This window comes from Dama dama, chromosome 11 (genome assembly GCF_033118175.1).
Source record: "Dama dama isolate Ldn47 chromosome 11, ASM3311817v1, whole genome shotgun sequence".
Lineage (NCBI taxonomy): Eukaryota > Metazoa > Chordata > Mammalia > Artiodactyla > Cervidae > Dama > Dama dama.
In genome coordinates this window covers 6,498,146-6,750,829 of record NC_083691.1, presented here as the reverse complement: position 1 = coordinate 6,750,829, position 252,684 = coordinate 6,498,146, and the positions used below count along the sequence as shown (strand labels likewise).

Here is a 252,684-nt window from a genome sequence, read left to right as displayed (position 1 = left end):
AAAATTCTTCAAGAGATGGGAATATCAGACCACCTGACTGCTTCCTGAGAAATCTGTATGCAGGTCAAGAAGCAACAGTTAGAACTGGACATGGAACAACAGACTGGTTCTAAATCAGGAAAGGAGTATGTCAACACTGTATATTGTCACCTGTTTATTTAACTTATATGCAGAGTACATCATGCAAAATGCCGGGCTGGATGAAGCACAAGCTGGAATCAAGATTGCCAGGAGCAATATCAATAACCTCAGATGCGCAGATGACACCACCCTTATGGCAGAAATCGAAGAAGAACTAAAGAGCCTCTTGATCAAAGTGAAAGAGGAGAGTGAAAAAGTTGGCTTAAAGCTCAACATTCAGAAAACTAAGATCACGGCATCTGGTCCCATCACTTCATGACAAATAGATGCGGAAACAATGGAAATAGTGACAGACTATTTTTTGAACTCCAAAATCACTGCAGATGGTGACTGCAGCCATGAAATTAAAAGGCATGCTCTTTTAATTTCACTAGGACGTTGGTTCGAGCAGCAGGAACAGATCAAAGAACACTGAGAAAAGGCCCCTCCATGAATCTGCTTGTTCTTTGAAAAGAAAAGCTCTGCCCAACCTAGACAGCTTATTAAAAAGCAGAGACATCACTTTGCCAACAAAGGTCTGTCTAGTTAAAGCTATGGTTTTTCCAGTAGTCCTGTATGGATGTGAGAGTTGGATTATAAAGAAAGCTGAGTGCCGAAGAATTGATGCTTTTGAACCGTGCTTGGAGAAGACTCTTGAGAGTCCCTTGGACTTCAAGGAGATCCAACCAGTCCATCCTAAAGGAGATCAGTCCTGAATATTCATTGGAAGGACTGATGCTGAAGCTGAAACTCCAATACTCTAGGCTCCTGATGTGAAGAGCTGACTCATTTGAAAAGACCCTGATGCTGGGAAAGAACAGAAGATACCAAGAGAGATGGAAAGGTGGGCATGGGGATGGAGCCTGGACCACAAAGAGGAGTCTGAGCTCAGCAGTCTGAGAAGTCAGTGGGAGCAGCAGCAACAGATCAAAGAACATTGACAAAAGGCCCCTCCCTGAATCTGCTTCGGGTCCTCGCCAGCCCCGGCATCCTCACCTGTGTTCCCGTGTCCCCCCGGAGAGGTTCCCCTTGCGCCGCGGCATCTCACAGGAAGTCCCTCGAACCCCGAAGCCTCAGTGTGGCTCTGGCAACCAGGAAGCTCCCTGCCACCAACCAGAGATAGTCAGTGCTGGTCTGCCGCCTGCTCTAGTTGGGGCCGGGATCCCCCGGAGACTAAGGCCCCACAGAAGAACTTTTCAGGTCTGGCTTGTCCTCTGAGGACCATAGGATAAGATGACATTTTCTATGCAAGCCTCTCTCTGCTTCCCTTCCCCCAACCTGACCCTAACTCCTCCTCCCTGAAGGCCTCCCTGCTGTCACTTCATCCCCAAAGCCAGATCCCCCCTAACAGGTGAGATCACAGTATTGACCCAGGCCCACCCCTTCCAGCCAGCTGCAGCCTCCTCACTGTGGATTTGCTACCTGTCCATTCTCTGGGCAAGATTCTGGCCATGTGGACCCATCAAAGGCCACTAGGGCAGTGGGTGCGTCACTGTTGACCATGTTGGCAGCAGCAACTGAGATAGGAGACAGACCAGCACTCTGGGGAGGGGGTGAGACCCCAAGGACACGCAGGCAAGTGTGGCCCCAGACAAGAGTGAGACCTGGCAGAGAGAGCTGGCTTTCCCTCCCAGACAGGCCAGCTGAGAGACGGAGCTTCAGTTTGAGCTGTAACCACAAGCAGGGCAGTAAACTTAGTGATGAAGTAAAAATTGTTACATAAAAAGATTAATAACAATGACTCAACTTTAGCTGCCGGACTCTGTGCTCAATACTGTGTATACACTGTCTTAGTCAATTTTCTTCCTTATTCCCATTTTAGAGGTGAGGAAGTTGAGGTTCAGAGGAGTGAAATGACTTGATCAATTTCCATGCTAAACCACAGTGAGATCTACATACATATACCTGATATATGTGAAAAAGGCTTCAGAGAGCTGGGGGCGGGGTGGAGGAAAGGACTGAATGGGCTGATGCTCAGATGGTGCTGACCCCCTACAGGGCCAGCTGGACGCTCTGACCTTTCCCACAAGTTCCAGGTTCCAATTCAAACTGTCCATCTCAGAACTGCAGTCAAGTGTGCCCTCATCGACTGCTCAGCCCAGAGCACTGGGCTATGGAGGGGCGTAGGATGCTCGAGAAGCTCCCTGAGCTTGGGGCCAGGAGAGGAAGGACCAGGTACGCCCCCACCCCCACTGTTCCAATACAAGCTGCAGCCAGGGACCCGCGCAGCTCGGTTTTAAGCACCTCCAGAGGCCCTGTCCCTCCTACCTCATCATAAACCATCCCCTCCCACTCGGGAGACAACACAGTTTTGGCCACAGTTCCGGCACTAAGGAAAAAGTGCTGCTTCCTCCTGGGTGGAGGTCGGATCTGCTCCCAGTTGTCCGTGATCCCCCAGCTCTGCACAGAGCAGGTGAAAAGTCAGGCGGGTGATCGGAGTGCCAAGGCCAGCCCCCGTGGGAACCAGGGACCCGTGAGGCCCAAGAACAGTTTTTGTGTGTGTGTTTGTTTTTGGCTGTGCCACAAGGCTTGTGGGATCTTAGATCGTTGACCAGGGATTGAACCCAGACCCTCGGCAGTGAGAGCTCAGAGTCCTAACCCCTGGATCAACAGGAAATTCCCAAGAACAGCCATTTCTTTCTATTTTTTTCTTTAACATTTAATTAGTTGCGGTATGTGGGATCTAGTTCCCTGACCAGGGAGCAAACCCAGGTCCCCTGCATTGGGAGCATTGAGTCTTAGCCACCGGCCCGTCAGGGAGCTCCTGAGAACAGCCGTTTCTGCAGGTTGCAGAATTTAAGTGGGAGACTGGAGTGCCCAGCCGAGGTGCCTTGCTCCCTCATTCATTCACTGATTCGTCCATTCAAGTCCTGGACCCTGAGTGCTTACGTGTGCCAGGCACTGCGCCATAAGCCCGGGTCACAGAGGTCATATCAGAGGCTCCCGACATTGGGAGGGGTTCGGGGCTCTCTCTGAAGCCGTCACTTGACCCGGTGACCTCTCTCTAACCCAGGCCTGGAGTTCCTCTGAGCCAGTCTTGGCCCTCCATCCTGCCTCATCCCTTGTCCCTGGGTACCCTTTCCTGAGCTCACAGGCGCTGACTTCAGTGATGTAACTGCTGGCCTGAAATATCCGGGGCTTGGGGCTTCGCTCTTCTCCAGCGTGACTCAGGCCGGGACAGGACCTGGGATGTGGTAAGGTTCTCCGTTTTTACACAATTGTTTTCTTCACTCAAACCACAGGCCTTGTAGGGGCCCCCCCCACCCCCGCTTCTCCACCCGGTGACAGTCAGGGTTTAGACACTGAGTAAATAAAGAACCTCTCCTCTGCTGGGCTCAAGGCCAGTCCTCAAGAAAGTGCCGCAGTGGAGGCAGGCTCCGTCCAGAAACACCCTCTGCCCCGCAAGGCTGGGACCGCCTCCCTCCCTCCTCACCCTCCTCCCTCTTCCTCCTCCCCTTCCCTTCACCTCTTTTCCCTCTGCCCCAGGCAACAAAGTGGTCTCACGTTCCACTGCTTAGCAATGGGAGATCTGATTTTTCCTAAACTTACTGTATTTCCTTTGGTTTTATTTTTGTTTCTTTATTTATTTGCAAGCAGCGGGTGTCAGGTGCCGCACAAGGGATCGTCCATCTTCGCTACAGCATTCGGCATCTTTAGTTGCAGTGTATGGGGTCTTCAGTTGTGGCATGCCAACTCTTAGTTGGGCATGTGGGATCTAGTACCTTGACCAGGGCTTGAACCCAGGGCCCCTGCATTGAGAGTGCGGAGTCTTAGCCACAGGACCACCAAGGGTAGTCCCTGGGTCTCTATATTTCTGAAAAAGAAAACCTGAATAGATGAATGGATGATTCATTCATTCGCAGAGCAGAGTGTGTTAACAGCACGTGTTCAGGAGTCAACCTGAAGGTGTGTCCAGCTTCCCTGCTTGCTGTCTTTGCGATCGTAGACCGGTGGATCCCCATTGTGCCTCTCTTCCCTTACATGGGGTGTGGTGAGCACTGAGGAGGGCTTCCCAGGCGGTGCTGGTGGTAAAGAACCAGCCTGCCAATGCAGGAGACGTAAGAGACGCAGGTTCGATCCCTGGGTTGGGAAGATCCCCTGGAGGAGGGCATGGCAACCCACTCCAGGATCCATGCCCGGAGAATCCCATGGACAGAGGAGCCTGGTGGGCTACAGTCCATGGGGTCTCAGAGAGTCAGACACAAGTGGCTTGCACACACGCACGAGGACTCAGGAGACGGTGTCAGCGAGGTGAGGATTAGCCAAGGTGCTGAACACCTCCTTGAGGGTGCTAGGAGCCTCTGAGGGTCTCAGGCCGGGGGGGTGAGCGGTCAGGTCTCTGGCTGCCGGGGGTACGGGATGCCAGAGGAGAGGGGACAAGTGAAGAAGCCGGTGCTGTTGCTCAGGTGGGAAAGGATGAGGCCCGAGAAAAATACGGCACAGAGAGTGGCCGGCCTGAGCCATGGGCTGGCCATTAGGTGTCAGAGACAGAAGTCAGAAGAGTGGGTCCCTCTGGGTGAAGGAGGGGAACCGACTGCGATGAGGCACAAGGGAACTTCCTGGGCGCTGAGAAGTTTCTCCGTCTCCATCTGGGTGGTAGTTACATTCATGTCTACAAAGGTTTAAAAAATTTTTTTGTGGAGCTGTCCCTTAAGGTTTGTGTAGGTTACTGAGGTAAATGGTACCCCAATAAAACAATAAAAGGAATCCCCTGGCGGTCCAGTGCTTAGGACTCAGCGCGTTCACTGCTGGGGCCCAGGTTCAACCCCCTGGCTAGGGAACTAAGATCCTGCAAGCCAAGTGGTGCAGCCAAAACAAACAAACAAAAAAAGTAAATATATGAATTTAAAGTAAAATCCCAGTGCCCATATCTAGGACTTGAATAGCTGAGGAGATGGGGATGTCATTTCTGGAGGTGGGAAGCCTGAAAGAGATGATGACTTGAAGATCAAGAATTAGGGGGACTAATTTGTGGGACTCCCCTGGTGGTCTAGTGACTAAGACTCCAGGCTCCAAATGCAGGGGACTTGGGTTCAATCCCTGCTCAGGGAACTAGATCCCACATGCTGCCACTAAAAGATCCCACATCCTGCAGCTAAGACCTGCGCAGTCAAAATGAATAAATAAAATATTAAAAGAAAAAAACCACTGACTGCCGTGAGAGAAGGGTTGGCAGTGGGGAAGGAAAGGGATGAGCTGAAAGTCCTTTGAATAAATCAGATGTTATCTTGCCTGGGGGACTTTTCATTGAAGCTCTCCGAATTCTCCACATGGAGCTTAACAGAAACTTAGATATAAAAAAAAAAAAATGTTTTTTAGTCAGCAAAACCTCATGTGATCTTAGGTTAGAGTGACAGAGCCCAGGACCAAGCCATGGAGAGATGGCCCAAATACATGACTTTTCCATTTCCAGAACAGCCATTGTATCAATCCCTTTCTTGTACAAACAAAAGCAAAGAGCCACACACAGTGACAGTCGTACATTTCTATCAGGGGAGAAAAGGCGCGTGCTAAAAGACCCCCATGCTGGGAAAGATTGAGAGCGGGAGGAGAAGGGGACGACAGAGGATGAGATAGATGGTTGGATGGCATCACCGACTCGATGGGCATGAGTTTGAGTAAACTCATGGGGTCGCAAAGAGTCGGACACGATTGAGCGACTTAACTGAACTGAAGTCCCTTCAGTTGTGTCTGCCTCTGCAACCCCATGGACTGTAGCCCTCCAGACTCCTCTGTCCATGGGGTTCTCCAGACAAGGATACTGGAGTGGGTTCCCATTTCCTTCTCCAGGGGATCTTCCTGATCCAGGGATCTGACCCGCATCTCTCATGTCTCCTGCACTGGCAGGAGGGTTCTTTACCACTGGTGCCATCTGGGAAGCCTGGAGGGAGGAACACCCAGGCATCCAGTCACTGACAGTGTTTACCTCTGGGGAGAAGGACCTGAGACAGAAAGAGGAGGGGCCGAGCATCCCCCTTAATTTACACACTTCTACATTGGTGGGAATTTTAATCACAAGCTCTTATTTCACACCATCCAACCTTGCCATATATATAAGTGCCCTGAGCAGGTACTGAACCCAGGTCCCCTGCATTGTGAGCACAGAGTCCTAGCCTCTGGACCAGCAGGGAAGTGCCCAGCTCGCTTTAACTGCCAGCTTAGAGGAATTATGAGGAATGGAGGAACATGCCAACTGATACCAAGAGGCAGTAAGAGACAAATCTAGAGGGTGGGACTTCCTTACAACACCTACAGTCTCTCCAAAGGGTCACTGTCCCCGAAAGGAGGGCTGCTGCTGCTGCTAAGTCGCTTCAGTCGTGTCCGACTCTGTGCGACCCCATAGACGGCAGCCCGTCAGCCTCCCCCGTCCCTGGGATTCTCCAGGCAAGAACACTGGAGTGGGTTGCCATTTCCTTCTCCAATGCATGAAAGTGAAAAGTGAAAGTGAAGCTGCTCAGTTGTGTCCGACTCTTCGTGACCCCATGGACTGCAGCCTACCAGGCTCCTCCGTCCACAGGATTTTCCAGGCAAGAGGACCAGAAAGGCCCGTTGCCTTCTCTGAAAGGAGGGCACTAGCTTATAATCTCAAGGCTGTATGATCACACGTGATGCACAGCCCTGGGTTGAATATCAGTGGGCACAAACCAACCGGAAAGGTTGACTGGAGAAATCTAAATAAAATCGTGTTTTATAAAAGATGAACATTTTCTGAAATGGAGACATGGAAATCATTGACTGATGAAAGCAGCTCATAAAACTGTGTATTTTGTTCCCCCAATGAATTCACACCAGGATCGTTAAATCAGGCTCTCCCAAGAACAACATTCTCCTGTAAAAATACAGCATCCCCGTCATCCGGTGATCTGGTCTTGTGAGGTCATTCTGTCAGGAAAACGAAACCGTAACACGAGCGCACACATGCCCGATAAAAGATCCAGAAGGCTCTGGTATTTGACCAGAGTCACCTGACCTCTGGGGTGTTAGGGATGAAGTGGTTGAGTTTATTTTTGATCGTTTGTATTTTCCATTTTTAAAAAAACATGTCCTGTTTCTGTAATTTCAGAAAGTACATATATTTATGTGTGTGTGTGCTTAGTCGCTCAGTCGTGTCTGACTCTTTGTGACCCCATGGACTGTAGCCCGCCAGGGTCCTCTGTCCATGGGGATTCTCCAGGCAAGAATACTGAAGTGGGTTGCCGTGCCTTCCTCCAGAGAATCTTCCCAACCCAGGGATCGAACCCAGGTCTCCCACATTGCAGTTGGATTCTTTACCTTCTGAGCCATCAGGGAAGCCCAAGAATACTGGAGTGGGTAGCCTATCCCTCCTCCAGGGATCTTCCCGACCCAGGAATCAAACCAGGATTTCCTGCATTGCAGGTGGGTTCTTTACCAGCTGAGCTATGAGGGAAGCCCACACATAAGGGTCTCCCCTGGTGGCTCAGACAGTAACGAATCTGCCTGCGATGGATAATATACATTTGTAAGAGCTTATTTAAGTGTACACACGCATATTACAGGGTGTTTTTATTTTTAAAAAACTCTCCAGTCAAAGAAGTGCTGGGTGGCCACCCAAGGCTTCCCATTCACCTCTGTTTGACCCTTCACTTGGTTGCTGCGTGCATGCTAAGTTACTTCAGTCATGTCCAACTCTGCGACCCCATGGACTGCAGCCTGCCAGGCTCCTCTGTCCATGGAATGCTCCAGGCAAGAATGCTGGAGTGGATTGCCATTCCCTTCTCCAGGGGATCTTCCCAACCCAGGGATCAAACCCAAGGTCTCCTGCACTGCAGGGAGATTGTTTACCGTCCGGGCCACCAGGGAAGCCCTCACTCTGTTGCTGAGGGCCTTTAAAACCTGTGTGAGTTCTCAGATGAAGGGGAGGTGCCATCAAGGAAATCAGAGACCCCCTGCAGGTAGGGCGCCTGCGCCCAGTGGCGCGCCCCCCTGGCGGTGGGTCCCGGCTGCGCCCCAGCGCCACAGCCAGACCAGCTGTGCGTGTCCTTTGCTCTGGGCTCTGGCATCCCACCTGTGTGCCCCTTGCAACTTCCGTACCGAGACCCCCGGGCAAGGCCAGATGCTGCGCATCACAAAGGTGTTGATGTGTGAGCACAGCTCTGGCGGCTGCGCTGCGTTCCCGACCCAGGCGCCTCCGGCTATAGCCAAGCGCGAGGTGGAGCAGACGGGCGCCAGGACAGGGCCCGAGGCGGGCTGCAAGCAGGATCCGCAAAGCCAGCCAGAGAGCAGGTGCCTCAGCCTCGAGGCGCTCAGTTCAGTTCAGTCGCTCAGTCGTGTCCGACTCCTTGCGATCCCATGGACTGCAGCATGCCAGACTTCCCTGTCTATCACCAACTCCCAGAGTTTACTCAAACTCAGGTCCATCCAGTCGGTGATGCTATCCAACCATCTCATCCTCTGTCATCCCCTTCTCCTCCAGCCCTCAATCTTTCCCAGCATCAGGGTCTTTTCCAATGTTCTTTGCATTGGGTGGCCAAAGTACTGGAGTTTCAGCTTCAGCATCAGTCCTTCCAATGAATATTCAGGTCCTTCCAGTGAATATTCAGGACTGATTTCCATTGGGATGGACTGGTTGGATCTCCTTGCAGACCAAGGGACTCTCAAGAGTCTTCTCCAACAACACAGTTCAAATCGTTAGTTCTTTGGTGCTCAGCTTTCTTTATAGTCCAACTGTCACATCCACACATGACCACTGGGAAAACCACAGCTTTGATTAGGCAGACTTTTGCAATGTCTCTGCATTTTAATAAGCCGTCTAGGTTGGTTATAGCTTTTCTTCCAAGGAGCAAGCAACTTTTAATTTCATGGCTGCAGTCACCATCTGCACTGATTTTGGAGTCCCAAAAAATAAAAGTCTGTCACTGTTTTCACTGTTTCCACATCTATTTGCCATGAAATGATGGGACCGGATGCCATAATCTTAGTTTTCTGAAAGTTGAGTTTTAAGCTAACATTTTTACTCTCCTCTTTCACTTTCATCAAGAGTATCTTTAGTTCTTTGCTTTCTGCCATAAGGGTGGTGTCATCTGCATATCTGGGGTTATTGATATTTCTCCAGGCAATCTTGATTCCAGCCTGTGCTTCATCCAGCCCGGCATTTCACATGATGTATTCTGCATATAAGTTAATAACTTATATTATTTAATTGACAATATACAGCCTTGACGTACTCCTTTCCTGATTTGGAACCAGTCTGTTGTTCCGTGTCAAGTTTTAACTGTTGCTTCTTGACCTGCATACAGGTTTCTCAGGAGGCAGGTCAGGTGGTCTGGTATTCCCATCTCTTGAAGAATTTTCCACAGTTTGTTGTGATCCACACAGTCAAAGACTTTGGCGCCCAGAGTCGGTCAAATGTGGCTTCACATTAGGACTCCTTCAGGTTCAAGTGGGAGAACACAGGCAAGGTGTTCCAGGTCCCAAACCTTGCTTTTCTCATTTACCAAACCCAGACGAAGGCAGCTCAGCTTTCGACACCACCTGCCACCTCGCCTCCGGAAATGTGGGCAGCAGTCCCGGCCTGGCTCTTCTGAGGACTGAGTGACTGCTCTGGCACTTCCCTCAAAAGCCTGCCCCATGCAAGTTCTCACACGGATTAGCAATCTGCATTCATTTTGGTTCAGTTCCAAGTCTGGCTTCCGGGCATGCGTGTTGGTCCAGTGGTTAAGAATCCGCCTTGCAATGCCAGGGACACCGGTTCAATCCCTAGTCTGGGAAGATCCCACATGCCACGGGGCAACAAGCCCGTGTACCCCAACTACTGAGCCCACGAGTCACAGCTCCTGACGCACACCTAGAGCCTGTGCTCCGCAAGGAGAGGCCGGCGCACGGAGAAGCCTGAGGACCTCGGCTGGAGAGTAGCGCCCACTCTGCAACTAGAGAAAACCCACTTGCAGCAATGAAGCCTCAGTGTCACCAAAAAATAAAAACTATTCAAAAGGGAAAAAGAAGTCTGGCTGCTCATGACAGCCAAAGGCAAGCCTCAATCCTTCATTAGCTCTTGAGTTAAAAACAACAACAACAACAACAAAAAAAAAAAAACCCTGAAGGATGTTACTGACATAATTGGGGAAATTTCAATGTGGACCACATGTCAGATAACATCGTGTTGAAATTAAATTGAGTAAGATGATGGTGATTTTAGACGCTGTCCTTAACCTTAGGAGACACGTGATGAAGGGTTTAGGGCTGGAGTTTAATGGGTCAGGGAAAAAAGAAAGAGGAGCCCAGATGGGGACTTCCCTGAGGGTCCAGTGGCTAAGACTCCGTGTTCCCAATGCAGCAGGCCCGGGTTTGATTCCCCCTCAGGGAACCGGATCCCACATGCCACAGCCAAGGGTTTGCATGCTGCCACTAAAAGACACCCCATGCCACCACCAAGTAAATAAAATTTTTAAAAAATATTTCTTTATTTGACTGTGTTGGGTTTTCATTGTGGCACACAGGATCTTCAATCTTTGCTGTGGCATGTGGGATCTTTACTTATGGCATGCAAACTCGTAGTTGCAGCATGTGAGATCTAGCTCCCTGACCAGGGCTCTAACCTGGGCCCCCTGCATTGGGAGCAGAGTCTTAGCCACTGGACCGTCAGAGAAGTCCCCCATCCTGACATCACAGAAGCTGTGATGCCCACCCACTGGCCCTAGGTTGAAATTTGGTGGGCTAGACAGAAATGGGAAGCAACCTAAATGGCCATCAACTGGCAAATGGAGAGACAAAACTCCCAACTACCATGGAATACTATTCAGCAAGAGAAAAGAATTATCTACAGGTACACACTGCGAGCCAGATGAACCTCAAAAATATGCTTTGGAAAAGAAGCTGGACACAAGAGACCACGTATTATACAGTCTGTTTATGTGAAGTGCCCAGAAAGAGCAAAGCTACAGACAGAAAGATTAGTGGTTTCCTGGGGCAAGGACAGGAACTAGCGGTCAGTGTACATGAGGGATCATGTTGGGTTGATGGAATGTTTTAGAACTGATTTATGGTGATGGTTGCATAACTTGGTAAATTTGCTAAAAATTACTCAATTGCACACATGAAAAGTGTGAACAATACGGTATGCAAATACGCCTCAGTACTGTTGTTTTTAAATGTCCCTGTGCCGGAGCACACTGACTAACAGTTTCGGGGTTTCAGACGCTCGGGGTCCCGGCACCCTTGCTCGGCGACCTTCTCCCCTGCCGTCATCTCCTTCACCCTCCGGTCATCCTGGTGCTGCCCCCGCTGGGCTGTGCATCTTCAGGGGAAGGCGGGGCCGGGTCTGTTTTGCTCACACCACACACCAGGGCCTGCTCGAGGAAGCTGCTGTCTAAATATTTGTCTAATGAGTGAACGGATGGTGTCATGTTCCCCTTCGGGAAATGGCAGGGTTTCTGCTTGCCCCTGTTACAGGGTCATCAGATATTTCACCACTATTCTTTTCCATGGCTATGTGTGTGCTAAGTCACTTCAGTTGTGTCAGACTGTTTGCGACCCCAAGGACTGTAGCCCGCCAGACTCCTCTGTCCATGGGATTCTCCAGGCAAGAATACTGGAGTGGGTTGCCATTTCCTCCTCCTGGAGATCTTCCTGACCCAGGGATTGAACCTATGTCTCTTACGTCGCCTGCATTGGCACATGGGTTCTTTACCACTAGCGCCACATGGGAAGCCCCCTTGGCTGAGTACCTGGGAATAACTTTATCCCTCAGGAGAGCATTAAATTCTGTTCATCATGTTGCAGTTTGAAACCTTGTCCTTGTTCCCTGGAATTGCTGACTTTAGAGTGATTTCAGGGCCTCCCTGGTAGTCTAGAAACTTCGCTGGTGCCTCAGACAGTAAAGACTCTGCCTGCAACGTGGGAGACCCGGGTTCAATCCCTGGCTCGGGAAGATGCCCTAGAGAAGAGAATGGCAACCCACTCCAGTATTCTTGCCTGGAGAATCCTGTGGACAGAGGATCCTGGCAGGCTACAGTCCATGGGGTCACAAAGAGTCAGACACGATTGAGCAGCTCACACTTTCACTTTCACTGGTAGTCTAGTAGTTAAGACTCCATACTTCCAACGCGGGGGGCATGACTTGGATCCCTTGTCAGGGAACTAAGAATCCACAAGCGGCATGACACAGCAAGAAAAAATAAAATAAAATAGAGTGATTTGGGCTTTAGAGTCTAACATTCTACCATTTACCAAAGGCTTACCATGTGCAGGGGCTTCATGTGTATAATTTCATTCCACCTTGGTATGAAGTTGCAAGTTCTGTCGACCTGGTGTTATTATTTCCCCTAGTTTTCAAATCAGAAAACCGAGGCCCAGAGAGGTTAAAGCAGTCACCCAAGGTCACACAGCTGGGCAGAAGCAGTGTCAAGATGTGAACTCAGGACCTTCCAAGTCCAGGCCCTTGAAACTAAACATACACCTGAGTCATTCAGTGAAATGATATCCATCAGACACAGGGGCAGGGAAGGGGGGTTGAGAACTGGAGTTTTCCTGAACCCTTGTTGACATCTGTTTTAATGCCCACAGACTGCATCTTGGGTAATTTTAAGAACTAGAAAAGAGATACTTTATTAATATCAGTGAATAGTATGGCTACTTCAACGAGGGGTCCTTTTGTTACCTGGGTGCCGCTGTTTTCTACCTCTGCCTGTCTCTCAAGATCGCAAGTAAATTTTCTGCCTTGGCTCTTCTTTTACAAAATTTCTTCCTTGTTGAAATCGCTGGGGTGAACCCAGATTTCCCGTTTTCTAATCCTGCGTGCTGGCCCCATCTAGTGGTTAAAGTTGGGAAGTACACCAGCCTTCCTCTGACAAGGGGCAGGGTGAGGCAAGGTTTTGGGGAATGAATGCCACCTGAGCCCGCTTCAGTCGCTCAGCCGTGGCTGACTATTTGCGACCCCCCGGACGGCAGCATGCCAGGCTTCTCTGTCCTTCATCATCTCCTGGAGCTTTCTCAAACCCATGTCCATCGAGTCGGTGATGCCATCCAACCATCTCATCCTCTGTCATCCCCTTCTCCTGCCCTCCAGTGGTCATGTATGGATCTGAGAGTTGGACCATAAAGAAGGCTGAGCACTGAAGAATTGATGCTTTCAAACTGTGGTGTTGGAGAAGACTCTTGAGAGTCCCTTAAACTGCAAAATCAAGCCAGTCAATCCTAAAGGAAATCAACCCTGAATATTCATTGGAAGGACTGACGCTGAAGCTGAAACTCCAATACTTTGGCCACCTGATGCGAAGAGCCAACTCATTAGAAAAGACCCTGATGCTGGGAAAGATTGAGGGTAGGAGAAGAAGGGGGTGACAGAGGATGAGATGGTTGGATGGCATCATTGACTCAATGGCCATGAGTCTGAGCAAATTCTGCGAGATGGTGAAGGAAAGGGAAGCCTGGCCAGCTGGGGTCCATGGGGTCGCACAGAGTCAGACAGACTGAGGGACTGAACAGACAATCCTGCGTGCTCTCTCCATCTAGTGGTGAGAGTTGGGAAGCACACCAGCCTTCCTCTGACAAGCCGCAGAGTGAGGCAAGGTTTGGGAGAATGGATGCCTTCCAGTGCTTCTGGGACAAAATTAGCGACAGCCTTCAGGTCACCAGAGCCCAGGTTCTCCAGATGCATTCTAGCCACCTTTTTGGAGGTCGCAATAACTCTATTATTTAATTATAAGCTATTTCATCAAAGGAAATAACATAACATCCTAGGTGTAATATTTTGCTGTATTTCCTGCAGCTCTCAGAATCTTCAGTAAAAGCAGACCTCTAAGCCTCATCCCTTTGGCCTTTCTCCCAAAAAGTCATCAGTTGATAAATGCCAAAATTGAGAGCATCAGTTCCTTGTGATTATATTTTTTTTGTTTATTTTATTTGGTCGAACTGAGTGGCATGTGAGATCTTAGTTTCCCCATCAGAGATCAAATCTGTGCCCCCTGCATTGGGAAAGCAGAGTCTTAACCACTGGACCACCAGGGAAGTCCCTTTTTTTTTTTTTTGGCTTTGCTTTAACCACACGTTATATGGGCATCTCTGGTGGCTCAGACATAAAGAATCTGCCTGCAAGGTGGGAGACCCAGGTTCCATCCCTGGGTTGGGAAGATACCCTGGAGAAGGGAACAGCTACCCATTCTAGTATTCTTGCCTGTAGAATTCCAAGGACAGAGGAGCCTGGTGGGCTACAGTCCATGGAGTTGCAGAGTCCGACAGGACTGAACAACTAACACTTCACTTTCACACGTTATATAGCCATACGCAATGTGCACTTGAAATATGTAGAGATTCCCTGGTGGTCCAGTGGGGGCTTAGGTTCAATCCCGGCTCAGGGAACTGAGATCCCACCAGTTACTCATCAAAGCAAAAAATGCAAACCCATAAATCATGTACTGTACATATCCTTTTGCTACTTTTTCTTTGTCACTCAGCTCTGGTTCCTGAAACTTACAGATAGTAATCCACATAGTTCTAGCGCAGCCATTTTTATCTTCTGTATAACATCCCATTGTAGGACTAAACTATGGTTTGTTTATCCTTTCCTCTAGTGATGGAAAATTAGTCTTGATTCCAATTTTTAATATTATAAATAGTACTACAGCAAAAATCTTTGAATGTGTCTCCTTGTGTCAGTGGGTGGGTCCCCCTAGGACTGGGCTTTGCCAGGAATGGGTTACAGGTGGATAGGTGGGAAGGGCCAGAGGCAGCCAGACACCTGAGCCCAGAGGATGGAATTTCTGGGTCACAGGGCATGTACGTCTTACATCTTCAACTTCGCCAAGTATTGCCAAATTGGTCTAATCTCCAGTGCTACCTCTTTAACTGACATCGGGGGGCTCTAGTTCCCCCGAGAGATCTGGGTGGCTGCCATTTCCTGGGTATATAGCTTAGCCCTGGAGTGCATGCCACCATCTGCTCATTTCACAGATATTTCTTGACATCAGCTGTGCCGTGAGTCATACGATCCCTGTGTCTGACCCAGGAAGCTCGTGTCTTTGACAGCCTCTGTGAAGCTGGCAGGCTAACGACCTGTGAGCTTGCCAACAGGGCAGAATCTGAGACCCTTCCCCACCAAGTGCAAGGCACTACCACGAGCCTGCCGGGGGCAAACAGAAGGGTCCCTCTTGGCCTGTTTTGAAGCTTATGATGGTTAATTTTATCCATCAGCTTGAATGGGTCATGGGGGTACCCATGTATGTGTGTGTGTTAGTCGATCAGTCTTGTCCGACTCTTTGCAACCCCATGTACAGGAACCCCAAGCCCACAGGGTTCCTCTGTCCATGAGATTCTCCAGGCAAGAATACTGGAGTGGATTGCCATGCCCTCCTCCAGGGGATCTTCCCAACCCAGGGATTGAACCTGGGTCTCCTGCATTGCAGGTGGACTCTTTACCTTCTGAGCCACCAGGGAAGCCTGAGGTGCCCATATATTTGGTTTAATGTTATGTCTGGGTGTGTCTGTGAGAGTGTTTCTGGATGAGATCAATAGTTTTTTCTTTTATCATACCTCATGGATTGCAATATCTTAGTTCTGTAACCAGGGATCGAACCCAGACCCCAGAAGTAGAAGCGCTAAGTCCTAACCACAAGACCACCAGCAAATTCCCAAGATAAATGTTCAAATTGGTAAATGAGTGAAGCTGATTGCCCTTCCCAATATTGGTGGGCTTTATACAGTCCATTGAAATCTGGGTATAATAAAAGGCTGAGTAAGAAAGAAATCTCTCTCTGCCTCAATGATTTCAAGGTGTGACATTGAACTTCTGCCCTAGAACTCAGACTCAGGCTGAAGTTCTTCTGGGGTTCAGATATTTCAGCCTCCATAATCATGTGATCCAATTCTTTGTAATAAATCTCACACACACACACACACACACACACACACACACACACACACACGTGCTTACCAGGTGGCTCAGTGGGTAAAGAATCTGCCTGCAATGCAGAAGACACAGGAGCTGCAGGTTCAGTCCCTGGGTTGGGAAGATCCCCTGGAGAAGGGCATGGCAATCCACTCCAGTATTCTTGCCTGCAGAATCCCATGGAGAGAGGAGCTTTGCGGGCTATGGTCTATAGCGTCACAAAGAGTCAGACACGACTGAGAGCACATATCCATCCACACATATACATCCTGTTGGTCCATATCTCTGCAGAACCCTGGCTGGTACAAGGGGCTCATGGTTAAGAAAGAACTTCACACCGCACCCTGTTTTTTCTAATAGCATTTGTTACCATCGGGTGATCACAGCAGTGCTTTTGTTCCTTTGCTTATTATCCATTTGCTTATTATTCACAACCCCATGAAAGGAGGTCCCTGGTCTGTCTTCTTCACCCTTGCAGAGAGCCTGGCATGTGGGCGATGCTCAAAGAATCCCGGCTGAGTGAATGAATGGATAAACTTAGGCGCTGGACCAGAGCAGAGTGAGAAAGGCGTGGTGGGTGTGGACATGTTGTACTGGAGGAGGGCGGGAAGTAAGTGATCTGCAGATTCTGAGCATTTACGGTTCCCTACAAGTGCCACCCCTCCGTTGCCTGCGCTCGTGGCAGGAGGGGCGTCCTGTGCTCAGAAGCCAGCACTGGAGCGGTGCATGTGTAGTAGATTCCTTTGGTGGGAACAGCCCTCTCCTCATCCCACAGTTACACTGGGGGCAGCCGTGGTCATACCAGGAGATGCCGCTCCCACTCCAGGCCACAGCTGATTGGATCCAGGATCACCCTGATCCAGACTGGGCCAATCAAATCGCTTCCCAGGGAGTTTGGATTGGGGCTAAGCATCAACAGGGAGAAAGAGAGAGTGATTCGTGGTTTCTGGGTGTGTGTGTATGTTGGGACCTGCACATATAAAACCAGGTGCTGTGCAGAGAAGAATGGAGTGGGGCCACACCAGGGAGCTGATGAGAGAGGAGGAAGAGAGAGGCAGGCACTCTGGACCTGACTCAAGTCCTTCCTTGGCCTGTGAGCACTTGCACTTGGGCACTGAGACCCCACTGGGCCTGATGACCCAGTTACTTTTACCGCTTAATCCAGTTCTGGTGTTTGCTATAGCTTGAAACCCACAGTCTCTATGGATGCAATCAGTGTGTGAACTTGCCACTTGGCTGTGTGTATCCACCTAGGAGGAAGATCCCCTTTCCTCTTTGCGTTTTGCCTGTTAAATGGGAGGGCAGCCCTGGGCCCATGCCTATTGGGAGGTCAAAGCGAGTGACTAGGTCCCAGGGAGAGAAGAAGCCAGCTTTGGGTTAAACACATTCCATAGGGAAGCCAGACCAGCCATTCCCGGACCTGGCTCTTGGCCGTCCGTTTGTGATTGACTTGGGGACCAGAGGTGGCACTTGTTTAGGGAACAACGGTGAGAGACCTGAGTGGTGTGTAGAAGCGGAAAGAACAAGAAACTTCTTCAGGAGGTTTTTCAACAACAGCAGTAATGTCTTGAGGTGTTTCCCAGCAAGACTGCGTTTATAAAGAATTCTCCATGGGGCAGCTGGTCAGTCTCAGGCGATGTTCGTGGGACTTGGAGGGATCATAAAAGTGAGATGGAAGAATACTCCCTCCCCAACACACACAGCCTTGATGACACTGGATTGTAATTGCTGGGACCTCCCCCCTCCCCCCACCCCTGCCAGAAGGGCACCCTGATGGGCGGCACCTCCCAACATTGTAAATCCCTAGGGGGATAGATACAGTGCTTGACAGAGAAAGCCTTGGACTGCTAGAAGGTAAAGGAGTAGAACAGACGAAAGACATCCTGAAGGACTTCCCTGGTGGTACAGTGGCTGAGAATCCCCCTGGCAATGCTGGGGACCCAGGTTTGATCCCCAGTCCAGGAAGACCTCACATGCCCTGGAGCAACTAAGACTGTGCGTCGCACTACTGAGCCCATGTGCCGCAGCTGCTGAAGCCCAAGCACCCTAGAGCCCGTGGTCCACAACGAAGAGTCGCCCTCACTCACCACAACTAGAGAAAACCCGCGTGCAGCAACAAAGACCCACCACTTCCAAAAATAAATACATAATTTAAAAAAAGAATAGGGTTTGGTGAAAGTCTGTACCAGAAACAAAATCGCAGAAATGCACAAGAAAAGAGAAAATCAGAGAATCTCCTGGGGTAGCCTCTTGATTTGATTTCTTTAAAAAAGTCACCCAGGAGTGCAAGGAGAGAACTTTCCAGAAGTCTTGCCTTCCACGCCACCTGCTCCCTGCCCACCTTCTAGGTTCCCACCCCATCCTACACGTCCATCTCACTGTACTCACGTCCCACGACCACACAGCTACTCCTCCGTCTTCCCTGAGCCCTCTGCTAAGAGCCCCACACTCATCCTGACAGGTGACCTGTAAGGCAGGGGCTATGGTTACAGCCATTCTACAAATGAGGAACCAGGGCCCAGAGAGCAAAACTAACCTGCCCAGGGTCATATGCGTGGCCGTAGCAGAGGCAGAATTTGAACGCAGGCGGTTTCTTTCCTGCAGGTTGGAAGAGAGAGAGAGGCAGGGCAGTGGGTGAGGAGGGCTCAGGGGGCCTCCCAGGGTCTGAGTACCCATCCTGACTCCACCACTGTCTACTCATGTGATGAGTTCCTTGGGCACATCATTCAACCTCTTGGAATAAATATTCCAGCTGTAAAATAAAGATTTCCACTTCACAGGGCTGGCTGAGAATTAAATGAGATAATGACTCTAATGCACCCAGAACCTGGCCCTTAGCAAGCTCTTAAATAAAACAACATATATTAATGTTATTTTAAAAACATATGATAGTCTATAAAAGTGTCCAAATCCACAGTGATTGAAAATAAATCAGTGATTGATTGACAGGGGAGGAGGCAGAAGGGGAGAGATTAGAATTACAAAATGGCAAGGGGACTATTCTGGGGGTGTTGGGCGTATAAACGTGTCAAAACTTGGTTTGATTTGTTGTATGTCAACTTTGGATCTTGCCTGGTGGCTCAGTGGTAAAGAATCTGCCTGCCAATGCAGGAGACTCAGGTTTGATTCTTGGGTTGGGAAGATCCTCTGGAAAAGGAAGGAAATGACAACCCACTCCAGTATTCTTTGCCTGGGAAATCCCAGGAACAGAGGAGCCCGACGGGCTACAGTTCGTGAAGTTGGACATGAAGTCCACAAAGAGTCGGACATGGCTGAGCGACTAAACAACAACAACAAAATGTTGTTTTTACCTCAATAAAGGTAATGTTTGAAAACATATGTAATACTCCATAGCCATTAAGATTTCACAGAAATAAAACGGGTGTCACTGTAAAAGGTAACAAGAAAAGAACACCAAATGTCATGTGCCCCAGGAGAGCCCCTCCGTATGAAATAGACCCTGGTCAGACTAAGATGAGAACAGTGCTTAGGGTGGACAGCTGGCTTTTTATATAATCTAGGGGGGTGAACTTTTTCTGTCGTCTTTCTTCTAAAGGGCACAGAGGTATATAAGAGTAGGGGTGGAACCCAGGTCTTTGAGCACTCAGGCCAGCAGCTCACCAGCACCCTCTAGTGCCTCTCTCGGGGCAAGCGGGCCTCCAGCCTGGAGCAGTTTCCCATTCTATCAGCTTGATGATACCTTTCCTTACCATCAACTCCAGAGCGCTCTGGGAAACAGGTGTGGACCAGGGGGACGCTGTCTCTGGTCCTGAAAATCTCCTCCAGCTGCGAACCCAAGGGCCGTGCCCTGCCCGCAGCAGAGGTGCACGTTGCGGGTGTCAGTTGCTCAGTCGTGTGCCCTTTTTGCGACCCCACAGACTGTAGCCTGCCAGGCATCTTTGTCCATGGGATTTTTTTCAGACAAGAATACCGGAGCGTGTTTCCATTTTCCTCCTCCAAGGGATCTTCCCAACCCAGGGATCGAACCCAAGACCCCTGTGTCTCCTGCGTTGCAGGCAGATTCTTTACCAGCTGAGCCATCAGGGAAGCCCCATCCCTCGCAGAAGCACCCTTCCAAGACTTTCCTGGTTGCTCTTTCGATTTATCATGGCCTTTAGGAGTCAAGCTGGTGGTCCTGAATGTTTCTTATTATCAGTGTAAGCATTGTAGGTGATGCTCCAAGAAAGAAGTGATAGAAAGTGTAAGGGGGAAAGGGACGTTGTAGGGACCAGGGGACGGTGGGAGTGAAGGGGTAAGGCTTCCAGGGACGGTGATGCAGGATGGCAGCTACCATGGGCTTGGACAATTTATGAAGACGGAATGTGGATGTGAAATACCCAGAAGCACTCCCCTTTGTAAGATTTATAACAGAAACTAATATGAAGTGGAGGACTTCCCTGGTGATACGGTGTATAAGAATCTGCCTGCCAATGCAGGGGACGTGGGTTCAATCCCTGGTAGGGGAAAATTCCACATGTCTCAGAGCAACCAAACCCATGCACCACAACTACTGAATCCTCACACCCGAAAGCCCGTGCTCCCCAACAAGAGAAGTTAGTGCAATCAAAACTAAATAATTAAGCTGATTTTAAAAATATGAAATGGAATTAACAGTTCTGATGGAGTGGCCACCCAGAGCCATATCTATGCTACCAAAATGGAAGAATTCATGTAGATCAAACTTGTTCACAGACAGCTTCAGTGGCTGATGTTGTCTGAAGAAAATATGAAACTCCCTCAGTCGCCTGAAGGACAATATTATAGCAATTAATAATAATAATAATAAACCCCACAGGCTCTCCACCACCATCCCCCCAATCTGATTGCTTCATTTTCCATGGCAGCAAGTTTTCTAGGTATGCCTTGCAGATCTCAGAGTACTAGAAGCTCCCATTCAAAGACAATTTCTCTCTCTCTCTCTTTTTTTGACAATTTCTCTTAAGATATTCTTTTGTTTGTTTGTTTGTTTTTAGTTTTATTTATTTATTAATTTTTTTAGACCTTCTTTCTTCCTCATGTTGTTAGGGGTGCTGAGACTCTGCCCCATCCCCACACTAGAACCCCTCCTCCTTCGAGAGACTGGGGGTGGGGGGGTGGGTGTTGGCAGGGAGTGGGCACAGACCCTGGGGCAGCCCCTGCCTGGGGCATCAGGATTGGAACCACAGAGGTCAGGGTGGATTCAGTTCCATAAGAAATTGACCCCCTTTTCTTCCTCCATAGCCTGTGAAGACTCTTCTGTAAAGAGGGCAGTCTTTTCACAATTTAGTTTCCTTTTAATACTGAGACAGGAGGTAGATGGACCCCATCAGGGTAAAGTGATTGGAGATACATTCCCTATGGGCCAAAACTCCAAGACTAGAGTAGCAAAACTATTAAGGTAGGAGGCTGCGCCCTGCATATTTCTCATTCTCAAAGTCAGGAGACCACCCTGACCACACATGAGCAGAAAAGCTCCTTGGAAGTCAAAAGGGAGTGATGCTAACGAATGCCAGGCTACCCATAGGCCTCTTCGGAAGAATCCATCCTGTCTAAGAGATGCATGCACACATGGGAGGATACTGAGATATACCAAATATGAACTCTGAACCAGGCAAAGCAAAATGATTGGCCAAAGGAAATCCAGAAGAAATGCCCCCTAAAAGTAATTCAAACTGCCACGAGGGTGTGACTCAGTGACTCTCCCTGACTTTGCCTGTGTTTCTATCCACCCGTACTGTACTCTTTTTCCTCTTAATAAATAGTTGACCTGTTTCACATCTGTCTTTGTGGAAATTCTTTTCTGCAAAGCTGAAGGGCCAGGCCCTGGCCACTGACCACTGGTCTACTGGCTAGGATCTGTGCTTTCACGACCAGGACCCGGCCTCAATCTTGGAATGGGAACCCAACCACCGCTCTAAGCTGCTGCAGACCAAGGCCATCTGAGATCAAGACCATTAATTCAGTGCCCTTGTTGGAAGAACCTTTATTATAGAGTAACAGGAAAGCTGCCCATGGCCTTTCCTCCCACTTATCAGATCCTTAACAAATCAGTTCTAACTGCAAAAGAGTGGAGGAATTTAGAGACCCATTCAGGGGGTACACTGTTCTTTAAAATAGAAAATATACACAGGTTAGGGTGTATTAAAATTTAAAAATCATTTTTCTTCTTGGTTGCAGAGTCATACTCTAGTTTTGCCGATTGACCAAGGTGTGTCCAAGTAGACTTCTAGAAGGGATATAAATAAAAGGCGTGAGTATAGAGAGAGCCATCCCAAGAGAAGGGGAGACAGGACTGGAACCCACACAACTCCGTGGTAAAGATGGTGAAGGTCACAGCAAAGCAGAAGCACCAGATGGACACTCATTGTTATAGCCACGCTTTCCGGGAAACAAACTCACTCAGAAGGACAATACAGATAGTGGAGTGCAGGTTATTACACCGGCGGGCCCAAGGCAGAGTCTCCTCTTAGCCAAGGACCTGTTTGTTTGTTTTTAAAATATTTATTTTTATTTGGCTGCACTGGGTCCTAGTTCAGTATGTGGGATCTAGTTCCCTGACCTGGGATCGAATCTGAGCCCCCTGCATTGGGAGTGCAGAATCTCAGCCACTGGACCACCAGAGAAGTCCCCACAATTTGTCTTAAGATACTCTAAATGGACTAATTTTTATCTTAAGATACTCAGTGATACTGGAAATACATAAGTGGTTTTACATTAAAAAAAAAAATAAAAGCTTTCTTAAAAGAAGAGGAATGGGGCCTTGTCAAGATCATTATGTAGTTGAGGGGCATGTGGGGGGTCAGTTATGTCCTCCTGAGGCTCAGATATGGCCAGATTGTCCAGAAAGGTCTTTGTGAGAGGTTTTGAGGTCCTCTGCCCTGTGGTCATCTTCCCATCCTCCATAAATTCCAGTGGCCATCTTCAAGATAAGTGGCCAAATGACAAATGAGGAAATATTCACATTTTCAAGGGAACAAAATGCAATTTGAGAATGCACAATAGCACAGATGGGGAGGGTTACCCAGTTACCACAACAGCCTTGCTCATGGCTGGCTGATCCAAGGTCAAGATACTGGGGTTGGGTCCTTCAGCTTCTCTCTCCATGGAGGCGGTGCCAGGCCAATAGGGCCTCGGAGCCTCCACCACTGACACCTACACGCCCCACTTCTGGGATCCTCTCTCCCAAGTTGGGGGTCACTCAGTGTTTTTTACATTTCCATGGGCCACCCTGGATTCTTCTAAGACTCCCTGGAGAAGCCCAAGCCAGTCAGTATTAGCATCTGTTTTTCAGAAGCAAAGAACCTCAACTGATAGCACAGGTGGTAACAGAGGCGGGGAGACAAGCTCGGGGAAATGCGGGGTTTGGACTTGATTACTGAACCCGTGTGGAGACACGGCAGGAGGCATTCCATCCCCACCCTCCATCTTCCAAGAGGGGAGACCCAGAGCTCAAAGGGACCAAAAGCAAAGCAAGTGTCACCCCAGCTCCCCTGGGGACTATGTGCTCACTCAGGAAAAGAGCTCTAGGACTCTGAGAAGCTGAGACCAAGAGCCCCCTCCACCACCACCACCACCAGGACACGGCTGGGTCTGAACAAAACTGGAAAGTGGAAAGCAGTTGAGAGACACATGCACATGTCAACATCTTGCCTCTGAGGCCCCCAGGCCTTTCTCTGAAGAATTGTCTGGGAAAATTTTCTACCGTATCCAAAGGACCAGGACCTCTGGAGAGTTGAGAGATGGGTCCTATGGGTGCTAAACCGCACTGTGGTCTAAAATTCCATTTTTCCAGATCGTTGCTAGAGAAAAAATGGGGTGCGGAAAATTGCATAATAGACATCGCGTTGGGCTGTCTGGAGGACTTGGGAGAGCTGGAGCTCCAGACCCTCAGAAATGCCCCCGAGGATTGCCCTGGTGGTCCAGTGGAGGGGACGGAGGTTCGATCCCTGCTCCAGGAAGATTCAACAATCAGCGGAGCAACTAAGCCTGCGAATCACATCAACAGAAGCCACTGCAGACAGAAAACCAGACACTTCAGCCTGAGAGTGACCCCCGCTCGCCAAAACAAGAAAGCCCATCTAGGGCAACAAAGACCCAGTGCAGCCAATTAATTCACTGGAAAGAGAAAAGAAACGCCACCTCTGAAGGAACTTCGGAAATCCGCTATTTCACGTAGTCAGGCCATCTGGGGGAGTGGGGTGCGGGGTGTGAGAGCTATAGATTTTGAAGGTTATCCAACCAAGGAGGGCTGGCAGAACTGGGGACACACAGGAGACTCTGCAATGGGGGGCTGGCTCAGCAGGCCAGGTGACCGGGAATCAGGCAGCATTGGAGGCTGATTAATGCAAACCTGGACCAAAGACAGACCCTGTCACGTGACATCGAAGGGCATAAGTAGGGCTGGAGCCTCACACTGCAGGAAGCATACCCCTGGGTACTGCAGACTTCCCAAGGAGAGCTCAGCATGAATAATGGAAAAGGAATCAATCCTTAGATCCTCAGCTTCCACTGAACTGCTTCCTAAAATTGATCTCCCTTTCTCAACCTGCCCTTTCTGCACAGTACAGAAGAAAGAGCCGGCTTTCAGCCACCCCATCTCTGACACCATTTGAGAAACTGAAGCTGTGGGTACCAGCGAAGCCTCCTTCAACCATGGCCCCCATGATCGATGTATTCATTACTTACCAAAAGGTTAAAAACATATTCATGCTATTTTGGCCATTGTGGCTAAAGGACAGTTAAAAGGATGACTCAATCCAGAAAGAAAATTTTGACATTCAGAGGGTTATAATCAGAGGAACTTAACATTTTTTTAAGTTAAAACAATATCTTGTTGTGGTTGGGAAAGACATATCATATGATGTTACGCATAAGTGGAATCTAATTTTTTAAAATGATACAAATGAACAGAATGAACCGAACAAAAACAGTCTTACAGATATGGAAAACACACTTGTGGTTATGAAAGGGGAAGCATGGTGGGGGGATAATTCAGGAGCTTGGGATGAATATATACACACTACAAGAAGAGTCCCCTGGAGGAGGGCATGGCAAAACCCAGTCCAGTATTCTTGCCTGGAAAATCCCACAGACAGAGAAGCCTAGCGGGCTACAGTCCATGGGGTCACATAGAGCCAGACACAACTGAAGCCACGTAGCAGACATGAACACATATTTGTTGTCATTGTTTAGTCGCTCAGTTGTGTCCAGCTCTTTGCAATCCCATGGACTGCAGCACACCAGGTTTCCCTGTCCTTCCCCATCTCCTGGAGTTTACTCAAACTTATTTCCATTAAGTCAGTGATGCCATCCAACCATCTTATCCTCTGTCGTCCCCTTCTCCTCCTGCCTTCAATTTTTCCCAGCATCAGGGTCTTTCCTAATGACTCAGCTCTTTGCACCAGGTAGCCAAAGTATTGGAGTTTGAGCTTCAGCATCAGTCCTTCCAGTGGATATTCAGGGTTGATTTCCTTTAGGATGGACTGGTTTGATCTCTTTGGAGTCCAAGGGACTCTCACACATATATAAAACAGATAATCAACAAGGACATGCTGTAGAGTACAGGGACTCTACTCAGTATTCTGTGATAACCTCTATGAGAAAATAACCTTAAAAAAGATGAATACATGTATATGGATAACTGAATCACTTTGCCGTACACCTGAAACTCACACAACATTATAAATCAAGTATACGCCAATAAAATTAAAGTTCAAAAAAATTTAGTTGTGGTAATAGACATAAAACTCGCCATCCTAACCATTTTTCAGTGTATAGTTCAGTATCGTTAAGCACATTCACGTTGTTGTGTCTCCAACTTCCAAAACTCTTTTCACCTGGCAGAGCTGAAACGCAACACCCAATAAACTCTAATCTCCACTGCCCCGCCCCCAAACCCTGGCACCCAGCATTTGGCAGTCCAGTCTCTACAAATTCAACTATTCTAGGGACCTTGTATGAGCGGAGCCATACAGTATTTGTCTTTTGGGACTGGCTTATGTCACTTAGCATAGAGTTCACAGGAACTTTCACACACTTTACAATTTTAGTATATATTTCCACTTCTGTTGCCCCTATGTATGACAGGTGATCAGTAAAAAGAGTGTTTTATCACTTTAACGATTCATTTTCATGGGTACAGAATAGATCATTTATCCATTTCACATCCATTGCATTCAACCATTTGAGCATTTTCTGCCCATCAAGTGCAATTTATACACTCTCACAAACCAATTTCAGTTTAGAAGAAGCAAAACTTACATGATTATGATTTTTACAGTATCACCAGCAGTGAGACAGTAGCACATACAAAGCTATCTTTTTTAAACAAAGAAACCTTTTATTTGAGAATAGTTTTAGATTTACAGGAAATTTGCAAAGTTGATACAGACAGCTTCCATATAGCCCACACACTTAATTGCCCCTCCCTCCCCTCTTTTTTTGGGGGGCAGCCGCTGCACCGCTTGTGGGTTCTTAGTTCCCTGGCCAGGGACAGCACCTGAATCCCCTGCATTGGAAGGGAGTTCTTAACCACTGGACCATTTAAACTGACAATGAGGAAGTCCCTCATTATAAGTTTAAATGGTTGCAAAAGACTCGATATCCTGTCTATTATTAGCATAGACTATTTTAAATAACATTGTTACTTTACTCTTCTAGGTACGCTCAGTGGAATCTGAACTCCTTGGCAGTTTCACCTGCCTTCCTCCATTTATAAAATGCAGGAACAACTCAGATATTTACAATCAGTTTTTTGTACTTGAATGCACATTTCTATCCTGTTACCCCATCAAATGTCATCCTAATGAAGTGTACTTTCTGAAAGAAGTAGTTTATTAATCATCCTATCTAATTTATCTAATATATATATATATATTTACGTACACACACACATATATACTACAAGTTAAAATTTAATATGAAACTTTTTCTGGTGACCACAAAGCTCTAGGTGTTTAAACATTTCTTCTGGACTACTATGTGTTAGTATGTGCATGCGTGCTAAGTCACTTCAGTCGTGTTGACTCTTTGCAACCCCATGGACATCACCCGCCAGGCACCTCTGTCTGTGGGATTCTCTAGGCAAGAATACTGGAGCAGATTGCCATTTCTTTCTCCAGGGCATCTTCCCATTCCAGGGATCGAACCTGTGACTCTTTATGTCTCCCGCAGTGGCAGGCAAGTTCTTTACCACTAGTGCCACCTGGAAATACTGTGTTTAGTACATAATCAATCAAAGCAACATAAATGTGTAACAAATTTTAAAATAAAAAATTACTACACCAAAAAGTAAGATTTTTATGGAAGGTGTACCTTTTAATGAGATAGACAGGGTTCTCGCTCTCTTTTTCTTTCCCATTTACTTTGAGTTTCTGCAGGGAGAAATTACTGACTGACTTTTCTGCTTTCCAAGGACTGGAGGTAAAAAAGGGGAGGTGAAAAAGGAGCCTGCAGCAGGCTGGGCTGCTGGAGTCTTGCTAAGGAAGGAAAGAGGAAAGGGGCTGAGTTTCTACCGTATGGAAGAGAACTGTACTCAATATCTCATAATTATGTATAATGGAAAAAATCTGAACAAGAATATATATACATTATATATATTTATTATTATATGCTATATAATAATATATAGAATATATTATATATTAATATAATATAAATATATTATACAATTATAAAATATAATATATATATTATATTAATCATTATATAAGTATATCATAATTATTAATTATATGGTTATAGTAAATAATTAAATTTAATCAATATTAAAATTAAAATATTTATAATTAAAATGTATATTTATTATTTGATAATAAAATATAAACTAATTAAATATATAATTATGTATACTATAAATTATAATTTATAGTATACATAATTATATAAATTACATTATATATTATATATTTAATTATATACGTAAATATATATAATTATCATTATATGATTATATAATATATATTAAATATATATTTAATTATATATAATATCTTTTAAATATATATATAATTTTATAATAAAATATAAATTATACTAATATATAACATATATACATTATATGTTATATAATATATTAATATATTATATATAATTATGTATAAATATAGTTAATGATAATGATATAATTGTATATTATAACTATAATTATATACATTTATATAATATAATTGTGTATATATGGTATATATAATATATATTTATAATATAAATTATATATAATTATATATGTGTAATTATAATATAATAATTAATATATTATAATTATATTATATTGTTATAATTATATTATAATATGATAGTATGATACATATTATAATTATATAATTGAATAATTAAATATAATTATATATTATATAATAAATATATATTATACATTTATTATATTATATATAATATATATATATAAATAATATATATAATATATTATATATATAATTCAGTTCAGTTCAGTCACTCAGTTATATCTCTTTGCAACCCCATGAACTGCAGCACGCCAGGCCTCTCTGTCCATCATCAACTCCCAGAATTTACTCAAACCCAAGTCCATCGAGTCGGTGATGCCATCCAGCTATCTCATCCTCTGTCGTCCCCTTCTCCTCCTGCCTTCAGTCTTTCCCAGCATCAGGGTCTTTTCCAATGAGTCAACTCTTCTCATGAGGTGGCCAAAGTATTGGAGTTTCAGCTTCAACATCAGTCCTTCCAATGAACACCCAGGACTGATCTCCTTTAGGATGGACTGGTTGGATCTCCTTGCAGTCCAAGGGACTCTCAAGAGTCTTCTCCAACACCACAGTTCAAAACCATCAATTCTTCGGCGCTCAGCTTTCTTTCCAGTCCAACTCTCACATCCATACATGACCACTGGAAAAACCATAGCCTTGACTAGACGGACCTTTCTTGGCGAAGTAATGTCTCTGCTTTTTAATATGCTATCTAGGTTGGCCATAACTTTCCTTCCAAGGAGTAAGTGTCTTTTAATTTCATGGTTGCAATCACCATCTGCAGTGATTTTGGAGCCCCCAAAAATAAAGTCTGACACTGTTTCCCCATCTACTTCCCATGAAGTGATGGGACCAGATGCCATGATCTTAGTTTTCTGAATGTTGAGCTTTAAACCAACTTTTTCACTCTCCTCTTTCACTTTCATCAAGAGGCTTTTTAGTTCCTCTTCACTTTGTGCCATAAGGGTGGTGTCATCTGTATATCTGAGGTTACTGATATTTCTCCCAGCAATCTTGATTCCAACTTGTGCTTTGTCCAGCCCAGCATTTCTCATGATGTACTCTGCATATGTTAAATAAGCAGGGTGACAATATACAGCCTTGATGTACTCCTTTTCCTATTTGGAACCAGTCTGTTGTTCCATGTCCAGTTCTAACTGGTGCTTCCTGACCTGAATATAGGTTTCTCAAGAGGCAGGTCAGGTGGTCTGGTATTCCCATGTCTTTCACAATCTTCCACAGTTTATTGTGATCCACACAGTCAAAGGCTTTGGCATAGTCTATAAAGCAGAAATAGATGTTTTTCTGGAACTCTCTTGCTTTTTCGATGATCCAGCAGAGGTTGGCAATTTGATCTCTGGCTCCTCTGCCTTTTCTAAAACCAGCTTGAACATCTGGAAGTTCACGGTTCACCTATTGCTGAAGCCTGGCTTGGAGAATTTTGAGTAGTACTTTACTAGCGTGTGAGATGAGTGCAATTGTGTGGTAGTTTGAGCATTCTTTGGGAGTGCCTTTCTTTGGGATTGGAATGAAAACTGACCTTTTCCAGTCCTGTCGCCACTGCTGAGTTTTCCAAATTTGCTGGCATATTGAGTGCAGCACTTTCACAGCATCATCTTTCAGGATTTGAAATAGCTCAACTGGAATTCCATCACCTCCACTAGCTTTGTTCATAGTGATTCTTCCTAAGGCCCACTAGACTTCACATTCCAGGATGTCTGGCTCTAGGTGAGTGATCACACCATCGTGATTATCTGGGTTGTGAAGATCTTTTTTGTACAGTTCTTCTGTGTATTCTTGCCACCTCTTCTTAATATCTTCTGCTTCTCTTAGGTCCATACCATTTCTGTCCTTTATCGAACCCATCTTTGCATGAAATATTCCCTTGGTATCTCAAATTTTCTTGAGGAGATCTCTAGTCTTCCCCATTCTGTTGTTTTCCTCTATTTCTTTGTTATAAACAGTTATATCATATATAATCATGTATATATAATTTATAATATATGAATATATAAATTAGGAATATATAATTATAATTATACTGTATAATGTAATTGTATATTTAATACAATATGTATATACAATATATACAATATAATTGTATATATATTATATTACACATATTATATATCATATAATATAAATATAATGTAAATAATATTATATAATATATATTATATGTATTATATATATTATATAACATAAATATTATAAATATATGACATATATATTTAATGTATATAATATAGAAAATATATCATATATTTATATTATTTATAATTATTATAAATTATTATATAAATATAATGTATTCTATGAATATGGTATTTATTTATAATATTTATATATTTATTCAATTTTATATATTTATTTATATTTATTCATATATATTTATATTTAAAGTTATATACATATATACAGAATCATTTGCTATAGACCTGAAACTAATAAAACATTGTAAGTCAACAGAGAGAGTCAATTCCTAGGCAGGTTGAAGTCCGGGGTCCCTGAGGAGATGAGAGGGGTCTGGGGCTCTAAAGGAAGAGGCAGGGGTGTGAAATTCTCGAGGAGGAGGAAAGGACAAACATCTTTTTTCTTTCTCTACATTCCTTAGTCTTAGTCACATAAAACATTTTTTTCTTTAAGCCCGGACCTGATGATTACACAACAAACAACTCAGTTTAAACTCTGTACTAAGAATTATATAACAAAAATGTATCCTCCTTGAGGACAGTTTCTCTTTTCTGAAAACCTTCTGGCTAATCCTGTTATCTTAAAATGTAAATTATGGGAGTGGGTCTGGTAAATTTTTCACAAACTTGAGACATTGTTTTGATTTATTGTAATAATTAATTAAAAAGTATAACTCGCTTGCTAACACTAGCGAGGGGGGCGCTCTCCGTGCCCCTTCTGATGTCTGTGTCAGAAGTTTTCTCTGCCCCTCTTCACACTTTAATAAAACTCTGCTACACAAAAGCTCTTGAGTAATCAAGCCTGGTCCCTGGTCCCGAAGCTAAATCTTCTTCAGAGATCACGAATCCAACACCGTTCACCGTAAGCTATCATCAAGTACATGGTGCGTGCTCAGTTGTGTCCGAACTCTGCAACCCCATAGACTGTAGCCTGCCAGGACCCTCTGTCTATGGAATTCTCCAGGCAACAATACTGGAATGAGTTGCCAGTCCCTCCTCCAGGGGATCTTCCTGATCCAGAGATCAAACCCACGTCTCCTGCATTGGCAGGTGGATTCTTTACTACTGCTCCACCTGGGAAGCCCATAAGTCAGCTATATTAAAAAAAAAAAAAAAAAAAAGAAAGTGGCTGTATTTCTGGTGTATTGCATCCTTACTGTGATCCATCCCACATGACCTTGAGAAGTCACCTATTATTCCTCCAGGGACTCACATACCCCAGGCTGAAGATGGCTAGCCTAGTACAGAGAAAGGCCCATACAAGGGCTGGCAACCTACGCCCTAAAGGTAGGTGTGCAAAGCACCTCTCCTAGGACCCCCTGACAAGCTTTCTCCACCAGGGCTGGTATGAACAGGTGGGCTGGTATGAATAGGTGGATTGGCTGCCAGACCCTATCTGTTGAGTTTAATCAGTTCTCCTGCTGTCTCTGAGGACAGTGGCTGACTCAGGCATGCAGTTGGCCAAGTCCAGCGTGTTCCCTGGGGTGCCACTGTAAGAGATGGAGGAGCAGCTCTGTGGCCTCCGGGGGCCTCCGTGCAGAGAGAAGGAGGTTGGAACTGTGAAAGTCACAGAACCTGGTTCACTCCCTCTCTTCCTAGCTGAGTGGCTCTGGATACAGGACGTCCCTTCTCTGGGCCTCCATTTCCCTGTCTGTAAACGGGATGACAGTGGTCCTTCTTGAAGTTGTCTGGGTACCAGTGAGCTGATGCAGATACAGCCCTTACTGCTGCAGACAGTAAGAGGTCAAGAAGACCTTTTGCTGTGACTGTCACCTCTTTTTGACCCTCTCAACAAACCCGTGCAGCTCACAAGTCAGTTCAGTTCAGTTCAGTCGCTCAGTCGTGTCCGACTCTTTGCGACCCCATGGACTGCAGCACAACAGGCTTCTCTGTCCATCACCATCTCCCGGAGCTTGCTCAGACTCATGTCCATGGAATCGGTGATGTCATTCAACCATCTCATCCTCTGTCATTCCCTTCTCCTCCTGCCTTCAATCTTTCCCAGCATCAGGGTCTTTTCCAATGAGTCAGTTCTTCGCATCAGGTGGCCAAAGTATTGGAGTTTCAGCTTCAACATCAGTCCTTCCAATGTGTATTCAGAACTGATTTCCTTTAGAATGGACTGGTTGGATCTCCTTGCAGTCCAAGGGACTCTCAAGAGTCTTCTCTGACACCATGGTTCAAAAGCATCCATTCTTTGGCACTCAGCTTTCTTTATAGTCCAACTTTCACATCCATACATGACTACTGGAAAAAGAATAGCTTTGACTAGATGGACCCTTGTTGGCCAAGTACTGTCTCTGCTTTTTAATATGCTATCTAGGTTGGTCATGGCTTTTCTTCCAAGGAGCAAGCGTCTTTTAATTTCATGGCTGCAGCCACCATCTGCGGTGATTTCGGAGCCCAAGAAAATAAAGTCTGTCACTGTTTCCATTGTTTCCCCATCTATTTGCCATGAAGTGATGGGACTGGATGCCACGATCTTAGTTTTCTGAATGTTGAGCTTTAAGCCAACTTTTTCACTCTCCTCTTTCATTTTCATCAAGAGGCTCTTTAGTTCTTCTTCACTTTCTGTCATAAGGGTGGTATCATCTGCATATCTGAAGTTATTGATATTTCTCCCAGCAATCTTGATTCCAGCTGTGCTTCATCCAGCCCAGTGTTTCTCATGATGTACTCTGCATATAAGTTAAATAAGCAGGATGACAATATACAGCCTTGACGTACTCCTTTTCCTATCTGGAACCAGTCTGTTGTTCCATGTCCAGTTCTAACTGTTGCTTCCTGACCTGCAAACAGATTTCTCAAGAGGCAGGTCAGGTGGTCTGGTATTCCCATCTCTTTCAGAATTTTCCAGAGTTTATTATTACCCCCCACCAAAACAGAGGCCTTCCCCTTCCAGTCTCTGCCTAGCTCTCCATTCTCACCAGCTTCCACCACGTGACATACTTTCAGTTCCCCAAACCGCATATCCTGCATATTCTATTCTCTGCATAGCACACTCTGAAGAAGGAATTCATGGGGCCTTGACTCCATCTGAGGCCTGTCCATGCTGATCGTGCTCGGCCACCTCTCCAGTGGACTCTGAACTCTCTGTTTAGTGCCTGTGGGAACGACAATGGAAAGATAAGACCCCCTCCGGACAGGGGAACCTTGAAGATATCCAGGTTACTCATCACCTAAGAGAAAACAGACACTAGTTACCCCTGCCTCTGGAATACTCCAGACAGTATCTATCGGAATGTAACCACAGGCTTATCGGTTATTAACTGGTTGGAAAGTAACCGCGGGCTTATTGATTATTAACTGTTTGAACACATAACACGTGAATGATGGGTTATTGTGATTGTATTTACCCTTCCTTTGTAAGCCTCAAGGGATTTGGGGTGGTAGGTTTGGACATGTACACATGGGGTATAAAAGATTTTCACAAATGCTGGTCAGGGTCCTTGTATAAGAGGAGACTCTGCCTTGGGCCTGCCGGTGTAATAAACTGCACTCCACTATCTGCATTGTCCTTCTGAGTGAGTTTGTTTCCCGGAGAGCGTAGCTATAACACTCTACTCCTCACTTTCACTTGGTTAACTCTTTCGAGTCTAGACAAATGCCTTCCCTTCTCCATGGCCCCTGAGCTTCAAAGAGCTCAATATGGACCCTCATCCACTGACTGCCTCCCCCAGAGGTCCAGAGGGTAGGGGCAGCCCCCTCTATTCCTTGCTGTCTCCCAGCATCCAGCAAGGAGCTGGCCTTGTAGCAGCTCAATGGAAGAATGCACACGGTTCGACTGCACACGTCTGCCTTGCTGTAGCCCCAGGCCTCAGCCTGGGGCCCGCAGTCCAGTGCTCAGCAGCTGTTTCAGGAAGGCAGGTGGGTGGGGAGAACTTGACAAACGCTGCAGAGGAAGTGAAAGGAGGGGTGACCAAGCAAAGTGTGAAAGATCTGGGAAGAAAACAGAAACAGTAGAAGTTAGGCCTGAGTTTTGTCAGGCGAGTGTACACGCCTCGGTTTTTGTCTCGTCACAACAAAGATCTGGCGTGACGGACATTAAAGCCCCCTAGGCGTGTCACAGCTCTCCGGTCTTGGACAGACCGTGTTATAGCTCTTAGACAAATCAGTGTTACAGCTCCGTGTTACAGCTCTATTTTATTTAGAAGATAGCAGGAAAATCCATCTTCCAGGCGTGAGGGCACGTCGATCCAAAGACGCGAAGAGAAGAGCGCCCCATCACGCGGGGGCAGGGGTGAGGGGGGAAGAGAGAGAGAGAGAGAGAGAGAGAGAGAGAGAGAGAGCTTTGGCTCCTCTCTTTATATGTTTCTCTGTCCCTGGGCCTGTCCTATGTAAATTGGGCCAGCCAGGAGTGCTGTTTGTTTTACCTGAGGTCCTCACTCCGGACCTTCCTTTGTTCTATTTTCATGGGCCTTTCCCTTCCAGGTCTTTTAGCTACCGCCATTTTGGACTCCTTTTCCCTATTCTAACCACCTAACAGTTCGAAACAGAAGCTAACCACTCTAGTATTGTTGCTTGGAAAATCTCACTGGACAGAGGAGCCTGGCAGGCTACAGTCCATGGGATCGCAAGAGTTGGACATGACTTAGCGACTAAACCATCACAACCACCAAACGGGTCCCTAGACGACTTTCCTAGATGGTTTTTCCAGTAGGCATGTATAGATGTGAGAGCTGGACTATAAAGAAAGCTGAGCGCGAAGAATTGGTGCTTTTAAACTGTGGTGTTAGAAGGTTCTTGAGAGTCCGTTGGTCTGCAAGGAGACCCAACCAGTCCATCCTAAGGGAGATCAGTCCTGAATATTCATTGGAAGGACTGATGCTGAAGCTGAAACTCCAATACTTTGGCCACCTGATGCGAAGAACTGACTCATTGGAAAAGACCCTGATGCTGGGAAAGATTGAAGGTGGGAGAAGAGGACGACAGAGGATGAGATGGTTGGATGGCATCACCGACTGGATGGACATGAATTTGAGTAAACTCCGGGAGTTGGTGATGGACAGGGAGGCCTGGCGTGCTGCAGTCCATGGGGTCGCAAAGAATCGGACAAAACTGAGCGCCTCAACTGGACCAAGCTGAGACAACTTTCGTGCCACTCACAAAGATGGCGGCACAGAGCCACGCCCCTGAACGGAGACGGCTTTCGTGCCACTCATAAAGATGGCGATACCGAGCCACGCCCCTCGCCAACGAGGCCGTCCTATGGGGTGGGTGGACCTGGAAGGCAGAAGTGACGCTACCGGAAGTCCATCCCACCGCTCTGCTGCCTAGGGGACCCAGGCTGCTGCCAAGGCAGTTGCGGCGGGCGGCCCTGTGGGCTATGCGGCTGGATCCTCGGCTTGGGGGCGCCGCGGCGCTCCGGCTGCTGCTGGCGGCCCACGTGGTGGCGGCATTCGAGCCTATCACTGTGGGCATCGCCATCGGGGCCGCGTCGGCGCTCACCGGCTACCTGTCTTACAAGGACCTGTACTGCCGCTTCGCCGAGTGCTGCCGCAGCGAGCGGCCGCTCAATGCGTCGGGTACGGCGGGGCTACCCTGGAGGGGCTCGCGGGGCGCGGGAGACAGGCCCCCCGCGGGCGTCAGCGCCCCGGCATCCCGCGCTCACCCTTCGATGGGGTAGGAGGGAGGAGAGGTGGAGTTTCGGTCTCGGCTGCAGCCTCGGAAGCCGTGTCTTCGGAGAGAGCCTCCGGATCGCGGAGGGTCTGCCCAACTTCCTCCCTAAAAGTTTGCATTCCTTGGGAGGACAATAAGAAGAAACTGAAAGCAGCCGCCCTGCTGCGCCGTGTCGACCCTGTTAAGTACTTTTCAGACGTGCAGCGTCCGCCCCGAAAGCCATCTGGCCCTCGGTTTTCTTCCAAGCCGGTAGGGGTGGCTGGGGGAATAGCAAAGCAGCCCAGTCGAGAGGGCCAGTCCTTGGATGAGTGAACACATTTAGTTAGCTTACTTCTCCAGTCCGTTTCCTTGGAAGTGGCCTCGTGTGACCGCAGCCCCGTGGTTCTGCCTCGGTGCCAGCCCTGGGGTTTGACAGAGATCCCATGCTGGACCACTTTGCGAACCTGTGCCTCCCACTTTGGCCAGCTGGGACGAGCGCTGCTCTTCTGGTGCGTGTTTAATGTGTATTTTTCTTTCTCGTTCTCGGGCTGGCTCCTGCAGCCCTCAAGCAGGACTTGGAGGAGAAGCTGTTTGGGCAGCATCTGGCCACAGAGGTGATTCTCAAGGCGCTGACCGGCTTCAAGAACAACAAAAATCCCAAGAAACCACTGACTCTCTCGTTACACGGCTGGGCTGGCACAGGCAAGAATTTTGTCAGCCAAATTGTGGCTGAAAATCTTCACCCCAAAGGCCTGAAGAGCAACTTTGTCCACCTGTTTGTGTCGACCCTGCACTTCCCTCATGAGCAGCACATAAAACTGTACCAGGCAAGGAATTGTTATCCCGTCCTCTGGCTTCTCCGACTGGTCTGGGTGACCTGCTCCCTGACTCCAGCCTCTGTTTCTTTCTTTGCGCTGCAGCAGCCCCAGGCCCCGCTGGTTTAAGGCACAAGTCCCCCACCCTGGCGACCCTTTGCCATTTGCAGTTCTCCTGCAGCTTCTGCCTCACCGATTCCAAAATAATACAGGGGGGTGTGGGCGTGCTAAGTCATGTCCAGCTTTTGCCACCCCATGGACTGTTGCCCATCAGGCTCCTCTGTCCATGGCATTTTCCAGGCAAGAATACTGGAGTGGGTTGTCATTTCCTTCTCTAGGGAATCTTCCCGATCCAGGGATCGAACCCGCATTTCCTGCATTGGCAGGTGGGTTCTATATCACTGAGCCACCAGGGAAGCCCAATACAGCGGGGTGATGTTCCATTAAAAGATGGAGCCAAGAGCGGGAAGGCGACTCGCCCCCTACAGTCTTTGTGACCTTATGGCAAATGAGAAACTGGAACCCGAATCTCCTGTCTCCCAGTCTGCAGGGTAGCCGTGCTGTGCAGTGAGTATGCGCAACATCCCCGTCACAGCCCTTGGTTAAGTGAAACAGACTCAAATGGCTTTATTTAAGGCTCCTTTGGGAATTCCTTGGTGGTCTCCTGGTTAGGACTCCATGCTTTCACTGCTGAGGGCACAGGTTCAATCCCTGGTCAGGGAACTAAGATCCCTCAAGCACAGCCAAAAATGAAAAAATAAGATTCCTGCCTGTGATGTAGCTTCAGCTTGGCCTCTGCATTTAAGCAGTGAGAACCAGAAAAATTTTTTTTCTCCTCAGTAATGGTTTTTCCCGTTGTTCCTTCCGTTCTTCACATTCTTGGCATTGTATTGTTAACTTGTCCAGTCGGGCTCTTGTTTAAATGGACATCCTTGTAAAAGTTAGTGTCCCTACTTAAGTGTTAGGTGGGGACTGAAATAGGAATAGAAACTGAACAAGGAAGTAAAAGTGGATATTTGCCACATAAACAGTAAGACAGGGAAGACAGCCAAAAAGAGAGTGATTTTCTTATTTTCCAAATTCTTTCATAAATCCCTAGAAATACAGGCACAAATGCTTGTCATGAAATGTCATCTAGGTCAGCGTCTTTGTTCACTGCGCTTGTAACACCATTTTAAGGCACTGGTCTTGGACACGGCACCAGGCTTAGTCTAGTTTCTCATTCCTCAGTATGTCTAGTAAAATTGAGATTTCCATCTACAGTGAGATGAAAATAACCGGTTGGTTACCAGTGAAACGATAAATATTCACATATCTTATACTTCTTATACTTTTAAAGAGTTGCATTGTGTACCTCATTTGAGTTAGGAAAACACTTATTTGCCTTTTAGCACGCATCTCTGCTGGTTTTCCCCCCACTTTTTTTTTTCTTTATTATTCTTTGAAATTTATTTTTTTTAATTGGAGGCTAATTACTTTACAATATTGTAGAGGTTTTTGCCATACATTGACATGAATCAGCCATGTTCCCCCCCACTTTTTATAGATGAATTTTCGGAAAAGTAGCTACCCCATGAGTGGAGGTTAGGATGTCGTTTTTGTTGTTAAACCCCAGAGAGCTCTGATTTTTCACCCTCCTGAGTGTGAAGAACAGCGTAGCACTTCTCCCCTGGGCACACCCTTTGAGTCCCCGTGTCCCATTTCTTCTTTTATGGTTGGTCTAGGACCAGTTACAGAGGTGGATCCGGGGTAACGTGAGTGCATGTGCGGGCTCCGTGTTCATATTTGATGAGATGGATAAGTTGCATCCGGGAGTCATTGACGCAATCAAGCCGTTCCTAGATTACTACGAGCAGATTGATGGCGTGTCTTACCGGAAGGCCATCTTCATCTTTCTCAGGTCAGTGGGAGGCGTTTCTTGAGTGGGGATGTACAGAGCCCTTCATTTTCCCAGGGCTAGAATGAGGTTCCGGGGACAAACGTGCCAGCCTGGCAAAAGTATCTTGCAGACTTTTTCCAGGTTGCTGATGTCACCATGGCACTGGCAGAGGCAGAGGCAGGAGGAAACAAATGAAGGAAATTGTTGCTGATAATAGGCAATTTTGCTACCTACACATGTCATCTCTGGGGTTTATAAAAAGTCGTAGCGTTACACACCAAGTTGTTTTTTTTTCCTCTTCCTGAGAAAACGGATTTTCAGCTCCTGAGGGCAGATGCTTTTTTTTTTGGTATACCAGTACATAGTAAATACTCCTTGATTAAAACTAAACTTTAGAGAAATATCACAATCTGATTCCATCTTAGAAAACTTTACAGTGTTTCCTGATAATAAGTGACATCAGTAGGAAGTCATTACAACCCTTTAATACATCTAGACGGGTTTATATATTTAACCTTAAAATAAGCTGCATAGAAACTGAAAAGGAAAAAAAAAAGAGTAAACTTAGAGCAGGTACGTTTCCTGATTAGACAGTCTTTTTCTTAAAATTAATTTTTATTGGAGTCTAGTAGTTTCTGTGGTAGTTTGTTGTTCAGTCGCTCAGTCATGTGACCTCTGTGGCCTCAAGAACTGCGCCACGCCAGGCCTCCCTGTCCTTCACCATCTCCTGGAGTCTGCTCAAACTCATGTCCATTGAGTCGGTGACGCCATCCAACCATCTCATCCTCTGTTCCCCGCTTTCCTCCTGCCCTCAATCTTTCCCAGCATCAGGGTCTTTTCCAATGAGTTGCCTTTTTGCATCAGGTGGCCAAAATATTGGAGTTTCAGCTTTAGTATCTGTCCTTCCAATGAATATTCAGGACTGATTTCCTTGAGGATTGACTGGTTTGATCTCCTTGCAGTCCAAGGGACTCTCAAGCATCTTCTCCAGCATCACAGTTCAAAAGTATCAATTCTTCAGCACTCAGCCTTCTTTATGGTCCAACTCACATCCACTTGTGACTACTGGAAAAACCATAGTTTGGACTAGACGGACCTTTGTTGGCAAAGTAATGTCTCTGCTTTTTAATATGCTGTCTAGTTGGTCGTAGCTTCTCTTCCAGGGAGCAAGTGTCTTTTAATTTCATGGCTGCACTCACCATCTGCAGTGATTTTGGAGCCCAAGAAAATAAAGTCTCTCACTGTTTCCATTGTTTCTCCATCTGTTTGCCATGAAGTGATGGGACTGGATGCCATGATCTTGGTTTTTTGAATGTTGAATTTTAAGCCAGGTTTTTCACTCTACTCTTTCAGTTTCATCAAGAGGTTCTTTAGTTCTTCGCTTTCTGCCATAAGGGTGGTTTCATCTGCATATCTGAGGTTATAGCAAAGTGTCATATATATATATATACACTCTTTTTTGATTTTTTTTCCCATCTAGGTCACCACAGAGTATTGAGTAGAGTTCTCTATGCTATACAGTAGGTTCTCATGAGTTATCTTTTATATATAGTAGTGTGCATATGTCATAAAGTCAGTGTGTGATTTTAATCTGGTTTCTTTGGCAAACTCAGCAACGCAGGCGGGGACCTCATAACTAAGACGGCCCTTGACTTCTGGCGGGCCGGGAGAAAGAGAGAGGACATCCAGCTGAAGGACCTGGAGGCCGTGCTGTCTGTCGGAGTCTTCAATAACAAGCACAGTGAGTCTCCCCGAGTGGGTGCCTGTGCCCTGCCCAAAGCATCACCATTCTCTCTCTTTTTACTTTTGACCCTGTGGCTTGTGGGATCTTAGTTCCCCAATAAGGGATCAAACCCATGCCCTGTGCAGTGGAAGCTCAGGTCCTAACCACCAGACCGCCAGGGAAGTCCCAACCATCTCTCTCTTTAAGCCTTTCACAAGACCACAGAATCCGCTTGTGCCTGTAGCTTGGCTGAAGTAGGGACTTTCTTTTTTGGAGGGCATGCTATTCTAGAAGCCAGTTAGCGGGGGTAGCCAACCAACCATTACATCAGGCTTGACCAAAAGAGAGTCTTGAGGGCCGCAGACGTGGGGAGTGTGCTGGGGTGGGGATCAGGACAGGCCCTGCAGGAGCCGCACGCTGGCGGGCTGACAAGGACAGAAGTGGCAGGAAACCCAGCCGTGCCCTGTTTCGCAGGTGGCCTGTGGCACAGTGGCCTGATAGACCGGAACCTCATCGACTACTTCATCCCCTTCCTGCCCCTGGAGTACAGACACGTGAAGATGTGCGTGAGGGCGGAGATGAAGGCCCGCGGTTCCGCCATCGACGAAGACGTCGTCACCCGAGTGGCAGAGGAGATGACGTTCTTCCCGAAGGACGAGAAAATCTACTCAGACAAGGGCTGCAAGACCGTGCAGTCACGGCTGGATTTCTATTGAGCTCTCGTGTAGGCAGGCTGAGACGCGACCGGGCGCCCAGCAGACCTGGGGCCCGGCCCGAACAAGCACTTTGAAGACCTCTTCGGGGTTTGCACGTTTGCACCTGTGGACTCGTGGGATCCGGAAGGTTCTAAGGGTTGATTTGTGAAATCACGTTCTGCTGTCAAGTGAACTTATGTTGCAACATGACGGCAGCCCAGCTGTTCATCACAGTTGGAAATGAACTTTTGAAATCTCCCCTCCCCGCCCCCCCCCGCCCCTGCCACTTAACTGCCCTTGACAGAAGTGCCTTGAAACCAGAGGCCAAGGACTCTTTCTGACCCAACAGTACCCACACCACAGAAGCTGAACTGAAGTTCAAGGGCTAATGCAAGCCAGGGAGCATTGGTTTTCACCTGCCAGAAACACTCTTCAGCTGAAGTTCTTTTTCTTTTACAGAACACGTTCACCAAGAGGAAGTATTTTCAGGTAACACTGGTGGCACCTTCAGGCACAGATTGTCCCGTGGGAGAACCCAGGTCTGAAGGCCGAGCACACGGCTGGGTGAACCGTCTGCTTGTGGGGTGGGGGCTCCATGCCAGGCCCCTGCGGCCCCGCAGAACGGGCAGGACCTCTGCTTCTGTCCGTGGCTTTGCTGCTGTTTACAGCCCTCGTCATGGATTCCATCTCCAACCCTCACTTGGTGTTGACCGCAGCCTTTCTGGTACTACTCCGCCTCCTGAATTTCAGCCACGGCTCTGGGTCCCACCAGCCATCTCATCTCTAGAGATGGATCAGAATGCAGCCGTTGGCTTTGAGTTTGAGTCCTTGGTTCCCACGGTGGAATGTTTGTCTGTTACAGTTTACATGTGGGTCAGCTTTTCACTTGACTCCACAGAACCATTTGAAATCTGCAGAACCCCATCTCTCTCCACAGATGACACGTGCCAACTGAACAGTCAGCTTGCAGGTTCTGCATTGCCAAGGAGGAAGTACTGTACACTAGAAATGCTTGAGTTTTCAAGGATATGGCTAATTTTGAATAATGTTTTTACTTGGGAATCTTAGATAATGGAGATACGAAACGTTGCTTATTTTAAAACCTGGGAAGGGATAATTGCCCGTTCCTTTATCAGATGCCCTTAAAACAGATGATTGTGGCTGGTCCTGGGTGTCATCTAAGAATGATGTCCTTTATGGTGGTGCCAGGCTGCACTGCCCTGGCCTTGGGGAAATAAGACTTTGATTCCAGCCAGTATGAATCACTCTTATCTTGTGGTTGCAGTGCAACTGAAGACACGTAATGAGAACATGCAGCTTTTTTATATTTATAAGATGTGGCAGAAGGAACGTTCCTTCAGCATGGCAGTGCCTTATAGAGGATCACACTCAGTCTTTAAAAAATGCCAAGGTGAGGCTTGAAACTTTTAGTACATGTCCTCAAGTTGGACCCAAGTTAAATTTCATTTATAACCTTTTGGGTGTCTGGTCAGGAGGAGATAAGATTTCTTGTTTACAATGATGCAATAAACTCAAGACGTGTTGGCTACCTTTGGACTGCTGTTATTGACTTGTAACTTGAAAAGACCACAGATGCCCACGGCCCAGCCTCCTCACCCTGCATAAGACGTAGATGAGCTTGGACTGACCTGCTAACTCACTTCAGTCTTGTCCGACTCTGTGTTACCCCATAGATGGCAGCCTACCAGGTTCCGCCGTCCTTGGGATTCTCCGGGCAAGAACACTGGAGTGGGTTGCCGTTTTGAATGTCAAACAATAAAGCTTAAATTTTATCATGAGACGCCACTTGCAGATTTTTTTTTCTGGTTTATTTGGGAGCTCTGAAAAGTTTGAGCTGAGAAGAAAGGCTCTTTATTAACTCGGGTGAATTAGGCTTACTGGACATGCTGGTTGGCTGTCTTCAGGTCATACAGAATCAACGTTTACCTTAAAGGCTGTTCAGTACAAAGTTAAGTTGGATTAGATGATGAGTCACAGCCCAGCTAATTTTCGTGGATGTAAATACCATCAGAAAGAGCTGGCCTTACTTTATTTTTTGGCTGCACCCCACGGCATGTGGCACCTTAGTTTCCCCACTGGGGGTCAGAGCCACACCCCTTGCACCGGAAGGCAGAGTCTTAATCACTGGACCACTGGGGAAGTCCCAGGCTGGTTTTCTTTCTAACAGATATGTTCTAAAATTAATGCAGGCAGGAAAGCGAGGCACTAAAATGTGATTCACGGCTGCCATTCTGCACCTAAAGCGTGGCTGAGCTGAGACCAGGAAACCTTGCCTGGTCTTCCAGCCCAGAACCTGGAAATAACAAAATCCTTGTTATATTAACCAGATCTCAGCTTAATCCCTCAATCTGGGCTCTTCGGTGAGTGATTTGTTCACACTGGCCCTTCCCAGGACTGAGGATGGAGCCCTTTCTAGAAAGTTGAGAACTTCACCATCAGGTCACCCACTCCCCCCGTTTCCTGGTTGGAAGTGCTCACCCCATGAGCCTGCCCTTCCATCAGGGTACCAGGCTACTGCTGCTTCCACTCCCCCCCCACACACAGCCTCATCTGGAAGACCGAACTTTCTAGGTGAGTCAGGGGATCCGAGTGTCCCCTACTGGGACTCCCCGGGCCTGGGGACTTGCTCAGACGAATTGATAGCCACAACCCATGACTCCTGGGGACACGACAGCAGGCCAGCTTCAGGGCAACATCAAGAGCTTTCCAGTGCTCAGGGCTGCCTTAGGGGCCTGGGTGGCCTTAAGGAGTTCCTGAACTGGGTGCATAGCCCTGAGGCAGGGGGTCCCCCCTGTCTTCTGTGCCTGCTGAAGACCACCCCTGTGAGCACTGCAGACACTCACACCCACAGGAGCCCTTGCAGGCACATGTGTGTTGCACAATACGAGGTATTCAGGCGCCTACACCGCTCTGCTGCTGCCTGGCTTCTCAGTGGGGGCTGGGTCTCCAGACTTGGATGAACTTCACACCTGGGAGTTGGGAGCTCCATGAACACGAGACACCGTGACACCCCAGGGCACTGAACAGAGCCGGAGCCACCCAGATCCTCAGCGGTGTCACACTCCTCCCCATTTCGGCCTGGGATGCTCTGTTAGGTCTCAATTCACAGCTCAAGCACAGAAGGTAGGGCCTCGAGGTGTCTGTTTTCTCACTTTTAAAAAAATGTATTCACGAATCACACCATTTTGTTGTAAAGTGGCAGCATTTGCATTTAACAAACAGAAACACTGCCCAGCATCATGGGGGCAGCTAAGGTTTGGGGAGTTCTGATTAAACATGATGAAAATGAGTAAAAAAAATATGAAAAACCATATTTTATGAAAATTTGGCAAAACCTGCCACTGAGTGCATGACTCACTCAGGAATGGAAAGCAGAGAGGGGCCTTTGCAAAGCTGACTGACAGGCAAGAGACAGGCTTGCAGACCCTTTTCTTTCCAGGAAATTCTGTTTCTAACAAATTGTTCACAGTGTTACTAAGATCATTCACAGTGTTACAGTTCACAGTGTCACTGTGATGAACACTCTTGGGAAGGACACTTGGGCCTTATCTGTGACGGGCCTGAGTGTGTCTTCTATCTAAAGGCTCATCGCCCTTGTGATGGTCATCCCATGACAGGTCTGCTGGCCGCTCTAGCCTTGGTCCCCAGTCACGCCATCCTACAGAGGACAGACTGAGGGCGGCAGGCTTGGGCATTTATGCAGTGGTGACATCACGGCATATGTTGTAATGATAGGAGATTACTAAAAAACACACACAAGTCAACAACTTAAGAGTCTGAAAAGTTTCTCATAATGTTAAAAACCATTTTAAATAAAAATTATCACATTTTCCAGTAAAACTGATTCATCCTTCCTTGAAACAGAAACACTTAAAATTAAAACATGATTTTTTTTAAAAAAAAATCATGAGCCCTGGCTTGGCTGGGCGCTGGCTCCTCCCCTCCTCTGCAGGCCCCGGGGGCTGTTCCCCATCTGCATCTGTCACTGACAGCCTGAAGGTTCTGCTGGATGAAAAAACAATGCCCGGGGAAGTGCCTGTCCTGTCACACAGGAAGAACTCATCTTGCTCCTCCTCCAGGACCGGAGCGGGGATGCGGGAAGCCGCTCTGGTGCCGTCAGTCATCGTAGTAGTAATCTAACTTGGTGAACACGGTTTTGCAGCCTTTGTCGGAGAAAACTCTCTCCTCTTTGGGGAAAAATGTCATCTCCTCGGCCACCCTGCTCACAATGTCCTCGTCCACCCTGTAGCCTCGGGACTGCATTTCGACTCTGATGCACATCTTCAGGTGTTTATATTCCAGCGGGAGGAAGGGAACGAAATAGTCGATGAGGTTTCGGTCAATTAAGCTGCTGTGCCAGAAGCCGCCTGGGAAAAAGAAAAAGGTGCTGTTCATCCACTGTCCGTCCGTCCGTCCGCCCGCCCGGCCACATGCATCGGCCGGGTGTCCACCACGAGGTGGAGCCCCGCGCCTGCCCTCCAGGGGGCTCGGTCTAAGGAGCAGGCAGACTAACCAGTGAGCTTGCCCAGCTTGCCCAGCTCGACAGCGGGGGTGAGACTGCTGGGGTGATGCTCCTGCGACAGCGGATGACAGGGTGACGCCACGGTGGGCGGGGAGGCCTCTCAAGACGTGAGCTCAAGACCTCAAGTGGGAAGGAGGCTCACTGGCCGTCCCAGGACAGACAGGCCATGCAGGCGAGGGACCAGAAACTGGCAGGTTCCCGGGAAAAGACCAGCCTCTTGGAAATTTGCGACTGGCTGGGGTTCCTGTAGCTGGATTAGCGACAGGGTGGACGCTCACTGCTGCCACCACCGTGTCCAAACCCTCCTGAGGGTTTGGGGGACCAAAAGAGCCCCCGTCCTGGTAGGTAATGTGTGAGGACAGTGCTGTTCCAGCTGCAGGGCGCGCGCTTTCCCGGATGAGGCCTGAGCCGCCCGCGGTCACGGGTCCCCCCGAGATCCCCAGCCTCTGGACCGTCCCACTCCCTCCTCTGAGGCAAGGCAGCACCCGCTGGGTCGCAGCCCGAGGTTCTTCAGAACTGTCTCCCCTTCTGCCTTCCCGCTTCCGGCCTGTGCCTTAATCCTGGTCTGGCTCTGCCGCCATGCCCACCTGGGTTTCTCCCCCACACTACCAGGTGCTTCTCTGACACCACCCGGAGGTCCTACAGTTCACCTCGGTTCTGATGACACCGCACCCAGAGACTGCGTCAGGTCCCACAAGACGGCCCCCCCAGCCCCCGACCGGAAGCTCCGGCTGTCCCCTGTGCTTCTGAGGTGCCGACGCCGCCCCCTCCTTGGGTTCAATTACTTTGCAAGTGGAGCTCATGGAACTCAGAGAAACCTTTTATGACTAGATTACTGGTTTATATAAAAGGATATGACTCAGGAACAGCCAGCTGGAGGAGATGCACGGGGCAAGGGACGTGGAGCTCCCATGAACTCTGAACCTACCACTCTCCCCAAACCTCTGCGCCTTCACCAGCGCAGAGCTCTCCGAACCCTGTTCTTTAGGGTTCTTACAGAAAATTCTTTACATAGGCATGACTGATTAAATCACTGGCCACTGGCGACTGATTCGGCCTTCAGCCGCCCCTCCCCTCCCCAGGGGCCTGAAAGGGTTGGAGACTGAAAGCTCTAACCCTCCAATCCAGGGCAGTTCCCCTGGAAAGCGCCCCCCACCTTAGGTATTCTCCAAAAGTCACCTCACTTAACACAGACTCCGGGGTGGCTCAAAGGGGCCTGTCAGGAACATCAAGACACCTTTATGGCTCTTGCCACTTGGAAACTCCAAGGGCTTTAGGAGCTCTGGGCCAGAAAAATGTGGACAAAGGCCAGACACGTGTTTCTTACTGTCAATCACGGCATCACCACTGGGGTTTATCCTTTTCCTGCCCAATGGGGCTTTGTACACAGCTGGTGCTCGGTAACACCTGACTGCCTGGAGGGGGTGCAGTCTGTGGCCGTGGGAAAGAACCAAACTGAGGGCTGAGCGGTAGGCCCGCAGCGAGTGGGACAGCCCTGGCCAGTCTCCTGAAGGCCTGCTGGACTTGGCTGAGGCTGGGGACGGAGCCCAGCCAGGCAGACGCTAACCTGCCTCCCAGGGTGCACAACGGAGGAGCCGTCCAGTCAGCCAGTAAACAGACGATTCCAGGTATTGCCAAGGGCTATGAATGCTCACTGGGGCCGGCAGGCAAGGAGGGCGGAAGGCTAATCAGCCAGGGAGTCAGGACAACCAGGACCCCCAGAGACCCCTGAAGATCGCTCAGGTGCAGCAAATGGCCTTACATAACACTGACTGATCATTCCCTGGTCGATCCTCAGCCTGACCGCCCCTCCCCCACGTGCCCCCACCCACGTGCACTGGGACTTCAGCGGCCTGCTCCACACCTCTGCTCCCACGCCTCCAATGTGTCATTTCCCCTGCTCCCTGCAAACCTGCTCCTCCTGGAGACAGTACCCTGAACGAACAGGGCGGGCAGGGAGGCCCTGCCAAGTGCTCAGGCCAGATCCTCAATTCCTTTCTCATTCCCACACAGTCCTTTAGGAAATTTCACTGTTTCTACCTTCAAAATACATGCCAGGCCGACCGTGACCTCCCACCCCCAAGCCACCAGCATCTCTCCCCGGGGTTGCTGGAGCCGCTCCTCGCTGGCCTTGCCCCTGCCCCCGCTGCTGCCTCAGTCTGTTCTCCACCTGGCAGCCAGGCAGCCCTGTTAAAACTAGGTCTGAACAGGGCAGTCAGCTCAAAACCCTCCAAGGACTCCCTTTTCCACTTGCAGTCAAGCCCTGCTGTGGGTCCCCAGGCCTTCCACGATCTGCAGCCCACCCCTGGCTCCAGCTCTTATCTGGCCTCCCGCTCTTCTCCTATGTTCCTCTTCGTCCAGGCACATTCCCACCTCAGGGGCCTCGTGTGTGCTGTTCCCTCTGGTGCGATGCTTTTCCCTCTTGTTTCCACATGGCTCCCTCACTCCTCAGGTCAGCTCAGATGTCACCCTCACATGAGCCTTCCCTCACCACTCTATTTAAAACTGCAGCCCATCCTTGTCGGGCTATTCCTCCGGGGCACAGACCCTCAGAGTTCCACGGTAAGGCAAGAAAGCAAGGGACCTGACGGCCCATCTCCATCAGAGCATCCCCAGCAGCCTTCCTTGTTCCACCACCTGCTTTGACTTAGCTGAAGAAAACAGGAAGCAAATTTTCAAGATCTTGAGGATCAACAAAGTTCCTCTTTCTTGAGTGTGAGTAAAAGTCACCTGGAGTTTGTTTACACAGATTCCCTCAGGAATTCAGACCTCAGTAGGCCTGGGGAAGGGACTGAGAATTGGTCCCAGGTGATGGGGAGGCTGTCAATCTAAAACAGGGATGCAGGATCATGAATGGGGCCAGGGGAGGGGTTTGGTGTTGGGAACAGATAACTCCATTTACTGTGCTTTCTTTTCTTTCACTGTGCTGCACTGCGTATGGGATCTTAGTTCCCTGACCAGGGTTCGAACCCACGGCCCCTGCATTGCAAGTGCAGTCTTAACCACCGGACCGCCAGAGCAGTGCCCCCACTTACTGTTCTTGTTATTGAAGGCCGACACAGACAAGGCATGCTCCATGTCTTTGAGCTTGATTTCTTCCCTCTGCTTTCCACTTCTCCAGAAATCTAAAGCCACGTCTGTGATCCTTTCTGCTCCAGCATTGCTGCGGGACAATTCCAATGAATAAGGACTGGGGTGTTTCTCCTCGAAGCCTCCAGGGCTGGGGCTCAGAGCTCAACCATGTCCCGGCCCCGACTTTACCTGAGAAATATGAAGATGGCTTTCTGATAGGAGACCCCATCCAGGTTGTCGTAATAGTCTAGGTAAGGCTTGATGGCGTCTATGAGGCCAGCGTGCATCTTGTCCATTTCGTCAAATATGAAGATGGACCTCGCACAGGCACTCACATTGCCGCGAATCCACGACTGTAACTGATCCTGAGTGACAAGGGGGAAGCCAAGAGAGATTCTCAGATGTGTGACCGACACAGCTGAGGTGGGGGGGCACTATTACACTACAGTTGGGGTCTACAAAGTCTGCATTTACAAGAGCTTACTGCATGCTTCCCGCTGTGCTGAGAACTTCACGCGAGCTCTTCTGTTCCTCACCACAACCCCACATAGTGGGCATCATCATGCCCATTTTACAGATGAGAAGGCCAAGGCACAACGAGCATAATCAACTGAGACTCCAAAATTTCCCCAATGTCACAAAATTGGTCTGTAACAGAGGGAAGATTTGAACCACACCCTGCCTGATTCCAAGGCCCCGCACCCTGATTATAATTCTTGTCCTGTGACATGTCACATGGATGCTACATTGCTAGTACTCTGTCATCAAAATGAACATATTAAAACATATCCTGTGGACACCAGCCTTCTTGGGGGAAGGCAGAGACTGAGTAACCTCTTCCTTTAGTAAGTCCTTGGAAGAACCAGGAGAAGGGCTCTAACGTTTCCAGAGGGGTAAAGAGACCTCAAGAGCACACATGCTCGAGGATGAGTGTGGGGAGGAACATTCCTGAGTTTCTGAAACAGTGTCTGGAGGCCACTAGAATAAATCTGCTTTATTAAATGGAACATTCCCTACAAACATTATGTAGGTACTTCTTATATTAAGCAATCAAGAGGAGGAGAGAGGATGCTTTTCATCAAAAATTTGAGCTATGGTTTTTCACAATGCTTTCCTAGATGTTTTCCCCTCCGATAAGGAGAGGGCTTCCCAGGTGGCTCAGTAGGTAAAGAATCTGTCTGCAACGCAGGAGACACAGGAGACCCAGGTTGGATCGCTGGGTCAGGAAGATCCCCTGGAGGAGGGCATGGCAATCCACTCCAATATTCTTGCGTGAAGATTCCATGGACAGAGGAGCCTAGCAGACTACAGTCCATGGGGTTGCAAAGAGTCAAGACACAAGTGAAGCAACTGAGCGCACACACAAGTAAGAAGAAAGAGTTAGCTGTTAGTTTCTGAGGAAAATTCTGGAAGTTACAATATAGGTCTTGACTTCTTATGATCTGGGGTTTTGCTTGGCTACTCAGACCATGGATACAGTGTTCCATGGGTGTCTTTTAACCAAAGCAGTAACTTGGCTCTGTTCGTGCAAAATCACTTCAGTCGTGTCTGACTCTTTGTGGCCCCATGAACTATAACCAGTCAGCTCTCCTGTCCATGGGATTCTCCAGGCAAGAACACTGGAGTGGGTTGCCATGCCCTCCTCCAGGGGATCTTCCCAACCCAGAGATCAAACCTGTGTCTCTTACGTCTCCTGCGTTGGCAGGTGGGTTCTTTACCCCTAGCACCACTTGGGACGCCCAACTCTGCTTTGTAGATGTGAATTAACCTCTATTTACAGAACAAGAACCTCAGGAGAGCTGGAGTGACTTGAACAAGGCCACAAAATAAGTCACTGTTTATATGAGGATTCCCTCAGGTCTGGCAGGCTCCAGCAGCCAAGGCCTTCCATTCTGCTCCTCCCTCTTACAGACAACAACAGAGAACGTACACGGAGCACTCATTATAGACAAGACCCTGTTCTAAGCACGGTTCACCTGTTTTATTATGATCTTCCAAAACCCATCAAGGCAGTTAACTACTGCATTTTCTATTTCACAGACCAGGAAACTGAGGTGCAGGGAGGTTATGTAACTTGCTCAGTCACATAGCTATTAAACAGTGAAGATGGAATGCTAACTAGGAAGACCAACTCGTCCTTATTTGCCTGGAACTTTCCCAGTTGTAGCAGCGAAAGCCTCACATCCCAGGAACTCCCGAGCAGTCAGTGACCCTGATGCTCATCCAAGCTGAAGGGAAAAATGTGTTCACACAGGTGAGACCAAAAAAAAAAAAAAAGAGGCAGTAAGTTACCAGTGATCTGAATGCTCATGTGCTGAGCATCATGTTGAGCACATGAGCACATATTCGACAGGTTTAAGAGCTCAAGAAATTCTCAGACTTCCCCTGGTGATGCAGTGGTTAAGATTCCCAGCTTCCACTGCAGGGGGTGGCACGGGTTCAAACCCTGGTCAGGGAACCAAGACCCAACATGCTATGTGGCACGGTCAAAAATTCTTTAAAAAGAAATTCTCACAACCGCCTGATGAAGATGAAGATGAAGAACCTGAGTCTCAAGAGAGGTCAGGTGACTCTTCCAACATTACATAGCTTATAGGTGGGAGCCTGGGGCTCAAATTCAGGTGTGTCTGCCCCGGAAGCCAGGCTGTTAAATCAGTGAGTTCAAGTGTAAAACCAAACTTAGGCCTCTCTAGAAATGTTTCTCCTTTTATAAAACATGTTAGATTTGAAGAGCTTTAAACTGGATTTGATTATATCCATCTCTAAAATCCTACCACACCACTTACTGAGTACCACACGCAGTCTGTTTTCAGAAACCACCACAAGCTTTGATGGTGTCATTGCTCCTGTCATCTCCAACCCTCTGTAATTTCCACACTTTTTAAGGGAAAACGACACGTGTGGCTGTTTTCAGAGTTCACTCCTTTCAACACAGGACATCCAAATCCCATCCCCCAACAAAGAAACCCCAAAGCCAGCATTATCCGGGAAGGATCCCAAAATTTGGCCCTTGCCTTATACAGGGTGATATTCGAGATGTGTGGGAAATGCAGCGTGGCCACAAACAGGTGGACATAGTCACTGTTCAGACCACCCTCGTAGATATTCTCCGCGATGATCTTGCTGACAAAATTTTTGCCAGTGCCTGTCCACCCGTGCAGGGAGAGGGTGAGAGGTTTCTTGGGCTTCGGGTTGCTGATGAAGCCAGACACAGCATTTAAGATGACTTTCTTTGCAAGATGTTGTCCAAAGAGCTTGCTGTCGAGATCCTTCTGCAGCGCTGCGAAAAAAATCAAAGCCAGTCAGGCGGGGAGTAGGGGGACACACCTGGCAAAACATAGCCCAGTTTACAGGTTCACGTAAAGCCAGCAAAGCCCACCAAGGTCTTCCAAGCGTTTACTGGGACGCAGACGTAGGTAGGCACTCGGCCCAGGTGACCCGTGAGTCCAGGAGGCCCTCCCTCTGCAAGTCCTGCCCACTCTTTCAGATGAGACCCCTGGCTCCAGTGCCTCCGCCAGCTGCGCGAGCCCCTCACCCCACCCCTGTCCCACCCCACCCGAAGGCCGGCAGAAAAAAAAGGGCAGCGTAATTCGGCCCCGCTGCTCCGCGTCGGGAGAACCCCCCCAGCCTTCCCGTCTCCGGCGAGGAACGAGCAAAAAAAATCTCTGAAGGAAGTTTCCGATCGTCCACCCGCCCGCTTTCTGGGCGAAGGTGCAGCTGGCATCCGCAGGTCTCAGACCAAAGTCCTATCGGCCTGCGGTCGTGGCCCAGGAGCCAGGCCCTGTGCCGCACGCCGGTTCCGGGTCCGGGCCCCACCTCCAGCCACCGGCTGGGCACTGCCCGGGCTTCCGGGCCTCCTGGCCGCCCCCCGCCTCTGACCCCCTTTCCAGCTCTCGCACCAGCCCCCGGCCCATCCTACCTTCCCGGCTGAGGCTCCGCTTCGGGCTGCAGCACTCGGCGAACAGGCAGTAGAGGCGCGGGTAGGAGATGTAACCGGTGAGGACGCCGGCCAGGGCCAGTCCCAGGCTGATGGGCTCCACCGCCCGCACCGCCAACGGCGCCAGCAGCAGCAGGCCCAGCGCAGCCCGCCCCAGCTTCATGCCGGGACCCGCGCCACCCTGCGCGTTCTCGCGCCTACCGCCGACCGGCGCCGCCACCAGACCGCGCTTCCGGTTCCTCCCGCCGGCGCCGACATTCTTCAAAGAGGCGGATCGCCTCCGACGCCGGCGGCCGCCATCTTTGTGAAGGGCAAAGCCCTTTCCTGCTTTGGGCGCTGGGGTAGTTGGAGGGGCCAAATTTTTTTCTCTTTTGGTAAAACTTGCTTTTGGGGAACAGTTTTACATGGGCTTCCCTGGTGGCTCAGACGGTCTGCCTGCAATGCTGGAGACCCGGGTTCGATCCCTGGGTCGGGAAGATCCCCTGGAGAAGGAAATGGCAACCCACTCCAGTACTCTTGCCTGGAGAACCCCATGGATGGAGGAGCCTGGTGGGCTACTGTCCACGGGGTCGCAGAGTAGGACACGACTGAGCGACTTCACTGACTTACGTTTATAGAAAGGTTGAGGGGACTGAACAGAGAGGTTCCATATTACCACACCCTCGCACGCAGTTTCCGCTGTTGTTCACATCTTACACTAGTAGGTTTTGTTGTTGCTGTCGTCAGTTATGTTGCATTTGTTAAAATGAATGAGCCCATGTTGATATATCGTAACTAAAGTTTTTTATTTCCTTGTTGTTTAGTCGTTCAGTCGCTCTTTTTTTGCGACCCCATGGGCTATATAGCCCAAGCCAGGCTCCTCCGTCCACGGGATTTCCCAGGCAAGAACACTAGAGTGGGTTGCCATTTCCGTCTCCAGGGCATGCCCCACAGCCAGGGATCCAACCCGTGTCTCCTGTTTTGACAGGGGGATTCTTTACCACTGAGCCACGTAGGAAGTCCTAGTCTTTTATAGGATTCATAGGATTCTCAATTATTGGAATTTGATGCTCTTCTTTGATTGGAGTTATGGGTTTGGGGGAGGAATATACTTTACAGAGATGCTATTTTTATAACATATCATAGGTACATAAAATCAACATGATTTATGACTGTTGACATTGACCTTCCTCACCTGGTTAAGGTAGTGTTGGTCAGGTCTCTCCCAGGTAACAGTTACTTCCTCTCATTCATTCATTCATAATTTTGAGGATCTCCTATGGACTAGATCCTGGGGATTGAAGAAAAAAAAAAATGAGGTGCAGGTGAATCCTGGCTTCACTGACCTTGCATTTGAGTGAAGGGGAAGAAAAGAAAATCTCTTACAGACGAGAAAACAGGCTGCAAGGCAAACGGATGTGTCCATGGATTTAATAAAGAAGCTGTGAGCAGGACTCAGATCCGACTCCAAAGCCAAATGTCACAAGATACCTGATTTAAATCAGCCCAGGAGTCAACCAACCTGTTCTTTCCTCATCACAACCTGTGTACCTACCTCACGAAAAGCAACAGCACAAGTGGCACCAACCTGATAGCTCAAAGTTTGGTGCCTATCCCAAATGAGAAAAACCCCTCTCAATGACTGAAGTTTGCTTTTGAGTTACCCAAGCCCCAGGCGATGAACACACGATCTGAGTCACTGCTGGTGCAAGGAGAAGCAAAACAAAAAAGGCTGGGTCCATTTCATGTTTAATATTTAAATGCTTAAAATGATAGAAATTACTTTTTCTTTCTTTAATGAAAAGAAACATAACTGTAAAAGTCAGAAAATACTAGTGTTCCTTTGATCGTCTAGATTTTTCTACTTTCAGCTGGATCCACTGTAAACAGTGAAGGAAGCATTTCTGAATCTCACTCTAGATATTTGAAAGCAAGAGACAATGACTGCATATATTATAATAAAAGCCCAATCGAAAGGATATTATCTCACGCTGAAACACAGAGCTGTTTCCTCCTGACCCAGGGCAAGTACTAAGAGAAAGTCAACATATTTACAAACAAGATTTAATAATGCTCACAAGACTAGTTTGCCCCCAAATAGGAAAACTACACATTGTTTCAAAAGGTTACAAATTCAATGCCTGAAAATCCCACAGGTAAGCAGCAGGACTGACAGAGTCTGTTTTGGGAGCCATCTGCTAGCCAATGAGCAGGCTTCTGTCCAGGAAATCTTTTATCATGGGGATAAAGGGAGTGGACAACAGTATTTATATCCCACGCTGCAACTCTCCCCATTTAGCCTCCCTCAGTACCGCCTGTTCATCTTCTTGAACTTCTCGTAATGATAATCATCCGTGGCCTTCTCATTAGCAGGACGCTTGCGGTTGGGAGGGGACCCTGAGAAGGAAAAGAGGAAAAGCTGTTTGCCATGCTGGAAGCCACTGACAGGCTTAGCTCTGCACTGGCCAGGACAACCATACCTTTGTCTCACTCTCAAGAGGCGCCCCAATGCCTACCCTAGTCGACAGGAACACAGGGAGGCCTCAGTAAGTATGTGTTACTGAGTGAAGAGCAATAAGTATGGTGGAGTCAGGTGCCAGCTGAAATATGCTGACTTTAGTGTTAGACCAGGTGAACAACAGAGTCCCTTGGACTGCAAAGAGATCAAACCAGTCAATCCTAAAGGAAATCAATCCTGAAAATTCACTGGAGGGATTGATGCTGAAGCTGAAGCTCCAATACTTTGGCCACCTGATGTAAAGAGCTGACTCACTGCAAAAGACCCTGATGTTGGGAAAGATGGAGGGCAGGAGAAGGGGGCGACAGAGAATGAGATTTTTAGGTAACATCATTGACTCAATGGACATGAGTCTGAGCAAACTCCAGGAGATAGCAAAGGACAGGGAAGCCTGGCGTTCTTCACTCCATTGGAGTCACAAAGAGTCAAGACATTACTCAGCGAATGAACAGTAACAAATTCAGCAACCTCTCAACTGCATTGAGAGTCTGACTAGGTGTCAGGCATGGCACAAATGTTTTTAGACACGACTTCCTTTCACCTGCCCAGAAATCCCAGCAGGGGCATGTTACCATCTCTCCTCAGAGAGGTTAGCTGACTTGCTCAAGGTCACTCAGAAAGGGACAGGAAGCTAAGCATTGAACCCAAATCTGGTGCCTCTAAAATCTCTGTTTAACAGATATTAATAACAGGAAACTCTTTGGGAATCAAAGACTACTCGGCCAAAGTGTTACAGAAAATAATTTTTGAAGTAGGAAGGGAGAACCAGAGAAGCCTCAGCAAATGTAACATTTCCTAAGAATTGTCCCATTGTTGATGAAAAAGATGACACTGCCTGGTGCTAAGAGCATGTGGGGAAGGGCACTGCTGGATGCGGCTGGTGGGAGAACACGTTAGCATCATGCTTCCAGAGGATCATTTGTCAAATTCTCAGAAGACAGCATTAAGGACACGATAGAGTCAAGGATGATCATCATTAAATAGGGAAACATGGGAAACAAGCTGAGTGTCTCGCCAGAGGGAAACGGTTGGACTAAAGGATTTCTACCTGTCCAGCAGAGCGTGATATGCCCACTGAAAGGGAAAATGTAATTTACTGTCATGAAGAGACAGGTAAAAGACACTAAAGAGCAGTGATATCCTATTAAGTATGTATACAATACATGTATTTTTTTTAAAAAGTCGGGAAGGTTACAGAGTTCACCCTTGGTATCCATGGGTTCAACAACCAACCCCAGGCTGTGTAATGCTGCATTTACAATTGCTGTTGGTTGGAAGCCGTGGGTACCGAGGGCTGACTGTGGAACTTGAGCTTGACCATCCACAGATTCTGGTGTCGGCAGCAGGTCCTGGAACCAGCCCCCTGAGAATACTGAGGGTTAACAATACATAACAGTGTTGTGTATACCAGAAACTAACAGGGCAGTGGAAAGCAATTATATTACAATTAAAAAATAAATAAATAAATAAAGAGAACCCGCTGTACAGTTCAGAGAGAAAAAAGATCTGTTGTACAGCACGGAGGACTATGCTCAATATCCTGCAATAAACCGTAAAAGAAAAGACTGAAAAGGGACATGCATATACATGTGTAGCTGAATCACTTTGCTATACAGTGGAAATTAATGCAATGCTGTGAATAAACTATGCTTCAATAAAATAAATTTTAAAAATAAAAAATGTTAACTGTGGCCTTCTTTGGGTGGTGAAATCACAAGTAATGTTTGTTTTTGCTTATTCAAGTTTTCTGAGTCTCTGTTATATTTGATAGCCCAGTAAATTCTTAGAGCAACCCCAAGTGGTACATTTTATTACCAACCCCATTTTAAAGGTGAGGAAACTGAGGCTGGGAAAGGGGATGGCACACAACCATGGTCCAGAGAAAGAACTAGACCCAGATGCCTTGGCCCCAAGGCCCAAGCGCCGCCCCTCCCTGCCTCCACGGACCCTGGGCCACGGCCGCTCCCAGCGGCCCCGAGGCCCCTGCTGTACTCACGCTCAGGCTCCGGCTTCTCTGTGTCCCCCACGCGCAAGGGTCGGGCTTTGGGCTCCTCTTTGTTTCTCCGTATGGGAGCGTTGAGCTCCTCATGGTAAACTGGACCGAAGGAGACCAGGGGGTGTGTCAGACAGAGTAGGGGGACCCGGGGACCTCAGCCCAGCGGTGCAGGGTGGGGCCACCCCCCGGACCTGCGGCGCTTACAGCGGTTGTGCTGCACGTAGTTCACCGCCATGTTGGTGGGCACGAACGAGGTCTCGCTGTCTTTCTTCTTGTTCTGCTGCTCAGCCAGCAGACGGGCCTTGGCGTCCTCCGTGGAAATGATGTTTTTTATTTTTGCACTGTGGGGAGAGAGGGGCCACACCACAGTTAGCACTTTGCAACTGTGGGCCTCAGATGGAACTGACTGCGGGCTCCAAGTACTCCCCCACTCAGCTGCATAAGGATGTCACCCTTCTCAGGGCACACTCTCTGCAGCTCACCAGCTCCCCTGTGGCCGGAGTGTCACTGCGCTCTCACGGCATCAGAGATGCAGGACTTACTCTCTTCTGATCGAGGGGAAACTGAGCCAGAGGTCAGGTGAACTCCCTAAGGCTCAAAGCCAGTGAGGCCAGCAAGGAGGTGAGAACCCAGAGGTCGCCCAACTTTCTACCACACCTGAAGAAGATTCTGACCCTGTGTTTCCTCCATAAAAGTCCCCTTTTAGAGCAGATGCTTTGTAGTTAAAACGAAAGGATCACGGGGTGGGTGAACCTTATCACTGCTCCTGCTGAAGAGAGCAGGAGAATACAAGGACCTATTGGAAGAACTGTGCACAAAGGCTAAATAAAAACAAACACTTTTGGAACTTCCCCGGTGGTCCAGTGGTTAAGAATCCACCTTCTAATGCAGGGCACTTGCATTTGATCCCTGGTTGGGAAACTAGATTCCACATGCCATGGTAAGCCTGTGCGCCACAACTAGAGAGAAGCCAGCATGCCACAATGAAAGATCCAGAATGCTGCAACTAAGACCCGAAGCAGCTGAATAAATAAATAAATAGAAAAGAAAAAACAGAAAGTATCCCTCTACTTTATAAGACAAACCAAATGGTTTTATAAGACAAACCAAATACTTTTGTTTTTGGTGGTGACAGTCCCTTGTGTCTTTAATTGCTCTGACCAACCCAGAGAAACTCTGGGCAACAACCATGTCTGCAGACCAGAGAGGGTAAGTTTGTATCTGTGGGTTTCCAAGGAGACAGGTTAAGAAACAGCCCCCTTAACTATTAACTGGAAAGCAGAGAGCTGACCCTTCTGCCTAGGGGCGGGAGAGAGGCGCAACCGTGGGTCTGAAACTCACTCGATGCCGAGGTCCACCTCGGGGATGCCGCTCAGCATCTGGTTGGAGAGCATCTCCTCCGTCTTCTTTGCTGAGGAAACCCGGATGTTTTCCGGCAGCTCATAAAGGCAATCCTCTGCATTCTTTGGCTTGACTTTCTGTTCCTCGTGTTCCACGATCCCTTTCCGCTTCTTCAGCTCTGTCTCAATGTACTTCATCCTGAAACAAGATACCTGCAGGCCTCAGGGAGGGGCAGAACAGCTCCAACCCTGGCCCAGAGCCATGATGGGTGATGATGAAGTTGTCATCATTCCACGGAGAAGTGAGAAAAATAAAAATAACTTTTGAGTTTTTAAATCAAGCTAAAATCTTTCAATTTAAAGCACCAATATATATAATGAGATCCTGTCTCACCACATCATATGTAAGTTTCTTTGATGGCAATTTTTACTTAACAGCCTTGGTGGCAAAATGAAAAATGGGTAAGTCCAATGTTTCTCCCTGCAATTTTTTTTTAGGGGGTGGGATGGGAATACTACTAGCCAAGGAATCTAAAAATTCTAAGAACCACGTTCTTAAAGAATTCTTGAGGATTTCAAAGTTCTCAAGCCTAAGGTGGTGGGGTAAGGGGGACCAGGGACACAAGAGGGGTTAAATTTGCTGTTTTTGGATAAGATTAGAAATGTTATCTGTGACTAAATGTCTTAGACACTATCTGGCTGGAGACCACCCCCAATCGCTCACTGCTGAAAAGACTGACACCTACATGTCGGCATCCTCGTCCCTTCGGTTGGTTTCTGCGGAAAATGATGTCCCCAGATGGAGGTCTTCCTCTTCGCTGATCCTACAAAAAAGAGAACAGTGAAGGAGAGCCTTAGTGTCACAGATAAATGAGGCTGAATAGGATACTACATGAATAAAACAAGTATGCAATGAAATGTACAACATCCTGTCCATGGTTGGAAAACAATAAGATACATATGTAACACGTAAACAGAAGGAACACCAGGAATATACGCAAGCATGCTGATGGCCTCTGGAGATACTTCAGGGGGAATGAGTAGATATATTTATTTTTCACTTTTGCATTGCTTGTATTATTTTGGTAACTGTGTTTCTGTTTTTCCTGAAAATGAAAAGTAACTTCCACATGGGTTTGAAAGACAATATACAATGCACCTTTACAAGAGGTGCCTACCTATATCACACTAAGTTAACTTTTGAAAAGCTTTTGTTTTCTTTTGCTTTTAAACAACATACTCTTTACAGAGAACAAAGGGTACTCCAAGTTGTGTAAAAGCTGCAGCACGCCCCAGCTCCCTGGGGGACACAGACCCAGGCAAGCGGTGCAGGCGAGTTTGATTCTGAGCCTGTTTTGCACGTACTTATCTTTGCCCCTTTCCTTTAGTTTCTTCATGTCCACCATCCCACCTGTCTTCATCTGAAAGGGATCATCCTGCAGAAAGCAAACAGCAGAGAAGTAGCATCTGTGTAACTAGCAGGGGAATGTTTGAAAGAAAACTCAATCACCCACTGAAGAGCAGTCACATCTTCCCAGTGCCCAGGGAGGGTCCCACAACTCACCACTAGAGTGGTCTCTTCTTGTACTTTCTCTCCCACCAGCAGGGCAACAGCACTGAGAATAACCAAAAAGCAGAGGAGAGAGAGAGAGATGGCACAGATCAGAGATGAGGAGGAACATTCCGGAAGTCTGCAACATTAGTGCGGGGTTAAGATTTGAGGATTGCACACCAAAGCCAGATGGAAAAGCCTACAAGAATAACAGGGATCAAGAGACACTGTAGGGACCTCCCCTGTGGTCCAGGGGCTAAGACTCCTCGCTCTCAATGCAGGGGCCCTGGTCAGGGAATTATCCCACATGCAGCAACTAAGACTTTGCATGCTTCAATGAAGACGGAAGATCCCATGTGCCACAACTAAGACCTGGTGCAGCCAAATAAATAAAATAAATTTTATTAAAAAATAAAAGAGAGCGAGAGGGACACTCCAGATGCTAGAGGTGGGGGCAGTGTTCACCTAAGTGGTACACTTTCCTACAAAGTCATTTGGGATTATCTTAGCTTAGAAACCTCATTTCTAAGATTTTGCCTTCACGGAAAATGAGGCTAAAGACAAGTGTAGGAAAATACTATTGCAGTCTTAGGAAAATACCATTGCAGTCTTATTTGGTGGTGAAATTTTGCACAATGACCTACAGATCCCAAAATAGAGGGGATAAGTTAAATTATAGTATGTATATCTGGTGGAATATCATGCAGCTATTAAAAAGGTTTTTTGGGGAAAAGATTACCCACAATGTGGATGAATACCCACAATATCATGAGTTGAAAATACAGTAGTCCTCCCCCTTAGCTGTGGTTTCACTTTTCACAGTGTCAGTTATCTACAGTCCAAAAATATTAAATAGAAAATTCCAGAAATAAAAAATTAGTAAGTTTTAAATTATCTATCAGCTATTATGAACAGTGTGACGGATCTCTGCCCTCTTGCCTGGTCCGACAGAGAAGGTGAACCACCCTTTTGTCCTGAGGGTCCACACTGTATACACAACCCACCCATTAGTGTGGGAAAAAATACTCTGCATAAGATTTGATACTATTCAAGCTTCAGGCATCCACTGGGGGTCCTGGAACATAGCCCCTGTGGATAAGAGGGGACTACTGAAGCATAGAAAAAAATAAGGCTGCTCACAGTCTTTACAAAAGAGAGAGAAAACAGACAGGGAAGAACATTAAATGTCAACACTGGTCACTTCTTTATGGGAGAATTATAGGTACTGTTTATTTTCTTGATTATACCTTTCTAAATTTTCCCAAACTCTTAACAATCAGTGTGCATTTCACAATTAATTTAAGTGTAATAAAAACACTAGTCTGGAATTCCCCGGTGGTCTAGTAGCTAAGAATCCACCTGCCAATGCAGGGTACATGGATTTCCCTGGCAGGGAAAGATCCCGCAAGCTGAGGGGCAACTAAGCTTGTAAGTCACAACTACAGAGCCTGTGTGCCGCAAGTCCTGAAGTCTGGGCACCCGAGGGCCCGTCTTTTGAAACAAGAGAAGCCACTACAACGAGAAGCCCAAGCATCACAACTAGAGAAAGCCCCTGCATAGAAATGAAGACCCAGTGCAGTCAACAGTTCAGCTCAGTCGTGTCCAACTCTTTGCAAACCCATGGACTGCAGGACACCAGGCTTCCCTGTCTGTCACCAACTCCTGGAGCCTACTCAAACTCATGTCCGTCCTGTCGGTGATGCCATCCAAACATCTCATCCTCTGTCATCTCCTTCTCCTCCTGCCTTCAATCCTTCCCAGTATCAGGGTCTTTTCCAGTCAGTCGGTTCTTCATATCAGGTGGCCCAAGTATTGGAGTTAAAACAAAAACAAACCAAAAACACTAGCAATGACCTGTAGCTCTGGAAGAAGTGAAACTTGCTCAGTCGTGTCTGAGTCTTTGCGATCCCATGGACTATACAGTCCATGGAATTCTGCAGGCCAGAATACTGGAGCGGGTAGCCTTTCCCTTCTTCAGGGGAATCTTCCCAACCCAGGAATCGAATTCAAGTCGCCCGCATTGCAGGCGGATTCTTTACCAGCTGAGCCACGAGGGAAGCCCAAGAATACTGGAGTGGGTAGCCTATCCCTTCTCCAGTGGATCTTCCAGACCCAAGAATCGAACCGGGGTCTCCTGCATTGCAGGCAGATTCTTTACCAGCTGAGCTATCAGGCAAGCCCATGGTAGCGCTGGAGCAAACTTCAGGACCACAAGGCTCAGGGCATGTCCTGGTTGAACATTTGCAAAACACACACACACACACACACACACACACACACACACAACGCTTGAGTCCCTCTCCAGGCAGTACAAAGTGTAAAGTGTCTCAAGAAAAGGGGCTGTCTATGTCTGAGAATATATTTGTGACGACCCGGGTTGGGGGAGAGGAGTTGGGGGACGTGGTGTCTCTGTCATCCCCTCCTGTTCTGGGTCCTCCACTCCCAAGTGGTACCCACCTCACCCCGTTGGGCCTCTTCCTCAAGTTCTGCACCTCTCGGGTCTCTTCCAGTTTTAATCTTGAGAGAGAGAGAGAGAGAGAGAAAAGGCAACGCACAGGTTGAGATACCCTTCACGGAACTCACAGAGTCAAAAGGCAGCTTCGAAGGACACCAATGACCGGCCGTCGAGCCGCCCGCAGGGGTCCAGAGAGTAGAGTGACTGCGTCTTGACCCACTAGGAGTCAGATCTACTCCGCATCCCAAGGACACCCCTCCCAACCATGAGACCTTGGGGCAGCGGTCTTATCCCTAGGAGCCTCGTTTCCTTCGTTCGCAGAGGGGTAACGACATCGCTCACAGCAATGGTGTCAACGAGGTACCCGGCTGGTCGTGAGTCCCCCCTAGGTTGCTTCTTTCTTCCTCCCCTGTAGGATCCCCCCCAAACGCACCGAACCTCCTCTGAGTCCTGCTCATCTTCCTCCGACTCCGAGTCGGCGCGGCGCCGGCGGAAAGTCTTCCCGGTGACCGGCATAGTTGCACCGGCCCCGCGGTCTAGAGCCGCCGAGCCTCCGCGCCGAGATCTAGGCTACTTCCGGCGCGCGGCTGTGAGGTCAGAGCGCCGGCCCGGCCAGGCCCCGCCCCCAACTCCGGCCCCGCCCCCGGCCCACACGCCCATCTGACCACGCCCCCGTCCGCGGTGTCGGCCTCTCCCGATTGGGCAGCCCAGGGGGGAGGAGGCGGGGCGCGGCTGGCCGGGCCTCAGGACCCTGCGCCCGCGGCTCGGAGGGCGCGCTTGACTGACAGGCGGCGGTGGCGGCGCGGTTGCGACTGCAGGTGAGTTCCGGACCGCCGCCGGCTGCTTCAGGGGGCCGGGTCTCTCCGAGCAGGGGCGACCCCAGTCCGGCTCCGGGCTGGCGGGGACCTGGCCCTGCCTGGTGCGCAGAACGCCGCGGCCAGGTGAGCGGAGCCCGGGACCCCCCTCGGCCGCCACCGCCCTGACCCCTCCTCCGGCCGGCGCCCAGGGTATCTTCTCGGGCCCCGGGCGCCCCACTTCGAGCCCCTAGGGCTCATTGATTCTCCGGAACAGGGGGCGCCATCTCTTTCATTTCTGCCTGGGCCTGACCCAGCGTTGAAAGCACGCTTGTGGCGTCTCGGACCGCTGACTTCTTTCCTCCGGGTCTGGGCCCTGACGTGCACTTTTTTTTTTCCTGTAGGGACAAAAGATGACCACTTCTTAGCCCTGATGAATTAAAGCCCCAGCCCCGACACCCCCGCTAACGATCGCCTCCAGCCACTTCTCCCGGAGGAGAGTCGTGTCTGGTGTTTTGAACCCACTCGGGAGGGTTTGAGGGCAGAGTGTGCTTGCTGGCCGCTTCCCGGGACCTTCGTGGGCCTTGTTTTCGTCCTTTGTCACGAGGACTGTCGCTCTGGCCTCCGCCCCTTCTAACCGAGGATGCTTTGAGGATTAAGTTTATTTGAAAAACAGGAATCAACCGATGCTTAGGATATAACTAAATGCATAACTAATGGCTTGCGGGACATCTCGGAAGCCCTTATTAGTTTTCCTTTTTTCAATATGCTGTCTGTCCTTTCCTTAGCAAGAGCCACCTCTTATTAAGCGCTTAACGTGGCAGGCACTGGACTCAGCTTTATTTCATTAAATTCATCCAACAATCCTAGGAAGTAGAGTCAGTTATTGTTTCTCATTTTGCCAAGAAAGACACCAGGGCTCAGAGAGGCAGTATGTACCTCAGGGAACACAGCTGGAAGGGGGAGCAGAAATCAGTTACAGGCCTCCCTCGCTGCACCTTGCCACAGTACCTGGCACAGTAAGAGTTGGTTTTCTGCAGGTTCCCTCCTCGGGAAGACTATCCGGAAATAGGGCAGCCTTTCTGGAATGCCTTACTGTTCTCTGGAACAGTCTCCTCTAAGGTTGCCGTCCTCTTCCGTGTACTGAGACAGATAGACTCGGGACTTGTTGGAACAGACTTGTGGCTTTGATGAAAAGCCACAGTTTAAAAGTGTGCAGGTCTCGCCCTCTGCAGTCTGGTTCAGCCAAAGCCAGATGCACATGGGAGTCACTGGGCCCCTTTTCTGTGATGGCTGAAGGAGAGGCTCCTTGGGAACTGCCGCAGGAACCCAGGGAGTGGATGTCTGCAGCTCTCTCACTCTCAGAGTTGGCTCCAATTTTGCCCATCCAGGAGCCCTCCCACCAGTGGGTACTGGACAGCACTGAGGAGAAGGCTGCAAGGCCAAGGACATATCTGCTGATATCCCAGGGAGGACCATCTGGTACAGATGTATTGTCCCTGCTGGGCAAGACCAGCGGGCCCACTGATAACCACGGTCTGACTGAGTCGAGTTCAGCAGAAGTGATACTGCAGAAGTGGCAGGGGTGAATCTGGCAGCCTGTGGCTGAGCTGAGGGACTGCAGATCCTCTGAGCTTTGCTGGGCCTTTTAGGGGGTAGGTTGAAACTGCTCTGAGGGAGCCTGTGGGAAATCTGAGTTTTCTCCAGTTCAGAGAAATGTCGTGTTTTTAGTTTGGTTTGAAGGTTTGGTTCTTGAAGAAAATGTCCAGGTTGGGCTTGAGTTTGGTTTCATGCACTGGCTCCTGGAACCAGGTGAAATGTGAGCTTGTCTCAGTGAGCATTAATGTCTAGGTCGATTTGGGAATCCAGCAAAATGATTGCAGCTCACAGCCTGGCCATCGTAAGCATTCATTGAGTGTTTGTGGGACAGACTTACTTATTCAGCAAATATTTACTGCGCTTTCAGTATACAGAACAGGCACTGCTTAGGGTTCTTGAAATATGTCAGGGAGCAAAAGAGACTAAAGACCCCCTGAACTCATGGACTTTATGTTCAGATAACCTGATAACTATGAAAGATATTAGAAGGATGCTATGGGGGAAAAAAAAAGTAGAGCAAGGGGAGGGAATCAGGATCGAGAGAGAGAATTGATTTGCATTTTTTAATTGGTGTTCTGGTTTGTGGTTTGGTCAGTAACACAACAAAGCAGCAGACTGAATTGTTGGCACTGGGTTCCAGAACCAGTTCTGCCAGCCTGCTGTGTGAGCCTGGACAGGAGCCTTTCCTTCTCTGAGCCAATTTCCCCACCAGAGCCCCTGCTCTACCATTCGCTGGTTGTGTGACTTCAGCATGAACCTCTCCCATCCTCTCCTGCTTCCTGGTTTTACGGGTCCTGGTCTGAGTTTCTGCTTTTACTTACTCCAGGGATGCAGCTTCTCAGCGACCTTGCCCAGTCACTGCCTCTAGCCTGTCTGCCCCCAGGGACTGCCAGCATGGAGCAGCAGTAACCCCAATTAACGGACTCTTACAGACCCTCAGACACAGTGCAGTCCCAGGCTTCAGGCTATGCAAGGATGTTATCCTAAACTTAAGGAACTGAAGTTGAGCAGAAAAAAGTGCTGTGTGAAGAATGACTCAGAAGAGGTGCTTGTGAGGAAGGCCAGGGGAAGCCACCCTTGGGGTGTGGGCATTTGGGTCCGAGGAGGTGAAGGTCATCATCCCTGCTGCAGGCTGTTCGGCAGCTGGTAGAGCTGACAGTTCAGAGCACTGATTTCGGGGCAGGCTCTCCTGGGCTTGAATCCTGGCTCGGCTGCTTGGCAGCTGTGTGACCCGCAGCCAGTTCCTTCCCCTCTCTGAGCCTCAGCCTTTCCTCTTTTAGTGATGGAGGCAAGACGGATTTCACTCTCAATGTTGCCTGACGGGTTCTGAGGATTTCGTGAGGTCTATTAGTATCCGTTTCCAGTTCACAGGTCCATCCTGAATGGGGGCAAGCAGAACTTGGCAAGGAAGAAGTTCCTGCCTTGAGAGTTGAAAGGACGGTGGACTCTGCGAATTAAGACTTCTTAAAGAGAGGAATTTGGGGGCAAGGGGGTGGCTTGGAAGTAGAGTGGGGAGAAGGCAGGAGGGGGAGGGCAAGAGGACATGTTTTGTGGGGTAGAGGGGAGCGTGGAAGGGTGTGGACACAGGTGTGTGGGGTGGCCAGTGTGGTGAGGATCAGGGCAGGGGGGTGTCCTTGTGTTGGTGGCAGACTTGGCAGCATCGCCTTTAAATCCTGAGGAGCTGGGCTCTCAGCTGGCAGGAGGATGTAGCCAGAACCTCCAGGAAGTTGATGAGTAATGGGCCCCTGAGGCCTGGTCTCAGCGGTGGTGCCAGGCCCAGATGTGCTGCCTCAGTGCCTGCGCCCCTGTGTGGGGCTGAAGTGGGGGTGACTTTCCCCATCACCCCAGGAAGGCCCAAGGGAGGGGGGGACTTGCCCGCCCTCGTCCAGGACGAAGAAGCCTCTTAGATGTCTCGTCTGGGGCCTGCAGTGGGCAGGCTGTCTGCCAGACCTGCCAGCCTGCCTCCTCTCCTCCTGCTTTCTCATCCCCAAGAGAGGAGGTGGGTCTGGTGGGTCAGAGGGAGAGGTGCCCCAGGTGTCTGTAGCGGAGGCGCAGCCCCTTGGCTGGCATCTCGCATACCAGCTCTGGGGCGGTGACTCTTAACAGCACCGTGGAGCTGCTGCTCTCAGGAGGGCCCATGCCCAAACCCAGGCCTCCCCGCAGTGGAGGTTTCTTTCCTTCGCAGTCTTTATTAAACACCTGCTGTGTCCTTTCCATTTATTTTGTGCAGAGGGAAGGATGGGAAGGCGGACCCCCACCTGGCTCACTTCCCGCTGTCCCACTCCCTTGCTCTGTGGTCTCGGGCAAGTGCCTTCCTTTCTCCGAGCCTCCGTTCTTCCTCCATAAAATAAGAGCAGCCCTCACCCGAGCGTGTGCAGTGAAGCACTGTGCATCATGCCTGGCTCAGAGTAGACACTCGGTCCTGGAGCTCCTGTTGTTGAGCTGTTGTTCAGTCGCTCAGGTGTGTCCGACTCTTTGCAACCCCATGACTGCAACACACCAGGCCTCCCTGTCCATCACCAACTCCCGGAGCTTGCTCAGGCTCATGTCCTTTGACATGAGTTAAGGTTACCGTTTCCAAAAGACCCTTCCCTGCTCCCACCTCAGTGAGATAAAAGGAATCTTTAAAAAGTTTCTATTTTGATCATGTAAGTGCCTGTTCAGAGTTTCAAAATTTTAAAATGCCAAATATTTTCATGCTCACTTGTATGTAGTAATCTGGAAAATCTTCAAAGAAAAATTGAAAGCCAGTTGTATTTAACCAGCCTCAAATTGTGCAACCATGATGTGTAATAAAGAATTTGAAACAGAAAAAAAAAAAGTTTCTATTTTGAAAAAAATCAAACCCAGACAAGTAAAAAGAGTCATAAAATGAAATCCCATCTACCTTTCATCTGTATCCACCAATTATTAATATTTTTGCCCGTTTACTCTCTGTATTTATACATTCATCATCATCAGAATTATTCTTGCCAATCCATTTAAGAGTAAGTTGCAGATATCACAACCCTTTGCCCCGCAATATTTAGGAGGAATTATCTAAGAACAAGGATACATAACCAGAAAGTGGTTTTCATCTTGAGAAACTTTTTTTTTTTTTTTACTACATGAGGGCTTAGTTGCAGAGGTTGGGTTAGTTGCCTGGAGGCATGTGGGATCCAAGTTCCCTGACCAAGGATCAAACCCACATCCCCTGCATTGGAAGGCGGACTCTCAACCACTAGACCGCCAGGGAAGTCCCCATCTTCAGAAACTTTAATGTTGGTCTAATGCTGTGTGAGGGATTGAGGGCAGGAGGAGAAGGGGACGACAGAGGATGAGATGGCTGGATGGCGTCACTGACTCGATGGACATGAGTTTGAGTAAACTCCGGGAGTTGGTGATGGACAGGGAGGCCTGGCATGCTGTGATTCATGGGGTCGCAAAGAGTCGGACACAACTGAGCGACTGAACTGAACTGAACTGAACACCTTGTCAGTTTCCCAGGACTGCCATAACAAAGCACCACAGGCTGGGTGACTTACACAACAGAAATTTATTTTCTCACAGTTCTGTAGGCTGGAGGTCCAAGAAAGAGGTCAGCAGGTTTGGCTTCTTCTAAGGGTTCTCCTTGACTTACAGATGGCAGCTTTCTTGCTGTGTCCTCACATGGTCCTTTCTCTTGGTGCCTCTTGGTGTATCCAAATCTCCTCCTCTCATAGGGACACCAGTCACGTTGGATTAAGGTCTGCCCTAAAGACCTCACTGAACTTAACTACTTTTGGGGGGGATAGTTTACTTATTTTTAATTGGAGGATGATTGCTTTACAATGCTGTGTTGGTTTCTGCCTACATTAACATGACTTAATTACCTTTTATTTAAAATAAATAATAATTTAAAACAAAACCAAAAAGACAGCCAGTAACATACTTTACAGGCTTCCCAGGCAGCACAGTGGTGAAGAATCTACCTGCCATTGCAGGAGACCTGGGTTCGATCCCTGGATTGGGAAGATCCTCTGGGGGAGGAAATGGCAACCCACTCTTGCCTGGAGAATTCCATGGACAGAGGAGCCTGGCTGGGCTACAGTCCATGGGGTCGCAGAGTCGGACACAACTGAGCGACTGAGCACCACAACAAACTTTATAGGACCAAGCGTTTTTTGAACATTCTTCTTCTTTTTTTAAAAAAAAAATTATTAAATTATTTATTTATTTGGCTGTGCTGGGTATGGGTTGCCACACACAGGATCTTTAGTTGCAGCATGCGGGATCTAGTTCCCTGACCAGGGATGGAACCCGGGGCCCTGTGTTGGAAGCTCAGCATCTTAGCCACTGGACTAGTAGGGAGGTGCTTGAACATCCTTGCTGTGCAGGTAAACAAACTCTGAGCATGTCCCTATGATCAGAAGTCATCATGCTAAATCCTTGCTATGTGTTGTCCCGCCTCGTTCTCTCAGTCACCCTACCAGCTACCTGCTGTCTTTGTCCCCATTTTCCTGGATGAGGAAACAGGATTGGTGATTTTAGCTAAAGACACACAGCTTGTGAGTGACAAGATCGAGGAGCTGAGCTCAGGGCTAGCTGTCCCCATCGTTGCCTTCCGTGATTGTAGTCAATTCCAGGGGTGACGCCTGTGGAGCAGCTGGCTGTGCTAAGAATGGAAAGTGGCTCCCGTTAGCGATTGTAACATCCTTCGTGGCTGCACACAGGCACCCTGGGGTTGAAGCAGGGAACTCTGTGTCCCGTGAGGGCAGCGCCCATGCCTGGTTTGTTTCCCATCACCCAGGAAGGTGCCTGGTCGGCGTTGTCTGGGGACCGAGATAAAGCAAAATGACAACGTTTAGACAGCTGGGGTCAGCAAAGTGTGATCCTCGCAGACTCGTGCACTTCAGATGGTTCAGGTCCTGTGTCGAATATTAACCACCCAGTTTTTGATACTACCACTTGACATTTCCCCGTGTATAAACTGGTTTTCTTAAACGGAAGTCTAGTTGGTTTACATTGGAGAAGGAAGTGGCAACCCACTCCAGTGTTCTTGCCTGGAGAATCCCAGGGACAGCCTGGTGGGCTGCCGTCGCTGGGGTCGCACAGAGTCGGACACGATGGAAGCGACTTGGCAGCGGCAGCAGCAGCAGCTGATTTACAGCGTCATGTTAATTTCAGGTGTATAGCACAGTGCTTCAGTTATACATACATGCATGTATTTATGTTTCATTCAGATTCTTTCTCCCTGTAGATTATTACAAACTATTGAGTATAGTTCCTTGTGTTACATAGTAGGTCCTTGTTGGTTATCTCTTTATATATAGTAGTGTGTGTGTATATTTATCCCGACCTCCTAATTTATTCCTCCCCCACTTCCCCTTTGGTAACCATAGTTTGTTTTCTTTATCTGTGGGTCTATTTCTATAAACTGATTTTTAAACATTAACTTGAAAAAAATATTAGTAAGCCTTAAACTTTCCATGTTGCTCAGACACTGTTGGGAAGCCAATAAATTTATATAATGTTTCTGGAGGAAAATTTGTCAGTATATATCTAGTACTTTCAAAACAAATATTTTGACCCAGTAATTTTTCCTTTGATCAAAGATGTAGCCAAAGACTTATATTCTAAAATAATCCTCACTGCCATACACACACACACTCACACAAATATCTTGTGTCTACCAGTAGGAGAATGATTGAGTAAGGTATTATAGAGCTTAGATTATATGTGGTGTAATATTATCCAGCAACTAGAAATGAAGTTGTTGAAAAAAAATTTAGTGATATGGGAAACATATAAGCACAGTCAGTCATGTCAGGGTCTTTGCAACCCCGTGGACCATACAGTCCATGGAATTCTCCAGGCCTGAATTCTGGAGTGGGTACCCATTCCCTTGTCCAGGGGATATTCCCAACTCAGGTCTCCCGCATTGCAGGTGGATTCTTTACCAGCTGAGCCATGAGGGAAGCCCAGAAATGAAGTTGTTGAAAAGAAATTTAGTGACATGGAAACATAGAATATAAACCTCCAAAATCTGTATACAAATTAAATCTGTTATGTCTTGGTTTGTGTTCTTTAACATTTATTTATTTGGCCGCAGCATGTGGTGTCTAGTTCCTTGACCAGAATTGAATTGAACCCTCTGGCTCCAAAGCATGGAGTCTCAACCACTAGATCACTAGGGAAGTCCCAAGTGGTTTTTATGTCCTTCTTTTTTGCTCACCTGCATTTTCTACACTGACTTTATTTTTTTTAACTGTACTGGGTCTTCTTGCCTTATTGGGCTCACTCTCTAGTTGTGGTGTGCAGGCTTCTCACTGCGGTGGCTTCTTGTTGCAGAGCGTGGGTGTAGTTGCAGGTGTGGGCTCAGTAGTTGTGACACACACAGGCTTATTTGCCCGTTGGCATGTGGAATCTTCCCAGGCCAGGGATCGAACCCATGTCCCCTGCCTTGACAAGTGGATTCTTAACCACTGGATCATCAGGGAAGTCCCTTCTACAAACTCTGTGATGAATTTGTGTTGCTTTTGTAATAGGACTTCCCTGGTGGCTCAGATGGTAAAGTGTCTGCCTACAATGCGGGAGATCTGGGTTTGATCCCTGGGTCAGGAAGACCCTCTGGAGAAGGAAATGGCAACCCACTCCAGTTGCCACTCCAGTACTCTTGCCTGGAAAATCCCATGGATGGAGGAGCGTGGTAGGTTATGGTTCATGGGATCCCAAAGAGTCGGACACGACTGAGCGACTTCCCTTCACTTTGTAATACAGACCCTAATAGGTTACTTTTAAGTATCATCTTTAAAGTTTTGAAAATAAGAGGAACCTGTGTCTGGCATCCTCGGTACATGAGGTTCTCCTCCTGGGTCTGTGCTTGTTTCTCCCCAGACCCCTGAGAGCCCCCTGGGGAGCAGAACCTTCTCCCCTGGAGATCTGCAGGCCCACAGAGCATGAACAAGACACTTGGGGGCCATTTCAGAGAAGGGCAGCAGCCCCTGAGATGTCCGGGAAGCCCCACCCCAGGAAGCGCCCCAGGCTGCTACCTGGCTGGTTTGGGAGTACAGCTCCTCCACCTGTGACTCATCCAGAAAAGGGTCTCCTCTTCACTCCTTTGTTTCTACCTCGTTAATTTCTGTGCTGGATTAAAACGTTTCATCTTCTCCTGCCTAGCCTGTAAATAGAAAAGGGCCATTTGGTTTGGTTTGGTTTTAGTAAAATTAACGTACATGATAAAGATCAGCATGGCCTGCAAAGCCTGAAATATTTCCTACCTGGGCCTTTATAGAAGAAGTTTGCTGACCCCTGACTTAGAGCAAGGCTGGGTGCTGGACAGACCAGTCAGGTCCCGCCCACTGCTTACTAGTCCAGGATTGATCTTGGCCAGGTTCCTAGCTCCTTAAACTCCTGTTCTGTTTCTTCATCCGTAAAGCAGGGACAGCGACAGCACACAGGTCTGTTTGCCACAGGGCTTTTTTTTTTTCTTTTTGTAACTGAAGTTGCAAGAACCTGAGTCGTCTGATGGCACCTGTGAGTCAGGAGTGGGCCTGTCAACCATTGTCCTTGTCTGGGGCAGTGTTCCTGGCACGGAGTCTCACGCTCGTGACCTGGCTTCACCATCTAGCCCAAGAGATGGGGCGCATACCAAAGACACTGAAAAACCCACATACAGCAGCTTAAAATAGTGCGAAGCTGGCAGCCGCCCAGCGCACTTGACCTCAGTGGAAACGAAAAAACTAAAAGTCTGACTTCAAGTGAGGAGCCTTGGAATTCAGAACCTTGAGCCCTGTCATTGTCACGTGACCGTTTTAAATGGTAGCTTCTAACTGCCTCTCCCTCTCTGAACTGCTCACACCTAGAAGACATGGCCCACCAAGGCAGGGGTCAGTGTTGACGTGCAGACGCACGGCGCTGTGTCTGTAGCCTAGGCTTGCTCACGACTCGGGGGTCAGCAGTTCTGAGCAGTGGAAAGTTCTCGGGAGACTGGAAGGATGATCTGAGGGTCTCGCTGACACTCGTGGAAAGGGTGGACCCTCCGATCCTGCGGGGAGCAGTTGTTGGAGCGGCCCCCCGTGGCCCTCCGCTTCCCCACCGTCTCTTAGGGATCACAAAGGTAACACCCAGCAGTGACTAGTGAGGGGTCTGACACCCCCCCGGGGGGAGGGCTGACCCTGTTTGCCTGCTCCACCCAAGCCTACTTCAGCCCTCCCAGCAGTGGTGTGTTTTTATTGTCCCTGGAGACAGACTGGGGAGTATGTCTAGCCTGTGGATGCCCCAAATGTCCAAAAATTCACTCCCCCCCCACCCCGCAGGAGGAATTGTGGGCTGTTGATAGCTTCTGCTTGGTGTTGAGAGTGTTTCTTTTTCAAGGTTGATTTGTGTATTTTATTTTGATGCTGGCTGTGCTGGGTCTTCGTTGCTGCTAGCACGCTTTGTCTAGTTGCACCCGGCAGGGGCTGCCCTCCGTTGCAGCGAGTGGCCTTCTTGTTGCAGTGGCTCTCTTGTTGCAGAGCACAGGCTCTAGGTGTGCGTGCTTCAGTAGGTGCTGCTCCTGGGCTCTTCAGCACAGGCTCAGCAGTTCTGGCGCAAGGACTTAGTTGCCCCAAGGGATGTGGGGATCTTCCCAGACCAGAGATCAAACTGGTATCCCTTGCATCGTCAGGCTGACTCTTCCAGGGAAACCTCAAGAGTGATTTTTAAGGTTAACAGAACTACATGAAGTGTGCTGGTTTGTCTTCCCAGGTCCCCCAGCGGAAGCCTGTGCTCACCCCAGCCCGGCGCAGCGACTCCCCACTGTCGGCCGGGACCGAAGGATGCGGAGGGTGACTGCCTCCTGGGGCTGCCGCTTTGCACAAAGGTAGGCCCGCAGCCTCTCCCACTCAGGTGTCGCCCTTACACATGGACCGAGAAGGAAGTACAGATTTTTCTTTTTAGGTGAAATGATAGAATCGTGGTTATGTGGGTTTTTTTTTCTTTTTTCTTTTTTGAGTCTCATAGAAAAACATATGTGGATGAAATGATGTGATATCTGGGATTTGCTGCAAAAGGGAGGACGTGGCAGGTTGAGATGAAGCAAGGTTGGCCATGGATTAATTGTGAAGCCAGGTGATGAATGCGTGGGGGCAGGTTACACACTTCTGTCTACTTCCGCATATGTTTGCATTTTCTGTAAGTTCCAAAGAGTGGGCCAAGAGTCTGACCTGCTTGGGTTTTGGCCTCAGCCCTGGAGCTCCTTTCTGCAAGATACCAGGGGCCAGAAGGTGTCCTGTTTACTCATCTGTAAAATGGGGCAAAGCCCAGCCTCTGAGATGGTCGGGGAAGCTTTCAAGGGAAGAAGGCACGGAAAGAACTTAGTCCCGGGACCTGGCCCCTCGTCAGCACCAGTCACCCCTGTTCTGTCGTGGAGTCTGGGCCAGTTCACCACTGGCAGATTCTTCGGGGTGGGGAGGGGCTTGCAGGAGGGTGCCTGGGGGAGGGGTTCACCTCTGCCTGGTGGTTGCACAACCTCTGCCTTTGATTAAAGCACTGTTGGCTTCTCCTGCATCTTTGATTGAATGGGCCTTTTTTCTCGGTAATAGTTTGGAGCTAGAGTCAAAAGCCAGGTTCCTGGGTACAATTTCTGCTAAAATATTGGGTGGCGGCAGCATTTACTTATTTATTTTTAAACGTTTTCTTTCGAGATAATTATAGATTCACAGTAAGTTGCCAAAAAATGTTCCGGGAGGTTCCATGTTCCCTTCCCCCAGAGTCCCCCAGTGGTACCGCATCTCTGGTGTATCCGTAGTAGAGCATTATGACCAGCAGAGTGACCGGTACACCCAAGGAACTCATTCAGATTTCACCAGTTTTACCCTTACTCATTTGTGTGTGTGTGTGTGTGTGTGTGTGTTTATGTGTGTGTTTGTGTGTGTGTGTGTGTGTTTATGTGTGTGTGTGTTCAGTTCCAGGCAGTTTTCCCTGGTGGCTCAGATGGCAAAGCATCTGCCTGCAATGCAGGAGACCCGGGTTTGATCCATGGGTCAGAAAGATCCTCTGGAGAAGGAAATGGCAACCCACTCCAGTATTCTTACCTGGAGAATCCCATGGACAGAGGAGCCTGGAGGGCTGAAGTCCGTGGGATTGCAAAGAGTTGGACACGACTGAGCGGCTAATAACATACAAATGCATACAGATCCATATCACTACCACCACAGTCAAAATACAGAGCTGCCCAGCCGACCAAGGAGTTCCCTTGAAGGAAGTGTTTGCTTTTCAAACTGAAATAGCTGTTTTTCCTTCTGATTTAAAAAAGAGAAGAATTATATACAGAAGAGCGTCAGGATGGAAGTTTGCCACAATATCATCAGCAATTTATTTTACTTTATTGTTATTGTTGTTTAGTTGCTAAGTTGTGTCTGACTCTTTTGTGACCCCATGGAGTCTAACCCTCCCAGGCTCCTCTGTCCGTGGGATTTCCCAGGCAAGAGTACTGGAGTGGGTTGCCATTTCCTCCTCCAGGGGATCTTCCCGACCCAGGGATGGAACTCTTGTCTCCTGCATTGGCAGGCAGATTCTTTACCACTGAGTCACCAGAAAGTGAAGTGAAGTTGCTCAGTCGTGTCCAACTCTTTGTGAGCCAATGGACTGTAGCCTCCCAGGCTCCTCTGTCCATGGGATTTTCCAGGCAAGATTACTCGAGTGGGTTGCCATTTCCTTCTCCAGGGGATCTTCCCAAGCCAGGGATTGAACCCGGGTCTTCTGCATTGCAGGCAGACACTTTACCGTCTGAGCCCCCAGGGAAGCCCTCTATTTTACTTTATACCTTGTACTTTAAAAAGTATATCATCTGAGTTTTGTTTTTATAATTGTAAAAAAAAAAGCAACAACAGCACAGCTCTTATGAAATCTCTCACCCAGATACACCACCGTTGGTGCTTCAGTGAACATCTTTCAGACCCCTTCCTAGCTTTGTTTGCCCGCCCTTCTCTGTGACTTTCTAGTTCTCAAATAACATTTTCTGGAGGAGCTGCTGCTCTGACTTCCTCCTCTAGTATCGTGGCATTTAAAGATTCTTCTCTAAGTGGGGTTTCTCACAGGAAGTGAGATAAGTGGCCTTTGGGTCACCTGGCCTCTCTGAAACTCTTGAGAAGAGGGAGCTTGCTTGCTCATAAAAGAGGGTGGTCCCCTTCTGTTCTTGCCTTCCTACTTGGTTTTCAGACCTGGCGTCTCCACCCTGCCTGCTGCTGCCCCCTGGTGTAGAGTGGTCTCCAGGTCAGGGAGCTGGTCTCTTTGAACAGAAGGACTGTGGTTTTAGATTCCCTAACAGACAGCTCCCCAAATGCAAGAAGCACCCTTGCGTCTTCCCTATCAACAGTTCTTATCATCACACCCAGCGCTTGAATTCTAATCATCTCCCTGCACTTGCTGTCCCTGGGCCAGGCATTTCACTGATATTTCCTCTGTGAATCCTCTGAGCAACCTTTCCGGAAGGTGTTATCTCCCTCCCCAATCCTCAGGCGAAGAGGGTGAGGCTCAGAGCAGCTAAGTAGCTTCTCCGGGTCACCAGCCAGTACGTGACAGATCTGAGGCTCGAGACCCAAGTATGCACTTAACCCCCAGCCTCTCCTGCCTCCAGCAGGCAGGGGCTGCCATTAACCCAGGATCCCTTGTGTTTCCTTGTAGGTGAGCCCAGGCCAGCATGGGGGACTCCAGGGACCTTTGTCCTCATCTTGACTCGATAGGGGAGGTGACCAAAGAGGACTTGCTGCTCAAATCCAAGGTAAAGGGTCAGACCTTCTGGGGCTGAGGCCCACACCCAGGGCACACCGCCCCCCACCCCCCGACCCCTGCCACATTCCTGGGATACAGACATTTCTGAAGCCTCAGAAGCACTGGCTCCTAGCAGTCTCTGCTTGGCCTTTTATGTAAATGGAAAAGCTGGCGTCTGTTCAGGAGGCCTTCCGGGGCTGCGTCCTGACAGCCGTTAATTACCACGCAGACCATCCATTTGGGAGCACTGATGCCCATTAGTGGCTGGAGCAGGTGCAAGGCGGAGAGTCAGGCTCCGAGAGTCCACGGGCATTTCTGCACACTTGGCCTGAGAAGGGCTCAGGGAGGTTCTAAGAGAAGAGGTGGGCCACTGGTTTTTTTTTTTTTTCTTGTCTATACTGTGGCTTGCAGGGTCTTAGTTCCCTGACCAGGGATCAGACCCATGCCCCCTGCAGTAGAAGCTTGGAGTCCTAACTGTGGGACCCCCAGGGGATTCCCAAAGGTGGGCCACACGGAATAGGGAGGATGTGTTTTTGTCTGTTTGTTAGATTAAAATTTTTTTAAAGTAGCTAACACTTTCACATGGAAATGACGTAAGAAGAAAAATGTGAAGGGGTCCCCCTCCCACCCACCCTGTGCCCACCCTCTCCATCCCACCCTCCAGACAGCCACAAACATTGGTTTCTTTTGTATCTTTTCAGAGTTTGTTTTTGGGAATGCGTATTTTTCATTTTCCCCTCTGTTACATAAAAAGTAGTGTACTGTAGCTGTGTTGGTCACATGCTCTATTCACCTGGCAGCGTATCTCGGAGCTCTCTGGCCTCAGCACGTGGATCTCATGGTTTGCCTTAAGGTTGCGCCATAGTTCATTGTGTGGACTCCACAGCTGATCCTCCGTGGGTGGACATCCGGGCCCTTTGCAGCCTTCTGCCTGTATAGTGTCATTGTGTTCAGGGGCAGGGCCGTATGTAGGGGCCGTTTCCGGGGAGGGGGTTGGGTCAGACTCCCAGACAGGTTTCTGGGTCTTCTTTCCAGGCACCTAACACTGGTCATTCAGCCTCCCTGCCCCAGCAGGTGCTGGGTGGCTTTTGGCCTGAGCTGGTTTAGTCTCAGGCGTGATTCTTCAAAGTTCCTGCGGCTTCTTTTGAAGTTGTTTTGCTTGCTCTTACTGAACCAGGTTCATTTGCTGATTCATAGCAAGCCAAATGCTGAGACACCGAGGTTTGCGGCAAAGAAAGGGTTGATTCACAGGGCAGCCAAGGGAGGAGACAGGAGAACAAGCCTCCGATCAGCCTCCCAGAAGGCGAGGGCCACGGGATATTTGTGGGATAAAGAAGCAGGGTGGTCTTAGGCGTGGGGAGAGATGAGGTCATCAGTGTTCTGCACAGGTGTGTCTGAGTTACGTGCTTCTTCCTAGAATGCGTGTTCAAAAATTGAGGTGCTTAGCATGATCTGAGGCTGGAGTTTTGGGCCCTTTGACATCAAAAGGTCATTTATCGGACACTTACAGACACCCAGTTTTAGGGTTAGTGGTCCCAAACAGTCTTAGCCGGCTCGAACTGGACAAGACTTCAAGTTTCTGAAAAAACAGCTTCAACCCTATTACTATAGCGACCCATACATCAGAGCTCTTATCTGTAGGGGTGGTTAGGGAGTCTGGTGATGTATAGGCTATATGAAGCATAGAGGGTTTGCAGTTTAAAAAATAATAATAATTAAGGCGAGCTTGCTCAGTGAAGGCAGGCTTCAGGCAGAGGGGTTTTTTACCCAGCTGTTCCCTTAGTTGCTGTTGTGTAAGACAAGTTCCATTTCTGTTCGTCACCAATTTCTGCTAACCTGTGGAACACGGCTTCAGTGTGGTCAGGAGGAAGAGCAGAGCGAGGCTGCGGTGCACTTGCACTGTCTACCGCCGGGTCTCTTCCTGAGTCTGCACAAAGGAATAAGTGAAACAAACTGAGTTTCTTGGGAAATCTGAGAGCAGGGAGGAGACGAACAAGGCGGGAAGAGGGAGGCAGAACTTGGGGGACCGGGCTGGGACATGGCAGCCTTTTGGAAATCTACAAAATGAAACCAACGTGGTTTTAAAATACCCAGAAGGCGCGAGGATGGAACCAGGTAGCTCACAATGGAGGCAACGCAGATGGCTGAGTAACTCTTGAAAAAAGGTGCTTGGCTTCCCTGGTGGTCAAGGATTTCGCCAGGAAACCAACACGGCACCATCTCAGATGCATACGGCACATACACGCTCTCACTCAGAGCCGACAGAGGGAGGGAAGTGGACCTGACGTTTGTAGTCGAGTTACCGTGACTGCAGGGTTCAGTTCCCACTCTCGGAATGTCTCTAGTAGCAGTGTATGCACCAGTTACAAGATTCAAATACAGCAGTGTTTCCTGAGCATTATCTGTGAAAGGGAAACACTGGTGGTCATCAGCGTATTTACCAGGAAGGGAATGAGTGAGGCAGTTGTGGCGTCTGTGCCCGTAGTGTGGGCCCCTGTGTACTTATCGCAAAGAATGGGATGGGGTCTCTGTGTTCAGAATTGGAAGGAGGGCCCTAAATAGGGGGCAGAAGCCTGTTACTGAGAAGTTTGTATAGTGTGATCTCATTTTTACTAGCCAAAGGCATGGAGAGAAATACTTCAAGTTAATACAGCGTATATATATTATATATGGTACACTACATATTATATAGAGCATATATGTAATACATGATACATTATGTACAGTGTCTGTGGGGTCACACGGGGTCGGACACGACCGAAGCGACTTAGCAGCAGCAGCATATGTACAGCGTGCATGTATATAATGTATGACACAAATACAGCATGTATATTTTATATGTAATATACTACACATTATACACAGCATATATGTATTGTATATAGTATGCTACATGTTATATATAGCATATGTGTATCATTTAAATTGTTGAAACAAGCATATAATACTTCTATCATTCATATGACTGAAATGAAAAAAAAAAACTTGGGAAGATGGGAGTGAACTGTGGAATCAGAAAGTCACGAAAGAGATGACAAATTTGGAAAGGTCAGGAGCAGTGACTTTGAGTCTACCAAGCAGACTGGTCTCCTGCCACCCTTAGCATCCTTGGCAAGAGACCCTAAGACAGACTGCAAACCTCAGCCCCACTAATGGGATGAGTTGCGCCTTCTCAACCTTACTGAGAGAGCCATGTTCAGAATTTTTACAAACACAGCCAGAATCCAGGCTTAGTGAAAAGAAGTTCCCATGGAGGCCTGAGGGTCAATGTGGCCACCCTTGGGGGGAAACTGGGCCTTTCCCGTAAGTTTGATGACCCTGACTCCTCAGCTGACAGTGCTTCTGACAGTAGGCTCATGACCTCTCCAAACCTCCATTTCTCATCTGTAAGAAGGGGTTCTTGGGACCTGTTGCAGAGACTGTGATAAGGATTACATGAGCAAGGTCCAAAGAACTTAGCTGGATACCTGGCTCATTGTGATCCCTCACCAGGGATCAGCTCTGCAACTGCTACAGAGACCAGCACTTAGAATTCATCTCACAACTGGCAGAGACACACTGGGTATTGTGGAAGCTCAGCTGGAAACTGCCGTTCTAGACAGGCACAGACAAAGTTACTTAGGACAGTTTAAATTATAATGAAAAGACCTTGAAATATAGTGAGTTAAATGAGATAGGAGTTTACTTTTCTCATTGAGCAATCCAGATGTAGGTAGCTCTGATAGAGTGGCTCTGTCATTCTCAACACATGGCTTTCACCTCCAGGTCCAAAGTGGTTGCTTCAGTTCCTGCCATCACATCTGCATTCCAGCCAGTGGAAACAGGAGAGAGACCAAGGGTTGTGCAAAACTCTGAAGTGGCACATGTCACTTTTTACTGTTAAGCTGTTGACTAGAACTGAGCCCTATGATAACAGTGGGGGCTAAGACACATAGTCTGTAGCTCACTGACCATGTGCTCAGCCAAAATACATAGATTCTTTTGTTAAAGCAGGGAGGAGAGATATAAGTGGACCAGAAGCAGGCTCTGTCATCCTGATCAACAGATACCTGGGTGTTTCTGTAGTCAACAAACACACTGATCTTATTTGTACAAGACTCTGTGAAGTTGCAGGGGTAGGCAAAACAGTCCATCCTTCCTTCATGGAACCCATAGTCTAGGCGGGCAGAAAGGCTTAAATAAATGAGTGTCAGGAAGGAGTAGAAGGTGTGATGAGAGCATATTAAGGGGTCTCTTTGCTTAAGCTTTAAGTGATTGTGTTGAAAATGTTTTTTCAGGCATGTGAAAAAACAAAATTCAAACAGTAAAGCTCAAAGTGCCCCCATGGGCTGGATCTCTGTGAGGCAAAGCCTCTGAGCTGAGTCTGATGGCACACATTCTGGGGCCACTCACACCCTCCTCTTCCTCTCTTTCCCCACCTCACACAGAGCACCTGTCAGTCATGTGGGGTTTCTGGACCCAACCTGTGGGCCTGTCTCCAGGTAAGTTTCCTGCAGCTATTGGGGGCCTGGAGCTGGGTCCAGACTCTGGGCTGGGAATACCTGTCCTCCGTGGGCACTGCCTGAAACCTTGGGCAGGGACACAGGGCATGGATGTCTCGGGTGTGGTGCCCAAGCCAAGAGGGCCCCGGAGTGCGCCAGCCCCTGGGCTGCCTGCCCTGGCAACCATTAAAGATGACGAGGGAAAAGCAGGCTAGAGAAGACTCTGGACTGAATGAGCCCATCGGCATGAAGGGGAAATTTCTGTCCAGCATGTGCATGTGAGACGATGTAGCGTCTTGGCTGTGAACCCTGGCGCTTGTTAGTGGCAGTTTGTGCCAGGGCCGGGGCTTCCTAGGTGGCTCAGCGGTACAGAATCCACCTGCAACGCAGGAGACGCTGGAAACAAGAGTCTGACCCCTGGGTCGGGAAGATCCCCTGGAGGAGGAAATGGCTACCCACTCCAGTATTCTTGCCTGGAGAATCCCATGGACAGAGGAGCCTGGCGGGCTACAGTCCATGGGGTTGCAACGAGTCAGACATGACTGAGTTACTGAGCATTCGCCCACCCACTCTCACACACACACACACACCCCACCCCACCGCCCCCCGGGCCAGTCTGGGTCTTCGTTTTGCCATCTATAAAGCAGAGGCCGCAACACTGACGACTGCCCTCGCCTTGTGGACCCCCCTTAGGGTAGAATTTGACGAGATGGTGCCTGTGATGGCCTTAACAGGGTGTGTGGCCTGTAGACAGTGTCCAGTAAAATCTGGTTGTGATTATCATGCTCACCCAAAAGAGTAACAGTAGATGTGTGAACAAGTGACGGTTTTCTCTGGGGGTTGCAGAATTACAGGTAATTCATTTTTTGTCTATAACTTTAGTGTTTTCCAACTTTCCTGCAGGTATATATCACAGTATATAATCTTACTAAAAATTTCTTTGAAAACAAATACGAGAGACAAAAAAAGGCAGCCATTGGGCACACAGGTCACAGTTCAAGTCTCTTTGCAGGAGACACAGGACTCTGTAGGGCTCTGACCTCGTCCTTTTGGGTAAACCACACTGCAGGACGCTGTCTGGCGCCCTGGGGACGGCCCACGGAAGTGGGAGTCACGGCCCCGCCTCCCGGGAGCCCACAGACGCCCCCCAAGAGACCAAGACGGAACGTGACACAGCCTCTGTGACAGCCCAAAGCGCGTTTTCTCGACAGGCCCTCACTAGCCGGTGCAGTGTTGACCACCGCTCAGGGTGCACCAGAGCTCTCCTGCCATGAAACAGTCGGACAGCCAGGGCCGGGGTTGGAGGCCACGAGCTGGGCCTCGGGAGCTGGGTGGATTTGGGGGAGGAGAGCGTAAGGCCAAAGGCAGGTCACCAGGGGGCACGGGGTCAGCACAGGGCCCCCCGGCTGCCTCTGCCCATTCAGTGTCCCCTGTCAGAAAACAGCCATGAGCCCCAGGCTTCCCCCGCCCCCGACCAAAAGCATGGTCCCACCAACTGGCCCATCAGGAAGTGGGGTTTTGGTGGAAAAGGGGCGAGTGGAGGGGGAGAGGGTCAGGGCGCCCAGCAGCCAGGCCTCTCAGCCCAGGGCCCACCACCCATCTTGCTCAGAGGCGGGACAGCTGTGTGACGGCCAGCTGTGCCCAGCGCGCAACTTGGGTGTGCAAACATGTGTCCCCGCCCAACGGCCAGGTCTTGGTTCCTGGGGGTGCCAGGGGATGGCGGCAGGGACACCCCCTCACAGCGTGGCCCTGTCTGTCCTCTGGGCTGCCCCCTCCGCTCCCCTTCCTTCTCTCCCCAGGTCTCTTGCTCCTACGTCGGCTGCGGAGAATCCTTCGCTGACCACAGCACCCTCCACGCACAGGTGAGCGTGGTGGCTGGGAGCATGGGCCCCGAGGTCAGACAGCCCAGAGTTCAGGCCCCAGCTCCAGCCGCCCCCTGGCTCCACCCACCTCTCTGGGCCTCGGAGATTGTGTGTGTAAAATGGGAACAGTCACAGCAAGGAAGGAAGAGAGAAGGCAGCCGCAGCCCTTGGCACGCCTGGCCGAGGCGGGGGGAGCAGAATCTGAGATTCCTGGAAATCTTGAGATTTTCCCGAGCCCGCGTTGCGGAGGCAGCCCGTGGCCCTGGTAGGCCAGTGTCTTCTCCTGCCTTTGCATCTTGCCCTCTAGGCGAAAAAGCACAACCTGACGGTGAACCTGACCACATTCAGGGTGTGGTGCTACGCCTGCGAGAAGGAAGTGTTCCTGGAGCCGCGGCTGGCGGCCCACCCGCCTAGCCCCGTGCCCAAGTTCTCAGAGCAGGTGAGGGGGCGCAGAGGCCAGCTGGTGGCGAACGGAGGGCGAGGGCAGTGGGTCCCCGACGGCGTCTCTTCCCGCTCCGAGTTCCCAGGTGGCGCTGAGGCTCAGGTCAGCTGATGCCTGCTGAGCCCCGGCCCTGTCTAGGGCAGTGTGAGGGCTCAGGACGCAGAGGTGACTGGGGGGGGGCAGGGCGGCTTTGGGGGTGCCCTGGGCTGAGGCCGGCGTGGGACACACCTGGACAGCCTCCCCCGAGGTAGTGCACCAGGCCAGGAGCCATTCAGGCCCTTCAAGGAGGCGGGTGAGGGAGCCCAGCACAGAGCTGACCCTCAGGGAGGGGTCATTCAAGCAGCATCTGAGCCCCCGGAGAGGCCTGACGTGTCTGGGTGCGGTGCTGTCTTTCCTCCATGTTGACACTGAGGGTCACATAATAGGTGCTCAATAAATGTGTATGGACTGTTTGTGGACATACATGATCAATATATATGATTTTTTTTTTTTTACACAAAAAAGTATATAAAAAGTATATACAAATCCGGTTTTGGGGGGGGGGTGTGTGTGTGTGTGTGTGTGTGTATTAATAGTTTATATGTAACAGAGATACAATAATCAACAGTGTTTGTCTCAGAAAAGTTGGGCTGCCTGTTTTTTCTTTGTTTCTATTTTTTCTCAAATTAATTATAAATATTATTACTCATTATGGTAAGTAAAGTACAAGTCAGAGAGTTCCCAGGGCAAGGCCACTAGGTCAGTTCAGTTGAGTCACTCAGTCGTGTCCGACTCTTGGCGACCCCATGGGCTGCAGCACACCAGGCCTCCCAGTCCATCACCAACTCCCGGAGTTTGCTCAAACTCAGGCCCTCTCTCACCCACCATGCCCCCTGCTCAGGTGGGCTGACTGAGGTCTGGGGTCTGGGCTTCTCCCCCAACACCCCAGCGCAGGGATGGACACGTGGGCCTGCCCCCAGCCCCTCTCCTTTCTCACCCACTAGTCTTCCTGACTTCTCACCCTGGTTCTTAAACGCAGGACTCTCCGCCGCCCTCCCACCCTCTGAAAGCCGTCCCCATTGCTGTGGCTGACGAAGGAGAGTCCGAGTCAGAGGACGATGACCTCAAGCCACGAGGTAACAGCCCCACGAGGTGCCAGCCCCGCGAGCTCTGCTGCCTGGGCAGGTGGGGCGGTGTAGGCTGGTCTCTGTGACACGGGGCCTTCCCTGGAGTGCGGCCCGGCAGCCCTCAGCCCCATCTCAGCCCTGTGCTCCTGGGCAGGCCGGCTTCTTTCAACCCGGGTCGCTGCCCTTGCTCAGCGTGGACAGTGGGCTGCACGGGGTGGAGGCCGAAGGGGTCCGTGGGTTCCGTCCACCGCGGTAACTGGAGCTGCAGGGAGTAGGACTCCATTGGCTGACTCGGCAGGTTTCCCGGGCAGGTCCCGGCGGGGCTCGGGAGCCACGGCTCCTCTCCGAGTGCTCACCGTCCCCTCCCTCTGTGTATGCTGGTTTCACAGGCCTCACGGGCATGAAGAACCTCGGCAACTCCTGCTACATGAACGCGGCCCTGCAGGCCCTGTCCAACTGGTAGGTTTCACCTCATCTGGGAGTTGGGGGGGCCCTGGGAACAGCAGCTGCTGCCCCCAAGCTGGGTCGTGTGTGTTGCTCACAGAAGCCTGGATGTGGGTACACATCAAGACACCCCAAACCACACCTGCCCTTTGACCTAGCAATCCCTCCTATGGGAATTTATCCTAAAGGAGGTTCCAGTACCCAGAGAGGTTGAGAAAGCTGTCTGTGCTGTTCCTCACCTTGCCGTTTATTGGAAGCATGTTCAATTCAGTTCAGTTCAGTCGCTCAGTCGTGTCTGACTCTTTGCAACCCCATGAATCGCAGCACGCCAGGCCTCCCTGTCCATCATCAACTCCATGTTAAAGGCCCATAAAAATCACAAATTTAGTATAGACCAGCTTTACGTGAGTTCAGGAAAATATGGTGCAGGACAGTATTTGCTGAAACGGGGAGGAGTTCGGAATATGATAAGTAGAAAGAGGTTGTGAACCTTTGTATGGTGCAGTCCCATTTTGGGGGTGAAAATATTATTTTCCATCTAGGACACCCTCTACCCCTTGAGGCTGGGCCATCTCCTCTGTCTGGCACTCAGGGTCTCACACAGAACTAAGGGTTCTGTGTGTGTGTGTGTGTGTGAAGGAGGGGAGGGATGGGGCTCTGCGTGCATAGAAAATTCTAGGAGGATATGCCCCCAAATCTTTAGAGTAGCTATCCTCACTCACATGGTAGGATTAAGGTCAGTTACTATTGTTTGCTTATCTGTATTTCCTAATTTTTCTATAATAAATGACTATTTCTTATGTAATGAAATAACAAAAACAAAGAAAAAAGAAGTGGGGGAGAGGCCTTCAGGCTCAGGAAGAGTTTCTAAGCAGGGGCCGACAAAAGGAGGAGTGATGGTTCCTCTAATTTTTACACAACAGTCTTTAAAGGAAGACCTTATCTCCAGTGCAATCACATTCTAAGGTTGGGGGGGTTAGGACTTCAGTGTATGAATTTGGGGGGGATACAATTCAGCCCCATAACAGGTGGGGTCTGTGAAGTCACCTACAGGTATTTATGGCTCTGGGGGGCCCTGGTATATCCCCACACAGGACACTTGCTTCTCCAGCCAGCTCTTGTAAACGATGCCGCGTGCCCCTTCTCTTCTTTGCTGACCTGGCTCCCTGCCCCCTCCCCCAGCCCCCCGCTCACCCAGTTCTTCTTGGAGTGTGGAGGCCTGGTGCGCACAGACAAGAAGCCAGCCCTGTGCAGAAGTTATCAGAAGCTGGTCTCTGAGGTCTGGCACAGGAAACGGTGAGTGACCGAGTCCCCGACCTCGGGCAGGGGCGTGGGGACAGGCTTTCTTGATGGGGCCCCTGATGGAGCACTTCCGGTGCCCTCAGCCTCTCACCATCACGGGCCACACTTCCCCCTGCATCGTGCTTACCGGAGCCCTTCCAGGTGTAGGTCACAGCCAACTCTGGCTCGCAAACTGGGGAAACTGAGGTTCAGGGAGATTGAAGCGTCTTGCCCAAGATAACACGTCTTGTGAAAGGCGCAGCTAGAACTTGAACCTGGCGTTGACTGCAGCTGGCAGCGCTTCAGAGCGTGTGTGCTGAGGTCCGGAGACACGCGGTGACCACTCCTAGGTATCAGCCACGTCTGTGCATGTTGAACAGGGTTTCAGAAGTGGCGGCTGACGCTGACCAGATGGGGGCTTTAGCTCAGTGTAAAAGGAGTTTAAAGACCAGATGCCTGAGGTCGATCCAGGAAAATGTTAAAATTGGGAATAAAGTGAGTGCATAGAAATATATTAAATTAAAAGCAGATTATTAAACAGCCTGATGCCATACAAATGCAACTTTAAGCCACATTCAAGTGTTTACCTGCGTGTAATTTTGTGTCTGCATCGTCAAGGAAACGTCTGGAAATCATGGTGGTTATCTCTACAGGATGCTGCTAGTGTTGATGATTCTTTGCTGTGCTTTTCTGAAATTTTCTATTTTTTTTTAAAATTTTCTATTTTTAAATAACGAACATGTGTGACTTTTGAAATTAGAAAGCCACAGGAAATATTTCAGAACGAGAACAATTTTAAAGGAGGCATGTCACGGGCTGGCAGGACATGATGCCATCCTGGTCAAGAGCTCTCTGCCTGGCTGAGCCATGACTTGATGTTTTCCTTTCCTGACCTTAGAGATGTGTAGACCTGCTGAGGCCCCTGGCCGGGCCAGCATCGCCCAACATTGCAGTAAATGCCAGACAGAGCCCGATCTGGCCATCAGGGTTGCCCAGCTGCCCAGCTGTCCTCGCAGGCTTGAGGAGCTCAGAGCCAACCGCCACCGTGTACTAATGGATTTGGTCTTCCTACAGCCCCAGCTACGTGGTTCCCACCAGCCTGTCCCACGGGATCAAGTTGGTCAACCCAATGTTCCGAGGCTATGCCCAGCAGGTAGGCCATCTGAGCTGCCCCGGGATGTAAACCAAGACCAGTGTGGAAAAGATCAGGGGTCTTCATTGCCAGGCGGGACTCCTGGACCGGACTCGCTGCTCAAGCCCTTCACGGGTGCAAGGACCTCAGAGCCTCCCAGCAACCGTCTGGTGTTCTCCCCACCCAACAGATGGGGAGACTGAGGTTCAGCGGGCAAGTCCTCACCCAGTGACCATGTGCCAGTTACACAGCTGGTACAAGGCAGAGGGGAGAGTTGACCTCAGGCAGCCTTGATTCCGGGCGTGTGTACCTCCAACTACTCACATTGGCCCATGCTTTCTCCTTCCCTGAACCACAGGCAAATTTCACTTTTAGTAAACTAGGCATTTTGATGGCGAGTTTTTGTAAATCTAGAGAACCCCTCTAGAATCAGTGGTATCTTTCTACGGCATAAATTCACAGACTCACAGTGAAGCAGAATGCAGTCACATGCTTCCTGCTGCCCCGAGCTGACCGTTCAGGTGACCAAGGTCCTACCCCAGATGGGGTTTCGCTGCTGGGCTTGCAGCTGGAGCCGAACCTGCTTGACACTCTGCTGACAAAATCCACCCAGAGCCGGCCCCTCCCTTGGCTAGAACTGAGAAAACAAGGCCCCTCTCTCCATGTCGGCAACCTGAGGCTTTGGGTGTGCGGCTGGCTCTGGCCACTGCATAGTTGCAGCCTCGTGTGGGTGGGATGTGGGCCCTAGGGGCTGCTTCTGACATAGGTCAGGGACTGTGAGGGGCAGGACTGGACTTTGAACCCAGTGGCCCTGCATGGGCACCAGGGGCCCCCAGCTGCCCGCGGCCCGCCACCATCATCTTCTGACCTTCTGAAGCACCTCCTGTGTGCACCGCTCCTGCCTGGGCCAGTGGGCAAGGCTGTGCCAGAGGCCTCGCTGCCCTGGCTCCCCCTGGGCTTTCGTACTCGTCACAGAGTAGTCAGAGTAACAGCAGCACTGCCGGGATCAGAGGCCCAGCCAGCCTGCAGGGGCAGCTCTGTCCTGCCCACTTCCTGTCCTGGCCACTGAGTCGTGCCCAGGCCTGTGGGACGCCTGTCCCTCCTGCCACAGGTCACGGGAAGGCATGGGCACCAGGGCTGGCGAAGGGCCAGAGAAGCAGAGAGCGCCAGGGGCGGGTTAAGATTATTGGTGGCCTGGCCTGCCAGCTGGCATTGCTGCCCACAAAACTCAGCTGGGCGCTCACATGCACACACCCCCACGGCGTCACCTGTGTGCTACTCAGCTCCGTGCTCACACTCACTTCCCCTCCTTTTGGGAGCAAGGAGAGTTTCATGGCTGAACGCTTACATCCACTGTCTCCCGTGCTGAGTCAGAAGCAGGGCTGCAGAGCGGGAGCCTGGAGTCAGGCAGACCTGGGTCACCCCATCCACTCTGCCACTTAAGAGCGTGAGACCTGGGAAGGGTGGGCTGGCCTCCTAGCCTTTGCGTCCTCCTCAGTAGAAGGGGTGAAGAAGGAAATGGCAACCCACTCCAGTATTCTTGCCTAGAGAATCCCGTGGACAGAGGAGCCTGGTGGGCTGCTGTCCATGGGGTCGCCCAGAGTCGGACACGACTGAAGTGACTTAGCATGCATGCATGCATTGGAGAACTCCAGTGTTCTTGCCTGAAGAATCCCAGGGACAGAGGAGCCTGGTGGGCTGCCGTCTATGGGGTCGCACAGAGTCGGACACGACTGAAGTGACTTAGCAGCAGCAGAAGGGGGTCAGGTGGGCCCTGCAGGGAAGGGGTGCCCATGCTGAGGCCGCCCTGGAATTCCAGGACACCCAGGAATTCTTGCGCTGCCTGATGGACCAGCTGCACGAGGAGCTCAAGGAGCCCGTGGTGGCCACAGCGGCAGCGCTGACCGAGGCGCGGGACTCGGACTCGAGCGACACGGATGAGAAGCGGGAGGGTGACCGTAGCCCCTCAGAGGACGAGTTCCTGTCGTGCGACTCCAGCAGCGACCGCGGAGAGGGCGACGGGCAGGGCCGCAGCGGCGGAGGCCCCCGGGCCGAGGCGGAGCTGCTGATGGCGGACGAGGCGGGCCGCGCCATCTCCGAGAAGGAGCGCATGAAGGACCGCAAGTTCTCCTGGGGCCAACAGCGCACCAACTCGGAGCAGGTGGACGAGGACGCCGACGTGGACACCGCCATGGCCGCCTTGGAGCAGCAGCCCCCGGAGACGGAGCAACCTTCCCCACGCTCCACCAGTCCCTGCCGGACGCCAGGTACCAGCCAGCCGCGGGGGAACCGCGGCCCTGTTGGACCCCAGCCCTTACCCTGGGGGGCTTAGTAGGGAAAGAATCTGCCTGCAGTGCAGGAGACCTGGGTTTGATCCCTGGATCCGGAAGGTCTCCTGGAGAAGGGAATGGCAACCCACTCCAGTATCCTCGCCTGGAGAGTCCCATGGACTGAGGAGCCTGGCGGGCTACAGTCCATGGGGGTCGCAAAGAGTTGGACACGACTGAGCGACTAACACTAGGGGGCTGCCCCCCCACTAGACCCGGCCTCTGGGTGAGCAGTCAGGTGAATAGCATGTCACTTGGTTGAGAAAGAGTGAGATAGGAGCCCGCCCTGAGTTCAAGCCCCCACCGGGAATGGGAAGTGTGTGGACACATGTCCTGTGTAGGGACTGGGGAGTGGGCTGGGCTCGGTTCAGGCCTTGGTGCCCCTCGGAGGCGCCGGAGGTCTTCCTGACCAGGCCGGGGGCTGGCCCAGCCGCCCAGCACGGTCCCCCTCGCTCCGTCCGCCCCCAGAGCCGGACAACGAGGCGCACATGCGCAGCACCTCCCGGCCCTGCAGCCCCGTGCACCACCACGAGGGCCACGCCAAGCTGGCCAGCAGCCCTCATCGTGCGAGCCCCGTGAGGATGGGGCCGGCCTACGTGCTCAAGAAAGGTTCGGAGGCGCGGGCAGGTGGAGAGGGGAAGCGGGCAGGGCCTCGCCGCCTGGAGCTCGGGGCGGGGCACGGGGGCGGACGTTGCGCCCCTGGCGGCGGTGTTTAGTTTGCAAACACTTGCTGCCAGGGGCTGTGCCGCGCGCCCTTCACGCGGCGTCTCTGAGCCGTCCTGAGTTGTGGGGGGAGGCCTCCCACAGACCCAGGAGGTGGCGTGGGAGCCGGTCACGTGACTCGTACAGGCGCGACCCCCCAGCGCCCGGCCCTGGTTCCCCGGGCAGGCGGGCGGGGCGGGGCGGGGCCTAGGCCTGGGTCTAGCCCCAGACGCGGTGCCCCCAGCCCAGGTCCCCGGCAGCCGGCGGCGGAAGGAGCAGAGCTACCGCAGCGTCATCTCAGACATCTTCGACGGCTCCGTCCTCAGCCTCGTGCAGTGTCTCACCTGTGACCGGGTGGGTGCCCCGCGGGGAGGGGAGCGATGCACGGGGCTTCCCACTCAGCTTGGGGCTGGGGCACTGGCTCTCCGCCCGGTACCCCCCGCCCTGCATCTCTCTAGAGGCGGGCCCTGGTCGTGGGCTCCCCGTGTCCCAGGAATGGGGAGCAGGCTCTCTGTCCCACACCTGTCACCTGGCAGCCGGGGTCTGGGGTCCAGACCCAGGCTGGTCTGGGCAGGGCGGAACCCTGGCAGGTGGAGAGCCAGGCTGACCTTCAACCTCCCCCTCCCACCCCCTGCCCCCAGGTGTCCACCACGGTGGAGACATTCCAGGACCTGTCACTGCCCATTCCTGGCAAGGAGGACTTGGCCAAACTCCACTCGGCCATCTACCAGAACGTGCCAGCCAAGTCGGGCGCCTGCGGGGACAGCTATGCTGCCCAGGGCTGGCTCGCCTTTATTGTGGAGTATATCCGACGGTGTGTCCACCTCCCCGCCTGCTGGAAGACATAACCACCCTTGGCCTGGTCTTCCTGGAGCTGGCAGCCTGACGGGCCAACAGACCTTTAACAGCAAAATACTAGCTTTCACAGGGATGAGGGTGTAGTTCGGAAGGGGCTTGAGGCTGAAGCATGTTCAGGAGTTAGCATGTTCTGTGGCCGTACTGAGGTGGCCTGGTTTGAGCAGGGCCATGGATTGGAAGGCAGTAATGATGGGGAGAGTGACCCGGTGGCAGCTAGAAAGGAGGGCGGTGGCTGAGTGAGGGCCTGGCCCTGCAGGGAGAGCGGGTGGGCTTTCTGGAGCCCCCACTGTGTTCCACGAAGCCTGCTTTACCCTCCTGATGTCAGGAACCTGTGCTCTGCCCTGAAGACAGGCCAGCATGGCCAGGACCTCTTCACAGACAGGGAAGGCAAGACTCAGGGGGAGGTGATGTCACCCTCGCAAGGACACTGGCTGGTGGTCCCAGGTTTCTGGCTCCAGACCTCAACTCACTCCATGCACCAGGCCAGGCTACCTCTCTCAACCTAAACAGACCTCAGCCCCCAGGCCCCCATGTCTTACTCTTGCCAAGAGCCTGGCAGCAACCCTCACCACCATACACACACTCCCTTTCTGTCTCTGTAGGTTTGTGGTATCCTGTACCCCTAGCTGGTTTTGGGGGCCAGTCGTCACCCTGGAAGACTGCCTGGCTGCCTTCTTTGCTGCTGATGAGCTGAAGGGTGAGTGGACCGGGCTGGAACGGGGCTGGGGTGGCTGGGTCAGCATACAGTTCGAGGTTTCTGGGACGCAGTCTCAGTGCCTCACCCCTGCCTACTGGGCTGGGTCTGGGACTGCATACTCTCGCAGCCCCACCACCTTGAAGCTCTTAGGGGTTCCCTTATTTTCTTTTATTTACTAATTTGGCAGACAAAAAGGATAGCGTTCTTTAATTTTGCGTTTCCTTGATTATTGATAACCTCAAACATTTAAAAAATACTGACTGTATTTCCCAATTTGAAATTTCCCGTTCCTGTCCTCTTCCTGTTTTTCTGTTCAGTGATTGGCATCTCATTAACCTTTGGGAAAACTCTTTTTAATTTTTAAGTGTGATAAGATATTTATTCCCTTCTGGAGAAGGGAAAGGCTACCCACTCCAGTATTCTGGCCAGGAGAATTCCATGGACTATACAGTCCATGGGGTTGCAAAGAGTCGGACGCAACTGAGTGACTTTAGCTTAAGATATATATAACATAAAATGTACCATCATGACCACTTTTAAGTGTTCGGTTCAGTGTAGTATTAACTATATACATATTGTCGTGCAACTAATTTCAGACCGTTCTCATCTTGCGGAATTGAAACTCTCTGTCCCTTAAATAGCAGTGCCCTGTCTCCCCTTCCACCAGCCGTGGGCAACCACCATCCTACTTTCTGTCTTTCTGTATTTGACTATTCTAGATGCCTCAATCCAAGTTGAATCATACAGTGTTTGTCCTTTAGTGACTGGCCTGTGTCTCTTAGCATAACATCCTCAGGGTTCATCCATATTGTAGCAGGTATAGAGTTTCCTTCCTGTTTTAAGGGTGAATAATATTCCATTGTGTGAATAGACCACGTTTTGTTTATTCATCATCTGTCAGTGGACCCTTGGGTTGCTCCCACCTTTTGGCTTTGTGAATAATGCTGCAGTGAACAGGGATGCACAGAATACTCTTTGAGACAGTGATTGCATTTCCTTTAGTTGTATACCCATTAGTGGGATTGCTGGGTTTTGTGATCGTTCTCAAAATTCTGGCTTATTCAAAATTCTCCAAGCCAGGCTTTGACAGTACGTGAACTGTGAACCTCCAGATTTTCAAGCTGGATTTAGAAAAGGCAGAGGAACGAGAGATCAAATTGCCAACATCTGTTGGATCATTGAAAAAGCAGGAGAGTTCCAGAAAAACATCTACTTCTGCTTTATTGACTATGCCAAAGCCTTTGACTATGTGAATCACAACAGACTGTGGAAAATTCTTAAAGAGATGGGAATACCAGACCACCTGACCTGCCTCCTGAGAAATCTGCATGCAGGTCAGGAAGCAACAGTTAGAAGTGGACATGGAACAACAGACTGGTTCCAAATCGGGAAAGGAGTACATCAAGGCTGTATATTGTCACCTGCTTATTTAACTTATATGCAGAGTACATCATGAGAAACACTGGGCTGGATGAAGCACAAGCTGGAATCAAGATTGCCAGGAGAAATATCGATAACCTCAGATACACAGATGATACCACCCTTATGGCAGAAGGCAAGGAAGAACTAAAGAGCCTCTTGATGAAAGTGAAAGAGGAGAGTGAAAAAGTTGGCTTAAAACTCAATATTCAGAAAACTAAGACCATGACATCGGGTTCCATCACTTCATGGCAAATAGATGTGGAAACAATGGAAACAGTAACAGACTTTTATTTTCTTGGGCTCCAAAATCACTGCAGATGGTGACTGCAGCCATGAAATTAAAAGATGCTTGCTTCTTGGAAGAAAAGCTATGACCAACCTAGACAGCGTATTAAAAAACAGATATTATTTTACCAACAAATATCCATCTTGTCAAGGCTATGGTTTTTCCAGGGTCATGTATGGATGTGAGAGTTGGACTATAAAGAAAGGTGAGCACTAAAGAAAAAAAAAAAAAGAAAGGTGAGCACTGAAGAATTGATGCTTTCGAACTGTGGTGTTGAGGAAGACTCTTGAGAGTCCCTTGGACTCAAAGAGATCCAACCAGTCAATCCTAAAGAAAACCAGTCCTGAATATTCATTGGAAGGACTGATGCTGAAGTTGAAACTCCAATACTTTGGCCACCTGATGCTAAGAACTGACTCATTGGAAAAGACCCTGATTCTGGGAAAGATTGAGGGCAGGAGGAGAAGGGGATGAAAGAGGATGAGATGGTTGGATCGCATTACCAACTTGATGAACATGAGTTTGAGTAAGCTCTGGGAATTGTTGATGGACAGGGAAGCCTGGCGTGCTGCAATCTGTTGGGTCACAAAGAGTCAGACATGACTGAGTGACTGAACTAAACTGAATGATTGTTCTATTAATTGTTTTATTTTTTTGAGGAACTACTATGCCATCTTCCATAATAGCTGCTGATCTACAGTCCCACTAATAGTGCACAAGGGTTCTCTTTTCTCTACATCCTTGCCAAAACTTGTATTCTCTTGTCTCTTTAAAAAAAACCTCTTTCTGGGATTTCCCTGGTGGTCCAGTGGTTAGGCCTCCACACTTTCACTCCTTGAGGGCCTGAGTTCAGTCCCTTGTCGGGGAATTAGGATCCCACAAGCTGTGTGATGCAGCCAAAAATAAATACACAAGTAAGTTTTAAAAATTGAAAAGCTTTCTTTTTGATGATAACTATTCTAACAGATGTGGGGTGATAACACATTGTGTTTTTCATTAGCATTCCATGATGATTAGTCATGTTGAGCATGTTTTATGTACCTGTTGGCCATCTGTATATCTTCTTTGGAAAAATGCCTGTTTAGGTCCTCTGCCCATTTCTAAGTGATACTGTTTGTGGTTTGCTATTGACTTGCATGAATTCTTTATATATTTTGGATGTTAACCTCTAATCTGACATATGATTTCTAAAATATTTTCTCCCATCCTGTAGATCCCCTCCTCATTTTGTTGTTTGTTTTTTTGCTGTGCAGAAGCTTTTTAGTTTGATGTAGTCCCACTTGTTTATTTTTGCTAATAAAAAATTCTATCCAAAAAAAAATCACTGCTAAGACCAATGTCCATGAACTTTTTTTCCTTCTGTTTTCTTGCAGAAGTGTTACAGTGTCAGATCTTATGTTTAAGTCTTTAACTAATTTCAAGTTTATTTTTGTGAGTAGTGTAAGATGGGGTACAATTTCATTCTTTTGCATGTGAATATCCAGTTTTCCCAACACTGTTTATTGAAAAGATTATCTTTTCCGCATTGAGTATTTTGGCACCCTTGTCAAATATTAGTTGACCATATATGCATGGGTTTACCTCTGGCCTCTCAATTTTGTTCGTCATTCTATGTATCTGTTTTTATGCCAGTACCATACTGTTTAATGACTGAACTTTTGCAGTAGAGTTTGAAATCAGGAAATGTGATGCCTCCAGCTTTGTTCTTTCTCAAGATTCTTTTGTTTATTTGGGATCTTTTGTAGTTCCATGTGAATTTTAGGATTTTTTCCTATATCTATAACAACATCATTGGATTGCATTGAATCTATAGATGGGTTTGGGTAGTATGGACATTTTAACAGTATTTATCATTCTGCTCCATGACCACAGGATAGCTTTCCATTTATCTGTGTCATTGTGTGGGAACAACTCAGTATTCCTGAGTTGTATCCTACCATTTAACTTGATTTTGACATTTTCTACTTAGAGACAGCCTCAGAGCCCAACGTTAGAGACTCAGTCCTACAAGACCTCCCCCTCCCCAACTTCAGACGCCAGTCACAAGTGCAAGATGTCACCCGGGCTTCTGACCAAGTGTCTGCAGATGGGGAGTTCCAACAACCCCCTCCTGGGGTTCAGTTAGAGCAGCTCGAGCAGCTTGCAGAACTCAGAGAAGCATTTTATTACTAGACTACTGGCTTATTATTAATATAAAAGGATGTGACTTAGGAAGAGCCAGATGGAAGAGGTGCATCGGGCAGGTCATGCGGGAAGCTGTGTGGTATTTCCTTTCAAATTTTCCATTTCCTCATAATTCAGTCTGGGTAGGTTTTATATTTCTAGGAATTCATCCATTTCTTCTAGGTTATCCAATTTGTTGGTGTATAGTTCATCAATATAAAGTCTCTTATGATCCTTTATATTTCTACAGTGTCAGTTGTATATCTCTTCTTTCATTTATAATTTTGTTTGAGCCCTCTCTCTTTTTTGTTCGTTAAACTGGCTAAAGATTTGTTAATTTTGTTTCTCTTTTCGAAAAAAAAAACCCAAAAACTCAGTTTCATTGGGTTTTTTCCCTATTGTCTTTCTAGTTTGTTTCATTTATTTCTGCTTCAATCTTTATGATCTCCTTTCTCCTGCTAACTTTGGATTTAGTTTGTTCTTTTTCTGATTCCTTAAGGTGTAAAATAGATTGGGAACTTTCTTTTTTTGCTTCCTGTAGGTATTTGTTGCTATAAAGTTACCTCTTAAAGTTGTTTTTGTTGCCTTCCATAAGTGCTAGCATGTTGTATCTTCATTTCTGTCTCAGAATACTTTCTGATTTCCTTTGGATTTCTTCTTTGACCCATCAGTTGTTCAGGAATGTGTTGTTTAATTTCCACATATTTGTGAATTTTTTAGGTTTCCTCCTATTACTGGTTTTTAGTTTCATACCATTGTGGTTGGAAAAGATACTAGGTATGATTTTGGGCTTCTTAAATATGTTGGGGCTTATTACTCTGTGAGCCAACATACGATCTATTCTGGAGAATGTCTGTGTGCACTTCTGAAGAACAGGTATTCTCGTGCTGGTGGACGGAATGTTCTGTTTATGTCTGTTAGGTCCATTTGGTCTCTAGTGTTATTCAGGTCTGCTGTTCCTTGATTAATTTTCTGTCTGGATGATCTGTCAAAGTTTCCAACTGTTACTGAATCGCTGTGTATTTCTCCCTTCAGCTGTGCCTTAGATGGTCAGGCGCTCCAGTGTTGTTCACAGCTGTTACATCCTCCTGATGATCGGACCTCTTTATCACTGTATGGTGACCCTCTTTGTCTCTTGTAACTGATTTTGGCTGAAAGTATTTTATCTGATATAAGTACAGCCACTCCTGCTCTCTTGTGGTTACCACTGCGTAGAATATTGTTTTCCATCCCTTCCCTTTTAACTTCTGTGTGTCCTTGAAGATAAAACACAGATCTCTTGTAGGCAGCATGGTGTGGTTCTGCTTCTAAGTCATTGTGTGCATTTCTCCACCGTGTCCCATCCTTTCTAACCTTTGTCTCTTTGTTTTACTGCCCAGGTGACAACATGTACAGCTGTGAACGGTGTAAAAAGTAAGTGTGTGCATTCTGGAGGCTTCTCCTCACCTTCTTGTCTGCATCTGTGGTCCACACACTTCCCCCTGGCCTTCCCCAGAGAACGCGACCCCACGGAGTGCCTAGGGTGGGAGGGGCACTTCCCTACCCCTGGCCCCCTCTCCAGGATGCTCACGTCTCCTGCTCTCTCCTCCCAGGCTACGCAACGGGGTGAAGTACTGTAAGGTCTTGCGGTTGCCGGAGGTGAGTGGGCAGCTCTCCGCCCCCTTGGCCTGCTGGGCCTTCTCCACACCATGCACAGGGCCGTGCAGGGCAGTGGCTGACCCCCTCCCAGACCCAGGAGACCCGTGGAGACTCTGCTGCTGAGTCTTGAGAGACCTCCCCACCCCCACCACCCCCCCAGCCCCGGGAGGGTCTGGCCCACCCCAGGAAGGTTCGTTGTGCAGTGCGTAACGCGGAGCCCAGTTCTTTCATCCCTCAGCACGCCTTGTGAGGGCAGGAGGCGGGTGTGGGGGCGCCGAGCTCACCCTCTGGGATGAGGCCGAGGCAGGGCTGCTGGGAAGGCCTTTCTGAGGAAGTGGTGTCTGAGTGGGGCCTGTGGACGTAGGCAGGTGTGGGCCTGGTGGAGCGAGACTTTGGGAGGAACCGGTGGGGGAGACCCTGAAGCAGAAACGGGCCTGGCCGAGGCCTGTGGCTGCGACGAGAGGTGTGCGTGGCCCAAGACGCAGGTGCCAGGGTTGGCTCAGCCGGTCTGGGGGGAGCCTTGGCCGAGAAGCCTTCTACAAGTCGGCACCCACAGAGCTGGTGGTTAGGGTTCTTTGGGTGGTCGGTGCGATGGGCCAGTGACAGCTTCTTGTCCAGACCAGCCCAGTGTTCGAGGACAGCCCTTCCCAGTCCTGGCGGTGCAGTCCAGTCACACCTACTACCTCTGGGGGCTGGAGGCTGGCCTGGGCCCACTCCCACCCATGGTTTTTTTTTTTTTTTAATTTTAATGGCTGTATTAAAGGCTGTTAATCTAAGATATAACCAAGTTACAAGTAGTCAGTAAGGATTTTCCATCCTTGAAAACATGTATCGAAGAAAGGGAGGCTGCTCAGACACTCAGGGGGTGGCCAGCTGGGGTGGGCAGCACACCCCCAGGCACGGTTCTTTGATGTGCTCACACGGAGTCAAGGGCCGGACCATCAGCCAGGCCTGGCCTCCGCAAGGCCGTAGCCACTTTCTTCTAGTGACTTGGGGAGCAGGGCCTGAGTGGGTCACGCAGTGGGCTGGGTGGGATTGGGGGGGAGGATCCTGGAGCCCTGACTCGAGACCTCCATCAGGGGCCCAGGGTCCTAGGGCCCTGGCCAGCCCACGAATGACCAGCATCTCTCCCCCCTCCACCTCAGATCCTGTGCATTCACCTGAAGCGCTTTAGGCACGAGGTCATGTACTCTTTCAAGATCAGCAGCCACGTGTCCTTCCCCCTCGAGGGCCTTGACCTGCGCCCCTTCCTCGCCAAGGAGTGCACGTCCCAGATCACCACCTATGACCTTCTCTCCGTCATCTGCCACCACGGCACGGCAGGCAGTGAGTCTGCGCCCGCCCCTCACCCGCCCCTGCCCCGACCCCGCCCCTCACCCACCCCTGCCCCGACCCCGCCCCTCACCCGCTGCTGCCCCGACCCCGCCCCATCCCCCAGGGGCTCCGTCACAGCCTGAGTCTCCCCCGCAGGTGGCCACTATATCGCCTACTGCCAGAACGTGATCAACGGGCAGTGGTATGAGTTCGACGACCAGTATGTCACCGAGGTCCACGAGACAGTGGTGCAGAACGCGGAGGCCTACGTGCTCTTCTACAGGTGAGGCTCAGGCAGCGTGCCGGGGCCCTGCCCAGCAACCTGCGGGCCTAGCGTCCCGCACCACCTCCACGGAACTTCACCCGGGTGCAGGTGGGGAGCCTGCGAGGGCTTTAGGCCAGGGAGGAGTAAGGATTGGGGGTTTTAGAAAGAGCCTGTTGCTCTGGCTGCTGTGGGGAAAGCAGGAAGCCCACGTAGTTGAGTTGGGTTTTCTGCAGTGGTCCTGGTGGGAGGTGATGACGCTGGAACTCTGGCAGGGGTGGTGGGGCCTGTGAGATGCAGAGGGTGCTGAGATGTGGAGGGCGCTGAGATGAGGAGGCTGCTGAGATGAGGGGTGCTGAGATAGAGAAGGGTGCTGAGATGCAGGAGGGATGCTGAGACGTGGAGTGTGCTGAGATGAGGAGGGTCCTGAGATATGGAGGGGTGCTGAGATGCGGAGGGTGCTGAGATGTAGAGGGGTGCGAAGGGGCCTGAAATGCAGGGCTTCCTGCGCGGGGCATGGCTGCCACTCCTGATCCTCCCTCGTCCCACCCCACCCCAGGAAGAGCAGCGAGGAAGCTGTGCGCGAGCGGCAGCAGGTGGTGTCCCTGGCCGCCATGCGGGAGCCCAGCCTGCTGCGGTTCTATGTGTCCCGGGAGTGGCTTAACAAGTTCAACACCTTCGCCGAGCCAGGGCCCATCACCAACCACACGTTTCTCTGCTCCCACGGAGGTGAGGCGGCCTTTTTTGTGCCAGGGGTGGGGCAGGGTAGGGCTGGTAGGTCCAGCTCCCCCGCGTGCCTTCCTCCCCAGGGATCCCGCCCAACAAATATCACTACATCGACGACCTGGTGGTGATCCTGCCGCAGAACGTGTGGGAGCACCTCTACAACAGGTACGGCACCCGCAGCGTCCTCTTCTGTGCAGGCTGGGCAGAAGAGGAGGGCCGGGGAGGGGTGCCTCCTTGATCCCACGCTGTCCTCACCCCCACAGCAGAGCAGCATGGAAGCGGTTTGTGGTGGGGGTGGGGCTCCCCCTTGCAGCCGTGTCTGCCTGGGGCATCCAGCCAGACCCTCCCAGGCACAGGGGACAGAAGCCTGGCCAAAGAGAGCATGCGGTTCCCTCGCAGTCTCTTGTGGGGCTGCTGGCTGCAGGGCGGGCCGGTAGATGTCTCTCCCCACCCCATGCCTCGCTTGGGGCCATAAACACCTGCTGCCTGGGGCCCTCCAGTTCAAGTCCCTGAAGAGCCTGTGGATCTCTCATGGAGCGGCGAGCCCCTGCCCAGGCTCGGGTCACTCTGCACGCGGCAGGCAGGCTGTGCCATCGTGGGGTGATCACATAGATGGGGAGGGAGAGGCTGCGGAGTCCCAGGTGCCCCCACTCCTTGGAGTGGCTCGACCCCACCCGCTGGCAGGTCAGACGTGGCCTGTGCCCTGATGGATGGGTTAGAACCCCACCAGAGCATCCCCAGGCCCGGTGGAGAAGCCCCCACCTGCCTGCAGAAGGACCTGCAGCCTTCCTTCGACGTTGTCCTTTAGAGTCAGGTCAGGCGGGCTTCGGCCACCGCGGCCACTGCCCAGCGGCAAGGACGAGAAGCCAGAGTGTTGAACGGTCCTCGTGAGCACACAAGCACATATTTGTGACGCCCCTGCCCTGGGGCGGCGTTCAAATGCGGGGGCAGCCCCGCCAGTCAAGTGGGGAAGGTGAGCTGAGTCAACAGGCCGTGTGCAGGGTGCTGAGGGAGCCCGAGGCCTGGGCCAGGGCCGCACTAGGAGACCTCACTTTCTGGCAGGTTCTGCTGCCTCCCCCAGCGGGGCCCTCCCCTCAGGACTCGTGTCTCTCTCTCCCGCCCACCCGGGTGCAGGTTTGGGGGCGGCCCCGCCGTGAACCATCTGTACGTGTGCTCCATCTGCCAGGTGGAGATCGAGGCTCTGGCCAAGCGCAGGCGGGTGGAGATTGACACCTTCATCAAGGTGCGTGGGGCGGGGGAGCCGGGCAGCTGGGACGGAAGAGCCCAGTGCAGTCAGGCTCAGGTGGGAGCCTTGTTCTGTAGGAGACCAGAGGGCCAGAGGCCAGGCCAGATGGTGAAGGGGTTCACCAGAGGGAAGGGTCAGGCTTAGTAAGTTCAGGTGCCTCTGCTCAGGGTACTCCACGCAGCTATTAAAGGATGGGTGCTGCTGCTTGGGGATGGATGGTTCTTTACTGTGCCGGTGGTAGGATGTTTAGCAACTTCCCAACCTCTGCCCACTTGATGCCCGTGACAACAAAAATGACCCCCAGATGTGGGCAGGTGTTCCCCCGGGAACACCAGGCTCTGTGAACTGACATGGAAGGGCGCATTGAGTGAAAACAGCAAGTTGCAAGATGGGACCCAGTATGATCCCGTTTAGGAGAAAGACTCGTGTGGGTCCACTGGGGTGTGTGAGAACCGAGACCCCCGGTGCTGCTCACAGGGGTGGGACCCAGGGGCCCTCCATCATTTGTTAGTCTGGGGTTGGACGTTAGACACCCGGCTTTGTGGCTGTTAAAAAATGGTATGTCCAGCTAGTTAAGGAGTGAGCAGGGGACCAGGTTCTGTTCAGTGCAGGGGGGAGAACAGTGTCTGCCGTGCGATCTCAGCTGGGTTTTTACGAAGTCACTAACGAGACTCATCCAAGTGTTAGCCGCAGTCATCGGCATGCTGGGAGCATGGCAGAGAGGGTTCTTTTCTTTGAACTCCTCTGGTGGTTCGAAACTTTCTCTGGGTGTCCGGTGTTTCGTAAGAGTCCGGGGCAGGGCCCAAGGAGGGTTGGATGTTCTCGCTGACCCTCCCCTCGGCCCCGTCCTGCCCAGCTGAACAAGGCATTCCAGGCGGAGGAGTCGCCCAGCGTCATCTACTGCATCAGCATGCAGTGGTTCCGAGAGTGGGAGGCCTTTGTCAAGGGCAAGGACAATGGTGAGTCAGGGGGACCCGGACCGTGCCCTGCCACTCCCCACACTGGCAGGGACTTGGGCCTTGTCCACCTCCTGGGAGTGTCCCAGGAGGCTTCGGCTGGGGCACCTGGGTCTGAGCCTGCCCCGCAAGTTTTTGGTGCCTCCCTTTCCAGCGCTTGCCCACCGCTCGGAGCACGGGTGCTCTCCCTGCCCCGTGCTGGGATCAGGTCCCCGCCCCAGCCGGGCCTTCTGGTTGCAGCAGGTCAGGAGCTATCTCATGCTGCCTGTTCCGCCCCTGCCCCTCTGCCCCAAGGTGACCGGGTTGACTGCCCTTCCTCCTGCCAGGCCCTTTCCTCTGGGGACTCCGTGGCCCTACGTAGTAGATGTTAGTTGTTGGATGGCTTCAGACTCTTAGGACTTGGATGCTGTGTTCTCCAGTCACAGAGGTGGAGACAGCGGGGCCATCCATTGAGACCCCAGGCTCGCTCACCTGCACGCGGCTGTCTCCCCACCCCTTGAGTCCCACCCTCGACTCCCAGACCAGGGTTTGGAGTCCAGCGGGGTCAGCAGAGCCAGGAGCCTCTGAACACTGGATGTTCATTTCACCCTTTCAAGCATAAGCGCTGGACAGGACATGGGGAAAGGAGGGGTGCCTCACTGCCATCCACATACCCCCACCCCCCACAGTGGCTTCGATTGATCAGGAACCCGGCTCCAGAGTTGCAGCCCCATCTTGGGCCCAGGCTCTCAGATGAGGGCAGTGTCCAACTGACACTGGACGTCTGTCTTCTCCCTCCACCCCTGCCCCAAGCTAGGGTCTGAAACTGGGGCCTGTGTCCTCAGAATTCCCCTCTGCCGGGTCCAGGGACACCATGAGTGCCTCCAGCTCTTAGACTCGTATAGATGAGCCTTGGGAGCCCTGAGCACCTCACCCCAAAAGACCTTGACCGTCACTCCTGGGGCCCAGCACCACCTCTCCAGGGTCACAGGTGTGACCTCACACCTGGAGAGCATCTCTCATCTGCTGGGGGTTGGAGGCACCCACTGGCTGGGGACTGGGTTTCTGCGCACCGCTGCAGAGGCCCAGAGGCCCTGAGCCCACGCCGTGTCTGTTGCAGAGCCCCCGGGGCCCATTGACAACAGCAGGATCGCACAGGTCAAAGGAAGTGGCCACGTCCAGCTGAAGCAGGGTGAGGCTCAGCCCTGCCCCGCCTCCTCCCAGCTGGCCGGGCGCCCCTCCTGGCTCCTGGGAGCCCCCTCTTGCCACCTCCTGGCTTCCAGCTCCTCCCAGGAGCCCCCTTCCCCCCGGTCAGGCTGCCACATCCATCCAAGTCCAGGCCCAGGACTTGAGCAGAGTGGTCGAGGTGCTTAGCCTCTGCATGGGTGCCCCAGCCCCTCTGTTCCCTTCCCACGCCCTCTGCCCCCTCTGCCGCCTCACCTGCCTATCCTTTTTGCATGACCCCCACCCCAGGAAATGAGGGGCTGCAGCCACAGATGTGCCCTCCGGGGGTCCTCAGGGGATGGACTTTCCCCTGGGAAATCCCAAGATTCCCATTTACACTTTGGCACAGGAGCCCATGGTTGTCCTCCCCCGCCCCTCTTCCTTGGGGCCTGGTGCTCCCAGAGCGCCCCCCGACCGCCAAGGCGGCGGCTCCAGCGAGGGCCAGCCCAGCCTGAGCGGCAGCCCCTCGGGCCCTGCAGGAGCTGACTACGGGCAGATCTCCGAGGAGACCTGGGTGTACCTGAACAACCTCTACGGCGGTGGCCCCGAAATTGCCATCCGCCAGAGCGTGGCTCAGCTCCCGGACCCGGAGAGCTTGCATGGTGAACAGAAGATCGAAGCAGAGACCCGGGCCTTGTGACTCGGTGGGCCAGTCTGTAAGTCCCCTCCTTCCCGGGCAGAGACCCTCCCGTGTCCCTCGAGTGTTGGGGAGCACCCTGCGTGCACACACCCCTGCCCTGAGGCTGCTCAGAAGGACCTTCTTGAGGGATGACCCAGCTGTCCCCACAGGCCCCCGCCTTTGCCCTCCGCCCTGTGGAGGGTGTGTCTGTCCCCGGAAGAGAGGCCGGCCGCTCTGGAAACCCAGATGTATAGAGGCAGGAGAGTTGTTTTGGTTCACAGTGAGTAACGCCGAGCTTAGAAATACACCCCCTTCAGGCTTGTTGAAACGACCACGGCTCCGCAGCGTTAACTCGGGTCCCTGCCGTCGTGTCGTCGTCACCGAACCTGCCCTCTCACTGGCTCGGGCCCAGCCGTGGTCCCTGGAGCCCTCAAGTTGGGGGCCGTGGCCTCAGGACAGGGGGGTCGTGGAGGGGCTGCTGCTCCTCAGGCGTTGCCCACCGGCGCCTGATCCGGCCCCGGGTCAGAGCCCCGAGCAGGGTGCTGCGCGCCTGGCCCTGAGGATGCCACCACCGTGGGTCCCCGCGCCAATTCCTGCCGAGGCCCCGCTTCACCCCGCACCTCCCAGTCATCACAGAAGTCTCCAGAATCCTGCTCTCAGCGTTTCTCCCGTAGACTTAACCACTCTGGATTCATTGGCAGTTGGGACACGAGGGCGGGCTTGGCATTCTGTCCGTGGGGACGGTTTCCGGAGGCAGCTGTTCCCCTCTCACCCTGCCTCGCCCTGCCCCGGGCATCGCCGGCCACTTGCCCCTGCCAGGGCCCCAGGTGGTGCAGCAGGAGTCCCTCGCGTTCCTGGGTCTGCAGTTAATGCAGCTTCCGCAGGGGCGCTGACGCTTCTCCTCACCACACCACCGAGCACGCAGGGCCTCTGGCCCAGGGAGGGGAGGGCCTGGGCCAGCGCACACAGGCGGGTCCCAGAGGGAGTCTTGTAGATGCTGGGAGAGACCGCCGCCGGGGTGCTGGGACCCCTGAGCGCAGCAAGGTGACACGGAAGCCCCTGGACGAAAGAGCCGGGTGGAGAGGCCCGTCTCATCGGGGCCGCAGTGAATGAGGGGCGGGAAGGGGTCCTGGGACCAAAGCCCCCCATCTGCTGTGGCCTTCGGTCTCCGTAGAAGAGATGCCCATGGAACTTGGCGGCCGGTGGCCCTGGCAGAGCCCCTGAAGCTCTGACAGTGTGTCGTTCACGTCTGTGATCTCGTTGCACCCGGATCTGGTTCCTTCCACACTGAGGCAGAGCAAGATAAAAGAGCAGGCCGCTGCTGGAATCTCTGGACATTTGCCGCAGCCCTCGGGAGGTTGGCACCGCCGCCAGCAGCCACCCCACCCTGCAGAGCCCGGCGGCCGCCTGCTGCCCCGTTTTGTGACGTGGACTCCACCGTGCAGGCTGTACTCGCCCCATGTCTGCGTCCAGCGTGTGCTCAGAGCGTCCCAGTAAACACGTGCCCGCGTCTCTGCATCCGCCGCACTTAATTCTGTTCCTGGGAGGGGTGAGGGAACCCGGCTGCCGTGGGGGAGGGCCGTGGAGCCAGCGTGATGAACGTGACAAGTGACCAGATGTGGCGGAGGGCTCTGCACGGCTCCCCAGGAGGCTGCAGGAGTGGAAGAGGAGACTGCGCTGCTTTCAGCCCCCATTGGCCTCTGTCCTTCCTTTCCTGGGACGCACCCCGGCCCCAGAGAAGTGGGGTCGGTTGTGGTTGGGGGCTTGAGGCCCCCACAGCCCACAGGCCTCTTCCCCTGCTGGGGTCGCACCACGGTCTCCTTGGAGCAGTCAAGAAGCAGGGGTTCTTGCTGGACCCTTCGAGGGCTGCAGTGCCTGGGGTGGGGGTACTGTCTCCTCCCCAGCGGCTGACCTTGGCACCTCTGTCATGGCATTGTGGTTGCTCCTGTCTGGTACCAGGGGCTCCCTGACACTTAAGTGACGCTAGTGTTTTATAGCCTCTGCGGTTTGGGTTGGTTTTGTTTATGCTTTGGGGGTATGGAGGGGAGAGGAGAGCTTGAGATTTTATGTATGACTTTAAACATTTACTTGTAAAATCCCATCAGACGTGCATCTGCAGAAACATCTTCGACAGCGTGATAAAACAGGCAACAGATACCCGCCACCAGGAAGGACTCTTACAGTCCCACTGAAGTCCCTCCAGAGCCTCCGGATCGCCCCCACCTGCCCCAGCCCACCCGAGCCCGCCCCAGCCGAAGCTCTTTCCTGCATTTCCTTCAGCCTCAGTTCAGTTCAGTCACTCAGTTGTGTCCGACTCTTTGCGACCCCATGGACTGCAGCATGCCAGGTGTTCCTGTCCATCACCAACTCCTGGAGTTTACTCAAACACCCGTCCATCGAGTCGGTGATGCCATCCAACCTCTCATCCTCTGTCATCCCCTTCTCCTCCCACCTTCAATCTTGCCCAGCATCAGGGTCTTTTCCATTGAGTCCATTTTTTGCATCAGGTGGCCAAAGTATTGGAGTTTCAGCTTCAGCATCAGTCCTTCCAATGAATATTCAGGACTGATCTCCTTTAGGATTGACTGGTTGGATCTCCTTGCTGTCCAAGGGACTCTCAAGAGTCTTCTCCAACACCACAGTTCAAAAGCATCAATTCTTCGGTGCTCAGCTTTCTTTATAGTCAGTGTCACTCTTCTTTATACTTTGACCACGTGCGTGCTGTGCGTGTGTGTGTGTGTGTGTTTGTCTGCATGTATGTGTCTGAGCCTCATTTTAGCTTTGCTCACATTTGGATGGGGGAATCTCATGGTACAGACAGGATGACTGGCTTTTCCTGTTTAACATGGAAGATGGGAAGGGGAAAGTTTTGTTTGGAGGGTTGAGTCATCTGGAGGCTTGGAGACAGTGATTTGTTGTAGGTACCACAGGAGGGCGGGGCTTCCCAGGTGGCACTAGAGGTAAAGAACCCACCTGCTAGTGCAGAAGATGTTAGAGATGCAGGTTCGATCCCTGGGTCAGGAAGATCCCCTGGAGGAGGGCATGGCAACCCACTCCAATGTTCTTGCCTGGAGAATCCCATGGACAGAGGAGCCTGGTGGGCTGTGGTCTAGAGGGTTGCAAAGAGTCAGACACGACTGAAGCGACTTATCAGACACATAGGAGGATGAAAGGGAGATATAGGTACCAGTTGGCCTTAAGATGTTTCCTGTGTGTTTTCCCTTGAAATACCACACTGGGCCACACTGAGATAGAGTGTGAAGGCAGAACTGGAGGGTATGGTTGGTGAACTTGGTTCACAGACGAGTGGAGATGGGCAGTGCTGGGCAGCAGAGGAAGTCGCCTCTGTCTTCTGTCTCCCGCACACCATCCTGTGGCCTGGCTCCTCCCTCCAGGCTGGTCAGGCCTTGCTCCAGCGGCACCTTTTAGAGCCAACAGCCGCCTGGCAGGCCGGGGAGTCTGGAGACAACTGCTCCCTGTGTCTGCAGGCCTTTCCACCTGTCTGTGCTTCTGCTCACAGAGCTTCATCAGAAAATACATGGTAAGGTGCAGCCATCCCCCAAGTGTAGCTTCCTTACCTTTCTCCTAGTCGGAATTCCATGCAAACTGTAAATTACCCTGCGAGTCTTGCCCAACCACATTTTGAGTCCCTGAGAGCCTCGGGGAAGGAGGTGGTGTTTTCGGAACCATACCTTCCTCTGGCTCTCTTCACTACGACACCTGTATCTGCCCACGGCTGACAGGCTTGTTGGTCATGGCAAAGGCACAAGATGCAGAAGAAATTAATGCCTTTAGGAAAAGTTCCTAAAGAGAGCCATCTGCATTTTGGACAAAGTGTGTCCAGGAAGGCTGCCCCAGGATGTATATGTTCTGATGCAGCCTCCAGGCCTTCTTTGGACCAGACACAAGCACGCAGCCCTGATGAGGGCCGTCTGGAGAGCCGGCACTGCAGGCAGGGCTCTGGGCCTGGCCTGGTGGGAGGATGTACACCCACGCGGGTCATGAGGCTCCTGGGGCAGAAAGTGCAGCACCCAGGGGATTCTCCCCTCCCCGGTTGCTTCCGGGGCCCAACAGAGGAAAATGAGGAAATCCCCGTGTCCTCCGGCAGTTTTTGGCCCCCAAGCTCTGAGGACAAAGCCACATGGGGGCGGTTCTGTTTCTGCTCCCATCTCCAGCTCATGGGAGGCCACATAAGTAAACACCACTCGTTCTACCATCTGGACAGAGACAGAGTGTTAGGTCCGAACACGTGCAGCTGTGGAGAAATGACTCCTGACCCCAAGAGGCTGCTGAGTGCCATTCTGCAGACTTTGCACTTTAATCCTGGGTCTCAAAGGGTGCGGCAACAAGGCTTATGTCTCCCCTTCTCAGAAAAGGCCACAGAGGCCAGGGAGGACGAGGAGAGGCCTACTCTAGGCGAGGCGGGCAGAGCCAGGGTCTGGACTTCCTCATTGCCCAGGACGCACGGAGACGTTAACCCCCACGCGGCGGCTGGGCCTGCTGCTGGTCACCATCCAGGCCTCCTGCTCCTTCCCTCACTCACACCTGCACCTGCATCCATTTCTTTTGCTGTCCTGTGGATCGCACAATCCAGAGATCTCTTTCGCTTTAAGTTTAAAAGGGAGGGCATCCTGGAACCACCCCTCCCTGCCTCTGCCCACTTCCATTTCCGGTCTGGTCGCCCTCCTGGGGACCCTCTTCCTTCCCTCCTCGCAGGCCGGCTTCTCTGCCACTAGGGGTCGCGCGGGCGCCTCTGCGCAGCGGCGGGCGGGGGCGGGGCCGGCCGCCGGGGGCGGGGAGGGACGGAGAGGGGCGGGGCCTGGCCCGGGCGGATGCTGCGATTCCCGGACCCACCGGAGGAGCCTGACCGACGGGTCTGAGTCAGGGCTTTCTGCGCTACCGAGGCTGCTTTCGGGAGCGCACCAGAAAACCAACGGTCCGCCGCTCCTACTGCGTCACCGCCCCTGGTTTCCAACCCCACAGGGGCGGGAGGTGGGTCGCAGAAGGTTCAAGTGTCATCTCCCCAAATGCTTGAACCAAGTAGCTGCATAAAGATGGGCCAAGCTGGGCGGCGGGCGGTTCAGTGTTTCAGACCTGCGCGCCCAAAGTGAGGTCACAGAGCTCCCAGCCCTGAATTCTGCCCAGGGATCAGAATAACACCATCACGGAGACTGGAGTGAGCTCCCGGTCAGAACTGACATCTAAGCTGCAGCTGTGGCGTCGACCGAGTGCTTTCTTGCCGGCCTCCTGTCCTCACCCCACTACCCCGGAACCGGAGGCCAGAGCAGTGGCGACAGGCGCCCCAGGCTGACCCAGCTCCCAGCTCCTCGGTGCTGGCCGGTCCGGCCGGCTGGAGCGGTGGGGGTGGGGGTGCGGGGATTGGGGGGGGGGGGCGGTTAGGGTGGAGAGGGCGGTTCTAAGTGAGACAGGTGGAGACATTCTGCCTCTTACAGACTGCTAGAGACTATTCCCCAAATATGAGAAAAGTCCAGAAAGAACGTGCTGGCAACATTCTTCCCATACTAGCCTTTTGCCAACAACCTGGACCAGAGGGCCTCAGCAGGACAGTCATAGGCCGCCTTGTTCCCTTGACTACCCTGTCTCTTGCCCGAGAACCCTGCCTTGGCTCTCTGACACCATCCTCCCCAGCACAGAAGACATCAGCCTTTGCTGAGAACTTGGCGAAGCTCTTGCTTGAAAGGCCGATCACATGTGTCCGTAGGAGGAGCTGAGGCCACAGAGAGGCCTGGCCTCTCATTGGTGGCCTCCCCTCCCACCCCCTCAGCAAGTGAGTGGCACTTGGCATTAGCTAGGGCGCCCTGCTCACTTAATATTTCACTCCCTCACCAACTGTTTTCCTAACTTGGCTCTAAAGAGCCTTAAGAAACAAAGAGGTCTGGGCATGAACCAGTCTCCCCCTGACAAAACCCGGGGTGAGACTGGATATGGAAAGGGCCGGCGGGCGCAGGCACAAGGCCCTCGCTCTTAAACACGGCACACTGTCCTCAGCTTCACACAAGCCAGTGATTATTCCAGCCAAGCTGCCAAGACGAGGATGGGCTTGAGCACTCGTGACACCAGACCACGAATGAAATGCAAACCTGCTGCAATTTCACGGCTCCTTCCATTCCCCCCCGCCCCCGAGTCAGTAGGGTCCCCAAAACCCCAGTGTAGCTGCTAGCCAAATTTGCATGCAAAATGTCCTGGACTGAAGGAGCCTCCCCAGATCTCTGCACTGAGTCGACCTGAAGCCCGCATCACCGAGGTCTCTGACAGCTTTTCCCTAGTGGCCAGGGTGGAATTTCGAGCTGGCTGGGTCTGAGGCCCCTCTCCAGGCAGATGGCGCTGGGACTTGTGTCCAGTTTACACCGTAAATCAATGACCTGATCAGAGCTCAGCCTCCAGCCCAGGGGACTCTGATTGCTTCCAAGACTGGGGTCACCTCTTTGCGCAACAAAGCAGTCCCGTGATACCGTGCCAGAAGTTACACTTTTATTTAACATTTAGAGGATTAACATATAGTTACAAGGTCAATATAAGCCTTCCAATGGAAGCACTTTATTTGGTTTAATTCCATCTCTAGAGACAAACGGGCAATTCCAGAACCTTTACAATGGCAGTGGGCCGTTACAACACTGAAACGCCTCCAAAGTTTAGAATTAGTGCAACATACACTGATAAACCACGAAGTTTAAAGGTGCTGGACACCAGGTTAAAATAGAATTCTGGATCACTTTTTAAAGTTTTTTTTTTTCTTTTGATGATATAAGCACAGAAGGCAGAGCCATTAGGAAGTATGAAATTGAGTTTTCTGGAAAAATACTTAGCATCCACATAACCTTTTCATGTTCAGTAAACTTTTCCCCAGCAATTATAGATGTTACCAAAAGGAACTGAGGCCTCTGTACTAACCGCTGGAGAGACAGACTCCTCGAAACCCAAAGCTTCAGGGTGTTCATGATAAAAGCCCAAAGGAAAATCCCATCCCAGCTTACCATGCCTTTTTATTCTTTCCTGTCCTGCAAAGGAAAAACTGGGTAAACGACAAGTTCCTCACTTTCTGTTTTTAAGTTATTTTCAGAGTACGTTCTTTAAAAATGAGTCATTCTTACGGCATAACAATATTCTAGCATCGGTGGAGAAATGATGGTCAGTAGATACGAGGGAAGGCTGAGAAAGCACATGGCAGAGTCCACGTTTCTACTCTATGTGAACTGCTCATAATAATGATAGACAATTTCACAGTAGGATTCCCAGAGTAAATGATAAATCTCAACTAGCCTAGAATAACTTATTTCCTTGACTAAGCCCCAGCTGGTACAGCACTCCCCTTTCCCCGTAGCCACACAGACTGGCAGAGAAGCAAACAGCAAGGTGAACATTGAAAAGCACTTCTTATCCATTCTTTTTTGGACGCAGGTGGTACAGAGAAAAAGAAAGGCACAGGGAATAAAAGAGGATACCAGCATAGTCCATATTAGGTTAAACAGACATTTAAAAGAACAAATTACTGCAGCTTATACCTTTCCCCCTAACTCGGAAGAAGTTATTCTACCCTGACCCCTAATATGAAAGATGCAATGCACATGCATTCCCAAGGCTCTAGAATCCAATTTTTTTTTTCTTTAAAAAAACAAAAAAAAATTAGCATCCTTGTGGAGTGGAGAGTGGGCAGCTTGACTTGGTGAAATTCAGAAGTTCCTGGAGATGCCTGGTCACCTGGCTGATGGACCAAGCCTGTGTGGGGCCGCTGGAGCTGCACGTAGGAACCACGCGCCTGCTGGTTTGCAGGGACGCGGGTGAAGCCCAGACTCTTCCTGTCCTTTGGCATCCTGGCTTCGCCGTCATCTGCCAAGACAGTCCTCTCGCGAGCCTGAGGAGCCTGTGACAATGGGGCTTAACAGAGGGGTCCCCAGACGCCCACAGCTGCAGAGGCTCACTCTGGGGAGGAAGGAGTGAGAGGGGCCCAACGCCTGCTCCGACCTGAAGCCACTTCCTCTTCCCCTGCTCACACTTGGCGTTTGTTCCCCCGTGGTTTCCTGTCACCAAAGGTTGACTGAGCAGCTTTGAGGCTGTGTGGTCAACCCTGGTTTGCTGAGAAGAGCCATTTTCCTACCCCTGAACCAAGGCCCAACCTTCAGGACCCGTCTTCTCTCTGTACCGGTCCCTTCAGCTCCTGTCAGATTTCCTTGTCTTAGATTCAAAAGTGTGGCAAAGCAGTGAGGAGGCCCAAGATGACCGTCTAGTCACCAAAAGCTGAGCAACAGGAAAGATGCCTGATGGCACCCTGGGGCTTCTGACGGGATCCTTGTTCACAGAAACCCACAGTCCAAGATTTCTCTTGACTGTTTTGCACCAGGTAAGTAGAGAAGCTACGCTGCTCTAAGGCGTGAGCGGCCCACGGGGTACGGGACCTCGTGTCTTCCTCAAAGATTCATGAGAGGAAGGAGATTTAGCGCAAAAAACAAAGTCGATTAACTCTGCGTGGCCTGGAAAGCACACGGTAAAATGTGGAAGCTGCAGCCACAGGGTCACTTGACGGACCACGAGAAGCACAGGGGCTTTGGTGATGACGGCACTGGGGTCCTCAGATGCGGACCTTGGAATTCACAGAAAGGGGAGGCTTCCTTTGGCCATGAGCTAACGCTGAGGCGAGACGCTCATTCACTACCCGCAGTCCTCATTGATGGGTGGCCAACGGGGCGAAGGTGGGCTGGGACCTTCCTCGACCCCATGAAAAGGGAGGGGACACAGGCAAGACAGTGGGACTGGCCCAAGAGCTGGATTTGACTTCCGGTGTGGACTTTTCTAGGCCACTGAAGACAGGACCGCAAACAAAAACGTGTGTGTGTGTGTCCACCACGGACACTCAAGCCGTGAAACATTTCAAGGGCCGATTGTTTAGTACCTGGAGGAGGGCCCATACTCAGGAAAGGACCACTGAATACCCAATGGACTTGGGAAAAGATGAGTATTTTCTAATGTAAGGGACACATCAGTGACTTTTGGGCACCCAGACCACCGGGGGCAAGCCTGACCCTCCTCGCCCAGATTCGGTTCGTCTCGCCGGGAGACCAGTGGCAAAGTTTTCACGGAAAGGCACAGTGTGAATCGTGGACGGGCCGGGTTTGCGCCAGGTGGACCGAGGTCGCGGGACAGGGACAGCCCTCCCCCTGCCAAGAGGCGGCCAGACTGGGCCAGGGCGGAGCCGGGCTCCGAGGAACATGCTGTGAAAAGGAAAGAAAAGAAGAAAGCGAGCAGCTGCAGGTGGGGATGGATGTCAACTTCAGGCTGAGGGGCCCAGGGCCACACAGCAGCCCAGGCCCAGGGTGTTGGCGGGCGCCCAGGCCTGCGGAGACAGGCAGACCGAAGGGTTTCTCCTGGGAAGGCTCCCCGAGGCTCTGGCTCCCGGAACCACCTTTAGCAATCTACAACACAAAAGACAGAGAAAGGAAAAGGCAGTTAGAGTGGAGGGCGGGCAGGTCAGGGGCGGGCACTCCGCTTTTCAGGCAGACTGCTCCGCCCTGGGGAGGGCGAGGGGAGGGGGCATTTTTAGAGCACTTGGTTATCGCAGGGCACTTCTGAGATAAGGAACTTTCACGGTTTTATCTGCAGTCAGAGCAGCTAGCCTTTCCTTCAGGCGTAAGAGAAAGCACCCAGGAGACAGTGCACCCCTGCATGCCCCCAACTCATCTTTCCCATCAATCAAGTTCTGAGACAAAGAAAGAAACCAGCTTCCCAGAAAGATGTCAGGAGCCCAAGGACCCGGTTCTCTCTGTGACCGACACTCTGGGTTCCTTGGCAGTAAAAGGCAGCATCTTTGGTGAAAAGGAAAATCTACTGCTTGGCAATAAACAGTGAAAGTTCTTCATCTGGGGGACAGAAGAGAAAGGAGAGGCAGACTCCCGAAGCCCATAGGTGCAAACAAGGTGAGAAATAGAGAAAGTGTCATCATTTAACAAGGGGGAAAGGGCAGAGTTTTTCTTTTTTTAAAAAAGCATTTGGCTAGAAATCTCCCCATTATTGAAGACGAGAGGGTTAAATGCTTGGATTACACAGAATTTCTCGGAGAGGTGAAAAATCATTTAAAATACACAACACTGAGAAAAATATAACGTTTATTAGAGAGGCAGATACGAGGGTACAACTACAAGGTCACACAGATTCTTTTCTCGGAAGATAAGGAGGAGAGAGGAAACAGTCATGTTGGCCGTATTCAAACAAAACTTACTCAGAACCCAAGTGTCTACAATAAACTCAAGTGCGGATCAGCCGGCAGGGGACCTAGCTACCAGTGTAACCGTCCTTCCGGCTTCCCCAGCGGTTACAAAAACAAAAAGGTCATTAGGCAGCAGAATCACCAATAAAACAAACAAACAAAAGAGTAAAACGTTAAAACAACGAATTCAAGTAATCCTTTTAGTTTTTCTATTGCAGTATATACAAACAGATTGGGGGGGGGGGCGTTATGGACATATTTCACAGAGAGCAATTAAAAAAAAAAAAAAAACAGAACCATAAAGGAGGACAGTCACAATTCAGTTGGCCAATGGAACTCACTCTAGTCTAACTATTTTGGCAGTTACTAAATAGTCACTTGGTAGACACACACACACACACAAAAGTGCGCCGGCATTACTGACAGTAAGACAACTCCTCTTGAGTCGCAGGCATCGGAAAGCAGCAGCCCCATCCGGCTGGGATGGGCTTGAAGGGAGGGCAGTGTTTGTGGGGCAGGCTGAACAGACTTATGAACAAGGTAGGGGAAGGAAAGATTCTACATCCATTATTAGCTTCTAAGTGCCTCTCTACATAAAAGGAGAAAACTTTATACGCAAGCTGAGGCTTTGCTACTTTTGACAGATTAACTGTTAGAAGAACACAAAGTGTGCTTTGGGGGTGGAAATGGAAATTCCTGACTCTTTGGGAATTGTTTTAAGACTTCTGCTAATCCTTTGCACACTGACTTAGATGGACCTGAAACTAAAAAAGTATCTTCTGCCGTTGAGTCACTAGGACCCAGATTTATCTGGTTGAAGGTACTGAGGCATACAAGCTAAAATAATGATCATAATTTATGTGCCCAAATCGCCCCACCCATATCCAAAAGACAGTTGAGCTATTTCCTGAATTAGATTTGCACAGCTCTAAAGAGGAGGGGAATAAAAGCAAAACGAACAAACAAATAAATCAAAAATCAACCGACTTCATGGCATGCCATACTTTTCAAGTCAGGCTTTAAAAAGCCTAATATTGCCTTGCCTCATTTTAAGACTTTTTTTCAGTGCCTAGTTTGTTTTCTCCAATACTTCAGTCTGGAAATGAGTTCATCCTGGGTTTTAACGTCTTAGGTATTTACCTGGTTACATGCCCAAGGCTGTGACCACCTACTGTTCATGAAATCCCCATGGGTTAAGGGCCAACTGATTTTCTTTGCTGCGGTACGGATGAAATGATTCTCCTGAGAGATCTGGGGTCAGGATGGGTGGCTTTATTGGTATTACAGCAGCAAAGGTATAATAATGCAAAAGAAATTTAAATGACAAAATTATACTAAAAAAACAAAATCAGGCTGGCCAGTGTCAGTTTCCTGTTTTTGATAGTGGATCACAATTATGTCAGATGTAACCACTTGGGGAAGCTGGATAAAGGGGATCTCTCTACTATCTTTGCAACTTCCTGACAATCTGTGATTATTTAAAAATGAAAAGTGTTTTAAAAACCAGGCAGTCATTAGGTAAAGGTTACTACATTCCATTTTGGTGGCCCTTAAGGTGTTAGCCGTTCAGTCGTGTCTGACTCTGCGATCCCATGGACCATAGTCGCCAGGCTCCTTTGTCCATGGGGATTCTCCAGGCAAGAATAATGGAGTGGCCCCTGGGAAATGTAAAAGAACTTTCTTCTAGAATCTGCCACAGGCACCCATAACTCCTGCCAGGTCCTAAACCCCATAATGCATTGCTGTCAGTTTTAAAATCAACTTTAAATCGACCTGACTTTCTAAAAGGAGTCCACAGTGTAGAAGCAAGGAGCTGATTTCCTATTTAAAAGTAGGAAGGACATGAATAAATAATTTTCAAAGCCAAAGAAAAAGAGAATCTCAATCCTATACCTTTACTCTGACTCATTTTTAGCTGGTTCTCTGTGATCTCAGGCAAGACTCTAGACATGAGCACAACCACTGGGCATGTCCCGTTTCACTACCTAGCCTGCTGATTTAAAAATGCAAATCCCCATGTGACCCAGATTCCTTTAAGATGGTGAAATTAATTAACCACTTTATGGTTATTACATAAAAGGATCTAGAAGTTCTAAAATGATTTTCAGTAAATATACACTTTGGGTCTTAATGATGCCAATGATTAAAACACAAACCAAAAGAACCTTAAAAAGTGATGTGCTGGGTTCTGTGTGTTGCTTACAAGGGTCTATTCACAGCCCCACCTGGGCACAAAAAACCTCCAACAGAACAGAATGAGGAGAGTTGTTTTTACGTAATTTATCTAAACAGCTCTAACACATCTGATCAACTCTGTCAACTGGCAAAAGACAGATCAGTAGTCATATGTGAAAATCAACTGGTTGAAAGTCCAAAGTTTTCCATAATTCAATTGGTTGTTTAGGATCATATTGACATAACCGGATAACACGGTGCTCTAACAATGATCTTAAACATGTTTAAGGAAATATACACACTTGTGGTACCAACATCATTCTTTACTTACGCTATTCTTTATTGATGACTTCCTCCAAAATGAACGACTGTAAAACTTAACAAACTAGCACAGTTCAGTTTATGAAGTTACAAAATGTAACATTCTAATGTGGTTCACTTTCTGGCAGATAGTAGATATTAATGAGAGCTGAAGTCTTCCGCACCCCTAGGACGCGCATGGGCTTTTAGATTCAGAAATATGAATCAGAAGCTAGAAGGCAACTTTTTGGTTATCTACAGTCGCTGCCCCAAGAAGAAATGTTTATCAGATTTCAAAAGGACACAGTTGTAAATTGGCAGTTGGCAGCTTTCCACGGAAAATGTCATGAGCAAGTAACACTGGATTATCATCAAAACCAGCCCAGGAAATTCAGGTCTAAGATGCCTGAACATCCACTTTGTGCCTAAAAGAAACACGCACGGTGATGTTCCCCATCCAGTCTTTTGAAGAACTGCCTGTAACAGTCATGATTGTGGGGAGAAACAACTCCAATTTTAAAGTTTTGGGTTTTTTTTTTTTAAGTTGTATTAAATATAAGTCTTAGCACCTTTGGCATTTTTGTCCAAATAGACTTCGACGTAGGAAGTGGGAACATAACCCTCTTCATCTTCATTTCTCCGAATTCGGGTCCACCCGTCGCCCTTGTCTTCCTCTATTACGTACAGTGTCTCTCCTTCAACTACTGAAATGGTTCCTTCATTCTGACCTGAAAAAGCAAAGTCAGAGTAGTTTAGGTTTCTTGTCAAATCCGGGTTTGGAGCAGACGGTGAGTCTTGCAGTGAAACAACTGGAGAAAAGACTCTCCTCCCATCCAGCAGCTGCCAGGTCCTCACCCTGCATCTCTAGGACCCTTCTCCAATCCCCCGTGGGAGCCCTCTGTCTCCTGCCTCCCAGAACAGGAGGTATCTCCCCCAGAGGAAATCTTGGGTCCTCTTCTCTACCCTCCCCTGAGGTGCTCCTTTGGCATCAACGACACCTCTTTACACAGCACCCCCACTTTTCTTTCTCCCGTTCTGGTTCTTATCTGAGGCGAAGGTGCCACCATGCCTTCTCTCCGAAGCCCATTTCCACCCTGATGGGGCCTGGGCACCTGGGACACAATTGGGGTGAATCTGGACTCACTGTTTTGCCTCCCAAACTAGATCCTCCTCCCACTTTCCCATCTCAGCAGACATCTCCATCGTCCCAGGAGTGCAGCTTCAGGGATCAGCTGCGGATTCCTCCCCACTTTGTTTCCAACTTCCAATCAGCCGCGCATCTGAGCATTTTATTGGCTGCAGCATCTCTGCGTCCATCCGTCTCCTAATCAAGGCCCCCAACACCATTCACTAGGGTAATTTCAAAAGACTAGTCACCACTGCCCAAGCAGTGTCCCGAAAGGCAGACTGCTTAGGGGGCTGTTAATAGCAGTAACTGTGGACACAGGGGGAGAGGGATGGTGTGGACCTGAGGTTACACTGGGAGCACTGAACCCGGGGCTTCTCTTCTTTGCTATGTCACAATGAATGTTTAGTTTATCAAAGGCTCTAAAAGTCCTACAGTAAAGGGGATTTCCTGGCAGTCCAGTGGTTAGGACCCTGCACTTCCACTGCAGGGGGCATGGGTTTGATCGCTGATCAGAGAACTCAGATCCTGCGAGTTAAAGAGGCAAGGATAAAAGAAAAAAAGTCTTACAGCAAAGAAGTTCACTTATCCCAGGGTTTCTGAAAACTATCTGAGCTCTGATTGCTTCTTTCGCAGCATCCTAACCAGCATCCCGCAGGACACTGTTTCAAGGCTCATCAGTTTGGGAACCATGAGGTTAGGCTTCCTAAGCATTTGCCCTGTCTTCTAACTGATCGTGCACATATGACGAAAATAAATGTCTAAGGTACAGCTCTGCTTGTGTCAACAACCTGCTCAAATACTTTCTGGAGGGCCTGATGTTTGCCAGATAAGAGCCAAGTGTTTCTCTTACCCGTCCCCCACACTGGCCCCAGCGCCCTCCTCGTCTTATATTCCACTATTGCCCCTAAGACATCTGAGTTCCAGGCACACAAACCCCATGCCTTTCCTGCTCCATGCTTGGCAGTGCCTCTGACACCCTGCAGCATGGACAGTTCAGTGGATAAGAATCCACCTGCCAATGCAGGGGACACGGGTTTGATCCCTAGTCCGGGAAGATTTCACATGCCACAGAGGGGCTAGGCTTGTATGCCACAACTATTGAGCCTGTGCTCTAGAGCCCAAGAGCCACAACTGCTGAAGCTCGTGCCCTCTAGAACCAGTGCCCCACAAGAGAAGCCACTGCAGCGAGAAGCCCTTGCACCGCAACAAGAGAGGAGCCCCCGCTCGCCGCAACTAGAGTAAGCCTGTGAGCAGCTATGAAGACCCAGCACAGCCAAGAATAAAAATAAATCAATCCCCTCAGGCAAGGGACCCCCCCGCCCCCATCACTCCATCCCTCTCTTCTGCAGAACCCTCCTCTATGTGTGTCTGCTTTATTTCCTCCCAGGGCGGATGCCAGACCATGCCACCTGCCTCCCACCCTTTCAGGGGTCTTTGCAAGACAGGAGCTCCATAAGTATTGAAGGCGTGGATGAAATAATCATCATTCCATACCATCTGCTGAGATTAAGCTCACCGAAAGTTGGTCAATAGTCCGGACTCAAAGGCAAAATATACAGCCATCAACCGGAAAGAAATCAGAATCACAGATACGACAAGCAGAACGAAAGAGTCCTGAGACGAAGGTTCTGAAGGCTTCAAAAGAAAGTCTGACCACAGAGAGAGAAGAGGGATGCAGACAGTCGGTGTTACCTTCAAACGTGTAGAGGGCTTTACATGTCCCTATGGCAGGGAGGGGCTCCTCGTCATCAAATTCATCATCGAAGTCTGTGGCCAGCACTTTGACCTCACTCTCCTGACTCTGTTCCTCTGTGTAACTGCCATCGGGGCTGCTCAAGAAAGCAAAACACACAGCAACTATAGCAACTGACCCCAGCGAGGGCTCGAGGGCAGCCCCCATGAGAGACAAGTACTTGCAACTCCGAAGCGTTGTAACCAGGGACCCCCCACACCCCACAGGCTCCAGCACCATCCACGGGGCATCAGACAGCTGCACTGGGGGAAGAACCACAGGCCAGTCATCACAGATGCATGGGACCCAACAAGGACCTCGTGCTCGTCTCTGATTCCAGAATTGGGCAGTAAATACAAAGCCCCCCCCGCCCAAAAAAACAACCCAAAAGATACTGTACCTCTCCCGATCCTGCGCGCAGTTGTTGACCGAGGGGGCGTTCTGCGTCTCGTACATCCCACTCTGCCGACGGGCCTGGTCGCTGCGGGCTGGGAGTCGGCCTTCGACCTCGGCCAGCCAGGCCTGCAAACAGAAATTAGGAAAGACTCTGGTCTGAGCTCAGCTGAGGGCCTGAGCAAGCAGGGTTCAGGCCCCAAATCTGGGCTGCTGGCTGGTCCCTGAAGCCGGCTGGAGAAGGGCCCCGTGGCGGGGGTGAGGAGCCTCCAGCCTGCTTGCCGTGACTGTATAAACATGCGTGAAGGCAAAGCTGGAAGCGTGCAAGCAGACTTACATTCAGCCGTTGCTCATACGGTGACAGAAGGACACCGGCCTGTATTAAACTCCCGGGCTTTATTGCACAGCATGTGGGATCTTAGGGCTTCCCTAGTAGCTCAGCAGTAAGGGATCTGCCTGCCAATGCAGGAGACACGGGTTCGATCCCTGAATGGGGAAGAATCCCTGGAGGAGGGCATGGCAACCCACTCCAGTATTCCTGCCTGGGAAACTCAATGGGCAGAGGAGCCTGGTGGGCTATGGTCCACGGGATCACAAAAGAGTCAGACACGACTGAGCGACTAAACAACAACAACAACAATATGAGATCTTAGTTCCCAGACCAGAGATGGAACCCACGTCTGCATCCCTGCACTGGAGTCTCCGCCATTGGACCACCAGCGAAGTCCCAAGACTCTCGGGCTTTTTAAGCAGCTGTATGACTTCTGATAAGTCGCTTCTAGTTCCCCCGGTTCCAAAAATTCTGTGACCATGACGTCACACTGGGAACCATGAGGGTCCTGCCACACTTAAGCAGTGACTCAGTTTAAAAGCCACACTTCCCTTTTTTTTCCCCCTTAGGAGTGTAATTTTTTTTTAATAGTGAAGAAAACTTGTACACAGGAAATCAAAGTAGATCAAATTTTCTTCAGCAACCTTTGAAATAGTGTAAAAATGGCAAAAGAATCCAAATGACCAGAAAAGGACATTTCTAGGTTCTAAAATCTCAACCAATAATAACTTATTGACAGATTCTATAAAGAATGAAAAAAGTCATATTTGATTTTTCATGGCTAGAAATAATCTATTTTGTTCAGAATGATCAGTTACTAATCTATTTTTCTAGTCTTTACATTTTGGGGCTGGGGGAGAAGAATTTTGTTCACAGCTTAAACGATTCATTATGTGTGTTTCTTCTTTAAGTCTCATGTGTGTTTCCTACTGGTTTTCATCTTTTGATAATGGGTCTTTTGCAACAACAATGACATATTTCAATGGTTTCCCCCCACAACCTAGAAATAAACCCTTGTATTTATGATTAATTGGCTTATAACAGAGGTGCCAAGACAGTTCAAGGAGAGAAAAGGTCTTGTCAACAAATGGTGCTGGGAGAACTAAAAAAGAATGAATCTGGACCTCTACTTTTAACCATATACAAAAATTAACTCAAAATGAGCCAATATAAAAGTGAAAACTACAAAATTTCGAAGAAAACATAAGCATAAAGATTTGTGATCTTGGATTAGGTGCGTAGTTTATGCCACCAAAAGCACAAGTGATACAGAGGAAAAAAATGTGATAAATTAGGATGAAATTTCCTTTCATCATTAATATTAATTTCATCAAATTTAAAATGGTTTGGGAGTTCCCTGGCAGTCCAGTGGTTAGCACTCAGTGCTTCAACAGCCGGGGCCCGAGCTCAATCCCTGGTCAGGGAACCAAAATCCTGAAAGATGTGTGGCATGGTTAAAAAAAAAAAAAAAACTTTTATGCTTCAAAGGACATCTTGAAGAGAGTAGAAAAACAATACACAGAATGGAAAAAAACATCTGCAAATCATAGATCTGAAAAGGAATTTGCATCCAGAATATGTTTTGAAAATGTTCACACTGATAGGAAAGCCAGACAAAGACACTGCAAGACAATTACAAATATGAATGGCTTTCTTAAAATTGTCTTTTTGATTCACTGAGATGATGGACAACTGTATACGCCCAATTATATCCACTGTCAACACAAGATGAAACAAAACAACTTGGGTGAATTTAAGTGAAACACTTAAATGAAAAAAAAACACCCGTATGTAACTATAACCTTAAACAGTGTCTCCTTTAAGGGACACCATTAACATAGGATACGCTGAAAAGCAGAACACCAAATAGATGAGTGTCTTTTTCCTTTCATCAAAACTCGTGAAAACCTGACTTGTCCAGCGGCATCCCTCACAGGGGAAGAAATGCTGGCGCTCTACAACCTCATGCGTCCCATGACCCCACACCTACTTCCGTCTCTCTCTTTTTTTTTTCCAACAAAGCTTTTCCACAACAGCTTTTTCCTACCTCAAATTTCTGGGCCTCTAGTCTCAGTTTCTCTATATTTTGGCTGACTTCTGCTAATTTGTGATCCAAACTGCTGGGGTCTCCCATCTGTGGATTCTTTAGGTAGACATCTTTCATTTTTGTGATGGCATCTCTGAAAAAGAGAAGGGGCAGAATGTGGTCCAGTTAATGCCGTGTTAAATTTAGAGCAAATGACTACCTGCCAGGCAGGGGCCTGGGGGGGTGGGGTGAACAACTTTCCTGAACTTCAGCAAAAGAAACTCTACACCAATCGCCCAACACAAGACCAATGACACCAACTGCATTGAGAGTCATGGGAACTAGCTTAACCAAAAATATAGAAATAAGTGTAAGAGAATTTCTACATCTTCACCACCCCTCCACCTGTCTGCTCGCCTCTGAGCCCATACATCCTGCTGCCCATTGATGGGCACCATGAACCATCTGTTCTCTATAGGAGCCGTCTACCCACTTGCCCTCCCAGTCCACATACCCTGTTCTATCTTTTATATATATATATGTATATATTGGCCATGCGTGCCATGTGGAATCTTATTTCCCTTGTTGTTCAGTTACCAAGGGGTGTCTGATTCTTTGCAACCTCATGGACTGCAGCATGCCAAGCTTCCCTGTCCTTCACCATCTCCCAGAGTTTGCTCAGACTCATGTCCATCGAATTGGTGATTATATCTAACCATTTCATCCTCTGCTGCCCCCTTCTCCTTTTGCCCTCAATCTTTCCCAGCATCAGGGTCTTTTCCAGTGAGTCAGCTCTTTGCATCAGGTGGCAACGTATTGGAGCTTCAGCTGCAGCATCAGTCCTTCCAATGAACATTCAGGGTTGATTTCCTTTAGGATTGACTAGTTTGATCTTGCTGACTTGACCATGGATTGAACCTGGGTCCCAAACATTGGAAGCTCAGAGTCTTAACCAGTGAACCACTGGGGAAGTCCCATCACTCTACTTTCTTTTATTTCCACTGCATATATTACTTCCCAACATTACATGTCTTGTTATTATGCTCATTGCTTATTGTTTTTCTCTTCCTCCTAGAACAGTGGCTCTCTGAGAAGCTCTTTGGGCTCAAGCCCTTTTGTTGACATGATACACCCCCAGTGGCCAGACCACACCTGGCACACAATAGATGCTCAACAAGTATGTGACCTTCCCAGGTAGTGCGGCGGTAAAGAGTCTATCTGCCAATGCAGTAGACGCGAGAGATGTGGGACAAACTGTACGGTCATCCACAGGTTCACAAGTCGTCTCTTGACTTCATGACCTATTCCTCCAACTAGTGCCCTATTTCTCAGCTTCTCAAAAGAGGTGTTTAAAGTCATTATCTCCCATTCCTCTCCAGAAGTTTATCATTTTTATTAATCTTTTCAAGGAACCAACTTTTGGATCTGTTCATTCTCTCTGTTGAATATGTGGTTGTGTTTCACTAATTGGTACTCTTTCCTTTATTATTTATCTCCTTTTTTTCTGTCTTCTTTGCTTCAATTTGTTTCTAATATGTATTGAAAGCTGTTAATTTCCCTTTATAAGCATTGGCTTTAATGACATCCCCAAATGTAGGTGGAGAATGTGTGTTAAGTTCTGTTTCACATATTTTCTAATATCTATGATGATTTCTTCTTTAATCTATGTGTTACTTAGAGCTACATTCTTTTTTTAAAGCAGTAAAAACAGATTTTATTCAAAACTAATTGCAATTGGGGGAAAGAGGAGAGTGAAAAAGCTGATTCGAAACTCAACATTAAAAAAACTAAGATCATGGCAGTGGGTTGCATCACTTCATGGCAAATAGAAGGGAAAAAAGTGGAAGCAGTGACAGACTTTATTTTCTTGGGCTCCAGAATCACTGTGGATGGTGACTGCAGCCATGAAATTAAAAGATGCTTACTCCCTGGAAGGAAAGCTATGACAAACCTAGACAGCATATTAAAGAGCAGAGATCACTTTGCCAACAAAGGTCCGTATAGTTAAAGTTATGATTTTTCTAGTAGTCATGTGAGAGTTGGACCATGTGAGAGTTGGATCATATAGAAGGCTGAGCACTGAAGAACTGATGCTTTTGAATCGTGGTGTTGCAGAAGACTCTTGAGAGTCCTTTGGACTGTGAAGAGATCAAGCCAGTCAATCCTAAAGGAAATCAATCCTGAATTGTCATTGGAAGAACTGATGCTGAAGCTGAAGCTCCAATAATTTGGCCACCTGATGATCCTGATGGTAGGAAGGATTGAGGGCAGGAGGGGAAGGGGGTGACTGAGGAGGAGATGTTTGGATGGCATCAATGGACGTGAATTTGCACAAACTCCAGGAGATAGTGGAGGACAGAGGAGCCTGTCGTGCTGCCATCCAAGGAGTTGCAAAAGAGTTGGACACTACTTAGTGACTCAATAGCAACAAAGCTGGGTCCTCACTGTTGCGTGGGCTTTTCTCTAGTTGAGGGGGTGGGGACCACTCTCTAGTTATGGTGCATAGGCTTCTCACTGCAGTAGCTTCTCTTGTTGCAAAGCACGGGCTCTAGAGCACGGGCTCAGTAGTTGGGGTGCACGGGGTAGTTGCCCCATGGAATGTGGGATCTTCCTGGACCAGGGATCGAACCCATGTCTCCAGCATTGGCAGGCAGATTCTTTACCACTGAGCCGCCAGGGAAGCCCTGAAGTTGATCCTTTTGAACTGAATAGTTTGGGGGCGGGGGGGCGGTTATTTTGCTTGAAAGTCAGTCTTCTCACACCAGCTTCCTTCTAGTTGACACCTGCATGGTCTGTCATTTTCCATTCTTTACTCTCCACCTTTCTGCACCTAATGAGCTGGGTGTGTCGTTTGTAACCAGCACACAAGCGGTATGCCAGTTTTAGGTTTTTGTCCAGTTTGAAAATCTCTTTTAATTGGAACATGTAGTCTGTTCACATTTAACACACTGATTCATTTTATTTTACAAACACAATATGCCAGGCACTGTCCTCAGCCCTTGAGGTACCCTGATACACTTAATTCTTACACGGGCTTATATTAACTTCCTTTTCATGGTGAGGAAACTGAACTACCAAGAGGTTAAGAATCTTGTCCAAGGTTTGCAAATGAAACAGGTGGAACCGGATTGGAACTGGGGTGTCTAGTGTGCTTGGTATTTTAAATCTTCCACCCTAATTTGTGCTTTGATTTGTCCTGCCTATTTAATATATATTTTTTCTCTCCTATCTTGCCTTTTTGGATTGATTATTTTAAACAAAAATAAATCAAAAATCCAACCTTTTCCAGATCATGTCACCTCTGTGCAAAGCCTTTCATTTTCTGTTTGTCCTGCGTAAAATGTAAGTTGCATGAGAACAGATGTTTTTGATGTTTTGTTCATTCTTTATCCTCAAGGCCTAGAATATTCCCTTATACACAGTAAATGCTCAATAAATAGAGGTGAAGTGAATGATGAAGGTGATTTGCCTTATCACTAACAAGCGCTGCTCTGGGGGTTCAAAGGTCATACCATGGTCACAACCCAAGTGACAGAAACTTTTCTCCACGAAATCAAACAATTAGGGAGGGTCTGTCAGTCACTTATAAAGTGGTATTTCAGCTATCTGAGTCATAACATCCATGGAATTTTCTAGGCAAGAGTACTGGAGTGGGTTGCCACTTCCTTCTCCAGGGGATCTTCCCAACCCAGGGATCGAACCCGGGTCTCCCGCATTGTGGACAGACGCTTTACTGTCTGAGCCAGCAGGGAATCCCCATAACCTGCTACTCCAGTGCAAAGTATAACTGCTCACTTAGTAAACAGCATGAGGTTTATCATGGATTTATAAAGCCTTTTATATCTAGTCCCAGATGTCATAAATAGTACAAAGACAAAATTTTTATTTCACAAAGTATATTTTTAATTCAAACCTAGAACAAAGTTCATTATATGTGTTCTTTTTAACATACTGTAACAATGTTTATAAAGTGATATATTTTTCAGGAGTTGCTCTCCCAGGGATTAAAAAAAAAATTAAAAAACTACTTTTCATTTGCATGTATTTAAACTGACAGCCTTGCCAACTTTATTTATTTTTTTAATAACTAAATTGTAACGTCAGCTTCCATATCACTGGGCTTCCCTGGTAGCTCAGCTGGTAAAGAATCTGCCTACAAAAAATAATAAAAAAGAAAAAAAAAAAAAAAAAGAATCTGCCTACAATGCAGAAGACCCCGGTTCGATTCCTGGGTCGGGAAGATCTGCTGGAGAAGGGATAGGCTACCCACTCCAGTATTCTTGGGCTTCCCTGGTAGCTCAGCTGGAAAAGAATCTGCCTGCAATGTGGGAGACCTGGGTTTGATCCCTGGGTTGGGAAGATCCCCTGGAGAAGGGAAAGGTTACCCACTCCAGTATTCTGGCCTGGAGAATTCCATGGGCCACATAGTCCATGGGGTCACAAAAAGTTGGACACGGCTGAGCGACTTTCACTCACTCACTCAGCATCGATGAATTTATGCAGGACTATCATGTGGCCTACTTCATGCCACACAACATGTAGAATCTTAGTTCCCTGACCAGGGGTTGAATCCATGGCCCCTGTATTGGAAGTGTGGCGTCTGAACCACTGGACTACCAGGGAAGTCCCTCAAGTTATCCTTGAAGTTCAAATCTCCACTAATAAATGATTCACTTAACTCCCTCAGTGAGAATATAGAAAGTGAAGGACAACAAAGTGGCTTTTCTCTTTTTAAATTAAGATTACAGATTACAGAGAAGGCAATGGCACCCCACTCCAGGACTCTTGCCTGGAAAATCCCATGGACGGAGGAGCCTGGTAGGCTGCAGTCCATGGGGTCGCTAAGAGTCGGACACGACTGGGCGACTTCACTTTCACTTTTCACTTTCAAGCATTGGAGAAGGAAATGGCAACCCACTCCAGTGTTCTTGCCTGGAGAATCCCCAGGGACGGGGGAGCCTGGTGGGCTGCCATCTGCGGGGTCGCACAGAGTCGGACACAACTGAAGCGACTTAGCCGCAGCAGCAGCAGCAGCATAGTTGATTAACAATGCTGTGTTAGTTTCAGGTATATAGCGAAGTGATTCAGTTATACATACATATCTAACTCTTTTTTTCAGACTCTTTTTCCTTATTGGTTATTACAAAATATTGACTTGCTGTTGCTCAGTCGCCAAGTCGCATCCGACTCCTTGCAACCCCAGGGTCTGCAGAATGCCAGCGACAGCAGAAATAGAAATGTCTATTTTTAGTGCTAATGCAAAGGTAAATGAAAAGCGCTTTTTAAACCTGTGCAGTATGTTTATCTTCTCGACAAAAATCATAACTATTAAACTGAATAAATTTCCTATAATGGAAGGTGATTTATGAATAAGGTGGCTTGCTCAGACATCATACAGACTTTGGTATACCACAGAATGTTTTGTACTTGTGAAATTCTCTGATCTAAGCTGATGTTATATTCCATGGTGACAACATGGTAAATGTAGTGTTACTAAAGTAAGTGAACATATTAAAAAAAAAAAAAAAAAGGAGAGAGATAACCATAATGCATTTTGTTCCCCAAACTTAGAATAATACCTATTTGTTAAAAGAATCCTCCCTGTCTTTATTTATTTTCATAATTATTATTTTGGCCATGAGGTGTGGCATGTGGGAATATGTGATCTTAGTTTCCCCACCAGGGGTTGAACCTGTGCCCCCCTGCATTGGAAGCACAGAGGCTTAGCCACTGGACGACCAGCAAAGTCCCCAGGAATCCTCTCTGTCTTTAATAAAGCAATCCAGTAGACTAGCTATGGCCAAACACATGGCTAAAATAACCACCCAAATTAAAATCTAATTTAGGGCCTCCCATCTTTCCAAACTGAACTCTTTCCAAAAGTTCTTAGTAAGTCGTTTCAATCCACTCTACCTTTGATCCATCTCCTTTTGGATTTCTTTATTTAATTCATCGACTTTCTGTTGGAGCTTTTTCCTTCTCTGTTCGGGTGGGAGGTTGCTGAAATCTTCTGGTGTCGCGCCCTGCAGATACAAACAGAAATGAGCCAGAAAGCCTCCTTGAAAAAAAGACACCGAGAGAAGCCTGCAGGGAGATTCCCCAGACACCAGGGCGATGCAGATGTCTGCGTGTGCTTTCATGAAATAAATTAAGCTCTTTCCCACAACACCCAGCTGAGATGCAAAAATCCATGCATGCAAACTGCAAAGGCCCCGCAAACCGTTTTCCATGCCGGCCCACTGCCTCCGACAAGGAAGGGAGCCCTGAGACAGGAAGATAGACTTTTGACCCCAGCGAGAATCAGTAAGGAGCAAGTCTGGAGACTGAGTCTGCACCTAGCTGTCAATGTGGGTGGCAACACTGAAGCTTTAGGCTTATGTTTTCTTCCTACAAAAAAACTGGTAAGTGCCCCCATCAACTGTTTCATGTTGATGGCACTTTTCCTTACCCCACCCCCACCCCCATCCCGTCTGAGTATTCCTTCCCGTCTCTGCACACAGGCTGAGGCCAAAAGTTTCCATCCCTGTGAAGTGACAGATGGGACATCTAGTTCCTCCGAGAATGTGGGTGAAGAGGATATTAAGGAAAAAAATCCTCCCCCCGCTCCCATCCACTCTCCTTGCCTCTGCTTCCTCTAAAAGGCCCATCACTTCTTTTTTGTCACCTTTAGGATCATCTAAGAGAATTCTCAGAGAATCACCCCCACCCCCATCCCCCTAGTTTCAAAACCAACTTTCCATAATGTCTGAAATCAGCCTCAGCTGTTTCTAACTCATCAGAAGAGGTACACTTGGCTTTTTGCTGCACTACATGGCATGTGGGACCTTAGTTCCCTGACCAGGGATCGCACCCATGCCCGCTGCATTGGAAGGCAGAGTCTTAACCACTGGACCGCCAGGGAAGTCTTGGAAGAAGTATTTTTGATATCTTGATTCCCTTTCAAAAACAACTGCTCTCTTTCCTCTGTGTATGTGTTATAAGTAGAAAAGATCAACCGTGAGTTGCCAGACTTTTACCCACGCTTACTTGTCATTTCCTTAAATGAGGCTATTTTCATGAAGAAAGAGAAATTTGCTCAATAGCCAGGGATAAGCCGGGGAATTTGAAAAGAGATTTTGCTTTAGAATCCCTTTTAAAAAAAGGCAAGATGGGTTTGCTTGGGAGTGGATGGAAAAGAAGGGACCTGGATAATGTAATTGCAAAATCAGCTTGAGTTTGCCAAGCAGCTTACACGGGCGCTTGTGACTGAAGTTCCTAGGCTGCTTATTAGAAAATGCCAGGCTGCTGGATTGGAAGTTTGTGATTCAGCAAATAGTTCACCACTAAGGCCACCAAAGACCTTTCAGCTAATATTCTCAAAGACTGTGTGTGTGTCTGTGCGTGCGCATGCATGTGTTTGAGTGGGACGAGATCTGAGTGAAAGCAAAATAGAAGTGATTATTCCCTAATGCCAAACCAAGAAAGTTCAACTTGCTTCTAAAGCTAAGATGAAGCCAACTAATCTTCAATATAATAATAAAGCAGACTTGTTTTTCCTTTTCCATATAATACCCGAAACCTCAACTGCTTTCCAATTTTCTCAACTCAGTCACTGAGCCCGAAAGCTCAATAGTTTTTTCTCATGCTGAACTGACTTAAATCAGCATGTTTTCTGGAACTGGAAATTTTGTTTTCATTTTTGTTTTAATGCTAGAATGTGACAAAACAGTGTAAGACGCACTGCTTCAGAAGTCAGGAAACCTAGTAAGTGGTCGATATTCATTCATTCAGATGCTCTGAGCCTCACTATGGGCTGTGAGAGCCAAAGACCTTTCTACAATGATGGAAATGCTTTCACATGTCCACACTGTCCGACCTGGTAGCCGCACATGGCTGCTGATCCCTTGAAATGTGCCCAGTGCAATTGTGGAACTACCAACTTAAAAATTTTAGTTACATGGGAGATTCAGGTCAACAGTTCTTCTAGATCCAAAGAAACTCAGGTCTCTGGACAGTACCTTCAAAAGTTCATTTTGTCCTATTCGCCTTTTGAAGCTTGAATTCTTTCAAATGATACTCTAACCTATGATTTATTTTGCCACGAAGGAATTTTTATTTCTGCCTTCGAGTTGGAGTAGATTTTCTGAACTCTTTAGAGGGGCCCCAAAGAGACTGGCCCTACCAGGGTTTGGAAGAGGGGCTGCAGGCAAGTATGTATATTTTCAATGGCTGTGACTCTAAGGAGATCTTGTTTTACCTGCCACCAGAATCAAACACTTGCTCCCTTGACATGAGCTACTTTTTGAGATTTATAATTTTTATACCCACTCTGTCTTTGTGTAACTTCTTTATTAGCTTCAAAGTGAGGGCATCAAGCAACAATATCTCAAACAGAAAGACTGTCTGATAATATTATCTTTGGCCGCCAGCACCTCAGCAAAGAACAAATAAAGGGCAAAAAAGAAGCCCTGGCATCTGACAGATTCCCAGTTAATTGATCCACTTTCTCCCAAATTCATACTGATGTTCATTTAAACATCTAGATCTTTCCTTCTTGTAGACACTTTAATCGAAAACTCTTCTCAGGATTTTATTTTACCCTCTAAGAAATGTTTCATTTAATCAAAAATTCTTTCTCTTTAGGGCTGGATCAGTTGTCAAATACTGGGTTGGGCTGAAAAAATGATGTATATACTTTTATATGTGTACTCAAACACATGTATAAGTACATACATAGATAACCATAAAATACTGTCCTACATTCTCAATAACAGTGCATAAAATGCTGATGTTATTCCTGGTTGAACTGTCAAGTTCATCACTGTCTGTGATTTCAGGATATTCTCAGCTGTGGTGTTTGAGATTACTCTATAACTTACACATATCTGAAGGACAATACAGGTTATGTGGTTAAGAGTTTCTTTTAATAGATTTAATGATTAGTTTGACTATTTACTAGGGCTATGAAATTAAAAGTAGAAACACCGAACACTAAAGAAATCATTTTAGAAAGGCTTAGGAGGCTCTTTTCATTGTCCATAAAATTGTCTTTGATTTCTTGAATCAGTTATGCACAAGGCACCAATGTATTTACGGAGCAACTTAAAAGTTTCATGACCTTCAATTCTCGAAGGTGCCTTAGACCTGAGTCTGAGCCCAACATCATTCCTGCATGCCTCCCTCAGGTCCCCAGTGTTTTTCATCGGCTTTTGTGCCTCCTGGAGAGGAGCAACTTTCAACTATTAAATTTGCTTTCATTTAGAATGATGCAATATATAAACTTCCTCATATTTAATATTTATATTTATGTTCATATTTAAATAAAGCTTATCAACGTCTGTCATCCTCTTAAGACTCCAGTAGTAAAGAAAACCAAATCATGAGTTAAGCGTTAATTTTCTTAATGGGGAAAGATTATGATCACCTCTGTTAGAGTCTGGATCTTGGTATTCCAGAGGTCTAATAAGGAAACACCAACAAAGGCACACAAGGGAAACACACATCAACAGTTAACCCTGAAGATAGGTTGCGCATGGCCCAGCACCCACAAAACGCACAAAAAGACCTGATTAGATTCAGGACATGCAGGGAATAGTTGTGCTTACCAGCTTGAGAGAAAGCTTCATGTAAAAATCGAAGGGGTAACAGGGAAAAAAAGAGAGAGAGAGAGAGAAACAACAACACATGAGAAGAAGAGGAACTTGGTCCGTTCCGCTGAATTAACATAACACGTAAATTCAACCTGGCACTTTGTGAACATGACTTGTAGCGGATCTGTGCCAAAATTCCCAAGAGGGGCAATCTACCCAAGCCTTTCTTTAGCGGCCACGTTGCCAGAGTAAAGTATATAGGCAGGAAAGGAGAGCTTCTGTTTACCGTTCTGGACTGGTCACGTCGGCCTGAGTATAAACTAATACAAGTTTGCAGTCGGTGACATATCATGATTATAAAAGATAGAAATGATCACAGAGCCTTTTGTTCACCAAATTTCCCATGGAAAGTTTCACACAGACTAAAAGAGTTGGGAAACCAATGCATTCCACAACATACCTGTGATATTTTTATCTTAAGGGACTCTAATAATCCGAACACTGGCATTTCCTAAAGGTATTAAGGCAAAGTCTCAAATCAGTAAATGGGAACCAAGGACTGGAAGATGCTCTGAAACCTGACCTGCAAGAACCAGGAAGCCTCCCAACACCAGGTTGGAGATGAATGCTCTCCCCCACCTGTGTACTGCCGGCACTTCCTACTATACAGAAGATGTCTTCTGGGGCTTTCTATCAAACTGGGGGCCCCACCCACAGAGGTTGCATAGCACCTGGGGTGTTAACAGAAGTTGCTGCTCTTGCAAGTGACTTTTAGGAAACAGACTTTTAGGAAACTGTCTTTACTACTGAGGGGTACTTACTCCTCGCCACTGTGGATTTCCTATTAATTACCAGGACATAGCAGCTTGCAATTCTGCTAGTCCTGGAGGTTGGCAAAACTGTACCAGTATTGTACTATACTGGATCCAAAACCAGATTAAAAGGTATCTCAAAATTAGGAAAAGAAACACTGATTCTTCAGTGATAGGTGAGACATGCTTTTTGGCAATAAAGCTGTATTTTGAGAGTTTGGTGCATATATACTCGGCTGTTGTAATCCTAAAAGTTCAGGCAATCGGGGGGATCCAAAAATACATTAGAGATAGAGTAGCAGAGAAAGTGCCCCTTGAATTTGTTTACTTACTTAGGTATTTATTTATTTGGCTGCACCCAGTCTTAGTTGTGGCATGTGGGATCTCTAGTTTCAGCAAGCAAACTCTTAGTTGCCCCATGTGGGATCTAGTTCCCAGATGAGGGATCGAACCTCGGCCCCCTGCATCTGGAACAGAGTCTTAGCCACTGGACCACCAGGAAGTCCCCAGGGCCCTTTGGTTTTAAATTGGGAGGGAACAGGGTATTAAAAACTCCTTAACTAGATTTTTAAAATCTTATTATTCAGATTAACTCAAAGTTGATACTTCATTGTGAATAGGCATTAAGCTTTTAAAGACATTTTCCCTCTGGGGGAAAAACACTTTTAAGGAAAGGCATAGCAAGACAAAATTTTGGGAAGAAAAGGTACAGATCGTCATATTTGTGATAGCTCTCAGACAGACAACCTACATAACGCCTCAAGCCCTCCTGTAAATTTTAGCACAGATCTGTTTATCACAATTTGAGTTTTTTACAGACAATGCTTTCGGTGCACAGCAGAAAACTTTGCAAATATCTTCCTTGCAAAGCAGATGACCGTACACAAATGTTTTCTCACACATCACCATGTAAATATTGCTAATTTGAACTTGGCACTGTACTTGCTGTCTATTCGGCTACTTCCATGACTTAAAGTAATATATAAATATATATTTAAAAATTTATTTATTTTTAAAGTAATATATTTTTTTCTTAGCCATTCCAAAAACAGAATTCTAACATCAAGACTAATAACACAGGACTATTACCACTTCATAATAAAAATAATTTATTAGGATTGAGAACCGATCCCAATAGAAATAGGCAATATTGAATTCTCAAATCCAGTTTTCTGAAGTGGATGATGATGGATAATCTACAAGAAGTGCCATCAGGTCTACAGTATAATCTTTTTAATGACTATAAACTGGTTTTTGGTCTTAAGTTGCAAGCCAGCCAGTTAGATCCTTTTAAATTAAAAACTGAATCACCTGCCAAGAGAATACTTTGAAAGGCTGCATTAAGTGCGTTGCGCGACACCTGAAGTACTAAAAAGCTGTCAGTTTCAGGCAGCGATTATGGAGCCTGGGGAGCCACGAGTGTCAATAACACATGAGGGCACACAGAGCCGGCGGATCCATGTGTTATCGGGCCGTCACAGGTACTAACCTCAAGTACAGAGAAAGGGGACAGTGAACATGAATATATAAGAGTCTGTGATCTAAGGTCCACGGAAGGTCATTTCACCGCTCTGCGACCTTGCTCAGGCTTCGCTGATTTTTTTTTTTTGGTTGTCCTTTACGGACCCATCTGTTTCAGACGTGCATGTGGGTAAGGGAGCCACACACGGCCGTCTGCGAGAGTGTGATTCTCCCGTGACCAGCTGCGTGTTAGGGGTGAGGTTCTGCCGTAAAAACATACTCAGTGACACCAGCTCAGACAGCGGTCCCCATCAAAGCAAAGGGGAGAAACGCAAGCTCAGCCCACTGACATTTTTAGGAAGCTCGTTATTGGGAAGTTTGGCTCCTTTTTCCACGCAACTTTCCGGGATGAAGGAGCCTGCGGTTGGGTGGGTACAAGGGGGCGTCTCCTGGCGTCTGGGTCAGAGAGCACCTGGGTCCCCAGTCTTGCTGCTGTCACAGGGGTTAGTGCCTGTGCCGTGACCGCATGACCTGGCGTCACAGGTAAACTTACAACATAGTCCCTAGCTTCAAAAGCATACGTGGGTTTCCCTATCGTCCTCTTCATGAGTTCTTTGTGAAAACAGAGAGACTGAGTCTGCCAATAATCAGCAAGAGAACAAAGTAAATCAAATGAAATTAACCAGAAGACTGTAACATCCGACAAACAATTGGTAGGGGTTTTCAAAATCTTTTGATCAACGTTGATGGTATTTTTCCATACAATGAACTCTAAAGTGCGGGGAGGGGGGAGATACGTCTATATTTCAGATGTAGAAGGCCCTTACTCAGATCAGGAAATCTTAAGACAGTAAAGTCACACTTCGTAGATTGCAAATTGAGAACACACAATCACGCTTCATTTTTCTTTGACTTAAAGATGAAATAGTGGTTAATAAGGGTGGCATGCCAATCTCTAAAGATGTTCAATGAGACATTTTCTTACAAATGTGAATGATATACAACAAAAAATAGTTTATCCTACTTAGTCAGAAACAAAATCAGTTATGTGACGAAATATTTGCATTGCATTTACACATTCTGATAATCAGAAACAAATGATTAAAATCTAGATCAGAAAGCTGCAGAACATGATAAAAGACTCATTAAAATCACAGATTTGTTATTCTCCTAGAGTCCTTTTCCTGTCTTTGGCACAATAATCTTGAAGTTAAAAAGTGGAATAAATGAAATACTAGCGAGGACTGTGTCATTTTAGTTAGGGATCCTGTTAAACCACGTACCTTCTGTTTTGAAATTGCTTTAAAATCAAATTTATTTCCCCAAACTTCAGATTTTTTTTAAACTTCCTTATCTTACTTCTATGATGCATTTCCTTTTCTTTTTTCGCACTGCTATTTCCTGAAGAAAAGCACATCAAATCTGACCCTAAAAACAGATCAACTAAAAATGAGAGAAGCAAAAATATGTTTATATTTATTTACTGATGCTTCATGTGTGTGTGTATTTACTCTCAAAAACACACTCACCGTTTAGGAAATATAAAGATAGAGGTTTGCTGAGCACAGATTTGAGGTGTAAGAAATAAAATTTATTTTGCTAATTATGTTTTTTTTTTTTAAAGAGAAGGGCATTGCTTCAATTAATCAAAATAACCCATTTCTCATTTCACTGTTTTTGTTTTCAAGTGTTTATTTTTTTCCTAGTCATCTTTTCTTATGCTTATTGATTACTGACATTCTTGGTCTCTTCCTAAACATTTAGAGAACACCATGAAACATGCTTCAGAAACCATTTGCCACCAAGATTGTGATGTTGACAGAAGAATGGACTAGATACATATACAAACAGTGAACAACCATGAATATTCGACATTTTTCATTATGAGATCCCAAAAGACAATGCAGACATATTTTCATAAATATAATAAATGAGTGCTCTGTAAAGGTTTTGGAAGCAGCAGAGGTGGGGTAACTGTTTTACAGTTAATGTAAAATTTCCTAGTTGATAGTCTAGTATAGCGACCTATAGTCATTTGTTGGAGATTCTTCCATGAACAAGGAGCAGAGATGGATGGAGAATTAATTCTAAAAGCCAGCATAATGGAGATCTAATTATAGAGTTCAACATGAGCCATCATCCACTGCTGAAGCTATATTCTGCCTTCTAACAAGGGCGCTCTTGAAATCTTTAGGAAATTAAATTCTAATTCTTACCCTGATATGCTGGGTAACCTTAAAACAGGATAATTCCACCAACTACACTCTTTGCAGAAAACTTTCAGATTCTATTACTAAAGGAATCAACATATAAAAAAAATGAGGGTTTTGCCCCTTAATTTAAAAGGTAACAATGTAGCTATTTTTTTAAAACATCTTTTATACACAGAGGAAAGGACAAGTAAAAATTTGTTACAAGGAACACATCTCCACTACAACCATATTGCAACTCTCACAGAACAGAATAAAAGAAAACCTTACCACATATGCATTTAATGTTTGTTTACTCATTATTCATTATAAAGAGTATTTTGGGATGGCTTAGACTGACCATTTAGGTTTATTCAAGAGGCTACAAATGAATGACCTTGTTCCAATTTTTTTCTAAAAAACCAAACTGGTATCTGCTTTGGACTGCTGATCAATTCCATAAAACCCTATGACTTAAGCACATGTGAACTTAATTAGGATGGCAAAACTGAGTCAATCAGAATAAAACAGGTTCTTCTTGAGAACACATAGACTCTCAGATCATAAACAGGTTCTCTGGCTTTAAATCCTGGCTATATATCTTCCTAGCTTCATCTTTGTAGGTACCAGTTTGCTTATCAGTAAAATAAAGAAATCTTAGTACCTAGGTTCAAAGGGTGGTTGACAGAATTAAATGAGCACATAGAACAGAGTCTGGCCAATGACAAGTATATGATAAATATCAGCTGCTATTATTTCACCCTTTCAAGATACATACTGCGCTAGCTCTTATGCAGTCAGATCTGTTACCAGATGTTTGATCCACAGCTTGTAAATTCACCAAAACAGCTAAAGAAACCCCTGTAATCCATACCATTTCCCCGCAGACCCGGAGGCATAGCTCAGAGAGAAGTACCCTCTTTATACACTTTTTTCAGTAATTATTAAGCAAATTTTTTCTGACTGTGCAGTGATTTTCACCTCTTCAAATGTTGCTAGCTTTAGAAACCGAATCTAAGTTTCCTTTTTTTGGTAAGATCATGGTAAAATATTAATGACTTAGATATTTCAGAAAGGAAATGAAGCAAGGTCCCACCAAAATGGATTACAGACAATAAAGAACTCTGGCTGGCTGGCTTCCCCTCTCTCTCCTTCCATCCATCCTACCTCCTTCCATTATTTTGTTTTCTTTTTTTGCTCTCTCTGTGGCTCTTCTTCTTTCCGGCTATAATGAATCATAGGTTCTTATTGTTTTATGTTATGGGAAAACACAATGGAGTCATTCACAAACAAAATTAAGTTATGCAGAACAAAACATGCAACCAAAGCGCATCAGAGAGACAGGACTTGAGGAGAACTTACCCCACGCTTTAGACTCCTGAAGCAGTGGATTTTGGGTTTGGAGGTCATGAACTCGTTGAAGCGATGGGAGAGGGGTTCCTTTTGCTGCTTGGGAGACTGGGGGCCGTTGGGAACAGCAGAGGGTGAGGCAGAGGCAGGGGGAGGTGGGGGAGGCTGATGGGGGGATGTTAAAAGGGACACAAGCTACGTGTAAGAGATGGAGCGGTGACAGAGTAAAAAATCAGAAACAAGAAGATAAGACACAAAACAAAAATAAGCATCAAATCATATTTGAAATCCAAAGCAAGTCAAACACAAACAATTAAAAATTTAGGCCATGGTCCAAAAGAAAACATGGAAGGACATGTTAGATGGAGAATATGGTGAAAGTGGGAGTTTTAGTAAGTAAAGCAACAGAGGAAGAGCAAGAAATATCTGACAAGAAGCTCATGCAGACTTTCACATGCAAACTACTGTTCTAACTAGTTACTCTAAACCAGTCTAAGCCAGAAGGGTAAATATTTCTAAACCACCTAGACTAACACAGCTAGATGGGAGAAAATGAAAGTCCTTAAACGCTCAGGTTGTGAAAACAGCAAGACAGTCTTTTAAAATGAAATTTTAAATTATTCTAAGGTTAAAGCGGCCCGTGTCGCCTCGATCACACGCTTTATGCCCAGGTTAATGCTGTCATGCACCTACGTATCACACTCTAAAAAATAAATAAAAAATGTTCATGGATACATTTGTTAACATGAGCTCGAAACTAGGTTATTAATCCATGGAAACCATTTCAGTTAGAGATGCTGATACATGGTTATAGAAATGTGGCACAACGTCCCTTCTCAGCCCAGGGAACCAGCAATCTAGGAGACTTAGGAGTGAAAGGCATGATGCGAAACGGCCAGAGGTCAGTAGTCTGTTAGTGTGGGTGACACGGTGCAGGTGATAAATGCGTCTGAAATAAGACAAATGGCCATGGCCAAGGTTCCACCACCAAAGAGAGAGATTGTCTTAAAATAAAGCAGCACACTAGCCTCCTGTTTGCATTCTGAAACTACAAGCTTAAAAAAAAAATCTTCGTTCCTTTAAAGACTAAAAGACAGAGTGAACATCTCCACATCTTGTAACACTCATATCACACTGGGTCCAGTCATCAGTACCTTATTTTTTTTGATGAACGGCCATAACTTTCCTTTGGATTTGCCACCAAATTTGAGCTCTGATTTGCCTTCTCCTCTGGAATTTGAAAGGCTGTTATCCGACACAGTGCGTTTCATAGGCTGAGTGTAATCCTCAAATTCAATGTCTCCCGGAGGCTCGAACCCAGACTTATAAGCTTCTACGACCAGCTGTGAATCCTGCAATGACACCAATCACACACAAATACGTTCCAATCCATGTAAATACTTTCCACACACTGAACTATGATGCCCTCACACAAATGACATTCTAAGGAAGTTATATTGATTAACAGATTTTTTCTAGTAATGTATTTATCATTTGAAAGAATAACTTGTAAAGCTATACATCTAGTTGAGATTTCGAGATAATTTTAATAATTATTTTTCTACATTTAGAGAAGCGAATATTAAGAACAACTTTGTCAAAAAGCAGACAAATTGGGTCATTTATTATGCAATTCCCTTGAAAAATTGTTGCTGCTTAGTTGCTAAGTTGTGTCCAACTCTTTGCAACCCCACTGGAGGACTGTAGCCCTCCAGGCTCCTCTGTCCATGGGATTTCTCAGGCAAGAATACTGGAGTGGGTTGCCATTTCCTTCTCCAAGGGTTCTTCCTGATCCAGGGGTCGAACCCGCATCTCCTGTTTGGCAGGCGGATTCTTTACCACCAAGCCACCTAGGAAGCCCTTCCCTCGAAAAATACAGTAATATAAAAACTGATTCTCATCAGAAGGTCTTAAAGCAATTTGGCATACACAAAGTCAAAGCAAAAACAGATCCCCTCTCCAATTTCTTTGGTTCACTGTGGTTCAAAGATAGGAATTTATTGAATAATTTTCCTTTATATATATATATATGTTCAAAGTCTCTCCTCCCCTAGAATGTAAGCTCCCTTCTGTTTTTCCTCCACGGCATCCCGAGCACCTGGATGATGCCTGATGATAATGATAGAATAAATGTTAGCTGAATAAATGAGGGAACTGACTGTCTACTCTGTGGTGTCCCCCTGCTAGGAACTTTGAGTTCAGAGTATTTTTGGGGTCAGGTGATGAAGACCAGTGTGTAAGGAAATGACAACCATTGTGTCCAAGATAGACAGATGTATAGTTAAAGTGTTACAAAAGCACCTGTGACTTGTAATAAAATTCTAACTCAATGATATCTGACTAAAAAAGAAAAAATTATTAGAGAAGACAAGGAAAGATCTCAACTTTCTACCATGAGCCCCCATTCTAATTTGCCATAGCTATTTTAGCTAGCATGGAATTTGTAGGTGTGCCAGAGATGTCAGTTGTCTTGTAAGGGCCAATCATCCTTCCTTCTGAGTAATAAGAACCCTGATTTTAAGCTGGGCACACAGCTACCCAGCAAAAAGGCTTCACTCTCCAGCCTTCTGTACAGCAGGAAGTGGCCCCAGGACTAAGTTTCAACTTCTGAGATCTCTGAGATGTAGGCAGAAGTACAGTGAGCAATTTTAGAAAGCTTCTTTAAATAGATAGTGTGGACTCTTCTCTATGTAATGCTTTATGGAATTTGGATGTGATGGCTGGAGCTACAGACGCCATGTTGAGTTTGAAAGTCATATCATCAAAAGTTGTGAACTAGGAGAAGCCTGAATTCCTGAGGACTTGCAGATCATTTGCCCATACCATGGTTGGATGCTCTGACTGGTAGACACCTTCACATGGGAGGAAAAATAAACTGTCTTAAGACACTATTGTCACTGTTAAATGAACCTAAACCTACACTCTCAGGCTTCCCTGATGGTTCAGTGGTAAAGAATCTGCCTGCTAAGCGGGAGATGTGGGTTCAGTCCCTGGGTCAGGAAGGTCCCCTGGAGAAGGAAATGGCAACCCACTCCAGTATTCTTGCCTGAGAAATCTCATGGACAGAGGAACCTGGTGGGCTATAGTACTTGGGGTTGCAAAAGAGTTGGACATGACTTAGTGACTAAACGGTAACAACAAAACTTATACTAACATCCTCAGTCCCAAATGTGCCAAGGACTACACTAAATCCAAACCATGGAGGGCTCAATTTAAAAAACTCTAAAAAGGCATTGCTATTGTTGAAAAGTACTTGTGACCACTGAAAGCAACTACCTTCAGATGATTAAATATGGTCACTGTGGAAAGGGACAGGGAAATAACGGAACCACAGTTATACATTAAGTCCAAACTATAATACTTACATTTTTCGGATCAATTGACTCGGCTGCTTTTACGATTCCATCCAAGCATTTCCCAATGATGGGGATCACCTGCCGGTCCAGCTCTGCGTATGTCTTCACTGATTCTCCGATTCTCACTATCCTCCTCTCCTCCATCTCTTGTATTTTCTGCAACATTAGAGTTTGCATAAAATTAGTTTGGTTTACTATTATTTAAGGAAGTTGTTTTTTGGCAGCATTGTTACCTCTAAAAAATTCTCTAGGAGGGAAATAGGCTTATAAAAAGGTTCGAGTTAGGGACCTCCCTGGTGGTCCAGTGGTTGAAACTCTGCCCTTCTACTACTATGGGCACGAGTTTGATCCCTGCTCAGGGAACTAAGATTCTTTCATGACACTTCAGGTGGCCAAAAACAAATTAAAAAAGGTTAGGGTTAAAGCAACCATAAATTTGTTGTGCTTCTACTTTAGCCAGCTGGACACATATTTTACTAATTGTTAAGCTGTCTAAATGTACACTTTACACAATTCCATTCCAACTTCAGTAAGAACCTGAAACGCAGGTAGTTTTACTACTAATACCATTTGATATTAGATTTCAAATATTTCCTCCATCTCTGAGCCCCTGTTTCATCCTTTAACCAAAAGCATGGCATCAGGGTTAACTGCCTTGACCCAACACAGGCTGAGATTAACTAGCGCACCTTCCTTCTACAAGTTGGAGGTTTGGTTTTTTTTTTTAATTTCTTTTTAATTGAGGATAACTGCTTTACAATATTGTGCTGATTTCTGCCACATAACAGTGTCAATCAGCCATAAGTGTACATATGTCTCCTTCTTCAGCCTCCCTCCCAGCCCCTGATCTCATCCTTCTAGGGGGTCACAGAGTACCTCGCTGAGCTCCCTGCATCATACGGCAAACCCCATGTCCCACCTGTTTTACATATGGTAATGTGTATGTTTCATTGCTACTCTCTCAATTTGTCCCACCCTCTCTCCTTTGCAAGCTGGAAGTTCCTGTTTGCTGTGTAGACACCCTGATACAAATTTTTGTTATTTTTTGTATAGTGGAACTTCAAGTTGTAAAAAATTCCCAAAGGGGGAGAACAGTATCATGTATCCTTTCTCATACTATTCTTGACAACTTAACGTAGCCCAAAGGAAAACAATCCAAAGGAAAGACAACAGGACTGTCAAAACAAGAGGGAACTGTCACTTCACACCTGTCAAAATGGCTATCAGGAAAAGTCTACCAATACCAAATGTTGGTAAGGATACAGAGAAAAGAGAACCCTTGTACACTGATGGTGGGAATGCAAATTGGTGCAGCCCTTTGAAAGCAATATGCAGGTTCCTCAAAAAAATAAAAATAGAACTACCATACGATCCACTCCTGGGTATACATCCAGAAAAAAAAAAAAGAAAAAGAAAACATTAATTCCAACAGATACATGCACCCCAATGTTCATAGTCATCTGTTCAAATCCTACGACTGTCTTAATGCTGCTCTGATTCCTAAAGGTAAGTCTGGCACTGTTGTAAGTAGAATGGTCCTTTTAGCAAAAAGAGTGTTAATGTAAGAATCCCAGTTCTAAGTCTGACCAAGAATGGCTGCAGGGTCAAACCAAGGAAACTTACAAAGTCTATTGATTAATCTTGGGATTCATGTCATGTTTCATCTTAATGTCAGTATGTGCTTAATCTGAATGTTTTTTAAAAGTGATTTGAGTTAGGGGAAATTTAGAATGCTATAAATACTTGGAAATCGTGATTCCAAGTAACATGTTTCTAAGCCAAGCAAATCTGAGAGAGCTGAACCACTTACCTGAAAGATACTGGGAATGTGAGTGTGGTAATATTCATGCTGCTCGTGGTTGAATTTCTGAAGAACTGATGAGTAATCTGCTTTGCTCTCCTCCGCCATTTGATGACGCGTTTGAGCTTGTTGTCGTGCCTTAGGGCAAAAAATGAGAACTTCCCATGTTTACACATAATATATAAAAGGCTAGGATGGCAAACTGGAGGGACTGGGGGGAGCGGGTGTCACATTTTCCTCAAACGTATTCTATTTACCAGGTGCTGTTTTTTTTAAAAAAAAAAATTGTTTAAACAACCCAATCCAAAATAGGGCAGAAGACCTGAAGACGCATTTCTCCAAAGAAGACCCACAGATGGCCAATAGGCACATGAAAAGATGCTCGACATCACAAACTACTGCTGCTGCTGCTGAGTCGCTTCAGTCGTGTCCGACTCTGTGCGACCCCACAGACGGCAGCCCACCAGGCTCCGCCGTCCCTGGGATTCTCCAGGCAGGAACACTGGAGTGGGCTGCCATTTCCTTCTCCAATGCATGAAAGTGAAAAGTGAAAGTGAAGTCGCTAAATGCAAACCAAAACAGCAGTGAACTATCACCTTGCACCTGTCAAAATGGCTATTAGGAAAAGTCTACAAGTAACAAATGCTGGTGAGGATGTAGAGAAAGGGAACCCTTGTATGCTGTGAACGGGTACAGCCCTATGGAAAGCAATATGCAGGTTCCTCAAAAAAATAAAAATAGAACTACCATATGATCCAGCAAGTCCACTCCTGAGTATACATCCAGAAAAATAGATATGTGCACCCCAATGTTTACAGTGGCGCTATTTACAACAGTCAAGTCATAGAAGCAACTCAAGCACCCACCAACAGATGAATGGATTAGGAAGATACAACATACATACACAATGGAATATTGGGTGTTAGTCCAACTCTTAGCGACCCCATGGACTGTGACTTGCCAGGCTCCTCTGTCCATGGGATTCTCCAGCCTAGAACACTGGAGTGGGTTGCCATTTCCTTCTCCAGGGGCTCTTCCTGACCCAGGGATCAAAACCGGGTCTCCTGCATTGCAGGCAGATTCTTTACCATCTGAGCTATGTCTTGGAACACTAATGGAATATTACTCAGCCATAAAAAAAATGAAATACTTCCATTTGTAACAGCATAAATGGACCTAGGGACTATTATGCTTAGTGAAATAAGTCAGATAGAGAAAGACAAATACTGTAAGAGAAAAAAATATTACAAATGATTGTCAGACTCACAGATATAGAAAACAAACTTGTGATTATCAAAAGGGAGAGGGACAAATTATGGGTATGAGATTAACAATTCAAACGACTATATTTATAATAGATAGGCAACAAAGATATACTGGATAGCACAGGGAAATATAGCCAACACCTGAAACTAACATAATATTATAGAACAACTACTGTTGTTGTTCACTCAAGAAGTCGTGTCCGATTCTTTGTGACCCCATGGACTGCAGCATGCCACGCTCCTCTGTCCTTCATTATCTCCTGGAGTTTGCTCAAATTCATTTCTGTTGAGTCAGTGATTCTATCTATCCAACTCATCAACTACACTTTGATTTTTCACAAACCCCACCATTCTTGCCTTAACGCAGCATTACTTTCTAGTTTGAAACGTACCAACATTCTTTATTGTCTACACTTGGCCCAATTCACATATTTATTACCAAGATTTAGGTTCCCTTGTGGGAACCTCTGATCATATTTTTTATTTTTTGAGTTGGGGACAGGGGATCCATAATTTTTTTTTATCCAGTTATCAAAGGAGTTCATGAATTAAAAAGGCATGTGACCCACTGACCTACAGGGGTCTTTCTAAAACTCTGCACTGTGGTTTTTTTCAGAATATATTTTAAAGTAGCCTTAAGTATGGTGCCCTCTTTGTGCCGTGTGTGTGTGTGTGTGTGTGTGTCCTTCAGCTGTGTCTGACTCTTTGTGACCCTGTGGACTACAGCACGCCAGGCTTCCCTGTCCTTCACTATTTCCCGGAGTTTGCTCAAACTAATGTCCATGGAGTCAGTGATGCCATCCAACTATTTCGTCCTCTGTCACCCCCTTCTCTCTCCTGCCTTCAATCTTTCCCAGTATCAGGGTCTTTTCTGATGTTTTATTGCATTGCTTTTCTCCTAAATAATGATAGAATTCCTAAATTTGTTTCTCTCTTTTAATTCATATTTTGGTTAATTACACACAAACAAGAAAGAAGCTGTTAGTGACAAGCCGCATAATCGATTTGAAAGCTCAAACAAGAATGTCTGAAAAGCCTAAAGTCCTCCACAAATACCAGTGATTGTTATGCTGGTATTAGCTCCTCAGATTCCTTGGAGATGCCTTGATAAATATAATCTCATGAATCTCTAAGATGATCTGAGGTCCACGCAGGGCAAAAACCACCTCCTGCCAGATGAAGAGATGGCTTGGCCCGTGTGCTTGGCAAACTTACCACACCAAGCCAAGAACACAACAGGAGAAGGGCCTTGTTCCAACACAGCCAAGGCAACTTTTGTCTGTTTGCTTGTTTTGCTTTGTTTTACTGAACCTAATTTTTTTTTTTAAAGATAAAGAAAAAACAGAGAACCATCCAAATGCCAACACAAAGAGGAAAGGTTGGAGCTGTCTGTCTGTCCTACGCTCTGTCTGGTCGCTGGTTCCAGGTCGGTTTCTTTGCATCTCAACGTCCTTTATTGGTTTCCTGCCTCTGTGACTTGAAGGCTTAACCTGATTTCACTTCCTCGACACGCTTCGCTCATCTGTGTATCCGTGAAGCCACGGTGGATCATTCAGACCTGCTTCCTTTATTCCCTTCTCTGTTCTTCGGTAAACACTTCCCTAGTGCAAGTATCAATATTAACATTTCCAAACTGATTGCCTTATTACCTGAGATTTCTTAGTTTCTTAAGACCTTTAGGTACTTAAAACCCAATTTACCAACTTCTCATCTCCCCTCTGCTATTAGTTCAGCTGCCACGTTCTTCCTCTTTGCCAGCGGCCTCTTAACTCCCTTCCTGACCATATGCTTCGGCTTCCGCTTTACTGTGCTCCCCGGCACATGTATTAGCCAGTGCCCAGCTACCCTGTGAAATCTGTGCCCTTCCAATACACAGTAACCCTCCTCCGTTTAAACAGTAGCCTCCCCACCTACTTGCACTCCATCTGTTCCCCTGATGCAGCCAACTCAAAAACCCTTTTAACTCTTTCAGTTACCTAGAGTTTTACCATGTCTCACTCCGCTAGGACTATGGGAAAAAAGCGACAATGACAACCCACCACCAACGAAATTCCCAGGTAGACCCCCCATTTCTAAAAAATTCTCTACTTCATTCACAAACCTTCTTCAGAAAAAGGTCAGAAAATCCCCAGGGCAGGCAGGTTCCTTCATCTCTTTTATAAATGAAAAGTACCAAGGTGGGGCATCTCCTGATTTATTTTGGAGAAATGATCCAACTTGGTGAAAATTGAATATAGCTTAGTTCTAAAACAAGGATCAGAATGTCATCATTAAATATGCACGTATGTGTGCGGGTACACACACACACACAGCCCACATATGCAGATCAATGCTTCCCGATAATCAATCCCTCATAACGACTGTGGAATATTTTACTCCTGAGAACTGGAGGCGAGCCTGTCGGAGGTGCCCCAGGACCAGCTGATTGGAAGGGCCTGTTACCCTCCTTCCTCTGAGCTCCCCAGAAACTCTAACAATGTTTTTGCTTTGGCTATATAATTACTTTCTGTGGTTGTTTAGCTGCTAATTCGTGTCTGACTCTCTTGTGACCCCATGGACTGTAGCCCACCAGGCTCCTCTGTCCATGGGATTTCCCAGGCAAGAATACTGGAGTGGGTTGCCATTTCATTTCCTTCTCCAGGGGATCTTCCCGACCCAGGGATTGAACTCAGATCTCCTGCACTGGCAGGCGGATTCTTTACCAGTGAGTCTCCAGGGAAGCCTATAATTGCTTTTATAAGCATATCAACTCATAATTGTTTCACAATGCCCCATACGCTGTAATCCCAAAATACAACTCGGTGACTGCTACATGTAAACTATAGAAGGGACTGAGATAAAGCAGAACATGGATAAAATCCAGCCTGGAAAGTGAGAGAACAGAAGAAAGCAGACTCCAGAGGGAACGAACGGGTCTGCCTTTTATGAAAGAAGCATTATGTCTCGGGCCGTTTTCTGAAAAGAAAAAACTTGGCCATCAGTACAAAAAGTCTTCGTATATCTACAGTCTTATCTCTGACCCACTAAAAAGATAAAGCAACATTTAGAAGCAGCAAAATATCATCGCATATCACGCTCTGCAAGACCAGAGTGGGAAGACAGGGCTGTCTTACTCTCATCCCAGGATCCAGCTGCTTTGAATTAATACCCACTGTTGAACCCCAGGCCCAGGAATGCGCCATTGTTCTAAGATTTACTATGGGAATCTATTTTTGTTTCATAAACTGTGATGTTTACTTTGCACTGGAACTTCAAGAGTCTCTCTCAAATACCAGGGCTGAGTCAGTTACTCATTATTACAAATATGCTTTTAAAAATAAAGTATTTTCAAAAACTTATTTGGAGAAACTGCTAAATAACTAGATATTTTCGAGAGTGCATCTCCTCATGCCTAAGGCTGCATGAAGATTAGAAGCATCACCATTTCCCAGCTCTTTGTAAGTCTGTCTAAAAATAGCAACTGTTATCTTAAAGAGGTACAGTACTTCCATCCTCAGCAAGACCATCAGCTATTTTTTTTCATTCAAGTTCCCATTCTAAGAATAAAAGGTACAGCATCTTGTAGCAACATTACTGTGGGGCAGAGAGAAGTTCAAAGGGGTTTTTTTTGTTTTTTTTTTTAACGAGTCAGAGTTGCAGAATTTAGAGATAATATTCTAAAAAAGTCCAGAATGACCACAATGGCCTGAGGCCATAAGTCACAGAGATCTTTAAATAAGAGCTACACCACTTTCACTGTCAGTCAGAAAGACTGAACTTGAACTGTGGAATTTCTTTAACAAATCCTTGGGAATCTCCCCAAATAAATCCAAATTGGCCTAAGTACGTATCACTTAAGTGTGACTTCACTGCTTGGTAATTCTTAACATGGTCTTATCGACATCTGCTTCAAAGGTCAGAGTTACAGTTTCTAAATAAAGGAAACAATATTTTAGAAACCAAGCTGCAGCCCAATGCTTCTAAATCCTAATGGGTTTAAAGACAAAAATACTATAATCCATTTAGTTAGTTAAATTTAGATGATCAGCCTGGCCAAAATGTGCAGCTACTTCCTGTTCAATTCATTAAGAAAAGAACACTGCTGGCTGAGTCTCAGTCGTCATAAACAGAGAAAATGGGCCGTACTAAGGGATGTGTTTACTTTCATATGGGGAACGTGGTAGATTTTCTTACTATGTTATACCTTCACATCTTTTACCATTAACTTCTTATAGCTTTTGACCTTTTAACAAAATGGGCAAATACAGACTGGTTTTACTCATATACATCAGTTCAGTTCAATTCAGTTGCTCAGTCGTGTCCGACTCTTTGTGACCCCATGGACGGCAGCATGCCAGGCTTCCCTGTCCATCACCAACTCCCAGAGTTCACTCAAACTCATGTCCATCTCGTCGGTGATGCCATCCAACCATCTCATCCTCTGTCGTCCCCTTCTCCTCCCGCCTGCAATCTTTCCCAGCATCAGGGTCTTTTCCAATGAGTCAGTTCTTCACATCAGATGGCTAAAGTACTGGAGTTTCAGCTTCAGCATCAGTCCTTCCAATGAATATTCAGGGTTGATTTCTTTTAGGATTGACAAGTTTGATGCCTATACCCTATACCCTAACTCATACATAATGAGATGTAACATGGCTTCTCTTGTGTGGCTCAAGGACTCCAGAGCATGCCCACTCAGTAGTTGTGGAATGAGGGATCTTGGGCTTTCCGGGTGGCACTAGTGGTAAACAACTGCTTGCCAATGTAGGAGATGCAGGTTCGATCCCTGGATCGTGAATTTCCCGTGGAGAAGGGTATGGCAACCCACTCCAGTATCCATGCCTGGAGAATCCCATGGAGAGGGGGAGCCTGGCAAGCTATGGCCTATAGGGTCCCAAAGAGTGAGACATGACTGAAGCGACTGAGTATGCATGCATGGGGGATCTTAGTTCCTGGACCAGGGATCGAGCCTGTGTCCCCTGCGTTGGCAGGCAGATTCATAAGGCTGGGCCACCAGGCAAGTCTCCTGAGATATATTAATTTTTTGAACATGTCCTCAGACTTCTCAGAACTGTATCCATTGCTGTTCCTTAAATGACAAACTATTTATTGCAGCAGAACTCAGAGCTTTGAAGTCATTTTTTCCCTTGGCTTGAAGTATGTAGTATAACAGCTTAGAAAGGCCCTCCTTGATTACCAAAAATTGGGGGAACACAATGGAGAGGGTTTCATCAATCATAGCTCCAACAGCAGTAAGTATCCTCTGGAGAAGCTGGACTTTCAATGTTTTATTTCATCATCATCATAATATTTTTCAGTCACTCAGTCGTGTCCATCTCTTTGTGACCCCATGGACCGCACCACACCAGGCTCCTCTGTCCTCCACCATCTCCCAGAGTTTGCTCCAACTCATGTCCATTGAGTCAGTGATGCTCTCTAACCGTCTCATCCTCTGCTGCTCTCTTCTCCTTTTGCTTTCAATCTTTTCCAGCATCAGGGTCTTTTCCAATGAGTCGTCTCTTTTCATCAGGTGGCCAAATTATTGAAGCTTCAGCATCAGTCCTTCCAGTGAATATTCAGGGTTGACTTCCTTTAGGATCAACACATTTGATCTCATTGCAGCTCAAGGGACTCTCATCATGAGAAGAAACCAATGGTATTTTAGGCCAGGAGGAAAAGGAAGGCTAAATCAAGACTGTATTCTGCATTTACTATTCTGCACCACAGCTAAGGCTGCCCATATTTATTATTCAGTAGCCAGCACCTTGCAGCAGCTCCACTTAGGGGGCAGATGGCCTGACCGTCAGCCCCGGAAACCAGCCCAAAGGGCACACAGGCGGGACTGGAGGCACAGCAGGACTGCGGCAGGGCGCCTGGCTCGAGACTCACCCTCCTGCAAGCTACCTGAGCTGCTGACTTCATGTCACAGATAAAATTAAACTCACCACTTTAATAATCTGGGTTATCTGACCTCTCTCCGTCTTCATCACTTTTTTTTTTTTTTTTCACCTGATTACACAAAAATATGCTTGTGGTAACTAATTCAAATTTATAAAATGGTAAGGTTTAGAAAGCAAAAGTCCCTGCACATGCCACCTTCTGATAATCACTGGTAACACTGACATCAGGAGCTAGGTGCCATGGAGAAGAGGTAAATTTCCTGGTGAAAGTTCCAGGAACAGAGCAGCAAGGGCGTCACTAGACGAACGATACCACCAGGCTCCAGTGACCGCCAGTCCACAGCTGGCAGAGCTGGTGTGTCTCAGAGGCACCAGCAGCTCCGGCGCTTGGAGCACCTTGCCTTCTGGATGTGGCCAGCTTGATGGGAAGAAACGCACACGTTTTCACGGCATACAAGGACATTACAACCCATTCCTTAGGCTGATTGGTTTGTTTGGCTGTGCTGGGTCTTCACAGCTGTGCGGACTCTTTTCTAGCTGCAGCGAGCGGGGGCTACTCTTCGTTGCAGTGTGCCGGCTTCTCATTGCTGTGGCTTCTCTTGCTGTGGACCACGTAGGACTCTTGGGCTCAGCAGCTGTGACTCAGTTGCTCTGCGGGATGTGGGATCTTCCCAAGCCAGGGATAGAACCCGCATCTCCTGTGTTGGCAGGTAGATTTTTTTTTACCACTGAGCCACCAGGGAAGCCCTAGGTATTTTATTTTTTAAATTTACTAATTTTGCTGCACCACTCAGCATCTTAGTGCCCTGACCACGGATCAAACCCATGCCCCCTATGATGGAAGCACAGAGTCTTAACCACTGGACCATCAGGGAAATTCCGATAGGTGTTTTTGAGATCAGAAAAATAGCACTCTTTTAAGAATCCCTGAAACTTCTAACTGCTAGACTGAATTTCTCTAAGATTTGTTAATGATTAGAAGCAAAACTGATTTCACCCTAGCCTTTGACTTAGCAATTCTACTTCTGTGGAATTTATCCTAATGAAATAATCTTCAATGTTCATAAAGATATCCACAAAGTATTGTTTATCATAGCTAATAATTTGAGACAAATGTCCAGTAATGTAATTGATTAATTATATGTCATACTATTTTGTAGCACTCTGCTTATTTAATCTATTGTATATACATCACGCGAAATGCCAGGCTGGAGGAAGTATAAGCTGGAATCAAGATTGCCAGGAGAAATACCAATAACCTCAGATATGCAAATGACACCACTCTCACGGCAGAAAGCAAAGAGGAACTAAAGAGCCTCTTAATAAAGGTTAAAGAGGAGAGTGAAAAAGCTGGCCTAAAACTCAACATTAAAAAAACGAAGATCATGGCATCTGGTCCCATCACTTCACGGCAAATAGATGGGGAAACAATGGAAACAGTAACAGACTTAATTTTCTTGGGCTCTAAAATCACTTCAGATGGTGACTGCAGCCATGAAATTAAAAGACGCTTGCTCCTTGGAAGGAAAGTTATGACAAACCTAGGCAGCATATTAAAAAGCAGAGACATTACTTTGCTAACAAAGGTCTGTATAGTCAAGGCTGTGGTGTTTCGAGTAGCCAAGTATGGATGTGAGAGTTGGACCATAAAGAAAGCCGAGCACCGAAGAATTGATGCTTTTGAATTGTGGTGCTAGAGAACACTCTTGACAGTCCCTTGGACTGCAAGGAGATCCAACCAGTCAATCCTGAATATTCATTGGAAGGACTGATGCTGAAGCTGAAGCTCCAATATTTTGGCCACCTGATGCAAAGTGGAGACTCATTGGAAAAGACCCTGATGCTGGGAAAGATTGAAGGCAGGAAGAAAAGGGGGCGACAGAGGATGAGATGGTTGGATGCATCACTGACACAATGAATGTGAGTTTGAACAAGCTCCGCGAGATGGTGAAGGACAGGGAAGCCTGGCGTGCTACAATCCGCGGGGTCGCAAAGAATCAGACAAGACTGAGCAACTGAACAATAAGAAAATTGTGTGGCTTGGAAGAAAAAATAATTTGAAAGAGTATGGAATAAGGGAAAGTGAAAGTTATATATGATTTAAGTTTTCAAAGCAGTATTTACAAAATACCTTCATTATTATTTAAAAAAACCCATTACTAACGGTCACTTCTGAAAGTGATGAAGTTATAGTTTAGTTTGCTAAAAAGCTTAGTGAAAGAGGCAAATTCTATGCAGAATTTCAGAAACAGTGAAAGACTGAAGCAGTATGTCTGTCTCTGAGGTACACACACACACACTGCTCTGAAAAGTATAGTAGGCGGGGCATTAACAAAGGAAGAGAAGGACCTCTCTTTCTGGAGTAATGCTGTTGTATGATAGATGGCATTGTTTCAATTTCCCAGCAAACTGTTGCATCTAGAATACATTTTCAGTTCAAGACTAAGAATGCATTTAAAAATTCCTATTCAGACAGAGTGCTGTGAGTTTTTGTTGGAGGCTTCCAGACCAGGGGCTTGCCAAAACAATGAGCCTGTCTTTGATAAATTATAAGGCCAGCTAAAATACAGAACAGAGAAAAACTTCAAAATAAGTTAACCAAAGAAATATGCCTGAAGTATTCCAGCAATTTCCTGATTTTTTTTTTTTTCTTAAACAGGCTTACAACTTCTAGCCCCAGTATTGTAGGTTACTTGGTACCCAGTCACTAAAATAGAAGGGTGAGAATATGGAAAGATAGCAAATGAGACCAGCATCTCAACCTCTCATGGGTCATTCACTTGCTAAGCAGTTTTTAAGAAAAGGCTTCTGTTTCCCTACACCCCAGTTGCCTTATTCAAAAAGCAGAATTAGAAGGTGAGCTACAATTTCTGCTGGAAGTGAAGCCACTGCTGATATAGTTTGTCTTGATGCTGGCATACCTCCAAGGTAAGCTGGTGAAAACAAACCCGGTGTGAGCTCAGAGATCTCAGTCAAATATAAACCATGGCCTCCAAGACTTGATCCCCTCCTCCTCCCTGGTTTCTAACACATTCTATTTGCAAGGGTCTTGATTTTTAGTTACAGCAGATTGACATTGATTATTTCTTTCTCTTCCCTTTTCCCCCTTAATGAATAATGTCACCCCAAAATATGACACTCATGAGGTTCCATATATGCACTGCTGATGAGAACAGCTGAGATTCTGGAAAGTTAGTGACTTAACTGTATGATGATAAACAATGGCCTTTGTTCTCTGTGGCTGTGGCATTATTGTGAAGAACAAACATAATGAAAGCACTATGGAATGCAGTTCTACAAAAGATACATTCCGTAGAAGAGTGAAAAAAATTAATAATGTTATATACCCCAGGGAAAGAAATGAAACACCATGAAATCTGAGATACACACACACACACACACACACACACTGAAATATTACTTAGCCATTAAAAACGATGAAATAATGCCATTTGTAGCAACATGGATGGACATGTTGAAATAATCACAGTAAGTGGAGTCAGAGAAAGACAAATATCATATGATATAACTTACATGTGGAATATTTTTTAAAATGACACATATGAACCTATCTACAAAACAGAAATATACTCGCAAACATAGAAAACAAACTTATGGTTCCCAAAGGAAAAAGGTGAGGGGGATAAATTAGGAATTTGGGGTTAACAGATACATACTACTATATATAAAATAAACAATGAGGACTAACTGTATAGCACAGGGAACTATATTCACTACCTTGTAATAACTTATAATGGAATAGAATCTGGAAAAGTACATATATATACATATATATGGGCTTTCCTGGTAGCTCAGCTGGCAAAGAATCTGCCTGCAATGCAGGAGACCAGTTTGATTCCTGAGTCGGGAAGATCCGCTGGAGAAGGGATAGACTACCCACTCCAGTATTCTTGGGCTTCCCTGGTGGCTCAGCTGGTAAAGAGTCTGCCTGCAATGTGAGAGACCTGTGTTTGATCCCTGGGTTGGAAGATGCCCTGGAGAAGGGAACAGCTAGCCACTCCAGTGCTCTAGACTGGAGAATCCCATGGACTGTATAGTCCACGGGGTCGCAAAGAGTTGGACATGACTTTCACTTTCACACACACACACACACATATATACACACATATGTATCACTGAATCACGTTGCTGGGTACATGAAACATTATTAAAAAACTACACTTCAATTAAAAAAAAAAAAGAAATCTGAAGTGTTCAGTGAGCAGCAGCTGTTCATCCTCAGCCCAAGTCATAATAGATACTTCCTCTAGGATTCCCAGAGGAAAAAAATCTATCCCTTCTGAAGATACGCTCATACAAAAAGATAATAATATTAACAATCATAAAAGCACAAGGAAATAAACCACTGTGAGAGCTGACACAATGTGGAGAAAAACTAGCACCATAAAAACTTGAGTTAAGGGACTTTCCTGCTGGTCCATTGGTTAAGACTGCACATGGATGGAGGAGCGTGGTAGGCTATAGTTCATGGGGTCACCAAGAGTCGGACATGACTGAGTGACTTCACTTCACTTCACTTCCAATGTAGGGGCCCAGGTTTGATCCCTGGTCAGGGAACCAAGATCCCACATGCTGAGTGGTGCAGCCAAATAAATAAAGTTACTGTTTAAAAAAAAAAAAAAATCTTGAGCTAAAAGAACAATTTAAAGAAAATACTAAAGAAGAACATTTAAAAATGATTAAAGAAATAAAAGAATTAATAGAAATCATAAGAAAATGAGAGACACAGAATGAAAAGTTTCACACACATCTGAGTCCCAGAACTGACAATTAGAAAGAATGAAAAGACAGGTATATTTGCAGAGTTAACACCTGAGAATTTTCCTACACAGATGAAAGAAACAAATCCCCAATGAATCCCAGGCAGAGTAAATGAGAATCAAAAAGTCTGTACTTTGAAATAACATAGAGATGTCAAAACACCAAAAGAACACCAAAACACCAAAAGTAAAGATAAGGTCTTAGCAGATAGGGTGGACAGTCAAATACCCACAAAAGGAATGTTATTAAGTAGTTAGTCAGCTTCCCAAGAGGAACAATCAAGGATAAAAGACAATGGAATGAGGTTTTCAGAAAGTTTAGAGGAAAATCTTTGTCAGCTTAGAATTCTATACCTAACTCAACTATCATATTAGAGCACTGCTGCTGCTAAGTCGCCTCAGTCAGGTCCGACTCTGTGCAACCCCATAGACGGCAGCCCACCAGGCTCCTCCGTCCATGGGATTCTCCAGGCAAGAACACTGGAGTGGGTTGCCACTGCCTTCTCCCATATTAGAGTGAGAACACAATAACAACATTTCAGACAAATAAAGAACTTAGGATTCACAAGTGAAAAGAAAGTGTTAGTCATAGTCACTCAGCTGTGTCCTACTCTCTGTGACCCCATGGACTGTAGCCCATCAGGCCCCTATGTCCATGGAATTCTCCAGGCAAGAATACTGGAGTGGGTTGCCATGCCCTTCTCCAGGGGATCTTCCCATCCCAGGGATTGAACCTGGGTCTACATTGCAGACAGATTCTTTACCATTTGAGCCACCAAGCCCACGTACCCTTATGGAAAAAAATGTAAACAAGATCACTCAGGAAGGAGGAAATTTAACTGAGAAGGGAATAATATGCAAGAAGGAACAACACTAAGCCTACCTGAGCACATGTCTATGCCTGTGTGGATAGAAGACGAAGATATGGCTGCCCCGTTTAGATCATCCCTGGGGCCCAGCTCTCCTTACTGGACCCCTTGTATACACCGAGGCTTCACGTCAATTGCTATTTATCATGTATCCCAGACCACTATCCCTGGCCAAGTTCTGTAGACAAGAGCAGTGGGTAACAACAAAGAGCTCATTTACTATAATCCAGGAGTGAAATCGTATGGTGCACTGGCAGGAACACTGAATTCAAAAAGAATTCATCGAAATATGCATGCTTCAGTCTCAGCTCTCCCATATCCAGCAGGGCCACTTTAGGTTAATGGCAATTTAACATTGATAGCCTTACCTTTTTTTTTTTTTTTATATATAGAGAGAGATAAAATAATTATGGTAAGGACTGAAATCCTTTAAGAAAAAATAAAACATGTTCCCAGCAGAAATTTTTTGAGAAGTTGGTTCAATAGCATTTCACGCAGATCACACTCATTCTCCTATTTTACTCTTAATATCCTTCACAATCTGTTCTCACATCATCTCTCCAGGAGACCCTACTTAGCCCCCTGTTCTATTAATATCATCAGCATGCTACCCTCAGTGCCTGTGATGAAATTCTCTTCATCTCAGAGGCTACCTCTCTGCTTTATCTATTCAATTTCTACCCTTCCATCACACTCAAGTCCTGATTCTTCCTTCAGCTCTATCCCAACAATCTTTAATCCATGTAGGGCTTTTCCAGATGCTGAATCTATGAGCAACTTTTGAGCTCCTAGTATTTGCTGGTCACAGGACCAGGTAATTTCACATATGATGTACCTCATTATTTTTTTTTAATTATTTGGCTGCACCAGGTCTTAGTTGAGGCACATGGGATCTTTTAGTTGTGGCATGCAGAATCTTTATTTTTAGTGTGGCATATGAATCCTTAGTTCTGACCAGTTTTCTGACTAATGATGGAACCCAGCTGGACCCCTGCATTGGGAACACGGATTCTGAGCCACTGGACCACCAGGGAAGTCCCTCATTAATAATTTTTAAACTACTGCTGCTCTGAATATTTTCACCACGGGCGGCTTTGCACATATAAACATTTTCTTATTCTGTAACTGAGTTTTCCTTATCTCTCCATCTCTTCGTTATCTGCTAACGAAGACACTTATGAAAGATATTCCTTTGTAAACTTACTGATGCTCTGAACTATTGCTTCAATAAATACCCTAGCAAATGCCTTGGATGTTTAAAATATACTTAATCAGGGACTCCCCTGGCGGTCCACTGGCTAAGGCCTTGTGCTTCCACTGCAGGGAGTGCAGATTCAATCCCTGGCTGGGGAACTAAGATCCTACACGCTGTGTGGCATGGCCAAAAACAACAACAAGAAGATAAAATAAAATATACTTAATTGATTCACAGTAGGTTGAAGGGAGAAGAACTAAGAAGAGAAGAGTCCGAAGTAATCAAAAGAACCCCAACAGGGAAAATACAGATGACAATAGTGTCAACTAATGAACTTGCATCCAAACATAGGCTCTGTTTTCCCATATCATGTACCACAGAAACCTCTCAGCCAGCCCTTGAAGTGTATAATATTATCCTTATTTTATAGAGTAGGAAACAAGCTCAGAGATGAAGTAAACTGCATCACACCAGACCATTATCAAATGACAGGAATAAGATAAGAACCCTTATCTATGTGGAATAAGACACAGCTCCTGGCCAAGTTAGACCATTTACCACTAGTAAAAATTAAAACCTTTCATTAAATGACTTGCCATACAAAAGCCTTTAGAACAGTGAAGGGCACGATGGAAATGCCAAGAATTGAAGCTACACACACACATACCCAAATAAGTCAATACCATTTTTATTTAAATTCATTTTATTTTATATTCATGTTCATGTATGCATATAATGTGAGTGTTTGTATTCACTTTATGTTTTATTCCATTCATTTTTACTTTCATATCTAGGGTATGGGAATGAACTATCATCCTCATCCTGTTGCTATTTTGCACGTTTACTTAGAGGCTTGCTGTTAGGAGTACTAAAGCAAAGCTAAGATAGATCTTCATGTTAGCATTTTCATGTAAATCACATAATGTATACTGGAAATATTTCATTGAAGAGGCTCTTAAAAGTATTTATTCTTTTTTTGGGGGGGTGGGTGGGCATGCCACACAGCACGCAGGATCTTCCCAAACCAGGAAGGACCAGGGATCAAACCCGTCCGTGCCCCTTGCAGTGGGAGTGCAGACTTCTTAACTGCTGGGCCACCAGGGAAGTCCTAAAAGTATTTAGTCTTTACACAAATTCACTTTGGGCAGCACCCCCACCCCCAACATTTCTGATACTGAGATTTTGACATTTTGACTTTCCTGTTTCTTTTTAAACGTTTATTTACCCAAACTCCATTTGCTGAGCAAAAACCACTTATTTCCAAAGCAAATAAGCAAAAATTAAGGTCAACAACATAGAGACTGGAGTAATCACTAGCAAATGAACAAAAACTGGGAGCTGGGAGCTGAATGCAACTTTAAGAGTATCTGGTATGTGAAACATTTAACCATAGTAAATAATTTTATGTTTTGACACTTCTATCACAAATTCAATTTTTAAATATTGAGTGTAGCCTTTAAAAAAAAAACTTCATCATGCTAATATTCATTTAAGACATAGATCAAAATCGTGTCCCATTTCCAAATATAAATACATTTATTCTACATTTAATAATTTGGGGGAATTTCCATTAAACTCCATTTCCCATGGGAAGCATCAAAAGAAGGAAACACATCCATTATTATTCAGGACAAATATTAAAGCATCAAAACAATTGAAACCGATGTTGATTCAATACAGGTTCACTGAGAAGCAAAATAAACAAAACAAACTCTACAGATATGATTGCTTACAGGACATATGTAAACAAGAGGGTAACAAAAGTGACTTTTTTGGGCATCTTTGATTTGAACACTGATCTTCTTTTAAAGAATAGTTACAGCAACAATATCCATTTTAAGTTCTATACATTTTCTCTTGTTGCAAACAAAACAATTTTTAAAGTAAAAGATCAAGCTGCCGTTGCAAAATTTGTTTCCTGCGTTCATGCTAACCACTTCCTCTTTTGGAAAAAAAAAATTGTTTTCTAAATTGTTACAGTGAACAATCCCTTCAGATAACCAGGCAGACATTTGTTATAAAGCAAATGTGGGGAAAGCGCTTAAGATATTCACATGTTTAATAAAGATGTCAACCTCGTAGTTACAGCAAGGGAAGAGAAAAAAATTTAATAGTACAATTCCTTATACGTACAATGACTAAAGTAGTCATCTTGCTAGAGAATGTTTCCCCAAATGGTAGAAAAATTTAACACTCTGCTACTCAGCTGGCTTCAGTTAGAACAACTTTGCCCTGTTTGTGCTTCACAGAGCCAGCATCTCTGATTCCAACTGAAGGCAACCTCCTAAGCTAGTAAATTTAATTTGCTTTATTAAGATAAGTATCAAACTGATAATCATTCAAAGTAAATTCCTTCATTCTTGCTTAATACTGACATAGCTTCTTTACTAAAACTGTATTTTTCCCTTTAAGAGATTCTATTTTGTAATATATGACACATAAAAACAGTACCTGTCTATTTTATTGTAGTTAGAAACATGAAATTTTATCACATACTTCTTAGACTTCTACCTTTATTCACAGATGACTCAGTGTCTTATTCTATAATACTTCATGATAGGGGCATTGATGAAGAATTTAAAAGCTAATAATGCTCAAAGTCAAATATTTTTAGAAGCTATAATATCACACAAAAATGGAATGCAAGCTTCCTAAGAAATGGATACACTGTTATAAGGGCTCATGGTCAGCATTTTAATCTAATATAACTTTAAAAACATTTCCTTAAATCAGGTGATACAAGAAAACTCATGATTAGGCCAAATAAGGCAACTTCTCACATGGTATAGAGAATTCTTCTGGTTAGTCAACACTCAGAATTGCAATGAATTCGAATTAAGAAGCCAAGTTAACCATTAGATGGCAAACAACTGCCTAGAAAACGAAGACATTGGCAGTCAAAGAATCAGACGAGTTAAACAACACTAGACCTGTGTAAGAAAAGGAGAAACTGATGCTGGAGTTTAAAAACCATACCTCGAACTCACTAACCATTTCTGCAGCTACTTGTAACCAAACGAACTGCAGTTTCTGTTAAACAATATCTTATTTTGCATTTAGAAATTATGTAAGAGCCTACAGTCACAAGGCGAGGGCGAGCTGGAGAAAGGGAATTATTCATGGCCTGACATGGATGAACTCAGTTTAATGCATGCATTTAGAAAACACTGTGCTCTCTGTTCGGAAATATTAGTCCACATTCCATTCATTTTGATAACCTTTTCCTTTTCATCCCAGCGCCGCACTAGCCAGCTGCAGTGTTATCAGGAAGCAGAGATTAGGCACCTCTTCTCTTCCACGTCTGTCTAGTGTGTTATTATTCCAAAGCATAGGGACAGATAAAATCCGACTTTAATGTGTTTGTCACCAGAATGGCATTCAAGAAGTACTTAGGGAACACGTGGGAAAGTTCACCATACAGTCCCTGAATATTAGGAAGAGAGTGAAAGGCGAATTCCTTCAGGTCAAGGAGGCAGTGATTTCATGATGGTATCTGTGTCAACCCCACACCTGGCCAGGATATAGGCCATAGATAATGGCTGAGGGGATGAATCAATGGATGGGAACACTTCACACACAGCTCAGGAATTTTGTCAACAAAGGGAGATGCTACTAACACAACGATATAAAGCAATCATCCCCCAATTAAAGCATAAAGTTAAAAAATGGTAACCCTCCACCACAAGAAAATATGACACAAATGAACTTATCTGTGAAACAGAAACAGACTCACAGCTTAGAAAAGAGACTCGTGGTTGCCAGGAGGGAGGATAGGTGAGGCAGGGATGGACTGGAGGGTTGGGGTTAGCAGATGCAAACTATTATACAGAGGATGGCTAAACAACAAGGTCCTACCGTGTGCACGGGGAGAATTATTCAGTATCCTGTGATAAACCATATGAAAAAGAATGCATCTATATGTATAACTGAATCATTTTGCTGTATGGTAAAATTTAACACATTATTAACCAACTATATATCCATAAAACAAATGTAAACAAGTTTTTTTTTAAAAATGAGAATAAGACCATGAAATCCTGATTCCATGAGAATTCTCTTGGAAAAAAAAAGTATGGAGCAACTCATTTAGGGGGGCCTATGTTTACATAGAAATAGACAAATTTGGAGTTTAGTTGGATTAAGAACTATTCCAAATGAAAGGAAACTGCAAGAAAGACATTACTAGAAACATTTTTATAAAAATAAATTAATGGCTACTTAGAATTCTGATTCTTCACAAGTAATCTCCAAACTGTATAAAAGCTTGAAATATTGACTCCATTAAAAAGTAGTCTTGGGACTTCCCTGGTGGTCCAGTGGCTAAGGCTCCCTGCTCTCAGTGCAGGGGGCCCGAGTTCCATCCTTGGTCAGGGAACTAGGTCCTGCACACTGCAACTAAGAGTTTGCACGCTGCAACTAAAAGATCAAAGATCCTACTTGCTGCAACTAAGACCCAGCATGGTCATACAAATAAATATTAAAAAAAAAATAGTCTCCTGTCCACTTCTTTATACACTGTACTCTACCACCATCCCCCCCCAAAATCGAGACTATCTAAAGAGTTTAATGGTGACAATGAACAATGGTCCTTTGGTACCATGTCCACTCTGATGGCCCTGGTGCTGGGCTTCTGAGAGATGGGGCCACAGACAGCTGGGCTCTCTGTACTTCTAAGCCTAACCTTTATAAATGTGTGACTTGGAAATGATAACATTCCAGTTGCCTAGGCTTTTCCCATCACCCAACAATATTTCAATAGTAGTGATGAAAATTTTAAAAAGCTCAGCCACATAGTAATTAAAAGTGTAGCAAAAAGCTTTACTGGGGTAAGTAAAGATAACTGTATAATTATATACATACATACATATGTATATGGCTATCCAGGTGGGTCAGTGGTAAAGAGTCTACCTGCCAAGCAGGAGTCACAGGTTATATCCCTGGGTCAGGAGTTCCCAGGGATCCCTGGGTCCCCTGGAGAAGGAAATAGCAACTCACTCCAGTATTCTTGCCTGGACAATCCCATGAACAGAGGAGCCTGAAGGGCTACCGTCCGTGGGGTCGCAAAGAGTCGGACACAGTTTAGCAACTAAAGCACCACCACCACCATATGCTAGAAAGAAGCAAGTCTGTTTTTAAAATAAGCTAAAGATTTGGGCACTTTACAAAAAAGGTTATTATAACTGGCACATAATAGCATGTGAAAAGATGCTCAACATCATTTTTCATCAAGGAAATACAAAGGTAAGTTAAAGACACTACCAGAATCCACTCCATATTCATCAAAAAGGCTGAAATAAAAGGACTGAGACTCCCAACCCCCGATGTGGGTGAGGAGCAGCTGCTGAAGGGGTGTCCACCAGCAAAGCCACCTTGTCAAGGTCTGACAGCACCTGTGACTCAGGGTTCCACCTCAGCCACGCTCACACTGAGCAGGAGGGGAGACCGTGCCTGCCAACTGATGCACAGAAATGTTCATGCGAGCTTTGTTCTTAATTTGGCCTCAATATGGAAACAATCCAGACATCTACCAACCCGAGAACGGATAAACTGTACATCCGCACGATGGACACCACACAACAACACACACCTCCGCCGCTGGTGATGAGAATATGAATCTCACAGACGCCACACTGAGTTAGAGAAGCTAGGCGGGAGAATACGGATGGTGTAACTTGTAGGAAGTATAGAAACAGGCTAAACAAAGATACGTCACATGTCAGGATAATAGTTTATTATTATAATAACTTTGGGTGGGGGTAGGGTCCCAGGGAGACTGCTGGGGTCCTAGGAACATCCCTTATCTGGGGTCCCAGCACACAATTTCATTTATGTGCAAAAACTCATTGAGCTGTCCACATAAGACATGGCCACACTATGGTATGTACATCGCACCTCAATAAATACCCATTTGAAAAGGTCTAGGGACCTCCCTGGTGGAGCACAGGGGACCTGGGTTGGCTTCCTCATGCCAGGGAGCAGCTGGGTGTGCACACCTCACCTACTGAGCCCACACACTCGGGAGCCCACCGCCACAGCTAGAGTCCATGCACCTCAACGAAGGACACTGCGTGCGCCAACTACAACCCGATACAGCCAAATAAACAAATAAAACATCTTTCAGGAAGAGTCTAAAAGGACACACATCATGTGGCAAAAGTGACCACTCCTGAGAAGGGTCTGGGATGGGGAGGGCTGGACAGCAGAGAATACTTCACCTTATCCTCAGTGCTTCAATTACTTTTTTTTACATGAGACTCCTATAGCTGAGTAAGACATAATAAGGTTTGATTGTTCTGTGTTCCCTTGCAGTCCTTCGACCTCTCAATATTACAAGACAGAGAGTAAGGATTATCTTTTCCATCTCATTAGAAGGGAGGGAAAAATTCTGGTTTCCCTTGAACATGTAGGTCACAAGCCACAAGATGACCTATTCCACTCTGTACTGGTTCTCTGACAAACCCAGCTCCGCTCATTTCAAATCACTACAGCTCATTTCAAGTTTTCAAATTCAAAACTTTCTGATAGCAGCCTCTTGGCAAGGGAAAAGAGATTGCCTAGCTCCTTGAGTTTTTACCACCAATAAAAACCATTCCATTGAACTGACTTTCTTTCCGCATCATTCTTCTAAGGAACATGGCATGCTCACAGCATCCAAATATGTTCACTAGCCCAGAGATAAGAATTCCAGTGGGTTTTTTTTTTAAAATGTCTATTTCTACATATAAATTTATACTTAGTTAAACTGGGCACCTCAAGGCTAACACACGACCTCTTGTAAGCAAAGGATGAAACACCTGGCCACACATACTCATGGTGAACCCAAAGCCAAAGTGTGGGCTGGGCTAGATCTGGGCAGTGTGAACACAGAGCCAGTCTCTCTGGGGAACATTAACCTCCCCAAAGGAAAAGAAAATCAGGCTCCCACCCAGATCCTACGCAGCTTAGAAGATGCATCATGCACATACAGTTCCCATGGACGGTGTCATCAAACACAAGCGCAATTTAGGAAAGTCCGTCCTACTCGAGGTGGGAGCAGCGACAGTGTCTTTGTAAACGCAGGCTTATCATCCCAAGGGCTGCGGAGCTGACTGCCGGAAAAAGCAGGGGGAGTCACCGCGAAGACAACTGGGTAATTGAATCATTTGCAGAAACTGGAGGAAAAGACATTTATATTCGATCCGAAGACTCTCAGAAGTCAAGGTGGGAAATTACATTAAGTGTCCCTAAGAACTGAAACACTGCATCCTTTCCGCTTGATCCTGACAAGAAGCTTCACTGGTGACAGATAATGCCAAAACGAATACAACAACCAAATCATGGCTTTGCTTTGGGGAAATTACAGTGGTTCAAGTCACACTCCTAAGGAGAATAACTTAAGAATTCCGATGTTTATTTATTTTTAAAGTGTGAAGTGCCCTAGTTTGCGTCAGGAGAAGCACAGTTATTGTTGTTGTTATTGTTTTTTTAAGTATTTATTTATTTTATTCATTTGGCTGTTCCAGGTCTTAGTTGCGGCACACGGGATCTAGCTCCCTGACCAGGAATTGAACCCAGGCTCTTTGCAGCGGGAGCACTGTCTCAGCCACTGCACTGCCAGGCAAGTCCCAGAATTCCAACATGAGACAGTGCATGTCCTTAGGGAGGAGGCACATAGGACTTCCATGAAAATAACAAAATGACAGTCAGTATAAGAAATAGCAGTGCCTCCTTGGAAATACTAAAATAGTCGAGAAGAGCAATTCAGTTTGGTAGTACCTTTGAAAAGTCCCAAAGCTGCAACCGGACCTAGAAATTGTGCTTTTGATACATTAACTCTCTTGGACCCGACCCAAGGGAGGAAAACTAGAGTCACCCTGGAAAAATTTTCAATCACAAAGGACCAGAACTCACCCAGCAGGTGTGGAATCCCTAACCCCAAGTGGGAAATTCAGACTGATGTGGTCCTGGCCTGGCTGTGATCCAGGAAAAGGCAGCTTCCTGGAGAACCCACTTTAAATGTGGACCAGAGTGGAAATTCCAAGGAACACACATTTATAATCACACACACTGTCTTCTCAATCTCACAGGTTTTTCTGCTTGTGACTTCTACCTTCTTATGTGACCGTAACCCTAACCCTAATTATAAGGCAAATATAAGGCAGTGATGTTGGTATAGGAGGCTTGCCAGTCTATATGCAATTTCTCATACTCAATTAATAGTTGGAAGCAATCATGGGTAAGCCTTTACAATGTCATGAGATCTTAACTAACACGAAGGTGAAGTACACCTGAAACTAATATAATATTGTAAGTCAATTATACTTCAATTTTTAAAAAAAGGAAGAAAAAGGCTAAAGATTGCAAATAGTGATGGACTCAGTGGCTTCAAGAAGTACTACAATGTGCATTCCGTGAGCTCTCTAGAAAAGCTGGGACTATGAATGCAAAATCTGGAATGATATTTCCACCTGTGTAAAAACAACAGGTAAGTGCAGGAAACTACATGTGGGATCAGATTTTTCATTTTGCTGAAAGTGAATGCTTTCAAGGACAATAAAGAAATTAGGTCAGTAGTTAGAAACTCTCCCACTATAAAGTATTACAAAACATTTATGAAACCTAATTTCCTCTCACATATATTATTTAGAAAATAAAAAGGAATACTCCAAAACTAATAAAGCAAACTAGAACAGCCAAGAAAGAAAAATCACAGGTTTCTATTTCAATGAACCAGAAAAACACCTACTTCTGCTTTATTGACTATGCCAAAGCCTTTGACTGTGTGTATCCACAACAAACTGTGGAAAATTCTTCAAGAGATGGGAATACCAGACCACCCGACCTGACTCCTGAGAAATCTGCATGCAGGTCAAGAACAGTTAGAATTGGACATGGAACAACAGACTGGTTCCAAATCAGGAAAGGAGTACATCAAGGCTGTATATTGTCACCCTGCTTATTTAACTTATATGCAGAGTACATCATGAGAAATGCTGGACTGGATGAAGCACAAGCTGGAATCAAGATTGCTGGGAGAAGTATCAATAACTTCAGATATGCAGATGACACCACCCTTACGGCAGAAAGTGAAGATGAACTAAAGAGCCTCTTGAGGAAAGTGAAAGAGGAGAGTGAAAAAGTTGGCTTAAAGCTTAACATTTAGAAAACTAAGATCATGGCATCTGGCCCCATCCCTTCATGGCAAATAGATGTGGAAACAATGGAAACAGTGACAGACTTTATTTTCTTGGGCTCCAAAATCAGTGTAGATGGTGACTGCAGCCATGAAATTAAAAGACACTTGCTCCTTGGAAGAAAAGTTATGACCAACCTAGACAGCATATTAAAAAGCAGAGACATTACTTTGCCAACAAAGGTCCATCTAGTCAAAGCTGTGGTTTTTCCCATAGTCATGTATGGATGTGAGAGTTGCACTATAAAGAAAGCTGAGTGCTTAAGAATTGATGCTTTTGAACTGTGGTGTTGGAGGAGACTCTTGAGAGTCCTTTGGACAGCAAGGAGATCCAATCAGTCCATCCTAAAGGAAATCAGTCCTAAATATTCATTGGAAGGACTGATGCTGAAGCTGAAACTCCAGTACTTTGGCCACCTGATGTGAAGAAAAGACTCATTGGAAAAGACCCTGATGCTGGGAAAGATTGAAGGTGGGAGGAAAAGGGGACAACAGAGGATGAGATGGTTGGATGGCATCACCAACTCAATGGACATGAGTCTGAGTAAGCTCTGGAAGTTGGTGATGGACAGGGAAACCTGGCATGCTGCAGTCCATGGGGTCACAAAGAGTGGGACATGACTGAGCAACTGAACTGAACTGATTTCAATGAACATTGATGCAAGATCTCAAGTAAAATGTTAATAATGTAAACTCAGCTCTGTATTTTAAAAAAATACATCAAAATCTAGTTACACTAGTCCCAGGAATGCTAATTTGGTTCAATATAAGAAAATTTAATAATGTAATTTGTCCATTAATGGATTAAAGGAAACAGGAAAGATATTTGATGATATTCAATATCAAGTTGAGTTTAAAAAAAAAAACCTCTTGGCAAAATAGGAAAAGAAGGGAAATCCCTTACCCTGATAAAGGCTTATTATAATCATGTTTAATGGGGAAACATTTGAAGCACTCTCTTTATCTAGAATGAGATAAGGAAATCCACAATAACTGCTTCTGCCAGCATAAGAGGTCATAACCAGCAGAGCAAGATAAGAAAAATAAATAAAAGGCATAAAGACTGAAAAAGAAGAAATAAGACTGTCATTATTTGCCGATGTTACGACTGTCTCTGTGGAAAACCCCAAAACAGAAATAAAAAGAGAGTTTATTAGCAAGGCATCTGGCTCTAAAATGAATATGCAAAAGTTTTATGTTCATTTAACCTCAAATTTTTTTAAAAATAAACTTTGGGTCCATCTATTTTAATTGAATAACATATTAAATACTTTGGGGAATTAACATTTTAACTTATGGTAAGTTTATGGTAATTTATGGTACCTTTTGGGGCTTCTCAGGTGGCTCAGTGTTAAAGAATCTGCCTGCTAATGTAGGAGACTCAGGTTCAAACCCTGGATAGGAAAGATCCCCTGGAGGAGGAAATGGCAACCCACTCCAGTATTCCAGCCTAGAGAATTCCGTGAACAGATGAGCCCAGTGGGTGGCAGTCCATGGGGTTGCAAAGAGTCAGACACGACTGAGTGACTGTTACGTTACTATGAGCATGGTAATGAATATATCTTTTGGTAAAGTAAATATCCCCACTCAAGATCAAATATAGATATTAAGAATGTGTTTTCTAATATACTAGGTAATTTTAGAGGAAGGCATACTAATCTACACCTAGACTTTAAGCAAGGAATTTGGCAGAATTGGGCAAATAACTAAATACCTAATTTACACTGTTTTCCAAGCAAATTCATCTCCAAATAATCTGGCAAAAAGTGAAAGAAATCTACGAAAACGCAGTGCTTTTTCCCCATGTAAAAGCATGAAGCTATGAATGCCAAAACAGCCCTAGGCAGTCAGGAATGAATACGGTTCTTTAACAGCCTAATTTTGTTTACACTCATATTGATGACTTTTATAAAAAGAAAATTTAGCTTCTAGGGAAAAAACACACAGGGGACCACAAGAAGACACAGTACAAGCTTTATAATAATATTCCTAATTGCCAACAAGTCCATTTTGGGAAAAGCTTTGGAGAGGACCTCCCAATGCAAGCCTTGGGTTACAACCTGTCAGCAACCTGAATGAGTCCATCAGAGCTCCGGCCACTAGTGTGAGTCTCTTTATCTTTTTATCAGAAACAGTGCCAGCAGCCAAGCTCTTTCAGATGGCGCTGGGCGGCCTGCTCCAGCTTTTGAGAGGTCGATTTTTTTCTTTGAAAAGCCATTAAGAGAGAACCACAGTCTGCAGAAACCACCCCCTAAGATAGGTTCATGGTTTGTCTCCACGTTAATCGTCCTGGTAACTAAAGAAATCAACACACTGCTCAAATCATAACAATGAGGATTTCCCTGAATTTTAGATTCCTCCCCCAGCCTCCTACTAATACCCCACACCCCAAGTTGACACGAAACGAAAATAATTCCAAGTTGAGTGGCCTTTTGTGGCTGCATCAGAAAGAAGAACTTGGGGACCAGCAGTCTGGGAGGATACGTGACAAGCGTTAAAAGGGGAAATGAAAAAAAAAAGACTCTCGCTTTCACCTTACCTTTTCAACATCTGCTTTCGTAACATTTATGTCAGCATCCATTTTCTCAAAGTACTGCTGGGCTCGGTCGGCCTCTTTGCAATCCCGCTCAAAACGTCTTTTACTCTAAGAGCAGAAGAAGATGGTGACAGGGAAAGTGATCGTTAATGAAACCATGAGATTACTATATGAAGATGTAATTGCATCATAATTTTATTGGCATTCCCTGATTTCCCCTCCCCAAAAGCATTCTTTTCTGAACTGATTTGTTCCATGTCATCACTTCAGGAAGTTATTTTAAAATCCGCCTTTATTTCCATCCAAACTGTCTAATCTTTGTCCTTCCCTATGATTTTTAGAAAAAAGGTTCCACTTGGGCTCTTTGGGGCTCAACATTTTACTTTCAGTAATAATCTCTAGAAATCAATTAAATTCAAATTGTAAAAATCTCTAAAGATGTTAGGGTCTCTGTTTTGTACTTAGTGTTGATTCAAACTTAAGTTAAATTCAGATCAGAAAAATCTGTAAAGACATTTCTTGAGCGGTTGGTTTTTCACTTACTGATTCTAGTTGCTTCCAGCACGTCTCTATGTGTTGCTGTGCCTTCCGTCCATCGTGAAAGTGCTGGGGGGGGTGGGAGGGGGCGGAGCAGAGACACACCCATGATTAGTACTCTGTCTTTCTCATATTAAGACTTGAAAAAAAATTCACCCACTCCAAGGATATTTAAATATTGAATATCTGGCCCATGTGCTCGGAAGAAATGTAAGACTTAAAAAATAAATGAGCAATGAAAACAGTAATAAGTCAATAGTCGCAGAGTTGCATCTCAGACTTTAGCTATAATAATACTGAATGCTAAGAGTTATTTATGCTACTTGTGAAAATGACAGGAATGCTTTACAAAGATGGCAATCAGATCTTTATTTTTAATCGCTCTGAGATGTGATTCATATACCATACGATTCACCCATTGAAACTGTTCAATTCAATGGGCTTTAGTCTAGTCACAAAATAGGCAACTCTCATCACAATCGATTTTAGAACATTTAAAAAAATTTTCTGGTCATACCTCTGCCACCCCACCCTCCCAAGGCACGTGCGATCATAGTTCTTCAACCGGAGATCGAATCCTCACCGCATGCATTAGAAGACAGAGTCCTAACCACTGGATTGCCAGGGAAGTCCCTTGAACATTTGTATCACCTCAGAAAAAATGCTGAACCTCTTAGCTGTCACCTCCCATCTTCCCCAGCCCTAGGCAAACACCACACCACTTCCGGTCTGTATAGATTTGCTTATTCGGGATATTTCATATGAATGGAATCGTACAATATGAAATCCTTTGTGACTGACGTCATACTTTCAACATTTCATAATTTTCACTTAGCCTAACGTTTCCAATGATCACACATATCAGTACTTTATTCCTTTTATTGCCACATGGTAATTTTTTGGATGACCCGTCCCAGTTTGCGGCTATTATGAATAACGCTGCTGCAAATACTTGTCTAAGTTTTGGGTGGATAGATGGTTTCGTGACTTATATTTTCTTAGACTTAAATTCACCTCCCTGCCATCTGCAAAGGCCCTGTGGCAGGTATATGCTTGGTGTTGACCATCAGGGACATCAGAGAGTCAGACCAACATGAGTCTCAAGAATGTGAGGAGATGGGGTCAGAGAAGAAAGGTGCAGCCTGGGCAGAGTCTTGTAAGCTTTTTGTCTGCATGACCTGGGAAGTCGGGGATGTCATGCAAGAATGTTCCAGGTGGGAGTCCCTCTCTAACCCTGGAAATGATGGACACTTGGACCCTGGGGCAGCAGTGCAGGTGTTGACAGAGGCTCAGACTCTGGGTGTCTTTTGATTGGGAAAATTACCAATAAATCAGATCAGATGTGGCTTGTGAGACACGGAGAGGTCAGAGTGATTCCAAGGATGTTCTGACCTGCATGGGCCACGTGCTCATATGAAAGCACCTTCCCCCTGGTTTTGTTAGACTTGACGGGTTCTGGCAGATCAGAGAGCGGGGAATTTCCATCTGCACCGCTGCTAGGATGCAAAGAGCTGAGGTCTTTTGACCAAAGGCCACAGCTCCGGCCTGACAGTGCCCATAGCTCATCTCTGAAGTTCCTACAAGGCTCACCTACCCTTTGAGACCCAGGGCCATGGCAGCTCCCCACTGTGATCAGCCCGGGGCGGGGTGGGGGTACCACTCCATCCCTTAGCTCTTCCTGAATCCTCTCCACAAGTGCTAAATGGTCCTTTTAATAAATGACCCTCCTCAGATGACTAGGCGTGAATGTGCTGTCTGTCTTCTGGTCAAGGAGGTAAGTTCAGCTGGGAGGGGTGTGTAGTGGAGGAGGGAAGCGAAAGAGTGGCGGGCGTGGAGAGGTCTCCTCGGTACTCACAGCCTTTTCTTTCACCTCATCAGAACCTATGGCTTAGCCGAGATACACAAGGTAACTGACCCCGGGAGGCCGGCGAGGAGGAGACAAAAATCAGACTCTTTTTTTTTTTTCTTAAAGAACAGTGTTCCTTTATAAGGGAATGTTTTCTTGTCTCTCTTCGGAGGTCACGTTTCACCATTTTAAGTGCCTCTTGACAGCAAGGTTTACCCATCTAGCAATTTTTTTTTGGTCTGGAGGAGCCCCGTGGGGCTTTGTATTTTGAGTCTCATAGTAGACAGAGGGATACGACAGAAAAGAGATGGATACGACCAAAAAGAGATGGAGTCGAAGGTAGGCATAAGCAAGTAAGAAAGGATGGGCTTTAGGGAGGCGTAAGATGAGCCGAGAGCAGAATTGAGGCGCTTTGAGGGGAAGTACAGAATGTGAGCGGGTTTTCTGAAAGCCACAGACGTCCCTTTAAAGAAGGCGCAGGGGCGGGGGAGGACCTGGGGAGGCAGAGGAGTGAGGGGTCCGGGAGGGGGACGAAGGCTCAGCTGTGCCCCTCGGCCCCAAACTGTCCAGAGGACCAGCCCCATTTCCTATGCAGGTCTCTGGTGTCCTACAGTTTGCTGAAAAGCTATCCCCATTTCTCCCCAATCTTACTTTGAGATTCAAAGACAGACACAAACAGAAAACCTCGGCACCCAGTTCAGAGCTGGGCTCTAAGCTTCTGCTCCGACTCGACAGCAGCTCTGAAATGAACGTTTTCACGAAACGAAAGCTCCCTCACAGCCAGCGCCATCCTGACCGAGAGGAAACGCACACAGAGGATGTCAGGAAAGGTGGATCGGGCTTCACCAGCAAAGGGATCGGCTCTGAAGACCACAGTCTTCCAAAAAAGGCCGTGTTTTGGAAGCACGAGGGGATAATTCGATCGAAAACCTACTAGATAGTAGATTCTCTTGCCGATTCTTCATTTCCAGGTTGAATAATAAATACACATTTATTTACAAGCACAGTGTGGACCCCAACTTTATTGATGAGCTTTTTCCCGGGAAGGCTCCTGTTATAACACTCCCCGCCCATCCACACCCCCCTCCCCCGCCCAGCCACACCAAAACAAGAAGCACACTTGTGATTGCATTTCCTGTGGCTTAAGAGAGAGAAAAAAAATTAGTGTCACTGATTTTCTTTCTAGCCTTTCTTGCCTAGTATGTGTTCTCCAAAATGGATTTGCCTACAAGACACAAAAACTGTGCTGGCTGATCCCTTAGGAAACCAATGGACGGAACAAAAGCCCTTCTGATGGTTCAGAGCATCCCACGACCTAAATAGCAGCGGCCCTTTGTAGCCAGCTAGATCTTCCCTCCTTTAATGGCTTTATTTCAACAGTTGCAAAGTTAAACAAACCAACCAGCTTGCCAGATGTGTTTCTTGTTTATTAACAAACAATGGTCAAACATTTCTTCGCGGGGCAGTGACCAAGTGTGGGTCTAAAAAGTGTGCCTCCAAGCTCTAAATAAAGACGAATTGTTCTCGAGAAAAAAGATAATAGGCACTTCTTTTGGAGCCATGGAGTGAAGTCATCACAGCTCTTTGCTCCTATCAGAGGAGAGACAGGAAATGCCATCTCTAGAGACCCAGAAAAAAAAGCTCTTTGCTTTCTCCTGTAATAAGAAGCTTTAGTTTCTCTTCAAACATAATAATAGACCTTTTTAAATGCCTGATGGTATCTGGGTGGCAGCTGAACTTACTTTCAACTTTTTGGTTGAACCTTAAAAATATACAGGTAAAATCTATACAAATCAAATGAGCCTTCAAAAATTTTTCAGAAACTTCCCAGAGACCAGGAGTAGCTGAGATTAAAAAAAAAAAAAAAAATCACAGGAAACCTAAAATAGGCAAGCATTAACTCAAAGCAAAATGACAAAGACAAAGCTTCGAAGCAGACTTAACTGTGCTGCAAGAAATCATCCTTAGGCTGAATAGATAAACGGTGAGAATATTTGTTACTCACACACTGCAATTAGGTACAACAGCTACTCATTTTACTATATGTATAAAATAGATCATCAATTTTTAAAACTACACTAAAAAAGCAAAATACAGCATTAAGGTGAAAAGAGCCACTTCTTTAAAAAAAAAAAAAAGTGGAAAAAAAAAATAACAGAATAAACACTCAACTAAGGACAGCCAGCCAGCCAGCCATCTGGAATTTTAAATAAAACTCAGATTCTACAGATGAAAACAAAGGAACACAAAAAAACTTTAAAAAGGGAAGAAGAAAGGAGTTTCCAGAAAATATATCTGTGACAAATACTAGAATTTCCAAAAAAACCTACAGTGTGATGGGCTTGAATACCAGTGGGCTTCTAGTGCTAGCCTGACTCGTTAGGTTAATTAACCTAACGATCAATCTGTGTGTGTGGATATTCGTGTGGACTGTGTAGCGAATCTGTGAAGCACCTTCAGAAAGGTTCAGGGCAGTTGTCACTTCAGTGAAGCCCAAAACTATAACCCTAGAAACATTCGTGATGGGAATTGCCTTGTGCTTTTCTTCAGTAAGACCTATTTCCTCTAAATTCATTTATAACAAAAATACTTTCTCAATGGACTTGCTGAAAGTTCCTAAAATGCCTGCCTCCCTGTGTCAAGTGCAGTTACTTAACTTCCCCATATCCCTGACCGTCTGGGCACCGGGTAGTCCCCTACTCCCACCCTAGTCCAGGTCTAGCAGCTCTGGCCAAGTTTCCATCACCCTCTCTCCTGCGGCCCCACACCCCGCACCCTCTTATTTTCCTGCTGGCTTTCACTCCCCAGAACTCTCCACAAACACACTTTTTTTTTTTGGTCTGCACACGAGGCTCGTGGGATCTTAGTTCCCCGACCAGGGATTGAACTTGGGCCCTTGGAAGTGAACACACAGAGTCTATCCACTGGACCTGCAGAGAATTCCCCAAATCCACACTTTTTACCTAGACTCCAGTCGTCTTTTTAAAACTTGTTCTTCAAAACAATCCCTTATTTCACATTCCTCTGAAGAATCCTGATTCACTCAGGATGAAAGGATCTTCAAAGGATCGATAGTAAGCAGCCAAAGGCTCAGATTCTTCACATGATCTCTTCCAAGGGTATGAAACTGTTCTTCCAAACCAAACCAAGGGAAATCACCCTTAATAAGGGTTTTAGATAGAGTGCTAGGTTGACAGGTGAAACTTCAGGGACAGTCATCCTTCCCTGAGCTGAAAGGTTTTAAAGTCTAACTCGAATCATTCATTTAAGTGTGTTCATTGCATACCCACACGGGCAGGGTGCAACATTGCTTATGAATAAAACAAAGCTTCTTTCCTTGTGGACCAGCAGACACAGCAGTAGAAGAGGGTAAGGAACTAGGGAGGGACGGGTGCGGGTGCAGGCAGTGTTTGGACGGGGCGGTCTGGGAGGATACTGAAGCAGAGTCTTGAATAAAGTGCAGGAGTGAACTTGCCAAGTTCTCAGAAACACCCTTCCAAGCAAGCAGCGGGAACAGCTAACGAGGGTGCTTTGAACTGGGAAAGGGCTTGGCCTGTCCAGGGAACCGAGAGATGCCAGTGCAATTAGACCGAGAGGGAGGGTAAGGCAGGGGAAGCAGGCAAGGGCCAGGCCGGGGACGGCTTCCCAAGCCTCATGAGCACCGCGGAAAGCTACTGGAAACGTGTACGAAAGGGAAGTGACATGGTCTGATCTGCCTTATTGCAAGGCTGCGCTGCCTGCTGTATGGAGAACATGCTGAAGCAGGAGGGGCAGCGGGACCAGGGAGGAGGCTGCTGCCCCTGCCCCAGGGGCAGCTGGTGGTGGAGACGGAGATGGGGCGCTGGACCACTGACCAGGGGGCAGGCCTGGAAGCAGAGACGAGCTAAAACTAAAAGGCGTAGGACAGTCCACCAGATGAGAGATGACGAGAGACTGCTTGTGGAGGAAGTGGTGAGAAGCGTCTGCATTCAGAACACTTACTGCAGGTAAAGCTGACAGGACCTGACATCAGCCAGAAGACGGGGCGTAAGGGAAAAATAAGCCTTGGGTGCCCCACGTTTTTGGCCAGAACAACTGGGTTAAAAAGGACTGCCATTCACAGACGGCGGGAATTGTAGATAGGAATGCTGTGCTTAGTCACTTAGTCATGTCTGACTCTTTGTGACCCCGTAGACTGGAGCCTGCCAGGCTCCTCTGTCCGTGGGATTCTCCAGGCAAGAATCCTGGCGTGGGTTGCTATTTCCTTCTCCAGGGGATCTTCCCAACCCAGGGATCAAACCCAGGTCTCCTGCATTGCAGACAGATTCTTTATTGTCTGAGCCACCAGGGAAGTCCAATAGGATAGGACTGGGGCACAATGAAGGATAAACTCTGGGAACCCAGAGTTTGTTTTTGGACAGGTTGAGTGGGCCACCTCACCACAGAATTCTGGGACATCCTTTATACTCTTCCTGGGCTCCAGGGCCTCCACTGACAATGATGCTGCATCGGTGAGTCAGGGGAGAACAACTTTCATCAAGGAATTCTCACAAATTTTAGAAGAAAAAGGTCTCATTCCTACTTACAAGGGGGAAATACAAAGTCGCATTTCAAATTCAGGAAGTCAAGGACAAAACTGAATGATCCTGATAACTAAGTATGTCATCCCATAAATGAGAAAATAGAATTTCTTTGCTTCACCAGACCAGTGGTTTTGCAGGTGACAGAACCACAGTGCGGACAGGGTCTTAATAGAACGCTGGTATCACATGTTCTTTGAAAACAAAGAGGACAGAACAAAACAAAATAGACTTTCTAGACATACATTAAACCCGGGACTATTAGTGGGTGTTGTATAAGCATGACTCACAAAAGACCAACTAGTTTTGTAGGTTTCCTGCTTTTTGCGGGGTTTCCCAGGTGGCTCAGTGGTAAATGAGCAATGCAGGAGATGCAGGTTCCATCCTTGAGTAAGGAAGTTCCCCTGGAGGAGGAAATGGCAACCCCCTCTTGCCTGGGAAATCCCACGGACAGAGGAGCCTAGTGGGCTACAGTCCATGGGGTTGCAAAGTGTCAGGGTCGGATACGACCGAGAGACTCAGCACAGTAACACCAGTAAGGAAGAACTAACTGCTCTTTAGACCCACTGCTCTTTTTCCTGATCATGAAGTCTAATATCTGCCTTGCTTTTCTGCATTTTCTTCCTACAGGTTCTGGCTTTATAACAGAGTATCCACAGCTGAATCTCAACAGGACTGAATAAATCAAAAACAGATTTGCAATTAGCTTGATAACACAGATAAGCTCCTTTTACTTTCTGCTTTCCTTCATGCTAAGTTTTATCTGTTCAGTGTCATCTCATAAAAACACGTTCTAGGGAGTTCCCTGGTGGTCCAGTGGTTAGGATTCGGTGCTTTCACTGCCGTGGCTGGGGTTCAGTCCCTGGTCAGGGAACTGAAATCCCCCAAGCTGCACGGCAGGGTGCAGCCAAAACAAACGAACAAAAAAAAACATGCCCTAGACATAGTAGAGTCAGTCTGGGCTGCAGAATTGCCTTATAGGCAATTAAGTTTGTTTTGTAAGTTTCATAAACAGAACTTATCCAACACCTAACTTCAAGAAGAATGCATGACTTCTAGTTATCAATTTTTCAACGTCTCTGAAACCTTGGGGAAATTTTTCTTACGGTCATTTCTCAGTAATGTGGGGTCTTGCAAGCATTATCTGAGATTAAGAAAAATTTTAGTGAGTCACCGAAGGCATTGTATAATTATTTCCTCTAGAACTCTTCAGATAACCATTGCCAAAAAGTGATTCTGCTCCTGGCCAACATTTTGAAATGAAGCATTCTTTCCACCTGCCAGGAGAAATGTAGTTAGAGGTTCCAGTAAATGTTGGCTGGAACCTCCTGATTCCCCTCCTGGAGCTATAAATCTCCATAAATCCCTCATATGTGGTTAGTGGTGACCACTGCAGATAACCCTACACAGACTCAGAGGCTGGAGCTGAACTCTGTTCTCTAAAATTATTTAATTACTATAGCCACTAAAATTCTAATTATGAAAACTACATATTTTCAAGACTTCCCAGGTGACACTAGTGGTGAAGAATCCGCCTGCCAATGCAGGAGATGCAACAGACCCGGGTTCAATCCCTGGGCTGGAAAGATCCCTGGAGAAGAAAATGGCAACCCACTCTAGTATTCTTGCCTGGGAAGTCCCATGGACAGAAGAGCCTGGTGGGTTACGGTCTATGTGGTCACGAAGAGTGACCTCATGGACTGAAAGAGTTGGACAAAACTGAGTGACTGAGCATATACACAGAAGGAAACAGAAAAATGAGGATTTTGATTGACAAGGATTTTGAGTTTTTGTTCTTTAATTCAGAGTTTTTGTAAAATTTTAGCAACTAATAAACAAATCACAGTCACTCTACCCAAAAAGAAAGAATAAATAAAAGAAATTGAAGTTTTCATTGCATGTGGTCAGCTTACAGAGATAATGAATATTGCTCTCCTTGTAAATTTGTAAAAATCTAGAAAAACCAGCCCAAGCTTCCTGATAGCCCAGAGATAAAGAATCTGCCTGCGGCGTAGGAGATACAGGTTTGATCCCTGGGTCAGGAAGATCCCCTGGAGGGGGAAATGGCCACTTACTCCACTATCCTTGCCTGGAAAAATCTCATGGACAGAGGAACCTGGTGGGTACAGTCTGTGGGGCTGCAAAGAGTCGGACATGACTGAGCACTCACTCACTCACTCATGAAAAGCAAGCCAGTATAAAATTTCCAGATTTTACACATTAAAATTTATCATGCTGCCTTAGAAAGAACTGTTGATTTCCCAGTTATTTCTACCCACGATCACTGAACATCAGTAAATCCCAGACACTGGCACAAAACCAGCTGTGTTAATTTATCTTTGGGAATAAAAGATTGAATGCGAAGCAAAGGAAACGGTCACTGTATATTTTGACTTATACTCAACCCAAGGGCAGGCTACTGATTCCATCACCTCTAAAGAGAAGGTGAGCATCTTGCCAAAAATACAATTGCCTTAAGTGGAGCCCATTAGGTGAAGAAATTAAGAGTCCCTCCTCCGCTCAGGCTTCCAGAAGTGTTGGTGCTCCCTAATGAGGACTGCGGCTGGAACACCAGGCAGGAAAGAACCTAAGGGCTATGCTGTTGCAAATGGCAAGCCAAAGCTCTCTTTTAAAGAATTTACTTTCACAAAATCAACACATCTTCGTCAAAAGAAGCAAACACACTTTCGTGTGTCAGGACAGACACTGGTTATTCATAATACTAGGTGAGTGAGCTCCCTACAGAACAGAGCGTGTGTGGAAACTGCTGCATAAAAATCATATTTCCTCAAGTCTGCAAATAACAAATGGAAGAGAGAGTAGGGAGAAAAGGGAACCCTCCCACACTGCTGATGGGAATGTAAATTATGAACAGTATGGAGGTTCCTCAAAAACCTAAAAATACAGTTGTCATATGATCCCGGGGCTTCCCTGGTGGCTCAGATGGTAAAGAATCTGCTTGCAACGTGGGAGACCTGGGTTCAACTTCTGGGTTGGGAAGATCCCCTGGAAGAGGGCATGGCAACCCACTCCAGTATTCTAGCCTGGAGAATCTCCATGAACAGAGGAGCCTGGTGGGCTAGAGTCCACGGGGTCACAAAGAGTTGGACACGACTGAATGACTAAGCACACCACAGCACATAAGATCCTGCAATTCCACTTCTGGGCATATATCCAGAAAAAACTAGAACTCAAAAAGATACCTGTACCCCAGTGTTCATAGCAGCACTATGCATAAGAGCCAAGATATGGAAACCTAAATGTCCATCAACAGAGCAATAGATAAGGAAGACATGGTATATATACAAAATGGAATACTACTCAGCCATAAAAAAGAACAAAATAATGCCATTTGCAGCAATATGGATGGGCCCAGAGACACCATATGGTATCACTTCTATGTTGAATGTAAAATATGGCACAAATGAATTTATCCTCAAAACAGAAACAGACTCATAGACATGGAAATAAGACGTGTGGCTGCCGATATGGAGCAGGTGAGGGAGAGGGATGACTGGGATTTGGGGTTGGTAGATGCAAACTATTACATTTAGAATGGATAAACAACAAGGTCCTGCAGTACAGCAGGGGGAACCTCATCCAATCTCCAGGGGTAAACTATAATGGAAAATAATATTTTAAAAGAATGTCTCTACGTGCACAACTGAGTCACCTTGTTGTACAACAGAGATTGGCGCAACATTGTATACCAACCATGCTTCGATTAAAAACTGAAATAAAATTTTAAAAATCATCTTTTCTCCTAAAAATATGAACAGTGAGCATCATTCCATCTTACAGTTGGAGATTTTTTTTAATTAATTTTTTGAAACTTTCAAGTTGTATACTTTTTTAATTAAAAAAATTTTTTTTGGCCACGCAGCATGTGGGATCCTAGTTTCTGCTCTACAGCATAGTGAATCGGTTATATCTCTAAGACTTCAAGATTTTGCTTAAGATCAGACAACTCACTTGTGAGCACGATATGGCCCCAGAGGCAAGGAGAATGTCCGCATCGCCCTCTGTCATCTCTCACACTACCAACGTGCGTGCTGTTGCCTCAGCCGTGTCCAACTCTGTGCGACGCTATGGACTGCCACCTACCAGGCTTCTCTGTCCGTGGGATTCTCCAGGCAAGAAGACTGGAGTGGGTTGCTGTGCCCTCCTCCAGGGGATCTTCCCAACTCAGGGACCGAACCCGTGTCTCTTACATCTGACCTGCGTCAGCAGGTGGGTTCTTCTACTCCCTTTCCAATCCGTCCAAAGAAGGAAGGGAACCTCATCTTTTGCGTACTGAGCCATTTCTCACCTTGTTAGAGATTCATGTGTTCAAACATAGAAAAATCTAGATGAAAAATGACTTTCTACTGGCACTGGAACTGAACGTGGAAACACTCTCTACTGGTAGTAATGAGATCCAGCAGTAATCCTGTAAATTCTAAATTGTCCCTTTGGGCAGGGAGGAACTTGCCACTGTATTAAGTGGCTCAGAAGGTTTTAAGCTGACAGTTAAGAATGGTACTTCAGCAGGATAGTATTTCTAGTCAGCCATGAGAAACAATAGTTTGACCTAAAAATTTAAAAGCAGCTTGTGCACTGGACAATACTGTTATGACACGGGTCACCAGGAGACCTGTAGATGCTCCTGTTTTCTGTCGTAAACCCTGATCGAACCCTTTCTCTGGAGTAGGAAGGAGATTCTGTATTGAGAAGCAGAAGGACCTGATGGGAGGTACTGGATATGCAGTGCCTATGCACCAATACCAGTGAGGTGCTAAGGCGGTTGGTGCCTGTGTTATTGTGACCCTCCCCGCAACTTTGGAAGGTGGTTAATTACAATCAGTCTCAGTTACAGATTCGGAACTGGTTGCTCAGAGAGTTTTATATCCTGACTAAGGTTTTCTAGCTATTGGGGCTGTCAGAGTCCTAAGCGGGTTTATTGACTGCAATCCCTGGGTCCCTTCCTCGCCTCCCCAACCCCCGGGAGCTGAGGCTCTCCTCTCTTCTCCTCGCAGGAAGATCTGAAGTTCACTGTCAACCGTTCACAGTCCCTCAGCGAAGTGGCAACTGGATTTGACCCCAGAAGAGCTGGATTTGGGCTCTACCTTTCTTGGGGTCTTTCTGCTGATAATTACCACCACCAGAAAGTGGAAGTGATAGCAGTCCACTGTGGTTTTGAGAGTCATCCTGAAGAAAATTAGATCTCTTACTAAGAAAAGTCAGGGTAACCAAAAGTGAAAGGTCACAAGGAGAAAGACGGCTTAGGACGAGAGGACCCCAAGAAGCCCTTTCTACAGCTCTTTCTATGCCGCGGAGACCGTCATACCCGTCAATCGGGCATCCTTGGATGTAAGTTCAAGAAAATAAACTCAGTGGGAACAAGAGCATGTATGTGAACAACCACTGCCCAGAGAGGTGGGCTGGCTGAGGACAAAATGTAAGACAATGAGCAAAACGTGTAACAGCCCACCCCTCCTCCTCATGTTATTATCACCTATCAAAACGAACACTTGAGGCCAAATGATTAAATATCCAATATTATAAAAATAATTTTTGATATTAGAGCATCAACATACTGCCATATCATGCAGTCATTCAAAATAATGGTAACTATTACCATGTAATAAAGCAAAAAATGTATTCATAACGCACTATATTAAAACACTGCAAATGTACATGTATTTATTGATATTCTTTCTAGAATTTTAAAAAGTTTCAGTTTCCTAAATTTTCATCTGAATAGAATTATGAAAGGCTTTAAGAGAGTATGTTGTTTACATCTCCTCCCAACAGAACGTCTGACTCAGAGAGATGTAATTCTCCCTAAAGTAAAAGGAATGCTAAGTATTGCAAAATATCATTTAATGTGTGTCTGTACTACCTATCATTTACTCATTAAATTACTATAATTTTTGATTAAAGAAGGGAAAGAATTCAAAGTACAGATATGACAAACTGTAAAAAAGACATATGATTAAGAGTGAGTAAATTAAACAAAAGGATGTAGTCATAACACAACAAAGAAAATACAGGACCCCAGCTAGCAAAGTCTAACTGAGAACGAGGCTATGTCAAAGACGGCTGCTCTAGTTCTCAATTCTTTCTTTCACTCCAAGAGTATTGATCGAGAGCCTGACACTCGTCACTCTTTCAGGGGCTGAGAAAAGAAATTCCTTGCCCTTGTGGAGCTTCCAGTGTGGGGTGAAAGACAAACAAACAAGTAAACACTTAAAATGTTAGATGCTGCTGCTGCTGCTGCTGCTAAGTCGCTTCAGTCGTGTCTGACTCTGCGCGATCCCACAGATGGCAGCCCACCAGGCTCCCCCGTCCCTGAGATTCTCCAGGCAAGAACACTGGAGTGGGTTGCTCTTTCCTTCTCTAGTGCATGAAAGTGAAAAGTGAAAGAGAAGTCACTCAGTCGTGTCCGACTCTTAGCAACCCCATGGACTGCAGCCCTCCAGGCTCCTCCGTCCTTGGGATTTTCTAGGCAAGAGTCCTGGAGTGGGGTGCCATCGCCTTCTCCTGTTAGATGCTGTTATGTACTAAAGAAGGCAAGAGGAGAAGGGGGTGGCAGAGGATGGGATGGTTAGATAGTATCACCAACTCAATGGACATGAGTTTGAGCAAACTCTGGGAGATAGTGAAGGACAGGGAAGCCTGGTGTGCTGCAGTCCATGGGGTCGCAAAGAGACGGACCACAACTTAGTGACTGGACAACAACAACATAATGTTATTTACATAAAAATGCAAACATGAGCATCTATCTTAGCTTTGCGTTAGTACAACAAGTTAAGTGACTAAACAACAACAGCTAAAGAAAAACAAATAAATAAAGCAGTGGGACGTAGCATAAATGAGGTGGAGAAGGTGGGAGGACCTTGTAATTTTTAAAAAATATTTATTTATTTGGTGGTGCTGGGTCTTAGTTGTAGCATGTGGGATCTTTAGTTGTAGCACAACAGCTTAGTTGCCGCACATGAGATCTAGTGCCCTGACTCGGATGGAACCTGGGCCCCTGCACTGGGAGTGCAGAGTCTTAGCCCTTGGACCACCAGGGAAGTCCCTATAGTCTTAAATAAGATAAGCAAGACAGACCTGAATGAGAAGCTGATATTCCTGAGAAAGCAGTCGGGAAGTGGGCTTTGCGGATACCTAGGGAAAAGTTTTACCAAGGCAAGAAAACGCAATGCAAAGGCCCTGGGTCAGCATCACAGAGGGCATGGGTGAGGAGCAGCGAGGAGGCCATGTGGTTGGAGGGGAGGCATTTAAAAAAGCAACAGGAGGCCAAGTCACATGGACTACACATTTCACGATTCACTCCAGAAAAGAGAATGAATATCTCCTACTAAGGCAAATGCACGGAGTTTCTAACTTAGGGTGTTGGTTAAAATGCTCAACGGTATGAGCGAAGGCAGGTCAGTAGGAGACACAAGGCACCGACCAAAGGAACAAATAAGAAGAAGGTATTTAACAGAGACTTTGCAGGGGCGAGGGAAATTCTGGACCCAGGGAAGCAGTCCAACATCGCATCCAGATTTACTGTGTTTATTTTATGACTGTATGAGGGATTTTGCTTCATTCCAAACCTTAGGATTCTGTTTCGCTGCTTCCTTGCCGTCATGTAAAAGTTCCCCTTTCGTGAACAGTCTGTAGAGCCTGTCACCCTACTGGAGCTCAGGTGCAAGGCTTCTCAGCCAAGACGGACATTCTGGGTCGGGTAATTCTTTGTCGTGGAGGCTGTCCTGTGCATTATGAATGTTAACAGCACTTCTGGGTTCTACCCATTAGCTGCCAGCAGCAATCCCCACCCCCAGCTATAATAAGCCAAACAACCAAAAACATCTCCAGACGTTGACACATATCTGCTGGGGTGGGGAGAAAAAGCTGTGCCCTCTTGGGAATCACCACTCTAATGTGAACAGACAAAAACCTCATCTCAGTTTATTAACTTTGTTCCAAATACTTTCCTGCCTCAGGGCCTTTGCACCGCTGTTCTCTCTACTGAATCTTTGTCCCAGGCGACTCCTACTCGTCCCTCAAGCCCTCTGGGGAACTTTCCCCTGATCTGGAGCATGAGCATGTCAGGTGTTCCCATTATATGTTCATTTGTATATATATATTTTTACTTTGTTGAGACTACCACAGTTGCAATTAAATAATTATTTTGGTCATTATTATTTAATGTCTCCTCCATTTCAGCAAAAACTCTATCAGTCTTATTGGCTCATATATCTCCAGAGCACTCAAAGAAGGACTCAAATTTATACAGAAAAGCATTTTGTTGTTGTTCAACTTCTCAGTTGTGTCCGACTGTGACCCTACAGACTGCAGCATGCCAGGTTCCCCTGTCCTTCACTGTCTCCCAGAGTTTGCTCAGATTCATGTCCACTGAGTCAGTGATGCCATCCAACCATCTCATCCTCTGCCGCCCCCTTCTCCTGTGGCCTTCAGTCTTTCCCAGAATCAGGGTCTTTTCCAATGAGTCGACTCTTTGCATCAGAAAAGCATGTTACTGGCCAACTTTGGTATTTTATTACAACAAATTATTATGTGCCTCATATCAATCAAAGACAGTGATACAGACCATGGCTTAATGATAAATCTCTTTGGTCAAAATCTTGACTATGAATACACTTTCCTTGAGGGTACATTTTTCCCTTTTGTTAACAATAAAAGTCATGCAAACACTATAATGGTGATGAGGGGAACAAAAAGGCCCTTTATTAGATGGCAATGAATGAGCCAGGGAACAGACTGGCTGTAACTGAGGCCATCTCTCTGGCTCTTTTGAACTCCTTATAAGCATTTATTTTAATACAATTTATTCCACACAGCAGACACCATATTATATTGCTTACTCTTGTATGTCCCAGAGCCTCAAATATATTTAAATTCATCATAAGAGGTTAGTATTCTGGGGCCCACAGATGAGTTGCAGAGTATATAATGGACCCTTGAAATTGTACATAAAGACCTAGAAACACTTTCTAGGAACAGGGTCCGGAATTTTTGTATGCTTCTCAAAGGTGGCAATATAAGACCCACCGTCTCATATGGTTTCATTTAACTTTAAAACTTCTCGGGAGGGACTTGCCTGGAGGCCCAGTGGTTAAGACTCTGCACTTCCAATGCAGGAGACACAGGTTTGATTCCTGGTTGGGGAACTAAGATCCCACATGCCTAGCAGCATGGTCAAAAAATAAATAAAATATATAAGCAACAAGGATTTACTGTATAGTACAGGAAACCATAAAAACAAACAAACAAAAACTTGGAGGGATAGTCCCATCATCTTTGCTCCACCTCTTATGAAGAAAAACAAATTTTAGTTACCGATTTCCTCTCCTGCTTCAGTTCCTGGACGTAGCGAGCTAACTCCACAATGATCTGAGAGGTCATATTCTCGGAGATGACTTCATGCTGCCCAGCATAATCGTTCATTTCATTCAGGGTGGAAAGGAAGGCTTTGCAAGCCGTATACCTACCGAACAGAACACACACCACTCCTTTTCAAACAGGGCACATCCTCTCACGAACGGCTTCCCGTCAGCAAAAGAGTAATTAACATTAACATCAGGGTGATGTGCCTCCAGGTCCCATAGGGTCTTGATAAATTCATTACACATCAGGGTGTTCTCATCAAAATGGAGCAGAATTAATTACAACTGGAACATTTTTCATTTTGCGAAGCCAAATTGCTCTATATCGGGCAATATTTGGCTTTGTTACTAGCTCAGGTAAAACCCAAAATACATATACCTATTATCTGTACTAATGTCATGGATATTTGGATCTAAATTAGAGATGATACTTTTGGGCTATTCATGTTAAGATGTCTTAACTGCTGTCTGAAATGGACATATTTCCTGGATGAATGAGACACCTGATATTATCAAGATGTAGAGTGCACAGTCCATCCACACTTCCTATATTTGCTTATAGGCTAAGCTTTTCCTAATTACCTTAATTGAAACAATCTGGACTAGGTCTAGCGCCTCTATAAGAAAAGTTACTTGAGTAAGTTTTTATTGTCTTTCCCCCAATTTAAAAAATTGACATAAATATGAATAAGGAATGCAATTTGTCTTTGTAGATACCCTACATCTACCGAATATATGTAGATTTCCTTTATAATCATCACCAATGACATATATATACAGCCACATAACAATCAATGATAAACACACCTGTATTCTTCTTCCTCCTTCGAGTTCTTTTTAGGTTGGTATTTCTTTGAAAGATTCCTAAAACAAAAAGGCAGACATGTCACCTTATACAGAAAGATAATTGAGAAATCAGGGATAAAAGATGAAGGTAGTGTTTTTGTTTATAAGTTAAAAAGTCACAAAATGTTCACAGCTGAAATCCATTTATTTCCTTCCATCTTTCAACGTGAAAGACTTGCATAGGTTTGAATCTTTTAGCTACAGATAGAGCAAATAAGAATAGACACGGTCACCAGCTGGTCACTCACCTGGATGTTAAGACCTGATATTATTTAACTAGAGAGGGCAGACCATGGGTTTCTATGCAGTGGCTTTTATTTACAGCACTGAGCTAGGGTACTTTTTCTTACCAGGTCACCAGCCCGTATACTCATCCTCAGTCAAACATTATTGCTCTAAATCCAAGGCAAACATGCGGACTGGGTCCGAATGTTTAAAATTAAAATTCAAAGGGCATGTTTTCAAGGCTGTGTGGCTTCTCTTTCAAAGAACTAATGAAAACCACTTGTGTGACTAAGTCTCCTTGAAGGAAATAGAAACAATATTTGGAGGGATGTTTATGCTAAGACATTTAACTAGGAGAACTTTTAACCTGTGTAGCAGACTCACACTGAACACACTCAGATTAGCCAAAATTGCTCTAATCTCTCTTCTTAATCCCACCTCCAGGTCAAGAATCCAATACTCCCCTCTACATTCTGTGTGCCTAAATTTTCATAAAAACTAAGAGGGATCTTGAAAAAAGAAAATTCACCAATGGCTCCACTGATTGATTTCTCTCGGGTCCTATTTTGGCTTCTGTAGTTAGAAGAACAGCCGTAGATAAAGAAGGTGTGGTACACACGCACAATGGAATACTATGCAGTCATAAAAAAGCATGAAACAATGCCATCGGCAGCAACATGGACGGACCTAGAGACTATGATACTAAGTGAAGTAAGTCAGAAAGAGAAACGCAAATACCAGAATACGGCACAGGGGAACCTGTCTATGAAACAGAAACAGACTCACAGACACAGAGAACAGGCTTGTGGTTGTCAAGGGGAGAGTGGGAAGGGGACGCATGGACAGAGAGTTCGGGATTAGTAGATGCAAACTATTACCTGTAGAATGAATGGACAATAAGGTCCTACCGAATAGCACAGGGAACTATATTCAATGTCCTGGGATGAACCATAATGGAAAAAAATACGCAAAAGAAGTGACTCAGTAAGTATATGTGTAAATGAGTCACTTTGCTGCACAGCAGAAATGGATACAACATTGTAAACCAGCTATACTTCAATTTTTACAAAAAAGAAGAAGGGGAGGAGAAAGAACAGTCCTAGGAGGTGACTAGCGGTCCACAGTGAGACTCTCCAAATGACACCATTTCACTATTCACTTCTCTTTTTATTCCCTATTGCTATTCCTCTTTCATAGTAGCTACTTTCATTATTTCACATTTAATTTCTTTCATTTCCCCTGAATCTACAGATGTGCCTAGAGAAGTATACAGTAATAAATTTGCAATTTTGATCATGGTACATTTTACAGAGTAAAACGTGAGTTCATCTCCAACAGGTGTTACTAGATGACACGAGAGGCAGAGGAGTTCAGTAAAAAGGGCATTGCTCTGGGAATCCAGAGCGCATGTGTCTGGGTGGTGTGACCTCGAACAAATCAATGGGCAAGTCTGTGCTTCCAGTTCCTCATCTCTAAAACCCCGAGGCAGGGGCGTGAAACGACCTCTCTTGTCCCTTACAGTTTTGAAATTCCAAGGGAATATATATCACCCAATAGAATAGTGATTGCTGCAATTACTTTAAAAAGGCAGGGGTACACAACAATTTAAAAGTAGACAAACTGATAAAAGAAAAATGTACTGACTTGGAGGTTGCTATCACATGAGCTGTGCTTAAACCGCATCGTGTTTTCTCTACTGACACTCTCGCAGCAAAGATTATCTGGTAGATTTAGACTCAAAAGACTGTGAAGAAGCAATATTTCCTAAATATTAAATATCTAAAGCAAGTGCTTTAGAGAAAAACAATAATGCAGAAAAGAGAAATCTTACGTATCGAAAACACAGTGGAATTCTTTGAGTTGGTCTACCACCTTTCATCTTTAAAGATTTGGGGACTTCCCTGGTGGTCCCGTGGTTAAGAATCTGCCTTCCAATACAGGAGACGTGGGTTTGATCCCTGGTTGGGGAACTAATATCCCACATGCCTTGGAGCAACTAAGCCCTACACCACAATGAAGACCCAGTGCAGCCAAAAAAAAGATAGATCTAATAAAAACAGTAGCTCCAATTTACATGCACCAGGAATATTAAAAGGGGAGCCATGTAAAGCAGATGACTAGATAATCAATAGATTCTTTTGCAAATATATTTAAAGCAGCATATATGTGATCTGCACTATTGAAAAGCCTAGAGGTTTCATGAGCTATTTTTAGTGCATGGTTTTAAATATTGACCATTTCTTCTGCTAACCATAAACTACAAATGGAAAAATGCCACTTCTAAATTCACACCTTATATAAAAACCCATTCAAAACTGTTATTTTAGAGGTTTATTTAAACTCACACTTTCTTTTTAGCTTCCAGTCCTTAGCCATAAAAATAGTTCAAATTTTATACCTAACTGAACGAAGCAGAGCTTGACGAGATCCAGGAGAAACCAGTACTTTTTATAGTTCCGTTTTCCCAGTCAAACCCCAAACAGGATTAAAGACCTGTTGTGGGTGATCTCCAGTAAAGATGGTCCAGTTCTGTGCATGAGTATCACTTTGACAATGTTAAACATATATAGCATTCAAATGCTTCTTAAAAGCATCAATGAATAATTCACTCCATAAATGCTAACAGAAAACTAAAACCTTAAGAGGTCTAGAAGAGAACTTCAGATCCAAAGATACTTCTGTCAGGGACCACTACAAAAAAAAAAAAAAGGAGCAATTGCCTTTCCATTCTCTCGAAATGGGCTTTCTTGCCCTATTTGTATGAAGTTATTTTAAAAATAAGCAAGCAAATAAACCACCAAAAGTAACTTTAAATTTATGAGATCTTTCTGAGAAACAAGTGTTTTATATATTTGCTCTTCAGATAGGCTAATTAATGGGTAGGAGGAAAATACACATCTTTTAATAAAAACACTAGACTTAAATTTGATTGTTCCTAAGAGCTGCCAGGCGGCTTTTAAAAAGGAGATGCTTAGGCACCATTTCAGATCCTCTGAAATGGAAGGTCTAGGGTTGGACCCAGGAAATCTTTTTTTTCTATCTTTCTTTTATACTTTTAAAAGCTCACTGCAGATTTCCAGATAAAGATGGCAAAATAAAATCTCATCAGAGAATTGTGCTTTTTTTCCAACAAGAGGTGAAATAAAAGCCAGGAAATTTTCCAGAGCAGAAAATAAACCAATGAAGAAAGGCACATAACCTCAGTCTACACACTTTGAGAAGTGGTGGGTCATGTGAGGGATGGTAGGTTCTAGAACAGTGTACAACAGATGCTTGACCCCTCCCTCACAGTCACTGGAAGGGGAATAAGTCCACGGAACATGGACTGACTGAAAATCGAGTCGGACAGAAGTAAAATGAGGGCTGAGCCAGCACTCAGGGAACAGAGACAGCAAAGTTTGGGGAGGAAGACAGAAAGACTGAGCACCCAGAATCCAGGACTTGGCTGGGGCTGGGGCTGGCCACCTGGGTTTCCACCTCCCAGGGCTGCAAGCCGAATGCCGGGGGGAGATCACCCCAAACCTAAGGATGCCCAAGGAATAGGAGTGAATGCTTGTGACCTAATGGAGTGAATGTCAAACCAGAAACACTAACAAAATTTCAGAAGAGACAATGAAACTCAGAGTCTCAAAGACAAGAGGTACAAAATTAGGCACCCCATGGGGTTAACCGAAACTGGTGACTAATACGAATTCTTGAGCTTGCCTTCCAGTTTGATAAAAAGCCCTCCGCTTGTAACCTGCCTTCACCATTCAAGCTTGCCTTCTTGCTACAAAAGCTTTGCTTGTCTTCCAAGCATCATGCAGCTGAAAACGGTAAGATGTTGCCTGGGTTGTTTTCCAGAAACCTGGAGTCAGCTGTGTTGAGCTTAAGTTTAAGCCAACTAACACTGCTTTTGTGTCTTAGTTGCTCAGTCATGTATGACTCTTTGAGACCCCATGGACTGTAGTCCACCAAGCTCCTCTGATCATGGAATTCTCCAGGCGAGTATACTGGAGTAGGTAGCCATACTCTTCCCCAGGGGATCTTCCCGATCCAGGGATTGAACCTGGATCTCCTGCGTTGAAGGTAGATTCTGTACCATCTGAGCCATCAGGGAAGCCCCACCTAAAACTGGAGCTGCACAGGTGTCCAGTGAATGGCCTTTTGATGGCATAGGGTCAGAAACTCCACCCTCAGATCATGCTAAGCACCTCCATTTTGGAACATGCATCCCACAAAGAAGCAGTAACTCAGGTATACCTGCACAGAAGATGAATGACCTCGTCCTACCCGAAATCATCTTTCTCCACACCTAAGATCAACCACCACCCTGCTTCCTTAATAAATATCCCAAGCCCCTCGCCTTCCAGGAGGCCGATCTGAGACTTGTTCTCTTGCCTCCTCCCTTGGTTGCCTTGTGAATGAACACTTTCTCTGCTGCAAACCTCAGCATCTCAGTGTTTGGCTTACTGCATGTTGGCCAACGAACTTGGTTTGGTAACACTTTCCCCTACCCTTACCCTGCAATGGAGACAAGGCAAGACCAATGGCACCAGAAGCACAGCAATGATCGTTCACCAGATCAAACAGGAGCACTGGTGACTCTTGTTAATACCAAAAACATGCTTAGCCATCAGCCTAAGACACTTACATGCTTTATCTCATTAAGACCCCTCAACAACCTTGTAAGGTAGGAAAGATCATCATCCTTATTACTCACATACTACAGATGAAAAAGACAAAGCACATAGAGTAATTTGCCCCAAATCATTATTACTGTTAAGTGGAAGAACATTCCAGACACTAAGACTCTAGAGTGGGGTCGCCCGCCTCCGGGATCTGATGCCTGATGATCCAAGGTGGGGCAGATGTAATGATAACAGAAACAAAGTGCAGAATAAATATAACGCGCTTGAACACCCGAAACCATCCCTCCCTCACCCCAGTCCGTGGAAAAACTGTCTTCCACGAAACCGGTGTGCCAAAAAGGCTGGGGACCACTGCTCTAGAATCTGTTACTTGTAAGCACTTCACTAAACTGCCTGCATTAAATATAGGCAAGGTGAAAAGATGCAATGTAATACAGAACACAAGGGAGGAGGAAAATGACAGAGAAAAACCCAATCTGGAAGAAAATATATAAGGGCATGAAAAAAACAACTGACTTTGCAAATGAAAATGCTGTAAGGAAAATTGATAAAGAGGGATCAACCACAAAGCTTTGCTTGGAAAAGTTACCAAACTGCTAAGTGGCACAGAAAAACTCTTCATAGAATCAAAAAAGGAAGCCATCTACAAAGAATAAATATTTGGCTGCCCCTAGACTTTTCCACCAGAAGACAATGTAGCAACAAAGTTTGGAGAGAAAGAATGACTAGAGAATAATTCAAGTCACACTGTTGTTAGGCGCAGTCTATCCTCCTTATCTATGGGGTCCACATCCATTGAGTCAATGAACTGCAGATGAAAAATATTGGGGGGGAGGGAGGAATTCCAGAAAGTTCCCCAAAGCAAAATTTGAATTTGCTTCATGCTGGCAACAGTTGACACAGTATTTACATTGTATGAGGTATTATAAGTAATCTAGAGATGATTTAAATATTGGGAAGGATATGTGTAGGTTATACACAAATACTACGCCTTCTTATATAAAGCAACTTGAGCATCTTCAGATCTCTGTATCTGAGGAGGTGGTTCCTGGAACCGATGTTCGCAGACACTGAGGGATGACTGTAGAGTGGTATTCTCAAACAAGAAAGAGCTCGGAGAGCATGCCAAAAGTTCCCATCAGGGGTAAAATATCCCTGTTTTTTCTTGATGCCAACAAACAAGTGCAGAGGCTGTGGTAGAAGGAATGGTGATGAACATGTATCTGTAATTAAGACAAATTAACTGTGAGACTCATTTTATAAACCAACTTATATAGTTATATAACTCAATTAGGAGAGGAAGTAAAAGAGGTAAACACTCTTTTCTTTATCTTTCCTAGCAGTGAGTCAACTGAGCCTGTTTAAAATTACAACATGAGTTAAAAACAAAACAAATAACCACAAAAACACACACACAAAAAAACCCCACCAAACAGTAAGGACAACCTGCTTTTTTTTTTTTTTTTTTTGCTAAATCTTGTAAGAATTTAATATTTCAAGCTTGGTAAATCCTTCAAGTTTCACTTTAATATCTTGCTAACTGTTCAAGTAAATTTAAATTTAATACCTTGTATATACAACATGCAGTATATTTTATAAAATGACTTTGACAGTTTCCTTTTATTTACAATGGGCTCCAATTAAAAAAAAAAAAAAGAAATTGACCAGGATAAGAATGCTTCAAGAAGAAAGTACAAATGACTCCAACGCATAAAAACATATTCAACCTCATTCTTACTAAGAAAAACATAAATTACTGCTCAGATCTAGCAATTTTTACTTATCAAATCAGCAAAGATTAAAAAAAGACAGGTCACAAGAAGTACTGAGGGTCAAGGCAAGTAGCAGTGCCATGCACTCTTGAATGGTGATAATGTTACAGCTTCCAAGAAGGGCCACTTGGCAAATGTTACCAGAACCAAAGTGCTACTTTTAGGAACATATTCTGTAGACATGTTTGCCCAAGTGTTTCATTCAAAGTTATTCATTGCAACTTTTCAAAGTTGCAAACAGCTGGGAACAATCAACGTATCCACCAATCCCATACAACACTGAATAGCTGTAAAAGATGAACATGAACTCCTAGAATAATCTGCAGGACGCAGAAAGGCAAGGCCACCCTGAACTTCAGGGAAGCAAGGATTAGAAGTTTCAATCACATGAGTTCATTACCTGGTCATAACAAATAAGTCAGTGTTTTTTTTTGTTTTGTTTTGTTTTTTTAAGAAACAGTTGCTAAGGGGCAATCAATAGTTGGTTCTCTTATATAGGTCATATAACATATTTTAAGATTATATTAAGAATTTAACCCTGCCTTGAATGGAGGGGCTTCCCCGGTGGCTCAGCATTGAAGAATCTGCTTACAATACAGGAGACATGGGTTCGATCCCTGGGTCGGGAAGATCCCCTGGAGGAGGGCATGGCAACCCACTCCAGTATTCTTGCCTGGAGAATTCCATGGACAAAGGAGCCTGGTGGGCTATAGTACATAGGGTTGCAAAGGGTCAGGCATGTCTGAAGCGACTGAGCATTCATGCACACTCGTCTTGAATGGAGTGTAACTATAGCAGGTGTCAGCAAACTTATATAAGCATATATATTTTATATATATATATATACTATATATATATATATATACATACATACATACATACATACATAAGCAAGCTTAGAAAAGACCAGACACTAAATATTTCAGACTTGCAAGCAGGTCATGGTCACGTCGTCTCTGTTGCACTATTCCACTGCCTTTTTTTTTTTGCAAAAGCAGCCACAGACAATACATAAATGAATGGATGTGCCTATGTTCCAATAAAACTTTATTTATAAAACCAGGCAGTGATGGATTGGGCCACAGAGGTGGCCAATAGTTTGTTAACCACTGACCTACAGAAACCAAAGCCCTAATTATCATCTTCTACATCTAAAATAAGTTAGCGTTTTTTTTTTTTCTTCTAATGCAGAAAAGAATTAATGACAGACATCTCCCCCCAAAAGTGATGTTTTTCAACATCATACTGATATTTCAAGCACGTCTTTGTTGAATATGCTCCAGTCACAATGGCCTTTTCATTCCTCGAACTTTTCACCACTTTAGGAGCTCTGCACTTGCTGATTCCTTGGCCTGGAAGAACGACTCTCAGACCTTTGCTTGCTGTCCGTCAGTTCTCAGGCTATGGATTTTCCCTGGCCAGTGTGACTAAGTAACCCTTGCCCCATATCAACCTTTCAGGAACCACTGGTTTTACTTATTCAAGGTGATAAAATGCTATCTTTCAGAGATTTACGGCCTTTTTCATTTGCATGTGGTCTGTTTTCCACAGTGAGATGAGCCCCTCAGGCTCTGGCACTTCCTGCGTCTCTTTCACTAGAATCCACTCCCCCAACCCTGTTGACACATTGTTAGTTGTTCTGTTTTGTTGCTAAATCCTCATCAGCTCTTACATGCCTGTGCCAACAGGTAATTCTCCTTGAAACAGTGTTGACCAAATATTGCAGATCTGTTCCCGTTGATTCACTCTTTCTACAACTATTTACTAAGCACCTAGTATGTGCCAGGCACTGTTCCACACTATGGGGATTCACCAGTGAACACAACTCAAGGAGCCCTACCCTTGAGAGGTTTATATTCTAGCAGGAAGGAAGTGGAAGGTGATGATGAACAGTATATAAGAGAATTATACAATATTAGGAAGTTAACAGCACTTTGGAAAAACTGGAAAGTACAGCAGGGAGGCAAGGAGGCCCTCACTCTGCAGGTGACATTTGAGCAAAGACTTGAAGGAGGTGAGGCAGTTGGCCACGTGGATCCTGTGGCCATGTGATCCATATGAACGGCCACACAGCATCCCTGGGGTGAGAGCAGGCCTGGCACATACAAGGTTGAATAAGGAGGCGGGGATGGTTAGAGCAGAGATACAAAGGGAAAGAAGATGTCAGAGAGGGAGGGAGACCGCTCACGCCGGCTTTGTAGTACATCCACCATAAGGATTTCCGATTTACTCTGAGGAAAACTGAGTGGGGGGTGGGGGGTGGGGGTGGGGGGGGTAACTGGGTTGCAGAGATGCAGATTTTGAGTGGAGAGATGCCTTTTCAGATAAGTTACATGTGAGATGTTTTCTAGACATCCAAACGGACACTCTGAGCAACCTGCTTCTGGAGTTCAGGACAGAGGTCTAGCTTGCAGACACATGTCTGTTGCCATAGAGACCATCCTGGATGCCAAGAGACAGACAAGATCGCTGGGAGAGCATGGACTGAGAAGGAAAGATGACCGGGAGTTGGGCACTGGGGCAGATAGGGGTGAAGGGGCGGGAGGAGACGAGGAACCTTGGGGAAGGCTGAGCAGAGCCTTCCAAAGAGCTTTCGGTGAGATGGGAAGGAAGCCTAGAGATGGGGGTTTCAGATGCCAAGTGAGGGAAGTGTTGAGGAGGCAGCATCCACCCCATCAAAGCTGCTGAGGGGTGAAGGATGGCTAGGACTGAGGACAGGCGACCGGCTGGGACAGGATGAAGGTCATGGGCACCCCAAGGAGCAGTTCACTCAGGTGAGCTTAATAAGGAGAGGAGGGGTGAGCTCAAAAGGAGTTTTGCTTTCTTTGTGGATTTTCAACAACGGGAGACAGTGGTGCGTTTTTGTGCAGATGGGGATGATCTAATAGAAAGTGAAGCACTGATAATGTGGAGATGGAGCAAAAACTAGTGGAATAGAGTTCTGGGAAAGCCTAGTGTGTAAGAGGTGGGCTGGGATTCCGGCAGGAGCATCCAGGTGTGGGAACAGATTCGGACAGGTGGGTTATAGAGTGTCAGACTCTAAGGACATTTTCCTAGGATATCTTCAATTTTGCACAAAGCAAGCAGTGAGGATAGGAAGGAGATGTTGGGATGTGTGGCAAGAGAAGCCATGAAAGACTCAGGCAAATGGAAAAGCAGATCAACGAAAGACAGTCTGATTACTCCTCAGCACCAACGGCCCTGCCCAGATCTCAAAGATTAGAAGACATGTCCAGAGGATTAGTAATTGTCTTGAAGGCAAGGTTCAGTTACTCATTATCTGTTTTTGTCAACCTCTCCCATAAGCACAGGGCTTTCCTGGTGGCTCAGAGGGTAAAGAATCCACCTACAATGTAGGAGACCTGGGGTTTGATCCCTGGGCTGGGAAGATCCCCTGGAGGAGGGCATGGAAACCCACTCCAGTATTCTTGCCTAGAGAATCCCTATGGACAGAGGAGCCTGGTGGGCTACAGTCCATAGGGTCGAAAAGAGTCGGACATGACTAAGTGACTAAGCACACAGCCTAAGCACAAACTTAGATACTTTGCAAGGATGGAGTGAAACAAATGTTAACGTTTAAATCTCAGGAAAAGGACTTCCCAAGAGATAACGGCCACAGCAGTAACACTGCTATTCTAGATCTGAAACAGGGGGAAATGGTCAATGGAAAGCCATTAAATGTTACTCGAAACCTATTGCTGGAATTGGGAGTCTTTGCCAATAGCCTCCAGTTTTGTTACCTAAATTCTCTTGCTCACAGAGAGTGATGAGAAAGGGCTGGGAGACACGTGCTTCCCAGAGGGCAGCAAAAGCAGCACCTTTCTGTCTTGACATAGAGCCGATGGAGAAGCTTGCCGAGGACAGACTTCATGACATAAGATGGCAAACCTCCCAAGCAAAACAGGACAGCGGAGGAGGCTCCAGGAAAGAGGGGATGACGCCAAGAGAAAAAGTCAACAAAGATAGGGAAATCCATCAGGGGAGACTAAGGACAGCGCAGCACACTTTGGCTTAAGCTGTTATGTAACCCATTTCCACAGGAAAGACAGCATTTTACGGCAGTGCAATGTTTAAATAATCAACACGGAGCAGGTCTTTCACCACTCCCACTGTCAGTTACAAAGCTGTAAACTGCTAATGAGGCTGATACACATATAAGGCATCAGAAGTTCATCTGGAATACAATTTATTTATAAAAACAAGTTTATTTATTAAATTCTTATTGAGTAAATTTAATCTTACTTAAATTTTATTAAGCAAAATTAAATAAAGACAATTTAATTCATGGTAAGTAAATTATCAAATTACTATTAAATAATGTATTTATTATTAAAGAAATCTGTTGTTACTTCTGCTCAGTCGCTATGTCATGTCCAACTCTGTGACCCCACAGACTGCAGCACGCCAGGCTCCTCTGCCCTCCACTATCTCCCACAGTTTGCTCAAAGTCACGTCCATTGAGCCGATGATGCAATCTAACCATCTCATCTTCTGCCGCCCCTGTCTCCTGTTGCCTGCAAGTCTTTCCCAGCTGTACTATTAAGCAAATAAATAGTAAATTTATAAAAAATTCTTTATAAAAATGATTTCATTGAGCAATATATATTGTATTTTATTTACTCAATGGAAACAAAACTTATCATCCATGAAGTGTACCATACGTACCACTTAGGTGCTTATTAAATGACAACAAGAGCTCTTTAAGATGATTCTTTCAAAGATACCCGATATTCACCTTGTCCAGATGGTCTTTGGATTAAAATGAAATGTTTCTAAATCAAAAGTCATCTAGATATTCACAATCTGCACAAACCAACCAAACAAGAAATCATTAAAGATCTTGCCACTTCAAGTTTAGTTTTGCCAGCAACTTTTAAATATTTTACGTAAGAACACAAACTTCTTGGATAATTTTGTCCTTGGAATTATAAGAAGGGCTGCCTGAGGACCTCTCAGCCGCTGCTGGAGGGAACATGAATCAGACGAGCTCTCTGGAAAATTGATTCCGTCTGCTAAATCTAAACACACACAAGGCCTAAGACTCAGGGATTCCACTCCTGGACATGTACTTTACAGTCCCAGGTTGGAAACAAGCAATCTCCTGGTGACAGTAGACCAGACAAGCTCTGACACATCCATCAACCAAAACAAAAACACCACAACCTGTAACATGAATGAATCTCTCAGATGTAAAGAAGAACAAAGGAAACCAAATACATACAGTGCCTAACAAATGATAACATTCACCAAAGCTTCAAAAACATGCCAGACCAACCCATGTGGTCAGAGATCAGTAGAGTGGTCCACCACGGGGATGGGGGGAGAGGGGTGAAACGGGAAGGCCTGGGGGAGTGGGGCTTAGGCTGGTAATTTTCTGTTCCTTGACTTGGGTGCTGATCACAAAATTGTATTCACTCTGAAAGTTTCTGGAGTCATACACTTATGATATGTATACTTCTCTGTTGTTATGTTTCAGAAAAAGTTTTCTGGGGAAAGAAAAAAAGCTGCTCCAAAATTCAGCTGCTAACCTTTTAAGCAACAGAGCATAAAAGCCATAACTTGGTTTTTCTGTTTACTGTGCTCTGAAAAATAATTTTCTATATGAAAAAAATTGCTTTTACTGAAATATAAGCTTTCCTGAAAGGGGAAAATCAATATTTAAAGGCTTACACATTTATGGTATAAAATGAGGATATAAATGGCCCTTACATTCATTCTGCAGTTAACAAACAACCTTTCTCAATATCAACTTACCTGAGTTGCTTTGCATAGCTGAGTTCAATCTCTGTCCTCTCCTTTACAAATTTGATGTATTTCTCAAGAATATCAATTCCCCACTGTGTGTGTTTTTCTAAGTTGTCAAATTGATCCTGTTAATAAAAAAAAAAACAAAGGCAGAGCTTGTAATCTTTCTCTGTGATTAACATAACTTCAGTGCACAGTTCTCTCAACAATATATCAGTACGTAGAAAGCAGTTCTAACATTTTCCATGATTGTACTTGGGTGCTTTTTCGTTGAGCAATTTTAAATCAACATTACCAAATTTGGTTTGAAAACTGCCTGAGATATTGAACTCTGACCCATCCGTTCACGTTCCCTATTCCTGTTTAGAAACGTGGTATTTGGATATATTTAATGTATTGACGCAAAGCAGAGTGTCTTCTGCAGATACCAAAAACTAAGAGATGAAACATACTCCTGAGTTAACTCAGCCACACTCTTAGCACCTTAAGGGTCATTTGCAAGTTAATTTTCAACATAAGCTCATTGAAATTTGGGGCAAAGAAGTGGGAGGGAGAAGAGTTACAAAACACTACTTTCTTCAAACAAATAAAATGACTCACACAGACTCTATTTAACATTCAACCGTGTGTCAGGCCTACAGTGTGGGGCAGGAATGGCGACTGGGGCTGGGGAACCAAGAAAAAAACATAGCCCCAACATGCAGAGTGCCTTGAGAATGGCAGTCTGGAAGAGTGAGCGGGCAGGTATTCCAGCCACAGTACACTACAGTGAAGTCGCTCAGTCGTGTCCAACTCTTTGCGACCCCGTGGACTGTAGCCCGCCAGGCTCCTCTGTCCTTGGGATTCTCCAGGCAAGAGTACTGGAGTGGGTTGCCATTTCCTTCTCCAGGGGATCTTCCCAACCCAGGGATCGAACCCAGGTCTCCCGCATTGCAGGCAGACGCTTTATCCTCTGAGCCACCAGGGAAGCCCCAATTCCAGCCACAGCTAACACAAAGGCAGGGGGAGGACCAGGAATCAGTGGACTGGTCTTGCTAGAGACCGGTGGGGGTAGGACGCAAGGGAACGAGTGGCAGTGGCTGATGGAACCAGAGGGTCCGCGTTGAATCACCCAGGGCCTTGAATGCCGAGTTAAGGTGCCCAGACTCTCTGGTGGGCGCCAGTGAGCCACTGAAGGGCTTGCAAATGGAGGGGCACTGCCAGAGATAGGTTTAGCATCACCAGGAGCTGGAAGTCAGGGGACTGTTCAGTAATCCAAAGGCGAAAAACCAGGAGCAGAAGGACGGAGTCCACAGAGCATGAACAAAGAATCAGCGAGCGTGCAAACTATTACCTTTAGAATGCATGAACGAGGACCTAATGTATAACCCAGGGAACTATATCCAGTATCCTGGGATAAATCATAATGGAAAAGAATGTTTGAAAATGCATCAAACAGATTATAAGAAAAGAATATACACATGAGTATAACTGAGACACTGCCATACCGCAGAGATGGGCGCAACACTGGGAATCAACTATACTTCAGTCAGGAGGGCGTCCCTGGTGGCTCAGATGCTAAAGAATCTGCCTGCAATGCAGAAGACCTGGGTTCAATCCCTGGGTCGGGAAGATCCCCTGGAGAAGGGAACGGCTAGCCCCTCCAGTATCCTTGCCTGGAGAATCCCATGGACAGAGGAGCCTGGTGGGCTACAGTCCATGGCTCGCACGACTGAGCTCAAACTCAGCTCGCCTTCGTGACAGATTAGATGGGGAGCTGGAAGGGACGTGCAGGGGAGAATCGTAGGGTGACTGCTTGGTTCCACTTCATGGAAGCCTAACTCAACAAATCACTTCACCCCAAACTGCCACCCCTCTGCCTGTCTTCTCCATAAAGTGGAATCCAGCCCCACAGAACAGTTGGAGAAACCTCAACTTAAGAAATTCAGAAAAAAGAAATAAATAAGTAAATTTAAAAAAAAAAGAAATTCAGGTTTTCTTGGACTTCCCTGGTGGGGTACAGTGAATAAGACTCCACCTGCCAATACAGGGGACATGGGTTCGAGCTCCGGTCTGGAAAGATTCCTCATGCCAGCAAGACAACTAAGCCACAGCTACTGAGGCTGTGTCCTGGAGTCTGTGAGCTGCAACTACTGAAGCCCATGGGCCTAGACCTGTGCTCTGCAAGGAGAGAAGCCACTGCAACAAGAAGCTTGTGCACAAAAACAGAACAGCCCCCACTCTCCCCAACTAGATAAAGCCCCTGCAGAGCAGTGAAGACACAGCACAACCAAAATTAAACAAATTAATTAAAAAAAAAAAAAAGAAATTCAGGTTTTCTTTTACTAGAATGTTTTCTAATTGAACATTAGCACTGTAAAATATTTATCTGGATACCTAATAATGTTTACCATTACCATAAAAAATCAAGTGAAAGAAAGTGAAAGTTGCTCAGTCGCGTCTGACTCTTTGCGACCCCATGGACCATACAGTCCGTGGAATTCTCCAGGCCAGAATACTGGAGTGGGTAGCCTTTCCCTTCTCCAGGGGATCTTCCCAACCCAGGGATCGAACCCAGGTCTCCCTCGTCGCAGGCAGATTCTTTATCAGCTGAGCCACCAAAAATCAAGGACCAATATTAAAGACTTTGATTGATTCCTGGTCCCCAATAATAGATCTCACAAACTCTGAGACTTCACTGCTCAAGAAGGTTATTTATGTTACCTCTAAGGACAAGGATGGTCAGGCAAATTTATAGTGTAAACAAGACTGTAGATCTCTTTAAACTACTTGAGAGAACAAATATACAAACAGTTTGAGTAATGATTGCAATCATTCCTAGTTATTCAGAGCAAGGCTTCTTCTTATTTTTAATTAGCCATTTTATTTGAAAATTTATTTTGACTGCACTGGGTCTCTGTCGAGGTGCATCAAGGCCTCTCTAGTTTCGGGGCTCGTGGACTTAGTTACCCCACAGCATGTGGGATCTGAATTCCCCAACTAGGGGTCAAATCTGTGTGCCCTGCATTGGAAGGTGGATTCTTAACCACTGGCCCACCAGGGAGTCCCCAGAGCAAGACTACTTTATAGCTTTCTGCTAATCAGTAAACTGTTGTTAATACAGTTTTATAATTACTTCATTTATTTAACTCCTTTTCATACCCCTCCCTCCATTTGAGACCCCTCTCTCTGTATAATTTCTACCACCAGAGCCTTACTTTTTTTTTTTTTTTGCCCATGCTACAGGGCATGTGGGATCTTAGTTCCCTGACCAGGGATCAAACCCATGCCTCCTGCGTTGGAAGTATGGAGTCAACCACTGGACCATCAGGGAAGTCCCCAGCCTTACTATTTTTAAAGGTAGAGATGTTTCCTTGAAAACTTATTGAGATCATCTGCTCTTGCTAACAACCAAACTTCGTACTTTTCCTTACTATATTATTTTGCAATTCTTTTTAGCACTAATATGTACAATATAAAGCAACAGCTTTTGAGATCAAGAACTTTTAAAAAAATTTTACACTTGAATTGAACCTACCTTAAAAATTACTGGCCTCAAACCAACAGTATGTTTTCAATAAAGTTATCTCTATTCAAGACCATTCTGCAAGCTGTAATAAAGCACTTACTAAAATAAGTGTCCAAATAAGATAGAAGATCTTAATAATAAAAAAAAAACTTGACTCAGTAACAAGCTAGTGCTTCCTCGTGAATATAGCATAGATCTTTTTTCTGCTATATTACAACACCTCAATGATGCAAGACTCTACTGTTGCTGTCACATGGAGGTCACAACATGGACTTCTTGACAGCAGCTACAAGAAAATTCAAAACAGATGAAAAACCAATCAACCTGCTTACATTCTTGATGAAAATGTGGAAAACTTAATGGGGAAAAAAACAACCCAAAACCCTCCAGATCTTAAAAAGACTCTTTGGTGAGCAAATATTGTAGGTGGTATTTTTCAAAATAGCCTTTACTACTTTGCAGATGGTACCATGATCAAAAATGAGTCCTTTCCATTTTCTGTGAATTATACTTGATTTAAAGAGAGGGAGGGAGAGAAAGAGAGAGAGAAAATGTATCCTTTCCTGTTTGATGTCACATTGCAGCAGTTTTGAAGACTCCTTTGCCCTCTTAAATTCATTAAAGACCCCAAAGAGCCTTTGTTCATCTAATTTTATTATATACACATGTGTGTATGTTTATTTGTTTGTATACACACACACACAGAGGCTGAGCTGGGTCTTAGCAGCAGCATGCAGGACCTTTTAGCTGTGGCACATGGGATCTAGTTCCCTGACTGGGGATCAAACCCAGACTCCTTGCATCAGGATCGAGGAGTCTTACCCACTGGACCACCAGGGAAGTTCCTGTTATCTGGTTTATAGCTATCAATATTTACTCTATCAGAAATTAAAAGCTGAAACACTTAAAAAATATCAATTCATTTTAAAAGAATAATAAATTTGTTGTATATTAATTTACCTAGCATATATATATATGTATATATTATTTTTAAGAACTTAAAAAAAAACCCCTCCCCCCAAAAAAATGAGAAGTATGGCACTGTTTTACATGTCTGCAAATCTCTTTAATGTCTGGTTTAATAGAAAACAGCTGGATTCTCATCTTTCACATTCAGTCTGTTGTGGGTCCTTATTTTCGTGGAAGTATATAAAAAAATACAACTTAACCCAGATATGCAATGGTTAGAAAATGGAGGCATATTTCAATGCCCTTTCTAGATAATTGTGGATATTCTTATTTGATACCATACCCAAACTCAACAAATAGTAGTTTCTTAAAGGCTAGCTGCAATGCGAAATTTGAAACCATGGCAATGAATTTTTCATACCAGTTACAATAAAATGCACTAGTCTGTCTTGCACTTTGAATGGATCTCTTACCTGGGCATGACTATAGTATGCTCTGGTCATTTGGAAAATATTATTTCAATGATGTATGCAGATCTTCCAAGTGTTAACACATTTCAACATAAACTATTTTAGAATCACATGTCTATATCACTATTGATCTTATCTGATGAGTCTTTAAATATGTGGTAACAGTCAAGGTCACAGTGACAAGGGTACATTTTCCAAAACTTTAATTTCCACTTAAAAACTGGGATTTTATCATTGGCTACAAATACTATCAGTTGTTTCCTTGGGGTGACAGGCTTGCTTCTTTTATTTTAGAGAAAATGTCTGCCAAACACCCAAGAGTTCATTTGTTGATTATTCTTTGAAGTAAAAACGACATCCTATGATAAAAGTGGCTTCCCTGGTGGATCAGTGGTAAAGAATCCACCTGTCAATGCAGGAGACTCGGATTCATTTTCTGGGTTGGGAAGATCCCCTGGAAAAGGAAATAGCAACCTGCTCTGGTATTCTTGCCTGGGAAATCCCATGGACAGAGGAGCCTGGTGGGCTACAGCCCGTGGGGCTGCAGAGAGTCAGACACGGCGTAGCAGCTAAACACAGCAGCATGACTGGAGCAGCTGAGCTGTGCTTAAGTCACTCGGCGTCCGACTCATTGCAACCCCGTGGACTGCAGCCCACCAGGCTCCTCTGTCCACAGGGATTCTCCAGGCAAGTATTCACTGGAGTGGGTTGCCATGCCCTCCTTCATTTGGTCTTCCATGGTTTCCCTCACTGCAGGGCAGATTCTTTACTATCTGAGCCAGTAGGAAAGTCCAAGAATACTGGAGTGGATAGCCTATCTCTTCTCCAGGGAAATTTCTGGACCAAGGAATCGAACCAGGGTCTCCTGCATTGCAGGCATTTTCTTTATCAGCTGAGCTACCCGGGAAGGCCCCTGATAAAAGCAGCTAGTCCAGCTCAAAATACAATCACTTAAGTATTCTGGTTTAAGGATACTTCCACTACCACAACTTGGAGCCAGCACCCTGATTCCTGCTAAGTCACCAGTCATCTTACCCACCACTGCTTTTACACCATTAGTGCAAACGCCCACACAGTGAAAAAGACAATCTCTTAGTATCATTATGGAAATAGTTTTGACCTCGTGGACTCCATGAGAGGGTTTCTGGAACCTCCAGAGGTTCAGAGACGCACTTGAGGAACCACTATCATATGACACATACTCTAAAATTTCTACTTGAAAGCTTCATATTGCCAAAGATGAAGAAAGTCAGATAATGTATGACCTAATGGAAAATGTTTAATTTATAAGTGTATACTATATATACACTCAACAAATAACTCCAAATTTGCCAGGAGAACTGCAAATGGATGTGTCCAAGTAACTGATTACAACCTCACAGGCACCTTTTCAGAATCTCCTTCCCCCTCCCCCTTACCAAGCCTTCTCTTGAATTCTCATTGCTCCTTTGAGTTCTAATGAACCAAAGGCTCCTGGCAGGAGCTTTCAGCTACAAGGGGCTGAGTAAGCGGAAAAGACAAATGAGGAAAGTGCAATTGTATTAATTGGTATTTTTATTTTTTCAGGTCTGGTTTTATGACCTAGACTGTGATTAAGCTCCTTTATACATTGAAGACTGAACAATGAAATAAGCCTGAACTCTGGCATTTGTTTGGGTCATGAAGTTATCTTCATCAGAGATTCTAAAAAATCATGAAGTTTATTTATTTTTTTGTATTTTGGGGTTGTTTTTTTTTTTTGGCTCCACCATGTGGTATGCGTGACCTTAGTTCCCTGACCAGGGATTAGCATTGAGAGCATGGAGTCTTAACCACTGGACTGCCAGAGAAGTCCCTAAATCATAAAGTTTAATACAAACAAAATTTGCCTTCCCATAGACCTACAGTATCAGTCAGAGTGAAGACTGGTTTCTCTAGGTCAGATATAATGACTATTCTTGCTTACTCAAGAAGACTTCTGAAATCTGATTTTTTTTTTTTTTCTTCAAATGATGCCAAAGAACTGATGTAGGAAATATGAGCACAAAAGCTACTTAAAAGGAAGAGACCCAAATCGGCCACAGCAAAGCTTTCTCCAAAATACATGTCCATTTTTAACATGATACTTCCTCTAATCAAAAAGGATACTAAACAGACACATCAAAATCCCTGGAAAAAGCCAATCTAAGAAGAAACTAAGTTGCCAAAGTCACCTCTGTATAAATGGCTCAGACTGGAGAAAGGGTACCCGAAGGCAGCCCTCCTCCACAGGGAAATGTGGAAATCCATCCCCCTGCCGGAAGTTACTTCCTCAGGAAAGGGAATTATCCCTTCCGTGTCACTGGGCACTTCCATGTGGTATCAAGGCACTGTTTTAGGATGCTCTAATTCTGTAAGACACCCGCTTTCCTAAGGATTTGGGCACTCTGAGAAGCACCAGATCCTAAACAGCTCTATTCCTTTTTCTCTTTTGGCCGTGGCACGTGCGACCTTAGTTCCCCAACCAGGGATCAAACTTGTGCCCCCTGTAGTGGAAACTAGGCATCCTAACCACTGGATGCCAGGGAAGTGCTCCAAATGGCTCTATTTCAACAGAATCCCTTGGGATGATATTACTGGTGTTGGCTTCCTCTTCTCTTTGAGGGAAGTGTTAGAAGAGATTTGAAAAAAGGTAGATAGAGGTATATGTGTAACTGAATAATTTTGAGGTATACCTGAAACTAACGCAACATTGTTAATCTACTATTGTGTCAGTGCCTAGTTGCTCAGTCCTGTCCGACTCTTTGAGACCCCATGGGCTGAGCCCACCAGACCCCTCTGTCCATGGGATTTTCCAGGCAAGAATACTGGAGTGGGTAGCCATTCCCTTCTCTAGAGGACCTTCCTGACCCAGGAATCGAACCCAGGTCTACACTGCAGGCAGATTCTTTACCATCTGAGTCACCAGGAAAGCCCTGTTAATCTCCTATACTCCAATGTAAAACAAAAAATTTTTTAAAAGACTGTCAGAGCAACCTAGATGTCCACCAACAGATGAATGGATAACAAAGTTGTGGTACATATATATAATGGAATATTACTCAGCCATAAAAAAGAACATATTTGAGGCAGTTCCAGCGAGGCAGATGAACCCAGAGCCTGTTATACAGAGTGAAGTATAAGTCAGAAAGAGAAAAGCAAATATCGTACATTTATGCATACATATGGAATCTAGAAAAATGGTACTGATGAACCTGCTTGCAGGACAGGAATAGAGACACAGACACACAGAACCGAGAGGGGGCAGAGCACACAGCAGGGGAAGGAGACAGTGGGGCGAACTGAGAGAGCAGCAATCAAACGTACAGATTACATGTGTGAAACAGCTGATGGGAAGCTGCAGTGTAACAGGGGACACGACCTGGTACTCGGTGAGAACCTAGAGCAGCGGAATGGAATGGGAGGAGTTTCAAGAGGGAGGGGACACACGCATACTCATGGCGGATTCATGTTGTTCTACGGCAGAAGCCAACACAATATTGTAAAGCAATTATCCTCCAATTAAAAATAAAATTTTTTTAAAAAGTCACTACCTACGCATACACAGAAGTGTCAGACGATATAGATTTACCCAGACTGAATGTTAAAAAACCTCACTTAAAAAGTTTTTAAAAATCCTTTTGAGTCTGAATATTCAAGTGGTTGCATCTACAGAAAGAACAACAACAAAAAATTATAGAACTTTATAAACAAAAATGTGTCATCCAAAAGACCATCTGCGATTCTATTTCTTGAATGTTTAACAAAGATTTCAATTCATTTCCTTGGACAAAGGAAGACTTGTCCTCATACATTAAATTAAAGGCAGAAATACCCCCAAATATAGGTTCAACGTAAAAGTTGTCAAACCGTGAAAGTGATGAAAAACCATTACCCAAAGTGACTTCAGTATTTGTCCACAGTAGATAAAATGTGAGAGACAGCATTAGAGGGTTTCTTTCAAGGAGCCAGATAGCCTTGTGTTTTGACAATACAGATTTTTGCAGATTCTATCAAACCATATATACATCTGCTGATTCTGAAGTGGGTCCAGTGAATTGGGGTGGTGTGGCTCCTTGGGTTGAAAATGCCTACTCAGGCAAGAGCCTATAACATAACTGACAAAAGAGGGGCTCTGATGTGACAGGGTCATGGCTGGACAGTCAAGTTGGTACAACAGATTTTAATTAGGAAGGGGATGCATGCAAAATGAAAGGTTTTCCTGAACTTGAGATCTCTTTAAAAAGCAGGTCTAGGGATTCCCTCATTGTCCAGTGGCTAAGACTCCATGCTTCCAATGGAGGGGACCTGGGTTCGATCCCAGGTCAGGGAACTAAATCCCATGCGCTGTAATTAAGAGTTCGCATGCTATAGGGTGTACAATGCCAGCTGCAAAGAAAAATTCTGGATGCTGCAACTGAAAGAACCCGCATGCCACAATGAAGATCAAAGATCCCGCATGCCACAACTAAGACCCACTGCAGCCAGATAAATAAATGTTTAAAAACAAATAAGGAAGTCTATAGCATGTCACTGTTTTTGGAGTGGGCGGGGAGGGGGGCCTCCAAAATCACTGCAGATGGTGATTGCAGCCATGAAATTAAAAGACGCTTACTCCTTGGAAGGAAAGTTATGACCAACCTGGATAGCATATTAAAAAGCAGAGACATTACACTGCCAACAAAGGTCCGTCTAGTCAAGGCTATGGTTTTTCCAGTAGTCATGTATGGATGTGAGAGTTGGACTGTGAAGAAAGCAGAGCGCCGAAGAATTGATGCTTTTGAACTGTGGTGTTGGAGAAGACTCTTGAGAGTCCCTTGGACTGCAAGGAGATCCAACCAGTCCATCCTAAAGGAGATCAGTCCCGGGTGTTCATTGGAAGGACTGATGGCTGAAGCTGAAACTCCAGTACTTTGGTCACCTCATGTGAAGAGTTGACTCATTGGAAAAGACCCTAATGCTGGGAGGGATTGGGGGCAGGAGGAGAAGGGGACGACAAGAGGATGAGATGGCTGGATGGCACCACTGATTCAATGGACATGGGTTTGGGTAGACTCCGGGAGTTGGTGATGGACAGGGAGGCCTGGCGTGCTGTGATTCATGGGGTTGCAAAGAGTCGGACATGACTGAGTGACTGAACTGAGACAGCACGTCAGAAAAAAACAGGTACAAAGTCAGGTATATTTGCTATAATGAGTCACTGTTGTGAACTCTCTCTGTTGTAAAAATGAAAATACTAAAGAATTAGTCCATGTTCTTTCCAGCCATTGCTCTGGAAACATGAGAGGTAAGGACATAAACATGAGATGAAAATATATGTTCAAGTCAAAAACAAAAACTGAAGCTGAAGTGTAAGAGGCAACAGCGTATGGATGAAGTTATTGACATGAAGAATGTGGAAAGGCGCACAGAACGTGAAAAGTCGTGTCTTGGAATTTTTCTAACAATAATTACATTGTGTACAAAGGGCAGTAAGGAGGCTGGTGCTGGCTGGATGTACAACGAATGAAAAGCCCCAGAAAGCAGAAGACTCGGGCCAAAGAATTTGGGGTGCCCTCAGCCAACTGTAATGTAATTTTACCCTGTATCCTGAAGTGAAAAGACAGGGTAAGAAATCCTATGTGTAGAAAAAGCACCCAGATTCTGACTGCACTGGAGACCAAGCAGATGAGACTTAGAGGGGCAATTGCTCTGGAACGCACTGCTTTAAGAAGCTGCAATAAGCTTCTGGCCTATTTCAATGTACTTAGAACACCTTAATCACTCTCTGCCCCCTTCTCTGTTCCAGTAAAAGCAATAAACAAACAAAAACAAACATCTGTAACTGCCCCAACAGGCTGCGTGAAAGAGACAGCAAAGAATAAGATTTTCAAAGAAAAAACATTTCAAGGAGCGTTCACTATTTTTCATTAAAAAAAAGAAAAAAGCACTAACTCTGTAAGTGATATTTCATGGTAATATATATATTTTTTTTAATTGGAGGAAAATGGCTTTACAATGTTGTGCTAGTTCCTGTCTGTAAATGATATTTTCAACGGTACTCCTCCAGATAGACATTGTCAAATATTTAAGTAGAGGAAGAAAAGATTTAAGGGTGATGGGTAGGGTGGGGTAAATTAGGAGTTTGGGATTAACAGATATATACTATTGTATAGGGCGTCCCTGGTGGCTCAGAAGGTAAAGAATCCACCTGCAATGCGGGAGACCTGGGGTTCGATCCCTGGGTTGGAAAGATCCCCTGGAGGGCATGGCAACCCACTCCAGTACTCTTGCCTGGAGAATCCCCACGGACAGAGGTGCCTGGCGGGCCACAGTCCATGGGGTCGCAAAGAGTCAGACACGACTAAGTGACTAAGCACTACTGAATATAAAGTAGGCAAACAAGGACCTACTGTATGGCATTGGGAACTATACTCACTGTCTTGTAATAACCTATAACTGAAAAGAATCTGAAAAGAAGATATATATATATAAAACACTGAATCACTGCTCTGTATCCCTGAAACTAACATAACATTATAAATCAACTATACTTCAATGAAAGAAGGAAGGAAGGAAGGATGATGAACCTATAAAAACTAGGTTCAGAAAGCTGGGTCTAGCTTGAAATTGTAGTGGGTTGCATCAATGCTAATTGAAGACGGAAATTAGTCAGAGAACAAAACCTTGCTCTTTATAAGAAAAAAAAAAAAAAAAACGTTCTCATTGTGACAGAACACTAGAGGGGCTTAGTCAAGTTTGTTAAGATGAACATTTTTAAAGCAAACACTCGGGATCATCACCAGCTGGCCTCGACCTGGAATGGAATCTTCTCATTCATTTCCAGGTTTCTGCGCATCAGCTTGAACATCGAAGGCTGTCTAAATGTGAACTGGTTTCTTTCCTGGACTGGCTCCATCAGCAGGTGCAAGAGTTCAGTCCGCTCCCCCTCCTCCAGCTGGCCAGCCGTTCTCTAAGCCCTAGAGAACTCACTGTACCTCTCAAACATCCCACACCATCCTCCACAGGTTTAAGACTAACCCAAGGGCAGAAGAAAAGAGGGAGAGGGAGAGAGGAGGAAACCACATTCTAAATACCAGGAGGAACTTTGAAGGCGGTCCAAAGACTAATGAAGAGCAAAGTATATAAACTAAACTTTTAATGAGAACGAAAAGCCAGATTTTAAAACTGACTTACTTCTAAACTCTATAAATTATTTCCAGGTGTGTGTGTGGGACTGGGCACAATATTAGAGAAATACCATACGGGAAAAATTCTTTTTAAGCCCTGGCACCTGAAACTTAGTTAACACCAATGAAAAAGATTAAACACGTAGCAATTAACTCACCACCAATGTTAAGTAAAGAAGGTTCGGGGACTTCCCTGGTGGTCCAGTGGTTATGAATCCACCTTCCAGCATAGGGGTCACAGGTTCAATCCCTGGTTGGGAAACAGATTGCACATGCCACGACTAGAGAATTTTTGAGAGCTTGTTTTGCGACCAGGAGAGCTCTTATTTGTACGAAACAGTTTTAAAAATACAGAATAAAATAGTTTTATTTCTACTATTATTCATAACATCTGGTCCAAATACTACATATTTTTTAAATACTTAAGTTTAAAGAAGGCATGTTAGAAAACCTAATGAAAGATCCTGCATGACGAAGACCTGACACATACAAATAAATAATAAAAAAGTATTTTAAGAAATATTAATTCATCTAGTGACAAACTTTACCCAAGCCTATTTATAATCTTGATTTGTCACACTTACTGTGATTATTTTTATCTTTCATGGTAGAACCAGATTGTTATTACATTACATGATATATTTACTGTAGTTCCTTTCTAAATTTTAAAAAATATGGAATTCCAAACACAACTGGTCCCAAAGGTTTTGGATAATGGATGGATGTCAGACCTAATTTGGGGAAATCAGTTGCTCAATAGGACAAGATGGGGAAAAAAAGTATCAGGATTGGAAAGGAAGAAATACGTCATTCACAGAGCATAAGATTGACTATGTAGCACAGACAAAAGAATCCAGTGATAACTTTTAAGAACTAAGAGTTTAATACAGTTGCTGGATATAAAATCAATGTATAAGACACAACTGCTTTTCAATACAAGAGCAACAAGCCAACCATGAAGTTTTAGCAACCATATCATTCACAATAGCATGAAAAATTGCAAGTAGGTAGAAATGAACTTAATAAAAAATCTGTGAGTCCGTCAGGGAGAAAACAATAAAACCTTCTTGAGACATTAAAGAAACCCAGAAGAAATGAGGAGATACAAGGCTCTATAATGAAAATACAACAAATCATTCCCAAATTATCTATAGATCTAATATAGTTTCAATTAAAATCTCAACAGATTTCCAGAGAATGTAACTCAAAGACTAAAAGGAGCTGCAAAAGTCAGTCAACAGACAAACACTCTTGAAAATCAAGGTGGGGGTACTGGCCACACCCAACACAGACTTACTGTGAAGTTAATTAAAAGGCTGTGTGTTATCGGCCAGGGACAGAAAAATAGGAGAAAGCAAAGAGAAGGCCAGGAACAGGCCCAAGCCAAAAAAGACTTTGTCTAGAAAACAGGTATTCGTATAGAAAAATCAGAGAAGCTGGACCCGGAGGACCCAGAAGTAGGACCCGGAGGCTAGAATGAATTGACTTGAACTCCAGCTCTTTGAAGCTTCCCTGGACACCACAGTTCAAAAGCATCAATTCTTCAGAGCTCAGCTTTCTTCATGGTCCAACTCTCACATCCATACATGACCACTGGAAAAACCATGGCCTTGACTAGATGGACCTTTGTTGGCAGTGTAATATCTCTGCTTTTTAATATGCTGTCTAGGTTGGTCATAACTTTCCTTCCAAGGAGTAAGCGTCTTTTAATTTCATGGCTGCAGTCACCATCTGCAGTGATTTTGGAGCCCCAAAAAATAAAGTCTGACACTGTTTCCACTGTTTCCCCATCTATTTCCCATGAAGTGTTGGGACCAGATGCCATGATCTTAGTTTTCTGAATGTTGATCTTTAAGCCAACTTTTTCACTATCCTCTTTCACTTTCATCAAGAGGCTTTTTAGTTCCGCTTCACTTTCTGCCCTAAGGGTGGTGTTATCTGCATATCTGAGGTTATTGATATTTCTCCTGGCAGTCTTGATTCCAGCTTGTGCTTCTTCCAGCCCAGTGTTTCTCAAGACATACTCTGCATATAAGTTAAATAAGCAGGATGACAACATACAGCCTTGACGTACTCCTTTTCCTACTTGGAACCAGTCTGTTGTTCCAATGTCCAGTTCTGTTGCTTCCTGACCTGCATATAGGTTTCTCAAGAGGCAGGTCAGGTGGTCTGGTATTCCCATCTCTTTCACAATTTTCCACAGTTTATAGTGATCTACATAGTCAAAGGCTTTGGCATAGTCAATAAAGCAGAAATAGATGTTTTTCTGGAACTCTCTTGCTTTTTCGATGATCCAGCAGATGTTCGCAATTTGATCTCTGGTTCCTCTGCCTTTTCTAAAACCAGCTTGAACATCTGGAAGTTCACAGTTCACATATTGCTGAAGCCTGGCTTGGAGAATTTTGGTCATTACTTTACTAAGCGTGTGAGATGAGTGCAATTGTGCGGTAGTTTGAGCATTCTTTGGCATTGCCTTTCTTTGGGATTGGAATGAAAACTGACCTTTCCCAGTCCTGTCGCCATTGCTGAGTTTTCCAAATTTGCTGGCATATTGAGTGCAGCACTTTCACAGCATCATCTTTCAGGATTTGAAATAGCTCAGTTGGTGAGAGTCCCTTGGACTGCAAGGAGATCCAACCAGTCCATCCTAAAGGAGATCAATCCTGGGTGTTCATTGGAAGGACTGATGCTGAAGCTGAAACTCCAATACTTTGGCCACCTCATGAGAAGAGTTGACTCATTGGAAAAGACCCTGATGCTGGGAGGGATTGGGGCAGGAGGAGAAGGGGATGACAGAGGATGAGATGGCTGGATGGCATCACTGACTCAATGGACCTGAGTTTGAGTAAACTCCGGGAGTTGGTGATGGACAGGGAGGCCTGGCGTGCTGCAATTCATGGGTTCGAAAAGAGTCGGACACGACTGAGCAACTGAACTGAACTGGGGGACTCAGATGGTAAAGAATCTGCCTGTAGTGCAGGAGACCGGGGTTCAGTCCTTGGGTTGGGAAGATCCCCTGGAGAAGGGAATGGCAACCCACTCCAGTATTCTTGCCTGGAGAGTCCCATGGACAGAGGAGCCTGGTGGGCTACACAGTTCATGGGGGTCACAGAGAGTTGGACAGGACTGAGTAACTAACACTTTCACTTTAGCTCTTTGATAAGACCAGCTCTGTCACATGGAGCAAGTTACTTAAACTCTCTGCATTTGTTTCTTGTCTAAAAACTGGGAATAGTAGCAGGATCTGTTTGTAGGGATTTGTATAAGGATTTGCATAAGCTATCTCACACTTAGAACATTGCTTGGTACATGGTCAGTCCTTAGTGAGTGTTAATATTAGCATCATGACCACCATTATACCATCATTATCAGAGGTCAATGGGGGAAGAAACAAGCTGTTCAATAAAAGGTGCTGGGATAATTGTGTATCTGTTGGGAAAAACGAAATCAAAACACTCTTTTACAATATATACACAAAATAATTCCAGGTAGATTAAGGACCTTAATGGAAAAGAGCAAGATGGTTAACACTTTTAGGAGACAATATACAAGAATGCTTTTCCAACCTTGAGGTAGGAAAAGATTTTTAAACAAGATACAAAACTGCATGTACCATAAAGAAAAATAAATTGATAAAGTTGTCTGTGTAAAAACTAAAAACTTCTGTTCATGAAAAGATACCATGAGGAAAATGAAACAATACATGACAAGCTGGGAGAAGATATTTGTAATACATTATCAACAAAGGATTAGTAAGTATCTACAATATATTAATAGAAGAAACTCGTCAAATCAGTTTTCTTTTTTTAATTGAGGTATAAGTGACACATAACATATTAGTTTCAGGTGACAAAATAATTATTTGATATTTATATATATCCTCAAATGACTGTCACAGTAAGTCAACATCCATCACCATACACAGTTACAAAACTTGTCTTTTCTTTGAGATGAGAACTAAATTAAATTTCTCAAAAGGAGGAAAGAAACCCAATAGGAAAGAGGGGAAATCATAATAACTTTAAGAATGAATATCAAGTCACAGAATTGACAAAACTAAACTATTGTTTACTGGTATATTCATAAGTGATGAAAAACTACAAAGAAAAACTGAAGAGTATTTTTAATACAAAATTTTGAATAATGCTCAATTAGGGCAGTACAACGGGAAGGGGAGATGTGATCAGGCTCACAGGGGACTTCTGGATGGAGTAAAGTTCTATTTCTTTTCCTGGATGAAATGCTCATGGATGTTCATTTCACTGCTATTTCTGTATACACCATTCTATCCATACACAGTTTCATACATTTATTTGTAACACACCATACTGCTCAATGCTCATGCATGCTCAGTCATGTCCGACTCTCTTTGACCCTGTGGACTGTAGCCCACCAGGCTCCTCTGCCCATGGGATTTCTCAGGCAAGAATACTGGAGTGGGTCACCATGCCCTCCTCGAGGGGGCCTTCCTGACCCAGGGATGGAACGGGCATCTCCTGTGTCTCCTGCAGTGGCAGGTAGACTCTTTACCCCAAGCTACCCAACTCAATTATATCACACTAATTATATAATTTAAAATATCTAATTATTAGTTTACAGTTTGATTAATGAGGAAAGCTTCAGTACAAGAAGAACTTAAGATCATTCAAACCTCTGCCAATGGGAGATCAAAAATGAAGATACATTTATGAAAGAAAAAAAATGAAGTCCATAGAAAAATCTATTACATAGAGCATTGAACTACAACTTTTTCCTTGATTGATGTACTTCTTAGTTTGCTCCCATAAAAAATATAAAATGTTCTTCAGAAGATGGGCATCACTGAATACCCAAGTATGGACTGATTATTGATTGCAAAAAATACTTCACACTTACAAGGAAAAAACTTTTTAAAAATCCAAGACTATTACTGTCTAAGAGCCAAAAATATTTTTCACATACTATCACAGGAACATCATAGATAATTTCTCTCAAATAAAATGTTGATGAAGGTTAAGACAACACATTATATTATAGAATAAGCAACATACGCTATGTCTTCTCTATACCAAAATCACATTCATCCATTCATTCATTCATTCATCCAGTGATATTTTATTGAGCACCAACTATGTGTCAAACACTGGAGGGCATGGCAGCAAAGAGAAAACATAAATTTTCTATTCTTATGGAGCCTATGTACTAGTACATCTTCACTGTATTAAACTATAAAAAAAATCTCAGAAAGATTAATCCAAAATTAATTTAGTTTACATTCCCATGAGAAGCTACTAGGTCTCCAGATAACGTCATTTAAAAAACCCACTGATACCTATTAGCAGAAGTGACAGTCAAAATATTTAACAACCAAGTATCAACAGATTCCCCATCCAGTCAGAACAGAGGTCAGCTCTGCTGGGGCATCCTGACTGAAAATCAGCCTTGTCTGTTGCCCAGATCTCTTCCAGAAAAGGTGGACCAGTTACAGTTACACCCCACCAACAGAGAATAAGGGTCCCTATCTTACTAAACAATGGCCAGAATTTAATATTACTATTTGAAAAACAAATGGTGCTGGGAAAATTGGACAGCTACGCGCAAAAGAATGAAATTAGAACACAACCTAAGGCCATACACAAAGATAAATTCAAAATGGATTAAAGACCTAAATGTAAGACCAGAAACTATAAAACTCTTAGAGGGAAACATAGGCAGAACACTCGATGAAATAAATCAAAGCAAGACACCTAAGGAAACAGCGTAAGTAAACATCTAGTATATTGGAAGTAACCTCTACCTTCACGTTACTGTATTATCATTTCCTTCCAGGCTGTGTGTGTGAGTCGCTCAGTCGTGTCAGACTCTTTGCGACCCCATCAATGGTAGCCTGCCAGGCTCCTCTGTCCATGGGCTTTTCCAGGCAAGAATACTGGAGTGGGTTGCCATTTCCTTAATTCATGATAAAATAGCATAAATGTTGCCATTTTATTCAAGTTTGGTGCTTTTACTAAAAGGAAAAACATCACCACGGACTTATGTACATTAAAGAGGAATCCATGGCTCACTTTCAAATGTCTTTTCTTCTAAATTTCTAAATCTGCTGCCAAGTGCCGATACCTTCACCGTAATCCATTTACCAAATATACACAGGGCACTCTTACCTGTAACCCCAACACCCAGTTGCCTCTTTCACGGAGCACGACCTCATCTGAGCCTGGCTCATCACGTCTTGCACCATCAAACAAGACTAACATGGTGCGTGCCACCAGGGGGGCCCTTGTTAAATATCTGCGGAATGAATGAATCAGTGGAAACTTCTCCAGCCACAACTGTAACTCTTTTGCTGTTTAATTCCTTCAAGCCCATGATCAGAGTGAGTTTAGCTCACATACGTTGTTTTTATCCTGGATTTTAGGATAATGTGTGCTAGCCTTCCTGCCAAGAGCTAGGGCTGCCGTTGTGAGCAGAAAAGTACCCTGCTCTCATGAAGGCATTAAACATGTTACTTTTGAAGAACCTGCAATAACATGAGATTTTACATATATAAGGTTGTTTTTTTTTTGGCCCTGTTTTTTACAACTTTCAATCATAATAATTAGGATAACTTAAGTCCCTGAAAGTCACTCATCCATGTTCGACTCTTTGCTACCCCCATGGACTATACAGTCTATGGAGTTCTCCAGGCCAGAATACTGGAGTGGGTGGCCTTTCCCTTCTCCAGGGGATCTTCCCCACCCAGGCATTGAACCCAGGTCTACCCACATTGCAGGCAGATTGATTCTTTACCAGCTGAGCCACAAGGGAAGCCCAAGAATACTGGAGTGGGTAGCCTATCCCTTCTCCAGCGGATCTTCTCAACCCAGGAATTGAACCAGGGTCTCCTGCATCGCAGGTGGATTCTTCACCAACTAAGCTATCAGGGAAGCCCTTAAGTCTTTGAGCTCGGGTGCCAAAAAAAAAAAAAAAAAACACCTTAAAATTCTAGTACATGGCTGCTTTCCCCAAGCTGTTACCAAGAAATTTGAGACAGCCAAACGTTTACAAATGTTTAGGTACCTATAATCCTGGCACAAGAGTTTTCTTTTCATTAATTATACATGAGTAGTCAGTTTTCTTGGCTACCCAGGTAGACCCACCTGCCAATGCAGGAGACGTAAGAGATGCCGGTTTGATCTCTGGGTCAGGAAGATCCTCTGGAGAAGGAAATGGAAACTCCCTCTGATATTCTTGCCTGGAGAATCCCCATGGATAGAGGAGCCTGGAGGGCTACAGTCCATACGGTCACAAAGAGTTGGATACAACTGAAGTGACGTAGCACACAGCATAGTCAGTTTTATTAATAAGTAAAAGCTATTCAAGTTTTAAAAATAAACACAAACAGATAAAGAAAACCCATCATGTTTGGTTCTATTTTTGAGAGGTTGTAAAGTATTTCTAGCTGCATCTTATTCCACTCTTCTGAGCTATTTCTGTGTTTGTCTTTAAAAACGAACTAGAACGAGTAAACTAAAAACATACGGCATTGCTAGGCAGACTCAGCTTTATTGCAGGGCGGGGGGAAGGAGGTTTGTGGATGCTGCAGCTGAGACTCCAGTCTCAGCGCCCCACCATGCTAACAGTGTGAAGTCACATAACTTCTCTAAGTGCAAATACCACTCTTAAGGCCATTGGACTGTACACTTAAAAGTGGTCACAACGGCACATTTCATATAATCTCTCAGTTCAGTTCAGTTGCTCAGTCGTGTCGGACTCTGTGACCCCATGGACTGCAGCACCTCGGGCTTCACGGTCCATCACCAACTCCCGGAGCTTGCTCAAACTCGTGTCTTAATAACTAAAAGCTACTGAAGTTTTACAAATAAACACAAACAGGTAGTTCACAGAAATATTATGTATATTTTGCAATAAAAAAATTTATTCAGACTTGCCTGGTGGTCCAGTAGTAAAGAACCCCCCTTTCAATGCAGGGGACGTAGGTTTGATCCCTAGGCTGGGAAGATTCCACACGCCTCAGAGCAACTAAGCCTGTGAGCCACAAATACCGAAGACACTGCTCTCTAGGGCCCTAGAGGCACAGCTAGTGAGGCCCGCGCGCCTAGAGCCTGTTTTAGGCAACAAGGGAGACCACCACAATGAGAAACCTGGGTACTGCAACAAAGACCCAGAGCAACCATAAATAAATAAATAAATAAAACCTTTGTTTATTCTAAGTAAAGGAAATAGAGTCCAACAACACAAGAAGAGGTCATAATAATAATTGGTACTATACACAGCAATTGAAACAAAAGTCAAGTTCAAGTTTGGCTTTAAGAAAGATTAAAACATAATAGCTATTAACCTTGTTGTTCTCATCTGAGTGACCCAAAGCACCTCCAACATAGAATTTGGCTTGCAGAGTTACTTGCTTTTTTAGTTATTCCAAATAAATGAATAGCAATACTGCCCAACAGAGTGGGCAAACCATACCCCTTGTTATTGTAATACAACACCATTATATATTTGAATATTTTAATGTTCTTGAAATACACTCTTGGTGCAGTACCAAATTTTAGGGGTTGTACCAAATGTGACTTTTTTACCGTCTAGTAAAGAATTTGCCTCCAATGCAGGAGACCCTGGTTTGATTCCTGGGTCGGGAAGATTCCCTGGAGAAGGGATAAGCTACCCACTCCAGTATTCTTGGGCTTCCCTTGTGGCTCAGCTGGTAAAGAATCTGCCTGCAATGTGGGTAGACCTGGGTTCAATGCCTGGGTGGGGAAGATCCCCTGGAGAAGGCAAAGGCTACCCACTCCAGTATTCTGGCCTGGAGAACTCCATGGACAGTCCATGGATCGCAAAGAGTTGGCCAAGACTGAGCAGACTTTTTTTTTTTATAGTTTGCCTTCTCCAACATGTAACATAGTTAGAATCAGACAGTGTGTAACTTTCTCAGACCAGTTCTTTCACTTAGCAGGATGCATTTAAAGTTCCTCCATGTTGTACACAGACCTACTATATAGCACAGGGAACTCTAATCAATATTATGTAATAACCTATAGGGGAAAATAATCTGAAAAAGAATGCATATATTTATATGTATATGTGTGTGTGTGTGTGTGTCCCCGTATAACTGAATCATTGTGCTATAAACCTGAAACTTACATGATACTGTAAATCAACTATACTTCAATTAAATTTTTTAAAAGTTCCTCCATGTCTTTCTGTGACTTGATAGCTCATTTCTTTTTATTGCTGAATAATATTCCATCGCCTGAATATACCAGTTTGTTTTACCATTCACCTATTGAAAGACATCATGTTTCTTTCTTGAGTTTTGGCAATTATAAATAAAGCTGCTATTAAAAAAAATAAAGCTGCTATAAACATGGGTATGTCCATCTGACTGATATTTTCCCTTCAGAAAAAAAAAAAATCTTGAATAATTTAAGGTGTGGTAAATTGTAGGCCTGGCATGCAATTTTTTTTTTCAGGCAGTATTTGTAAAGATAGCATAAACAACCAAGATGGTATTCCCTTCCCCAGGGAAACCTCTTGAAACTCCTAGTCTTGGCTAGCTCCCCAATCATGGTCTCGTAACATGATATACCTCTCTCTGTGGTAATGATAAGAGTATAAATCCACACTTATCTGGGATGTTATTTGATTAGTAAGCTCTATGAGGGTGGACACCCTCCATGTGCTCACCCCTGTATTCCTCCAGGGTATAACAGAGTGAGTATCTTGGCAGAAGAACTATTTTAATAATATCAAAAGAGCCAGAGTTAGTGAGAAATTTCTTAAACTTAAAAACATTCCTGGTTTTGAAAAGATTCAAACAGCGTCTCATATACAGTTAATTAAAAATTACTGCAGAAAGAAAAAGACAAAAAAGAATTGCTAGGCTCACTGCAATTTTCACTACCTCAAAATTTTGTTTTCAGGCTTGTCCTATAGCGTACGGAGAATACTGGGTTCTTTTTTTAATTGGAGTGTGACTGCTTTACAGAACTGTGTGAGCTTCTGCTGTACAAAGTGAATCAGCTGTGTGTACGCACATGTCCCCTCCCTCCCGCCACCCCCTGGATTATTTTAAACGCAGTCAACAAGAGTCCACTTTTATGCACAGGTACTTACCACTTACTAAAAGAAGAATATATGAATAAAGATATGTGATGTATATATAAGCAATGGAATATTATTCGGTCATGAGAAAGAAGGAAATTCCAACATTTGTGACACATGGATAGACTCGGAAGGTATTATACTAAATGAAAGAAATCGGACACCAAAAGACAAACATTGTATAGTGTCACTTATATGTGGACTATAAAAAAGCCAAACAGAGAGCAGAATGGTGGTTACCAAGGACCAGGGGGTAGGATTAGGGGTGAATATGAGAATGGTGAGATGTTGGTGAAAGGGTGGAACCTCCCAGTTAGCAGGTGAAAAAGTTCTCAGGCTCTAATGTACAGCATGGTAATTATAGTTAATGATGCTATATTACATACCTAAAAGTCGCTAAGAGAGTAGCTCTTAACTGTCCTGGCCACAAGAAAGAGATGATAACCACGTGACAGGATGGAGGTGTTAGGTAACTATGGTGGTAACCACTTTGTAATATATAAGCATCAAATCAACAAGTTGTACTTCTTAAACTTATACAATGTTATATGTCAATTACATCAATAAAGCTGGGATAAAGAATGTAAGGTAGCTAAATTGTACTAGAAGAATTTCTACAATCTGAAAACTCTGCCCCATGAAAATCTGAAGTGGGGAATTTATCTCAAGCAAGTAAGTATCAGCTTTTGCTAGCTAGAAATAATAAAATAACACATCAAAAAGACAATCAAATTGTTATATTTTTCCCTCAGACAAAAGCCAACATATACCAGCCAAGATTATTTCCTGGGTTAAACCAACAATGGGATTGCATTGGTTTCATAAAAAGTTTTTGTGAGTTTAACAGTGATTTTGGATGAAAGATACATCATGGAGTGATTTAAGAAAATATTTTGGAGTATCAATTTTGTAATTTGCTCCTGTGTTTACAAAAATCAATGAGTAAAGCTCCAAAAGAGCTGACTGCTCCATCTGGAGCCCAAAGCTGCCACACAAATTCCTATTTGACAATAATAAACCGGAAAGAAATAAACAATACCACTCCTGCTTGTTTGTCTGCTTGTTTTGGTTTTCTGAATGATGGCTGGTCAGGAAGGAACCTCAAGTTTCTCAAGTGGCCAAATGCACAGTGCTGTTCGTATCTCTGTAAACAGTGGACTATGTTCACAGGACCCCACTAGATTAAACAAAAGACTACAGAACCTGAAAACAACCTGGACATCCCTCAGGAGGCTGTTCTGATGATCTGCCTTCTAGGCAACAGAACTATGTTCTAATCATATTTCTCCATGTGGATACTAAAGGGGAAATTCCCATTGGCTGTCAGCACCCTAGCATGATACACAAGGTACGAAAAGCACTGATTCTGCCTAGGAGAAAATGTCATACGTGCTTATTGTCACATCAGCAATATATGCGAACATTGATTTTCTCATTGAATTCGGGTACTTTAGAATTGCCCTCTAATTATTCTTGTGTTAGGCACTTTTCCCCCTATTTTGGTTTATTAAATGTTGTCTATTTGAGACTAATAGTACAATAACAACTTTAAAATGGCGGTTTCTGTAATATTTAAACTACCTTGAAAAGTGAAAGTGAAGTTGCTCAGTTGTGTCTGACTCTTTGCGACCCATGGACTGTAGCCTCCTAGGCTCCTCTGTCCATGGGATTTTCCAGGCAAGAGTACTGGAGTGGGTTGCCATTTCCTTCTCCAGGGGATCTTCCCGACTCAGGGATTAAACCCTGGTCTCCCTCCTTGCATGCAGACGCTTTACCCTCTAAGCCACCAAGGAAGCCCTTAAACTACCTTACATCAACATAAAACCGAAAGGCGGGACTTCCCTGGTAGTCCAGTGATTAAGACTCCACACTTCCAATGCAGGGGCATGGGTTCAATCCCTGGTCAGGGAACTAAGATCCCACACGCCCCATGACTTAGTCAAAAAATTAATAATAATATTAATAAAATTTTAAATTACAGGGAAAAAAATGGTACTAAGAATTTATTAAGAAGGAAGTGTTAGTTGCTTAGTTGTGTCCGATTATTTGCAAACCCATGGACTATAGTCTGCCAGGCTCCTCTGTCCATGGCATTCTCCAGGCAAGAATACTGGAGAGGGTTGCCATTCCTTTCTCCAGGGGATCTTCCCGACCCAGGGATCAAACCCCGGGTCTCCTGCATTGCAGGCAGATTCTTAACTGTCTGAGCCACCAGCGAAGCCCTAAGAATTTATTCACAACACCAAAAATTGCCAACAGGAAGAGAGCATTAATATGCTATGCCAACTCAGCAAAGAGAGAGTCCAATTCAGACCTTCAGTTTCTTGTTAGGCTCTGAATGCCTTAACAGATTCAAGGGAGGGGAGCACTTCAGGACTTTGAAAAGCTGCCATCTTTTCAAGTGGCAGGCAGCCTTCAGCCCTTCATTCCCACTGCAGGAACAGCAGAGAATAAAAGGCCCAACTGGTCCCTGTAGATCGTGGGTGTCAGGACGCAGCCAGGTTTAGTTCTCACATCCTCTGTTACTAAGACAAATCAAAATCACCACTAATAGATACTCTAGATCCCCACCTGTTAAAAAAAAAAAAAAGCCTTCTTCAAACAATGTCAAATTGCTGGCGATTTCTCCAACATGCCTCTGACCTAACAGAAAACTGGCTATTCAGAACAAATGGGTTTTTAGGTATTGAAAAATGATGATAGCAATTTCTAGAAACCTCACACCCCCTCGGAGAGAGGTCAGATCTTTTCATATCCACCCCCTCGGCACCTCCTTCCGTGCTTTGCACACTGCATGTTTATGGAAGCGAGTTACAACACAGGTAAACTGCATGATGTTTATAGTCGATCTAACTATAGTAGCTTTAAAAAAAAAACAAAACCACGTAGCTATTTTTAGCCCCACACAGTAATTACAGTAAGATGTAAAAAGTCAACCTTGACTGCTCGCCATCGGCTCCTTTCTCTTCTTTAGAACACTAACATTAGCCAGCTTAACTGAAAGCCACTAACTACTGGTTTGGGTAGATAGCTTAACAACCGATTTGGTGAAAAATTAATTTGCAAAGAGAACAATTCCTAATTAATTCTTCGAGCCTGGGCTAATGTTGTGGGTGTATTTTTTTTTTTTTAATTGCACCTAATATACCCTTAGAACCTGTTTTGCAACAAAAGTTCTCAGACAATCATTAAGAAGACTTCAAACACAACACAGCAATCGTTTAATTACTTGGGAGAAAATTTCTAGAACCCTTCCAAGGAGTTTAAGCTCAACTGTTTTATATAGTGTTTTTAAATGGCTTTTAAATTTCCAAAGATCAAGAAGCTTCCCAGATTAGTTGTTTGTCATCTTAGAGATAACAAATATGCCCAGTACCAATCTACTCTTTATCTTTTTTTGTCTTAAACTGAGATGAAATTCACCTAACATAAAATTAACAACACTCAATTGTTGAGCAGATATCGAGACATTTGATTACACACAGTTAAGGAGGACTCAATATGTGCCTGGTGACAACCCAACTGTCAGACCTCTCTGGAGGGCGATCTGCTGACACTTATCCAAGGTTTTGGTGTTTATCCTTCAAATATACTCACACTGATGCAAAATAACACATAGAAGACTATTAATTTGCACTATTTCTAATAGGAAAATATACTGAAGACAGTTTAATGACTATAGCAAATTTCAATATATCAGCATGATAGGATTTTATTAACTAAAAGTTAAGTTACATTAAATAACAGGAAATTATACTTTGTTATAATTTGTTATCAATATTTTGTTATAATCTATAAGGGAAAAGAATTTGAAAAGGAATATATACATAGTTAAATACATAGTTATATATCTTTATGTAGACACAGTTTTATATAAAACTATCACTTTGTTGTATACCTGAAATTAACACATTATAAATCAACTATACTTGAATTTAAACAAAAAAAATAAAAAAGGAAAAAAGGGACACACAAAGAATGAGGTAGCTAAGGAAAAAGACAAAACAAAATACCAAGATATTATAAGTGATAAAAGGTAGCAAAAAGTGAGAATAGTTTGCTAACATTTCTATGGGGGAGTCGCATCTGTTTATAAACACTTGATGGCTCACTGGAGCTATCCATCGTGTACGGATGTGAGAGTTGGACCATAAAGAATTGATGACTTTGAACTGTGGCGCTAGAGAAGACTCTTGAGGGTCCCTTGGACTACAAGGAGATCACACCAGTCAATCCTAAAGGAAATCAACCCTGAATATTCATTGGAGGGACTGATGCTGAGGCTGAAGCTCTGATACTTTGGCCACCTGATGTGAAGAGCCGACTCATTTGAAAAGACCCTGATGCTGGGAAAGAGTAAAGACAAGAGGAGAAGTGGGTGACAGAGGATGAGATGGTTAAACAGCAACACCACCTCAATGGACATGAATTTGAGCAAACTCTGGGAGAAAATGGAGGACAGAGGAGCCTTGTGTGTGCTGCAGTCCATGGGGTCACAAAGAGTCCGACATGCCTTAGCAACTGAAAGCCAACAACAGCCCACTGGAAGAAGTCACAAAAAAACACCAGTACGGTATATTAACGCATATATATGGAATTTAGAAAGATGGTAACAATGACCCTATACGTGAGACAGCAAAAGAGACAGATAATAAAGAACAGACTTTTGGACTCTGTGGGAGAAGGCGAGGGTGGGATGCTTTGAGAGAATAGCATTGAAACATGTCTATTACCATACGTGAAACAGATCACCAGCCCAAGTCCGACGGGGGACACGTGTACACCCATGGCCGATTCATGTCAATGTATGGCAAAAACCACACAGTATTGTAAAGTAATTAGCCTCCAATTAAAATAAATTATTTTAAAAAAACCCAAACTACTAACAGTGATTGTCCCCAGGGAGGAAAAAGGGTGTATCCCCTATTCAAATGCACAAATAAATTCAGTACGTAAATAAGAAATAAATTATTCCTTTGAAATCATGACTTTTCCCCAGTTTGGCTGCTTTAACAGTCTCCTCTCAGGGCTGAACTGGCAGAGTTCATTTAAGTGTGGAAATCCATGCAGGATATTACAGGGACGAAGGACACACAAGGAGGGCTGGCGGGAGGGGGTGAAGAGGCACGAAGCCACCCCGGGAAAGGGTGCTCCTGGTAGAGGGCGAAGCTGGGACAGAGCAGTGCAGAGCCCCGGGAAGAAGCAGGCTGGTGCTTAGGAAGGAAGGCAGATTTGGCTGGAAGAGAGTGTCTAGGGATACCGGGCAGGCTGGCAAGGTAAAGGGTTGTCTAATTACAGATTTTTTTTTTTTTGATGTGGACCATTTTTAAAGTCTTTATTATAATGGTGAAATAATTGTTTCTGTTTCATGCATTGGTTTTCTGGCTTAGAGGCATATGAGATCTTGGCTCCCCAACAAGGGGATCGAAACTGCACCCCCTGCATTGGAAGGCAAAGTCTTAAACCCTAAACTGCCAGGGAAGTCCTCTTAAATTCTGATTTTACTCTGGGATGGTAAGACCTCCTTAAGTTTGGGCTCAGGTCTGTGCCTCACCTACTGCATAGGAGCTAACCCAGATTCCTACGTGTTCTCCCCGCAGTATCCCTTGAAGCTGCCTACATGACCCCAAGTATGGGTCATCTTTTTAAATCTGGGTATTTAGCATTTTCCCTGTTTCCCTGAGCTCAACCTTCTACTGACGTCAGCAAACCCGACATTCTTCCTATCTAGTCTTTCTTTTCTCCCTTTCTTTCTTTCCTTTCATCCCATAGGAGATTGCCTGATCCTCAGGATGAGCCCACAGTTCAAAGATGACCAAGTAAATAGTGTAAAAAATCCTTTAATCTCCTTTTGAGCTATCCCAGTCTCTGCCACATTGTAAAATCAAGATACGTACAATCTTCAGCTTGGCCTACGTTTGCAATCATTTAACAGCCAGCCCCATACTCCAAGCATGTGACCTGAGTGGGGTCTATACCTCAAACAAACCTGATTTATTTTTAATCAAACAGATCTTTTTACAGACTACGGGACATGGGTGACACCTAACCGAACACTGCTGATGGAGATGATCCTTTGCCCATTTCTGCAAATGACTTTTTAAGTTTTTCTTTTTTCCAATAATCAAAGCATGTGTAGATCTGCTTGGAATTATCAGGAACATTCTTTATCCCAGTGTCTCTCATCTAATGGAGGGTTTCCTTATTCAATTGGCTGTTCCTTCCACTTTCTCAATTATTAGCACTTCATAAACCAAAAAATAATCCAGAAAGTAAAGAAGAAAAAAGCCGCCAACCTGCATTTCATTTCCATCAGTGTCTGAATATTTTTACCTAGAAACGAAGCACTGACGGCCTAAAAGTTTTTCTGGAATGGTCTTATGTATCTACCTTATTTACCTGCATCTACCAAAGTGACAAAATAAGTTTAACATCCAGCCTTTCAGGTTTCTCAGCCAAAAACCGTTTGTTCAGCAAAATAGTCCCTGATATTTCTGCGTATGGAGTCACACCCAAGACATTCAATCCATGTATGCAGCACCTAACAATTTAGGGAATGGGTCTAATGATTCTATTTACATGTCACTTTTTGATTTGTTGAAACTTTTACAAACCTCCGATTAAAATTATTGGCATCTCTTTGAGCTACAGTGTGGGAACTGTATGTAAAATTTCTAAATAGAGTTGCTAGCCTTGGAAGTAGTTACCCGACCATAATTGACCTTGATGTTTTCTCTGTGTATTATGAATCATTACTCTTGGGACAACCACCTCTAGGGTCAATTGATCCTGGAACTCAGATTACCCTAGAACACTTGAATTGAAGGGGCCCGAGGTCATGAGGTCTAATTTACACCCAATCCATCAGTCACCTCGACAAAACCCCAGCAAAGAAAGGAGTACTCATTCAGTTTCTTCTCAACAGAAAACTCAAGATCCTCACAACATGGAAAGGTGAATGGCAACACACAATGCTCACAAAGCTTATTGTGTCAGACATTTACTGCTCTAAGTATTCATTAACTCATTTAATGTTCTCAATACTCCCATAAAGCAAGCACTCTTATTTTCCCCATTTTACAGATGAAGGAACTGAGGTTGGATGACTTGTCCAAAATTACTCAGCTAGTTAGTATCATGTTATGAACCAAGCAGTCACCCTCCAATCCCATACTGTTGAACAACGTGGTGCTGGCTAAATTGTGGAAATCTTGTAAGAATAAAAGAACTTTAAGCAATCATTAGAGGCTATCAAGCCCAAGTGGTCCACTCAGAGAGCAAAGACAGAGTGAATGAGCAGCAGAGAGACGAGATGTATCTGCTTAGCTTTAGTCTAACAGGTTCATTGCCTCCAGAATATTTCACAACTAAAGCAACAGAAATCATTGCATTTTACTTGATATTTCTTATATAACACTTCTTTAGTGGATCAGTATGGCTTACATTTCAAAGGAGAGAAGATGCATTTTAGGGGGAAAAAAACTAGAAAAACTATTTCCTGCGAAAAGGAATTGCAGGGAAATGTCCTCTTCTGTGGGTCCATGGCTATGACAATAATGCAGAAACTCCTGAGGCTTGGTAAAGAATGGCACAGTATCATCATATTCAAAGTTTAAAATCTCATGACAAGAACCTTAGGACAAACTTAGTTTAAGGAGTTTATTTTCTCCTGTATCTGCCTGCAATGCAGGAGACCCCGGTTCGATTTCTGGGTCAGGAAGTTTCCCTGGAGAAGGGATAAACTACCCACTCCAGTATTCTTGGCCTTCCCTGGTGGCTCAGACAGTAAAGAATCCGCCTGAAATGCTGGAGACCTGGGTTCGATCTCTGGGTTAGGAAGATCCTCTGGAGAAGGGCATGGCAACCCACTCCAGTATTCTTGCCTGGAGAATCCCCATGGACAGAGGAGTCTGGTGGGCTATAGTCCACGGGGTCACAAAGAGCTGGACATGACTGGGCGACTAAGCACAGCATAGTTTAAGGAGTTTATTTTCTCCTATAAGTCTTCATGTTAGAGTTCCTCAGTTTCCTATCCCACCATCTTCAGAAAGAGTAAGCATAAATACTATTTGAATATTCCTCAACTTTTCGATTTCTTATTCTAAGGAATTTCTTTAGAAAGGTATTTTATTTTATTTTTAGATAGAACAAAAAAGACAAACAGTAGCTCTATTCTTAAGTAAATGAACAATGGTAGTATTATTATCAAGCATGGTACCCAAGGATATTGTTTTAGTTGTTACTGTGTAAGAAATCACCCCTAACCTTAGTGGGGAAGAATCATTTCTAGGCCAGCAATTTGACAGGGACAATTTGTCTCTGATCCTCCACGGCTGGGACCCCAGCTGGAAAGGCTTCAAGGCTGTGTGTGGGGACTTGACTGCAAGAGAGTACAAACATCTCATGACCTTCACTAAGGCTGGCTGCTGATTACAACTATTCGCCAAGCCCTCAGTTGGGCTGTCAGCCGGGACCCCTACAGTTGATTTCCCCACATGGATTCTCTGCGTGGACAGCTTATTCATTGGAAGGACTGATGCTGAAGCTCCAATACTTTGGCCACTTGATGCAAAGAGCCAACTCACTGGAAAAGATTCTGATGCTGGGGAAAATTGAGGGCAGGAGGAGAAGGGGGCAGCAGAGGATGAGATGGTTGGGTGGCATCACTGACTCAATGGACATGAGTTTGAGCAAGCTCCGGGAGTTGGTGATGGACAGGGAAGCCTGGCGTGCTGCGGTCCATGGGGTCGCAAAGAGTCAGACATGACTGAGCGACTGAAAAACAACAACGTGGGCTGCTTGGGCTTCCTAACAATATGGTGCTGAATTCTAAGAGTAACCACCCCCAGAGAGCAAGGCCAAAGTGCATGGTGTACTTACAATCCTGCTTCAGAAATAACATGGCGTCACTTTTACCATATTCTACCGGTCAAGGAAGTCACAAGGATCTGCCTAGGGTCAAGGGAAAGGGACAGAAGCCTTCCCCTGCTCCTCAGTGGGCGGAATCTCAAGGTGACATTGGAAGAGCAAGTAAAATGGGAGATACTGTTGTGGCCATCCCTGCAAAACAGAACCTGTTACACGTATGAAGTAGAATCCCGCCCTCCCCACCGTCCAATCTGATTGATTTTGTGATCTAATATTTTAAACTACCTCTGAGAAATGCAAAGGGGAATATTAGGCCATATATCAGGGATGAGAGAGATCCCTAAGTCAACAGAATGCAAGCTGAATAATTATAAACATTCTTTAATCATCTCCAAAGCACATGGGGAGCTTTCAAAGAAGTACAATTGAAACTCAGACTGTCTGCAAAAATTTATTAAAATGATGCCTGTGAGACATTAATACCAAAAACTCAAAGCCCATCAGTGGCCATTTACTTTTATTTTTTCATCTATGAATCGGTACATTAGTTTTACTTCTACATCTATCGAAGCTTCAGATCTGTTTATTTTGCTCCTATAACAATTTACAAAACCAATCAACTTTTAATAGTCTATGCCCCTCCTAACCTAAAACAAGTCTCACATTGTCACATTGTGATTCTCAGTAAGGTTTTCTTTTTTTTTTTTTTTTTTGCTTTTGTTTTTGTTTTTAGCCATGCCATGAAGCATGTGAGATCTTAGTTCCTTGACCAAGGATTGAACCGTCATCTCTTGCATTAGAAGCACGGGGTCTTAACCACTGGACCACCAGGGAAGTATGGATTCTGAGTAAGGCAAACAGTGGAGCAGAGAAAGCACAGCCACTGTCCAAAAGGGCAGCGTATTATGACAGTCTTTCTAAGTGACAGAGTTCTCAAGTTAAATAAGAGTGCTTGCAGGAATATAACCATGTCAAGAGCTTAGAATTTTCTGATTCCCCAACCTTATATTGAATAATCAGATCCAAACAGACCCAAACAGCCTGGAGCCCAGAGCTCCAGATGCATATATTTAACTAGATACTTAGATATCTAAGAGCATCTGGCAAAATGTCCAGCACTAAACTTCTGTTCTTCCCCCCTCCCCGCCGCTGTCAACCTTAATCCTGTTTTCAGTCTCTCACGGCCTCATTTTTCTCCACGGCATTGATCGTTATTGGATACATTAGACATACCCTTATACTTGCCCTTCGATCACACATACGAGGGCAAAGTTTTTTTTACCGTTTGGTTTATTGCCACTTTCCCTATGCCCAGTACAAAGCCTGACATATAGGAGGTTGTCATTAATATTGCTGAATGAATGAATTATGACTTATCTGGTCCCTGAATAAATCACAATGAGAGAACCATAAGGAATAAAGAGAACTGGACTTCCCTGGTGGTCCAGTCACTAAGAATCTGACTGCCAATGCAGGGGACAAGGCCGAGGAAGATCCCACATGCTACAGGGCAAATAAGCCTGTTCATCACAACTACGGAACCTGTGCCCTAGAGCCCGGGAGCGGCAACTCCTGAAGCCCATGTGCCCTAGAGCCTGCGTTCTGCACAACAAGAGAAACCACCGCAGTGAGAAGCCCGCGCTCTGCATCCAGAGTAGAAAGCCCCCGTGCAGCCATGAAGTCCTTATTCAGCCAAAAATAAATAAATAAACATTTTTAAAAAGAAAAAAGAAGTGACACCACGTCATGTCACTTCAAAGGAAGAGTACCTTAGCTTGATTATGTTTGTAAGTGGTTGACAGGGTAAGAAAGTAGCTCCAAAGTATTGCTAGATTTTAAACTTGTTATAAAGGATAAAATGAGCAAAAACTGAGGATGTATGAAAAGGGAATCTTAGTGTTAAATCATGCTTCTTCAGCAACATCAGAATTACCTAGGAGAGCTTTTAAATGGACAGATGCTCAGACATGCCAGCCTGGGGAATGCTGGGAAGGGAGAAGATGATGAACACCCAACACCCAACCTGGAAACCCTGATGGAATCTCAGGACGCAAGATGGAATAGAGATTAGAAGTTAGAAACTCTGACTTAAGTAAATACGCTATAGTCTGTCTAAAGAAATAATAGGTTAAAGGAAAGGGAATAATCTACACAGCATCAGTAAAACAGACTCTCTTGTTTAGTCACTCAGTTGTCTGACTCATGGGATTTCCCAAGCAAGAATTCTGGAGTGGATTGCCATTTCCTTCTCCAAGGGATCTTCCTGAGCAGGGATCGAACCCGTGTCTCCTGCTTGGCAGGAGGATTCTTTACCACTGAGCCACCAGGGAAACCCCAAACAGACTCCATTCTATCCTTAATGTAGATTTACCCCTCCAGAAGAAACAGATGCCTCAGGCTTCCGCAGCTTGGCGTCACAATCCATTAAATTCCTCCAAATCTATTTTGATTTTATGCTCTCCAAGAAACTTGGTATAGAATTTAACTTTCCACAAAGATTAGCCTTCAGGGAGAAAAATGTGCGCTTCAGCAAATATGCATAGCTTAGTCTCCTCGTAGATATACTTCTCATTGTAAATTTGAAACTTTGCATTCTGGTTTGTGCATCAGTCTTGGGAGTTTGGTTAATGTGAGTCACCTCTAAGGCATATTGAAAATACCACCACTGTTAGGTGAAAAGAGCTGAGAAGCAGACCCCAGTAGCCCTATCACGGTTGCATTATCTGAGCACAAACAAAGAGACAGCAAGAAAGAAGAGACTGTAGGTTTGCAGTTTGTGTGCAACTGGGAGAGAAAACAAAAATGAACTAAGGCTGATATACTGTTTAACCCATCAGCCAAAGCAGTGAATTGACCTCATCCTCCCAATGCCCTGGCTCACCACGCACGAGGTACACTGCCAGGTCTTCCCTAAGCAACTAGACTCCCTAGCAAATCATTTACACCAATTCCACGCTTCAGTTCAGTTCAGTCGCTCAGTCGTGTTCGACTCTTTGTGATCCCATGGACTGCAGCACGCCAGGCTTCCCTGTCCATCACCAACTCCCAAAGCTTGCTCAAACCCATGGCCATCGAGTCAGTGATGCCACCCTTAGAAAAATGTGAAGGGGTGCTCTCTGCTCCAAACCAGGGGATTAATCCAATCGGCCAATTAAGCCTAGTCTGGCCCGCAGCTTTGTCACTGCTTTCCTACCTTCTCTGCCCCGCATTAAGGAGACTGAAGAACTAGCCCCATAGCAATTGCTTTCAGCAGTTCAAGGGTGGATATCTTATTATGTCCCCAAGGTGAAGCCATTATCCTCACCTGTTTTCAGCCGCAGTCTACCTTTTCAGGCTTCTCTTCATGGCTTGGTGCATTCTGGAGCTAGGCGTTCTGTTGTACTTGTGGGTCTTTGAACCTGGCATGTGATCCCTCCTCCAGGAAGGCTGTCCAGATTGCCCTCCCAACCTGATCACCTGTCTTCACCTGTGTAACCTACCAGTCCTTCAGGACAGCACAGAGATGCCAGTTCTTCCCCAACTGAGTTATACTCCTGGGTATAAGTTTCCAGGTAGCTTAGCCTACCTTAGTTCTTATCACACTGTACTGCAATTTCCTATGTATGTTTCTGTCCCCTGACTAGACTGTAAGCCAGTGGGCAAGAACAATGTCTTGGCACTTAGCAGATGCTCAAAGAATAAATAAATACTGTGGACAAAATATGAAGTCTCAGTCATTCTCAAGGTGTTTGTCTCTCTCATCTGATGTAATTTTTTCTAATTTTGGTGTCTTCCTTTGTGTACTAAAGTCGTAATTATTTGCCACCAACATCACTGATCCTCTTGCTGAAAATGATAATGACAATTAAGAATTACATCTATCCTAAGATGATAGACAGACTTTTCATGTAACCTTAGTATCTTTTGAAAATTGAACAATGCAGATAACCTAGGTTTTTTAAAAATTTATTTATTTTTAATTGAAGGATAATTGCTTTACTTTTAAAGATAAGTAAATTTTAAATTTAAAAATTCAGAGTCATGCTGAAAAATATATTTTACATATACATGTACACTCATGAAATCCAAATTTCTTTGCACAAACATTGTCAGTCATTTTCAAATGTATCTGTCCTAACATAAACATTTTAAAAATTCTTAGTTCTCTTTGCTAAGAAGAAAACAGTCTCAAACTAAGCTGATAAATAGAATAATTCATTAGCTGCCTCAAGCAACAAATATCCAGCTTCTGCAGGGGAGGGGGGAGGACAATGTGACTTCGGCAGAACTTTTTTTTAAATGGTAAGAATAGCCACAAAGAATTATGTCCACCTGAGGGATAATATTAAAATTATACCTTAAGTAGATCCAAGTATGTTGCTAAAAAATTAGAATGGTTAGAGTCTTATCTCTTAAAGAAAAGAGATAAACATGCATGCATCGACTCCTGTAATTCAGATTTCCTTTCCAAAGCACTTATTTCCAGGTACTTTTCTACTATTAGGTTATTTTATGGTTAACATGAAAACAGAATTTTAAATCAAAGGACAGCCTGTGCCATGCAAACTAGAAATGCTCATTTTTCAGAGACTAGCTTCCAGCAGAACTCTGCAATTTGTTCCCAAGGAACAGGTTTGTCTGTTTTCTTCTCCTTTAACCTTCCCCCAGACTCTAGTTGGACCGTAAAGAAGGCTGAGTGCCGAAGAAATGATGCTTTCAAATCGTGGTGCTAGAGAAGACTCCTAAGAGTCCTTTGGACTGCAAGGAGATCAAACCAGTCAATCTTAAAGGAAATTAACCATGAATATTCATTAGAAGGACTGAGATTGAAGCTGAAGCTCCAATACTTTGACTATTATTATCCTTCCAAGAAACTCCAATACTTTGGCCACCTGATGCGAAGATCTGACTCACTGGAAAAGATCCCGATACTGGGAAAGATTGAGGGCAGAAGAAGAAGGGGGCAACCAAGGATGAGATGGTTGGATAGCATCACTGACTCAATGGACATGGGTTTGAGCAAACTCTGGGAGATAGTGAAGGACAGCAAAGCCTGATGTGTTGCAGTCCACGGGGTCACAAAGAGTCAGACACGACTGAGCAACTGAACAACTAGACTCCTAACTTCTATTTACCCATCCCCTCTCATCCAACAATTTCAAAGCACTTCACAAGCAAGCAGGCACTCATCTCTGCACTTTCTTGTGAAGAAGAAGGCAAGCTTCACCATAGCACTTTATAGATAAGAAAAACTAGGAGCAGAGATGAAGATGTGCCCAGCACTAATAAGTGCTGGATGGGGCAAGCCATGCAGTCCTGGCTGAGTGCTTCCAGGCTGTCTCATCCATCTGGGCGTGCCCATACCATTTCTCCCAATGACCCGTAGGTATTTTATTGCATCTCAGAAACTGTCAGTTTTGGTTGTGCAGATAGAAGTACAAAGGGTATAGATTCCTGTAAAGGTGCCGGGTTTTCTTTTGCTGTTGATATGAAGGGAAATATTTAATTTCTTGTTCCTAGGGAACCAAAACTTTGAGGTACAGCCTCCAACAGCCAGATCACCCCCAAAGTGGTCAGTATCTAATTCTCTTTGCTCTGTCTCAATTTCATTAAAAGTACTTTTCACCAAGACATAATTTTGTTAGACCCCCCAGATCAGAAACTTGATTCTGCCCTTTACAAATTAATACTTTTATTTAATTGTAATACAAATTAATAATTACAAATTATAACACCCTTACAGGGTTTCCCTTGTGACTCAGCTGGTAAAGAATCCGCCTGCAATGCGGGAGACCTGGGTTTGATCCCTGGGTTGGGAAGATCCCCTGGAGAAGGGAAAGGCTACCCACTCCAGTATTCTGGCCTGGAGAATTCTATGGACTACAGTCCATGGGGTCACAAAGAGTCAGACATGACTTGAGTGACTTTCACTTTCATTCTCTTTCACAATACCTTTACAAATTAATTTCTTTAAAAAGAAAAATAACCTTCAGATTTACAGGAATGGGGGGATCATTAGACATACATGAAACACCTGCTAGGACAGAAGCTTCATTCATAGTAGTTTCTGTTGTGATTACCGAACAGCACTGTGAGTCATTAGTTCTCAATGATTCTCAACGTGAGTAACATCAAATGTTTTAGAAAGCAAAACCTCCATCAGTGGTTGGGGAAATATGAGTGAGTAATGGGGACAGCAGGGAGATTCAAACAGTCCATCCTAAAGGAAATCAGTCCTGGGTGTTCATTGGAAGGACTGATGTTGAAGCTGAAACTCCAATACTTTGGCCACCTGATGCGAAGAACTGACTCATTTGAAAAGACCCTGATGCTGGGAAAGATTGAAGGCAGAAGAAGGGGATAACAGAGGATGAGATGGTTGGATGGCATCACCGACTTGATGGACATGAGTTTGAGTAAGTTCCAGGAGTTGGTGATGGACAGGGAAGCCTGGTGTGCTGCAGTCCATGGGATCACAGAGTCGGGCACAAATGAGCAACTGAACTGAACTGAATGGGGAAAGAGGGATTATGAGCCACTAATACAGAAGATACATTTTTTAAAACTACATTTGTTTAGTGTTAGGAGAAAAAAAAAGAAGTAAATTCCAGCACTGGTATTCATTGTTTGGGTGGGTCTGCTCTATAAAATGTGAATAACAAACTCACAGGGTCCTTTATTAGTTTAGAAAGCATGTATTTAAATCCCTTAATCAAGGTGTGTCAAGCACTGAACAAGTTGGTTCTCTCTGTTTTCACACTTTAAAAGATGGAGGGACAATTTGGGCTCTTTGCATGATTCCTCAGAAAAGGAGGTAGCAGAGAGGTTTTACAATGTGTGGTGGGGAAGACCGAGGGACCTAAAAAATCACACGGGGGCAAAAAGATGACACAAAAAGATGCCAAAATACTGATAATCTTGAAGCTGGGTGGTGAGTACGGAGGGATTCATCATATTTTCCCTATGTATGTTTGAAAATTCCTATAATTAAAAAGTTCAAACAGTAAAAATAATGTTTGTATGGCTGAGTCTCTTCCCTGTTCACCGGAAACTATCACAACATCGGCAGTTGGCTATATCCCAATACAAAATGATTTTGGTGTTAAAAAAAAAAAAAACATAAATAAATAATAAAAATAAAATAAACAAACAACAACAACAACAACAAAAACCATTTTGATAGCATTAACTTGGAAGAAAAAGAAAGATAAGGAGAGCTCTAGCATCCCAGACCTGGGATTGAATCTCTGCTTTCTGCTCTGTGAATTTGCTAAGTTATCTTACTGTTCTGTGCTTCGATTTCCTCTCTTGTAAAAGGATAATGATGGTGTGGTCAGTGCAGACCTGTGTCACTCAGATCCTTCTTCCAGGAAGGACTTGCTGCCCAGCTGCATGGGGTGTGGTTAGCAAACAGCTTCCTTTAGGGTCTGCCTTGTCTTCCGAGCCAAACTGACATTGTTCTTGGGGTAGCCCTTTGCCAGTGAACGAGCAAGGCAGTGGTACAAGGGCCTGCCCATTTCTGCCCACTGTGAGACTCCCTGAATGGATAATCTTCGCTCTAGAGCTTCTCGTTGGCTTGGCGGAGACTTTCTCAGGTAGCATTATGGTCTGATGGCTCCCTCGGCCCAATCACACTTACTCCCTTTTCCTTTCACAAGTGTTCCTTCCCTACAAAGCTTAGCACTCCTAGTTACATCTCAGAATCTTCTCAGATGCTGGCCCAAATGGCACACACCTTCACTGGATTCTTGTGAAGAATCCGTGAGATGATGGATGGCAAACTTTCACAGCACCTGAGGCATGGTAAGCTCTCAGTAAGCAGCAGTATTTTGTTTTGTTTTTGCTTTGGTTTTGTTTTTCTTCCAGTTTTATTAAGATATAATTGACATACAGAAAATAAGTGTGAGGTATACAGCATGATAATAAACAGCAACGTTGATAACACCGATTCAACTGTTTTTAAGGCATGGTGCATGTGAAATTATTGCAAGAACTACAGAGTTTATGCAATGATAATCTATTTCTATTTTTAAGACCCGTAGAGTAGAGAAGTAAAGGTGGAAACTGTTACCACTGAATTGTTAACACACTAAAACCATAGCTTTAGTCTAAGAATTAATTCTTATTAAAAATTTCATTACAATCATTAGAATAGTGTGTTCTAAGTTTTAAAAAGAAACCATAATATAGTGAATGTGATATTACAGTTTTGAGGTGAACAAATCTTATAATTTGTGCAACAAGAAATTTTAAGTTTCATCTATTTTGTTGTTGGTGTTGGTGGTGGTATGAATCTAGTTCTAGTTTTAGGCAATTGAGGTTGTTAAGATTTACAGAAAGTTAGCACAGAATCTTACAGATGAAGTTTATGAGTTAAAAGAATCAATATTAAAAAACATGCATATTCCCAACGAACTCTTTGACACAATAAACACATTTGGCCCTTTATGACTTTTTAAATTTATTAACCAGACACATCACTAGGCTCAGGCCGGTAAGACTATATATCACTAAATCAGGAAGCAAATATTTCATTACAAACACTAATTCCAGAAGACTTCACACCCACATTCCAAAATCTAATTAGATTAACTTCCTAGGGCATACACGTATTCTTGGTAGCTTGCAATTTTTAAGTGTCAAAATAAAGCCTTATTTTAAAATGTGGGCGGTGTTGACGAAACAAGTATGAGTAATACTTGCAGGAAACACAATATTAGCCTAGCCAGGAAGTGGGTGACACTTGAACAGTCCTTCAAAGAGGCACTTTCCATGTCGCGCCAATGTAAAGCAAGAGTTCTAATCTAGTCACACAGTAAGCACAGGCAAAACCCCTTACGGTACTTGAAATACAGCTTTACCTACCAAAAATGCAATGTTCAGGAAGATATCTGACTATAGGGTGAAAGCAACAAACTGATGGGTAAATGTCAACCACAAAATCACCAGATCGCCCATGTTTTGTTTAATATCTACTAACCAGAGAGACAAATATCATATTACTTATAAGTGGAACTTAAAAAAAAGAAAATGACACAAAGGAACTTACAAGACAGAAATAGACTGGGGCTTCCCTAATAGCCCAGTGGCTAGGACTCGCGGTGCTTGAGTTCAGGTACAATCCCTAGTCAGGGAACTAAGATTATGCATGCCCTGAGCAGTGTGGCAGAAAAAAGAAAAACAGAAATAGACTCAGAGACATAGAAAACAAGCCTATGGTGACCAAAGGGGAAGGTTGTTCAGTTGGTAAATCGTGTCTGACTCTGCGACCCCATGGACTGCAGCACTCCAGGCCTCCCTGTCTTTCACTATCTCCTGGAGTTTGCTCTAACTCATGTCCATTGAGTCAGCAGAGGGATAGATTAGGAGTTTGAGATTAGCAGATACAAACTACTATATATAAAATAGATAAACAACAAGGACCTACTGTGTGAACTACATTCAATATTGTGTAATAATCTATATTGGAAAAGAAACTGAAATACATATATATATATATATGACTGGATCACTTTTCTGTACACCTGAAAATTATAAATCAACGATAATTCGATTACAAAACATAAAGATAAAAAATAAATTAACATTTAAAAAAATCTACTATCCAGAAAAGACTGTGCAAACCCTGTTTTAATAGAAAGACAGAGGATGAGATGGCTGGATGGCATCGCCGACTCGATGCGCATGAGTTTGAGTAAACTCCGGGAGTTGGTGATGGACAGGGAGGCCTGGCGTGCTGTGATTCATGGGGTCTCGAAGAGTCGGACACGACTGAGCGACTGAACTGAACTGAGGGTTGACAGAACTACACTTGATTTGATATGTTTTTTTTTTTTTTGGTCTGTCTTCTGAGGTGGTTTTGCTCACCCTAGTTCCAGGATTGATGTCTCCCATGTTGGTCTTGCCGTGTTTATCCCAAACAGAAACCTCTGAAGGGTTAAAGAAGAAAAGAACGGGAAGAGAGCTATGAATTGTTGTTAATACTCTGCTCCATTGAGTACTGGGCAGTAAGAAAAGGTAATAATTCTCCAAATCCTGCAACTAGTTAATTATGTCAATGTTAAAAAAAGAATCAGTATTGTCTAGGTTAAAATTCTAACACACTATAAAGTGTTCCTATGGGTTTCCCAGGAGGTGCAGTGGTAAAGAATCTGCCTGCCAATGTAGGAGATGCAAGAGATAGGGGTTCCGTCCCTGGGCTGGGAAGATCCCCTGGAGGTGGGAATGGCAACCCACCCCAGTACCCTTGCCTGGAGAATCCCATGGACAGAGGAGCCTGGTAGGCCACAGTCCATAGCATCGCAGAGACTTGACTTAGCATGCACGCATGCTTCCGCACACAGGTCTCCTGGGTGGCCAAAAAACAAAAAATGGTCTAGACTGTGTTTGTGTGGAAGGAGTATATGAGAAATCTCTGGACCTTCTGCTCATTTTTGCTGTGAAACTAAAACTGCTCTAAAAAGTAATCTATTGGGACTTCCCTGGTGGTCTAGTGTCTAAGACTCCAAGCTCCCAATGCAAGGGTCCCCAGTTCATCCCTGGTCAGGGAATTAGATCCCAAATGCTGCAATTAAGAGTGCAAGCTGCAGCTAAGACCTGGCACAGCCAAATAAATAAGCAAATAAATATGTATCAGAAAATTTTTAAATAGTCCATTTTTTACAAAAAGATGCCTGGATTTTTTTTTTAATCTTTACACTGCCAAAGTGAAGAAAGGCATTAAAACTATCCTGCCATTACTTTAAAATAGCAAATGTTAAAACAAAAGGAAAAAAAAAAGGATTCACTCATTTATTCAATAAGTTATTTCTTGAACTACTACTGTGAGGCAGGCATTGTTCCTGATCCAGCTGGTTGACAACTTTCACTGCTGCCTCTTAAAAGTGAACACCAGAATCAATGTCACTATAGCCAACAAATTGTGGAAAACATGATACACCTGGCACTGTCCTAAAAACAACAGGTTTTTAAAAAAATTAAGTACCATCAACACAGGTGGCTTAACATAGTAATATGTTAACCAATATGTATTATTTGGGTCTCTACTTTCTTGTTATTATTTTGGGCTGTTCCATTTCTTATTAGCATCAAAAGAAAAATAAAGACAGCAGAGAGGACTGCTGCTGCTGCCGCTGCTAAGTCACTTCAGTCGTGTCCGACTCTGTGCGACCCCATAGACGGCAGCCCACCAGGCTCCGCTGTCCCTGGGATTCTCCAGGCAAGAACACTGGAGTGGGTTGCCATTTCCACTAGGAGATAAAAGTAGATTCTATCACTTAGTAATTTATTAGCCACAAAGAATAGACCATTATAAGGCAGATTTATTTTTTACTTCACATTAATGATCAAGCTTAGAAAAAGTTGAGCTGACACTTCAATAATGCCTTACTTCTTTTTAATATGCAAATACAAATAATACAAAACCCAAAAAAATTCGAAAGAAATTCTTGCTTTGCCATTTCTCCAATGACCAGAAACAACTTCAACAAGTCAGTACAAACTAGATAGCCTCTTAACATGACCTTTTAAACAAAGTCTTGAGTAAATGCATTTTGGTTAATCTTGGAAACAAATCTCTTTTTTGACTTTGAGGTTGTAGGCTAGAGTTAAACCCGATTTTACATGCTTTCACTGAAATAGGCAGATTCCCTTCAAAGTATATAAAGTGAAACAACAGGCCCCTATCAGTCTTACATACAGTAGCTGTTCAATAAAAAAGTTAAAAATTGACTAAAATGCAAATTAGGAAGAGATGTACAGAAACAATTTTGTTATATCCTAGTTGCTTTACTCTTTAATTTTTAAATTAATTTTTATTGGAGTATAGTTGATTTACAATATTGTGTTAGGGTCTGCTATGCAGCAAAGTGAATCTGTCATACATATATAAAGTGATACATCCACTCTTTTTTACATTCTATTCCCATCTGCTCAATACTCTGTAATGACCCCATCACTTCAAATCAGCCATTTTATACTTTGTTACGACCTACTGATATAAAATAGAAAGCCCCAATTTTCACACAACCTAGTAAAGTTATTACAAATTATGGGTTTTGAGTTCATTTTTATGATTGCATGAGAACTTCTGACATTTCCTGATTTCTCACAATCAGGAATATCAAAATTCATGCCGATGAAGAGGTTAAAAGAAAAAAGAGAAGAGAACGGTTTTACTGTCTACAAAGCAGGATGTGGCTAAGAACAGAACTTTAATGTAAAGTACACGTTAGAAATGTGTCCTTTTGAAAAGCCTATAGGACGTTGACCAGCGTCCTAAAACGTGTGTAAAACCTGATGGCGTTTGTGAAGGTCTGTGAAAGCTGCAAAGACCTGTCGCAAAGAATTCATGGCCATCCAAACCAGAGCTCCATCTCTCTCCATCTAGAAGCATCATTCTGCCAAGTTAGGCTTGAGTGCCCCGTCATTATCTCATTACCCCTGTGCAAGATCCCACAGCCACCATTCAGGGAAAACCCTCAATCAGAGCTCTGTCAGGCGGCCCCATGCCACCACACCACGGAGTCGCTAACCACCAGAGAACTGGAGGTTCATTTTTCAGAATTCTTCATTTTTTTTTTTTCAGAATTCTTCATTTTTTAGTCTCACATTTTTCTTCTGTTTTTTTATTTCTTTTTTAATCTCAAATTTTAATGAAATGAGGCAACTGAAAACAGACATTTTGATGCCCTTATGCTTCTTGGAATTTAAACTCAGATTTTGCACTTCTCTTAGTACAAATTACAAGTTCCATTCTTTTCCCTCTATTAACCTCTAAGCCACTCAAGGGCAAAGGGCGATACTGTAGTAGAATGCCTTTTTCTTTTCTTTTTTTAACTCTTCATGGACAGGTCCTTCCTAGAAACAACAGATAACTAGTTCTTTCTCGTAAACCTTAAACAAGTGAGAAAAAATTTCAAGTATTTTACACACCTTCTCCCTTAAAAATCTTTTCCGATTATTTTCACTGTAGGAAATTTCATTCCTAGAGAGTAGAAAGCCTAGTATCACAAGTGCTTCTGTACCCCTCACCCAGGTCAGCAGTGACCAGCTCTTCAGCAATTTCATTTCATCCACATTCCCATCCACTACCACCCCAAACTCTTTTGAAGCAAATCTAAGGTTTCCTTTTACTTGTATATATTCCAATTCCTACTGATTTTCAACAACTTGTCTTTGCCTTCCTTTCCACCATCCACCTGCCAAAAGAAGTGCACAGAATAACACAGGGGACTGAGGCTATTTCAGCTGGTGGTTCCTCATAACTACTATCCCTCTGCCCATCCCTTTCTGGATCACCTTCTGTAACATTCACCAACATCACCATGAAAAGGACACCATGGTGTTCAATCCCTAAACTACAGCCTATTTCACTTGGAAATATATTGTATTCCCCCCTCCCAATAAACCCCTTCTCTTGTTTGGACAAGTGAAAATAAAAATTGTGCCAAAATTTCTATTCTGTTGATAAAAATTTATTCTGATTCGTTCCCCATGATAGGGTAAAAAGAGGCAAAGGGAGTGCAGAAGGAATGGAAAAGGAATGAAATCCAACACTTAAAATGGTAGACTCTGCCTAACTGGCTGTGTATAAATACTTACGACCATCTGCTACTTTAAGAATGAATATTTGTAAACATCAGTCAAAAATTTGAGATCCTTTTAGACAGAGGATGTTCACAAAATGAATTATCATTTAAGGGAACCACTGCCTTCAGAATTTTGGTATCAATAACAGTAGCTGCTTCTGAGCCTAAGAAGTGGTTATGTAAAAACAATTAAAGCAAAAAAAAAAAAAAAAAATTAATTAAGGGAGGATGCCCTCTGTTTCTATAGCTGCTCTAACCTTTTTTTATTTTGACGTGAGATTTCTTGGCCTCCACTCAGATAGCAACCACCATCCCACACTTTCTTCTCCACACCCTTTACAAATGGAATTCCGAAAGGAGGCACTTTCGAGTTCCTCCTGGGAAATGTCTCATCTTGAGGACGTCTCGGTGCAATAATTGAGATTTCATCTCCTCCGTCCTCTGCACTCCGCTCTGCCCATCGCTTGTCCAGAGATCTCTTTAGAAATCAAGAGGAAGCAAGGAATCCAGAGGAAAACAAGCCCCAGTCCACAAGCCACAGACTCTCCTCCCCAGGACCGCCAGTGCATCGCCTTGGCATCCGGGTCCGGGGAGAGAGGAGCTTGCAGACACAACGCCGCTTGTTTATCCATCCGCGCCCCGCGTTAAACATCCCGGCGGGGCGCTCCCTACCGCATTTCAGACTCTTTCCTCCCAGCGGTTAAAAAATACAAAACTGACCCCGCTAATGTCTCTTCCCGCAGGCGGCAACACAAGGCGTCCCTCCAGCTCCTACTACTCTCCCGTCCAGGCCGAACGCCGCAATCCCCACATCAAATCCAAGATCTAAGTTGCCCCTGGGAGAATCACAAGCGCACCCCAAACCACCACAGGGCAAACGTCCTCGCCACTAGAGGGAAGACACCAGTTCTCACTCACCCCTGCAACCCCAAACCCAAGCCCTGGGACACGGCCCCGCCAGGGCCGCCCCGCCCCCCGGGAGAGCGCCCGACCCACCCGCACCTCCTTGGACAGAGAGCAGAGGAGGACGGCGGGTCTGGGCGCCGAATACCTAACGCAGCCCTGAAAATCCCCGGCCTTCCACGCCCCCACTGAGTCGGCCCGCCGCGCTAAGGAGAGGGGGGTCCCGCCCGCGCCTGTGATCGGGAGGTGCGGGGACCCAGATCTGCGCCCCGCGCTCGGGCCGCTGGGGGGACCCACACCAGCGGCCCCTGCTCTGGCCGCCGGTGGGGGGGGGGGGGGCGGTTCACTCCAGCGCCCCCTCACCTCGGGAGGGCAAATCTGGCGCGCACCTCCAGCTCCAGCCGAGGCCAACGAGAGGCATCCGGAGCTGCACCTCCCGCCGAGGGCCGCCGAGACCACGGACCGGCGCGCGATCTCGCCCACCGGGGGCAGCCCGGCCCGTGTCCCCCAGGCCAGGAGCGCCAGGCACCTTTCCCCCACCTCCCTGCATCCTAGCGGGCCCGGCCCCTCACTCACCCAGAGCTCGATGCCCCAGCTCATGGTGCAGGGGGCGGGAAGGGGCGCGCCGCGCGGCGGGGCGCGGCTCTCCGGTCCCCCTCCCCGGCGATCCCGTCTCCCCGGGAGATCCCCGCGATCGAGGAAAGCCCGTGCCCCGTGCGGCCGCCGCCTCCTCCGGCTCACTGCTCCTCGCCTGGGGTCTCCGCGGCGCTCCTCCTCCCCGGTCGCTCCTCGGCAAAATGGCCTGAGGAAGCAGCAGCCGCGGTCGCCGCAGCGCCCGCCCGCCCCACACCCGAGAGCGAGGGGCGGGGGAGGGGCGGGGGCGGGGCGGGGCTGCGCGCCGGGGGCGGGGCCGGCCTGACAGCTCGCGCACGCGCGCGCCCCGCCCCCAGTCCAACCTCCCCCCGGGCGCCCTCCGCCCCCGCCCCGGCCCCCCGCCCGCGTGGCCTGGGGGTCCGGAAGGACTTGCAGAAAGCAGGGGGCCCTGGTGGGACTTGGAGCTGCCGGCTTCCCCGCTGCCGATCTTTTTATTTTTCTTATTAGCAGCCACACTCTCTGCTCTTAGGGACAAACCACTCGCCTCCGAACGGAGGGCTCTCTGCCGAGGCCTGAGGTTGCTCCCCTGCGCCGAGCGCCGCTTTGAATTTAAGGACCATGCTTTTCGTTGCTCAGCCATCGGAGCTCGCTCGAGCGGGTCTTTTCCCCCACCGCCCGGGGAGCCTTGGAGGCCCGAGCGGCTTTCGCAGCCTTGCGCGGTGGGCGTGGGGCCAGGTGCGGGGCTGTCTGTGTACTGCACACAGAAGGACTCGGAGGCCGAGAGCGACCTAGCAGAGTGGCTGGGGAAAGGAGTCCAGGGGCTCACAACCGGTGATTTCTAATCTCTGAAACCGGTGATTTCCGACTTGTTCGGCCAAGAAACTCTCAGACGTTGAAATCACGTTGCCGCGTAGTGGGTGAAAAAAGCAAAGGCGCTGGGTCCACTGATCCGCGTTTCTGTCTCCAGTCCCGCCACCCGCACTCACTAGCTGGGTGGCCTAGGACAAGGCCTCCACCTCTGTAGAAGCTCAGAGCTTTCTCCCCCACCTCCCGCCAAAGGGAGGCAGTAACTAACTACTCAGCTCAGCGAGAGGAGACGACCACCTGTTACCCGGCCAGTGGTTGGTAAACTGAGAACTAATTTTTAAGTAGATACGGACTCCTTTTTCCCTGCACTCCCCAAGTATACACAAATAACATTTCGGGATTGTGTGTGTGTTGCTCAGTCGTGTCCCACTCTTTGCGACCCCATGGACTGTGGCCCACCAGGTTCCTTTGTCCGTGGAATTCTCCAGGCAAGAATACTGGAGTGGGGTGCCATTTCCTTCTCCGGGGGATCTTCCCCACCCAGGGATCCATGGGGTCTTCTGCATTGCAGGCGGATTCTTAACTGTCTGAGCCACCAGGGAAGCCCAATTCCAGGATTGGGACTGGAGAACTGTTTGGATTCTGACTCCTTCCTCTGAATCACTAGACCCTTTCTCCCCCAACTTTTCTTTCTTCCTCAGCTAATCCTACTGACTTTTCTGACTATCTGTGAACTCCTAAAATGGGCCCCATTTAAGAAGAATTTCAGCTGCCTGTCTCTCTAATCCCACTACACCCAGCCTCAACCAGCTTATCATTCTTCTCCAAGACAGGGTGGAGCAAGGGTTGTGTTCTACTCTTGCAGATAAACCAAGTCTACTTCCTTTGTTGGACAGGATTACAATAAATATAAACTGTCAAACCTGTTTTGGTCTGTCTTTTTTCAGTAAGGAATTCCTTCCATCAGTTTGTTTTTAGTGTGTGTTTTAAATATTTTGTTCTCAGTTACCCGGTCTGGAAACTCTGTACTCCAATCTTGCTAGACCTGTAACCATCAGAACAGCCAGCCACTTAGCTCCCAAGGTACATTCATTAACAGCTTCATTGAGGTGGAGAGGTCAGAAACTCGATCAATACTGTACACTTTAGTTTGCTATTTGGAAATGCTGAGTGAAATGCAGGTAATCTAACAGGACTCTGCCTCACAAATCACCTCAATTTCTTCCTGCCAAGATTTACTATTTTTTCAAATACAGTGATCTAATCTTGACTGCCTTCAAGAAGACTTCTCAAAAACAGTGACTTGTGAAAAGATGCTAATCAGGAGGAAAAACAACCTGCAGCTCTAAAGACAGAAAGGGGGGACAAACAGCAAGAGAGAGAGACCACATTAAAAGGAAACCTTTTAAGATGAGTAAGCAGGAAACAGGTATAGGAACCCATTAAAAGCCACAGCAGCACTACTGTATGGAACTGGGTTAATTAGACCACACTGCAAATACCTTTAACTTCATTAAGTCTGGTGGTAACTGAAAAAAAAAGGGTTGAAGGTATCAGAATCGCCAAGAAATAAAAGAAAAAGTCACCACTGATTTTAAAGCAATGGAAACAAACAGGATTCAGCATAAAAAGAAATAAGCTAGCAAAGTAAAAGATTAAATACAGCACAGTATTTTTTAGGAAGAACTAAATCCATTTCAGTTTCCCTTATAGTAAAAGGGAGTGAGTTTAACAGAACTTCTATTAACAAGTCACTGTAACTGACCTACTTAGGAATCAGTTTTCACAAGAGGTATTGTAAATCCTGTGGCTTCCCCACTGGCTCAGTAGTAAAGAATCCATTTGCCAATACAGGAGACAGGGGTTTGATCCCTGGGTCAGGAAGATCCCCTGGAGGAGGAAATGGCAACCCATTCCAGTACTCTTGCCTGGAAAATCCCATGGACAGAGGAGCCTGGGGGGCTACAGTCCATGGGGCTGCAGGAGAGCGGGACATGATTTAATGCCTAAACAATTGTAAACCTTTATTGTTTTTTTTTACAGTATTGTTTTATTTACAATAAACAATTGTAAATACTGAAATGACCTCAGTTCAGTTCAGTTCAGTCCCGCAGTCGTGTCTGACTCCTTGCAACCCCATGGACTGCAGCACGCCAGACCTCTCTGTCTATCACCAACTCCCATAGTTTACTCAAACTCATGTCCATTGAGTTGGTGATGCCACCTAACCATCTCATCCTCTGTCATCCCCTTCTCCTCCTGCCTTCAATCTTTCCAAGCATCAGAGTCTTTTCCAATGAGTCAGGTCTTCGCATCAGGTGGCCAAAGTATTGGAGTTTCAGCTTCAGCATCAGTCCTTCCAATGAATATTCAGGACTGATTTCCTTTAGCATGGACTGGTTGGATCTCCTTGCTCTCCAAGGGACTCTAAATTACCTAGGGGATCGGTTTGGGCTATATATACCTGTTTCACCTTTTAGAAACACGTGGAGAATACTGATTTACAAAGTTATGATCTTGGCAGGTGACTACATAAATTTCCACTGAATAATCTGATCACATGGATGTTATTAGCACTGAAATAAGGTATCTAGAAAATATAGACTCTGTATAGTTGCCATGGAGCTAGAGGTAAACAATTCTAATAGAGTCAGCAACTCCAATGCGTCTTGCTAGTATAAACATCTGATTCAGGGGCTTAGATATAGAGATATCACTATCTAATCTATTTAAAAGGCTTCCTTGTTGTTCAGTTACTAAGTCATGTCCAACTCTTTGTGATCCCATGGACTTCAGCACGCCAGGCTTCCCTGTCCTTGACTATGTCCCAGAGTATCATCAAACTCATGTCCATTGAGTTGACGATGCCATCCATTGAGTTGATGATACCATCTCATCCTCTGTTGCCCCTTTCTCCTCCTCCCTCAATCTTTCCCAGCATCAGGGTCTTTTCCAATGAGTTAGAAAAGTATTGGAGCTTCAGCATTAGTCCTTCCAATGAATGTTCAGGGTTGATTTCCTTTAGGATTGACTGGCTTGATCTCCTTGCTGTCCAAGGGACTCTCAAGATCTTCAGCACGACAGTTCAAAAGCATCAATTCTTTGGTGCTCAACCTTCTGGTCCAACTTTCACATCCGTACATGACTACTGGATAAATCATAGCTTTGACTATATGGACCTTTGTCAGCAAAGTGATGGCTCTGCTTTTTAATAAACTAAGTGGTTTTGTAATTGTTCCATTGGGATCCAAGTTTTTCACTACTTATTAGGTATGTGGCCTTAGACAAGTTACTTAAACTCTCAGAACTTCACTTAAAACACGGATCTCCAAGGTTGTTGTGAAGCTGAAAGAAGAGAGCTAGCAGTGAGCACAGAGTGGATAGCCCCACACAGAAAGCTCTAGAGCTTTGGTTGAATTACTTTCCTTCTCTAGGCCTCAGTTTCCTCCTCCATAAAATGGACATAATGCTTTGCTCAAAAAGTTACTGCAAAGATGAAAAGAAAGAACACACGTAAAATGCTTAGCACATGGGGGCACAGTATTGGTTCCCTATTCTTTCCTCTTATTTTTTGGAGGATTTTTACATCTTCTATCAAGGAAAGCAATCCTTTAAGCACTGCTGATGCAGCAAAACAGATTGCCTGAACTACCATTGATTGGTTGTCTATCAGTGAAGTACTCTTCTTAATGAAATTCTCAGGATTTTTTTTTCCCCTTTAAAATAGCTTCCATCAGTTTCCAGCTTAAAATTCTCCATTTGTTTAGCATTCAAACTACTTACTAAGGACCCAAGAAAGCAGTGGAGTGGAAAAAGTTGGAGTGGGACAAAAGGAGAACTCTGTCGTGAGTAGAATCTTAAGACTGCAACCAATTTTTGTACTCAATAATGGAATTCCCCTGTAGGTCTATAAAGATGTGCATAAAATCAGGAAAAACCAGTTGTCCATGGCTGAGCAAGTTACACACTGTGCCACCAAATTGAAGAGAAGTGGACTGGAAGTTTTTCTCCAACCTGCAGGATTCAAGATGTGTCAGGGGCTAGCTTTTCCAAGATGACTCTGCAAGGAGAGTCTGTGGGCATCCCCCAAGCCCCAAGAAATGACATTTCAAATCGAAGAATGAAAGTGACATTTGACTTCTGAATATATTGCCAAGCTCTAGTTTGAACTCTGGTTCCCTGTACTGTGTTTATACAGAACTTTGATCGGAAATGTCATCTCTTTCAATAAGAAAGACAAGCAACAATCATAACTGGAGAATATTAACCCCATAATTACATTAAACATCTCTGGAAATTTCTAATCTGATGTCAAACATTATTAATCACACTAGATTCGAACTCCAAATTCTGCTACTAGTGGCAAACTTCAGTAGATCTTGCAATATTAGAGGAGACAGAAAAATAAGACCCACTTGACTAAGAGGATAAGGCTGAAAGTCAGGTTTAGGATAGTCTTTTCAGCCTCTCAAGGCTTTCTCAGTCAGTACCTTAAAGTTTAATGCCCCTTTGAAAATGTTGCCAGGGAGAGGCAAACCTAACTTGTTCTATTACTCAACAGGTTTGTTCCCAGTTACACTATCATGATTATGCAAATAATCTGCTCTTGAAACTCTGAAATTATGTGCCTAAGTAAAATTGCCAAGATATCATTTTCACAGAATTTGAGAAGTAACTGTCTAAAACACCCTTCACTTTTAGTTCAGTCCAGTTGCTCAGTCATGTCCGACTCTGCAACTCCATATGGACTGCAGCACGCCAGGCCTCCCTGTCCATCACCAACTCCTGGAGTTTATTCAAACTTATGTCCATTGAGTCAGTGATGCCACCCAACCTTCTCATCCTCTGTCGTCCTCTTCTCCTCCCACCTTCAATTTTTCCCAGCATCAGGGTCTTTTCAAATGAGTCAGTTCTTCGCATCAGGTCGCCAAAGTATTGGAGTTTCAATTTCAGCATCAGTCCTTCCAACGAATATTTAAGACTGATTTCCTTTAGGATGGACTGGTTGGATCTCCTTGCTGTCCAAGAGATTCTCAAGAGTCTTCTCCAACAATACAGTTCAAAAGCATACTTCACTTTAACTCTTTGTAATTTGTGTTCCCTTTCTTTTGTTGTTCAGTTGCTAAGTTGTATCTGACTTCGACCCCATGGACTGCAGCATGCCAGGCTTCTCTGTCCTTCACCAACTCTTGGAGTTTGCTCAAATCTCTCAGTTGCAAACTAATGACTGGCACAATATAGTTCTCAAATACCTGAAGAAGTTATTTCTCATAAACTTCTGGACAGATGCCACTGGTATGTGACCCTGTGAAAGTCACATAATAATTCCCAAGTGAAAAGGAGCAAGGTATAAAAACCCAGCTTTGAGCCCTTGTAAAACTGTTTTCCAGAGACTAAAAGACAAAGGTCTCCTATTTTATAAACTAGTTATTCTAATATAAAATTAAGATTCTTCCTGATCAATCCGTTTTTAGAAGTCTATTATTTTCAAATTTAAAACCAGAGGTTCTCAAAAATGGTACCTCACTTTAAAAAGCATACAATAAGGATCCAAACCATTGCAGATCGCCTTTAAAAGTGAAGTGCGTGCGTGCTCTGTCATATCTGACTCTTTGTGACCTCATGGACTGTAGCCCGCCAGACTCCTCTGTTCGTGGGATTCTCCAGGCAAGAATACAAGAGTGGGTTGCCATTTCCTCCTCCAGGGGATCTTCCCAACCCAGGGATCAAATCCGCATCTCCTGCACTGGCAGGTGGATTCTATACCACAGAGCCACCTAGGAAGCCTCCATAAAAAAAGAGAAACTGCACTTAAAAATCCCCATTTCTTTTGACAACTAGTTTGATACTGAAATGAGGATCAGTTGACTGTCTTTGGTTTTTCCTCTTACCTAAAAGAAAGTATCAATTATTTTTTATTTCTTCCATGTTCTTTCATATTGCTGATTTTTAAAATGCTTTCTGAATATTTCTCTTGAATTTTGCTTGATAAGATACTGGCTACTCAGATTCTGGGACTTTATTTTTTGAAAATTTAAATGAATTTTAAAAAATAATAAAATTTTAATAATCAGAATGCCATGTGTGGTATAGTTTGGCACAAGAAGCACAGAGCCAGTTTTAAAGCAGATGAGGTCCAGTCCTGGATGCTTGCCCAAAATTACCTAAGTACTTGTGTGACCCTCAGAAAATCATTTTTGAGTTCCTTGGATTTGTTTTCACATCTGTTACAACCTCATATGAGATTAATTTTTTATAACAATTGCAGGATAAGGATTAAATGCTGGGCTTTGTGGGCAAGGCCTGGATGAGAGTCATTTATAAATGATCAGACAACACTTGAATAAATTTTTCTAACCAAGTCTTTTCTTTAAGAAAGGAACAAAAATACAGACCATACAAAGATTTTGTGGTCTTCAATGCGATAATGTGCACAAAGACCCTGATGCTGGGGAAGACTGAAGGCAAAAGGAGAAGGGTGTAGTAGAGGGTGAGATGTGTTAGACAGCATCTGACACAATTTGAGCAAATTCTGGAAGATAGTGGTGGACAGAGGAGCCTGGTGTGCTGCAGTCCACGGGATCACAAAGGGTAGGACATGACTTAGTGACTGAACAACAACATATAAAGTACTTAGCAGAATATTTGGCAAACTTAACTGCTTAATAGATTAACTATTATCTCATTTGTGGATTTCCAAGTTTCTTGTTCTAAGTTTCTTCATCTGTAAAATTGTGTAGTAAGATCAGATGACAATTTTGTTCAAAGAAATAAGATGACATATTCATAACATATGGCTAAAAATAAAAGGTTGGAGAAAGAAGTTAAACCACCAACTAGTAAACATTGCCTTTCTATCTTCCTGGGTACACCTTGGTGCCCTACTTTTGTTCTTACAGAGGGTGTGACAGAACCTGTACTAGTTTTTGACCTGCCAGCAATGCAGGACACCCCAGTTGGATTCTTGGGTCAGGAAGATCTGCTGGAGAAGGGATAGGCTACCTATTCCAGTATTCTTGGACTTCCCTTGAGGCTCAGCTGGTTAAGAATCTGCCTGTAATGCAGGAGATCTGGCTTGGGAAGATCCCCTGGAGAAGGAAAAGGCTACCCACTCCAGTATTTTGGCCTGGAGAATTCCACAGACAACCCAACTGAGCCACTTTCAAGAATTCATAGATTCATGACTTTGACTGAGATCACACAGCTAAAAGATCTGGGACTCTCACTCCTCTATTCTGTACTTTCCCTCCTGATTTTTTTTAACCTGAGTGCAGCACTTTATTCACTTTATTTTCATTTAGATATATCATGTTAACTTCAGTTCCTAGTTCCAGTTAAAAACATTAGAAATCTGATTCTGTCATAAAACACTGATAGTCGTGCAGTATTGGGGGATTCCTTGTGGTTTTTATTTTCTTCTCTTTTGTTTAAATGATTGCCCACAAAGAGCATGCCTTGTGTGACAAGCCAAAAAAAAGCAAAAAAAAAAAAAAAAAAAAAAAAACACCTAAAAACTAAATAAACCTAGCTAGTCTATTGGTAATTTTAATAAGCATATCTTTTTTATAACTCCATGATAAAAATAGCGATTTGGAGGGAACAAACTACTGAATTCTTTCATTAAAGGTCTCTCTACAAATTCGAAAGATTAGAAGCAAGGAAAGTTTCCACACAGGATTAAGAGATTCATACTCTAGTGGTTGGATGAAATAGCATGAAGCGATATAACAGTATTTAGCATTTTCCACGTGACTCCCACTTCAACCTGGAACAAATGACAATCTCTCCGAGTTTCAGTTTGCTTACCAGTAAAGTGGGGGGTGGGGGGTGGGGGGAAGTAATACTTACACCTACCTCCTATCTCATCAGACTGTTCCAAGGATTACATGCAAAAATGCACCCAAAAGGCTTAACGAAGTGCCTGAAACGTTGTCCTTGTTTAGTCGCTCAGTTGTGTCCGATTCTTTTGCAACCCCAAGGACAGGCTCCTTTCTGTCCATAGGATT

General features: G+C 45.6%; 5 protein-coding genes across 11 annotated transcripts; 2 read left to right on the top strand and 3 right to left on the bottom strand.

Moving 5' to 3' along the window:
• Positions 1-35,606: 35,606 nt before the first annotated feature.
• Positions 35,607-42,869, top strand: TOR1B (torsin family 1 member B). Of its 2 annotated transcripts, XM_061154421.1 has the most exons (5): positions 35,607-35,878; positions 36,513-36,778; positions 38,491-38,666; positions 40,259-40,386; positions 40,843-42,869. In XM_061154421.1, the coding sequence occupies exons 1-5, from the start codon at positions 35,680-35,682 to the stop codon at positions 41,082-41,084; spliced, it is 1,011 nt and encodes a 336-aa protein (XP_061010404.1). In that variant the 5' UTR covers positions 35,607-35,679; the 3' UTR covers positions 41,085-42,869. The 2 variants fall into 2 exon arrangements, 1 of the variants encoding a protein (XP_061010404.1); XR_009694625.1 differs by lacking the exon at positions 38,491-38,666 and having other exon boundaries at positions 40,843-40,982.
• Positions 42,870-44,852: 1,983 nt separating this feature from the next.
• On the bottom strand, positions 44,853-52,847 carry TOR1A (torsin family 1 member A). The gene is made up of 5 exons (XM_061154418.1): positions 52,598-52,847; positions 51,693-51,958; positions 48,868-49,043; positions 48,642-48,769; positions 44,853-45,451 (listed from the first exon to the last, which is right to left on the bottom strand). Exons 1-5 carry the CDS (start codon positions 52,776-52,778, stop codon positions 45,201-45,203), a joined length of 1,002 nt encoding a protein of 333 aa, XP_061010401.1. The 5' UTR covers positions 52,779-52,847; the 3' UTR covers positions 44,853-45,200.
• A 288-nt stretch (positions 52,848-53,135) lies between these two features.
• C11H9orf78 (chromosome 11 C9orf78 homolog) lies at positions 53,136-63,046 on the bottom strand. The gene is made up of 9 exons (XM_061154420.1): positions 62,889-63,046; positions 62,458-62,517; positions 60,013-60,064; positions 59,814-59,884; positions 59,195-59,272; positions 58,450-58,647; positions 57,313-57,449; positions 57,109-57,207; positions 53,136-54,991 (listed from the first exon to the last, which is right to left on the bottom strand). Exons 1-9 carry the CDS (start codon positions 62,969-62,971, stop codon positions 54,900-54,902), a joined length of 870 nt encoding a protein of 289 aa, XP_061010403.1. The 5' UTR covers positions 62,972-63,046; the 3' UTR covers positions 53,136-54,899.
• A 129-nt stretch (positions 63,047-63,175) lies between these two features.
• USP20 (ubiquitin specific peptidase 20) lies at positions 63,176-105,245 on the top strand. Its single transcript, XM_061154417.1, has 26 exons — positions 63,176-63,273; positions 73,555-73,669; positions 76,474-76,570; positions 80,988-81,041; positions 82,841-82,903; positions 83,211-83,342; positions 84,364-84,460; positions 84,841-84,910; positions 86,078-86,191; positions 87,251-87,329; positions 89,128-89,575; positions 90,104-90,244; positions 90,582-90,691; positions 90,979-91,151; positions 91,798-91,892; positions 97,143-97,176; positions 97,356-97,401; positions 98,547-98,727; positions 98,872-98,998; positions 99,537-99,706; positions 99,787-99,868; positions 100,838-100,946; positions 101,806-101,908; positions 103,005-103,076; positions 103,588-103,764; positions 103,898-105,245. The coding sequence occupies exons 3-25, from the start codon at positions 76,490-76,492 to the stop codon at positions 103,746-103,748; spliced, it is 2,742 nt and encodes a 913-aa protein (XP_061010400.1). The 5' UTR covers positions 63,176-63,273; positions 73,555-73,669; positions 76,474-76,489; the 3' UTR covers positions 103,749-103,764; positions 103,898-105,245.
• Positions 105,246-110,205: 4,960 nt separating this feature from the next.
• FNBP1 (formin binding protein 1) lies at positions 110,206-244,055 on the bottom strand. 6 transcript variants are annotated; one of them, XM_061154412.1, is made up of 16 exons: positions 243,854-244,055; positions 197,815-197,930; positions 185,394-185,450; positions 184,540-184,687; positions 168,808-168,870; positions 168,268-168,372; positions 142,580-142,708; positions 140,779-140,925; positions 138,568-138,765; positions 137,426-137,608; positions 127,946-128,055; positions 122,054-122,186; positions 119,683-119,804; positions 119,243-119,382; positions 116,991-117,149; positions 110,206-113,155 (listed from the first exon to the last, which is right to left on the bottom strand). In XM_061154412.1, exons 1-16 carry the CDS (start codon positions 243,875-243,877, stop codon positions 113,148-113,150), a joined length of 1,842 nt encoding a protein of 613 aa, XP_061010395.1. In that variant the 5' UTR covers positions 243,878-244,055; the 3' UTR covers positions 110,206-113,147. The 6 variants fall into 6 exon arrangements, with proteins under 6 accessions (XP_061010395.1, XP_061010394.1, XP_061010396.1 ...); XM_061154411.1 differs by lacking the exon at positions 110,206-113,155 and having other exon boundaries at positions 113,829-117,149; positions 119,243-119,379; XM_061154413.1 differs by lacking the exon at positions 110,206-113,155 and having other exon boundaries at positions 113,829-117,149; positions 137,426-137,578.
• Positions 244,056-252,684: the final 8,629 nt, after the last annotated feature.

Bases quoted from the DNA above. Each gene is read 5' to 3' on its own strand.
- USP20 (XM_061154417.1), top strand. From the start codon at position 76,490: ATGGGGGACTCCAGGGACCTTTGTCCTCATCTTGACTCGATAGGGGAG. The intron at 83,343-84,363 runs GTGAGGGGGCGC...TCTTAAACGCAG, and splicing joins TGCCCAAGTTCTCAGAGCAG to GACTCTCCGCCGCCCTCCCA. The intron at 101,909-103,004 runs GTGAGTCAGGGG...TGTCTGTTGCAG, and splicing joins TGTCAAGGGCAAGGACAATG to AGCCCCCGGGGCCCATTGAC.
- TOR1B (XM_061154421.1), top strand. From the start codon at position 35,680: ATGCGGCTGGATCCTCGGCTTGGGGGCGCCGCGGCGCTCCGGCTGCTG. The intron at 38,667-40,258 runs GTCAGTGGGAGG...TGGCAAACTCAG, and splicing joins GCCATCTTCATCTTTCTCAG to CAACGCAGGCGGGGACCTCA. The intron at 40,387-40,842 runs GTGAGTCTCCCC...CCTGTTTCGCAG, and splicing joins AGTCTTCAATAACAAGCACA to GTGGCCTGTGGCACAGTGGC.
- C11H9orf78 (XM_061154420.1), bottom strand. From the start codon at position 62,971: ATGCCGGTCACCGGGAAGACTTTCCGCCGGCGCCGCGCCGACTCGGAG. The intron at 59,273-59,813 runs GTACGTGCAAAA...TCTTTTTTGTAG, and splicing joins AAGGAAAGGGGCAAAGATAA to GATCAGCGAAGAGGAAGACC. The intron at 58,648-59,194 runs GTAGGTGTCAGT...ATCTTGTTTCAG, and splicing joins AGGGACGAGGATGCCGACAT to GATGAAGTACATTGAGACAG.
- FNBP1 (XM_061154411.1), bottom strand. From the start codon at position 243,877: ATGAGCTGGGGCATCGAGCTCTGG. The intron at 185,451-197,814 runs GTAAGTTGATAT...TTTTTGTTTTAG, and splicing joins AGCTATGCAAAGCAACTCAG to GAATCTTTCAAAGAAATACC. The intron at 140,926-142,579 runs GTAAGTGGTTCA...CTAATGTTGCAG, and splicing joins ACATTCCCAGTATCTTTCAG to AAAATACAAGAGATGGAGGA.
- TOR1A (XM_061154418.1), bottom strand. From the start codon at position 52,778: ATGAAGCTGGGGCGGGCTGCGCTGGGCCTGCTGCTGCTGGCGCCGTTG. The intron at 48,770-48,867 runs GTAAAGTCGGGG...ATTGTCCCGCAG, and splicing joins GCCATCTTCATATTTCTCAG to CAATGCTGGAGCAGAAAGGA. The intron at 45,452-48,641 runs GTAAGTGGGGGC...TCTTTTTCCCAG, and splicing joins GGCCTTCAATAACAAGAACA to GCGGCTTCTGGCACAGCAGC.